Genomic DNA, 279,098 nt, shown 5'->3' with positions numbered 1-279,098 from the left:
GTCTTTGAAATGTACATTTCATGACATGGTATACATGGCCTGCCTTTCATATTCAATGGAATAGGTTTTAATAAATGCATTTTATGCATATTCCAGGTCTGGCAGGATGAAAAGAGGCGGCTCACGCAAACGGTGGTGTCATGTTGAGGAGCAGCAAAAGTAGCAGGCGACAGCCGTGCTGATTCTCCTGGCTACAGTGCTAAGTATGGCATTTACTCAATGCTCGAGACAAACCTGAATAGCATCACTGATATGGAGCTTGTGCAGGCGAGCGCACACTAAAGCACTTATTTCTACACATAGGCATATACTTGGTTTCATTAATTGTTTCTTTGCTATTATGTTATGTTGTGCATTGCTTTACATTTTTTTCTTTCATGTTGCCACCACGTTCATCCATGGGACAATTCCAACATTCATTGTACTTGCAACTAACCAGAAATTTCTGTTCACCCTGCAGAGTCATTCTTTCTTTATGTGTTATGATGATGTCCATTAATAATATAATATAGTTGCAAATAACCGCTACAAGTTCGATATTTAAAGAGCACAGGATGTTATTTGGTTGCCACATGCACTGCTCCTTGACCTCTGTTTCCCAGCACAGCACATCGAGAAGAACGGATGGGCAGTTACCACCTGCAGAGCAGCAAATTTATCTCCTTTCTTCTGACATTCATTATAGCAGTCCGGGTAGAATACCTAACCACCAGACATAACTTTGGTAAGGCGAGTGTTGTCCGCCATTTAACCTTATTCTCCACCAACCCCTCTTCTTCCTCTTCTTTCACATTCCAGAAGTAGTCCGCTTCACCCTCCCCGGCTTCTTTTGTTTACACTTCCTGGTGTAATATTTGAACACGTTTCCGATTGAGGCGCACTCCGTTTGGCTGGTGGCTCCCATGTACCAAATAGTCTTCAATACACCGTGCTGCGATGCCGTTTTAACCATGGGGAAGGGTCCGTAAAATGTAGCGTTGGTACTTCCAATTCCTTTCCTGACTACGACGTGGTCTTCCACTTCTATATCTTGTATGTCGCTGTTCCGACTCTTGTCAAAGCTCCGCTTCATGCACTGTCTGTCTCACTTTTCTTGACTTCACTAAGTGTAAGCTTCTCCAGGATGCCGAGTTCGCAATCCGCAGGGAGAGTAGGCACAATTCCAGAAGTGGCAAAGAGAGGACTGCATCCTAAACCACTCGTATAAGAATGGTTGTGGTGTCTTGTAGCAGCCTCGAGGCAGCACTTCCAGCCACCTCGAAATTTCAGGTACATGTTCATGTATTGCTTGATGTCCCTTATAGCTCGTTCAGCACGGCCGTTTGCTGCAGGATGGTAGGGTGAGCAAAATTTTACTATTATCCCATGATCTCGTGTCCAGCTGGCTACCTTTTTGCTCCAAAAGGTCAGGCCATTGTCACACACTATCGTCTTTGTATTTTGGAAGCATTGAGCTTGAAGAGCAATGACACTGTTGGCGTCTTCTTTTCCTGCCTTGGCCGTAATCACTCTTGTGCATTTGTCGATATTGAGTAAAAATGCTTGAGTTTTCCTTGTGCCTTCTTCAGTCTTTTTAAGTTCCGTGAAGTCTAAGTGAATGACTTTAATTGGGATGCGTGAATGCTTTGGGGTTACCATCACATCTGTCGCCTGTTTGAATTTCACTTTGTTCACTTGACGTAGGTGGCACGTGTGAATGTAATTTCTGATGTCGTCCTTCATACTTGGCCAAGTAAACCTTTTCAGCAGTTTGTTGTAAGTGCGCCAGAAGCCGTCGTGTCCCCCAGACTCTGGACTGTCGTGGTATAGTTGAAGTATCTAGGAGAACCATTGTCAACGGCACGCAATATCTTCCGTCCACAAACTTAATTTCCTCAGTGCCTTCCCACAACTTCACGTGTTTTATTTCTTCTGGGTGTTCGCTAGTCTCGTGGACAAGTAATCTAGACATAGCGTCCGCATCTGTCAGTAGTGGGCCAGGCTGATGTGATACGGCATAGTCGAAGTGTTGTAGGTAATTAACCCATCTCGCGATTCGACCCTTTGGTTGTGCGACGCCTAGGAGATGAGTCAAAGCTTGACGATCGCTAAAAATGGTGAATTTCACGCCTTCTAGATAGGTCCTAAAATATCGTAGAGCTTTTAAAACTGCCAGCGCTTCTTTTTCTGTGGTAGTATAAATTAACTTCAGCAGGCTTCAATGTATAGCTGTAATATCCAACGATGTAGTGCTTTTGATCATCAGATTGTCATGGTGACTTCTGATATGAAACTGCGCCCGTTGCATAGCCCGAACTGTGCATGTCATAACGTGCATAGCTATTCAAGGATAGGCTCTCCTTAAGGGGACTCAGTTTATTCATGTCCCAATTGTTAAAAACCAGTTGTCTCCTTCACACTGAGCTTTTCTGTTCCAGTTCTGTTCTTGGTAACAGATTCTGGAAGTACTGCAAAAGCTCGTCTAGGGTCCTTAGGGCTCTCATCTGAACTTTATTTCGAATGTCCAGAGACCCTGCATCACTAAGGCAAGAACTGCCGTTGAGGCGAGCCTAGGCTCAGGGGCATGCAGCAAATGACGCTTCTCAAGGACATACTCTAGAGGAGATCCTGATGCGTACTGGTAACCTAAAGCAGCATCCCATTGCTTCATAGCACTGATTTCGAAAGCAGCCAGGGAACTCCCTTTCCATTTCTCCCAACACGGTGCTGCCTTGTCAAGAAGCTGCAAATTGTACTATTTCCTGGCGGTGGCATGAAGATAATGTTGCATGCTTTTAATTTTTTCATCATCAGAAATCCACTTATTCTTTTCCGATGAGTACTCATAAAAAGATACCTATTAGTGAGGGCATTGGTGGTTGCCTTCAAAAATGTCTGGCTCCACAAGCTTTTGCACTGGTTTGTCTAGGCTGAGTGACTCAACTAGAGTTCCCATTAGTTGACCGTGTTGCGTCATTTGTCGCTGCTGCTCTTCAATAATTTTCATAACAATGCTCACCTTCTCCGCAGTGGTTTCTTGCGTGAAGCGTCCACATTGCATTGGCTCGAAAATGAGTTGTTCCAGTGCCGGTAGTGACAGATGCACCTTCACCGATTTCATTTGAAGTTGCTCGCGTCCTATGGAGGCTTCTTTCATAACTGTGTCGATGAGGTCTGCTGAACTAACATGACGGGGAAGGTCAGTTGATGGCTCACTTTGCACTTCGTAACTCTTGAGGACAACATGCTGCGACGATGCCTGGTCAATGCAGAATGTAACCCACATGTTTGTCGTTGTCTGCGTCAAAATATGTAGCGGTCCGGGTAGAATAACTAACCACCAGACATAAGTTCGGTAAGGCGGGTGTTGTCTGCTACTTAATCTTATTCTCCGCCGACCCATCTTCTTCCTTTCTTTCATATTCCAGAAGTAGTCCGCTTCATTCGTTACCGCTTTTTTATTCCTTTTCACTACTCTTGGCCAATGTTTAGGTGCCATTTGCATGCTAATAGTTGCGGTGTGACTAGCAGGCTTTTCTCTTCACCATCAACCAACCATCCCTCCTCAGCTGTTTGTTACATCTAGTAGCCGCATTTAGGTGAATCTCATCAGGCATTTGGTTTCCAGTGCAACGAGGTATCCTCAAGCACACACATGGAGCTTGAGTGTCTGAAGAGGGCTCTCACCTACCTTGATGAAAGCGGTGTCATTGTCACTGAAGCGGTGACGGACTGGCATCCACAAGTGCGCAGGTCGGTGTTGCCAAATGGAAATCAGAAATTGCTAGGTAAAAGTGCCCTCAAATGTAGCCAGAAAACAGCCTGGATTAATTAGTATTGTGCTGTGATCAGGGTAGCATTCATAAATGTAAAAAAGGCATAACATTAGGAAGTAGTATAAGACTTTTATTCAGCCAAAAATTACAGGCCGAGCATATCGACCGCCTGGGTGGCCAGTCGACGCTGTTCTTCTTCACCTTCAGCGCCAAGCCAGTCGAGCCAGGTGGTGATGGAAAGCGAAGGGGGAGGATAGGAACTTGATTGCTGAGCAGCCGGACAGTAGAATAGGCAATGGGATAGGTCTGCATAAGTAGAGGGGCAGTTGGGACAGGAGGCGTCGGAGCGATAGCGATAGAGAAAGAGGCGGGAAGGGGTAATCAGTGCATTCATTTGGATGTGCCGCAGAAGGCGAGCCTCTGGCACAGTGAGTGATGGATGAGGGGGAGGGTAGAGGCGCTTGTCGAGACGGAGCTGGAGGTAAACTTCCTTGATAGTGCGGCGCAGGGAGAGTCCCCCAGAATCCTCCGAGGGCCCCGACCAGGGGATCAACGGTGCCCGGTTAAAAACGTCACGGGCGAGCTGATGGGCCAGCTCATTGCCGTCATTCCCCGAATGTCCAGGGACCCAGCGGAGGAAAACGGTGGAAGGTTGCAGTGCGGAGACCACTCGTTCGACCTCTTGTTGGAGTGAATGGGGTAGGGTGCGGTTCTGTATGTGGCGAATGGCAGCTTGGGAGTCTGTGTATATCGTGTACTCTGGGAGCGAGGGCAGGGAGGGAAATGATTGTAGGGCATGTACAATGGCAAGGACCTCGAGGGAGAGTGCATCCGGAGGGTGTAGGTACGGCCCACTCGTGTGAGTTTCAGGTGCTGGGAGGTGGGGATGGTAGTTAGCGTAGCCGCAGGAACCTCGAGGAGCTATGAAAGAGGCATCCGTGTAGGCTACTCCCTGGGTAGTAAAGAGGGGGGAATGATGCTGCGCGGCCGCGTGACGACGGCCGGCATGCAGGACAGGGGACATATTGGACGGGAGGGGGAGAATGCGAAGATTGGGCGCCGGAGTGGATTTTGGAGAGGTAAAGGAGGAAACGGGAATGGGAGAGATACCCGCCTGGGCCAGTAACCACTGACCCTGACGGGTAAGAGAAAGCCGGGCAAGCTGGGAGTCACGGTGGAGAGAGAGAAGAGAACGAAGAGGATGGAAGAGGCCTGTGGCAAAGAGCTTAGCAGTGGAGGTGGTGATAGGGAGGTTGAGAGCTGCCTTGTAGAGGCCTACAAGGGCGGTCTCGAGGGTGTTAAGCTGAGTGTGGGTGAAGGAAACGTAAGGCACAAAGTACAGGAACTTGTTGAGGGCGAGCGCATGGGCAACTCGGCACGCATGAGCCTCGTGGAGGCCCGAGCGCCGAGTGACCACGCGCCGCAGGAGGTGAGTTACCGAGTGACAAGTCCTGACAGCGTGGTGTAGGGCTTGCACATTCTTGGCTGCATGCAACGGGAAGCCAAGAACTTTGCATTGGAGGACAATAGGAATGGGAGAGCCGGAAAGGTGGAGGGAGATTAGGGCGTTGTGGGAGCGCTGGTATGAGGAGTAGTTAAGAAGGAGAAGCTCGGATTTCTCCGGAGCAGGTGACAAGCCAGCCGTGGAGAGAAAGGAGTTGATGAGATCGAGGCCACGTTGCAGGGTGTCCTGTACGTGACCGGGAGAACCAGACGAACACCAGAGGGTGATGTCGTCGGCATAAAAGATGTGGTGGAGGTCAGGAATCTGGGCTAGTTGGGAGGCGAGAGGGGTCATAGCTAGATTAAAAAGGGTAGGAGAGAGAACAGCACCTTGAGGAGTGCCACGGGTGAGCGGGTGGGGATCGGACAGATGTGTGTCCACTCGGAAACGAGCCACTCGGTTAGAGAGAAAGGAGCGGAGATAAGAGTACATGCGGTTTCCGCAATCCAGGGAGGAGAGTTGAGACAGGATATGGTCGTGGCACACACCGTCGAAGGCCTTGCGGACATCAACAGTCACAAGAGCGTGGATCTGGCTGGGATTGGGTGAGAGAAAGGTGTGCTGGAGGATCAGGAACATGTCCTGTGCACAGACACGCCGTCGAAAGCCGATAAGAGAAGGGGGGAAGAACTCTCTCGCTTCAATAAAATCAGAGAGGCGAGTCAAAGCCATTCGCTCAAGGGTCTTGCCAACACACGACGTCAAGGAGATAGGGCGAAGGTTAGAAAGGGAGGGAGGTTTGCCCGGCTTCGGAATAATAGAAATAAGGGAGGATGTCCAAGTGCTCGGCAAGCAGCCGCTGTCCCAGGCATTGTTGAAAGTCTGAAGGAGGAATTCCTTGGAGTGGTCGGGGAGGTTGCGGAGTGTAGTGTATGTGATGGCGTCCTCACCGGGAGCCGAGCGAGAAGCATTAGCAGCCAGGGCAGCTTCGAGCTCCCGGAGAGTGAAAGGGCGGTCGAGGTCTGGGTTAGGATCGCCAGAGTAGGCTGGGTAGGAAGGTGTGAGAGGAGGTGGGAGATACAAAGAAGTGAGCTTGTCAAAGACATCGGAGGGAGTCCCCTGAGTGAGGGCTTTTGCTAGAGTGGGAGCAAGGGCAGGCTTCGTACCTAAGAAAGATTTAAAAAGGGACCACGTGGATCGCGAGTGTAATGCAGAATCGAGGCCGTCACAAAGCGCACTCCAACGAGAATGCTCGAGGGACGCGCCGTGGGCGACTATCTCGGCCCGCAGAGCAGCGATCCGGGAGGAAAGTTGGGTATTGTGGGGTTGGGAGCGCAAAGAACGTTAGAGACGTTTCAGCTGATGCCATAAACGGAGAAAGTGAGGATCCGGGTCTGGGATAGGGTGACGTGAGCGAACGCGACGGCTACTGGTCGAAAGCGCTGCGGAGATGCGCGACGTCCAGTCGTCGTAAGAATCAAAGGAGGCGGAAAGGAGATTAGTGCGAAATGCGTGCCAGTCAGTGTGAGTGGTTGAGTGCGATCGAGGGATGTGGGAAAGTGAGGCGCTAATATGAATGAGGAAATGGTCGCTGAGGAGCGCTTCAGCTGTGACCTGCCAGTGAAAGGAAAGGGAGCCCCGAGAGAAAGAGAGGTCGGGTGTCGTGGAGCGCTGTGAGACAGTGCCCGCTCGAGTAGGGGAGCCAGGGGTATTAAGAAGGGTGAGGTGGCGTTCCTGGGCAAGACAGTGGAGAAGGCGTCCGGGCTTGAGGGTCTGGGGGTAGCCCCAGAGTGTGTGAGGGGCGTTAAAATCGCCCCCAAGGAGGAGATGGGTGGTGGCGGGAACAGAATGAAGGAACTTGCCCAAGGCAGTGAACAAAGAGGATGTGGCAGGGGGATTATAGAAAGACATTAAGGCGAGTGAGATGCGCGAAGAAGGTTGGTAATACACCACACCAACTAAATATTTTTGGAGGCTGGAGGGGATATCAAGTGGCTCGACGAGGACATCGCTGCGTACATAAATGGACGCAAGCGGCGTGCCCGTCGTGGCATGGTAGGCGCGGTAACCTGGGACGGTGCGGGCCGTCCGCGTCTCCTGGAGAAGGAGAAAATGGGGCAGGGAAGGGCGGGTGAGGAGATACTGGTGGAGGGGGGTCTTATTGTGGCGAAGGTTTCGACAGTTCCACTGCACAATCTCGAGGTCCTCTCCACGCGCCATGTTTACGATAGATTAGAGGTAGAAGAGTTTGCGGGGACACGTTCCTTCTTTTTGGCCGGGGGGAATGACTCCTGGAGGGAGCTCAGCATAGAAGCGAATGATTCCAATTGCTTGGATTGGGTTTGGAGGGTGGTGAGGATCTGGACAATCGAAGTTTCGAGCTGAAGCAAGCGAGTGTGGTGTGCGTTGGTGGTGGTTTCTACCAGGTCAGCCAATGGGGCGACCTGGGCGTTAGGGGACGGAGTGATCAACGTGGCAAGGTGCTCATTTAGCTTGGTAAGCTGGGATGTAAGAGAGGAGGTGGTTGTCTTTAGGGTTTGTGTCAATGCGTGGATTTGCTGTTGTAAATCTTGGGAGATGCGCTGTTGTTCGCGCTTGTGACGCTCAAGCATTGTGAGCCGGAGGTCGAAGGAGCGGTTCTCGTCAATCAGGGATGGGGAGGGTATAGTAGTGGAAGAAAGGGATGCTTGCACCGAGGGCCCTTTCACTGTAGCGGCGTAGGAGCCTGGAGGTGATGGAGCCTGAGTTGAAGGAGATGCATGATTAGCGAAAGAGGCGGGAGTAGGGGTGGGCTGCGTGGCCCTGCGCAAAGCTGTGCGACGAAGAAACGCGGCTTTGGCACACTCGCGTTGTTTAGCGAGGAGGAAGGGGCAGGTGGGGTCGAGAGATGGATGTGTGTTCACTTGGCAATGAATGCACCATGGTTGGGCACACGCGTGAGAGGTAGGATCTGCAGGTAGGGGAGCAGCACAGCGGCGGCACTTGGCCGGAACGTTGTGCTGAGGGCATTGGTGAGCACGGTGTCCTAGAGCAAGACAACGGGTGCATGTGGGGGGCTTAGGCTTATGAGGGCGGCATCGGAAAGCGACGCGTTTAAAATATACGAAGTGGGGTATGACGGTGCCAGCGAAGGTTATGAGCACTGATTCTGTGCTGCCCATCATACGAGCAGCGAGAATATCAGTCGTGTATGATTCAAGGTCATGCATGAGCTGAGCAGGAGTAAAGTGACCACCGACGTTATGAATAACGCCGAGGCAGGAAATGGGAGGATTGGGGGCATATGTTTTGACGGTGATTGGCTTACCGTGGAGCTGAAGATGCGTCAGAGAGAGTAGGAGTTGGGCGGTGAGAGGGGAGTGTGTTTTCAGAAATACAACATTAGGAAAAAGATAAATTCTCCGTGGCGAAAAATAATACGTCACGTAGCAGTGACATTGAAGAAAACAGTGCTAAAACTGTGAATGACGAAGCTGATTGTTTATTGGGTGATCCTGTGCCCAGCAAAGAAACTAACTCACTTTACAACAAGAGCGGCGTGCACAATCGTCGGTCGTTGATAAACTGATTGGCGAAACATGTTGACTTTCATACATGAGTCATCGAAGGTTCCAGAGTAATCCCTGGTGCCCGCGTGTCTTCCAGAGAGTAAGTACTACACAATTTGCGTCGCTCATACAATCAAATTACATAAGCGTCGGTGACCACAGACGACGGATAGAAGCATCGATAACGTTCGAGAAACTTCTGATACATGCAGGCGCGTCCTGCGCGTTAGCCCGTGAAAAGTGGTCACTGATGAAAGATAAACAAGTACAGTGGAACCCCGTTGAGAGTTCTGCTTCACGGTAGCTTTTATGGCGTGCGTCTTGCTGCCGCCGGCGCACAGCACACATATTTCCACTAGTGTCACCGGCCTTTAATACATTGTTCAAGAGTTGTTGGAATGCAATTTAATCTAGTACACTTGAATTAAAGCTAAGAGTTTCAGAAATATGTGTCTTGCAGTCGTATCATCCAATTTTAAGTGAAAACGCGATCGTACCAACCGCAAGAAAATACATCGCTCCATGGGGCACTGGCCGGGAAACGAAAAAAAAAATAAAAACGGCTATCATCCCAAAAAACGTGTTACACAGAATCATGTCAACGAGGTTCCACTGTACATGTGTCAATATGACTAACTTATTACATCTACTCTTAATGTATATGAAAACAGTTGACTAGTGTGGGAACCATGAAGCACAAGGAAACCACTGTAAGGCCACCACTGTATACATTTCTCACTAGAAGCGAGAGACCAATGTGCAGCAATATGTCTCTTTGTCTGGGTCACATACTAACTGTAGCAAGTATGTGACGCACCCTCGGGCATAATCTTGGTTCGCCCGCCAGGCCCGGTGGCCTGCTAAAGCTCGGCAGGCAACATTGGTCACCGCACCACAATAAACACCGACGAGCACGCCTGCTCGCCGGTCAGTCATAGTTCAGCACCACCACGCTGCGGAGCGTCCGTCTATCGGAGGGTGCCTCGAGCCCTCCCTTGTTCACAAGCCCGGGTGGATCGTGACACTGGCAACGAGATTGTGGTGCAGGCTGCAATGCAGCTGTTTATGAAATAGCAGTCTGCAACACTGATGCAGGTACTTCAAGTCTGAGAGGCCTTAAGTGGACCACCTGTTTGATGCATGGCACGCCTGCAAAGGTCAGCATTGTCTGTCTTTTCTGCCAGAGACTCCTTTACTGTTAGTTGCTTCTTATCTTCCTTTTTGGTTGTACAGGGCTAAACAAGAAGCTTTTACAGGATGTGCTGCCATTGGCCTTTGGACCAGTCAATCGTCAACCACCTATACTTTTCAGTGCAGTGTGGGGCAACACAAGAACGACGTCCGATTGTTGAACTCGGAAGGCCTTGCAGAGCACTGCTAGTGCGCCGACCACAGAATTGCTTTCGAGGAAGTGAGCGTCTTGGCCGTGGAGCCTAATCCGTTTAAGAGACGCCACGTCAAGTCTTGATACATCCCGCTCACAAAGGTGACAATGAATAGGACACCAGGAACACTCCCCTCCACGTATGTTAGTGGACTGCGCCATGTGCTAACAAAGGGAGAGCGTAGGCCGCCCCATGCTGCTGCTGGCCCACATTTTAGTCACCCCTGAAGAAGGGACCGAGCTGGTCCCGAAACGTTGGGTTTCAAATAAATTATTGGTTGGAGTTAATTTTTTCAACTCTTGTTCCCAACCAGACTGACTTCCGTCGAAGATGTTTTCATTCAAAGTGTGGGGATGGCAATGGCAACCTTGCCGTGGCTGTGTTGGTGTCTGTAATGAACCACGTGCAAGATAAACACCACGGCCACAGCCTGCTTTATGATAGATCCCAGCATGGCGACCTTCAGCCACGGAAGTGGATCTTTTCTGGTGCACCTTTCTTGTACATTTCTAAAGGAAATCTTTCTCTGCTTACCCTACCCAGTGGTTACCATAATAGCAGCAGCACCTCCCTGGGCGGCGCTTAGGGTACAGTGAGCCTAACAAGCATGCATCATCTCACATCAAAAATCCCTATTTTTCACCTGTCATAACAAAATCTTAAAGCGAAAATGGTAGCTGACAATGAGTTATTGCAGTATATTCCACAAATGTAATTGCCACCTCTTTTCTAGAACATTCGCCAGGAAACTGCCTTTGTGGGGCAGTCTGATATGAAACTAAAACCACATCCTAGGCAGCGTAAGCAACAGGAAAACGTTCTTGGATAGCATGACCAGCATGATTAATGTAGCATGACGACCCGCTGCTTTCAGTATAATTACAAAAGCACATTCAAACAATAAGTTACTCATATAGCTAGTGGCAACAAGTTGCGTCGCGTGTTTTTGGTACAGGACAAGCTAGCAAAGGGGTTAGTCTAGGCATGCGCAACTATACCATTTGTAATTGCTGCGTAGTTGTTTAATAAATGCAAGGTATCACATGTGCTTTGGACTACATGTATACAAAGGACATGTGGTTCTTCACAGACAGTAATTAAGTGCTGTCCAGTGCGTTGACAATGGATATTAAATAAAATTTTTCTCTTGTTCGGTGCACCAAATTATTGGCCATTTCTTGGTCATGTCAGGGCTGAATTGACGGAAGTGTAGAAGCAAAGTATCTGCAACTGCAAAAATTTTTAGAGCAGAGACACCATGAAAAAAAAAAGTGTGCCTGCTCTCCCATTCTAATGTGCATTGGACACTTCCCTTTATGACCGTCACATTGTTCATTATATTCCAGGGTGAGAGTCGAATTAACAAGTTAACTTTTTCTTGAATTCTGTGCTACAAGACCTCTTGCAGTTGTTTCTACATGAGTAATGCCAGAAAATGACATATTTTTTACACAACCACAAAATAGCGTCTTCATTTTTTCATTTTTGTGTACATCACTGCAAGTACCCACGCTTATGACAAGCTCTCCAGCCTACTGATGAACAAAAGGCTTCTGAATGACATCTGCCAAATGTCGCCACACATGCAGACATTTAGCGTGAAATCTTTTCATGCGATAATCAATCGCTTCGCCCCAAAAGCTTATGCTAACTCATTCCATGGAATGTTTGCAAGGTGACTTTGTTGTAGAAATTATCGTGAGCAAATGGCATGCAGTGATAGTAAGGTCGAAACTATGTGTTAGCATTTCCCGATATCATTCCGAGTCCTCAGTTCACTGCACTAGGTTAACCACACTGGTGCGCTTAACTGTAAATTTTCTTGTGATAAACTCGGTGCGTTGAATTTTGAAAATGCTGAAAAAGACTGATGGTTATGTGTTTGATGTTCAGGACAAGAAATGCAAAAGAATTTGTGTAATAATTGGCTTTCCAGATCTGCAGTGTTGTGTAAAGCAAACAGAGTCTGTATGAAAAGAATGACTTGATTCACTTTCTCCACAGTGGAGTTAGTTTTTGAAGTTAATGGTCTTCTTGAATGGTCATCATCTTCAATAGAACAATGACCTTCAAAATGTTTGCACCATTTTTACATTGTAGCCTTCCCTAGAACTGAAGTCCCAAGAGGTGTTCCTAGCATCTGAGCTGTCTCAGTAAGTTTTGGAGCTTCGTGCCGAGTTTCACAAACCTACTGCTGCCCTGATTCACTCATTTGACATCAGGCAAAATCACCCAAATAAAGTAATATCAGTTCACACATACATGCAAGAGAAAACAAACAGTGCATGTATAGAGAGCTGCTTTTGCCATCTGGTACACCAAATGTGCTGCTAGATGGTGATACAAGTTCAATTAAGATTTCATTACTTGTGAGACAGCAAATAAAAAAAAGTTTGTGAATTTTCCAGACAGAACACATACATGATTTCAGTTTCTTGTTGCCTTTGTTTATGCATTAAGTAGACTGCTCAGTCTGGGAAGTGTACTTTCCCTTTCAGAGTGTCGTTTCCGTTACGTTACTAGAGGAATGTTGCAGTTTCTGCTTATGGTACTGTGCACATTGATGACTGTGAAAGTATATTCAATTAGTTGCCTTACAGCTTGTATGTTGGGTTCAGCAAGTGCACATAAAAAAATATGGCAGGTACATAGCTGTGGCATACTTCTGTACTGCAGGACTACACTGGTTGCCTTGCATTACAACGAAAATGTCAACAAGGGTCAGGCCGTGACACTGAGTGGGGAACTGCACTGGAAGGTGAAGCACCCAAAAAAGCGGAACGGAGAAGCAAGCGTCTCCTTTGTCAAGCAGGAGCCCACTTATGGTATGAAAGGGGCTGGTGTCCTTGTTATGGAATTCTGGCAAAATTGTCACCAGTGCTACTTTTTAAATAACTTTTCACAAACTTCATGCAACGGCAGCGACATACATTGAAACTGCTTATTTTCTGAGGCACTCTTTCTAAACATTGGGCACATGCCCTGAAATTTAGAACACTAGCTTACTGAAGCTTGTAGAAAAATTCAGCTGAACCAGACATATATGAAGACTGCTTTCAGAATCGGAGAAACAAACTGAAACTGGCGAGATAGACAATGCCGAAATATTTTTCGTATACTGTCTGTAAAGAGCAATTATTGTAATTTGTTTAGAGCAACAGCCTTATGGACATAATTGCATTTCCATAGGCTCACAGGAGCTCAGAAATGCTTTAGAATTGCTTACCACAATTTCGTAGCACTCAGTGCAAAATTTACAGTTGTGCATTTTTTCCACTTGCTTCGTTGCATATTCAGTGATCATGAGTGCCTCTTGGCCATGCAGGTTATGTGAACCGTCTATTCTGCACTCTCGAAGAGTACATCAATGGAAGCACTCCGTATGTCCTTCCAGCGAAGCCACCTCATGTCGCAAGTTCTTCGGGGCCTGTCGACAAGACATCACTTGTGCAATCCCACTTATCTAGGCTTGGGAAGCAGTAATTTCCTGACCATTTCATGATCCCTGACGTGCCCTGCTCGTGTGTAAGGGACAGCACAAATGTCATAGCATTTTCGTCTGTCAAAAGTTGTGCTTCGAAAGTAGCTGAATGTTCAAAAAGCTAATGTTCTTTATAACCCTGTGTAATCAAACGTATCACAAACCAAACCACCAAGCACAGTTAAGAACACTGGGGCTTTAATTGTAATACCCCTGTTACACTGGCGACCTTAACCGCGGTTAACGTAACCGCGGTTACATGGCAGGCGAAACTGCGGTTAGGCCGCTAACCGCGGTTGACCGCCAACCGACCTTGGCTGGCTTGGCAACCTCAGTTTAGTGTAACCGACGTTTCGGAAACGGCAAAATGGCGGACGATACTTCTCCAGAGTGCAGCGCAGGCGCATCCCAGATATCTTCCAAAAGGCGTATCGTTTGGCATGACGCAACAACTGAGGCACTGATACGATTTTGGGAAGATAATCTGGGCGCTCTGCGCTCAAGTAGTCCGAACGCGCGCGTCTACGCAGAGATGACGGCTACGCTCAACGCCAGTATTCCCGCCGGCGAAGAACCATATTCAACGAAGCAAGTGCGCCTGAAGCTGGATAACATGAACAAACGTTATCGGTAAGTGAATATTGGGAAATACGCCGTGCAGGGGAGCATGTACTGGTCAGAGGATGCGGCGTCTGCTTGCTAGACGAGATGCCAGCCGTTAACGCCTCGATAACACAGAAATCCAAACAGCAAAAAACGCGCGCAGCAAAGGCCTCTAGCAAACAGCAACGCGTAAATGCGAGAGAATGCGACCGTGCGTTGTGGCCAGTTGTGCCCTCGCTGCAGGTAGAACACTAGGGCTTTACGGCATCGATACGTGTGCCGAATTATTTTTAAGCTTGGTGTAATTTCAGGCGTAGTCGCATGTTTATAAGGTGCATGGCCTACGCGCCGTATGGTCTCTCCACTGTCCACGCCCAACGAATATGGGGTGGTAAATTGGCTCCTATATCTGAGCAGATATTAAAACCATGGACAAGCACTGCGTACCACAATGGAATGCAAGTTGAGCGTTGTGTGCTCTGATGCGAAATTTTCATATGGTTTTTATCTATCGTGAAACAAAAATTTCGTTGCCATCTTCTAATCGGGAAAAAAATTTAACAGAAGTGCATGCTGTCAGTATCAGTTTACCATGAAAATACATGTTTAATAATTTCAAGCTCCACTAGTTTCAGCTTACCTTCATTTTCACAATTACTGCTACAATGACCTTCCACAATGTGTTGTGCAGGTGGCTATATTTGTTGCACAGGAAATAAGCACTGTTGCAGAATTAAATATCCTAGAGGCGACACTACAGATTAGCATTCTTAATTACATCTCTGTTAGGACGACTTATTTTATTATTTGCTCCTTTCTTGATTTATTATCGCTTAAGGGAAGGAAAACTAGTGAAGTAATTATTCTTAACATGTAGTGGTCTTTCCTTCTTTCTGCAGCAGTGCTACAAAGACTGTCTTTGGTAATTATGGTACATTTGTAGTAGCTGTATTGGAGCGATGCCTGTGTTGCATAAGCTGCACTTTGACAAAATGAATATATTATAATTTCAGAAAGCTCAGGCGCGCCGCAACCACAACCGGCTTGAAAGCCATCACCTGGCCGTTGTACCGGCGTCTGCACGGCTTCCTCGGAGCACTACCGATCAACAAGGACTTGCTCACGGAAGAAAACATTGAGGTAATCTTCAGGTCTTGACAATGCTTGCCAGCATTTATAACCATCTGTTGTCCGGCACTGATTTCTGTACGGCATGGCTCATACTATACATGAGCAATAGGCTGCCTACATCGCTGCAGAAAGTGTTGTGTTTGCTGTATGTACTGTACCTATGTGCACATGATTTCATTTTTATCCCATCATCTGGAAGGGCATGCCGCCAGCAAACCTCTTGAGGATCCATTAAAATCCTTTCTTTCATCCATTTCTCCACGCGAAGGAATAACTAGTGTAGCTGCACAGAAAAAAAGACAATAAAGAGACCTAAGAATGCACAGCACATACTTGTAGCAGTGTTGTGTAATCCTGCATATCCTGAAGAATGCTGATGATGAATGAAAATAGGTTTTTTGCTACAAGTTAATTCCTTCTATGATTTCAGGGAACGAATTAACTTGTAGTGAAAATCCTTCATCATCACTATTCTTTTTACATGCCAGGATTTGCTGAAAATTTTGCAACCTGTAGCGAAAATACAAGCTTTCTACGTACACATTTGTGTGCAGAAGGCTTGTAATTAGCCAACAATTTTCTTTCTGCACACAACTTAATCTGCAGAATATACTTTTAATTCTTAAGGTATGTGTCTTAAAATCCAATGCAGACATTTTCATTTGGTATGTACATCTATTGCAGCTCCATCCAAATCTTCATTCCACCTTGCAGCCATATTTTTATCTTGGTGATCTGAACGCTTTCTTTCTTAGTTATTACCACTATTTTACTGTGTCGAATGTTCATGTGTTATTGGCATACCGAAATTTGCAGGTGCAGCAAGTGAATGAACTGCCAAATTCTGCAGAGGTCATTGCATCATGGGACGATGGCGATATTTCTAGTGAGGAGAGCAGTGTTTGTCAACTAAGCATTACTCTGGAGCCTCCCACTGACAACCAAACTCCAGAGCCTTCTACAGACAGCCCACAGCCTGAGGTAACGAATGACCTGGGTGCCAGAGCAGGCAGCCGTTCTGCCAACAGCAAGGCTAAAGGAAGGAAGAGGCCTGCGTCAACAAACTTGGAAGAACTCGTAAGCTTACACAAGCAAGCAGAACAACGAGCAGCGAAAGCTTCTAAAAAAATTTACAAGCTTCACAAGACGTTCATCAAGTTGCAAGCAGAATCTAATGACATGCAGGCAAGCATGATTAGAATTCTGGAGAAGTATCTTGTACCAAATGATAAATAAAAGGTGATCATGTATATCACAAAACAAATATTTATTTATCTCTGAAACATTACACAACACGGATTCCTAGTGAAGGGAGTGGCGTTCCAGGGCCTCGCACAGCAGCCATGGATTGACGGAGAACAACCTTCCAGAGACCAATCTGCGGCAATGTTAATACAGACTACACGGACAGCTCCAGTTCGAACTTATAACCACAGGACAAAACAGGACGCAATTCATCAGCTTGCCCAACACTGCACAAACAAGCTGAAACACGAGTTACCGATGCTTAAAAAGCTATAAATAGCTATTGGTATAATTACGTTTTGGCAAACTGGAAACTGAATTATTTCTACATTTCTTGACGAGAAATGTAAAGTTCAAGCAAGTATACGAAGAGAGCTAGGTCATTGATCAGCACGCAGCTCAAGGCCTACATACCTGGCAGTTCCAAGTGCCCCCCCCCTCTCCCAGTGTTAAGTACCCATTTCCCAATCTCAAGTTTCAATTCGAAAAAGTGCAAGTATGCATTGGCTAAAGAAACAAGGGAAAATACACGTGTGATTAGTAAACCAAATGAAGGTGTTATGTGGACCCTATAATATTAAGCAGATTTGAAGGTTCAGTTCCCTTTGCGGTCTGTTCAGTTCAAGATTTCATGCAGTATTGCTACAGCACATTGCACGTGGTCGCACCTACAATTCAGAATTATTTGTGTACTGGCTCATCCCATCTCAATTGAATTGAAATCTCACAGTTATTATTCCTGCAAAGTCGCATGTTCATACGTGGAATTGCGCCTTTTACATGTGCTTACACAGAATTTAATGTAAAAAAGAGCGCACTACATATTCACAGCAAAAAGGCGGGGAAGGTTGGTGTGAAAATTTATCCACCAATTAAAATAAAAAAAGGATCAGTGAACATAAACCTGAAACACTTTGTGACAAAACATAAAGGGAAAGCACAAGAAAGATATTAATATGAAGAAAAATAATGATAAAGCTGAACAATGGCTATAACAGTTCAAAATACATTCTAAGCTTCATCCTGAGAAGCACCGAGAACTGCATGCTCAGCTAGCTTGGCGAGCAGCAAAGTGCTTGGCAAGGGCATCTCTAACTGCGACTCCGAGTGGCTCTTCACGGCGACTTTGCACAGTGGTTGCGGCCGACTCGCGTCTTGGCACTGCACAGCTTCGATCCAGGTGATATCACAGTGATCTGTGAGTTCTTCACATATGTTGTGCAGTACACAGCATGCACGAATAATGTGATTGACATTGTCAATATCTACTTCGAGGCCCTTGTGCATGATTCTAAACTGTGCTTTAAGTCGACCAAACGCATTCTCTACAACTCTTCTTGCACTCGACAGACCGTAGTTGAACGCTTGCGATGGGGAACCAACTGGCCCGGCATGAGGAAACGGCTTCATGACGTGGCGCTGCAGAGGAAACGCTTGATCAGCAAGAAGGAGAGGGCACACTAAAACGCCTTTGACATTTCTTGCTTCTAGTCGAAACAGATCACATGCCAAAACTTTAGGCAGTCGCGACCTTTCGAACACTGCCGGGTCGTGGTTTCTTCCAGGTGACCCCACATTGACATATATAAATTTGTACCGGTGGTCCACAACAGCCAAAAGAATCGAACTATACCACCCCTTGTAGTTGTAATTGTCGGCTGCATGCTCTTTACGGGGGCAAACCTCGATATGGCAACCGTCCAGGGCACCCACACATTGCGGGAAGCCGGTGATTGCTGCAAACTGACGCAGGTGCTCCTTTATTTCATGTGGGCATAGAAGTCGCACTAAGCGCGCCTCTAAGCACCGTACAACCACATCGCAGAACTCTCGGAAGATGAGGTTCACCGAAGAGCGGCTCACGCCAAAGAAATTAGCCACAGTCCTATCTTCCGCCAGAGGTGGCGAGCCGGTACAAGGCAATCGCGACACGCTTGTCCAAGGAAATTGCTTTGCGCATGACTGTGTCTTGCCGCTTCATGCTTTCACACACGCTGACGATGTAATTGAAAGTACATCGGTTGATTCGGAAGTTCTCCCGGAATTGGCTATCTGGAAGCTGGGGCAATGTTGCTTCATACCACGAATTTTCACGCGGATACATCCATATTTGCCTTTTGCATGCGCTAAACTGCACAGCGGCGAGAATCAGCTGATGGCACCGCTGCTCAGCACACTCCCTTTCTTGTTCTAAGTGGTTGATAGCTTGAAATATGCGGGCCTGCTTTATCCGCTGGTCGTGCAACTTGCTTTGCAGTGCTGTGAACACAGTCCAGAAAAGTCGATCGGCACTGAGACGGTGCTCCGGCGGGCGAAGAGCCATCGTGAAGAAACCAACAATGGTACACCAGACACCGAACGCAGAACACGGAACGCAATAATGACACAACAAATAAAAAACTTGTAAAGAAGATAACCGGACGCGGGACTTCGCTGCAGACAGAACACGGAACGAAGCGGGAACGTAGATGCGACGTAGGAATGTAGGATAGATAGCGGCTTGGGGCAACGGATATTGTTGGCCATAAAACCAACTCTACGACAGACTGCGACCAGCGTTAGCAGATCATTCTCAAATGACGCTAAATACTAACGTACACGTGCCAAACGAAGACTTTTCCATGTTAGAACACTCAAATATGACATTTTTTTTGCTGAAAAGTAATATCTTTACACCATTGAACTCAAATGTCGCATAAAAATTATTCAAAATGAAGCCTGTACGCAAGAGATCACGTGACGCATCATCAGACCATTAACCGTGATCGGGATAGCCCGTGTAACTCTGGCGGACTGCGGTTTGCGTTAACCACGGTTGAGCGAGTTAACCACGGTTAAGTTTACCCGCGGTTAAGCGGCCCGTGTAACTAGGGTATAAACTCCATCATTTCACTTCCTTTTCACCTAGCTCAGCCGTACCATGCTACACGCTCATGTCTAAACCGGCAACACGCCAGAAGGAAAGTTTGCCACAGATGGGCAGATGAACAGATGAAAATGCCTCAATAAATCAGCCCCTAATGTGGCATAGCAGAAGTCTGCTATCCAAAATAGCCATTGCAACCTTCTTTTAAGACCGAGATCGAGACCCGTCACACTGGGCATTTTAATGTCATTCGAATCGAATGGCATTAGCATCGAATGACATTATTCAGCTGCTACAGTGATATTTAATGCCATTTAGCACCGAATGACTTCCGCAAACAAATCAGTTGGAGAAACTCATTCAGCTTTGCACTCGGAGTGAATGTGTACTCTCAAGCCCAGAAACAAAGCAAAACACGACAGAGTGTGCAAATTGAAAGCAGTACTCATAAAGAAATAATAACTTTTGCGTGTTTTAATGGACTTCTTACTTTAAAGAGACAAAATATGTATGGCAGGCTGTCGCAAAATGTTACTCTCCAGCTCAGCAGCGTCTGGCCTCCGCCCTGTTAGATACGGGACCTTTTCCTGAGCCCCCTTCGAGTTCACCAGACCACATCGAATCGCGCCACAGCTAATTAAGGAGTGCAGAAGCACATCTACCCCATTCCCGAAGCGCGACACGTGTAAACGAGTTGGCGTTCCCCTCCTTGTGCGCCGCAGGTGGAGCTAGTCACTGCTTGACTCTTCCCGAAAGTGTAGCGGGAGCCTAGCACGGTTCCAGGTAACGCAGGTCCCGAGCAAAGCTGCTTTGCAGCACTGAAACGTCACCCCCATCCACCTATTGACGGCGCTTGCAAGCCGGGATGGCAATACCGCAGAGAGAAGTAAGCCCTCGGACAATTGGGGCCCAAAGAGCGATCCTCTGCGCCGGGTGTGACACAATAGCACGGGCGCATACCATTGGCCGAAAATAGCGACACCTGAGCAGGCTCGCCAATCAGCCGAAAATGCCATCACCCGATTGGCCGAACGTGACGTGACTTCGAGACACCGAAGGGCTTAAAAGCCAGAGACCGAGAGCATTCCTTCATTCATCTCTTTCGAGCTTCTTGCCACGGGCCGCAGTGTCCGAGTTGCTGCCGGCCTGTAATGACTTTATGACTGTTAATTTCTTTGTACTCTCACTGTAAATAATGTAAATAAACTTGCAGTTTTCATCTCAAAGTCCTCCTCAACCTCGGCCAACTCCAGCACCCAACGGCAAGGTCCAAATATCTGGGGGACAGCAGGTGGGATCGTCCTTAAACTCCAACAGCCCCTGCTGCCGACACTCTGCTCGTTGGCCATATCGGCCATATTGCAAACACTCGGGCACCTGATTGCACATTTCGTTTAATCAGGCATTGGCATGAGCAGCGGGACGAGCAATGGCAGCAGGACAGGCACACTGGAACCAAGCTGAAACATTTACATTAATTCAAATTTGGGAATACAACCTACATGACCTGCGCGGGGTGAAAAGAAATCAAAACGTGTATGTGTGCATTGCGGAGGAACTCCATAAAGCCTGTATTGAGAAAACACTAAAAGAAACAAAGACGGAGATTGAGAACCTAGGAAACAAATACAGGCAAGTACGATTTTTATTTTTGATGCTGTGCATGTTTGTTAAATAAGAAAAAAATAAGGGAAATGTATCGGGTGAAGTAGTGTTGCTGGTTGTTTTCTAGAGTGGATGCCAGTTTAAGCTTATTGTGTGCTGTCGCGTCGCAGATTGTGTCTAGTACGGACGCCAGTACCATCACTTTGCATTGTCGCAAGAGTTAATAGACGCGGCACACTTTTTTTCTATCACGCAGCGCATACCTTCATCGGACGCATTGTGTATCTTTTAGCATACTGGACCAGCAGGCATACAACAATCCGCTGATGGGGACGCTCCGAAATGTGATACACCAGTCCTTCAGGGCGCATAGAGAAATGCGGGGGGGGCGCATTCTGGATCGTGCCCACTCGGGATTGAAAGTTCCCGTGTGACTGGTATTATTCATGCTGCGACGACTTCCATTTCCAAATGGCAATATAAAGAACATCTGTAAGCGAGTACAGTAGAACCCTGTTATAAGAGGCACAGAAATAATGGCCAATCGGGTATAATGGACACTATTTGCACACATGGTAGGCCACCCTATCTCTCCCATTAATTGGACCTTTTTTGTAAGAGACACCGGATATAGAAGACAATTGGTTGTAAAGGTCAAGTTGTCCGTAAATTTTGGTCAATAACCTCGCTTGTAACAGACATTCTAACCTTACATGCGGTGGCGCGGCCACTGACGGCAGTTACGTCCGTTGTGGAAGCAAAAGACAAACGTGCGCATAGTGGATCAGTCAGCAAAAAAAAACGATTAAGGACCACTGCAATGGGAATGCTTCATAGAGAAGCACTTCAAGCTTACCGCCAAGGGTACGTAGTGCTGAACTATGCACCACAGTGATCCGACCATAAAAGACGAGGACGAGGACATGCAAGCACGCTCCCGGTACACGAGCAACAAATCTGCTGTGACAAGACCGAAGGCCAGCAGCGCTTGGTCCCGTTCCCGCTAGATTAAGCGGGCCCACTTAAAAAACCAGGCCTCAACATCTACCTGGTTTTTCCTCGCCCAGAAGTACGAGTGGTGACCATGCGTGCAGGCAATTGAGCGGGGCAAGCTCTCTGAATTGCTTGGTGACAACGAAACTTTAAGCCACCGGCATGGCAGGGTCAGCTTGAGCGAGCTAGAATCAGCTGAAAGCGAGACAATAGCCAAGTCGAAATATAAACAAGCCAGTTGTCGTTACAGACGACAACGATCTGAGCAACAAATGTCAAAGGCTACGCTTTTAAAAATCGTCTATTTTACCCATCATTTTCACTATTTATACATCCCTGTATATTTTTTTATTTAGTTTCGTTATAATTTCTAGTTTTGCTTTGCCCGGCAAGCCCGCAGGTAACCCGATCAACCCTGTCCACAGTGTATAGCCAAATCGCCATCGCCCTATTGTTCCAATTTTCTTTCTCCATGTGCTGTTGTCTGACTGATCCATGTGCAACTGATCTTCACGTGCTTCATCGATGCAGATAGACATTGCCTGGCTGTCACCACATCAGTATGGAGAACAGCTCCGCTATTTCCCACCTGGCTGCACGTTTTTGCTACAACCTCTGGATCAAGGGGTCATAAGAGCTGTTAAAGCAAAGTACAGATAATGGCTTGTTCAGCGGCTGCTGTTTGATATGCTGCAGAAGCAGGAAACAGCAATCAACTTGAGGACAGCAATTGAAATGCTATTTGGCTCCTGAAACTACGTTAAGAGCAGCACTGTGAGAGGGTGCTTCTGTAAAGCAGGTTTTAATCTGCAGCAGGAAGACACAGACGAGGACATTGCAGATGAAGACTTTGATTATGAAGATGAGGAGCCAGAATCTTGGCCAATCATTCAGAGGAGCTTTAATAAGTTGGGCACATTTCAGGGCTTTGTTGAAGCGGATGAGAATCTTGCTGTTACAGAAGACCTCTGTGATGAGAACATAATCAGGATGGTGCAGGAAGATAAGAAAAGTGAAGACAGTACCACAGATGTGTCTGACAACAAAAGTGATTGTGCAGCACCAATGACTTCTGGGGAGGTAATGACAGTACTTGGCCGAGTTTGTCACCACATACAGCTTTGGACCAGTGACCGTGAAGGATCTCTCAGCCTTGTCACCAAGCTGGAAGAAGCTGTGCTGAAGAACACTGTGAATGTAGCCATGAAGCAAACCAAGCTTGAGAACTATTTCACCAGTAACAAAGTTTAACAACAAATGTCATATAATAAACCTTTTTTCAACAGGTTATAGCCTTGTTTTGTGCTTGTTTTAATTGTATAGTGCCAATATCTAAATAAAGGCTGCTTAGAAAATGAGAACTTGGTACCCTGCTTATAAGAGGCCTCATATAAGAGACCTAAACTGCTCCTCGGTACGTGTCTCTTATAAAGGGGTTCAACTGTATCTCGGTGCACGTCAGGGAACAGCTAATTTCAAGCAACATCTTTTCGCTACGTTGACTTTCAGAGTGCAAATTTACGTGTGCTGTACCTGTATTGTACTGCTACTGTTATCAGGGTTTGTTCTGTGAACCTATGGCACAACATATGAGCTTGATAACCAACAATGCAGTTGAAGCGTGGCTATGCTTTATTTCTGTTGCACAGATATCAATAAGAAAAAGGGCACTGGCTGCGGCCAGATAACATGGCCATTTTATTGGGAGATAAACAAATTCCTACAAGCGTTGCCTATTAAAGATAAGAGCCTGCTGCACGAGAGTGGATGCAACAGCAGCAGCACAGTGTAACGGGTAAGCGCAATGCATATTGTACAATATTTTCTAATAAATTTTTGCAACAGTTATGTCTTAGCCGCTGCACAAGCTGTACAGTATCGGTATATATAGTGATATTGGGCTGCCGAGAAAGTTAAATAAAAGAAAACACTGAGTCCAGTCCAACTAGCCCAACATTCTACGTAACAGCTACACTCCATCTGTGCCGCCTCTACGATGCAGAGAACTAAATCCAGCGCATAAATGTAAAATATAAAGTGGTATATGACTTGCAGTGGTGTATGATTACTGCTTTTAGAACACTGCGCTTTTTGGTGGTTTTGGTTTCATTTCTACAGATCAATAACCACTAGGGGCACGATTGTAATGGTTCGAATTTAAACACTCCCCTGAAGTCATATCCATAGCTCGACGTTGTGCGCTTGGCCTGCGTGGTGTGCAATTGTGTTTTGTTTGAATTGCTCTGCTGTACACGCTCTTCTACAAAGCACATTTGTCTCTGTTTAGTGGTGTGATTTTGCAAACGAAATGCTCGTGTGCGTGCAATATGAAGTTGATGCATTAACTGAGGTTGTTCAACCCAATGCTATCAGGGACTTTCGCCCGACGAGCGTCACCAACTTTGACGGTACGAAATTCTACGATGTGTGGTGGACGAGCGACGACAATATGTCTGGTGGCTATTACAAAGCCAAGTTGTTCCACATGACAGGTAAGCCGCTACACAATCTCTACAGTATCGGTATATATAGTGATATTGGGTTGCCAAAAAAAGTTAAATGAAAACATTGAGTCTAGTCCAACTACCCCAACATTCTACCTAACTGCAACACTCCACCTGTGCCGCCTCTACGATGCAGAGAACTAAATACAGCGCATAAATGTAAAATGTAAAGTGGTATATGACGCAGTGTGTATGATTACTCCTTTTAGAACACTGCACTTATTGGTGTTTTTGTTTCGTTTCTACAGATCAATAACCACTAAGGGCACGATTGTAATAGTTCGGATTTGATCGCTCCCCTGAAGTCATATCCATAGCTCAACGTTGTGCGCTTGGCCTGCGTGGTGTGCAATTGTGTTTTGTTTGAATTGCTCTGCTGTACACGCGCTTCTACAAAGCACATTTGTCTCTGTTTAGTGGTGTGATTTTGCAAACAAAATGTTCGTGTGCGTGTAATAGGAAGTTCACGCAACTGAGGTTGTTCAACCCAATGCTATCAGGGACTTTCGCCCGACGAGCGTCGCCGACTTTGACGGCACGAAATTCTACAATGTGTGGTGGACCGGCGTTGACAATGTCTCCAGTGGCTATTACAAAGCCAAGTTGCTCCACATGACAAGCCGCTACACAAACTCTACAGTATCGGTATATATACAGTCAAACCTCGATATAACGAACACGCATATAACGAATTATTGAATGTATCGAACTCTTCCGAAATATTTTTGTCAAACGCATGTATTTTAACTTTCTATAGCGAACGCGGTTTGGCATAAAACGGATATAACGAACTTCGCGACGCCAAGCCCTACCTCACTTTAATAGCAGGCGGCAGGCTTCGTTGCACTACAAGTGTGTTGTGCGGCGCAGCAAACGTTCAGGACTACCTCGCAGGCGCTGACAGCGCCACAGATGCCACGTCGTCATCGAGAGTTGACAGCATCAGAAAGTGGTTGGAAGAGGAGTGGCCGCAAATCCTTGCAAAATATCAGCCCAAGGACATCTTTAATGCGGACGAAACAGGCCTATTTTGGCAGATGCTACCCAGGCATACCCTTGACGCACGTGGAGAGCCGTGCCATGGCGGGAAGCAAGGAAAGGCCCGGATCACTGTTTTGTTTGCCGCCAACATGGAAGGCACTGTGAAACTGCGACCCTTCATCATCGGGAGATTTAAAACCCTAAGATGCATGAAAGAGTGCCACGTACTCCCCGTAGAGTATGCTTCCAACAAGAAATGTTGGATGACGCGTGAACTTTTCGCAAAGTGGCTGCTTGCTTGGGACTGCAAGCTTGTGCGCGATGGTCGCAAAGTGTGCGTCCTTGTTGACAACTATACCGCGCACAACACAGATGTCGCACTCAATAACATTGAAGTTCGCTTTCTTCTGCCTAACTCTACAGCCAAGCTGCAGCCTTTAGATCAAGGCGTCATCAGGGCCTTCAAGGCAGTTTATAAGGGGAGAGTGATTGACACTCTTCTCGTGAAGCTTCGTATGAAGCAAGACTTGAAGATCGACCTGCTGGGAGCAATCCAGATGCTTAAAGCGGCATGGGACAGTGTGAAAGGTGAAACGATTGCCAACTGCTTTTGGCACGCAGGTTTTGTTCCACCAGAGGCCCATGCATCAAGTGACGATGGTGACGATCCCGACGAAGCAGAAGCAGAGCTCCGCGAGCTCGATGAGGCCTGGAACGATTTTTCACGTTTTGTTGATGACATGCCCGCAACAATGACTGTAGAAGACTTCGTAGGTGGCGACGACATCTCAGCGACCACGGCTGTACTGACGGACGCCAAAATCGCTGCGGAAGTCTCTGAACATCCCGCAGACGAAGCTCAGGCTGACCCTGTAGACGATGAGAACATTCCGACTTCACAAGAAGCACTTGCTGCGTTGGATTTACTGTGCCGCCACTGCAGTGCTTTTGAGGGCAGTGGGTTTGCCCTTGTTGAGTGTTTGCAAACTGTGGAACAGGGCGTGATACGGAATGCGATCAACACCAAGAAGCAGGCCGCGATAACGCAGTTCTTTGTGCGTAAATAAATGAACATGACCCAAGTAAGCATCGTTCGAGTTGCTGTGCCTTCTCTGATTGAATTTTGCTCCTCTTGCATGTATTTTTTACGAAATTTTATATTACGAATTATGGATATAGTGAACTAATTCCCGACTTTTTAACTGTTCGTTATAACGAGGTTTCACTGTAGTGATACTGGTTTGTCAAAAAAGTTAAATAAAAAAAAAACATTGAGTCCAATTGGGGTTTTCAATGGGGCCCCATTGCTCGCAATTGGAGATCACTGCAGATTCAAGTTCTTACAGTTAGACATCATTGGAGTTCAATATGCCAATTAGACCTAATTTGAATTCACTGGCTAAGCAATCCCGTGAAACAAAACCTTAAAAACCTAATGTGAGCAGTCAGATATGGAGAGCTATTTGTGAAGTTCAATATCTGCATTTAAACTACCGATTTCTTTGAACCACTGGCATCACTTGGTGAACCAAATTTTGCTTGCATATATAGCACCTGACATAATGAACCGGTCAATGGTGGATATGTCATTGAAGGGAACTACCATTGCGTGTTCATGCATGACTAAGCATCTCGAATGGAGTTTCAAGTTTATCTGCGGCGTATGAAAGTTAAAACTAATCTAGGGTATTTTTTTCCATAATGGTCCCAACGAGTCCATTGAGAGATCAGTTGAGCGACCCAATAAATACAATTGTGTCAAAAAAAAAAAAAACTAAATGACTGGGCAAATTTTAAATAATAACTATTTATTTTTTGACAAGGAAAAATGGTACAAATCTCAATGCATGAGCTCTGACAGCACGAATGTTGATGCGGTGCTCTGAGAACAACTGTTGTAATTTACAGAAATGCGTTTACATTCTTGGCACGTTTACATTCTTGAGTGAAAAGAAGAAAGAATAAAAAAAAGTGTAATGAAGCAGACGTGCCCCTGTGTATGTGCCGTCTGAAGAGGAAGACGAAGGGCTGTGCCGTGATCTCGAGCGACCCCCGTGCTTCGGACAGCCCTAGCAGTGCCTTGATTTACCTAGCGTTCTACAACGTTGTGAACGAGAATAAACCGCATCGCATTTGGTGGAGGTTGCCGAGATCCTTCGCCTCGTCTTGGAGCTCCGCACTCGAACCCTGCCAACAAGATCGCCTTGCACTATGCCTGATCCCGCCACCTCGTTGCCTGCACCACCGGCTGCCACTGTCATCTGCGCCGGCGTCCCTCGTCAACGCGACCCACCCATTTTCAGTGGGACCGCTGAACACGACGTGGAAGACTGGCTCTCATCGTACAAACGTGTAAGTGCCCATAACAAATGGCATGACCAGTCTAAGCTGACCCACGTGCCGTTCTACCTCGCCGACGTAGCCAAACTTTGGTTCTTCAACTATGAATCAGACTTTACAAGCTGGTCCGTGTTTAAGACTCTGTTTTCTGAAGTGTTTGATCGCCCAGCTGTGTGTAAGCTACGCTCTGAACAACGTCTACGCCAGCGTGCACAGCAGCCTGGGGAGACATTCCCCAGCTACATCAAGGATGTTCTCGATTTGTGCAAGCGGGTAAATCCCAGCATGTCAGAGGATGACAAGATCAAACACATCCTCAAGGGCATCAAGGACAGCGCATTCCAGATGTTGCTGGCCAAAAGCCCAACTAGCGTATCTATCCTCATTAACCTCTGCCAGAGCTTTGACGAGCTGCGCCGCCAACGTTCCATCGCCCGCCAGAACATTCAGCACGCCGATTCCGTCTCGAGCATCGCGGTTTCTACCGAAATAACCAACTCGACCCTCTCGCAGCACATCAAAGATTTTATCCGTGAAGAGGTGGCCAGGCAGCTCTCGCTGCTGCCTCACAGTGACACACCTACGGCAGCTTTGCCTCCAACACTGCAGGAAGCCATCCGAAATCAGATATCTGAAGCGCTTCCTGCAGCTCCTACAACCCCCCCACCCAACCCTATGAGTGTGCCGCTGGCCCATACCAACTTTGCCAATCACCCTACGTCGCTGCCACTCAGTTATGCAGCCTGCACGGCCACCTGCGCAGACAGCTTCCTTTTCATCGCCCATGCATCCGGCTTCATTTCCAGTTGCCCGACCGTCACCACACTTTTTTCGTCCCACCGAGATGTGGCGCACTCAAGACAACCGGCCTATCTGCTTCGCCTGCGGCATTGCTGGCCATGTGGCATGCTTCTGTCGCCACCGCGCCTCAACTGCGCGTACCAGCTTTGACACGCCCAGCTACGCACCACAATACGCCGCCACGCCTCCATTATCACCGCGACGTCTCGACACTGATCCCCGGTTGGAAACTCGGCGTTCCCCTTCCCCTCGTCGGCGTTCAATTTCGTCCCTGCGTCGTCGAGTTCCCACTGAAGAGGAAAACTGACTGCTGCAGTTCCTGAGGCAAGAACTGCACATACATCGATGTTCTCAAGACCTCAATCTTCGCCGCAAAATGTAATTGCTGTTTTTGTAGAGGGAGTACCAGCAGTGGCAGTAGTCGATACCGGAGCAGCCGTTTCTGTCATTCACGAGGGCCTTTGCCGCAAGCTACGAAAAGTGGCTACAGCTCGCTCTGGCCTGGTGCTCGCCACTGCCAGCGCGCAGCGAATTCACCCTTCAGCTGTATGCACGGCCCGTGTCGTCATCAACGACGTTCTGTACATAATCGAGTGTTTCGTGCTACCATCGTGCTCTCATGACCTCATCCTTGGTTGGGATTTCCTGTCACGTCATCATGCTGTCATTGACTGTTCGCGTGCAGAAGTGTCGCTTTTACCACTATGTGAATCACTGCCGACCAGCTCTCGTCACTTTGCCGACAAACTCACTGTTGATGCCGACACAACCATACCTCCTGAGTCGTCGATGGCTGTTCTCTTGTCGTCTGATGCCTCATCTGACGCCACCACAGTGTTCACGCCGTCCGATGTGTTTGCTCAACGCAAGGGCATTGTTCTTTCGTTTGCCGTGCTTACTGTAATATCTGGGTCAACTGTGATGCTGGTCACCAACTACTATTAGTACCCGATCAGACTACTGCGTGGAGAGACAGTAGGATACTTCCAAGCGGTCGACTACATTGACGACCACGATGTTCCTGTCGACTCCCTCCATCACGTTGACGCCATTGCTTCGGTCTCCGGCTCATCACCTTCAGTAGGTTTTGACAAGGCCATCGACCCTGCACTTTCCCCATCTCATCGCTCCCAACTTCTCGCTCTCCTTCACAAGTTTGTCTCTTCTTTCGACTTTCATCAGACGTCACTGGGCCGTGCCACCGGTGTTTCTCACATCATCGACATCCACTCCCCCATCATCGACACCCACTCCCCCCATTCCCACTCCCCCTTGCGATAGCGCCCGTATCGTGTCTCTGCCGAAGTGCGCCGAATCATCACGGAGCAAGTGGACGACATGCTCAAACGTAAAGTCATCCGTCCCTCTCAAAGTCCTCGGTCTTCACCTGTCGTATTGGTGAGGAAAAAAGATTCGACTACAGACGCCTAAACAAGATAACGAGGAAAGACGTTTATCCTCTGCCTCGAATCGATGACGCTCTCGACTGTTTACAAGGCGCAGAATACTTCAGTTCCTTGGATCTGCGCTCCGGGTACTGGCAAGTTCCAATGGCCGAGCCTGATCGTCCAAAAACCGCATTCGTTACACCCGATGGCCTCTACGAGTTTAACGTCATGCCCTTCGGGTTGTGCAACGCGCCTGCTACTTTTGAGCGTATGATCGACACCATCCTTCGTAGCCACAAATGGAAGACCTGTTTATGTTACCTCGACGACATCGTCGTCTTCTCAACCAATTTTCCGACGCACCTCGCTCGCCTGCATGACATTCTGACCTGTCTCGCCTCTGCCGGTCTACAGCTTAACCTCAAAAAGTGCCACTTTGCTGCAAGCAAGCTAACCATGTTGGGTCACGTTATCTCAAAAGACTGCGTCCTCCCGGATCCAGACAAGCTCCGCGCTGTTGCAGAGTTCCCAAGGCCCACGTTTATCAAAACCCTCAGAAGTTTTATTGGCTCATGTTCTTATTTTCGTCGCTTCGTACGCAATTTCGCATCCATCATGGCGCCTTTGACAAGTTTACTTTCCGCCAGTAACGGCATAGCAGCATGGTCACCTGAATGTGATGCAGCATTTCAGCAGTTGCGCCACTTGTTGACCTCACCACCGATTCTTCGCCACTACGACCCTGATGCTCCCACGGAAGTCCATACTGACGCCACCGGAGTTGGCCTTGGTGCGGTCTTAGCGCAACGGAAAGTGGCTATGATGAATACATCGTCACTTATGCGAGCCGTACTCTAAAGAAAGCAGAATTAAATTACTCCGTCACAGAAAAGGAGTGTCTAGCGATCATCTGGGCACTAAGCAAGTTTCACCCATACCTCTACTGCCGTTCTTTCGCCGTTGTTACTGACCACCATGCCCTTTGTTGGCTTTCTTCCTTGAAAGACCCGTCCGGACGCTTGGGACGTTGGGCGCTTCGCTTGCAAGAGTACGACATCCGCGTCATGTACCGCTCCGGTCGCAAGCACTCCGACGCTGATGCGCTCTCGCTCCCCACTGACGCCTGATCTGGCGTCGTTGTCAGCTTCCTCGTCCACCCTGTCACCGTTCACCATCACTGACATGCTCACAGAGCAGCGCAAGGTCCCATCCCTTGCAATGTTACTTGACTACCTTGCTGCTCCGTCTGATGTCCCTTCGACACGAGCACTGCGTCGCCAAGCAACCCACTTTTCAGTGCGGGACAACATTCTATATCGCCGAAACTACATGCCCGACGGACGCAAATGGCTCCTCGCTATACCTCGTCATATGCGCTCTGACGTCTGCGCGTCTTTTCACGCTCACCCCCTAAGCGCTCATGCTGGCGTCCTCAAAACTTACACAAGGTTGCGTCAGCGCTATTATTGGAGAGGCATGTACAAAGTACATTCAGTCTTGCACTACATGCCAACAAGGCAAGACACCTACACAGCGTTTCGCAGGACGGTTGCAGCTGCTACCATGCCCGTCTTGTCCGTTCGACCGCATCGGCATCGACCTCTACGGCCCGTTCTCATGCAGCGGGCGTGGAAATCGGTGGATTATTGTCGGTGTAGATCACCTTACTCGCTACGCTGAGACTGCAGCACTGCCAAAACCGCCCGTGACGTTGGTTTTTTCATCCTTCACAATTTTGTTCTTCGCCACGGTGCTCCCCGAGAATTACTGAGTGATAGGGGTCGTGTAAATATATTGTAAATATCCTTGTTAGCTAATATATATAGCAATGGATTGACCTACTATCCTTCTCAAAACAAGGAATAGAATGTCATCTTGGTAGTGTTCATTTAGTGTTAGGTATGAGCAGGTGGTGCTGTTTGTCTGGTTGATATAAAGATAATCCAAAATACATCAAGAATACCCACAAAAGATACCTCTCTGCCTGGAGCCCAAGCTTCTGACAAAGTGCTCATGCTGACTAGCAGTCTACTATTGACCTTGATGGGGCACTTGTCAGATAACTTTTGAGGCAGAGAATGCATGACCTAGTGAAGCAATACAATTATACGCATTCTTCATTCTGCCACGCATCATCAGCTTGGCTAGAGAAAGGAATAAGTCAGACTTAACTCTTTACCGCACAGTGGGCCAAATTTAACACATACAGTGGGATCTCGTTGATACGATTCTGCATAACATTTTTCGGGATAATACATTTTTTTTTTCCTGGCCAATGTCCCACGAAGCAATTTTTCATACAGTTACTGCAATTGCGTTTTCATTTGAAACTGGATAATACTGTCACATACGAGTTTGTGCCACTGTGGACAAAATGACAGTGGGAGGTGAAGAGGAGGTTGAAGTGACTCGAGGATCGGTAGATGGTGCTACCATGGCTACTGAGCTACAACCTTGTAACTGTATATATTGTAAATACATATATTTTCTGCATAACGTTTTTCGGGATAATACCTTTCTTTCCTGGCCAATGTCCCACGAAGCAATTTTTCATACAGTTACTGCAATTGCGTTTTCACTTGAAACTGGATAATACTGTCACATAGGAGTTTGTACCACTGTGGACAAAATGACAGTGGGAGGTGAAGAGGAGGTTGAAGTGGCTCAAGGATCGGTAGATGGTGCTACTCTGGCTAACGAGCTACAACCTTGTAACTAATACATATATATAGCAAATACATATATTTTCTCCCCGTAACGTTTTGGTGGAGGTGTGGAGTACTCTGGCCAAAAGCCAGCCCTGGATCTTCGCAGCGGGCGTCACATAGGCTCCACTGTTCTGGCTACTGACGCTGCCTCCGCTGCTGACGCTGCATGTGCCGCTCAGACACCAGTGGAAGTAGTGCTAACCCAGCTACGTCACCAGGGAATCTTCATCAGCACTGGCAAGGTCGACGTTGAAGACTGGCTGACATCGTATGAGTGCACAAGTGTGATGCCATACTTTTGCTGGCCAACATGATCTTTTACTTAGGAGGAATCGTGAAGGTATGGTTCGAGACGCATGAAGCCGAGATTAGAAGCTGGGACTCCTGCAAGGAAAAGCTACCCAATCTTTTCGGAAGACTTGTGGGACATCAAATGGAGGCCAAGCAAGAGCTAGCATCTCGTGCCCGGACATAAACTGAATTGTATGTCGCGTATATTCAAGACATTCTGACTCTCTCCCGTAAAGCGGACATGGACATGCTGGAGGCCGATAAGGTTGGATACATCTTGAAGGACATCGCGGGCGATGCATTCAATCTCCTGCTTTGCAGGAACTGCTCAATGGTTGAGTCCATCATTAAGGAATGCCGGAATTTTGAGCAAGCGAAGAGCAAACGCATCGTACAACGCTTCGACCGACTTTAGAATACAGCTGCCACTTCCTCCTGCAACGACCCTCCGGCGTCACATAACGACCCTCCGGCATCACATCCACCTACAATGCCAAGCTTGACACAGGTCATCCATCGCGAATTTGAGTCTATGGCTCCAAGTTCTCACTGTCCCCATAGCATGACAACATGACCATCTCGCTCATTCAAGCTGTTGTCCGCGAAGAAATTGCACATGGACATTCAGTCTGCCATCCACCCACGCCTACCGCTCCTGTCTTTACCTCTGCTGCACCTCGACAGTTGTTCTCGAATCAATATCAGAATCCCTCTGAGTGGCGAACACCAGATGACAGGCCAATTTGCTTTGCTTGCTCCTGGGTCGGTCACCTCTCCCGCCACTGCCATAGTAGCTGTTGGTACTCCTCGCCTCGACCATATGCTGATCGCCGCTTCAACCAGGACCCTCTGCCTCTGTCGTGCCTCTCTGAACAATACTATGCCGGCCTTCTCTCGGGGAAACACCACTAGCCGCTCGTCCTTGCCGCAATGCCATCAGTCCCATTCGCCTACACCTTAATGTCCCTCGTCCCCATCCTACGCGGGCCGCTTCTCAGAAAACTAAGCAATGCAGCCCCCGGAGGTGAGGCTGCATTGACGACTCAGGTTGCAAACTTCTGCTGACCTCTGCTGCTCGACCGAACCTTGTTGAAAGTTTTGTTGATGTACCCGCTCAAGCCCTCATCGATACTGGTGCTCAAGTGTTGGTTACGCGATCAGCCGTCTCTGTAACGTCATGACACCTGCCGAGTCGCCTGCCGTCCGAGTAGCTAATGGCAATACAACAGCTGGGATGGGAATGTGCACTGCCCGTGTTACCATTGCCGGCCGTCCAGTGTGAGTCCTGCTCACCGTACTGGCCGAGTGTCCCCATGAAGTGATTCTTGGAATCGACTTTCTGATTGCCCATTCAGCCCTTATTGACTGTGCAACCGGCACCCTTCGCCTTGAACTGCCCCAATACTTTGCCGACCCGACTGATGACCACAACTCCCGACTTCGTTCTACTCAATTTGTTCAACTGCAACCTGATGCTGCGACTTATGTCCTCATGTCGCCTTCTCCACACTTCGAGATGGTCCTTACATGGTGTCCCCACTTTGCAATGTCCTCTTGGCACGTTAAATGGCACTACAAGATCGATAGTAACTCTTGTCAACAATCGAGAATGGCTTTCTCTTCTGAACTTTGGTTCGTGTCTGCAAGTGCTTCCTGAGGGTGTATCTCGCACTACGCTGTCCCCTTTGGAAGAATGGAGTAGCTGCTCTTACGCCCAAACCACAATTCAACACTGCTGCAGCTTCTCCCCCTCCTACTTCACGCAGCAACAAGATTATGCCAATGATAGCTACTGATCTACGACCTACTTACGCCGACGCCCTTCGCCGCATTCTGATGTCATAGGAAGACATCTGATTTTGGCAATCGCCCGCTAGGTCGCACCCATGTCGTCACCCATCCAATTTACACTGGTGACGCTCCTCCTATATACTGGAGGAGGAGTGTCACTTGTGCGTGATTCGGCTCACCATCGCATGCTTTCAGTCACACATACAGTATATACGGCGCGCAAGGACGATGTTACCGTGCTTGAACTTTATATGGTACATCGCAGCAACCACGACGGCAGAAATGCGCCTGGAGTGTCCATATCGTTGCTTGCGCATGATCCGCTTTCACAAAGTGAAATGTCAGTGAATTTTTTTTATTGCTGACTGAATGAACAGGTGCGTCTTATACACCGGTGCGACTTATATACCATATTTACGCGATTGTAAGTCGACTCGAATGTAAGTTGACCCCCATATCGCGTGACAGGAAAAAAAAAAAAAAAAAAATACAGAGCAAACCCGAGGGTGCATTCGATACAGAAAATTTATTAGTAGCTGACATGGTCACTGGACTACTCGTCCTCACTAGTGATGCCATCGTCATCGTTGCTGTGGTCCCACAGCGCGTCGTGGTCCAGCGAAATTTCACATTTGGCAAACGACCGCACCAGGACATCTTGTGGAACAGCAGCCCACGCCAAATGCACCGAACCACACGCAGCCGTCAGGGAGGCTCTTTTGACAGGTCCGGTTGGCGTAATTTCGCGGTCTTCTGCCGCCAGCCACTCGTACTCACGGCGGAGCAGGGCCTTAAAATTAAGGTGAAGGTCCGGGCTTGTTTCAAGAACATTTCGCACTTCACTGGCAGGGACCGATCATGCATTTCAGTGACATACAACGCAAGCTTAGCCCACAGCTCCGGAAAGCGTCCAGACTTCGGCATGTGGGAAATTTGTCACTTGCCGTCACAGGTGAAAATTTCGCTTCGCTGCAGTCGCCACTCTCGCACCACTCGTTCAGAAACATCGAAATTGTGGCCCGCTGCGCAGTGATTTGTTTCTTCGGCGTAAAGGATGGCAGCCCTCTTGAACGCTGCTGTGAACGAGTGCCGAACGATTAGTGGGCCTGGAGCACTCATGACGACTGGGGAAGCATAGAAGTAGCACGTAGCCGGCAGTCAAGTGGAATGCGTCAAACCAATGCCAATGCCTTTTAACAGAGAAAGAGAAACCTGCGAGCGGTGTCTGCTCTTCCATGAACTAGTGGTACACCCCGCAAGCGCCGCCGTTCCGAGGGTGCCGTCGCAAATGGGAACAGCGGCGTTTCCATCAACTATCGACTCCCCTCCCCATGAGTGTTGCATGCACTGTAAAACTCTCAAAAACGTTGAAAAACCCTTCCGAAAGCAAACAAACACGCGGTATAGCGAAAAGAGCAAACATAATTGTAACTACGTTGTAGCACCCGTTGGTCTCGCTTTTTTGGTGGGGCCATGTTTTCGTTTTGATTGTAAGTCGACCCCCGAACTTCAGACTTTCCAATTTAAAAGAACTGGTCGACTTACAGTCGTGTAAATACGGTACGCTTTTCTTCGAATAGAACTGCTGTTTTCAGGGGCTGCGACTTATACAAAGGTACGAGTTATAAACTGGAAAATACAGTTGACGGAAAAGTTGATGGAAAAGTTCTGCGTGAGAAGGCTGCAAACATCGCACTCACGCTTGGAATCGAAAATTTTCAGGCCTCTGGTGGCTGGATCCACCGGTTTAAGGCATGACATGACCTCTCCTACAAAACTGTTTGTGGCGAAGGGAACAAAGTTGACACCTCCGTTGTTTACGCCTACGTTGTTGAAGATTAGATGGCAATCACGCTGCAGTCTTTCATCGCGGGATATGATGCTCACGATGTTTTTAACATTGACGAGGCAGGGCTGTTTTACAATCTTCAGCCTGAAAAGAGTCTCTGCTTCAAGGGCAAAGCCTGCCAGGTAGGACAAAAAAGTAAGCAGCGTGTGACGGTTTTGTTTTGCTGCAACACTGACGAGTCAGAAAAAATGAAACTGACCGTCATTGGAAAATACGAAAAGTCCCGATGCTTCAAGGCAGCCGGTCGTTTGCCCTGCACATAGAGAGAGAGAACTAAACTTTTATTTTCCGAAACGGTAAACCGAGTCAGAACCCGGTTCACCCTAGGTGGGAGGATTCCTTATTCCAAGAACCCTCTGGCTTGGGCTGCCTCCTTGGCCCGGGTGACAAGACTGCGTTGGTCGTCCAGGTCATCGGAGGAAAGCCTGGCCTCCCACGTTTCAGTTGTATGGATCTGAGGTGAGCTGGGGCGCTCTTTTATTGCTTCTATGGGGCGGCTTTCTTTGGAGTCGTCTTGTGGAGCTTGTAAGGTAGGGTCTGCGGCTTTGTCACGCAGTGGGCAATCCTGGACCATATGTTGCAGGGTGTCTGGAACGTCGCAATGTGCACATAGAGAGCCAATAAAAAGGCGTGGATGATGTCAGCTCTGTTCGTGGAGTTCGTCACATACTTGGACCATAGGATGTCTTGCAAGAACAGAAAGATTGTTTTGCTGCTGGACCAGTGTGCAGTGCATCCAAAGCACATGACGCTACAGAGCATCAAAGTGGTATTCCTGCCCCCGAACGCTACAAGTCATTTGCAGCCACTGGATGCTGGTATTATGAGAAACGTAAAGCAGCACTTCAAAGGTTTGTTGGTGCGCTGCCTCCCAGCGAAGATTGACCATAAGGACGCAAATATGCAGATTAGTCTTTTGGGTGCTATGCATTTCATTGCAGTGGCCTGGGAGCGCGCGCGTCTCCCCTGGAACCATCGCAAATTGTTTCGCAAAGTGTGGGATTTTTAAATACACAGTGGCCACCACCTTGCAAGTGCCAGATTCAATTCTGGCTGATGTCTGGAACCAGCTTGGCGTTGACTGCAGTGCCAACAATTTCGTCACCGCGAATGACGATCTCATCACCTGTGGTCTGTGCACAGTGGAAGAAATCATGGAGGATGTATCGTCGCAGCCTGGAATTTCGACCAGTGACGAAGAAGACGAGTGCGAAAATTGCGATGACCAACCACCGTCGGCAGCCAAAACTATGCACGTTCTTGATATTCTGCGGGGTGCTGTGACATCCGAGACTGTACGTGAGAACGCTACAGTACAGTTTTTCAGCTTTGCAAATTCTCTGCTGGCTGACCTCGTGAAGAAGACTCAGAAGGACATGCGCGACTTCTTTCCATTGTAGGAATCGCACCGCTGGCACGAGTTGTTGGGGTCTCGGTGCTGACGCCCGTTATTGCCAATGGGTCGCAAGCCCCAAGGGTAGCGTTGGCCTGGCGGCCTGGGGCACTGGAAGCATCCGAAGGTCCCGGCAGAGCAAGAGAAGACTGGTAACAGAACAACTTGTTTATTCTAACATAGCAAAAGAGCGGCCGGTCAGGTCGACCGAAGTGGAGAGACGGGAGAGCACGTAACTCAACAGTACAAATCGGAGCCTCTCTCCTGGCGTCCGGGGGCAGCTGCTCTTATACCCTCGGCGTCGCGGTCCAAAAGAGAAGGTCACGGGATGAAGGTCACGGGACGGCGGAGCATGACCCCACGACGGCGCGAACTGTCGAGCCGAGAGACCTGCTGAACCGAGTGTAGTGACGCATCGCCAACCTTCACTTGGGGAGCTCCGCTCCCCTGATGCCGCGCTTTGACAAGCGTGGGCACACACACACACACACACACGAAGACACGTGGCACTGAAACACGCCTGGACACGCTTGGCGGGTAGGCGTTGCGGCGGCGTCGGACGGGCCAAAATGTCCGCCGCTTTGAACAAAGCCCCGGCGTCCGTTGCATCCGCGCCGGCATTACCGCGCGTTGTAGGCGAAACGTAACAGACCGCCCCGCCGGGGGAAGGAGATCCCGAAGGTCAGGGGACTGCATCCGCTGTCCGGAGGGATGTCGCTCGATGATGCTCATAACCGAAGTCGGGCGTCCTTTGGCGTTTCTTGAGCGCAGCGCACAGAGAAGGCCTTATTCTCACGTTCAGGTTCACACAGGACACTGCAAAGTGACTTCGGGAGAGTTGACATTTTTGTTCTCGTTTCCGGCAAGCGTTAGAACTACGCCGAAAGTCAACCACTCAGTCAGCAAGCACGGCACAACCCTCACTAAGCCCTGCCAGGCTCTTTCCCCTTTTATACTGCTGCCTAGTTCCTTACAGTAGTTTAGCAGCACTCAGAACGCGTCCACAAATCGGAAAATTGCACTAGAAAGCACATCATCACTTTAAAACACTATACAAAAGCAATAGGTTAAAAAAATCCTGCCTCAGGAAGAAAAACATCAGTAACAAGCAATTTTGAGGCTGATTCCCACGTTAGGGGCTTCGACTTAAGCCATCGGCGTTACCGTTGAGACTCCCCTTTTTGTAACGCACCTCAAAGGAATATTGTTGCAAAGCGAGGCTCCAGCGCAGGAGGCGGCCATTTTTGGGAGAGATGGTCTGCAGCCATTGGAGAGGGCAGTGATCCGTTTCAATGATAAACCTCGAGCCGGCTAGGTAACATGACAATTTCTGAACGGCCCACACGATACACGCACACTCTTTCTCGGTGGCGCTATACGCCTGCTCACGACTGGTCAGCTTACGACTAGCATACAGGACGGGGTGTTCTACTTCTCCATTTTCCCGTTGGCACAGCACAACGCCCATGCCTCGCTCACTAGCATCACACTGAACAACGAATCCTTTTGTGTAGTCGGGCGATCGTAGCACAGGCTGGCTTGTTAGGGCGCTCTTTAGGGCGCTAAAAGCTCTTTCCTTTGCCTCGTCCCAGACGACTGTTTGCGGCTCTGTCTTTCTTAGAGCATCCGTTAGGGGAGCCGCGATATCAGAGTACCTGGGGATGTACCTCTGATAGTAGCCGGCGACACCTAAGAACGACCGAATATCGGTCTTCGTGCGCGGTTGCGGGAAGTCTCGCACAGCGGCCACCTTTATTTCAGAGGGGCGGCGACGACCCCGACCAATCACGTGTCCGAGGTAGACAACCTCGGCCTGTGCTAACTGGCACTTGGGAGCCTTGACTGTCAAGCCCGCATCGCGCAGGCGGGTTAGCACTGCCCGCAAGTGCGCCATATGCTCAGGCCAGGATGCGGAGAATATCGCTACGTCGTCTAGATACGGTAAAGCGAATTCTTGCTGTCCCCGCAACACTTTATCCATAAGGCTTGAAAAGCAGTATGGCGCGTTCTTCAAACCAAAACTCAAAACTTTAGGACGGAATGTCCCCATTGGTGAAATGAACGCCGCATACCTACTACCCTCTTCTGTAAGTGGAACCTGCCAATAACCCCTGACAAGATCTAGGGTGGAAATAAACTGAGCGCTACTCACTCTCTCAAGGCGCTCCTCGATGTTAGGGATCGGATAAATTTGATCCTTAGTGATGGAATTAAGCCTGCGGTAGTCGACGCAAGGACGAGGTTCCTTGCCCGGTACCTCAACTAAAATCAAAGGGGAGGTATAATCACTCTCACCCGCTTCAATAACACCGAGCTGTAGCATTTTCGTTACCTCAGCCTCCATAATATCGCTCTGGCGGGGTGACACCCGGTACGCCTTGGATCGTACTGGCTCTGGGGAGGTAAGTTCTATGTCATGAGTAAGGACAGAAGTCCTACCAGGCCTCTCAGAGAACAGACCTTGAAACTCTTGTAAGAGCTGGTGTAGTTCTGTTTTCTGCTCAGGCGACAGCGATGCTTTACTTATTAAGTCACTAATGACTTGATCGGTGTCTTTCCTGTTTGTCACTGAGCCTAGTCCCGGAAGCTCGACCGGAAGTTCTTCGGGCACGTTTACCATCATGCACACCACTGCTTCCCGTTGCTTATAGGGTTTGAGCAGATTACAGTGGTAAACTTGCTGTGCTTTCCGCTTTCCTGGCAGACTCACCACGTAGTTAACGTCCGACAGTTTTTGAACAATCCGTGCTGGGCCCTCCCACTGCACGTCGAGTTTGTTCTTTAGCGATGTGCGCAATATCATGACCTCATCGCCCACCTCAAAACGACGGGCCCTGGCTGTCCGATCATAATAAACCTTGGCCCTCTGCTGGGCCTCTGCCATTGCTTCACCTGACAACTCCTGTGCCCTTCTTAAGCGTTCGAGGAGCTTAAGCACGTACTCTACCACGACTGGGTCGTCGCCCCTGCCTTCCCATGATTCTCGAAGCATGCGAAGCGGAGATCGCAGCGAGCGACCGTACACCAGCTCAGCTGGCGAAAACCCCGTAGCCGCATGCGGCGCGGTCCTTAATGCAAACATCACTCCAGGCAGACACAGCTCCCAGTCAGTTTGATGTTCAAAACACAATGCTCTCAACACGCGCTTCATGACGGAGTGGAGCTTCTCAACGGAATTCGACTGGGGGTGGTGCACTGAGCTGTGTAATAGCCTTACCCCGCACCTTTCGAGAAAGGCTGTCGTCAAAGCGCTAGTAAACACTGTACCCTGATCTGACTGGATTTCTGCAGGAAAACCAACTCGCGCAAATATGGACAGTAGTGCATTGACTATCTCAACTGAGCTGAGTTCTTTAAGCGGCACTGCTTCAGGGAACTTTGTCGCTGGGCAGATCACAGTCAAAATGTGTCGGTACCCCGTGGCTGTTACCTGCAGAGGTCCCACTGTATCAATAACGAGCCGTCTAAAAGGCTCCGTAATGATAGGTACCAACTTCAACGGCGCCCTCGATTTGTCCCCTGGCTTGCCCACCCGCTGACAGGTGTCGCATGTCTTCACAAAGTGGTCTGCGTCCCGAAAACACCCTGGCCAATAGTACTCTTGCAAGAGACGGTCCTTAGTTTTCTTAACTCCTAGGTGTCCGGACCACGAACCCCCATGCGACAAGCGCAACAGATCCTGACGATAGCATTGAGGCACGATCAGCTGATCGAACTCCACTCCCCTGCGGTCTAGATACTTCCGGTACAGGACCCCACCTCTTTCCACAAAGCGAGCATTTTTCTTGGCGATACCTTCCTTGATAATGCAGCGTATGTTTTCTAGGCTGCCATCCTTCTTTTGCTCGGCTATCAAAGCCGACCGGCTGACTTTTAGCAACCTGTTAAGTCCGTCTGACGTAGGCGCGATGAGCAAATCTGGAGACAGCTCTTCTAACTTTCCCGTGTCGGGAATTTCCTCTCCAGTATCTGGTGCCTTTAACGCTACAGGCTCAATTTTATCCCGTTCGGGCGTGCTCTGAATACCAGCTTGCTGCGCCTCTGACCCTTTCTCATCATTCAACAACGTCGGCCCCGCAACTACCGCCTTTGCAGCGAGCTCCCGAACCTTCGATCTGGTTAAGGCCTGAACGCTAGCCTCCCCAAACAAAAGCCCCTTCTCGCGCAGGAGGTGATCGGACCTGTTCGAAAATAGGTACGGGTACTGGGGGGGCAGCATAGATGACACTGCGGCCTCCGTCTCAAGTGCTCCGAAGGGTCCTTCAATAAGCACTTTTGCTACCGGCAGACACACGCTATGAGCTTCCACTGCTTGCTTGATCCATGCGCACTCGCCCGTGAACATATCGGGTTCTACGTAAGAGGGGTGAACTACATGCATTGCAGCTGCGGAATCGCGAAGCACTCGGCACTCTTTCCCGTTCACGAGGAGGTCTCGCATGTAAGGCTCGTGAAGCTTCATGTTCTCGTCAGTGCTGCATATAGACAAAAACACGACTTGTGTTTTTGTTTCTGGACACTGAGCCGAAAAGTGACCCGGCTTCTGGCACGTATAACAAACGCGCGCTTGCCTCGTCTCGAACCGCTTTCTGCGTTCGGCTTCGGTTGCCACCGTCTCCTTACGTTCGGTCGGACTGCTTTCACTCGCATCCGCACTACGTGTATCCCCCTTTGCTCTCATGGGTGTGAACTTCGGCCTCTCAAACTTGGAGCCAAATTCACCCTTTTGACCGTCCTTAGCTCCGCGAGCCCGACGCGTCACAAACTCCTCGGCTAACTCAGCGGCTCTAGCCACCGTACTAACGTCTGGCCTATCCAAGACCCAGTACCGCACGTTCTCAGGTAACCGACTATAAAACTGTTCTAGCCCGAAACACTGCAGAACTTTCTCGTGGTCACCAAACGCTTTCTCTTCTTTGAGCCACTCCTGCATGTTTGACATAAGCCTGTACGCAAACTCTGTATATGACTCACTTTTGCCTTTCTCATTTTCCCGAAACTTCCGACGGAACGCCTCCGCTGACAGCCGGTACTTTTTTAGCAGACTCGATTTCACTTTGTCGAAATCCTCTGCCTCCTCTTTCTCCAAGCGAGCGACTACGTCGGCCGCCTCGCCGGGTAGCAAAGTGAGCAAGCGCTGTGGCCACGTTTCCCGAGAGAACCCCTGCTTCTCGCACGTTCGCTCAAAGTTAACCAGGAACAAACCAATGTCCTCTCCAAGCTTAAATGGCCGCATCAGGTCAGTCATTTTGAACAATACTCGTTCTCCTGCACCGTGTGCCTGACTTCCATTACGAGCGCGTTCCATCTCTAACTCGAGACGCTTCATTTCCAAAGCGTGTTGACGGTCGCGCTCTCTTTCTTTCTCTTGTTGTTCTCGTTCTATCTGTTCTTTACGTTCGCGCTCCTGTCTTTTTGCCGTCTCCCTCTCCTCAATGGTCTCAAGGCATTCCGACAGCTCGTCATCCTCAGCTTCTAACTCAAGAATAGCCCTTAGCAGTTCTGGTTTTCTGAGTTTGTCTGAGACATCCAGACCCAACTCTCTCGCAAGCTCTAGCAATTTCGGTTTGCGCAACGACTTCAAATCCATGGCTGCTCTGAATGCTGCTTTCTCTACTGCCTACTATTGTCTTGCCGCAAACTAACCCGGTAGCAACGACAACCACAATTACCAGCTCTGTTTCTAACACTAACAAAAGCCTGGCAAAACTCAGAAGAAGAAAGTCCCGCACTCACCAAACCTTGCAGCCAAGACTTCAGCGCAGTCGTTCCGCTGCAGGCAACCAGTCGTCACACAGGGCTCGTTGCACTGCTCCCGGATGGTCGTTGTGCTGCTCAGCATACAGTCAACCGCATCTCTTCGCTGCTGGCCTCCGTTGTCGCGATCTCACCGCTGGCAACCAGATGTAGGAATCGCACCGCTGGCACGAGTTGTTGGGGTCTTGGTGCTGACGCCCGTTATTGCCAATGGGTCGCAAGCCCCAAGGGTAGCGTTGGCCTGGCGGCCTGGGGCACTGGAAGCATCCGAAGGTCCCGGCAGAGCAAGAGAAGACTGGTAACAGAACAACTTGTTTATTCTAACATAGCAAAAGAGCGGCCGGTCAGGTCGACCGAAGTGGAGAGACGGGAGAGCACGTAACTCAACAGTACAAATCGGAGCCTCTCTCCTGGCGTCCGGGGGCAGCTGCTCTTATACCCTCGGCGTCGCGGTCCAAAAGAGAAGGTCACGGGATGAAGGTCACGGGATGAAGGTCACGGGACGGCGGAGCATGACCCCACGACGGCGCGAACTGTCGAGCCGAGAGACCTGCTGAACCGAGTGTAGTGACGCATCGCCAACCTTCACTTGGGGAGCTCCGCTCCCCTGATGCCGCGCTTTGACAAGCGTGGGCACACACACACACACACACACGAAGACACGTGGCACTGAAACACGCCTGGACACGCTTGGCGGGTAGGCGTTGCGGCGGCGTCGGACGGGCCAAAATGTCCGCCGCTTTGAACAAAGCCCCGGCGTCCGTTGCATCCGCGCCGGCATTACCGCGCGTTGTAGGCGAAACGTAACACCATGTAAATAAATGTTTTTTTGTGTGTGTCTCATAATTTTAGGGTGGATTTTGCTCGTTTTTTGGTGATACGAAATTTCGGGTGAGACGAATATTTTTGCCTCCCCTTGAGATTCGTATCACCGAGATTCTACTGTATATACATATGTATAGATAATCAGAGTAACCAGTGGACCCAGAGGCATATACCCAGTAGCACATATGCAGCAATTCCAATGGCACAGTTTCAATTACACCATCTCAGGGAATGGCCCACAGTAACGGCACGGAGATACATTCACAAAAACTGACTTGCCTTGCCGACAAATGCTTTGCATTAAGATGTTGACAAGCACCTACCATGTTGCAGGTAGACTCGGGGAAAAAAAGAGCAGCGACGAATGTGTCACCTTCAAGCTTGTTAAAAAAAGCTAGAGGCAGCAAAAGAAGCAGGAGGGATCCTTAGTGCCAGCCTATTCTACATCTCCTTAAAGGGCCCCTCACCAGGTATGGCCATTTTGAGCTGACAAGCACAGAGCATACAGTGCATGATAATGATCACGTCTGCAAAGTATTACAGCACTGCCCACCGCAGAATGATCTGAAATTTCACACCGAACACCGTTTTCTGTTCTCCTCGCGGCTGCCATGCTCGAAGCCAGAGGATGACATACCCGCGATCGCGTTGTGACGTCGCTCATAGTGACATGTGACTTCGAGAATGATTCAAGCTAACATCCGTTATTTGTGTAATATATTGCTAGAACAGATGAATTAAAGCTTAGAGAAACAATAAAACACAAAACGAATGTCTGCATGTTTTTGTTTTACTTCGCACCTTAGCCTGAGAGATGTACTTCTGTTCCGTCTGCTTGTCCCTACATCGTGCAGTCACGTGCGCAGACACTGAAACTATGTCATTTTCTACCGTGTTCCAGTGCGGGATCATGCTATGCGATCTGCTTGTGTCTGCCTCGGTATTCATGTAGCACAGACTTATACCACTAGTCAGGTGTCCTCGTGCACAGCGCGCAAAATCATGTGCTTAGTGAAACGAGACAATCAGAACAGCTCGCACGCAATGCCGTCAGTGGAAGTGCACTGCACCGCAATAAAACAAGAAGAAACAATGAAGGGGGGGTCCGTGACGTATGCATCACACGATCCTTGAGGTCTGGTATGGGAGAACGCAGGAAATGAATTTCGCTTGCAGAGGCTAGATGGAGAATGTGGAGAGAGCGTCTGTGTTTGCGGTGAAGCTTCCCTTCTGAAATCATGGCTTCGCGACGCTGAAATATTTTTGTCTCGGCTATTAATGAGCCAAGTTGAAAAATGCTCCCTAGAGAACAAGTAACAATTTCCAGCGTATAACCAAAATTTGCTATGGGGTCTAGTGAGGGGCCCTTTAACAGGCAAGGAAGCTCACATGTCACAGCTTCAGTGTAGCATGGAGCTGTGCTCAGCTGCTGGACGCAAAAATTTCAGAACAAAATAGGGGCACTTGTACAGTGGTGAACGCAAGTGTATTCAGATATCTTCGGAGTGGCCATGCGCAGTTATTATGAGACAACTGTGTGCAAACTCAGAGAAAGGTTGCATGGAGAGGGCACTTTCACTGCTCCCGCAGCTTTGAGCACCTTGCCACAATGTTGCAGCTAAGCCACCCATTCGCTCCTTCCCCTTTCTCTGAACCAGGGAGACGCCCACTCCACTGCTAGAGAGAACCACAGTTCCCCCAATGCGTTTGTCTTCCAGTTGACCTTGCGATTTGTGGCAACTCAACTCGGTTGCAAAGACTGCCACATGCCATTTCCCTGCAGTGCTCGGGGTCTCATCTGAAAAGCCAACCGAAGAGGTCAAGCCAGTTCACACTCTGCTCTCCAAGTCGCTCTTCAAGCTGTGGCTCTTTCATGCCAACCTACATGCAAGGGACACCATCGTTTAGCCAGTGCGACAGTTGACATTCCGCTGTCTTTCAACCTTGAGTTTCGGCATCGCGAGGCTACACAGGCAAGGGCAGTGAATATCGTGGAACAGTGGATGGTGAGGTGCGACACTGTCGCGCCCTCATAACACAGCACAGCCGCCGACAGTTACACCATGGCAGCGGACGCGACAGAGATCATATCACCTTCAGCAAGGGGGGTGTAACCTCGCAGGACGATTCCCTGTACACTATGGCATCCCAGGCATGGCTACCTGGCACGCGGCTGATGAGCCTGCCTTTGCAGAGCTTTCTGTGAACTACGTTAAAGAGGATATGGACATGACAGGCTCGCATAAAGGCAGCCGCCAGAGCGACTGCAAGCTACCTAAGCAGTCGCTGGGCCCTAGTGCTCATCCTGACTGCAAGAGAAAGCTCCCAACTGTCCCACCCGGCCGCACTGCTGTCGAACAGGCTCCGAATCTGACAGCAGCTGCGACCGGCCCCATGGAGCTTATGTCTGCCACCCCTGGTGCAGGGCATTCCTCGATGGCTGCTGTGCCTGCCGTGTCACCTGACGGGCCTGCCAGGGGCCTTTTTGTGGAGACGGTCGGAGGGCTTGCTGCCACAATTTCTGTGTCGTCTTCCAGAATTCCTACTACTGGTGGGGCAACTGAAAAGGCCGGACCACGGCAGCAGCCACTGCATTCAAGTGTGACACGCCTCACGGCCGATTTCCTCAAAAAGGGTCAGCGGCTGTCTACAAACAGAGCAGACAAAACAAAGAAGCGCTCGACTAAAGCTCAGCACCCTTGCTTAGCTGGCACAACTTCTGGCAGATGCAGCGCAGCACATGAGATGGCTCCCTGTTGTCCCCAATAGGCGCCTCACAGCCCCAGCTGAATCCCAAGGCCCTGACTGGTCCAGTGAGAAAAAATGAACCTGCTGCCTGCCCCCAGGACGACACTTAGCACTTAATGCTTGTGGTGTCATGTGAAGCCCATCATCATGCCAGAGCTGCTACCCTGGCCCTGCACATGGACCCTGCCGTGGTGGGAATCGTACTGTTTCGACCCGGAGAGCTCGGTGGCCCTTTCGCCAGAGAATCGCCACTGGCGCTGGCCTCAGCCCTCTCATCCACGCAGGGGGCCTCTGCCGCACGTGTAAATGCGAAATGTGGATGCAACGGACACAACCTCACAGAGTTGCCTCGACACGCTGCTGGTTACAACTGAGCTACGTAGCATCCCTGTTGCAACCCGCTTGCCCGCGAGCGTAACCTAGAGGAAAGGGTTTGTCCATGACGTGGATGGGAACTATAGCGACATCAAGTTCCTCGAGGGTATCGTGTCAAGCATTCCCGTCTTCTTTGCCACCCACTAGGAGAGCACGATTGTCCTTCAGCTTGCCGGCCCTTTCCCTTCTGAAAGTGTCACCATTTTTAAGCTGCCCGGTGCAATCCAAATGGCTTATCCTCCCCACTGCAGTGCCAGCAGCGCGGATGCCTCAGACACATGCAGATGGCTGAACAGCTGTCGGAACTGCAGCCGTGCCCATCTGTCGACAGAGAGCTGCAGCACCAAAGCCTGTTGTGTCAACTGCAGTGGCAACCACCCAGCAAACACTCCTGCTTGCCCCGGACAGCTGGATTAATGCAGTATGGCCGCCATCTTGGTGACATCACCTGCCTCACCGTAGAGACGTGCTGTCCGGGTGACAGTATGTGAGAGCCGCCCTGCAAAGCCCCCCTGCAGCCACTGCTGTCCGCCACCATGCTCCAGTTGCTGCTGGCACCCGGCACCCAGTGCAGCCTGTGCCCCAGCCCACTGCAGCCGCCACCGAGATTCCTGCTACCCTTGCCAAGCAACCGACAGCTGCTGCAATGCGGCCTACAGAGCCCATGGTGACTCCAGCAGCTGACCTGCGGAACTTTATCATCGCCTCACTGTAGCTCCCACTGCGGGCCCTAGGTGAACTTTTCCCAGTGGGCAGCCTGCTCAGAACCCTTTGCCTCCAGGCCGAGAGACTGCAGGGAGACAAGAGCCACCACGGCTATACTGGCGGGCAACTTCCTGTGACTATGAAGGGAATGCTACGGGCACGTGGCTTCTGCCCCTGTGTTACCACGCTAAGTAGTCCGGCAGCATTTCACAGTGCTTTTGGTTGCTTGGAACAAACACTGAATCGACGCAGTTTCATGTGCAACGGTTTCGCGTTTCCACAGACGCAGCAGGGAAAAGCCGCAAAGTAAGTAAACCTTTACACTCAGTGGTGTGTTCTGTCTTAATTAACTGTTGCTAATAAGGTGTTTTTATTTTGTCATCCCCAGCCTAAACTTACATGGATTAAAATGCGGGACTTGTTTCAAAAGTACTCTCACTTTTGCTTGCTTTGCCTACGTAGCTTTGTCTTCACAGCCACAAAAAATTGTCTGTGAGTATAGCAACTGAAGGAACAGACGACATCCACGTATGATCCAGTGCAACACCGATTCGCTGCACAGCAATCATGCAGAACTTGTGCAACATCTCCTGCAGGGCGACTATGACGTGCTCACCCTGCAGGAGGTGTAAACTGCCTGCCCAGGTGTGTGAGCTATACGAGAGCCACAGCACGCACGACTGACTCATGCACTGGGGTTCCCTGCCTCGTGGCTGGACATGCTCAGGGAGCTGCCCGGTGTGCAGTCTTCATGCGAGTGAGGGTTCCTCATGCTGTGGTTCCTGTAGAAAACCCGATTGGCAGCGCAATGGAAGGCTGTGCAGTCACTGTCTGTATTGGTTCCTGTCACCCTACAGTGGCCAGCATTCCATCTACATCTGTCCCGGCCATGCCTGCGATGCCCCTTGCTTCCTACCAATGGCATGCAACCTAGGCAAGAACTTCATTTTGTGGAGTGACATGAATGCCTACCACACAGCCTGGGGAGGACGTCAATGCTGCTCTCAGGGCCGTGCCATAACGAATATCAGCTTATGTGCAGGCCTCCTGATATTGAACTCAGGGGAGGCCGGCTACGTTCGCCGAGGTATGCACAGCAATCGACCTCAGTCTCATGAATTAACGCTGTGCATACACCTGGGTAGTGTGCCCAGATACCTGGGGGTCAGACCACTTCCTGATCCCCCCTCATCCACGACTCTGGTTGGGCCCCCAAGAGTAGGGTGTGCTACATAGTGAACCGGGACCTCCACAGGAGACAATGCATAGCTGTTCCTGCAGACGGTGACTTCTTGCAGCACCTGGGCAGCAGTATCATGGGAGCAACCATCATGACCTCATGACCTAGGTGCAGCTTGGATACCCTGTCCCTGACCTAAGACAGCTCCAACTGTGGATTGCTAGGCGGAGGGCAGAGTGCCAGGCAAAGCAGACCACTAGTCAGGAGGACTGGACAGCATACCGGATGGTGGATGCTGATGCCACGCCAACCAGCGCCGAAAACAGAGCTGGGAGGGAGTTTTCAGCGCCAGCTCCAAGAACAGCTCAATGGCATGGCGACTGCTACGATCACTGCTGCAGAGTCCAAACCACCACCAGCCAATCTTGGCTCTATTTCCATGGGTGCGGTGAAGATGGCCCTGGCAAATCTCCTTGCCGGCCACTTGAGAGACCAGCCACCCTGCCCAGTACCCACCACCTGGCCTGGACCAAGGATTATGTGGCAGTCCTGTGTGATGAACCGTTCAAGCTCGACTAGCTGACCAAGGCTCTCAACCTCTCTAGGCAACGCAGCGGCTCGAGAGCAGACGGGATAACCTTCCAGATACTCCACAATCTGACGGACACTGAGAAGGCCCAGCTCCTGGAATATCAGCTTATGCTTCAATATGCTTCAATGCTGTCTGGAGCGATGGTTAGCTCCCAGAGATCTGGCTTACAGCTGTCGTCATGCCGATTCTGAAGGCACGAAAGCCTGCCTCAGCAATCTCATCATACAAGCCTTTCTCCCTAAACTCTTTTGCCTGCTAAGTCATGGAGACCATGGTCCTGGCTCACTTGGAGTGGATCACCAGAGTGCTGGGCTATTTCTCGGAGTAGCAGATGGGCTTCCATAGCAGCCACTGCACTGCAGATTCCATCTGCGATGTCTCAGCGCTGGAACAAGCAAGAAGCGAAGGCGAGACAGCCTTTCTGGCACTTCTGGGCATGATGTGCCTTTGATGGTCTGCCTCACCCTGTTGTCGAGCATGCGCTTGACACAGTGGGTGTGGCTGGTTGTATGGGACACTTCATGCGAGCCTTCCTGTTCGGCCACTATTTCCATGTGCGAGTTGACGATGCTCAGAGCCTGCAGCAACCAGGCACAGCAGGCATGTCATAGGCGTCTGTACTGAGCCCTTTTCTGTTCAACGTGGCACTGAGCATTGTGGTAAGCATTACAATGAGCATTGTAGTGTTAGGTACGTAAAATATGTTGGCGAGGGGGTAGTAAAGCATTTTTGGCTGTAAGGCCATGTGGTGATGATGACATTTCAAAAACAGAGTGCATTGAACATGTCCAGAACAGACTGGGCACCAGACTGGAAAGGCTAAAAAATGACAGCAAAGGCACAGAGCTCTTTAAAAGTAAAAAGTAGCTCTGGATGTGAATGGCCGAGTGATGTAGTCATCAACAAGCTGCAGCGCGGCTATGGCTTAGCCATTAAAAGAAATGTGAACTGATAAAGTTGGATAACATGCAAAAGACTGTCCGGGCTACTTATTTTCACCAGGCATCAACTGACAGTCATCCATCTTATTGGCTATGTTCAGAAATACATAGAAAATAATCAGTCAGATCTACTGAGAAAGAATTCTAAAAATGCAAAGCAAGAAATTATTTGTACAAATAATTTAACATTACTCATGCATAAAATTGGTAGGTTTCAAGAAAACTAATAAAGAAAAGCTGTATGTGCCCAAGCAGTAAACAAGCTTCAGTTAGAAGAGCTACAGATTCTAAATTCAATGGTATTGGTTGTGACTACAATGCAGTCCACTTATTACAATACCCAGGGTGTCTACCAAGTTGACATTTCCAAATTCCCCGAGTTTTCCAGGTTTTCCCCGAGTGTCCTTGCAAAATTCCATGAGTGATGCAGAACTATGTTTTATGTCAAGACGGGCTGAAACCACATTGCCCAATGCTTGTCACTCTCTAGTAAGCATATGAAAAAAATGTTAAAAAAGAATGACTTAATCCAATTTGAATACTAAGGAGTAGTGTTTATGTTATTCAAAAAGAGAATAGAAGGGAGGGGTTAGTAATATGCACAGCAAATAAAATGTCTGCCAAAAAAATGCAAATCGAGTCGGACATTCTCAGATACGAATAGAAAGGAGATACATACAGAAGCAAATATTTTCAAATGTGAGCTATTTCTATCAACTGATAGCTAGCTCAGTGGTATGAGGCCCGAACTTTGTCACAATTGGGATTCTCTCTCAACAGCTCGTGAGCCAACCTCAACTGTTCTGACATACTCTCACCCACGCAGGACACCTCCCTGTTGTGTTTCACTGCTTTGAAGAGTTTATATTGGTTTGGATGAGGGACACCTGCATCTCAGCATCAGCCAACACTTTGTTTTTTGAGCTCAAGCTCCTTCAAAACGGTGGCAGCACGCTTCCTTTCCCGTTCATTCCTCAATGCATAGGTCCTTTCTGTTCTTGTCTTCCTTCCGCCACTCATTCACCCCACGGACCATTTGAAGCATCTTCTTGGTCAGTTTTACAGTTCACGTCTGATTTTTCAAACTCCCTAGGGGCCTCGAAAACATCCGAAAAATAGGCCAGTTGGAAAAAATAAATGCATGTCATTTACTGCCCGTAAGGACTCAAACCGCCACAGGCACATTTGAAAACGCTCTGAAGGCCTGTCGCTACACATATTAGGCATATCGGTGCTCCTACTGTGACAGGAAATACCGGGTGCATGCGTGTACAATTAAGGAATACATACTGTGTCCCATGGCAATAGCCCCTTTCCGCGCTTTTATGCTTCACTGCAATACTTTTGCATATGCTTCACCAAGTAACATTTCTGTACGGAGGCGGAGCTGACTTTCGGGAACCGGCATTATGCAATGCACTGTGCTTTTCAAGCTTCTAAGCCAATCGCAAAGTCCACAATGGCAGAGTCCGTGCAATTGCTGACAGCAGCAAATTCAATAAAAAGCACGGCACCCAACGGCATGAAGCACCATAGCGAACGTAGAAGCAGTTATAGGCCTAGCATTGCCGCAGTGGTACGGCTGCCAGCGGATCTGTGTGCGAGAGCGCCGGTTCGAGAGGGCGACGTAGTCAAAATGGCAGCGGTGGTGGCTTTGATTAATGCCGTTTCAGACCTACGGTCACGGCAAAACGTCTGGAAAATCGGACGGCAAAGGGTTCTTGCGTCCAAAATTTCAGACGTTCTGATACATTGACTCTACGGGGTACGTGGTGGTGCCGCGAAGCTATCCAAATTATCGGGAATCAGGAAAGTCGGTCGTTGACAGTGCACTGGCAACTCCTCCAGCCGACGACAGCATGTCAAAGATGATTCATTACGATTCCTGTCTGTTACTCGAGCCAGCATTACCGTGACTTTTGACCCTTTCAATAAAATTACAGCTAGTTTTCCCTCATAAAGGCACAAATTCCCCTAGTTTTCCCAGAGTTTTTCCAGACTACTCAAAATCCCCGAGAATTCTCAGTTTTTCTAGACACCACATATAACAATGTATCGGTTATAACGATGAGTCAACTGAAGAGTGCCATTTTATGCATTAGGGCTGCGAGGGTGTCTGAACTATCATGCACCACGACTTCAAAAAAGAGCAATTGTGTTACTCGAAGAAAACTTACTGCATATTGTTTCCAGTGCAGTGGAGTAGTTGCCAATATTCTTTTATTACTGGTGTCTATTAGGTAATCGTAATTAATTATATAACTCGAGAAGTATTGTTGTAATTATCAGTGTGAATGAGGCATTTGTAGGCACAGCCAAGGGACATCTGACTGCAGTATTTTCATAGACGTACTAATCGCATACTAATTTTTCTGGCTGATAAATAAACGCCGTGAAATATAAAAAATACCACGTGAATGCGCTCCCATCCACATCATGAAGCAGTGCCCTTGAACAGGCTCCCTCCGAGTTTGCCAAAACGAAATAAAGGAAATCAAGAATCCGGAAAACAATGTGATTGACAGAGTGCCTTATCTACCGTACCCTGGCCAATACATGTCGTGTTTCGTGTTACACTAAAAATCTGGCTACAAGAGACACTCTGTTATAAGAGACACTCAGTTATAAGAGACATTTGAAAATGGTTTAGTTAGTTTTTCTATGATCACCATGTTAACAACGTCACATACAAGAGACATGGTTACAAGAGACACTCGGTTACTAGGGACAACTTTTTTAGGTCCCTAGAGTAAGTTCTTCACTATTTAGAAGAGACAACTGAGGCACACTCACGCAATGCAGCCAGCATCGTACCAACCGGTATGCACTGCAATTTTCGTTCCCTTTGCTCGATTCTGTTCAATTCCGCAGCCGGGTATCATTCCTCACATGGTTGTGACTACAAATTGCAGCGAACTTTCTGTTCTTATGTTTTATAATCGCTGTCGCACTCCCACACCAACTCTGCGACAGAGTACTACTGAGTTGTAGTTCCATCGCAGCGTACGTGGCACTGGTCACTTTGTATGCTGGCACTAGTCGAACTCCAGAGCCGTCGCCATGTTTCCATGACACAACTGTTCGAATTGTTGGGAGCTGAACAGCACCAAACAAACGTGGGCGAATGCACAACCAGCCTGGTTATCTTGCTGTGAATCATTGCCATGTCATGACTTTGCACCTCGTTCTTCGCTTGCTTTCTGCCGCTATCACTCCATCTGCAGTTTGCATCTCCCCCATGCCCTCTTCTCCGCTCGTGTGCTTACTAGGTTGCGCGGAATTGAATGGCAGAAGGGAAGCCATCATAAAAGTGTGGTCATGCAGGCATAGAGAAGGAAATTCAACAAGAGGGGACACTCGGCGAAAACTGGCAACAGGAAACACGTCATGCCTAGGGTTCGCCCCATCCGTTAGCTGATGCGAGCAGAGAAAAAATGATGTCAAATGTACTTACAGACAACGCTTTGTATTCTTTTAATCTTTCCCACTAAAACTAAAAAGTTCTGCATTTCAAAGATGTTACACTTTGAGACCTACTTATCTTGAGTTACCTAGCAACGAGACAATGACATGCCAGACGCGCCAAAAGTATGCGTCAAGGCCCAACCACACGTAGCATGGGATTTGCTTCTTCAAGTGTGTATGCGGGTGATGAAGAGAAGGGCGGCCAGCCACACGATACACGCACACGTGTGCACTTTTCTGCCGTAGCAAAGGGCTGACAGACCAGGGACAGCAGAAACGTTTGTCTTTGGGTTTGAGAAAAGTTTATCTTTAATTTCATTATGGCTAGCTTTTTTTATTTAATTTATCAGTGTTAAAGCTACCACATTTTTTTGAGGTTGAGAAGTTCACGCCATTTGCATCTACACATTCTTATGGTAAGGAAAGGTACATCAATTATCAACATCACCACTGATCTATCCACATGCACGCTAGTGTCTGCTTGCCCATGACTGCAGTTGACATCTGTGCACGACTACACACAACGTTGCTGTCGAGCTTGCGCTTATCCACTTGCTTGCTTTACCCACTTCCGCGTTCTCTGCCCGCAATGTACCACATGAGAATGAAGCTTTTGCTGCTGCTGCTCTTACAAAGGCAGTGGGAGTGCAGAAAGCATCTACAGCGACAACGGTGGGTCCGGCCAGTCTTTCCACAGCGTAAAGAAGAGGGACTTTACTATACGGCTGTAACTTCTTTCCTTTCGATGATCTACATTGGTAGAAGGAGCCAATGTTTGGACATGGGGACTTACCTTCATGAAGACAGTAATCATTTTCCTTATCAATGTTTTTAAGAGCATGCGTAAAAGACAGAAGTGAAAAGGTTAAAATAGTATAGCGGAGATCACACACATAGCGTGCAAATGACACAATTCACAGAACGGCACCGCATCGTTTGTACAAGGTTTATCCAGGTTGACAGCACCGATCAAAATGATAACTTGTTGCTTGGGATATTTCCAGGTACCAAGCCTGTCTGAGTGGGCGCACATTGCCGATGGATTTGCTGCACAGTGGCAGTTCCCAAACAGTTTGGGAGCAGTTGACGGAGAACACAGTGCCATAACTGCTCCTCGGAATGCCGGCAGCTTGTACTACCCAGCCAAAAAAAACAAAAAAAAACATTGATACCATTTGGAAATATCAATGGGTCCAAGTGGAAACGACAATTTCCAATTGGGCCAAGTGATATCACCAACAGGACCATTTGGACCAGTTAGAACGGCCAACTGGTTCATATGGAAACCCGCACTTCCAATTGGGCCAGATGCAGCCTCCAGCAGGACCATTTGGGTAAATCTGAATTGCCACATGGTCCAAATGGAGTTATCAAAACCATTTGGACAAAACTTAAGTGAGAAAATGTTAAGGACTTTTGTGTACAAAAATTGCAGATTTCTTTCTCTTTTGAGATTTGGACGTGAGATTCGAGATTGAATTCGTGAGATTGGAACACACTATTTGGCATTTGGAGGGCAAGTAAATGTGAAACAAACGTAAAACAAAAGTGGTCGTTCTCTTGATGATGTTAAACAGTAACAAAAAAAAAAAAAACTTGCACCGTTTTATGTGTTTCTTAAGCACACGACTCAAACAACTTTTATGCATAAAACAATTTGTAATTTAGCAATATTGTTTAAATTTTATATTTCACATCTATGAAATAATTCTTCCTTGGAATTAAATTTTGTCTCACCGTCATTTTTCCTTGGCGACCGAACGGGACAGCATAATCGACATCAACATTAGCAACATGCGCGTGTGCAGCAACAAAAACAGTCGTTCATGTGTGCTGTACTGCATTCTGCGCTTTATCCTGATCACCTTGCGTGCTTCGTGCAACCGTCTGACAGCACTACGATCACCCACGTGTACGTGTGGTACGCAATCGACAAACATTTGGCAATTGTGCCAGTGACAGACATCAAGAACTTCAAGCCTGACGACGACTTTTCGGCGGCTTTTTATATGGTGAAGTGGACGGACGCAGCCGGCACGTGTGCCCACTACCGTGCCAGAATTTTGCAGATTGGAGGTAAGTTTTCGCGTTTCCAAAGCTCTTGAAATTATTTTGCATTACTGCACGACACATGAGTGCACGGGTCACACACACTCGTTTGAGTTAAATGATTGCACACATATATGTATACGCTTTTGTGAAATGTAGCAAATATGCATGATGCATTGAACTAATTTTGACAAGGTTTCAAGTGTATTGCATGAGCGTTTTTTTAAAACCAAGGTTTCCCCGAGAGCGTCGTGACAACACTGGTGAAACGTATGAATCACTACGTGGGGGAGAACATTGCTGACATTGACCGAACAGCAAAAAGGTATACTGATTAGAACAATTTTTTTGCATTTGCTGCTTGAACCTTAGCTACATAAACTGCAAATTGTGACTCCCTTAAACCTGGTTGGATTTCTGAATATTAAAGTTGAGGTGCCTTTTTATTCAATTTCAGCTTGCTAGTGTTGCCAGCATTTGAGGGCAACAGGTTTCTCAGGAGTCCATATACACAATGCTCTTTCTTTTTTATCCATTTCTGCAGGTTGTGGTGCAACTAGACCGGAAAGGGGCCGTGAACAGTATCCCGCATTGCATTTTTCTTAGTAATAAAGCTTTAAATCCTACTTTTCACTTGTTGCCTCATTGTCACATGTAGTTATCATCTTAAGGAAGTAGTGGTTCCTTGTTGTGTGATATGATGTAAAGCATGAAAAGCATGGGAAAGAGCATTATTGAGGAGATTCTCTTTTTGTGCTGTTCATATTGTTTTGCATCATATTAGATCACAATATATATGAACCAACTAGCCGAGCAACATGTAACGATGTGGTTCCTTATTGCTGTGCTAGTTTTCCAGATTCACACAGCGCAGGCTGTGCACAGCCAAAACCATTTGACCCGTCGAGCGGCTCCATTTGGACCATTTGGTTCCATGCAAATTAGCCCATTTGTTTCTATGCCAACTGCACCATGTGACCATAGAGCTAACGCATTTTCACAACCGATTTTTCAGACAAATTTAGGCCCCAAAGTTCGATTTTCTGGATTAATCGCTCATTCTGAGCCACGCTACCCAATCTTGGAGGCTGCCACGTTAGATTCTCCGCTGGTTTGGCCAAGCTTGGCTTCCCGTGGCCCACGAGTGTTGCAATGTGGGCTTGTTGGTAATGCATCTTCGCACTACCGTACACCCCTTCCAGTGGCCCACTCTATAGCCTCCAGGATGGATTGGCAGGCACACACTATCAGTAGCGAGCGCATGCCATTTCTCCATCTCGAAGCCCATGCCCGCTTGCCCTTCACCCTTAAAAAAGTTTACAACCTTTGCGGCTTATCTTATCCCAGAACACTAATCGTCATCTGTCTTGCTTGCGTTTCCTTTCTTGAAAACTCAGCACTCACTACTCTCCTGTCGAGAATGCTGTGTCACGCTGATAACGCGCAAGCCGTTTGTAACTTGGAAGGACTGGGCTCGGTGCGTTTAAGAAAGGAAATGCGGGCAAGACGGATGACAAGTATTGTTGTGGAACAGGACAACAACTTGATTTGGGCAAGTTGGTTCATCTTGAGTAAAACTTGAAGCAGCACAAAGAAGATGAAGACAACAATCGAAAAAAGCGCTCATCCTGTTGTGCGAGTTTTCGATTGCTGCCTTCGTCGTCTTCGCACTGCTTCAAGTTTTACTACGACCCAAAGGGTGTAAAGTTTTTTTTTAAGAATGTAGATGACAAAATACACTACGGGACAGCACTTCTTTTTCTTTCTTTCTTTTTTCAGTCAGCACTATCGTCATAATCAATTAATGCAGGATCAGTTTTTCTTTTTTTTTTTGAAGTTTCAGTTGCAGTTATGCACGTGGTGTGTCCACAGAGCACATGCGTCTCGGAAACGTCGCATCTTTGTGTGTGTTTGTGCAGCTTTGCATTTGTGTGATCGGTGCCACCGCCTGCGCCATCATGAGAGCCAAGTGGTGTGAAGTAATGCAGCTCGTTTCTTTCATCTGCATGGCGATCTCCCGCAACAACGCGGTGACGCTTTTGTCAACTGTATACACAGACGTCACTGTTGCACAAATCCAAGCAAATCTGATTTCCAAGTGCAGTATGAGGAAGGGTATTATTAGATCTTTAAAGCCACGCTATGCCTAATGAATTTTATTATTTGGGGTGAAAGTTTTTCAGACTGTTAAATTTTTCTGACTATTTTACGGCCCCCACAAGGTCCGGAAAATCAGTTGTGGACTGTATGCGAGTTTGACTGTATGAAGTAAGAGATAATGACCAAATCATAAAAGTGCTTCCATTGTGAGTCTCGTGCTTTCTGCTATTGATTCACATGTAATTTGTATATTATTGTGTGGCAGTTACAGAGATGCAGGTCAAAAACAGATTTTTGTCAGAAAAAAATAGATTTTCTGTTTTGTATTCCTCCAAACCTCCTTTTTTATCCATTAAAAAATCAAAGCTGACAATCAACTGGAAGTTAGTAAAAAATGCAAAGAGCACTTGTGGTGGCATGTGAAAGTGCAAATTTGCCTGAATTTTGTGCACACAGTATTTCGCTCTGCGGCGTTGCCTGTTCTAATTTTTGTGGGGAGGTAGGTCTAACGTTCTCTCGGAGACCACTTCAGCAGCGCCACATACTTGCTGAAAATACAAAATAAAAATTGTTTCCCCGCCGAAGTCTAGCATTGCGAGCAAGGAAGAAAAACTGCTGGAGTGGAGGGAGCGCCCATCAAATGAAGCTGCCGCGTCGCACCCTTGCAGGGGGGCAAAAGCACGCCAGTCTACCTAGGAAAGCATACCTAGGAAAACACGCCAGTCGCCACAGGTTATATGTTTTGGGTCGTTGTATCTTGCATTGTGCGGTGCTGTACGGATCCCAAATTGTGCTAGCATGATTGGGTGTTTTTAGGAAAGTTGGCTCAGAAGCAGTTTACATGTTAGCGTTATCCTTCTCATTTAAATAAGGTTGCAGATTAGCATTGCCTTGCTCTCGAGTAACGGAAAATTTTATATTTCAGGCTAAAAGGAAACGGCCGCAAAAAATGCATTTCAAGTGTCTCCACAAGGGTAAGAAGCAGCAGCTAAGGCCCATCGCTGCAGCGCAGCAAAGAAAGTCCAAATGGAGGAGGCCACCCACAGGGACTGTGAGGACGCAACATTTAGGGCTGGTGCATTCTAACATTGTGAACTCTTTTAAAACAACCTTGCTGGCATTCTGAGCAAATCTGATTAATAGTGACTGACCCGTATAGCTGCAAACACTTTTTTTAAGCTTTCAAATGTTTTTTGCGGTTGATTTTGTAGCATATTTAGAGTTTGTGCACTTTATGTAGTCCGATCATAATGAAATTCGTATGCTTATGCTTTAACATGTCCTGAATTCAAAGAAAATATTTTCAGAGCTTACTACAAACATGTTCAGTAAGATAATAATCTTTGTTGAGAATGGTAAAACTGAAATTAAGCACTAGAATTTTATTTTAAATTGAAACATAAATGTTACACTATATATATATTTTTTTGCTTTATTGAATTCTATTATTCATTGGGAGCAATACGAGCTATTTTTCAGTGTTTTCTTGTGCTCACTGTTATCGGCTAAGCTTGCACAAAAATGCGGTTTTTAGAAATGCATGGTGTGCAAAGAAATTAACCAAATGCGCTATGAAAAAAAACTCAAAGCACATTTGAAAGGAGGAGCTCAAATTCTGTAAATAGCAAAAATTTCATGAAGCCGTCAGAAATATTTAATGAAAAAGTTTTTCAGAGTAGCAGCTGCCCCAGTCAATTGTCTATTGTAGTAAGAACAAAAGACATTGTTTTCTTACTTAATCCTTGTAACGCCCAGCTCATCATATATGCTATGCCATCTTTAACAATTTCTGGAAGTTTTTTCCCCTACACATAAGCAAAAGCTGCACAGACCGATGGCCATGGACCCCGGTGTTAGAAGTACAGGTAGAACGACGGAGCGCCGCCACCGTGCACTCACTGCGTTGAACTTCGATACCTCCGCTCCATCACACTGCCAGATGGTAGGAGCGGTCGCGTGGCCAACAAATCGGGAGAGCCGGCTCCTATTGCACATTTGTGGACGGGCGGCCGCTGTCTAGTCGAAGCAGTTGTTGCCACGTTGCGCCCTTGTTTTCATTCTTTTTATGCGATGATAAACTGTGCTATTCGTGTGAGCAAGCGGTGAAATGGGGAAGAAGTGTTTTATGCCATGGTGCAAATCTGGCTGCAAGACCTGCACTGAAAAAGTGTCACTTTTTGCTGCACCCCAAGAAGAGGACCGCCTGAAGATATGGCACCCTGCAATTCCGTGCAAGGACCGCATGCTGCAGTCGGCGGACTACGTGTGTGAGAAGCACTTCAAGCCAAGGTACGTGACGAAGACGTGGGAAGCAATCTACAAAGGACATATTCTTGTGAGTGCACCACGAAAGGTGGCTCTGGCAAAAGACGCCGAGCGAACGAAGTTTCCCGGCTGCCCTGCTCACTTGACAAAGACAAAGAAAAAAAGAAAGGCGCGTGTGGACCATTCGCACCCTCCTGCCAAAACGTAGCCATGTCAGACTGGAAAATGCCACCAGCTTTGAAGAACTCCCACCAACGGAGGCCTCGCAGGCGTGTGATGTGGTCAGCGAAATGGATCAAAGAAGCTGCGTGGGATCTGATGCCACAGTATTTGACACAACGCCAGTCACAGTGTCAGCCACAAGTCTGATCAAGGGAGTTTTTGAGAATGTAAATACCATTCATCTCCCAACAACAGTGTGGGCTTGCCACAAGGTTAAACGTTGACGATTTGAGAACAATAATGTTTTGTGAAGTTTTCATGATCAGTGCGTCAGCTACACAGCCAGATGGTTCCACAACTGGCGCTAACTACAACTACTATGCTGCTGCTCCCAGCCGCGTCGTCATGAAAAGAGTGGCGAGTGTTAATGAACTAAACATAAGTGTAGCTCTGCTGGGTAAACGTACACCCCCTGAGTACTTCCAACTCCCTTGCAACGTAAGTAGCTAGAAAGATATTGAAATACAGTGAAATCTCGTTGATACGATTCGGCTAAATACGTTTTTCGGCATAATACGTTTTTTTTTCGTTCCCGGCCGATGCCCTATAGAGGTAAATGCATTTTTGTACGGCTAATACGATCGTATTTCCACGTCGGTTTGGATAATACGATCCCGGAAACGTCTTCTGTATGATGATAACATCAGAGCCAGTCCTTTGAAGCGGGTGGGCAGAGCTACTGAAATTAACATCGAGCGAAACGACAGGCACGGCGGACTAAAGACGCGGCGACGCGCGCTTTGTATGCTCGAGGCTTGGCCTGGCACGGCTCGGCTAGAGTCCGGCCGTGCTTCTGCACAGCGCCTGCAGCAGTGTGGCGGCCTCTGGGAGCAATTTTCGCAAGCTCGCACACCAAACGCACCGAAGGTTTTTAGCGCCATCTATCCTAAGACAAAGTACTCACGGTAAAATCACGTGACTAAGAAGCAGTGATTGGCGCATGCATTGACGATGCTGTAGGCTTTGTTGGCTTTGTGCTTGCCATTTCTCGTTGCCATTTTGGTGTTTCGAGCGTTCAGCTTGCACTTCGCCCTTATCGTTTCTTCTGTTTTGGTGCCGCGTTTCACCCGTGCGCTTCAACATGTCTAGAAAGCGTAAAGCGTTATCGCTGAAAGAAAAACTCGACGTCCTAGCAAAAGTCGATGAAAATCCGCAGAAGAAACGTGTCGACCTGGCACGCGAACTTTGTTTGCCTGTCTCCATGCTGAACACGATCGTCGGCAAGCGAGAAGAAATTCAGAAGAACATTCAAGTCTTCGGCGCCGGCGTGAAGCAAACAAGAGGCGCCCAGCATGGCAAGATGGAAGAGGTTCTTCTGGCATGGTTCAGGGAAGTAAGGGCGGCGGGCGTGAACGTGGACGGGACAGTTGTTCGCGAGAGAGCTGATGAGATAGCACTCTCGTTGGGCATCGAAGATTTTAAAGCTTCGGGCGGGTGGCTCCATCGTTTTAAAACACGGCATGGCCTGTCGTATAAAACCGTTTCCGGCGAAGGGAAGTCTGCCGACCAAGATCAGGTCTCCAACTGGCTTTCGACTCTGCCGGCGGTGATTGCTCAGTACCAGCCAAGGGACGTGTTCAACGCAGATGAAGCTGGGTTGTTCATCAATCTTCAGCCCAAGAAAAGTCTCAGCATAAAAGGTGAGACGTGTCAAGGCGGAAAAAAAAGCAAAGAAAGAGTCACCGTATTGTTGTGCTGCAACGCTGATGGAACCGAGAAGCTCAAGCCTACTGTCATTGGCAAATACTGGAAGCCACGCTGCTTTTCGCGTAACCCACGCCTTCCTGTCATTTATAAAGCGAATAAGAAGGCATGGATGACCAGGCATGGCAGCCCCTAGAGCCCTTTTCACAGAGTTCCTCACATTTCTGGATGCCCGGATGCGTGCCGCGAACCGTAGAATTCTTCTGGTTCTCGACAATTGTGCCGCGCACCCTGTCGATACTTCGTGGCTGCAAAACGTAAAAGTAATTTTCCTGCCGCCCAACTGCACCAGCCACTTGCAGCCCCTAGATGCAGGAATCATTAGAAACATGAAATTTCACTTTAGGAGCTTGTTGATCAGACGCTTTTTGGCCAAGATTGACCGGAAAGATGCCAGCTTGAAGGTGGATCTTCTTGATGCCATCCATTTTCTGGCGATGTCATGGGATCGCGTCAAACCTGACACCATCGCCAACTATTTCAAGAAGTGTGGCTTTTTTTGTGCACCTGGCAATACTGAGGAAAATGGAGATGACGGCGCAGAGATTGACATCCCGGACTGGGGTGACCTCAATGTCGACGCGTCTCCGGAAGAGTTTGTATCGGCGGACGACCAACTGGCGACATGTGAATTGCGCACCGTCCAAGACATCATTGCAGATGTTACCGCTGAAGAGGAGAGCGACGACGATGACAACCAAGACGCCGGAGATTGCAGCAGCGATCGTCGGCCATTAAATACTGACGGTGCTCTCGAAGCTTTTGACGGGCTTCGTGGCTTTGTCGCGTCTGTGGAGCTCAGCGAGGAAACTGCTACTCGTTTTTACGAGTTCCAGAAAAGCTTGCTGCAGGACCTCGAAAAGCAAAAAGTGCAGCGCAAAGTGACGGATTATTTTAAAGTGCTTTAATAAAAGCAAGTTCTGTGCCAAGTATGTATTATTCGCGATCTTTTGGAGTCCGTTTTGGATAATACGATTTTTGGATAATACGTTTTTATTTTCGGTGCCCGTGAGAATCGTATCAACGAGATTCCACTGTACTTGTCAGGTGAGTGAGCGAAATTCGCGTGTGTGCCGGTGGGCCAAGTGCAAAGGCATACCCAAATGTACAGCCAACAAGTGGTTTTACTGATGTCACAGGCCGGTGGCACCATAAACAGTGCACATGGAACAGAAAGTGTATGCACATGTTGCCAGTGCCTTTCAACGACACTTCGCGTGAATCGAAAACGCTTGCAGCGCAAGGCCAACGAAAAAAAGGCCCCTTGGTACTTCCGTATGGCCAATGCTCGAAGCAGCAGTGTTGTTGCATTCAGAAAGGCCCAGTACGCACTGAAGAGATCAGTTGCTCGTCTGACAAAAGAGTAAAGTCGCTGAGCTCCCAAGTGAAAACTGCACTGGAAAAGCTACCAGCTACATCTGATGAAGCACTGTGTGATAAGCTGCTAGAGTTGGACATTCCCGAAGCGTAGGCAACCGCTATTAAAGAGTGCATAGCAGCAGCTAAGTGTACGAATAAGAAGAACAGGCATTATACTGAGGAATGGCTCCTACTCTGCCTTCTACTGCACATCCGCAGCCCGTCAGGATACTCTTTCTTAAGGAACAACAACACCCTACCGCTGCCTTGTGTTTCAACTGTAAGTATCTCTCAATGGTTCATGTGAAGTGTGGATTTGACATTCGGTTGTTCGCCACCTTCAAGAAAAAGTTAGCGACCAAGGACACTTTCCAGAAGCATGGTATTCTGATCTTCGACGAGATCCACATCCGAAAGGAGATGAGAGTGAACGCAACAACTATGTCTTACACAGGCCATGCAGACTTTGGAGGTGAAGTGGAAATGTCACAGCAATTGGCAGACTTGTTTTTACATTCCGTTCCTTTGGAGAAAAGTATTCACAGCGTGTTGCGGTCTTTGCAAGTCATGGTCCTACAAAGGGCACTGTGTTGGCTCAGCTCATCGTAAAAGCCATTCTTCTGCTTGAGGATGCTGGTGCACTTGTACCATATACAGTCGAACCCCGCTACAACGAACGCCGCTTCAACGAAATGTCTGGTTCAACGAATAATTCTCAGTTCCCCGTCAGCTGTCCATAGGAGTCAATGCATAAATATCCTCACCACAACGAACACTTTTTCTTATGCCGTTCCGCTTTAACGAAATCTGACGAAGTAATTCCAGGCTCGAAATTTAATTTGCAGCACAGGAAACGCAATTTCGAACATTTTGCACATAAAGAAGCGTCTGCAAAGTTATCATCGCATGTTGGCACCACAAGAAACTGCCGCTGATGACCGAGCATGGGGGCCGCCATTGCTCGATGGCGACAGCGATGAGACTGGCCTACCTTTGGGATTGGCTTGAAACTTTTTAGCCGCAGACAATCCAAAGCCGACGCTCAGTCGTCTGGCGAGTCCATGCTGCATCTCGGCGCCGTCGGTGCGTAGTTAGTGCTGTTCGTGTTGTGCACGTGTTGCGGTGTTCGATTTGATCAGAGAAGCCATTCTGTTTTAGCGTGCTTTCCGACATGGCGCCGCCATGTCGAAAGTTTTTATCCCTGGAGGATAAAGCTCGGATCCTGGCCGAAGTCGAAAGTGGAGAGAAGAAAGGCGACGTTGCGAAGAAGTTTGGGATTTCTCCCAGTTCGCTGTCCACCATCTTGAAGTCAAAAGAAGCAATAGCGCAAGCTCTTGCTTCAGGCACATCAGCCAAGCGGAAGAAGCTGACGCCGTCGGCGCACGAAGACCTCGACAAGGCCATGTACACGTGGTTTGTCGAGACGAGGGCGAAAAACATACCCATCAGTGGAAACGCCGTGCAGCAGAAGGCCCTGAATTACGCTTGCCCGCTGGGAATTGACGATTTCAAGGCGAGCACAGGCTGGCTCAGCAGATTCAAGGCCCGCCATGACACTGTCGGCAAGACGCTCTCTGGCGAGTCGGCATCGGCAGACACAGGCAGCGCATCCGCCTGGATCTCCACGAACGTTTCGGCGTTGTTGAAAGACTATGCGAAGTGCGACATTTACAACGCTGACGAGACAGGCCTGTTTTACGAGATGCTGCCGTCAAAAACCCTCGAAATGAAAGGTCAGCGTTGCCACGGTGGGAAACACAGTAAGAAGCGCGTGACCGTGCTGCTGTGCGCCAACGTGGACGGATCCGACAAGCGCCCACCACTAGTCATTGGGAAGAGTGCAAGGCCCCGTTGCTTTAAAGGTAATAGGAGCCTTCCCGTAAAATATGTCGCCAACAGCCGCTCCTGGATGACGCGGGCCATTTTCTCCGAGGGGGTCGCGTCATTTGACTGCGACATGAGAAGGCAGGGCCGGCGGGTGTGCTTATTGCTGGACAATTGCTCCGCCCATCATATTCTGGATGTGGAGCTCACAAATGTGGAGCTGAAGTACTTTCCGCCGAACTGCACTTCAATCATACAGCCACTTGACCAAGGTGTCATTAGAAGTCTGAAGTGCGCCTACCGCCAGCGAGTGATGCAGCGTCTCCTACTGAATGTGGAGACCGGTCGCGACACGAAGTTAGACCTGTACATGGCGCTGCAGATGATGGCTGCTGCGTGGGCTGCAACTGGACGGCCTGTTATCGCGAACTGTTTCACGCACACTGGCTTCAAGCTCGGAGATCCAGACACCGACTCCGCTGAGGATGCTGCTGACTGCAACGGAGCATTGCATCCGCCAGCAGACGTAACTGCGTCCTGGGCGGCCCTTCAAGGTGCCGGAAGTGTGCCATCCAGTGTCGAGCTGGACGACTTCATCGACGCTGACATCAATGTGATTGCCCGGGAGGAATTGAGCGATGAGGACATCATAAAAAGTGTCCGCGACGACGGGGGGCAGTCGGATGACGACGAAGTGCCAGACCTGCACCCACCGGCCACATCTCGCGTACTGGATGCGTTCGATGTTATCAGAAACAGCGTAGCTGTGCATGATGACGACGTCGCGATGCAGCTACTCGCCGAATGCGAAAATCGCGTCGTGATGCTCCTAGGAAAAAAAGGAAAGCAGTCGACACTGCTTGACTTCTGGAAATAAAAGTTTGTTTGTGGTTTACCAGTTCAGGTTAGCAATATTTTTGTGAATTTCACAACGAAATTTTCGCTTCTACGAATTTTTTTTCGTGCACCGTCAATTTCATTGTAGCGGGACTCGACTGTAGTGCGAAATATAGGTCGAGGTTTTTTCCAAGAAATATTACTAAAAGGTCACCCCTCGACTTATACACCGGCCCTTGGCACAACCTGAATAGTCGTCTGGCAACGTGGAGGAGCGCAGGCCTTTCGGCATCCGCATCGTTATCGCCTCCTTGGTGACCGACGCGGCCCAACGTTAACGCGGCCTACGCAGTTGGACCAATGCCATCTACCCTTTTTGTGCAGCAATCGTTCCTGGCGTTGCTAATTTCCCGACAACCCGCAAAATGAGTACGAGTACTCGACGTCAGTCCACCTCAGCGTTTAAAAAGAAAGTAATCAAATATGCCGAAATGGATGGGAACATGTCCGCCCAGCAGCAATTTGGCGTCTCAGAAAAAAGCGTCTGGTACTGGCGAACGCAGAAAGTCAAGCTGTCTGCCTGCAATGCGCAGAAGACGTCCTTTCGCAGGTGCCGCACGGTGCACCCGGAGCTCGAAGACAAGGTGGCGAATTTCGTTTGCAAGCATCGTGCCAGATCTTTGCCAGTGACAGCGGAACTCATCCGCATCAAAGCTATCGAGACCGCCCGAGAATTCGGACTGCCCAAGGAGGAATTCAAGGGCTCCATCTACTGGGTTCGTCACTTCACGTGATGGCGACCCAGTGCACTCCTGCGATGTTCGAGCATGCTCGTCTTGGATGCCTTTCGCGGGCACTTGACCACAGGCGTGAAGCAGGCACTCTGCGACGGGAGGACAGAGCTCGCCGTCATTCCAGGAGGCATGACGTCAACACTTCAGCAACTGTACGTCATGCTCAACAAGCCCTTTAAAGACCGTGTCGGTGAACAGTATAATCAGTGGATGGCCGGCGTAATCCCAACGACCCCAACCAGCCGGCTGCACAGGCCGCCTCTCGCCACTGTGGCCACATGGGTGTTGCAGGCTTGGCGCTCGCTGCCCGACGATATAATCGTGCGGGCATCCAAGAAGTGTTGCATTAGCAACTCCTAGGATGGCACCGAGGATGACATGTTGTGGGACGCAGCCAGTGAAAAGCAATTGTCTTCAGACGAGAGTTCAGACAGCTCGAACAAATGAGCAGGTGACAAGTCTGGCGTCACCACTAAATAAAACGAAGTTTTGTGCCATATAATTTTTATGTTGACTTCTTTGCTTCAATGAAAGGGGGCCGACCTATATTCCACCTCAACCTATATTCCGCATTATACGGTAGATACAATCGTTTGTGATGGTGCTGCAACAAACCGGTTAATGTGGAAACAGTTTGGTCTGACCGGAGCCCTTCACGATACACAAAATAGCTTCATCAGTCCTGCATGTGAGGACCGATTTGTTTTTGTTTTCTCGGATGCACCGCACCTTGTCGCACCACACCACACCTGTTCGCAGTTATTGGGAACACAGAATGCGGTTTGCTCCCATTGCCGACATAATGCTTCGTAACCGGTTCGAGAAAATCATGTGCCTTTTGCACTTTATGGACAACAACGAAGCCAGCGACGAAGCAAAGCGTGACAAGGTATGGAAAATCTGCCCGTGGTTAGACGAACTTCAGCGAAACTTTCTTACTGTAGAACCTGAAGAACTGAACAGTGTCGACGAAATAATGATTTCATTTACAGGAAAATGCCCCATCAAGCAGTACATGCCCACGAAACCGCACCCTTGGGGTATAAAACTGTGGGCACGGGCCGGTTCATCTGGCTTTCTCTATCAGTTCGAAGTCAATCAAGGACAAGCAAAAATAAATTACCAATATGGTCTTGGCAGCGACGTTACTCTAAAAATGTGCCAGGCTCTTCCAGAAAACAGGAGGTACAAAGTAGCAGCAGATAACTACTTCTCCTCTCTTGACCTGGCTGCTGAGCTTTCAGAGAAAGGCTTGGGATTTGTCGGGACGCTGAGAAGCAACACACTGAAGGACTGCCGACTCAAATCCGAAAGTGACCTAAAGAAAGAAGGCCGTGGTGCCTTCGACTATGCTGTTGACTCTTCGCGGAACATATCAGTAGTGAGGTGACACGACAATAGAGTTGTCACCATGGTCTCAATCTACGTATCCACTGAACCAGTTGGCACTGTGTGAAGATGGAATAGAAAGGAAAAAAAATACATTCATGTTCCACAGCCAGCTGCTATAAATGTTTACAACTCCTTAATGGTAGGTGTGGATTTATTGAATTTTTTGGTGGAGCTATACAAGTTTGGAATCATATCTCGAAGATGGTACATGTACCTTTTTATCGTACACTCATGATGAGTACAATGAATGCCTGGCAGGTGTCACTGTGACAGCCTCAATCAGAACAACGTGAACCTCCGACACTTCCAGGCCGGTATAGCTCAATGCCTCTTATGCCTCATTGCAGTGGGCAAAAAGCCAGTTGGAAGGCCATCCTCATTTGGAATACCAGCTTCCACAAAAGGAACAGTGTGCGAGCTCACCGGATGACAAAGTGCGCAAGGATGGAGTCAACCACAACAGGCTCAGGTGCAGGTGCTGACCTCCAAGAAAGAATTTTTTTTCTTTCATTTATTGTGGCAAGTGCAATGTTCAGTTATGCCTTAATAAATATCGCAATTGTTTTGCTGCATACCATATATAAGGCATATATGTAGTGACTAGCAGTAATGCCCAGCGTATCATATATGATACACTCTATATTATGTATAAATATTCCAGCAAAAAAAATACATTTGACTGTCTTTTCTAAGACATGTGAAGTGTGAATTTATCTATAAATATTTATTTTTCTTTTGCAACAACTTCTGGGCATTACAGGGTTAAGTAATAGAATAATGAATGTAGAGAAAAAATAACTGCATATTTAGGATTAGGAAAAGAAAGTAAACAAGCATGCCAACTTTTATCAAGTTTGGTTCAAAAATGGGTAAGGATAGCTTCAAGACTCAAGGGGTGGGGGGGGGGGGGGGTCATTGGTCTTTGGGACGAAAAAAATCATTAGAAAAAACTGACTTCCTGAAAATGGCATTTTTTAAATCTAGAGCCATTTTTACACAACTAAGCCGAATTTCTAAACTACAGGAGCAGTATTTTAGCCGTAGCATCTCACTGATACTAGCAAAATTTGATCTGAAATTCATATAATATAGCACTTCTCCTGCGAAACGCAGCTGCCGTTTCATGCAACGTAGCGCAGACATCTTAGCTATCATTTCAAAGAGCGGCCTCTTTTCTTCAATTTCCCACCAATGCAGGCTCTACGCGGCCCCATCGGCGTAGTTTAATTACCATGCCAAAGAAAGGTCCCAGCGCGCCCTCTTATTCGTTGTTGAGCACAGGTGATTTGAGGGCGCCATACGATTGACGCAATTCCTTTCTAGTCATCTGCTCTGCTCTACTCAGTTGGTTGTACCAACATATAGTTACACATGGTAGCGACGCTCCCATAGAAGCCCATACGTCCTGCAATGGCGGCTTGGGGAGGCATGACAACACCATCCACATTTCACAGGGCTAATTTCTCGGTGGAAAAAAAATAATGTTTTCCATTAGAGGCTGTTGGTGTTTGCTAGAGCATTGCAGGAATGCTACTTCACTAAGTGGCGCCGGTCATTTAGCCGACCACATTTGCCGTTGCTCGCACAAGCCAGCATGCAAGGCGTTTTTCGAATGAACACGCGTGTTGCGCAAATTTAGCAATCAGAAAGACCGCGAAATTTTTGAAGCCTTTTGTATCTCTAATGAAAACGATTACTGTGTCAGTGCTCCTTCTGTTGTGCTCGGGAAAAAAGAACTTGATTATCTTAGGGCAAATGTGTGTGTCGAATCAGCTAGGTAGGGTGGGAGATGAGCAAGATTGTGCTGAGTGATGTGAAAAAGAAAGAGAAAAGGGAAAGGAAAAAGGTTTTTTTCACCTTCTTTCACTTTTGCTTCTTTATTCTTTTCTTCTTTTGGTTTCGACGCCTCTGATGATTGTTGCCTGGACCAAGGAAATATTTTTGGGTGGTCCTGCGCACTAACAGCCCCCCCCTCTCCCCCTGTGTACATAAAGCCCTGTTTTCCACGACTAAAATTCAGTTGAAGTCCGGTGTTCGTGTTGTCTTTCTCTTCTCGTCCGTGTTCAATTGTGCGCTGGAACGATGTTTCATAATGCTAATGACAACCAACTAGCCCAGCTGTCCATACTTAACGTTTAGACACCTGCAGGACTTCATGGAGAAACAATACCACGCGAGTCCAGTTGTGACCTATGCACAGGGATGCAGAATGGCGCCCTACGACAGGGAGAGGCGAGCATGATAATATAAAAGTGGCAACTCTCATGTTTTGTGTTGCATCCTGCACGCTGTCTGCATGGACTCTGTGTTCTGTCAGACTCGGGAACAGCAGCTAGTACAGACTTATTTGTCCTTGCAATCCTATTAGCTAGTTTAACATGCCATGTGGCTTTAGGATGCATTATTGGGCATGCTTACAGTGTATTCAGCTAAATGCTACAAATAATAAACATTTCTCATTTAAATTTACAAGGGATATGGTCAACAATGGTGCCTTTTGTGCAACATACATGATGACATAGCCCACTTTATCTGTGCGTACAAGCTATTTATTTTAGAAAGAGCCTGAATTTCCACACTGAATATTAACTGACTGCCATCTCTTCATCTATCACATTCTTGGCCCACTGACTAACACTGCCTGCGTGTCTCGTACCGATGAAGGCACCAGACACTGATCTCACCGAGATATTTTAGTGAATTGATCGTTGGGGTATCCGTCATGCGCTGTGCACATTTCATTTTTCATCATACCAATCTTGAGCAATATGCTAGGCATGCCACCAGGCAAGCCTCTCTCTAAAGAAGTGCTAATTTCTACTAATGAACAATACATTTGCTGCAGGGAACTGCAGGCCCCAGAAGCGGCGGCCAGTCAAACTAGGAGTGCAGGAAACACACAGGTGGAGCTGCACAAACACAAGAAGGACTTGCCCTTACTGGATTTACTTCCAAAACTGGACGAAATTTAAAGCAATAGTGCAACTCGGCATGCAGAGTAGATGGCCCTTCTGGAGTGCTTTGTGAGTGCCTATGAAACCTTGTTTTCATCAAATCATATTTTCTGCCATTTATTCAACCCAGACATAAAACAGAAGGTACAGTAAAACCTCGTTAAGCCGTACCCACTTAAACAGGAGTTCCGTTTTAAAAGTAGTAAAGTGAAATCCCCGACTCCGCGGCCATTGAACATAATGCATTTTGTATCCGCATAAACCGTACCAGCTTGTTGCGTACCTATCGGTTAAAAAGTAGTGTTTTCACTTCTTGTCGCGCGATCACGGCGGTACATCGTCCCCATCGGGCTGCCCGGCAGAACAACAAACCTCAGAGATCCGAACGGCCTCCAAGCACAAACGCAGAAGGCGCTTGGAAGGGTGAAGTATTCATCCATCTATCCATACCAGAAGCCACATCAACATCACTTCGGCGCCGTGCCAGAGAGCGTTCTTTATTTCCTACGAGAGAGCGTTGCGACGTCGTGCAAGCTAGGACTCTCGTCATGCCGAAGCTCGGACAAAAACACCGCGTGCTTAGCACTCAAGAAAAAATGGACATTGTTCGTGCCATCGAACACGGCATGAAGAAGTCGGCGCTGGCATGCGAAAGGGATTTACCTTTAACTACGTTGTGTGGCATCTGCAATGCAAAGGAAAAGTTGTTCGGCAGTGCTGCTGCCCCACGAAAAGATGTCTTATACGAAGTTAGACTTTTGCTGATGTGGAAGAGGCGCTGGTGAACTGGTTAAAAGCAGCGCGGTCGAAAAACCTGCCTGTTAGTGGACCCCTACTTGTGGAGAAGGCCCTGGTTTTCGCTTCGCAGATGAACCACGATGACTTCGTATGCAGCAATGGCTGGCTAGCGAGGTTTAAGGCGAGGCACGGCATGAACACAAGAATCGTTTCAGGAGAATGTGCCGCTGGCGACGTGGATGGGGCAGAACAATGGCAAAATGGTCAGCTGAGGCACATCCTGACAGACTACGTGCCCGACGATATCTTCAACATAAATGAGTCGGCCCTATTCTTCAAGCTTCTGCCAAACAGGACGCTTTCGTTTAAAGGTGAAACATGCACCGGCAGCAAGCATGCCAAGGACAGGATTTTGGTTGCGTTCTGTGTGAACATGTCGGCAACTGAAAAACTTCCACTTCTCGTGGTTGGGAAGTCAGCCACGCCGAGATGTTTTAAAGGCGCCCGACTGCCGTCCAGAGTTGTCTACCGCAGCTACAGTGTACTAGAATAGGGGCAGTGTGCTCACTGCTGCATCCCTGTGCCGCGTCGCCGTGGCGCACTCAGCGTCGACTGTTCTGGCGCCCGCCAGAGGCGCTGCTGCCTGTTTCTCCTGAAAACTTCCCCTCGATTCGTGTGGAGTGTGTTCTGTTGGATCGACGTGCTGTCGACTGCAAGTCCAGCCGGCGTTTTCAGCAGTATCCTCTGTGCTTGCTCTATGCTTGACGCTTCACTCAATGTGCACTGTGAGTTAGTTTCGCAAGCCGCCGTCGAAATTACTACTTTGCACCCGGGTGCAGAACTAGCTACAGCCGCGTGAAAGATGCACTAAAGCGTCTTTTTTCAGTGTTCCACGTGATGAACAGCTAAAGGAATGGGAGAGGAACCTCCACTGTGCAGATAAGACACTGGATGAATCTTGCGCCGTCTGTGAGTTGCACTTCCAACCGCGATTCATAATTAGGGACTTCGTGCACCTTATAGACTGCAGAGGTGCGCATTCCTCGTGAGAAGCCACTGCTATCAGAAAACGCTGTTCCCACAATACTTCCAAATTTACCACAGTAGCTGACGAAGACGACACCGGAGCCCAGGAACAAAAGGAAAAGGTGTGAAAATGACAAAGCACCCGCGAAGAAAACAAACCGATGTGCACTGCCCAATAACCATTCGGAGTTTTCACCGCTGCTTCCGGGATAGACCATGACTCGGCGCAAGAGGAGGGCGTTACGGCAGAGCGTCAACACTGTTTGTCGTTTCTTTTTTATTTAAAGACTCCTTTCAAGTATAGGAGTTCACATCAACTCCCCGACCTTGACGGAGTGCTTTATTGCACGTCGACTCAGCCTGAAATCTCAGGAATAAGCAGAGAACGTGCTGAAAAACGTGGACAGGGCAACGTGCACTCTAACAAAAGTTTACGCCCTTTGAGTCGTATCTTGCCACACAACAATAATCATCATGTCTTATCCGTATTTCCTTTCTCTAACGCCGCGAGCCCGGTACTTCCCAGTAACGAACGGCATTCGTGTTATCAGCATGACATATCATTCCCGACAGGAAAGTAGCAGGCGCGGCGTTTTCAAGAAAGGAAACGCAAGCAATTGAAGGCAGATGACGATTATCGTTGTGTGGCAGATATAGACCCCAAGGGGTGTACCTTTGTCTAAGAGTGTGATACAGGTGGGGCAACGTGAAAATGTTTGCTTTAGTACAACACACTTCCACACTGCACGCGCCTTACCTGAGAAAAATAGAAAACGAAGTGGTGGGTAAATTCGGCGCGGTGGTGCTGGAAACGCAGATGTACGGTCGTTGTGGCCAAACCAGACTCGCAATTTTTTCGATCAGCAAGAGAAAACACTCGAGTGTCCCTTGCTACGGTGACTGCAGCGCCCATATCAAGCTATTGACAGAACAGTATTAATAGCAAGGTTAGTTAATTCGTGCTTCCGGCAACAAATCATTGCCTACCATCTGTAGATCAACCGCAACAATAGTAATTTAGTTCAGTGCACACTGCGAAGGTGCACCAAAAGAAGCTTCGTGTGTTGCATGTCGTGCATTTTACTTCAATTACAGTCAAAACAGCAACGCGCGATAGCCGCTTTACCGTAACGCGTAGGAAAGTTTCAGGTGACGCTGCGAACCGCGCCACCTGTTGGCGTCAACACGAAGTGCGTCAAGCTCTGCCGCGATGTGAGCACACTATAACTCTTCGAGTACACTGTAACCGCAGCAATACGAAAGCGTGGATGACTTCGAAACTTTTTGAAGAGTACATGCGCCTCATTGACCGCCGTTTAGCGGCGAAAAACAGAAAAGTTGTTGTTATCTTGGATAATGTGTCGGCGCATGTCGCGCTTGATAACCTTGCAGCTGTGAAATTGGTGTTTCTGCCTCCTAACACCACAGCGATTGCGCAACCCTTGGACCAAAGTGTCATTCGGGCTGTGAAACAGCTCTACAAAAAGAATCTGCTGTGCAGAATTCTTCTGGCCTTTGAGTGTGGCCAGGTTTTTTCAATTGACCTGCTGGGCCCAATTCACCTGCTCGAATACTCGTGGCACCATGTTGAATCGGCGACTGCGCAGAACTGCTTCAAGTGCGCTGGCTTCACGGTGTGTGCGGGTGACGCAGAGGATGCTAGCGATGCCGTCGACGAGTCTTCTGACGCCGTCGACCAAGCTTGCGAAACACTGCTCGCTGAAGTGCTGGTGCAGCACGGTGTTACACAAGGCATTTCCTTCACCGACTTCAGGGACATCAACAGCGAAGTTCAGACTTCTCCGGATATGTCCGACGAAGCTATAGTTGCCTCTGTTGCCGAAGTGTCACGTAACGACAACGATGAGGACGACACCGACAGCACGGGTGATCCAGGCCCGACAGTGGCAGAAGCTGCACATTATGTCAGCCTCATGTGAGTGTTTGCCGAGAAGAGGGGGCTGGTGGAAACGCTGGCTTGTGGGTTAAGTGAGTTTGAGGCGGCTGTCGTCGCTGCTAGACCACCGCGGCATCAAACAAAGATCACAGACTTCTGTCACCCGAATTGAATAAATAGTGTATGTTTTTTGCCCTTTCATTGCACTCTCTCACGCTATTTCGGTTAAGCAGTATACTCCCGTTTAGTACGTACCTTTTCCGAGCTCCGGCCAACTACAGTTTAACGAGGTTTCACTGTACAAGGCTGGGAAGAGTGCAAAGCATTCAAAACAAAATTATAGTGGGCAGAACAAGCCAGAAAGCAAAGTTCATATTTTTCAGAAAAGTGGAGACTGCAGCAGTAAACTATCAGCGCTGCGTTTTCGCAATATTCGTGCGTCTAAGCTCGCACATCTGCTTAACAGCTGCAGTACTTGTGATGGCGCCATCATTTTCATTTTTGATGTTGTCCTCCCTGGGGGGTCCTCATAGTTACATAACATGTCAATGTTACTGCTACACAGATTATGGAGCACACATGCTCCAAGTACCATAAGACAACACTGGTCAATTGAATCTGCATCTACAAGGTACGGTCTCCTGAAATGCTGTTTCAGAATGCCAAATGCATGCTCAATTGCCACACACTGTTGGCTGTGTACCTTATTGAAGTTCTGCTTGTAACGCTCAAACGTCGCCCTATTGTCCCTATATGGAGGCATCAGCCATGCGAGACACTACGTCTCCCAGCAAGTAGTCGTTAGCGCTCCTAGTCCCTGCTACACCATAGATGGAGCTTTCTTTAAGCATGCTCGCATCGTGTGAACAGCCAGGATAGCCAACGAAAACGTTGCTGAAAGGGCTGCTTGAATCAGATACCTTGCAGAACGACTGAAAGGAATTTTTTCCCGTTATGGTAGGATGCAGGGGACTTTCTGGTGGGGGATTTCAATGTGACAGCCATCAACACACTTTATAGTGTTTCTTGGGCCTTTCCCGTTGCTTTTAGCAAGAAAGCGGGCTTTGATATTTGTCCACTCTTGATCACTAGGCCAAGCAATCACTTCTTTGCTGATACTGAATAAGAAGTCCAGAAACCTTTTAAGGCACAGGCACAGAGACATTGATGACTCTGACACATCGAAGGCATCAGCAATTTCGTACATACTGTTCCGAGTACCTAAATAACTCAAAGCAATTAGGCACGTTTTCTCTGCAGGTATTTGCAGGCAACCTCCCCCAGGCGTTGGAAAAATGAAGACACCTTGAAACGCTCCGCAAGGGTTTGAAATGTGTCTCCGGAGAGCTGAAAAAGGCACTTGAACTCATGTTCAAGATATCTGCCCACAACTTCCTCGTAATATCTTGGAATGTGATTGCGATCGCTGCAGACCAATTCAGCACCGACTTGGCACAAGACTGCATCGAGTACCTCGTCTTCGCTCTCACATTGTAAGAGTTCCATAACAACGTGCAGGTCATCCATTTCGTTGTCCAAGTCAGCAAGTTTGTGGACGCACAGGATAAATAAAACGGCTTCTTTGGACAAGCATGTCGTCGTTGCTGTCACCTCACCAGGCTTACCCACGATGCTTTTGTAGACCAGCAGCAGACGACAGGCCTGCACCTACACATTCGATTGACATTTTAGCGGTGGTGCTGCCGACAGGTTGCATCTTGCTATCTCACACAAGGTGCTGAGAACTTCTGCACTGTGTGCTGGCACCTTTTTGTTTCCGGTGCCTTGCACCTTTTCTGAATCGAACAAACCTAGTGTGTGCTGCACGATGGCCCATTCGGGAAGAAAATTTCACATGAGAAACAAATCTGGTGCAAAAAAGGTTATGTAAACCCGTGAGCAAAAGTATACGGACCATGGGAGTGCACGTCGCATCCTATCTGCCAGCATGCCACGTTGCTTTTTTTAAAGAGCCGTGCTCTTTGTCAACTTACTGTGCCACTTGCTCTCCTCTGGCACATCTGTGCCACTGTTTTACCAAGTGGCTGCACTAGAGCCATGGCTCATGCATCCATTGCGCGTCACATTTCTTTGGTTATCACGCAGCCTACTGCCTTCACTCCTGCCTGTTAATGGCTGACGCAAAATGCCTTGCTTCTTACTGCGGCACTGTGGCCTTATGTTATAGGAAGCGCTGCAATATTTGCTGTTCATTCAAGCACAGTTTTCGAATCGGTGTCCTTTGTCGCACAAAAGGATTGGCACAATGTATCGACACTTTAATCTATGAAAATAGCAGCAGAACATTGGCAGCAAGTATTGGAAGTGCTTCCGAAAACACCCCGCCGTAGGAAGAAGCAAGTATCATGGTCGAGTCATCAAAAGACACGAGAGATGTTGGTAGGCCACACATTTGCCGAAGAAATGCAATGCATGGAGGACCTGCAAGCCAGCAATGCTGCAGCCACCCAGTGAAACATTGACGCACATGGGACAGAGCAGAGGAAGTGGCACGGGCAGCTGCCCATAGAACATTTAGCTGACTAGCAGCGTACGTTGACAAGGAAAGCGACATGACAAGCTGTCAGATATGATGGCACATGCATGCTCACCCGCACTCGAGCACCACTCTAGACAGCCAGTAGCTTCTCGAGAACACATTCTCGACAGAAAGTGGCACGTCAATGCAGTTGGACATGCACTCCCGTGGTCCGTATACTTTTTCTCAGGGGTGTGTACACCGATTGAGAACTGCAAGAAGTGCTTGAAAACCCAGCAAAATGTTGAAGTCGTCACATCCGCTGACACTATAACCGATCTGAATGACGGTAACTCCAATGTAGGCCTCAGCCTAAAAGCTCTTCGCTCTCTTCGCCTGCTCGAAGGTAGTTCACATCCCGACACAAACTTTCTGCAGCCCGCAGAATTGGAAGAGGGCAAAAGAAAACGCAAGAAAAACTGCAGTGCCTCTCATCAACTCCCATGACGAACAGGAAGCAAGATTTACTAGATGACAGCACCAATGCCACGGCGCGCCTCGTTGATGGGACTGCGTTTACCATTGTCAGTTTAGATGTGGCGAGCACTGCTTGCGCTGCCCAAGTGCAAAATATGCAGTGGGGACTTAATATATTCAGAGAGGAGCATGAATACGGACTCGCTGTCAAGTTGCTTCTTGAGTGCGTGAACTGCGGCGTGGTGTCATCGAAGTGAAGCTCACCGCACATCCGCGGTGCACCAAAAGTGAACCCGTTAGTTGTGAATGTACCCGCCACTCGCGCCATGCAGGCAACTGGAAATCAGTAAACAGCTCTCAATGATGTGTTCTCAATGATGAACATAAGCCGTCATGGACTACACACGAAGACATGGCAAAGCTATGTAAAGGGAAGCTGGCACCTGCAGCCAATCATCCAGCCCACAACCTGACAAGTGAGTGTGGCCGATCGGTTCACAAACTTTACGCTGAATTGTGCCTGAGTAACCCTCAACACATTGCGGAGTCGAACGATGGATAATGGATGACCCAAGGACATTTCACGGTCAATCACGGTGCCGACATCGCTGACCGCACCGTGACCGATTTTGTTATTGACTATTGAGCAATTGCTGGACTGCATGCGAGTGGGTCCCCAAGGAAGATAATACTTCCTGCAATGATTGGAAGGCCACTCACGAGTCACAGTGCCAGAAGAACACTGTCACAGACCAGCGCCAACCACATTATATATATTTCTTTAGAGCGCATTGTTTCAGGCCTCCCGTTCAGAAGGTACGGGAGGAGGCCGCGAGAGAGGGCTGAGAGGACCACCCAGGGTCGAAGGGCATCTGGAGACGGTCGGCTTTGTGAGCCGCGCAAGCGCCTGTTCTTCGAAGGCGGCTTCGCTGTCTCCTTCGACGAAGTCGGGGCTTGGCCGTGGTGTCAGATTACCAGAGCGGAGCAGGCAGAGCGCACGGTGAAGAGAGTTGTGTGCTCTTGTCTCCACTGTTCGGTCGCTTTCGCTGGTCGGGATCGCAGGGACGGCCAGGCCATAAATCGACAGAACCATGCTGTCTTTGGTGGCGCCGAGGAGGATGCTCATAAATAACCGCTGGGCACAGCACTGTCTTTAACCAGCGTCTTCCGCCGACTCGTTAGCAGTTCGGTGAGAAGGGACACAGTCGGTTGGAAACAGGCAGCGAAGAAGGTTGTGCAAGTCTTTGTGGCGTGCAGGGCGCAATTCCTGCCGGCGAGGCGTGCGCTTCATCACACCGGGCCCGCCACCTTCGAGCCATCACCGCAACGACTACTAACCGAGCCTTCCCCGTTCTTCACCTGCGCTCCGATATGGTCTGTCCGCCGGCTTGTCCTCTTTTTCCTGTTAACTCTCAATGACTTGTGTGCCTCTAAACTCATCTGTTTAGTTTTGTTGTAACCCTGCCTGATTACTGTGTGTTCTGGTTGCATTTCAAATTGTGTGTGCTTTTTCGCCAATTCTGTTCATTCCTCCATCAAATTCTTTGTTCCCTTATTGTCCTTGATCAGTCCTGTATATGATTAAATGCTTTGTTATTACCCTTCAACGAGTTGCTTCGTGATTGCTGACGCACTGATACACAAGCGCCTTGCTTGGGCTGACCAACCCTGAATAAATAAATGTACAAAATCTCTCGCTTGTAGGCCGGGGGCGAAGTGTAAAGCGGACCCCTGTGCTCGTGTGCTCGCGCCTGGCAGCCGGATTGGCGAGCGAGTGTGTTTTTGTGACAAACACTGACAAGAAATCAGGAGAAATAGAAGTGGAGGCCGCCCTTATTCTTTTCAGGAGGTCCCTCAAACGGCACAGCCTTCACTACACCTCTGTGCTCAGTGATGGGAACAGCTGTATGTACCTTGCCTTGCAAGAGAAAAAGTGTATGGATACATTGAGATCAACGAGGAGGGTTGCACGAATCATGTGCAAAAATGCACGGGCACAGCTTAGCGCAACCTTGTAATGAAGCACGAAGCCTCGGGCCTTCAGAGCCTTGGCGGAAAGGGTCAGCTGACAGCAGACCTTATCACACGGCTGAGCTTGCACTAGGCGAGGGCACTGAAAACAAACAAAGGAGACGTGGGTGGAATGCACAAGGCAGTGATGGCTATGTACCATCACATCGCCTCCAACCACATTGTTGCAAACTTAAACTTTGCCCAACAGGCCCTAACTCACGCTTCTACTCAATGATCTAGTCTCTTGCATCAAAGGAGCACCATGCCTAGCTCTTCACTGTAGACGCAGCTGTGGCAGAGGCAGTGCTGAAGTTCAACGCAAGCAATGTCGGAGCATTGGCAACTATACTCAGAGCTGAGCCTCAACTCCACCAGAGTAAGCAACGAGTGCTTGAATGAGCAAGACCAGCGGCGAATGAAGCCTTCAGCTCGGAAGCACGCACTGTTCCAAAACATGAATCAAGCCTTGAAAAAGCGCCACACAGGGAACAGTTCTCAAGCTATCTGCCAGGGGCATACTAACATGTGACAGCTAGTATTTCACAATATACAGTCAATGACTGAACTTTCGGACGGCCAAATTTTCGGACATGCCTGATATTTCGGACGTCTTCGCAGCACCGCCACGAGCCCCATAGAATAAATGTATAAGGACATCTGAAGTTTCGGACGCTCGAATCCCCCGCCATCCAATTTTCCAGACTTTTTGACGCGACGGAAGGTCCTTTGGCTGCTCGTGCAGCGCCCTTGCGAAGGAAATAGACTTGCAGCCGAAGCATATCACCGCTTTGAACCACCACTAGCTGAATCTAGCCATCACACACCAATTTGGTCTGGCCACGCTGGCTATGTTCATCCCCGCACTTCCGCCTCAAGTGGAGTTTCCGGAACGGCACCATTTCGTTTGTTTGCGCAGGCCACGTTATGGTGGCTAGCGTGGTGTGTGGTTGTGCTGTTGTTTTAAGTGTGCTCTTCGACGCTCGTCAGCGAACTCCACTGCTCGCAACTTGAGGATTGAGGAGGTTCACAACTCCGTCAGGTTGTGGGGGATTCAGAAGATTGCGATGTTGAAAATGAGGAGCCAATGCCTACGCCGCCTACAAGCGCCGAGTTGACGCGAGCACTGTTGACTCTTTCATCGGTGTACAGTGCTGACATGACCCTTGCTCAAATCGAGGCAAATATGATCGCATGCAACCGGAATGCCGCCCAAACAACAATGAACAAGTTCTTCAAGCCACTGCAGCAATAACACCAGCTGCCCGACGATGCACATGTACATAATAAACCGGCAGTCGGCTGCATACAGAGTTTTTGAACGCCTCTTTTTATAGCCACTTCACTGATTCTTTGGCAGGGTTTCGGAAGCCTGGTACTTCGCCCTTTACCTCTAGATCCGAGAAAAAAAGAAAGAAGGTGCGTTTTTTTTTTGCATGCATTCATTTTTTCGGACTGCCTGAATTTTTCAGACGTTTTTACGTTCCCTAGAGGGTCCGAAAAATCGGTCGTTGTCTGTATGTGAATAAATGAACTTTTTTACAATTTTCTCAAAACGAGCTTTTCACTCACTCTGCTTGTCTGTGGCAACAATATTTCACAATCTAGGACAGCTAGAGCTGCATTTTTTTCTATATGAAGCTAAATTTATAAAGCTTGAAGTGCTGCAGGCAGATTCTTGTTTTATATTTTCCTATAATTTTTCCTTTTTTTTTCTTGTGCACTAGTAGCCATGCTGTAAACAATGAACTTTGATGGACTGCTAAACTGCCAATTGTAGGGTTTGAGGACTGCTTGCAGCAATTCACTCCTTAAATGTTCAACTGTCCACTCAAGCATTAATTATTGCTTTCTGTCCAGATTCTTTTTGCTTATTGTCTTCACAAATAATAGTACAGTGGAGCACACTTATAATGATATATCTGTTATAACAATGAGTCAACTTGGGGTGCATTCTTTTAAAAATTATCATTTTTTGTTTTCACTTGATTTGTTAAGTTTAGTATCTCAACTGTTATGAAAATAAAAATCAAATTCGGGACTCAACTGGATATGGGTTAAAACTGCGTTTAAAGAGCACAAGGTAGCTGTTAAAAGCCCAAATGTATGCCATCTTCTAAAGTCTCGCGGCCACTCACCATTGCGGATCGCACGAGGCGCTTGGACAAACTTCATTCACCCAATAACCATGGTTGCCTGGGTTGCTGCCGCGCAAGAAATAATTGAAAAAGAAAGCGTGCATCTGCTGCGTTTTTCGAGCACTGCGACTGGCTCTTATATCACGTGGTACGGATCGGGGATCACCAATGGCCATAGTGCATTCCACGCCCGTGCTGTGTTTGTATTACGCGTTGCACACACGTCCACCACTTTTGCTGCACGTGCTATAGTGCTTTTTCGCGTGCCCCATTGTCACTTTGTTAGTGCCGTGTGTTCTACACAACCGCACCACGTGTGCCACAGGCACTTGGTTTCCCTAGGGTGTTTTTTTTTTTTTTTTTTTTCGGTGTGTGTGTGAGCATGAAATTGTCACACCATCCAAGTGTGCCCCTCGTGCTGGCCATCACAGGTCTTCAAGCGTGACAAGCATAGATGTTCCGCTGTCCCTCTGCCTTCGGCAACGCAAAGCCACCGAAGCTAGGTCTAGGGAAATTGTGGATGTGCGGCTTGCGAAGCGCACCGCCATAGCTGAGGCGGCAGCCAAAGCAGTGCTCATGCCATCCCACAAAACCCCAGCCACCCCCACTGGTGCAGTAAGTCAGCTGGAGCTTCCCGCCCCAGCCCTCTCGCAAAGCTCCCTCCCATCACATCCTCCCTCGGCACAGCCTGCCGCTGCTATCAAGCCAACCTCTGTGATCTGTGGATCTCCCTGTGAGCTCCAACGAGGAAGACGTGGATTTGACAGCCTCAAGGAAACGCGGCTGTGACACTGATGACGAGGAGGAGCTGCCAGAGCAGTCTTTGGGTCCCAGTGCCCTCCCAAAGTGCAAGAAAAAGACCGTGCCTGCGACCAGCGCCGCAGTGCTCGCACCTGCCACCCCTCATACACAACGGCCTCAACAGATGCTGCGACTGTCAGGACAGCTGACACACCAGATGGGAGTCCTGCTATGCATTCCCCTGGAGCAACTGCAACCTCAAAGGTTCCTCCTAGGCTTCCCACTATGAGGTAGTCGAGAAGGCTGGCCCTAGAAAGCATCCACTGCAGGCTGCCATTGAGAAAACAAACGCTGCAAAGGTGGCAAGCCTCAGCACGGTGCAGCTGCCTTCCTGAAGAGTACACCAGCCCTTCCAACAAAGCACCCTGCCCCGAAAAAGACTTACTGGGGTATGAGTATTGCAGACTTCTCAGGTTTGAGTTTGTCTTGTGTATTGAATATTTTATAGGCACAGTTTCCTGGTACCATGCACCGTTTCCGCAAGGGGAAGTGGCGCACAGTACCAAGAAATCTGCAGCCCTCGGCTCGTGCGACAAGTATACTCCCTCGAGCCCAGCGGCTTCACCGCTATGGTGAAGCACAAAAGGCATGAAATATTGTAACGAATGGGTTTTGGAGTGTCCCATAATGAAACTGAAGAGTGCCAAGCTTAATAAGCACCTGAGGAAAAAAAATATTCTGTCACTGCCAAGTAAAATAACCTTTCGCAACTATCTGAAGTCGTACAAAACAGGGCTTGGCTTCTGCCCAAGGATTTTTAATGTGGTCAGTGAAAAGACGGCCACAATAAGTCGGCTTTGGAATTTGGCTCAGCAATGGCGCCTCGTTACAGGGTGTGCGACATTAGGCCTTGGGTGAACCTGCACCGGCCCACACACCCCTGCTCACTAAGGCCTAGGTAAAAGCAATACCCATCTATAAGAGACTAACTCATGAGAAGCTGCTGACCGCTGTGTTCAGGGCAAAACTCAAGATGCAGCGGAGTCGCTAAAGAGCAAAACATGCCTTTTCTGTCCAAAGAGACAAGTTGCATCGAGGTTTGTTGTGGAGATGGCCACTGCGATGGCTGCTTTGTGGTTTAATTGAGGGCACTGCAGCTTTAAATGTGCTTCCACCTCAAGATCTGACTGTGCTTGGCACATCATGAGACACCACGTAAGAAAAAAATGCCTGCCGAGCAAACAGCAGAAGCAAGAGTACATCGGTGTAAGCTGAAAAAGAAGTCTCACGTTGAGGAGTCTGCTTGGAAGAGTCATGAAGGAGAAAGTTATGGTGCAGGCACTTTAGTAGCAGTGGCTGCTAGAAGAACAATTTGCCTCTTTTCTAACTTTAAGCTAACTTTAAAATTTGTTTTTCTAGAAATGCTATTTTTGGAATGTTTCTGTTTGCCTATCTTGATTTTGGTACTTCTGGTACTCACATCTGCATGAAATTTTGCTCACGTTTTCTCTAAGGTGTGAGGAGTGCTGTAATCTCCTTTAGACATCAGTATTATTTGTATATATTAGAAAAATTGCAAGTAACCACTTACTGGGGTCTGAGTATTGCAGACTTCCGAGATTCAAGTTTTTCATGTGTATTAAATATTTTATATGCACTTCCTACTTAGTTTCTGACATTCTACAGTTCAATTGGAAGAATAAGAACCATCAGTGGTCCATAAAAATAGAAGTTCAATGATGGAAAAACACGGTGCACAAGGCCTATGTCATGGCGCAGAACAGAAAGTATGCAACTTGAAAGAAAACCAACTATATAATTGAACTCAGGATAAGAAATTCTATAAACAGATTTTGGTAAGTTACTGCAAGAAAACATGAGATTTGAAGAAAGGGACAAATCGATGCGGTACTGATAACTGATGATTTAATGCAACAAACGGCAAGCTTATATTGCCGCGAATCTTTGCAGTGTTTGTTCATTCTTCAAATCTGTCGCCACGCCGCTTTATCGCTTTGTTTGCGACGCAAGACGCGCCCAGGTTTATCTCGATTGATATCATCCAGACAGAGCTGATTCTAGGTTGTTCCAGAATGTTCTAGTAACTTTGCACGCTTTATCTAGAAAGCTCGCTATCAGCTTTAAATTGAGTGCGGACGACAGCGGCGGGCATTCTGCTCGACGACCGCCGAGCACGCTGGTCACTTCGCCGCCGCCGAGTGATTCAGTCCATTGTGGGTGCAAGTCAGCCCAATAAACAGTTTTCTGTTGAAGAACTTTTGTCCATCTTCATCGTTCCTGCGACTGCCGTCACCACTACGTGACAATACAGATGAGACCCATGAGTGCACCCGAAAAGTCGCGTAAATACCAATAACTTCCCTACATACCTAAGGTTTCCCACAATCTTAAAAAGATTTCTGGTAAATATGGGGTTGATGCTGTCCTTTCAGCACCTTGTAAACTTTCAAAGTTGTGCAGCATGGTGGAAAGAGGAAGCACGGGCTCAGCCTCTTGTGAAATCAAGCATAAAAATTTGCATTTGCCTTGCACGACATGTGTCATATATAAAACTCCGCTAAAGTTTGTGAATGTGACTGCGAATGATAATGTCGCAACCACGGGAAGGCCACATTGCTGACATCATACCGAGCACAAGTGAAGCGGGCACAACGAGGAAAGCAATGACGATCCTTTGGCCACATCCTTCAAGGCGATTCTTGCACTCGCACTACTCCGGTGCTTCTGTGCGAATGTGGAAGATTGCCCCCTCTGTTGCTCCAACTCTAGAAAATGTGAAGTATGTGCTGTCACGGGCAGTGAAATTGTTCAAGCAGAAGAAGATACGGGACTATTTCATGCAAAACTAAGCTAGTTTCATCAATAAAGTGATTTTATAAATTGTATGTACTTTTATGATGACCAACCCTTAGCAGGTTTATATCAAATTATGCCCTACATGGAACTGATAGGCGTCTTTTTTTTTTTTTCAAGTTCGATATAACCGGTTCGACTGTATAACTTCAGCACAGCCGTGGATGTCATGGCAGATGACCAAATTCTTTGTGGCATGGCTTCGTCGCAGCTGAGGCGCAGATTTGTTCAGCTCGGTCATAATTTCACTATCAAAAAAGCCGTTGAAATCGCAAAAGAAGATAGACAACTGGAATTTTTGCAGCAGCTCGTCAGCCTAGAAGTGGACATGGTCCCACATCGGCAAGACCTGCAAGATGGCAGACGAAGCGAGCATCTTACTTGACATGATGTAGAAGATGGAGTCCTTTCTCCCTGGCCAGGTCAGTGTCAAGATGGCAGACGGCGGACCGGCCATCCTCTCTGACCGGGCCAAAGTGAAGATGGCAGACAGCTAGGGGGTGAGCCTCCGCATCAGGGTAACAGGCAACTGTGTGCCTCCTCTCACCCTGCGTTGTCGACCCGGCCCGCAGTTTTTCGGGTGTGGTTCATCACAGCACTGGCTGGGACACTTTCATCTGATATCCCGATCACGTGAAAACACGTCAAGACAAAATGTAATGGAGGTCGAAGCGCATGAAAGTACCATGACAAATATGGTCACTGTTCTCAACATCAGAGGGGGCGTCAATGCCCTGACACTGATTCAGGTGCCCATTCAAGTAAACAATGCGGTGATCAACCTCATGATTGACCCAGGAGTGGTGGCATCCCTCCTCAACATACAGGATTACAAAAATAATTTCTCGAACATCCATCTCATGCAATCACACTTTGTTTCACAAAACTACTCTAAGCAAGTTGTCAACAACTTGGGTTTCTTCACAGCAACAGCCAAGTATGAGGGTTGATCCAGAAATAAGGTTCCCAAAAAGCTCCAGCCACATGGGAAGGTGTGAAGCGAAATCTGGCAACACTGCTGCGCACGGCTGTTCCACCCCATCTCGATTCGCCCTTGGCTGCCCTTCACTGCGGCGCTCATTCTCGGCTGAGCAGCCGTCCAATATGGAGGTTCCCATTGTTGATCTCGCCAAGTGCGAGATTCGTTCCATAATTAGTTTACTGCGCGCCAGAGGGACTCCACCCGTGGATATTCATCAGTCGACAGAGGTGTATGGCAACAAGTATATGTCCATTCAACACGTTCAAAAGTGGTGAAGAGAGTTTAGTGCTGGTTGGAAGGAAGTCCATGATGAACGGAGTGGAAGACCGTCAGTTTCGGAGGCGGTTATCGAGATGGTCCAACGCAAAGTGCTTCAAAACAGGTTGGATCACCGTACGTGAACTTGTTGAAAGCGTGACGTGCAGCGACCGACATATCGCGAGCCCTGCCGCTATGCTCAGATTCCTGGGAGTTCTTACTGTACAGTGGAAAGAGCTTCAACTGAAAAATTGGGGTATCACAAGTGTTGTGCTCCATGGGTACCGCGGCTAATGACATCAGACCACAAGGAGAAATGCCTTGACAGTGCTCGCCAGTTTCTTCAAAAGTGTCAAGAAGATAAGAAAGGATTGCTGGACTCCATTGTTATGGCAGATGAAACATGGGTGTTTCATTTCACTCCCGAAATGAAACAAAAGTACAAACAGTGGCGCCACCCAGACTCACCAGCCACAAAGAAGTTCAGACAAGTTCCTTCTGCTGCCAAAGTCATGGCCAGTGTTTTTTGGGATTGTAAGGGGATACTGCTAATTGATTTCATGGAACGTGGGACAACAATCAACTCGGAGAGTTATTGTGCAACACTAAGAAAACTCAGGCAAGCTATCCAGAACCGCCGGCTAGGACTGGCAGCCGGTGTAATGCTGCTTAACGACAACGCCCAACCTCACGTCTCCTGTCAAACCCAGTAACATTTGACAAACTTTGGGTGGACTGTCATGCCCCACCCGCCGTACAGTCCAGACATCACGCCTAGTGATTATCACTTGTTCCCCAAGCTAAAGGAACATTTGAGTGGCCAACGCTTCCAGAGCGATGATGAAGTCAAAGAAGAGGTGAAACGCTTCCTTAATGCGTTGGCGGCACAGTTCTATGACATTGGGATAAAGAAATTGGAGCACCAGCTACAAAAATGCATAGATAAAGGTGGCGATTATGTAGAAAAATAGAGCAAAGTTTTATCTTTCCAATGATGCAAATTTCTATGAATATAAACAATGTCTATTTCTAAAATTGATGTGCATCAATCATTGGGTGCATCAGTCAGTGATCATGCATTCATGATAGAAAACATGCACAGTCGGCAAGATAAAAGCTGGTAAGCAACATGCATTTGCAGAATATGGGTACGAAAAAATGTGAAATTGAGGCACATATTATTGGAATTGGGTGCAGGTAGAGTGTCCGTCGAAAGTGGACAGGCTGCTCCATGCCTTCCCTGTAAACATCACTTGAGTCTGTGGTGCGGTTCCCATGGCGCTCCTGGGACCCCAGATGTTTGGGTGGCGAGTACCAGAATTCATTACGTTCCTTGCCTCTCGCTCAAGAGATTGTGTTGGACATCAACAAGCTTTGCGATAGTAACAATTAAAGCACACGGAAACACACCACCCACATCGTGACCACAGCTACACACAACCACCTTAATGGACTTTCCCGCGGACAGGAATGTGTTGATTTTTGGGGAGTGAATTTTTGTTTCTGCCACAAAATGTGCTTGCAACTAATGTACATGACATCAAAGAATAGCAGGAGAATTTTCTTCCTCACTCTCTGCCAGGTCGTCTAGATCTGAAGACTGTGTGAGCAGCGCTAATATTGTTTCCTGGCTCAAAAAATGTGGACAAGCCTGTTTTGATGCTGAAACAAAGAAAGCATTCATCCTAATATTGCTACAGAAATTGCCAGTGTTTAGATAAAAAGCAACTCTTACTTCAGAAAGCCCAACCTTGTAGCACCATACAACATACAAGCATAAATGAGATCCGCCCCACACACTGCAAATTTTAAGGAACCAAGGAAAAGCAATTATCGTATATACTCGCATACTGAATGCACCCCCAACTTTCCCGGCTCCACATGAGGGCACAAAAGCTTGTACTTCTCCTGCACGGCATGTGCGTAGGCGATACAAACAGCATCGGAAAAGCCAGCCCATCTAAATGAGTCTTTTGCATAATTTGCAATGTATTTCTCTTTTTATTATCAGTGCCTCTTATAGTGGTATGCTGTTTATGTCTTGTGCATGTAATTCCAGGCACTTGCATGCAATGTGGTGCTTTGTTGCTGGAAACTACCTTTAATTGTCGGAAGTTGCAGGAAGATTGCAAACCTTGGATTACTATGAAAATTTTCGGCATCAACGAAGATTAAGGAAAACAATTTGATGGCTGTGTTTATTAATTGGGCAGGTTACCGTAGACTTGTTCGCTGGAGCTGATGATTCGGTGCAATCATAGCGCTTTCCTGCACTCTGTGGTTGTGTGTGTGCTTGTTTGCTCTCAGGGAGAACGCCACAACTAAGTAAATGCTGGGACCTCAAAAGGCAGTGTGTAAGCAGCCATCACTTATGGAGGGAACCCCAAGGTTCTGACTGACCACCTAGGCTTTGGGCAACCTGACAGCTGGTCATGCTCAGGTTGGCTCTCTCAGCGGCATAGGAATCTGTACCATTTCAAAACGCCGAGGGAAACCTTGGCGTGCTTCCGATAAAGCGACCAGTTCACCAGCGCCTACCTAGATTACAATGGGGCCCGTGCCAACAACTGAAGGGCAACCAAAGAAGCTCCCTTCAGGGTGACAGCAACAGCCGCACTCCCTGAAAATGGTAATGACTGTCAAGACCAGGCTTCTCAAATCGCCACGAGCTGTCCGTGATGATGGGCCCCCTGACTGATGCAAGGTGCGAACGTCGGCGACTGGCATGCGAACATCGTTGACACCCAATTCCCTACTGCCTTGTCACTGCATGATACGTGGGGGTGATAGTGTGACATCAGGGGCATAGTCCAGCAAGTTAGTGCGACATCATGGTTGGAGTGCTCTGTGCACTTCAACCCATCCAATTGGCCATGACTGAGTAATTGAATTCCCCCATCTAATGACCTAGGGAAAACAACGGCTCAAAAAGTGGATATTGGGTGCTGCGCCAGTGTGCTTAAATATGTTGTGTTATTAGACATGGAGTGTGCTCCTATATACAGTAGAACCCCGCTGTTACGTTCCTCACTGCTGCGTTTTCCCGACTGCTACGTCGTTTTCATCCCGTCCCGGCATAGCTTCCATAGGATCCAATGTATAAGGAACCCCGCTGTTACGTAGTAGCTGTGAAAACGTTCCCGCATGATACGTCGCAACTTAGCACCCCGAACCCGCCTAGGCTAAAGTACGCAACGCGCTCCAACCGCCATTTTGGCTTTTGACGAGTTTTGGCCGGGCTTGGCTATGGAACTGGCTCCAAGAAGCCGCATGCCAGTTTGAGAGGCCGCCACTAGGCGGCCATTCGTGCAAGATGCTCTCACTATCATCACTGTGATTACGGTCACCGCATGGTTGTTGGACGGGTCGACTCACGGAGGAAGGAAACTCAGGAGAAGCCCGTTGTGACGTCAACTGCTCCAACACCAAACATCAAACCTTTAACCACTACTTGGGCTGTGCTAACACACTGATGGGCATTGAGATTAAGTGCACTTTCTCTAAACACGTGCGCAAGAGCAAGAATTTTCAGTCACACCAAAAAACTATAGCACGACAGTTCGATCGCATGACTGCATGGGACCAAAGTTGGGGTGAGATTATTATGTGGGGCAAAACAAAAATCCCAACTTTCAAGAGGAAAGATGGGGGTGCATTCATTACGTGAGTATATACGGTAATTTTTCTCGGTTCTTTAAAATTTGTAGTGTGTGTGGCAGATCTCATTTATGCTTGTATGTTGTACGGTGTTACGACGTTGAGCTTCCTGAAATAAGAGTCGCTTTTTATCTACACTTGAATTTCTGTGGCGATATTAGGAGGAATGTCTTCTCCGTTTCAGCATCAAAACAGGCTTGTCTACCTTTTTTGAGCCAGGAAAATATATTAGAGCTGCTCACACAGTCTTCAGATCTAGAAGACCAGCCAGAGAGTGAGGAAGAAAATTTTTCTGCTATACTTTGATGCCATGTACATTAGTCACAAGCATATTATGAGGCGGTGACCATAGGATGGTAAGATCTCGAATTACCCTAGACTTGAGGAGGGAACGGAAGAAACTGGCATATAACAAGCCAATCAATGAGTTAGCAGTAAGAGGGAAAATATTGGAATTCCGGATCAAGCTACAGAACAGATATTCGGCTTTAACTCAGGAAGAGGACCTTAGTGTTGAAGCAATGAACGACAATCTTATGGGCATCATTAAGGAATGTGCAACAGAAGTCGGTGGTAACTTCGTTAGAGAGGATACCAGTAAGCTATCGCAGGAGACGAAAGCTCTGATTAAGAAATGCCAATGTATGAAAGCCTCTAATCCTACAGCTAGAATAAAACTGGCAGAACTTTCCAAGTTAATCAACAAGCGTAAGATAGCTGACATAATGAAGTATAACATGGATAGGATTGAGCATGCTCTCAGGAATGGAGGAAGTCTAAAAGCACTGAAGAAGAAACTAGGAATAGGCAAGAATCAGATGTATGCGTTAAGAGACAAAGCCAGCAATATCATTACTAATATGGATAAGATAGTTAAGTGGCTGAGGAGTTCTATGGAGATTTATACAGTACCAGTGGCACCCACGATGATAATGGAAAAGGGAATAGTCTAAGGGAATTTGACATCCCACAAGTACTGCCGGAAGAAGTAAAGAAAGCCTTGGGAGCTATGCAAAGGGGGAAGGCAGCTGGGGAGGATCAGGTAACAGCAGATTTGTTAAAGGATGGTGGGACGATTGTTCTAGAAAATCTGGCCACCCTGTAACTGCAATGCCTCTTGACCTCAAGCGTACCGGAATCTTTGAAGAACGCCAACGTAATTTTAACCCATAAGAAACGGGAAGCCAAAGACTTGAAAATTTATAGACCGATCAGCTTACTGTCCGTTGCCTACAAAGTATTTACTAAGATAATCGCAAATAGAATCAGGAACACCTTAGACTTCTGTTAACCAAAGGACCAGGCAGGATATCGTAAAGGCTACTCAACAATAGACCATATTCACACTACCAATCAAGTGATAGAGAAATGTGCAGAATATAACCAACCCTTATATATAGCTTTCGTTGATTACGAGAAAGCGTTTGATTCAGTCGAAACCTCAGCAGTCATGCAGGCATTATGGAATCAGCGTGTAGACGAGCCGTATGTAAAAATACTGAAAGATATTCATAGCGGCTCCACAGCCACTGTAGTCCTCCATAAATGAAGCAACAAAATAGCAATAAAGGGCGTCAGGCAGGGAGATACAATCTATCCAATGCTATTCACAGCATGTTTACAGGCGGTATTCAGAGACCTGGATTGGGAAGAATTGGGGATAAGAGTTAATGGAAAATACCTTAGTAACTTGCGATTTGCTGATGATGTTGCCTTGCTTAGTAACTGAGGGGAACAACTGCAATGCATGCTCACTGACCTGGGCAGGCAAAGCAGAAGGGTGGGTCTAAAAATTAATATGCAGAAAACTAAAGTAATGTTTAACAGTCTCGGAAGAGAACAGCAGTTTACGATAGGTAGCGAGGCACTGGAAGTGGTAAGGGAATACATCTACTTAGGGCAGATAGTGACCGCGGATCCGGATCATGAGACTGAAATGATCGGAAGAATAAGAATTGGCTGGGGTGTGTTTGGCTGTTTGGCAGGCATTCTCAGATCATGAGCAGCAGTTTACCATTATCCCTCAAGAGAAAAGTGTATAACAGCTGTGTCTTACCAGTACTCACCTACGGGACAGAAACCTGGAGGCTTACAAAAAGGGTTCTACTTACATTGAGGACGATGCAATGAGCTATGGAAAAAAGAATGATGGGTGTAACGTTAAGGGATAAGAGAGCAGATTGGGTGAGGGAGCAAAGGCGAGTTAATGACATCTTAGTTGAAATCAAGAAAAAGTAATGGGCATGGGCAGGGCATGTAATGAGGAGGGAAGATAACCGATGGTCATTAAGGATTACGGACTGGATTCCAAGAGAAGGGTAGTGTAGCTGGGGGCGGCAGAAAGTTAGGTGGGCAGATGAGATTAAGAAGTTTGTAGGGACAACATGGCCACAATTAGCACAAGACCGGGGTAGTTGGAGAAGTATGGGAGAGGCCTTTGCCCTGCAGTGGACGTAACAAGCCTGATGAAGATATTTTGCGGCGAGAAAAAGATATTGTATCACTCCCCGAAAATCAACAGTTTCCTGCCCGTCAGAAAATCCGTTAAGGTGGTCGCGTGTGGCTCTGGCCACAATGTGGGTGGTGTGTGTCCGTGTGTTTTAATCGTTAGTATCACAAAGCTTGTTGTCCCAATACAACCTATTGAGTGAGAGGCATGAAAATTTCTGTCCACTCGCATCCACCAATGAGCACTGCAGGAAAGCAGAGGCTTGAAGCATTTGGCGAGGATGGTATCGAAATTCTGATAGATTTAAATGCGCATGAGCAGCAAATTACTGTGGGTGCGGTTAGATGGTGCAGCATGTGCCGAAAGCCATGCACTCTGCTGTTCGCATTTCATTCCAGCAGCATAATACACCCTTTGTCAAACGTATGCAGGCTATATTTCCCGTGACCCGCAGGCTAATTACAGCCTTCCTGAGGTATGCAGCAAGTTCCAATTGGTTGCGGAATGAAAAGACTTCTGGTACTCGCCACCCAAACATCAGGGGTACCAGGAGCACCATGGGAGCCGCACCACAGAGTTAAGTGATGTATACAGTGAAGGCACGGAGCAGCCGGTCCACATTTGACAAACACTGTACCTGCATCCAATTCCAATAATATGTGCCTCAATCTCACAATTTTTCGTACCCGTATTCTGCAAATGCATGCTGCTTACAAGCTTTTATCTTGTCATGAATTCATGATCACTGACTGATGCACCCGTCTTACTGATGGGTGGCGGTTCAGAAAATGCGAATACTTGCCCCTTAGGCACTGCCATTTCATGCCACCTAGATAGCTTGAATTGTTTTTCTTTCTTTTTTTTTATCACACTTTGATTCACCTTGCAACTTTTTTATGAAAAGTCCTTGTCTTCACTTAAGCATCAGCGCCTGCTTCTTACCTGAAGTCACCAGCGAACCTAGTCGCTACCATCGGGGACAAGTCTTCCCACCTGTGCACTGTCTTGCACGTCGAAGAGCGATAGTCCTACATACACCCCCTCTTGTGTCAAAGGAACAGAAGAAACCATTACCTATACTCAAGCATTCCTTCGTTTAAATTGACATTTTCAGGTCTCCTTACTGAACACAGCTGTTGCAATAATATACAACTTCTAAAACAGCTTCAGTTTTCTGTCCACATTCACACATGCGACACCGAGTGTGTCATTTGGACTTCACAGCGTGGTTGCCCGCCCTTGTCAGATGAGGCGAGCCAAATAATTATGAACTGGCTGAAGAGGTGCGCGTGAACCTTTTCAGCACTATCCAAGTGTGTCAAAATTGGGTCACCATCTGACAGTGGTGACCCAATTTTCTGCAAGCACTGAGGGCTGCTAGGCGAGGCTGCAGCAATTACAGTTTGGGTTTAGCAGGAAAGGTTCTGCCATTATTTGGCTACAAACGCAAGATCGACACAGGGTGTATTAGATTTTACAATTACAAGTGCGATTTATGCTAGCGATTGCATCGAGTTCGCGCCGGCATACGATCCGCCGTGCTAGAAGGCACATGATAATAAAGCCACCGGTGAAGGCTCGCGCTAAACGGCTCAAATCTCGCGACAAATGCGTAACGCACAGAACAACAAACCAAGCGCTAAACCTACCATTTATGGTCGTCGTCGAGCACGACGTCGACAAAGCAGCGCGGCATTTACACGAGTGACCAGCACCGCAGCGACTTGAGCCAAGTTTCCAGGGTATGGCCTTCCATTGCCTTCAAGCAAAGAAGCAGCCGGATAAACTGGCATCAGTGTTCACTTCCACAGTAAGTTTCTGGAAACTTTATCGTTTCAGTGCTATCACTGGCGGAACACTTCACCAAACTTTCTGGAGTCGACGTTGACGTGACCGGCGCGTGTCACACTCCAGCTAAAAGCAACAAATAATGCTTACCAAAGAACAAAACTCGGCAAGAAAGTATCAGATGAAAGTGTACGGAGTTTATTGCACGTGCTCATGCTCTCTGGCAGCATTGGCGCAAATGCAAACCCACCGCTCTTGTTTTCAAGCTTGCATCTTTCATTATGATGCTTTCTTTGACGCGCAGGGTTGCTGGATTTGCCTTTGCAGTTGCGTCACCACGCCAAAACCCCAAAACACGAAAGCTGTAGGGACGCATTAAAAAATTTGGCTCAAGTAAGTTGACCTTCCTACGCACACTTGTGATCTGCTACTTTTGCTCGTGATTTAGTACTCAGCAGGCTTTGACAGAGCGATTCCGTATTTAACTTAGCGCCGTTGTGAATAGGCGTCCATCTCGGAGGGCGTAATAGCTATAACGGCGGCATGTTTAAACCACCCATGGTTTGAATATTTTGATAGCGGTTTCAAGCAAATGTATTTGACATAGTCGCTTGCCAAAGTAACAAAACCCCACAGAAAATTTAATACCGCGAGTGGTGAATACTTTACAGAATAGTTATTAGGAACTAGAGTGTAATAGAAGACGGTTTAATGGTATTAGCGGCAGGAGCCGATTCTGCTCGGTGGGTCGTTCATACTGATTCGCGCGCTGCTGCTTGCGATGAGACCGCTGAAATTGCGTTCATAATTGCATATGATGTGTATTTATGTATAAAGAGTAAATTCCTTTCTGTGTTTTTGTGCCGCGCGGTGACTTCGCGTGCATTGCAGACGCAGTCCTTTCATACTGCTATGTTGTAGTTGCCTTGGAGAGCAATTATTGTGCGTGTTCTTCAAGCAGCATGTATCTCGTGCGTATTGCAGTTCGGCCTCCTCCTTAAGAGGAACCTTTAGCTCGGGTGCTCCTATCTAAACACGTGCAGAAGGAGAATTCGTTTTTCTCGGCAGCCACAGCACCAAAGTTCACGAGGTTTGTTGCATTTAAAAGAAAAACCTATAGTGACTGTTTGTTTCGAATTTTCAATTTAGGTTGTCAAGTATTTATTAAAATTGGCAAAAATTTCAAATTTTGACAAAGCGATACCATCAAGTTTAAAACTCTAACTCAACAATAAAAAAATGATGTCACAATTCTGTGAATTGCACCTAATAGTGCATCTACAGCGGACAAAATTGATATGTTACACATGAATCTCAAAAAATTTAGTATTATGGAAATACGGCTTTTGCGGAACCCCTGTGCACAACTTAACCAATTCACGTAAGATACAAATTGACATACCAAATTTGCCCGCTTTGACTGTTATAGTAGATGCCGTTTACAGAACGGTGATATAAGTTCTTGATGCGGGCCTATTAGTTTGTAAACATCGTGCTTCTATTTTTTTCGGACTTTCGAATTCTTTAAACTATTTTAAACAAAATTCAGGCCCTAAATCAAAATTCCGCTTCCAACAGACACTAGAATGCAACTTTATCTCTCAAATGCAAGAAATTTCATTAGAAGCGATCCAGGGTTATCAGAAAAGCGTTTCTGCGTTTTACATGTATCTGAATAGATCGCGTCAAAGTTGGGCCCGAGCCAAAGCTTCCTCTTAAACAATTTGTCGAAGGATCAAATACATCAATAATAGCTGAATTTCGATGGCCAAAGATGCTGCAAACGAATTCTTGAACGCTACGCACTCTCAAAACAAGAAAAATAATTAGTTTTTAAAATTAAATAGTATACTCTTATGTGCCAAAAACTATGCCCATAGTAACTGACATCAATGCTTCCATTTTTTGTCTATTCAATAATTAAAGAAAATACCACACGAACTTCAGAACTATATCAGTTCGAAACCAGCAAAGCATTGCATGCCGCTATGCCGCTGATATGAAGAATGTAAAGGCCATGAAATGAACAAGTTGAGGAGAAATATGTTAAACTTTGTCATTCAAGAATCTTGTTTACATTTTTGCACACATGCAACGGCCAGTGAAAAATCTCAACAACGCTGTCATTTTCCCCAATGTATTACGTAGGAGCAGCTTTCACCGGTCCTGTATGGACGTCAGACTCTGGAGTTTTGCAAGACGCGTAGCGCCACCTGCCGGTGCGAAGAGGCAGTAATTGAGTAGTGCGAAGCCCGACTCCCTTGCTAAGTTGCCTATGCAGCTAGCGACTGCGAAACAACGATTTAACTAGATTTTGGTCCATATTACGAGTGTTTTGCGCATTTAACGCCTAGGCAGAGCGCTATGAATTTCTACGCTAGTCGGACGCGCCGCCGAACTGCCGTAAAGCGCTTGCTGGCTCACTCTTCAGACCGATGGCGGAAACGACGGCAACCGGGATAGCTCCGCGCGCTACGAAGAAACGCCGCAATCGACGCTGCTGTTGTGTTGTAAATTGCCATGAACGTGAAGGACTGAATAACAACGTTCAGTTTTACCGATTTCCATCGCGATCGTATGAAGGTGAAAGGCGAGAGCGCTGGATACGGGCCGTTCAACCTGTTCACCAATCGTATTACTTGCATTCCCCACAACATAGTGGCTCGCATGAGAAAGTGCGACAATTTTGTTATTCTGTAATTGTGTTGCGTAGCCCTGATGGAGGAGCGTGGTAACCAAGCGACAACTCAAGAATCTGCAGCCGCCACATCGTTGGTAACAGAAAAAACAACGTTGCGAACCATCCTGCTTATGTGCCATCGATATCGCCTTTTAACAGACGTCCGCCTCCGCTTGACTCAACAAGTGGAACGGAGATATTTGCCAGGTCAGCTTAACCAAACATTTTGGTTCGTTTATGAATTCAAAATCCTGTTCTAGAGCATCGTTGTATCGCGAAATCATTTCTACTTTCGGTATTTTGTATGTCCTGCGCCGATACAACAACCACGTTTCGCATTGTGCTGAGCCTGCTCCACTGCGTTTTTCAAATGTCAGCAATAATGTTGCTGTAGGAGCACTGGATGAGTAATTGCGAAGTAACGCACGTGTGTAAAGAAAAAAATTGACGCGTTTATTTGCATTTATTTGTGCGTACTTGTTGCTCGAAGCGTCTGCGAAAACTTCTAATTAAGGCACTCAGCGATGCTGTAGCTCCTGCGAGAAAGAAAGATGCGGCGCGTAGGCACTGTAGGAAGCTTACTTTCGTTATGATCGCACGCTGTTTGCTGCCTTGGAAAACGTTTTCTGTTTGCAGCCCTGAAAAAGGCTATGAAAGGATTTACTCTGTAAATAATTGCGAGACTAAACATTACGATAAAATACGTCAAAATATAGGAGATACTTAAGTCTTGTGTTCAGGACATATTCAATATGAACAAATTTGAAATGCTTAGATTTTTATGCTAATATGCCTATAGACAAACCTGATGCTCTCTGTACTTGCGAGTTGCAGCACGCCGAAATAGCACCTGAGACTTTATTTTATATTGTACACGTACTTCGCCCTGCTGAGCTTCCTTTCCGAAGCGTAGATGGGCGGAAGAAGCTTTCCAAGTCCTTGATTTTTAGGAAACCGTGCCTCAACACAAACGAAAGAGAAAGGTCCATTGTGGCCTATGCACCTTCGCTTGCGGACAGCTCTCCTTGCACTACCCAGTTCGCGCCAAAGCTGCGATGGGGGCGCTGGTGACGGGTTTTTTCGCAGCGCCGCCTGGGCAGAGTCTGAGGTCTATCGTGAGTAAGTGCACCGAAATTATAGTCGCAACAGAGAGCACGCATAAAAAGCAGGAGTTCTGCAAAATATACGAGGGCGAGTATAATGAAAGTGATATATTGCGAATATATGACAAACGGAGTACTTTATTTAAAAGTAGTACGTCTCCATGAGCAATCAGACATTTGTCCCATTGACTAACGAGTCGCGTGATTCCCATCTCACAAAACTCCTTGGGTTGCTGCTCCAAAAAGTCTGCAGCTTACTCTTTCACGTAATCGTCCGACAAGAATCTGGTTGCCTTGAGCCGTTTTTTTTCAGTTGCCCCAAAATGTGGAAGTCGCAAGGTGACAGATCTGAGCTGTATGGCGGATACTGCAGCGTTTCCCACTTGAACTTCGCCAGTTTTATATTAACCACATCAGCGACGTGGGGACGGGCATTGTCGTGGAACAAGATGACCACATTCATCAATTTTCCACGTCGTTTGTTCTTGCTTGAGACACGTAGCCGATCCCGCGTTTCACAATATCGGGAAGAATGGATAGTCTTTCAATATTTAGCAAATTCTATCAGTAATGGCTGCTGACGATCGAAAAAACAGTCAACAACACCTTTACGGCGGAAATGACGGCCTTTGCTTTCTTGGGGCTGGTGAATTCGAACGTTTCCACTGTAAGCTTTGCCGTCGTGTTTCAGGCTCGTAGTAGTGGCACCATGGTTCGTCCCCGATCAGAATTGCAGACAAGAAGTCGTTACCCTCATCGTGATACCGGATCAGATGAGTCAAGGCAGCGCCGAACTTCTCCGTGATCTGGCGGTGGTTCAAAATCTTGGGCATCCATTGCGCGCGCAAAAGCCGATAACCGAGATGTTCATGAATTATGGCGTGAACGGAACCGTGACTAATGTTCACACGCTCGGCCGGTTCATCGATGCTTATCCTCCGTTCTTGTCTCATCAGCTCATCAACCTTTGCAATTTTGTTGTGGGTGATTGCACGGTGGCTTCGGCCCGGTCTTGGATCGTCTTTGCAATTTTCACGTTCTTCTATGAACCGTTCGCTCCAACTCTTCACAGTGGCGAATGAAATGCAATGTTCAAGGTACACGGCAGCCATACGGCGACTAATTTCTTTTTAGGAAACACCTTCAGCTGTCAGAAATCTCACGGCACCATGCTGCTCAACTTCTAGACCGTTCATTACGTCACGCAACCATGTTCAACCCAGTGTATGAGAGCATAAATTAAAGAACATTTATCCTGACACCTGCTTGCCACATTTGTAAATTAGGGATGCCTGTGTGCTACGCGCATTCCTCGCAGATAATGAACCGAACTATTATTGCGCAGCGTGGATAGACTCACTTTCATTTGACTCGCCCTCGTACATCAGAAATGCGAAGTTACAATGGAATATACAAATGCGAAGATACAGCTTGATAAAGCGCCAGAAATTGTCACTGGAAACAAAGTTCACTGCACGTATACACAAGACCTCACAACAAGATATTTAAATATACGTATAAGTCTCCAAATAAATCTACGTATCTAAGAAAATGTCACTGTATATAATGCATCAAATGAGGCAAATAAACATGTTGCGCAATCACAGCTTCACGAAATCCTAGAACCCGCCCCCATTCCATCCACTCCCCCCGATGTATCGCGCGCGAAACGTCAGCGAATTGCAGAAGATCCGGAGTTGCGAGCTCGCGTTACCGAGCAAAAACGTGCTTGCAACCAGACGCGTCGACAAAACGACCCGGGCTTGCGTGTCATGGAGAATTTTCAACGGCAAGTTCGGAAATCCATGCGAACGCGTTCTTCTTGTTAGCAGGTCGGTATGTAAATGACACCTCGGCTTTTTTCAGACACGTCTTGTCGCAGATCAAACCGTGCATAACCCCGGGTAAACTTAGCCGAACCAAGAATAAAAACAAGGTGGGGCCAACAGCTCCGCTGTTTACCCAGTCTTCGCGCCACTAGTGCGAAGCTGCCCACAATTTTTTTCGTCTGTAGTCGCAGCCTGCGAGTGTTTAGGCGATCATGTTTTAATCCATGCAGTACATAGCGATGAATATAAGGTTTTTTTTCGATTCAGTGCCGAGCACCACAATTGAAAAGGTGCAGGTGGTGCCATTGGTGTTGCGCCCACTCACTGCAAGGTTCAAGGGTGCACTGCACCGCAGCGGCACCTTGCCTTGCACCACGTGCAATCGAGCATGGGGTGCAGGGTGCGCCGCTCTACCTCGGGGGATCAAAGACTTAGGTGCAGTGCACCTGTAATAGGCGCAGAGAAACTTGGTAGAATCGAATAAAGCTATAGCATAGACATGGGCAATAATACAAACATACGCTTAGAATAAACCTACGCAATAATTCCAATTAACAACTGATTTGCATACTAACATAGAAGAGGATCTACAAACTGATTGTGCTTTTCTAGGCTTTTCAAAAGCTTTCGACCTTGTAGCATGTTGCAACTTTCTCTTACGCTAACATGGATTCGCAGTTTCTTTTCTAATCGTCAGCAATTCACCGCAGTTAATAATTTTTCCTCTCCTATTTCACAAGTTACTTCAGGTGTACCACAAGGAAGCGTTCTTGGGCCGTTACTGTTTCTAATGTACATCAATGACTTACCGTATAACATTTCATCACACATGCGCATTTTCGCGGACGACTGCATTCTTTAGCGTTCCTGGTGAAGTACGGCGCTGAAATTCTCGTGGCGGGTATAGGGAAAGTCGGTTGCCAGAAGCGAGAAGTAGGGGCATCCAGCGCCGCCAGAAGCGCGCCACGTGACGAGCAATTCCGAAGGAGTAATAAATTGGCCAGTTGTCCAGTGTACGCCGTGGGTTTTCCATGCGAGGATACTGTGGTACTAACCGGGCAGGAGACGGTAGTGTCCATGGTGTCCGCGCGTTGGTGCATGAAACAGGGCACGGGTCGGCGTTGCGGGCGTCGCGGCGACCTGCGCATAGCTGAGTGGCGCAGCAACAGGAGTGTTGCGAAGATCTTGGATGACGTGCTGCAGCGTGGGCGTCAACAAAGAGGAGGGCTTCTCTCGTGACAGAGGCACCGATGAAAATTGGCGTACCACGTCTTCGCGAACAAACTGTTTAATTTGCGTCATCAGCGAAGAGTCATCGGCGGCAACCCTTAAGCCAGAGAAAGCCTACGAGTGAATTGCGCGAGGCGAGCCACTACTTGCGCAACTCATAATAGCTCTGGCAGAGGTTCACTACTTCAGACATAGTGCTGGGATTCTTTGCCAACAGCATCTGAAAGACATTGTCGTCAACCCCATTTAAAATATGCCTGATCTTGCCGCTTTCCGCCATTGTCGCATTGACACGCTTGCAGAGATCCACGGTATCCTCGTTGTAACTAGTGAACGTATCACTGCTCTGCTGCGCTCGTTCTCGCAAATGTTGCTCGGCGTGGAGCTTGCGGACTCCAGGCCACCCGAACACCTCTTTGAAGTTAGTCTTGAACTCCACCCAAGTCGATAGGTCGGGTTCGTGGTTGCGGTACGACAAGTTAGCAGCGCTTTTCAGATAGAATATGACATTCAGTTTCAGAATGCACCCGAGCAGGCCACGGCGGACATCGAGGCCACTGGACGCGGTGACAGGTCTTTGGCCATGGCGGTAATGGATGGCAAAGTCCTGCTTCTAAGTTCCAGGTTTGAAGGCGTACCCCACACCTTCACCTAATGTGACGAGGTCTATTTGACTCGTCAAGGCTCAGCCGGAAACACAGCGGCCGCAACGGTGTTTGGCAACAGCGCTGGCTAGTGTGCTGAAATTCTTCTGACTCCGAGATATGCTATGGAAACGACAGTTTCCAGTGCCATTATTCCTCCTCACACTTAGCACACTAATAGTTTGGCAACCCTTGTCTAGACTTTTCTTGGCAAAGCATAGTTTAGGGATGTTTTTCTGCCTAAAAGATCAGCCTACGTGACGCCGTCCCATGAATACCAAGCCAAGGTTAGACGCGAACTGTGATAAACGTTATCGCAATAGTAAACAAAAAAGATAAGCACAGCAGCACAACGACTTTACCTCGCGTGCTGCCTGCTGCTTCTGACAAAGTGATGATCGCGGCTTTTGGGTTACCATGTAAGCTAACATCTCGTGTAACTATGGTAGATGCTGGCCAATGTTCTGGAATGGTGACGTGAGAGCGAAGTCAATGGTAAGCCACGAGCCATAATTTTCACGTCAAAATAAGGAAGATGGTTCGACTTGCGTAGCGCTGACCGAAAGTCATCGTAAAATGTCAATTCACGTTTAGTGTAGACGTTTTCTGTGCTTCTTAAGCGCTCAATTCTTCTTCCAGCAAAGAAGTGATAAACCTTATCGTGCCGTAGGGGCTAGCAGTAGTACTTTTGGTGCGATTTCAAAATTGATCTCCGATTACCCCGTCAGTGGCTACAAACTATCTATTGTCAATGTCCGCGTAACTGCGCTAATTAAAGATATTATCGATTTTCACTAACTGGCGAGAAAATAAGACAACCAGTTTCCAGTCGTTGAGTGCTCCATTTTCAGGATTTTCTGGCAGTGTGCGCAAAAAACACCTTGTATAATTGGTAGAGAAAGCACAACAGCAGACGGTCATTTTTTATTGTTTCGTGTTTTTGCGAAAATTGTCATTATTTTCCGGAATGCTCCACTTCAGCCCATGACCAACACACTCGTCCTCGCATCTGAAATGAAATAGCGGATGTTGAGCGCCCAACATACAAAACTTAGGTAATAAATCAAGGGAACATTCCAAAAGCGCACTAACGTTACTCCCACTCACTTGTGGAAGCTTTGTACCATGTGGAGATCATTTCAGCGCTTAATTTTTTGCCTCTGCTAACCTCCTTCCATGATAGACCCTAACCAAGTCTAGAGGCTAAATAACTGTTATCATCATTATAACTAAATATCGCTAAATTATCTCTACAGTTAACACCAATCCTCGACCGCACCTGCCATGTTTAGTTTCGCTTAGGTAGTCAAGTCAGAATTATAATTTTACAAGTTTTCTTATAAGGTAGTGCAACGGAAAAATGAGTTCTCAGCAAATTTCATCTTCGCTCCTTTTTTCTGCACCTTGCCACAGCTTACAGTACATCTTCCCGGTCATCAATAGCACCTCACATACATTTCAGTCCCGAACATCACCTGTCCATCCAGCTAAACCGCAGCACTGTGGAATTTCTAGAGCTGCGTCACCTGTCAAGCACTGCATCATTTTCCTGCTTGTTTGGCACAGCCTCTATCTCAACCAGAGATACACTATTCTCTATATGCGCCAATTATGTGCCGCGAAAGTTTATCGTTTCCACATTAAAGGATCTACAGCTACCTTAATTGCTCAAAGGTAACGTACACAAATACTGGTGCACAATGGCACCTGACAAAGAGACGCAATCTACCGGTGTTGTTTGCTGAAGGCCTGGAAGTGATATATAGGATCTTATGCTGAGAACGTTTAAAGCCTGGCCCTCTTCATCAACACTGGACATGATTTACAACAAATTGTTGAGGATGTGAAAGGAGCGGAGTCCAAGGACAGATTTGAAATTGAATATGCAATAAGCTTATGTAGACCACGCTGACAAAAATACTACACTGTGAGGAAAGGAGCCAGCAAGAGAGCTCCTCTTAAAGTTATGTACCAATTTGTCAAGCACGGCACTCTTCAGAAAAGTTTTCATGATGTGTAGCTAATGTATCGCTAGAGTGCGTTTATCTATGCCGAGTCACAGGCGACCTAAATCACCGGAGTGAAATTTCTAGAATTACAAAAAGCTGGAGCGCATAGCTGCAGACACTCCCAAAGTGGTGATAGACAGCTTGTCGATATCCTCGAAAGTATGAAATCGGTGCGCAGTCCCAATAATAAGTTACGACGCTTAAGCTTCGAAGATATACTGGAAGCTCGCGAACGCGGCAAAGACCACGCAACGAGCGATCGAAAACCAAATAGTAGGCATAACATTAGGAGACCTGACCGTGGCAGTATGGAAAAGATAGCAAACAGCTGTAACATATTCTAGTTCGGACTCAGGACAGAAGTAGACTTTGGTAGGCCATGTGGTGCATAGAACAGGTAACAGGTGGTCTAGTACAAAACAGAATGCGTGCCAAGGTAACAGAAATCTAAACGAGGGTGGCAAAGGATAAAGTGATGTCATGAAAGACATTAGGAACTTAGCTTTTTTGACGGTTTAATGAATCTCAATTTCATCCGGAAATACGAAGTGCAAGTCTCAGACCAGATAATTAGTTTAGGTATAGAAAAAGAATCGTCTGTTTCGCTCAGAGTATATCCCAAGGCATAGCAAATCGGTGGCACGTGCTTGGTATAACACACCAATGAAAAAAGCTGAGTAAAAGGAAAAACCCGTGAACTCATACTGACGCCATCACTCTGACCGAGGCACACATTTCCGCGCACCCCTTTCAGCGCATTTCATGACTAGCACCAGACATTGAAGTGCTCGTCTCAAGAAAGTTGTAGTTAGACAAAAGAAACGTGACCTTAATATTAATTATTTGGAATTGTTACATTCCATTCTGTGGCACAAACTTGGTGCGTGCTTTGGAAGGCGGAGCGCACCAGCACTGCTAACGCGCCAACGTGTGAAGACTAGAGCTGCTGAGGGCTATGGAAGTGGCATCTTTGTTTCACAACTACTACCATTTGTAAGAGCTGCTGTCGGGCATGTCAAAAGACGTAGCTGGTTCTGTCGTCGTCCGATTCATCCACGCTAAGGACGTTGTTGAAGGGAGGAACATGTTCTCATCGAGAACGAGGAGTGCTGGTTTTCTTTACATTACCCACTGAGTAGTGGAGAACGTTACGTCTCAACAGTCTAGCATGACTGAATTAAAGCACACTGAGGAGCCGAAAATGTCCGCTTAAATACCCTCTCGTTGTAACAAGCATGTGACGCCCGCCAGGCTCGGTGGCTTGCCAGGCTCGGTGGGACCGTTGGTCACCGCACCAAATAAACACTGACGAGCACAGCTGCTCGGCGGTCAGTCATCGTTCATCACCACAACGCTGCGGGGCGTCTGTCTAACGAAGGGCGCCTCGAGCCCTCCCTCCTTGACGAACCCGGGCGAATCGTGACATTGGCCACGAGTACCCACGGATCGTACCACGCCGCCGCGAGCGGCAAACACCGCCCCCCGTTGCAGCCGCAGTGCCGCTGTAAGGAAGGTTCGAGCAGTTCGATGGAGATGGGTCCGCCTGGCTAGTTTACGAGAAGCAAGTCCACGTGTTCTTCCGGGAAAATGACGCACCCGAGGCCAAAGCGCGGGACATTGTACTGGCCAGCTGCGGGACCCGCATCTTCAGTGTCCTGCTCGACCTTCTCAAGCCAGCCACGCCGCATGTTGAGACGCTGGGTGAGCTGCTCACCATACTGTGCTCGAATTTCAACCCAGCACCGTCCACACTAGGGGAACGTTTCCGCTTCAACAACCGGAGCCGCAGGGAAGGAGAGACTTGGGTAGTTCGTTGCTACTCTACGAGGGCTAGCGAGTGCCTGCACCTTCGGGGACCAGCTGGGCTCGCTGTTCCGGGACCGTTCGTTCTGCGGAATTAACAACCCCGCCATGCAGACGCGACGCCTGGAGCTTCCCGAGCCTCGCTGGACGACGCCGTGAAGGCAGCGCTGGCAATGGAAGCTGCAGCCAAGGATGCCGACGAGATTACCTGTGCAACTGGCTCACCGTCGGTGGTAGGGGCGGTCAACAAGTTGGCGACAAAGGGCAGTACCTGCGGTCGCTGTGGTGGTGCCCACTCTCCCTCACAGTGCTAGTTCTCTCAAGCGCAATGCTTCGCGCGCGGGAAAACTTGGCATCTGGCACGGGTATGCCGAAGGGGGAAGTCGAACAGTGGACAGCAGCAGCAGCCTGGTGCAAGCCCAGGTTCCACAGAAGCCTGCGGCCAATGTAGCCGTCGCAAGGGTACGCGGCGGTGGCGTGCGGCCGAAGACTCGAGTTATTCCGCGCCCAGGTTCCACGTCGTGGCCGAGGACCCGCCGATTTTCGACATGTGGCCCACAGGCTTTGTACCGTCGTCGGTGCTTCCGTACATGCTGACCGTTGAAGTCTGCGGGCACCCCATTTCCATGGAGCTGGACACAGGGACCAGCGTTGGAACTCGCCTCGGGACCTGGCTTGCACCCTCGACTGCCACTTCAGGAGTCCAGCCCGCAGGAGAACTAGCGGCAAGACCAGTTGCTTTCATCTGAGCAACGCCCACCTCGGAAGCGGCAAGCGTTGAGAGTGGTACGGCGACCATTGGGCCGGTGTCGAGCCCGGCACCACTCACAAGGCCGACCACTGCGGAACCTCCGGACGGAGCGAGGCTGGCTCAGGCAGCACCCGGCGTTGCCACACCCGGATCGTCAGCAGCGGTGCCCAGGCGGTGTACTCGACCACGGAGGCAGCCGGACCGTTACTCTCCTGGATAGCAGGCACTGTCGACTTGGCTGGGATGGCCGCAGAGCCTTAAGCTCAGAACTTGGGCGTTTGTTTTTGTAGTTAATAAACAAATTGGAGGTAAGGGGGTGGACAAACATGTGACGCCCGCCAGGTTCGGTGGGCAACATTGGTCACCGCACCAAGTAAACACTGACGAGCGCAGCTGCTCGGCGGCCAGTCATCGTTCATCACCACCACGCTGCGGGACGTCTGTCTAACGGAGGGTGCCTCGAGCCCTGCCTCCTTCACGAACCCGGGCGGATCGTGACACTGCCCTCCCTAGATCTATAGGCCAGGGAAATCTGCCGTCCCAAGAACGCCCTTTTCCAGAAGTTTCGTGCTCCCATCGTCGGTGACGGCGACAGTGAACCAACAATCAACACTCGATCCGCCAAACGTGTAAAGTGAGCCTGGCAACGCTTAACACCCGAACTCTTTCGAGTGAAGCTAGCTTAGCAGCACTCTTTGAGAAGCTATCAAGCATTTTGTGGGATATAATTGGCCTTAGTGAGGTTAGAACTGGTGAGGCTTATACAATGCTGACTAACAACCACGTCCACCACTATAGAGGACTCCCAGATAAGAAGCAATACGGAGTAGGATTCCTAATTCTTAAGGCATAGCGGGCAACATTGACGAATTCTGCAGCATTAATGAGAGGGTAGTAGTAGGCGTAATTAAGCTAAATAGGAGGTATAGAATAAATGGAGTACAAGCCTATGCTCCAACCTTTAGTCACAATGATGAAGATATAGAACAGTTTTATGAAGATGTTGAATTAATGATGAGAAAAGTGCAAACTCAGTATACTGCAGTCATGGGCGACTTCAATCCAAAAGTGGGGAAAAAGCAGGCTGGTGAAGAAGCAATTTGCAACTACAGTATCGATTCTACGAACACAAGAGGCGAGATGTTGGTAGAATTCGCGAAAAGGCATAAGCTCCGAGTATTGAATGCCTTGGTCAGGAAGCGTAGCAACAGAAAGTGGACCTGGAAAAACACTAATGGTGAAACAAAAAATGAAACTGATTTCACGCTTTCTGCCGATCCCAGCATAGTGCACGATGTTGAAGTGCTTGGTAGGGTAACGTGTAGTTATCATAGGTTAGTGAGGGCTAGGATTCACCTCAATTTGAAGAGACGAAGAGCAAAATTGATCAAGAAGAAACAGGCCAACCCAGATGCAGTAAGGGCAAAAGCAGACAAATTCAGGCTGGTACTTGCAAACAAATATGCAGTATAATACAGAGAGATGAAAGTGACATAGACGTGATGAACGAAACCCTAAATAAGCTAGCTCTAGAAGCACCAATTGAAGTGGGAGGTAAGGCACCAAGGCAAACAGTAGGTAAGCTCTCCCAAGTAACAAAGGAGCTGATAAAGAAACGACAAAAAATAAAAGTGTCAAACTCAAGAGATCAGATAGAATTCACAGAACTGTCAAAACTTATCAACAAGGAGAAAATAAGGGATATCCGAAATTGTAACGTAAGAAAGACTGGGGAAGCAGTAAAAAATGGACACAGCATGAAATCATTGAGAAGAAAACTTGACCTAGGACAAGTGAAGACATATGCACTGAAAATAGGCAGGGTAATATCAGCAATTACGAAGATATAGAAAAAGCAGCAGAAGAATTCAATACTGACCTGTACAGTACCCAGAGCAGCCACGATACCTCCATTCGAAGTAGTAATGAACAGGTTACAGAGGCTCCTTCTATAACTAGCGATGAAGTTAGAAGGGCCTTGCCAGAAATGAGACGGGGAAAAGCAACAGGAGAAGATGGAATAATAGTTGATTTACTCAAAGATGAAGCAGACATCATGCATGAAAAGCTGGTGGCCCTCTATTCAAGCTGGCTCATAACTTCAAGGGTCTGAGAGAAGTGCAAGAATGCCAACATTATAATAATCGACAAAAAGGGAGACGTTAAAGAATTGAACAATTATAGGCCCATTGGCTTACTTCCAGTATTGTAAAAATATTCAGCAAGTTAACTTCCAATAGAATAAGCGCAGCCCTGGAATTCAGTCTACCATGAGAACAGGCTGGCTTCAGGAAGGGATACTCTACAATAGATCACATCCATGTCATCAATCAGGTAATCGAGAAATCCGCAGAGTACAATCACCCTCGCTATATAGCTTTCATAGATTAAGAAAATGCATTTGATTCAGTAAAGATACCTGCAGTGATAGAGGCTATACGTAATCAAGGAATACAGGAGGCTTACGTAAACATCTTGGAAAATATTTACGGAGATTCCACAGCTACCTTAATTATCCACAAATATAAAGGTACCTATAAAAAGTGGTCAGGCAAGGAGACATAATCTCTCCAATGCTATTCACTGCACGCTTGGAAGTATTCAAGCTATTAAACTGGGAAGGCTTAGGAGTCAGGATTAACGGCGAATATCACGGCAGCCTTCGGTTTGCAGACGACATTGTCCTATTCAGCAACACTGCGGAGGAATTGCAGCAAATGATTGAGGTTCTTAACTGAGAAAGTGTAAGAGTGGGGCTGGAGATTAATATACAGAAAACAAAGATAATGATCAATAGCCTGGCAAGGGAACACGAGTTCAGGATCGCCAGTCAGCCATTAGAGTCTGTGAAGCAGTACGTTTACCTAGGTGAATTAATCACAGGGAACCCTGATCATGAGAAGGAAATCCGCAGAAGAATAAAGACGGGTTGGAGCGCCTACGGCAGACATCGCCAGATCCTGACTGGCAGCTTACCATCGTAATTGAAAAGAAATGTGTACAATCAATGCATTCTAATGGTGCTAACATAGGAGGCAGAAATTTGTAGACTGACAAAGAATCTCGAGAACAATTTAAGGACCGCGCAAGGAGTGATGGAACGAAGGATATTAGGCGTAACGTTAAGATACAGGAAGACAACGGTGTGGATCAGAGGGCAAACGGGGATAGCCGATATGTTAATTAACATTAAGAGAAGAAATGGAGCTGGGCAGGTCATGTAATGCGTATGTTAGATGGTGACCGGTGGACCATTGTAGTTACGGAATGGTTGCCAAGAGAAGGGAGGAGCAGTCGAGGACGGCAGAAGGTTAGGTGGGGTGATGAAATTAGAAAATTCGCAGGCGCTAGTCGGAATCGATTGGCGCAGGACAGGGGTAATTGGAAATCGCAGGAAGAGGCGTTTGTCCTACAGTGGAAAATAAAATAAGCTGATGATGGTGATGATGGCTAGTGTCGCAGTTCGCTTGCGAAACCACCGCTGATTGTCTCCACAAGACAGTGCATAGTGAGAAGAGCAGTAGCAGTAGCCTTATCCTTGGGGCGCACATTCAATAGCAAGTCATTTCATGGGAACCTGCCGAGATGCTGCTCAAACATACTTCCCAAGGCAGCGCCTCTGCGCTATAGACCAACACAATGCAAAAGACTGTACTACAATTTCAACTTCGTCGACAGATGTCACCAAAACTTTAACACTCGCGGGTGGTAGCACGTCAAGAATAGCTCTTACACGTAAATGCTATGGGCTGGCCGATTAAGTATTTCGACGAGTAAATCCGTTCTGCGAAAATTCCAAAGCAGGAAAAAGATCCATGAAAGGGGAAAACGTCAGACACCTCAGAGTGATACGAAGCTAGATAGGGAACTCGTACGATATGAGTTTGCAGCTTTCTGCGCCGTTATGACGGCAATTTCTGTGCTATTATTGTGGCAACCTGTCACTTACGGAAGTATTCAGTACAACCACTAGACAAGCCTGAATATAAGGGAGGCGTATCTGCAGAAAAGTGAAAAAAATTCCAACAAATATACGAATTTCTGTTTATCTTAAGAAAAAGGTTACCAATGTTCCTTACTTTTAAACGATGTCACATCGTCAACGTGCCTTGAAAGTTCCACACTTCATTGAAGAGGTTGCTGTGTCCCGAAGGCAACTTGAGAAACAGGTCATCGGTAACGAGCCTCCATACAACATTGGGCTGCGAACAGAAATAGAAAGGGTTTAAATAATAGCACGTGCTTTATCAGTAAATCTAAAACTCCTATATCAGCATGCCGTTACGCAGTTGTATATTCTTTCTACTACTACGGTGCTGATGTAGGATGGTAGAACTGAAACGGCAGGTTTTCGGCTAGAGGTTCTCACCCACTGTACATCACGTAACGGGCAAACAATCGTCCTTTACAAATGTAGCCAAGTAAAGCACAAAATAGGTAAGCATAGAGCAAGCTACTACTGCTCATTCGCGTCGAAATGCCGTCACCCTTAAAGAAATTACACAGGTATACCACGTAAAGCTTTCCGAGCTGCATAACATGCTGTAAACTTTTGCTTAATAAACAAATTAATAAGCACGTTGTCACGCTCGCACTGACGAATACGAACACATTTTACTCGATGACCGAGGATACTCGCTATCAGAAGAACGCTGGCGTGATGAAGTGTGGCGGCAGCGGTGAGTGATTTTTCCTTCGTGCTGTCTCTCGTTTTCAACTCGAGCTAGGCTCGCGAGAACACCGCGCACGCGAAAGCCATAACCTATCTCTGGCCGCCTATCTTTCGAACCTACCGCAGATTGCCTCCAAGATCTCCGGCCTGCACGGTGCCGCGCTTAGCCGCTGCAGCCGGAGTAGCAGAGGAGATGCGCACTCAACACACATCTCCCCGCTCCCCCCTTTGCGCGCTTTCCCCCCTTTGCGTGCTTTTAAAGACGGCGCGAACCCTCCCCGCCGTCCTCCCTTGTTCACGTGAGAAGACGCCGCCGTATCAGGCCACCATCCATCTCGGTGTACCCTCGGAAGCTTTCCGTCGCACCTACAGCATACGGCCCGCAGTAGCGATCTTATCGCACTTGGACTTCGTGCGGAACATCAAGGCGGCGACACTGACGGCGACGGCGGAAGTTCGCCTGGAGTGTCCATATAATTGCTTTCGCGAGAAAAAAACATATACATAGCGATTGGGTGTGCTTTTTGAATACTAGAACATCGAGGTGAGGGGGGAACAAGCAAGATTAGGCAGGTAATGAATTATGCCATAGTATATAAAATGAGGGTGTTTACAGGGAGTATTACTAATAGTGTTGAATACGTAGACAGCTAGTTAAAGAGAAAGTGCCAGCATACAGAGATCAGTGACAGACCAGAGCGAGGAAGTCAAAGCTTTAAGGCAATTAGATTTTTCCCATAGCTAGCAAATATATGCAATGAGCTAGATAGTAATAAAGCACTCGCTAAGCTTATTTCACTTTCTGATCCCTAATGGGAAGAATAACTTGTTAGATCAGATCAATTGGTGGAAAAGGGATAGTCATTGAGTGTTCGTGTGTTTATGTGCGTGTTCCCGCGTTTCAGTTTGGATGTTACATTCCATTCAATTCCCATTATTTCATAAAAAATAAAAAAATAAATAAAAAACGATAAAAAAACGACAAAGAAGACTTTCTGGAAGGGTCAGCCGGCTGTATTAGCAGGTACCAATGCCAATATTGTTGTGTAGAAGCTGGTACTCTAGCTTAGCCCGGGCTAGTCTAGCTCGGTTTTGTAGTTTCAGGATCCCGGCATTCTTTAATGGTTCGGTGAGTGAGACTTTTAGTACAAAGAGTGCCCAAGGGCGTTGATGCCAGATTGCCGCATTTTAAAGATATGTCAGAGCAGGATCTTTAGACACATTGAACGTGTTTTGTTTAAACTGCACAGTTTACCCTACAATTACTTAAAAATTGCTTGTCTTTCCTGCATACAGGCACATTTCAGAGCGGTCGACGAAAGTGTCGAATATTGGATGAGACGAAACAGTTACAGCCAGGGATTTAGGTGAAATGGTGCTGGCCGTAGGTGCAAGCAAAGCCAGTGCCACAGCCACAGCTTATGCTTCTCTTTGTTACAGCAAAGCAACATGCCGTTTCCAAGTGAAGTGCACTCACGCTGACTGGGCACAAGGAGACAGGGTAAAAAATAAAATTAAATTCAGGAGGTTTACGTGCAAAAATTACGATATTATTGGGAGGCACGCCGTAGTGGGGACACCATATTATTTTGACCACATTGGCTTCCTTAGCACACACCTAAATCTAAGTACACGAGCATTTTTATACATCGACATCTACATGTCGCAGCTAGGAATCGTACACGCGACCTCGAGCCAGCAATTGTGGTTCTTCGCACAAATCATTTGATCTAACCAAGATGGCTGACCTCGGGCTAGAATCGTATTAAGGTATAAATATGCAGACCGGTGAGATCATATCTGTTACCTTACTTTCGAGTCATCATTCAGGCTTTCAAAGCGCCCGCCTCAGCTTAGACAATGCTTCTAACAGGAATGTGGCCATCTTGGTTAGGGCAATTTAGATGTTTCAGAATGCCTGCTTACGCAATTTCGAATGTCATCGATTGGGAAGTGCAAAAATATTCACAACAAATATCGCTTTTATCATAGAGATAATGAGGGAGCCGAAAAAGAGGACCGGAGGTGCTCGATTGTTTTTTTTTTTTCAGATACAACCGTATGACACTAAGGCGCGATGACATGCCTCACATGCAACAAGGCACTTACCGCTGAAAGGACGTTACACATCCGCCACCACGGCCATGAACAGCGTGGTATAACACTACCAGAGCTATATCTAGCACAAATACAGAAACACCCACGAAAGTGTAACGGCAGGGCGACCGCCGCTGTGGCTCAATTAAAATTAAAATTAAATAATGGGGTCTTACGCGCCAAGAGTACGATGTAATTATGAGGCACGCCGTAGTGGGGGACTCCGGAATAATTTTGACCAGCTGGGGCTCTTTAACCTACACCTAAATCTAAGTACACGCTCTGGCTCAATGACGAAGCACCAATGCGTAATGGGAGATGCTGGTTCGGCTCCCATCCGCGCCGAGCCGTCTTTTCGTCCATTTTCGTTTCCTTTTTCTTATTATTTCTAAACACAAAATAAAAGAAATAAAACCGTTATATCCCGCTACCATTTGCATGGCTTCATGGTGTGTGATTCTTGTGCTTTTATACTATAATACACAGCCATTCTTGGACAAGAAGGCTTCAACTGTCACTTTGAGACTAAACCGTATACCTGGAACTTTTCTCCCAGCGTTTCCTTTCCGCCGTAATGCACTTTCCAGAGCTCGACTTCTCTCCAGCAATTATCCGTGTTCATCGGATCGTCCATGTAGCCACGACGAGCGATCGAGCAGTCCATCACCTGGTTGGGATCAGACGTGTCGGGTTGCTCCTGGAGGCACTCCGAGAAAAACTGCAACGGAGTAATGTGACACTCAATGAACATCGAGTACGTCGCTTATCGGAGCGCCGGATGGCCCATTATAATAATAAATAATGTGGAGCATATTGGGTGCTCACACCGCTGCATGAGGAAGCCCCGCACATAAAAATAAATTGGCGAATAGTACTTTACACTCATACCCTCAACTACCGAGCAAGCGCAGACTCAAAATTATGAGATAATCACTGACAACTTGGGTAAGAGCCCTTGCTAGGTTTGAAAGCAAGAAACGCAGAAGGGGCACAAAGGCGGGTGGGTGCTTGCTTGGTCCAATCACGGAATATCATAATGGCAGCCATTTGGTGCACTCGGCAAATGGCCGTCGCCTGCCGAGCACAGCGTATCGTATCCGACTCATAAAAACAGAAAAAGACTTTTATTGTGAAACGTAATAAAAGAAACAATGCAACCTAGTCTTCGTCACTGAAGCCACCAAGAGACCCTTCTGAGTCGGAACAAAACTTGTCTATACATTCGTCAGGAAGGGCACTGCTATCACGGGAAACCGGTGGCGATACAACACCCGCTAGTCGTTGGTCGAGCTCGCCGTCCTCGCTGCCGTCGAGTGCGGTGATGATGCCGCAGCCCACGAAAGATTGGCCAATCACATTTTCGGGTACCGTGACCCAAGCATTTGACAAGAAGTTGAGGACATCCAGCCGCAACGGCTTGCACAGATTAACTTTAATCGTGCTTTCGCCATGCCTCGTGAATTCTTCCCACTAACATTTGAGCGAACTCTAGAATGACTTGTTCCAGTATACATCAGCTGGTTGAACGCAAGTGCACCCAGGAGGGGTGTGCGCAACATCTGAGTCGAGCGCCTTTACTGCATCAGTTAAAGCTTTTGTTTTATGAACTGGTGTTTGATCGATGATAAGCAGATGTGAAACATCGTTGCAGTTAGAACCCCAAACCTTTCGCAACCAATCCAGACACCTCTCCCCATTCATCCATTTTTTTGAATATACGAGACACAAGTTGTCTGCGTCTCACACGTTGTCTGCTGAAAAAAAGTGATTGAAGCGCTAGTCATAGCAAATATTTAGAAGTAAAGAAAGAAATATAAAACGACTTAAATGGAACTCGCAGCTGCAATTAGGCGCTCGCTGGAATACTCCCTGTTGTTTCTTTCTGTATCACATATGTCTTGCGTTTGTGGCCAGATGCACGGGCTGCTAATGTTACAGTAAACCCACGGAGAAAACATCCGGTATCCGCAATTCGAATGCTGCTTTCACTAACGACATCGTTCGTCCTCTTGGCAGGGTTGTCCATCCTTACCGTAGTCTGGTCCATATTACACACATTGTAATATGTGTAGTTATTAGGAGTGCGTAAAGCCACACTTGCACTACGGAAGCCGTTCTGTACAGAATCATCAAAGTCCGATGGCACCTTCCGGCTCTCAATTGTTCACAAGCACACAGACACACTAAACCGTTTCTTTCACCGGTTTATGTAATGCGAAAACGCTTTGAAGTTCCCCAGGTTCAATACGTCGGCAATTTTTACTGCTTGTTCTTCTAAAAGCCGGTTATTGGTTGCGCGACCGGCTCTCGGTTTGTCCTTCAAGTAATTCAATAAGGCACCATGGACCTTTTCACCGAAGACAGGTGCTCCATCAGTAAGCTTGCGTTTCAGCGGCGATTTTTCGTGGTTTTGTTGCAGGAAGAGTTCGCACTTTGAGTCCCACCAGCGCACTCTCTTACGGTCATTATGAAATTCACGCCGGGTCCGACTTACGTTCTTTCAATGGCCCCGATGCCATTGACAGACCTCCACTTTTTAAGCAACGGTATACACGAATGCATTGTCCAGACAATCGAACTGAGCAAACGTAAGTGCCACAGCCCAATTAACGCGGAACTGACCGATCAGAGGAGCCATGCTGGGCTCGCGCAAAAGTCTGTGCTGCCCGCGATTCCCTAGACCCTCCTTTGCAACTCATCTTCACTTTTGCCCCTTTCTCTTTGTACCCTATTTCTAAGTGACCCATTTAACGCCGCAGTCCTTCGCCTGCGCCGTTTTGACTCATATCTAGCGTCGGTCGCTACAAGCTCACGGAGGCAAGGAGTGGGCGCTCGCTGTAGGCTTCGCATATATATATTTCTGATTAGTCTAAAATAGGGGGTGAGCGCTCGATGGTGTCCTGCTTGTTCTTAAATTGGTTCAGAAATACGGAGTGGGTGTTTATTGTGATATGCGGTAATTTGCGCTATACAAGGCAGCCATGAGCTCTTCTGCATGCTTATCAAACACATGGCAGACAATCATTCTTGCGTTAGATATTCTTGGAAATTGACAGCAACGTTCCTTAAGAGGAAGCTTTGGTTTCGGTGCTCCTATCTAAACAGATGTAAAAGGAGAATTCGTTTTTCTCGGCATAACACTACACCAAATTTGACTAGGTTTGTTGCTTTTAAGAAAAAAGCTTAGAATCTAGTGACAGTTTGTTTCAAATTTTTGATTTAGGTTGTCAATCTTTTAATTAAAATGATCGAAAATTGCAAATTTTCAGAAAACGAAACTATCAAGTTTACAGCACTGTAACTCAGCAATAAAAAATGATATCACAATTCTGTGAATTGCATCTAATAGCAAATCTAAAACGGACAAAATTGATATGTTACACATAAACCTAAAAGAAATTATTAATATGAAAATACAGCTTTTGCAGAACTCTTGTGCACAATGTAACGAATTCACGTAAGATAAAAATTGGCATATCGAATTTGTACGCTTTGAATGATATAATGGATTACGTCTACAGAACTGCGATATCTGTTCTTGATGTACAGCTTTCAATTTGTAAACTTCGTGCTTCTATTTCTTTCGAACTTTCCAATTTTTGAAAATTCTTTTAACACAATTTAGGCCCTAGATCAAAATTGTGCCTCCAAAAGTCATTAGAATTTAACTTTCTCTATGAAATGTAACAAATTTCATTAAAACCGATTCAGGGGTTATCTCGGAAAAGCGTTTCTGTGTTTTACATGTATTTGAATAGGCCACGTCGGAGTTGGGCCTGAGCTAAAGCTTCCTCTTAAGTCCGCCTTCGACGTTTTATGCAGTAACCACGTGGAACGTGTTTTCAACGTTACTTCGGCATATCGGCCACCCATTGCCGCTGCGTTCATTTCACGCAGCGCAAGAGCCATTAAATTATCGTGGCGCATTTGCACTCATAGGGCATTCTATTTGATCGGCGACCACACTAAACACATTTCGACAGAGATACAGGAGCGATCATTAGGCGGCGCAATAAATGTACAGTGACGTGTCACTTCGTGAACGCTGGTTATGCGCAAGCATATGGGTGCTATTCCCTTTAGTCTCCTGGGCACGACGAGCCCGCGCCTTTTTCCGGACTTGTTCAGCTCAAGCCAGGCGCTCGGCGAAGACATCGGGATCAGTCGACTCGTGCTCAGCCTGCCGCCGCTTGCATCGCTGCTCTGTCCATCTCGCTTGGCGCTCGACCTCTCGATCACAAGACGAACAGGGTACGTCCACAGCGCACACAGAACACGGCCGTAGCAACTGCCAGGGAAGGTAAACCCAGCGCGCCTCCACCTACCCTCCTCCTCCGTCGCACTTCGTCTCATTTCTCATTCCCCGCTTCGCTCAACGCCACCTAGACTTTCCTCTAGTAAGTGCTGCTTTGCCGCGCGCTCAGCGCGCTCCTTTGTACTTTCCCCGGCGCGTGACTCTCTTCACCTCCAGGCGCCTTCCTCCTCAGGCGCTCGCTTCCCTCGCGGCAACACATAATCTCGTCGAGTTCACAGATGGAGCATGCACGTTAGCGCTAAAAAAAAAAAAAAAAACTCCCTGACGCAGCAGCCACAACTTCGGCATTGGAAATGCAGTTTGCATTCAGCGTCGATCAGCCCCTTTTAAGTATTTCATAAAGAAAATATACAAATGAAGAAGCCACGCCTCACTTCTGTGACAGGCTAAATATGTTACCTAAAAGGTATTCTCATTACTTTAAAATTGCTGTGGAACTGTTCCAACAATTCCCTGAGTTTTTTTTTTTTTACCATTAAAGTTTTTAAGTAGTGTTACATCTATAGAGAAACGATAGTGACTGAAGGGCGCAACACTAAGCTACGCAGAAATGCACACACAACTTTAATGAATTTGTAAACTCCTTAAAAATGTTTTATGGTTCGTACTATTTAGAGTCCGCAGCATCTACAGCAAATCGAGCTTAGAAACTCAAGAGCATAACAATTTCTAAGCCTTTCCTTGAATACTTCGTAGCTGAACTGCGACGGCAGCACTACGCTGTTTGCTAAAGCCGATTTCTTTTACTTAGATAGGTGGCTGCCATATCTGCAAGGCAATAGACTAATGTATTACGTCTGCGCACCCTACCGTGCAAGTGACGATGCAAGGTTTTCATCCAAAGCGAACTTACTCAGCACAAGCATATATATTTCACTATCGAAATTGTGCAAGAAGTGCCAACGCCTACATTATTAGGCGCAGCGCAACACTAACAGTCGAACCTGGTTATAGCAAAATGTAACCCCACACGAAATGCCTTGGTTATTTAAGATATTAATTATCAGGGTGTCTACCAAGTTGACATTTCCAAATTCCCTGAATGAGTCAGAACTTCGTTTTATGTCAAGACAGGCTGACACCATGTTGCTCGATGCGGTCACTTTGGATAGTAAGGAGTAATATCTATTTTATTTAAAAAGAAAACAGAGGGAACAGCGAAATAAATGGTAAAGCCCATTCCAAATTGAGTCGAACATTTTCAAATACGAATGAAAAAGAGATGCATACATAAGTAAATATTTTTGAATACGAGCTATGTATATCATCTAATAGCAAGCTAATCGCTATGAGGCCTGAACTTTGTCACAACTAAGATTCTCTCTCAGCAGATGGAAAGTCAATCTCAACTGTCCTGACATACTCTCAGCCCGTACACAACATCCCAGTGTTGGGTTTCACTGCCTTAAAGAGCTTATTTTGGTTTGATTGAGGGGCACTTCCATCTCGGCGTCAGCCAACACTGTTTTTTGAGCTAGAGCTCCTTCAAAGAGGCGGCGGCACGCTTCCTTTCCCGTTAATTTCTCAGTGCATCGGTCCTTTGTGTTCTCATCTTCCTTGTGCCACGTGTTCACACCATGGATCATTTGAAGCATCCTCTTGGTCAGTTGTACTGTCAACGTCCGATTTTTCGGACTCCCTGGGGGAGTCCTGGGGCAAGAACATCCGAAAAATCGGGCAGTCCGAAAAAAAAAATGAATGCATGTCTAACTGTCATTAAGGGCTAAAATTGCCACAGACACGTCCGAAAAATCTCTTAAGGCCCGCAGTACACTTATTAGGCATATCCGTGCTCGTACTGTGACAGGAGGCAGGGGTGCACGCGTGTATAATTAAGGAATGCATACTGTGTCCCGTGACAATTGCCGCTTCCCTCGCTTGTTATCCTTCGTCGCGTAGCAATGCTGTACTAAGGCAAAGCTAACTTTCGGATACTGGCATTGCGCAACGCATCGTGCTCTGCGAGCTTCGAAACCAATCGCGAGGATTACAAAGGCGGAGTCGGTGCCACTGCTGACAGCGGCGAATTCTTTCATTGAAAGACACGGCACCGCATGGCAAGAAGCTTAATAGCGAACGTAGAAGCAGCTAGGCCTAACGTTGCCGCAGTGGTGGCTACGGCTGCCAGCGAATCTGCGTGCGAGAGTGCCGGTTCGAGGCGGCGAGATAATCAAAATGGCGGCGCTTTAATTAATGCCATTTCAGATCGGCAGTCAAGGCAATATACATTGACTACATGGAGTACGTGGTGGTGCCGCAAAGCCATGCGAATTATCGGGCATGTTCGAAAAATCGGGAGCCTGGAAAATCGGTCGTTAACTACTATGGCAATACCCCGTGCCGATGACATGGCGTCAATGACGATTCGTTGCAATTCCTCTGTTACTGGAGCCAGCATTAGCACGACTTTCGTTCCCTTTCAATAAAGTTGCAGCTAATTTTTCCTGATAAAAGCACAAATTCACTGAGTTTTCCCTGATATTTCCAGACTATTCGAATGCCCTGAGAATTCCCGGTTTTCCCGGTTGGTAGACACCCTAATTATAAGCACGCACGCCGCTATCGGCGGATAAACAATCTCGATCAGATATGTGCAAAATTAAAGCAAGCGTAATACCTTCGACGGGCAGTCAAAGCGTCCCAGGAGACTTCAATAGCCGGTCGTATGCTTGCTGTGCCAATGCGTGGCACGGAAACTAAAAGAAAAATACATACACATACTCGGCACATAGCTAATACACACTCGTGCCTTCAGTGTATCACAAGTGATACGAACGTCGGCTTGCCGGCGACGGTCTATACAAGACAAGTGCCGGGCCAAAATGTCCACGCTCGTCCGGAATGCGACATATTCCAGGTTGCTCTTGGACCTGCTGAGTACAGTCGCCGGCCACTTTTTAAGGCGAAAGCTTTAAATGCCTCATCAGCCGGTGGCCTTGAAAACACTGCGTGCGGTACAGAGAGCCACGTGAGCTCGCTTCGCGCAGAGATGCGATAGTGCCACTTAAAGCCCCTCCATACACGTTTCCAGCGGCGGTGGCGCGTGGATGCAGGGGCTTTAGTGCCACTGGTCGCGCGTTCGTCGTCGTCTTTCTCATCTGGCTCCGAGACCACTCATCATGCCAAAAAAAAAAAAAAAAAAGGACAAGTCATTTTAGATAGAGTTAATTCAGCCACTCGAACCCACGACCTTTGGCGGGAGTCGAACCCAATAACTTTTGAGTTAATTACGGCGAAGTTACTTAAAGCCCAGTTAATCGAAGTAGCATCAATTAAGGCAGTCGAACACAGGACCTTTGGTGGGAGAAAACAAGGAATAAGCAACGCATTCCAATGAGAACGTCAAGTAATTTAATGGCTCTTGAGCGTGCAGGCTTTCGCCTTCACCTTCTTTGGTGTATGCTAAAATGAGTGTCAATTTTTCGGACACATATTTCGCTAATATGGCCGCCTTTGCGTGCAACATTCAGTTTTGGTTTATATCGCACCATAGACAGCCGATTAAGTCTACACATACGAACGGAGAGCTTATAGCAATGGTTTGTCTCCAGCATACACACTGTCTTTCGGCAAATTTTGATCAGAGCCGATGAAAAATGCCTGAACTACCAAGCCTATCCTAGGCCGTATCTGTTGCGGAATCGACGTGGTGTCAACTTGTTTACGCACGCCATCTTTGCGACATCACGCGTGCGGATGATGTGCGAAAAATAGAGGGTACGACGTATACCATCGAAAATTTATGTTGCCGGGGTACTTTAGTTCGCTGGGCGGCTGTCACGGAGAAATTCGAATAATAGCGCAGGTCTGAAGAATCAGGTGTGTGATAATTCGGGCGGTGCCTGTATTTGATATTATTTTCTGCCAGAAATATATTTTAGGCAAAGTGTAAGCAAAATTTGATTCGCTATAGTCGACACTGAGTGGGACACGGTACTTTCGATTTCGTTATACCAAGACAGTACTCCATCGAAATAAAGCATGACCAACAAATTTTATAGTTACTTCGTCATATCCTCTAATTCGTTATGTTCGTGTCGATATATTGAAGTTCGACTCTATACGGAATATATCTGAGTCGCCGTACCAGCATATCCGTGTGTTTACTTCTAGTAAAATCGACTGTTAATTTCCTTCAGTAAGTCACTTCTTGCCTCGCAACCATATAAAAATCGCGTTTAGCGCACGCAGGAAAAGGTAACCTTGTAGAGTATTGACAAAGCCTGTCTTTCCGAACACTAAATTTTTCGCTTTACGTGCACTATTGTGATTGAGCAACCCGTAGCGTCACATGTGACGCTACGGGTCGTGGCACAGTTTTTGTACGGTGACTGCTGACTACTGTTAGATACCTCTGAATGCTAATTTTTTCATTATCGCGCTCGTGTTCTGTCTGAGCACTGTTGTTCCTGCATAAGCGCGCACACAGAATGCACGACTACATAAGTATTGAACATAATAGTGCACCAGGCACTTCTTCGCTGTAAGCGTCATTGACCAGTTACATGGTCTTATGCTTGCAGCATCAAGTTGCTCGAAAAGTGTAGAGCAATTCTCATACGGCCACTTACTGTTTTGACGTGTTCCGCAGTGGACATTGGCGTGCCCTCGGGAATCTTGAAGCACACCCGCATGACTCCGTCATACTTTTGTTCTCCAGGAACGAAGTCCTGAACAAAAATAAACATTCAGTGACATATCTGAAGATTCCCAGATATGAAAGTCAGAATATGGCCAACGAAACCGCTGTTCACGCTGTGATGAAAGTCATGATGGTGTTATTTGAAAGCTGACGAATGAAATTGTTCCTAGTTCAATACTTTTATCTTAGGGGACGGGGGCCTGTAGCCGTCGAAGCGGACTGAAACAGTTAGTTGTCTTTTAACGATCTGCAGCAAGTAGCATGCCGAATTCGCGAGAACAACCTATCAGGTGCTAGGTGAACGGTAAACTGAACGGGATAATTAAGCTAGAAAGCCTTGTTATGGGGCGAATGACACTCGTGTACCGTAATATGCTGAGGCGACTTTTATCAACGAAGTAGATTCTTCCTTTAGTCAAGTGAAGAGCGTGGCGGGAACTTAAAACGGAATTGCTCTATAGCGACGCTACAAACCGTAAAAAACGATAAACAGAGAGCATTCTGGAATTTTACGCGCCAAAACCACGATCTGATATGAGGCACGCCTTAGTGGGAGACTCCGGATTAATTTTGACCACCTGCGGTTCATTAAGGTGCACCAAATGCACGGTACCCGGACTTTTTTCGCATTTCGCCTCCACCGGAATGCGGCTGCCGCGGCCGGGATTTGATTCCACGACCTCGTGCTTAACAGCGCAATGCCAGAGGGACTAAGCAATCACGGTGGGTAGTACGAAACATTGAATCTCTTAAAATAAAAAGTCAAATATTAAATACGTAAAGAGCATGCAGTTAGCACAGTTAGACATCAGGGGCCGAATTCACGAAGGGTTTCGTTCGTAAGTGCTGTTTTTCATTGGTTGATCGCCTTCGCTAATAATATGTCCTACATTGCTATTGGCTGTCACGAATGCTCTCAGCGTAAGAACGTTTTGAGAATACGGGCCCAGATCTTTGCATTTCCTTCAGCTGCTGCTGTAGATAGACAAGGCATATGCTCATGACTGTGTGCGTATGTTGTTCTTGCATGCTGTGTCTCTGAGCGGTGTTTTTATTCGAGCATGAGTCACCGACTAGCCGAAGCTTCCTCCTTAGCATGCCGTAGTCTGAAATTCCAAAGAATATTCGTCTGAAGTGTCAGCATGCGAAATTACTACGTGGCCAAGAGTGAATTTTGATTCAGGAGCATAGAAATTCCGGGCCCCATGTTTTGAGGCACGAAGGTTTGCCTTCGCATTAATCGCAGTTTCGTTTGACTCGAGCGCTTTAACATTTAAACGTATCATAAGACGCCATATTTAGCGCCTCTACAGTTGCTAAAGAAAACGGAAACTGGTCAGTGGCTCAGAATTATTAGTATTTTGAGATACCACGAATACTAAGTAGAGCCGCGCTGTCTAAACAGACTCGCTACTCAAAATAACCACTCACGTTTCGCGAGACGAAAATTTTCGTACGCGATGCATCAAGCATCAAGCATAAACGTATCGCCTCAAATCTTCTAGAACGATGGCTCTTACGCGCGACACTCGTTATCTGTAACGTAACAAGATACTAAGCCTACGCGGATTTCTTCAGAAAACGACAAATTAGAAAAAAAGAACATTATATGTGTTTGACATCCGTAAACTGCCCTGTCAGTAAAGTTGGACGCAGTATAGGAAGGATCCTGAATAGTTTTCACCATCTGCGATTCATAAAAATGCACCTAAATTTAGGCACATGAGCGTTTCTCCTCATGCGCCTGCGGCGATCTGTATAATTCAACCCGCAATCTTTGTGTGTAGCCCAAATGAAAATTCAAAGGAAGTTCATTTCATGGAGACGTCACTGTATAGAAAGTGTAACGTTTCGAGAAATTTACTGTCGAAAAGCGCCCCTAGCGTATAGCCGTGTTGTGGCTGGTAGTTGGCCCAGCTTTACAGTGCTGGTTCCGAAGTCAATGACATACGACGTCAGTAATGAAGCCCCTGATAAGAAAAAAATGGGCGCGTATTAGACTAATACCGAAAATGATTGCAGGCGCTACTTCATCATCTGCCTGCGTTCTTTTATCACGGCGAACAAAAAAAAATATGCTTTGAAATATGAGACAACAGAGTGATGAACATGATGTATGTGGCTTAATGCATCCAGACTCCATGTACAATTATTACTTACCCCCGGCAGCACAAACTGATCAGTTCTGAAAATCCTCATGAGGGCTATTTCCATCCCTCTCCCTTGAGATAAGGCAGACCGTGACTTCTGGTACCTGTAATATGAACGGGGTGGGATATAATTTCTGGGCAAATTTTCCTTGTAGCATAACAATTCGCAACCATTCACTGAAGTATTGCATTTCACATAAGAGTGTTTACATGAGTGCGCGCTTAGTTTCTTTTTTTAGCATCGTTAAGTATAAAAGTGATCTTCTCTACCGCAAACCAAAACACTGACAGGCGACGGCCAACATTTTTACTTACTAAGCACTCGTCCTTGCCGTAACTAGAGAGAAAAAAGGCAGCACTCATGCTGTGTCCTTTAGATAGATTAAAGCACTGTTTAAATTGGAAGATTAAATTCTGGGATGTTACGCGCTGAAACGACGATATGGTTCATGAGACACGCCGTAGTGTTGTGCTCCGGATTAATTTTGGCCATCTGGGATTCTTTAACTTGCATTCAATAGAGTTTTTGCATTTAGCCCTCATCGAAATGCGGTCGCCAAGGCATGGGATTTGATGCCGCACGCTTGGGCTTAGCAGCGCAACGTCATAGCCACTACGCCACCACGGCGGGTCACAACACTATCTTGCAGCTGCCGTACGACAAACCTATTGTGATCATACAACACCTGTGCGTCAGTGCTGTAAGCCAGAAATGGGGCAGACGGTACAGTCGGAAGCTCCAATAAAATTTTGTTAGGAAAAGATGAATTCCATAAGCTACACTCTGTGCAAGCTAAGAAATCGCAGCAAGTTAACAAGTCAACTGCTCCGATCCATTAGAATAAAGAGATGGTGGTATAAGGGGGAGGGGCGTAGACGAGATTTACACTAACCAAGCATTAGGAACGCATATATTTTCACTCAACTGTACTGAAAAGGGGTAATAAAGATTTAATAATAATTTCATACACTAAAAAACCGCTCCCTCGCAAACTAATCATCTGTCGCGTTGTCATTTTAAGAAATTAGCCCTCTGCATCACTGTATTTCTATCTGCACTATTCACTCACCCTACTGATGCAAACCAGCTGCCTCGCGGTACGTCCACACCCTGGCAAGCTTCTTAAGCCCTGTCAAAACCCCGCTAAGCTTTAATTCAGCCCATTCTTATCAAGTGAAGAGCCGTATGTTATTTACTCTCAGATTTCTCAAGTCTGCTTTGAAATGATGCCACTCGCCATCGTCTCCAGCATACACAGTTTCGGCCACAAAGTGTAAAGGCTACACGATGCAAGCTAGTCGAGCTGAGTCATTCGTCACTTCGATTTGCGTCAATATATTGAGGCTGCTTAAGCAAGGCGCAACAAGAAAAAAATGGTTATACCGGCAAATTTAAGGACACAAGCACGACACGCCGACTGCAGCTGACAAAGGCTACGTTTGCAGCAAGCTGTTCTACCGCTTGGCGTTGGAAACCAGTGGAGCAAAAGTTTCAGTCCAGTCCGCCGCAGTGATACTCAGCTTACGGCGACGTGATACGGAACGTGCGTTTTTGCATTCGATTCTTCGCGGCAACCGGCACTTCACCCTGCCTCCACTTGACAGCGGTCGAATACAAGAACGCCTACGTAGCACCCCTTGCATGCACATTAAGGGGAAGCTAAGGAGAAAAACAAATTAGGCTGTATTAATTATATACTCTCCTACAGAACTGAGTAGGCCACTGTTATCGTGAGGAGACGCAGAAAAGGTGCGGGAAGTAAAGGCGGGTGGCGACGCCACCTTGAAGTTAGCTGACCGTGACTTCACGGATTTTGGCGGCCTCTGCTAGTCAAGTATTTATCGGTAAAGATGGACAGAGTTGCATGCTACAGATTTAGGTAAGTTTCAGGACCTTATACTGTGCCGCAGTGGGCCAAATAAGACAAAAATAGTTTGAAATTCGTGACGTCACACGGGTGTATTGGCCAGGGGTTTCGACAAGAAATTCAGATAACGCAATTTTCACGTCCATTTTACCTTCCTAGTATCAGCCTAGTCCTGTGAAATCAACCACAACAGATATTTAAAAAAGCGTTTTGCAGGCCTAAAGTCATTGAATAATTCCTTTTGTGGTCCTTTTAAAGAACTGCATTGCTGAAAGATATTCCGAAGTCCCGGCTTGGGCGACTTGGAAGTCTGCTTGGGCATTGTTGGATTGGAAACTCATGACTTGAAGCTCCTTAGTTCGCTTTCACGACTAACGACTCAGAACTGGAAAACGCACTAAAGAACAAAACCATAACGCTTGACGTGCTATGTGCATTTCCAATTTTGTGTCATCACAATGCATCATCCCGTTCGAGATAATCCTCTGGAGCACTGCCCAATTAAGCAGGCGCTGCCATTCTAAACCGTTTTCGCCGAAGCGCTGTGTGACGACAAATTCCAGAAAACTAAGACAGCAATTGCGTGCATTCTCATTCTAACCGGTAGCAATTACTAATAATCGCAAGAGCAATCTCGTAACGTATTGCAGCGTGACTTCAGCTTACGGATAGCTCACGTGCAATGCAAATGAAACAGACCTATTTCTAGATTAAAAGTCGCCTTGTTAAGTCCCCAAATGTTTCAGGTACCTTTGCAAACTTCCCTCCAATCCCGTGCAGCCCTTAGCGAGATTCGAGAGATCATGGCGCTTCGGCCGACATCGACAAAGTGAACAGTTTATGATGGCGATATAATCTACTATTTGCGAGCAATTGATTATGTAAAAATGACAAACTTGAACAGCACCTGCTGATAATGAAGAGAACATAATGGTTGGGTCCCCATCGCGGAAGCGCGCCTTTTCCTTTTAGGCCAGTCCTTCCAGCAGGATTCCTGCGGTAAAGACAAGCCAGAAAATGTTGCATATTTAAATACGATCATCTACTTGCGCACAAGCTGCAACATTATGCAAATAAGTAGCTTGCACCACTGTCGTACCGTAACTAGATACCCCAGCTGGATGTTCAACCTTTCTTTGACGTAGTTTTAACATATTTATTCATGTTTTTGTTGCAAAATAAAGTTTTCCACACATATCTGTCTTTCCACTCACTTCGGCTAACTCTTGGGTAAATTATGAGCAAGTGTGAATAAAAGCACGTAACACATGTTTAGGTAAGTGTACAAGTGCGTTACGACCAATGTTTGCGCATCTGGTAATGTATAATTTATTACCGTAAAGCGCTGTGTGCATTTTATTATATGTACTATATGAAGAACAAGTATATTACATCGTATCAATTTCAAGACAGATGGTGGGTTATGCTCAACTATGAATAATTTAAGCTGCCTTATACATGGAGCAAGAGCCTGTGTCACGCTCCACAACCTTTAGCTTTTGCCCGTTTTTCTGTACGAGATGCCAGTAAACTTTAAATTTCAGACTAGGAGCCAAGTGAGCACAGGCGGACGCGGTTTTGCCTGAGATATGTGCCGCTGCAGACACAGTGGCGATTGACGATTGACTGTAAAGTTGAGCTGCTACTGATGCACCGTGCAAACTGCAGACAATGAAATTTCTTCTAGGCCAACCGTCATTTGTTGTTTTCCTCCTTCGAAGCCTGCTTTGCAATATTACCCGAGATTAGCTTTTATTTTGCAAGCAGCGAAATAAAACGTAATTTTTAGATTTCTTGCAGTAAGATTACACAGCGACATTTATTTCTTTGTGATAGCTGTTGCAAAAATATATATAAATGAGATATGATACACTGGTTACGCAAAAGAAGGAAAAAAAAACAATTGGAAGAACTATATTTGGCGTTGCCTGAGCTAGAATTAGGCAATATTTATAAAATAGTGTCCGTAATTTACATCTGCAACGTCGATCTGTTCGCGGCTCCAAAGAAGCTAATCACTAAGCATCACTAAGAAGCTCCAAAGCTTCTTAGTGATTTTGTTGATGTTGCCGCTTAAGCCACTCAATGAGTAATCTTAAATCAGTGACCTCTGATTTTTATTTTTACAAGTACCTGCAAGTTCCTCACAAGGGAATTATTGCAGGGGGGACATCTGTAGCGACAACCAAAACATATGTCAAATTGAGCTGATTCAAAAAGCAGACAGAAAGGTGCAAACGCAATTTCTAAGCTTATAAAAAAGAACAATTGAAATAATTTGTATGTGCGTTCAGAGGACCGAGGTCATGATTGAGCTTGGCAATGTGAGACATCGGGTTAGTTGGTATTCCACGACCAAAGTTTAATTAGCGCGCAGAAGTGACGGACGCATCCCAGATACAACAAGCAGAAGCACTAACTGGCAACTAATGTTTCCTGAGCGGGAAGTACTATTTATACATGTAGAAGTCCTACGTTGCACCCACATCCCATTTGTTTCACTCTCGGTGCATCTATTACACATGTTCCAGTATGGCTTATATTTGCGTAGGTAACAAGTTATCGGTAGTAAAACAGTTGGAGGCTGGTGCTCGTGCTTATCCTGTCCATTATGCGCCCATGGTTTCCACGGGCTAAAAAAGTTCGGTCGCGTCCGGTTACATGCGGTATCATCCCGATTTGTAGTGCCACGCTGCATCTCGGCGCCACGTTTAATTTCGGCGCCATTCTTCAGCAAGGCATCAATCAACACTATGAAAGCTTCGAAGGAGGAAAACAAGTAATAGCTGGTCTGAAATAGTTTTCATTTTCTTCAGTTTAAACGGCCCAACAGTAGCAGTTCGACTTTTAGAGGATTACCCTTGCTTTTTCCCACTGTCACGAAGTCCGGAAATGGAGGGTTCAGCGGACGATGGAGGCTCATTTGGAAGAAAAGTAGCTACTAATATTTGCACGTTTAAAGCGGCCCTGAGACAGCCCGAGAAATGTCGGTGGCAACAATGCGGTGATTTCGAGTTAGTCATCAACTGACCCGACGTCGACCTGTGACACCGTGATCTTTGGTTGCAGATGAAATGTGCGATATACGTTGGCTTTGCTATTGCGAGGATTGCCAAAAAATATATTACGATATACGACGATATTAGGTTTTATCGACATTTTAATTATCACCTAATTATCGCAATAGTCGCGCGGGAAGTGTAACTATGGAAACGATGTCAGAGTTACAGCAGTTATTCCCGTATTTCCGTCCAATTTGCCCATACATTGACCCTCGGCCGAAGCCTTGGGCAGTGCCTACGCATCAGTCTCGCCAGAGCATCAATTTGTTATTACATCATAGTAATGAAGCCTCTGAGAAGAGCTAAAGTATTACTTAAGGCTAAATTCACTTTGGGCACACCACAAACAATCAAACAAACAAATAACCGCTATGAATATGCGGAGCGCCTGGTGCGCCAACTTCCTATACGTAAAGCTCACACCCTGCTATTCTACTGGATGTCAGTTTTACGTAACTGGAGAGTGAAGTCTGGGAACCAGATCTGCAAAAGTTTGAATCGAAGGCAGCTATAGTGTTGTTTGTATTTCTAATTACTTTCCACCAGTAAGTTCGCTTTGTGTGCGACAATTATCATATCGGTTGCTCTTGCTTTTTTTCTTTTCAGATGTTCAGGATTTATCAAAAGCAATGATTGTGGCCTAAAAAAGTGTAGCACGAACATGCTTTCTTTCTGTGGTAAATTTGACCTCTACTTGAGAGTAATTTTTTAATGCGTAAGCATTCTTAGGCGGCTCACCCAGGAAATCTGTCCGACTGTCCACCTGTCCATCCATAACGCCCAGCGCGATGCGCCCCATAAGAACAGAATAAATTCGAAAAGAAAAAAAGTTGGCGGTGGTCAGTGTAGGATCTAGCCGAGTATCTAGGCTAAACACCCGCGCTTACAGAAGGTGAATATATCTAACCAATGTCCAAGGAGAACAGTTTCTATGAATACTTTCTTTAACTATTTGGCATTTGTGGAATAAAAGCCAGCTCAAGAACCACATGCAATGATGGCTTAGAGCCTTGTAGACATCAGGAGAATTCTGGTTTTGCCAAAATTTACATCCTCGAAGCGTTTTGGTGGCCGCGGGATGCGCTTTCCGCTGGGCCGTTCATTCACCAGTGCTGCAAAGTATAAATTTACATCGTACTTTGCACGCATATCACCAAGTAAGCGACAGGGTGCGGATAGCCTGGGCTCTTTATGAAAGTGTTGATGCTGTAATTTGAACGTCAGTATCTCTACCTGTGCTGTCGGTGCGAGCGCATTCATAATGTAATATTTATCTGTAACCGGCGACACAAATATGTGCTGCAACCCCAAACAGCGGACAGGCGAATTTGGGCGCAAGCGGAAACATATACCTGCCGCTCAGCCCGACAATGCAGCCGTAGCCCTCAACCGCAGACTGTAAACGCATACACTAGAAATCCCCGCAAACCGCCTATAAGGAGAGTAACCTCGGCCAGAGTGTTGCTCTAGAACAATAAACAAAGATAAGAAATGGCCGCGTATCTGCATGCTTCGCTGCAAACGACATGTAAGCGCGTAGGTGTGGTGTTGCTACGTCTGTACATGACATGCAAAACAACATGTTCACTTCTCGACATTGGTATAGTAAAGTTGCACAATTTTTGGCATGGTTACATTCTGTAAGAGATCCGGCGCTCAACTCTAGGCGGTCGGGCACTTTGTTCTAGGTGGAAAACAACTCTGGACAACAACAAATATATACGCGCTGACGTCTTCTGTGAATATCGGCTTAAACAGGAGGCATTCTTGTTAGCATGACATCTTGCACTGTTACATAGTTTCAGCGTGTGTGCAGTGATTTCATGATTTGAATACTTTAAATCGAGTTTAGAAGTAAATTTGGGCGGTGAAATGTGTAGTGTACTCTCATAATGTAAACAATAATTTACCCTTTCAGAAATCATGTTAACGAACTGGTTATCCATCAACCACATCTTGGAAAAATCTAGAGAAATCTAGGGAATTTTTGTATACAAGTTAGGGGAAAACTAACTTCGGAGGTTGGCAGCACTGACCTTCACCGACCGAAATGAAACCGATTTCTGAGGGCTCATGCGCTTCGCGACGCGCAGCACAGACAGATAAGCAGTCAATGAGTTGGTGAGGATGGTAACGAGTAATGAGGGTCCGGTCACGGTAGATAATGGTTCGACACGGATGGATAAGATGCTATAAAGAGCGATAAGGGCTCATAATGGTAGGAACTATTCTGGTAAGGTTGATAAGGACCGATAACATTTGATAAAGGTCGAATCATGTCCGATAAGGTTGATAAGGATCAGATCAATTGCAACAATGTTGATAACCGACAAGGGTCGGATTGCGCTTGGTGTGTCGTCTGCTCTTACGTCCGTGTCGTTTTTTGTTGCGCAATATCATTTGAATGATGGATTACCAACTTGCCCGGAATGCTGCTCTCATTAGGATCGAGTCCGCTAAGGTTGATAAAAACTGATAAGAGTGGATAATCGTCGGATCGGGTCCGATAAGGTTGATACCGACTGATAAGGGTTTATACTGGTCGGATCAAGTTTGACAAGATTGATAAAGACAGATAAGGGTTGACGAGAGTCGGATCAAGTATACTAAGGCTAATAAGAATCGATAAGTGTTGATGAGAGGTTATATGGCAGTCATCAAGTTTGATAAGGTGATAAGGATGATAAGTAGTGATACGGTGATGAGACACAATGCTTATGCATACTTGGACAACGTCAGTGGAATTTCTGCATAATTTGTTTTCCTGTTTAGGCTGCCTGTTGCCGACCCATAGGTCTATTCCAGCAAGCTGCTGCATTGCGTTCGAAAGCAAGTTCTTACATTTACAGCAGGGATCACTTCTGTGGTTAGCATGCAAATGAACCAACAAGTGCGTGGTTCTGGGTCAAAAAACGAAAAAGAAAGCACACTGCAGGACGACATGTTGGGCTAATTGGTGTTAACTTCTCGATATAATATAGCGCAAGGGCACAACCAGAAGGACAAGACATGGCGTGCATTTGTGACGTGTATTTGTGGAAGACACATGACAGGTGACGTGTATCTGCGTTGCTCCTTAGTGGTGGGGTATTTGCGCTAAATTGTTCTATTGAACACTTCATCACATATGTGCAATATTTATGTAGCTACAGTGCTTAAGCACCCTCCTACATCAACCTGTGTGCAGCATTTTATGTTAGTGCAGAAAAAAATTCGTGGTGACGCTCACCTCGGAACTCCTTCGTTCTCGAGAATGTAGATGATGTTCGTGCCGTCAGCGTCTTCGATCCACGACCGTCGGTCTATGCTGACACCACCAGCCGACGTAGACAAGCAGTTCCACTTCAGCGACGGCAGGCTTTGAGCGTTTTCGTTTGTCGTGATCCTGAATTGTACAAAGCGACGTACTTGAAGCGGCAGATAACATGCCTGCACTGTGAAGCCGAAAAGCTTCTTGCGAAGTTAAAGATACTTGGTACATTATCATTACAAGCAGCGAAGGGATTGTAGTGCCAAGGTTACCGGGCACGCCTTCTTTCTCTGCCCTCGTATTGCATTGGTAAAGCGACAGGGTTCAATTTATGGTGGAGCGTTGCACATAGTAAACAAAGAAAAGAAAGCCATCACGGCTCACAAAGTCATTGTACCCGCGACGGCGGGTGTAAACGTTGGGTGAGCCAAGGTGGCTGTTTTTTTTTTTTTTTCACATGCGCTGTCTTCCCGTGTGCCTCGTGTTGAAGGTCACGTAATCTGAAGCCTCCGACACGCATTCAAGCGAGAGACAGTCCGAAGCAATCGCCCACCGAGGACGGCGTTCATTACGCCAGCGTTGTGACAGGGAGTGTTCGCGGTAATCTAGTGGCATCTGTTGACGTTTTCATGTGCGAGCGTGACACCGTGCTTGTTAATTTTTTAGCCAATGCTTAGTGCAATTTATGTGGGCGATGAAACTATGGACATTATTTCATGTAGTTGTCTAATACATTGCTATCGTTATCAATGCTTCGCTTTTCTGGCAGTAGGGCTACTTTATTTTTTTAACGAGAAGAATTTAAAGTTATCCCTAGACGTCGCTAACCACATTAAGTAAATCTGTTCGCTGTATAAGAAATACATCTCCTAATGTCAGTACTCGAAGTCTACTCGCTTAGCAGCCATTAAATTAAAAATTAAATTATGGGGTTTAACGTGCCAAAACCACTTTCTGATTATGAGGCACGCCGTAGGGGAGGAATCCGAAAATTTCGACCGCCTGGGGATCTTTAACGTGCACCTAAATCTAAGTACACGGGTGTTTTCGCATTTCGCCCCCATCGAAATGCGGCCGCCGTGGCCGGGATTCGATCCCGCGACCTCGTGCTCAGCAGCCCAACACCACTTAGCAGCCATGATGAAGGAAGTTATGAAGTGAGTCGCTTAATTTTGTTCGTGTGTGGGTGGGAATGCTAATATAGTTTCCAAAGCGCGGCTAACGGAAACTAAGGTGTAGGGTGAGTGCCATATATAACTGTATCACAAAAAAGACAGAGCACAATTGAAAGAAAGAGAGGCGCACGATCGTTACATCTACAAATGAGTTTTTCATTTGGAAACCGCGAAGTTAAATATAACAAGGTGCTGACGTGGACGCGCACTCCAACATAACTCTGTCGCACTGCCTTGCGCCAAAAAACACCACATATCATCGCAAAGTGAAAGGGCTGCGTGCTTCACGAAAGCGCCTGTGCTTTCTGCGCTACAGTATATAAGTACCTATACAGAATGTACCTATATCAACTCGCCCAAATTTCCTATTTTGCTGAACTACGGTATGTACATTGTAGCAAGGGCTTAAGATGCATTGTACTTTGGCCATGTAATCCAAGAATACACCGACGAGAGTGCAACAAGTTGGAGTGAACAGGGAATAAGGTGATTTGGTTGCCTCTTGGGCAATAATATCAAGAAAAGGAGCCGAGGAGCAATGGCTAAGTTGTAAAGCAAAAAGATGAAACAAGAATATTGCGAGCCTATAAGTATGGACGCAGCTGCGGAAGAGCGATTGCACGGACGTTTCACGCTGGCCGATACGCAATTCTTAAGTTACTCTCTGAAGTTACATAACACCAGGTGACCTGCCCCTACGCTTGTTCATGTAAACAGCCTCATCTTCAATCGAAAGATTTCTTTGCACTCAGATTTCATCTTTATCGCGACATCTCTTTTTTGTCTAATCATATCCATGCTCTTGGTCGAGCGCGGCCATCTTGAAAATACGATTACTTCACACAGCAGCGTACAGGCGACAGATGGCTAAATTACTCAGTTGTCGTTTTACTGTCGTGAACTCGAAATGCCGATTGCCACCAAGCTGTGTAACAAGCTTCATGGCGCGCGTCGGGCCGGGCACTTACATAAGAATGTCCTCGTCCACATAGACCTGCAGCGGCGTTGGGAACTGAGTCCTGGGCCTGGTGTAGGCGACCGGGTCGTAGTCCAGCCACATCACCTCCCAGGGAACAAATTTGTCCGGCACCGGGAAGCGCTGTATCTTTGTGCCCGGGTACGGAGATTGGCGCGAAATGTAGTGCAGCGTCGTCTGCTGCTGTATGGATGTACCCATGGACATCGGGTCTGGGACATGGTTTGGGCAGAGATTGAAGGTCGTGGTAATGGTTGCAAGGTATCACTGCTAGAGGTGATGCATCTTGAAGAAGCACAGAGCAAAACTAGCAGACAGCGAAACTAAAAGGATGAGAAAAGACGCAATGTTCTGGAGAAAAGCTCTGCAAAAAAGATGCCTTGGGAAAAATCGGCATTCTATTTGTGTCTTAATGGCGCGTGTTTTATTGCGAAGACTACGAAACAGGAAGAATTTTCGTTACCTTCTAGCTGACATCAAATTTACGAAGCAGGTACTGTATTTCCTTAAATTAATCACTACCTAATTTCTAAACGAAGAAAAAATATCAGAACGTGCACGTGCACACAACTGATTAGCTCTTTCCATACTACGTCACGACGATGAGCAAAACGAAAGCAAGGTAAAAGCGGGAGCCAACGTTTCGACAAGAGGACTTGTCTTTTTCAACGTCCACTTGTCGAAACGCTGGCTCTCGCTTTTACCTTATTCTCCTTCTGCTCATCGTCTTGAATTTTCCATCTCCCGCCCTCCCCATATTTTTCCTGGAATACGACGTCACGTCGTTCGTACTGGGGCGCGATCGCAGAGCGTTGTTCGAAAGGCGCGATCTGTTTGAGTTTAGTTTTGCCTTACGCGACTGACCTATGCCGACCTAACGTCGTCAGCCGCGTCGGTCGGCGCTGCCTAGGCCAGTCGCGTGAGACAAAACTGAACACAAACTGAACGCGCGTTTCGAACAACGATCTCTGTTCGCGCCTCTGAACTCACCTACAGCTGACCATATGGTTGCCCGAGAATGGGAAACGCAAGATAACGACAAGGTGCTACATTTGTTCTGCCGTATTCGTGTAATGGCCATAGTAGCAGAAAACCCGAACATACGTGCACGTTCAGAGATATCATGGAACGGTAACACTGCTACTTACAGAATGCTTAAAAATATGTTTATGTTAATTCGTTCTCTTTGTCCTACAGTTATAGAGGAAAACGTATCAAATGACAAAATGTTACCTGTGGGGACAATGCATCGTCTTTTAAGAGAGTGCGAGAATCGCAATTTGAGCAATACAACTAAATGAACTCGACGCAAAGCATGTACACGTCCACAGATGGAAGCCTATGTACAAAACAAAGCCGCCGAATGCCGCGCGTTCTTAGAAGGCCGCACATATAAAACCCTTTTCTTTAGCAGTGAGACTGGTTCGTTACCAGGAAACGACACTAGGGTCTAAGTATACGGCCCCACAAAAACCTATGCTCTTTAATGAAGCGTCCGTGATTGACAAGCGTGAAAGGGCAAAATACATGTAAGCACAACAGGTATGAAGAGGAGGCTGAAGCAGAAAATAGAGGCACGATGTGAGATACTCAGCTCCACTTCAATACTGACGAATAATTTCTGACGGCGTCAGCTATTATGGGATACTCTCCACTCGCTCCTGCCTTTGTCATTTATGGTTGCTTTCGTAAGAATGCTGGATAAAGTGCTAAACCCAGAACCTTGCCTTTCCACATTCATTATCACGCTTTTTTTATATCTACAGTTCCAAGAGCAAGAAGTCCCCTTGCATGACGGTGAGGGTACAGCACGAACGTTAAACGATGACGTAGACAGGACGCGGAAAGGCGCTGAACTTCCCATTGCGGGTTTATTACCAATGTGCCTAATTTACCAAAGTGTGAAACAGTTATCTAAAAAAAACCATTAACTACTAACGATGAAAGCAAGAATAGAGAGACACAAGTGTGTGTCGAAAACATCAGACAAAACAAAAAGAAAAAAAAGAGGTGAACGACTCTGCAAAAGCAAGAGCAAAACATCGAAATTACAAATTCGCATCACAATCGCCATCCGAACCTGTAGCTTCCCAAGAACTTGCTCTTTTTCTGACAGGGCAAATAATGGCTTACTGATGCATGCGCTATTTGCCCGCGCTATTCGTTATACGCCCTTTCAATATTGAATCATCAATTAGCCTAAACAGGCACCCATATACATGCTTCATCTACATTATTATTACTATTATTATTATTATTATTATATAAGCTTTTTCTGTTGCACACAATCATAGAGATCAAGACAACTAGTTGGCAGCTGCCACCAGGAGGGACACAACGCCTGCCAGCTCCAGAAGAGAAAGGATAGAGGAATAGAGCCCAGTGAAAGAAGAGGGAAAATATTAAGAGGGAGAGAATACCAGCGAGTTTCCGCTCATCTCGCCCCTTCCTCTCGAAAGTGAAGCTAAATATCACCGCGCTGCCCGATGTGATTACTGCAGTCCTATAAACTGCGTTTAAAGTGAGTTGTATTATCTCCCAGTTTTCTACCGCCAAGCGGCGCTACCATATTTTTTTGCGTTTGACAGTATTGTAATCTTTCTGTTGTCCTGTAGACTATACAATCGTCTCCGAATGGTACAAATGCAGTCACCCAATAGAAACAGGTGCCTGACCTCCCTTATTTGAACAAGCCTGCTTGAGGGTCTCCAGGTAGATAAGCGAAAGAGACATCTTGCGCTGGACCTCCTCCACTTGACCACGAAGTTGATCCAGCACGGTACGTTGATAGTCCACGTCCTCCAGCATCAGCGTCAAGCTGTGAAAAGGCAAATACCAACTATGCAGTCCTGCCGCGCGGGAAGCGCCCAGCGCAACCGTTTTCAGCAAGGGCACTCTCAACAGTGTGCTGAGTCACTTTTCTGTACGCAATTTACCAGACGACCGATATTCATATTGTAACCATAAGTAGCACGAACTTCACCATCATCCTATTTCTTGTGCACTCCAGTACAAAGGCCTCTTAGGCGTTGTCTCCGATAACAACGCCTAATAATCTACTGTCGTCGACTACGTTTTTCTCCCCTTTGCAACAATTCTCTTATTCTAACACGACGTGGCCAACGCAAGACAACCGTAATGCGTCTCTGCGAGTCCTCCAATTGGATTACACAGAAGAAAAAAAGTCCTCGAAGGGGCCACCATGCGTTGATACTTCAGCAGGCGGCAACATTGTAAGGGTCCCTCAGCATATTTTATGGAGTAACGCATATATACGTACACATTACACATTTACATACGTGCCTGTTTATTCCGTTTCACGACAGTTTTCAATGAATGTCCATACGTTCTTATCTTCATTCCGTCTGATTTTCGTCTGATACCATTTCAATGCGGTCCTGCTGATATTGCCGTTCTTCACTACAGCCACTGTTTCGGAAGAGGGCACTGATTTTCTTCCCTTTCTCCTCTTATCGCTTGGCAGCATAGCGAATAGTTCGGCCTGCGCACGGCGTTGTTTAAGTTCAGCCAGATCTACGGGAGAGTCAGCTTTCGAGCTACGAGCCAAAGCAGAGGACTGAGAAGAAATTCAATGCAGGGCACCCCTGTTACATCCCGTGAAGTGCGTATATAGCTCATTCGCACCACCGTTTTCTGACGCATAGCGTGGCGCGTTGGAACGCGTCGCGAACCACTCTCTTTCTCTTTTTGTGGTCAGCTGTAAGATGCGCACGCTCAATTTTGTATAATTATTGCTGACAGCTGCATGTAACGCTGTTGCTATGCGACGTGCCTGACGAGGAGATTAACCGGTAATTTTATTCAGCAGTAAAAAAAAAAAAACACGTTTAACCTGAAAACACGACGTGACTGACTTTGTAGAACGCACCATTGTCCCACAGTACGATGACAGAAGTATAGCGGATTTCGAGGACGAACTTATTTTTTCATCTTCAGCTATAGAAAATGCTCGCGTTGTTGCTACGCGACGCGCCTTGCCCACCAAGCATTTCAAGCGCTGGCTTTCACAATCTGTTTCAGGCATGCATCCGTGGTCTAATGGTCAGTGCATCGAGCTTCTGTGCTGCGGGGCCGGGGCTCGAAACTGGGCATCGGTCATTTTTGTTTCTAGTGGCAACTAGTGACATACGGTATCACTAGTTGGCCATCAACGGCCAGAAATTGACAAATCGCAAAGTGGAGAGGAAAGCCAGAATGAGGCTATCGCTTTAAAAAATATTCCCACGCGTCATTATCTCAGTGGTAAATCATATGTCCTGATTGGCTTCAAGACCTGCAAAAGGATGGGGTTGAAAATATATTCGCAGCAGGGAGTCCAAACTGGCCTCCCAGATGCATCAGAGGACAGTGTAATATGAGGTGCCGTCCGGCCATGTCTGTAGGCCGTGTTCTTCTTGCATGTTCACTTTGGGTTGGGCAGCATGACGACGTTTCCCCTTTTGACGCGGTACGTTTTCAACTAATTATCGCTGTTGTCAAAGCTGTAGGTAGGCGCAAGATGCGACTACAGAATCCGGAATTTATTGAACGCTGTCGCAAATTCTACCGTAAAAGAAGTGTCTCTGATAAGATTGGGCGCACCTTGCGAATAGTGTTGTAGTAGATTCTCTAATGATCAAAAAAGAGAACTCCAACAAAGAAAAAAAGAACTATTCAGTCAAAAATTAAAAGATGTTTGGGCTCCAACACAGGAGCCTTGTTCACGATCTTATGTTCACAATAATTATGTCATTGTGAACAACGCTCCCGTATGGTAGCTAAAATACCTTTTCATTTATCACTAAATATTTTTTTTTGCCTTTGTCGGCATTCTTTTGTTTCATCATGCTTTTCCCGACCAGATATGATTTTGTCAAAGCGTGAATTTCAATGCACATTCTCTAACGCACGCAAACACCAGCTATTACCCTGTAATCTACGACGAGTAATGCATAAATAGAAACTGAATGTGACCCGCGAGTTCAGATTCGAAGGCCGATGGCTGCGCTCTCCGCTATCACTGTCGTTTCAGTGTTCCTTGTTGTCTCTGCACACAAGTTGGAGTAATAATAAAGTTAAATTGTTTACTACCCGCGTCGGCAGCGTTTTAGCTTGACCCAGTACTGCAACGTGGCAACGCCACCGCGAACATTTTGCGAACGTCCACTCCTTTGGCGTTATGGCACAAGAGGGAGTTGCTCAATATTAGAACAGTTCCATCGCACCCGAGCCTTATTACAGATAACTATGCTACCTATAGTCATCCTTGATGTACCACAGTTTCCTCACTGAACGGTTTAGTTTTACTACGGCTAGAAGAAAGAATATCACTGTGCTCTACGATATTGCACGATTTCACATTTAATACACAAAATTGGCAAGTCCCTACCCTGCACACTGTGCGCATTTTGATCGAATGTCTCAGAAATATGCGGAATTGTGATTCAGCCAACAAAATTTCGCTCGCGTTAGTCAGCAGTACGTACTGTCAGCATACGTGTGGCGAAACGATGGGTGTGTTTGTGGGCCTGTCTCTGTACGTCTCTGTATGACTGCCTGTCTGTCTGTGAATCACACGATTGCCTACTCTACCCATGAAAATAGAATTTGTCTGTGGCGTTTTCCTGGCCCTCCACTAATCGGAACAAAGGTGCCAGTCGCATTCGCAATTGCTGTTGTGAAACCAACTTCGGGTTAGGAAAGTTTCAGAATTTCGGCCCACAGAAATCGTGTCACAGTTCCACTCGGCTATACTGACACGTTCTACATCATCTCCGCCTCCCAGTCTAGCATTTGACCAGGTAGGATATCGTTGAATTCAGCTTAGCCGTAGTCGCCTTTCTTATCATTTTTTATCATTTTTACAATACGCTAATGACCTTCTATCCATGGCCGTCTTACGGCAGATAACCTTCCTATTGCAGCTTAAACAGCACGTACTTGTCGGACATCTTCTGGGAGGTGTTCTCGTTGGCCGAATCCAGGTTGTTGCTGTACTCCAACGCCTTTTGTCTCCAGTAATGGTAGTCCCTCTCCGAGAGCTTCTGTCCTTTGCTCACATCTTTCGGCAAGGGGTGCAGAGGGTGATGCTGGGTGAAAAGGTGAAAAATGGGCTTTGTCAGTACCGACAAAGCCATATCTGGAGAACTACTGCTCATTGTACCCAACTCAAATAAGCCAGAAACGTTAGTACAATTATCACTTGCTGGATCGAACCTTTGCCAAGACAACATAGTGATCTTTTGGCCTCGTTGAAGATAATGCAGTGCTCTGGCAGCCGGCAAAAAAAAAAAGAGCGGCCTTCTAAATGATCATCTTCGGCAGCAGCAGCCAGTGATGAGCTAGACGACAGGCGGCCTTACTAAACTTGACTACAGTCCAACGTTGGCAATAGTTTACTCTCTTGAGCACTGTATAATTTGTTGGAGCCTCAAAGATGGCAATAAGTACTTCTCAACGAGAAGGCAAATGACTGAAGCGTGCTATCTTGTTCTCTCGCCAGCTACAAATTGAAAATAGCATATCGCAGATTTCTAGCTTCGAATCGGTGTCACTTATTGAAAGCGGACATTTTGCATGCATTTTGGTCGATGTATAATTGAAAGATGAGTGGCAACGCCACCCTGAAAGTCTCACATCAGCAATCAGTGACAATAGAGGTTGAGAATATTGGGTTCAGGCTATTTGTGTAAACTACACTGCGTCAAAAACAGATAGACATCATTTGTACTGACTTCTCACCAAACCGTCGAAAATGAGAAAAAGATCAATGTGAATTCTTGACGTTTGACCTCGATGGAGCCGAGCTCGAGCATAAATAAAATTGACACACAAGCCAGGTTTTCAATACGCCGAACGCCATTTGTTTGGTGCCAAACAGAAGCATCCATTTACACTTTTTCACAGAAAAATAAACAAACATTTCCGGCAAACCTCCGGAAATTTCCGGCAAACTAAATTTTCTCGCTTCCTTACAGTTAACCATTTCATTAAGAGTTATATGTAGCTTTACTGCTGTGACTTTTCTAGCGGTTTGTCGATACGTTTACAGTTGCATGAATATTTAATTTTTCTATTTCACTTTTACGTATACTTGGGCGAATTTCTGTAATTTGGGGTGATGTGTACACATGCAGCTTTCTGACGTATACGTTTTGTTCACAGCGCTGCGAAGGTTTAATACAATATCCTACAACTTGCACGCAAGAAAGATGGCAGCGCTGACTGTCATATGCCGCAATGCATTTGGCGCGTCTAACCATTGTTCCGGTGATATGCCACGCCAAAGTTTATTCACTCAGTACTTTATTTCGCAGCTCGCGTTCTCTCTTAACACGTTTATAGGGTGTTTTTCACCTTTCTTTCTCCTCTAATTGATAGTGCTAAGTCGGCGGGCAGCCGTATGGACAGGGCAGCAAGAACAAACGACGAAAAACCATCCGCCGTGGTTGCTTTAGCGGCTATGGTGTTGGGCTGCTGAGCACGACGTCGCGGGATCGAATCCCAGCCACGGCGGCCGTATTTCGATGGGGGCGAAAACACCCGTGTACTTAGATTTAGGTGCACGTTAAAGAACCTCGGGTGGTCGAAATTTCCTGAGTCCTCCACTATCGCGCGTCTCATAATCAGAAAGTAGTTTGGCACGTAAAACCCCATAATTTAATTTCTTTTAACGACGAATGTCCCAAAAAGAACGGTGCTGAGGGACCAGTTGCATGGAGCTGATATTGAGCAGCGGCGATCGCATTGAACGCATGTCATTTTGAATTGTGTCTGTTATCTGCAGCTGAAAAACTAGGTTCGTCGAGCAGCGTAGCTGTTGAGAAGGGTAATACTAAATTTCAACGCCAGCTGTGTGTTGCTCCACGAAGCTAGAACGGAGAGAACATGAGCTGGACGGCCTTAGCATAAGAATCGGCTATTCTTGTTTTCCTAACTTCATGGTCGCAAGTGAAGCCCACGCCCCATGCCATCCTTATAATTTAAAGCTCCGGAATCTACCTCCTCGAGTACATCAACACAAACGCGTGAGAGCAAATAATGCAGAAAGCTTTTTTAACAAATGATGGGTAAGTTTAGCGTGATTCAGATGATTAGTTTACTGTCCTGCTAACTATTGCAGGTCAACGTACATGCTTCTTTCTCCTGAAGGCGCGCCTGCACATCTTCAGAAATGGGGAGAAGATGCACCAGACGTACGCAACAGCATTGAGCGGAGGAGGTAAGCAGCGCCGCATAGCGAAGTCCATCACCAGCTCGTAGCGCTGAAACTTCCAGATGACGTCCGCCTCCGGTGTCACCTCTGCCGCCGTGTTACTGTTGGGAAGGAATGACCGGGCCGTAATTTTATAAGGAAACATTCATCAGAGCGGAATAGATTTATAATCAAACGAAGGAGTCATGATGTTCCTACAAAATAAATCTCGCGGTTGTTTGCTTACTGCTTCACAGTACGCAAACAACGTTGGTGCGTTAAAACGTGAAGCTGCTCCTTCTAAATTTCTGCTAATAAAATTTCAGTCCCTTCTTAGATAAACCACCTGTCACATTAAAATTATTACGCCATAGTATACGGAATGTCGTGCCAATCACATTGGGCGAATATATCGCAGCGCTACTCGGCGCGAAGAAGCCACAAATTCAAAACACCATCCAGTGCTCATTTTCTGATACCTTCTTCGCGCGCAGTGAGGCCAACCACGTCATGAGCGTGACGTTACCAAGGGTAAAAGCTGTTGATCGGTTCATCCACGAAGGATCAGAAAGCCAACGTGACTTTCAGTTTTGACTCCTGACGTACTGCGCACGCCTCAGTCAAGTGTGCAGTGAGGAAGAACGAGCGGCGCAGGCGCAGCCACTCAGACAACGTGCGTAGCTTCGCTCTGACGACACATGTTCTAAAACTCCGCCGGCAGTATCATCATTGCAGAATGGGATGCGTCTGCCGCTGTATGTAAAAAAAAGAAAGAATTTCCAGCTCAGAGCGGTTCAGGGGCCGTTTCACGAAAGCCAGTCAAACCTTAATTTCGGCAACATATTCTTGTGGCTTCCAGATTTCGCTGAGGCTTTGATATACTCTCTTACAGTCGTAGTTCCCGCACCACCTCACATGTCCTTACTGCAGGGCGTCATTTGGTAAAATGTGCTGTGCAGAGTCTCCGTCTGCCCTGCAAATTGCCGCTTCAACGTGCGAAACTGCCGACTGCAGTGTATGGTCGACAGTGGAACACGAGCGAGTACATTGTCAGCCCATCACCGGAGGAACAACGATGTCGAACAAAGTGCTTACACATATGACGTGCAAATTCAAATACTTAATTTGCATCTCTCTGGCGCACTTCATCTCGGCCAAACATAAACGATCTACAGTGAACCAGATTCAAATAACGACGATATTATAGCCACTGCCAACATCAACGCCTAACGTCCATGTGGAATATTTTTTGCCCCAGTAGGCTTTTAAAGTGTTGTGGCGCTCTCGAAATTATTTCGCAACTTCGGTGCCTTGGGCGACTCTTTGTGCCTATAAGTACTACTGAGATAAGTACTCTCTAGCAGAAGCTCGAATCAGCCGGACGATTGAAATACTTTATGAGCGCACAATGAAATGAAGTAAAACAATGCGAGAACGACACGAGCCGGCGTTTCTTTTCATTCGGTTAATAAAAAATTGGGCGGAATCTCCCTGAACAGGAACTGACCAGGTTATGCACAGCATTATACGGCGGTCAGCGTGGTGTAGAATCCTTTATACGAGGTAATGACGAGGTAATGACGTTTGTGGGGCTTATGCTTACGTAATACGCGTTATTTATTTATACATGAAGAGTACGAGCAGAGAGATCCACACATTTACATTGCCGAACATATACATTCCGCACTATGCCGACAGCTCTATGATTCTACGCATATCTTCGGTGGTTCCCGTTCAGGAAGGTTCCGCAAATTTTTTCTTTGCCTCGGCTTAACGTATCTTCTCGTTTTGGGTCCCTTTTGGTCACCTTCTATCCTCACTGGTCAGGTGCTTACCATTTCATGTTAATTTCGTATCGGACATTTCAGGAAATGCTCACGAAAGACGCAAAAGAAGACCACTTGCCTCCTGACTGGGCCGGCTTGTATACTGTTTGCTATCCGAAATTTCCAAACAACTGCAACGCCTTGTTTCCTTTCCAGGTTCAACTGCGTCGCAACAGCGGCTCAATTCATACTTGAAATTGTACACTTGGACTACTCCATCGTTAGAAGCCGACTACAGAGAAAGTTCACGTCATACTTTTATGTAATTGCGCGTTAAAAAATCTGCATTTCAAACTAACAAAGCTAACCAACTGATTAACTAACCAAACAAATAAGTATTTGCTTAACTAATAAGGCAAACCGAGTTATTAGTGAATTACTAAACTAATTACAAACTACTAAATGTATTACTATTTATGACTACACTCATTACCAGCTAATTACTAAACAAAGCAAACCAACTTGTCACCTAAACAAACAAATAGGTAATTATTACACAAATTATCAAGCCAATAACTAAATAACCTAACCTACTAATAATCTAACAACTATATTAACTAAATAAACTCAATAAGTAGCGTAACAAAGTACAGTACCAAAACCAACTAAACCAATAAACTAATTAGATAACAGTAAGTAATACACCAAGTAAATATATAAAGTAACTAACAAAACTAACTTATCAAACTAACAAACTAATTGATTCAGTAATTTAACAAGTAACAAAATTATTCGCTAATAACCTACCTAACTATGACCAAACAAATATAATTAGCGTAAGTTATTAACCTAACTAATCACCTAATAACAGACTGAACTAGCTAACCAAATATAACTGACGTTTCCAGCTAACTAGACAAAGTGCAAATAGAGACATCCGAACTAAGCAGTTTGTGCAAGGAAATCTACTAAGGCGGAGGAGGCGACGTCAATAATATAACGGTGCCTCGTATAATTTAAACACATACGCATCGCATATTAAATTATTCTGCCAAACGTTCCCGTTGGGTGTTCACAAACTGCGCACACAATGAGCGTTAACTGCGCATTCTCGCCCTTTATTCAGAAAGCGGTTTTCTGGCTTCACATGGAATTTTTCGACCGACTCGCAATATAATCCTACGCATTAAAGGTCCTGGAAATGCAACCCAAGCTCGACATATTCTTTCAGCCTAGGTCATGGAGATTGCTTTTATTGGTGATGACAGGAGGCACGAGAACGCACACGGAAATCAGAAAGAATCCGTTTTAGTGTCATTTTTGCGCATTTATCGTAGATCTCTAATTACGCACAATAGGTATAGTTGAGAGTTGTAAAGTGTAATTTTTTTTCAGAACTACTTAAGCACTTTTAGGGGAAAAATGAAAATATTGGTAGTAACTGGAGGCTAGACTCCTACTTAAATATATATGAAATGTTCTTTTTGGTCGGCTGCGAAAGTTTACGAATGTTCCAGGCTGATTTCCTGTGCTTACTGCCACTTCATCGACCAAGAATTAAATGTAAACACGAGCAAACGATGTAAAAATCTGTAACGTCACGCGAAGTGAAGCGGTCTTAGTGCGGTCTTAGTGACTATTCCTGCAGTCTTAGTGACGAGCAAACGTCCCTTCGCGATACGACTCACCGAACGTGTGCTACAGAAACTTAGCCTACCACTCTTTTACTCTAACTTCATATTCTGTTTAGCGTCTGCAACAAAATTCTAAGATCCGCGCTTGCATTGCTTAGAAAGCCTAGCTAAGGATATGGAAATCGCTGGTAAGATTGAAAATTGTCCATGTGACGTCCAAAGCCTGCATACTCGCTGGCAACTTTTTGTGCCATATACATGTGTTACTGCGCCAAGTAGTTCGGCAGAGTTCGACAGCGCTTTCGGTTTCTTGGAAAACGTACTGGAAACAGCGTACCTTTCACGTGCGACTGTTTCGCATTGGCACAAATGGGGTAGACAAAAGCAGGGAAATAAGTGAAGATTAACACTCAGTTTTGTACCTAGACCTATTATTCGGCTGTGAATATGGCGTTTCACTCTTTTGCAGTTCAAACTTAAGTTAATGTCAACCGGGGACTTCTTTTAGACGCGCTCTTACTCGTGCGCACTTTGCCTGCGTAGCTCCCCCCTCCGCCATCGCTACAGAAAGTTGTCTACAAGTAGTTTCGACAATTCGGATGTCATGACCACAACTAGGATCGTTGGCGTAAAGCAGGAAGTGTGGCTCCCTTACAAGAAGAGCGCCACCAGGACTGTGAGAAGTATCAGCTTGAGGTGCACGAAGTACACCACCGCGAACACGTAGGGCCAGAGACCTGTATTCGGGCAGCTCTCGTCCGAGTCTGCAATTGATAAATTGTAGTGGCCGGCGGTATGTCTCATAACTCTGTTCAATCATTTCGCAATAATAGGAATAATGAAAATTGAATGGTGAAGCGAAAAGTGATGTTGATGATAAGTAGTTGAGATTCGTGCACAGTAAAATATATTTTCATCGCGCACATGTATCCGCAAACCCACAAACTACGAAAGTTCGCAGAACTCCCGCAGACACGACGGGAGGCGAGAAGAGGGGATAGTACGCATTTATTTAATGCCTGCCCTGAGCACGAACTTTTCCTGGGATGCATACTGACTTCATTCATTACAACCATATACCTTTTACGCCCAGCACAGAAGCAGTAACAAACTTGGAAGAATGAAGACTGGCAAGAAACACGTAGTTTTTAGATCCCAATTACTTTTTCCCATATTTTCTGTGGCTGTCTTGCACGTACTTCAGGAACTTGTCTGAATAACCTAGTTTGAAGCAACTACCACTCTGGAGTACAGTCTTGCGCTGCCATAAGATGGTTGCGCAGTACAATTAAAATTTACCTTTTGTTTGCATCTTTCGTAATCTTGCGACCTCTTTCAGTGCCTCTCAATCTTTTTGGCGAACAGAATTTATTTTTTGTAAAGAATTTAACGCCATGTTTGTAATATTAACAGCATGATCATAAATTAAAGACTTGCACCACGTCCGGCATCGCCCTTACACTTGTAACATCGTCTCTGGCTGATGTCAGTGGTCATTATGACGCTGCACGCCATTTCACACAACTTATTTCCGCTAATCTATAATAAAGCTCTGCGTATGTGTCGCCGGATGCATACAAGCCCTACGTTCATTTAGAAAAACGACGACACTCAGTTGAGTCTTCTGCACTGCCGACCGGCTATATCAGAAACGACTATATCAATTGCAAAGTGGTAGTGAAAAAGAAGGAATTGACGTAATACATCTGCGGAAACCCGCAAGGTGAAGAGGAGTAATTAATAAAGACAAAATGAGAATCCACTCTTGCCTTTGCTTCGAGTTGTTGATTGGTTCGCCTTCGCCCAGCCATCTGCTAGCCGCCTGGTCAGCTCAGACGGTAGAGTGGCTTCCCGGAAAGGCGGTGGTCTTGGGTTCGAGTAGCGGACCAGGACGACTTTTTCTTAAACTACGAGGCTTTTCTTTCGACAAACCCGTTTGGGTTTCCTTTTTAGCAATTGCTACGATTGGGTGGATGTCTCATTTTCCCTTTGTTAACGAGAAGTAAGTTAAATAATAAAAAAGATTCTTCACATTAGTTCCTACCAGCAGAAATTGTAGAGTAATAAAAATAAGATATTTCATAACCAAAATTTTATCACGTGGCCGCAGGAAACATTAAAGTTTGGAAGCATTATTAACTCGACATTACATGCTTTAACTGCTACATCGCATCCGACCAGGTCTGAAGGCGTGTTCAATTAGCAGTATTCTTGAAACCACTGCATGTTTCGAGATACCTGTTTCCAAACGTAGGGCGAAATAAATTTACGAATCCTTTAGCACGGCATTCCTGAATGACTACACAAGATAACTGCTTGTACTAGGATTCCTATCAGGTGGACAGATGGTCTGAGCCCCGACCACGTTTGATAATTTAGCTGCAATATATTCGAAAAGCTTATTAAGGGAGACGAAGTTTAATTAAAAAGATAATTATTAAATATTGCGGAAGTTGTGCCTGTGACTTCTGAGAATTGACGCCACCAAAAGCTTCCGTTTTCTTCTGGATCCCAAATTACAAACATTTCAAGCGGACGTCCCTGAAACACGGTTGTGTTGATGGCTTTGTGAGTATATTTTTTTGTATGTGCTTAGTTATGCGATCTTGTTACCGTCTTCTGTAAATGGTAGTGCGCTTTACATCACGTTTACATCACGGCAGATTAGTCGCCATTTAAATTTACCTACGTACATCACGGCCCATTCCATTGTTACCGTGTTGAAAAACTTGACAAAACAAGTTGCTCAAGTAATAAAAGAAACTTATGGAAGAGAGGGCGAGCAGCCAACAGAATCCCAGCTCGGTCGTTCACCCACAATCATATGAAGTGCGCTTGCAAGTTCAAGTAATATGCCATAGTCTTACTTACATCTGCTGACGAAACATCCCTTGGTGTGATCTGGCGGAGGCGTTTGGAAGCATTTGCTGTCTCCTGCAATGCGTGAATAACCATGTTGTGCCGCAGTGCCAGCATCGCTATGTAAATAATTCAACAGTGTTTCGACGTGAATACTGGCCTTATGGAGCATAGAGCAACATGTTAGTAAGTTAAATTAAGGTAACTAACCAAGAGTGTATGAAATGAACAGATAAATGTTGCGGTCCTTCTAACTAACTCTATAGCTTAAATAGGCCAATTATTTTCAGCCGCTTCCCCATATTTTCTGCTTAAATATTAGAAAAATTACTCTTTAAACGTTTCTAAGCATAAGCAACACTACTTCACTGTGTCTGAAAAAAAAATATCACCGACCATTACGATACTCCCTAATGAGAAATTTGAGCGCAGCTCTATACGTGTTTTCACTTCACGATATCTTGGCTGGCGCGGAAAATCAGTCGCGTGCGGCACGTTCCAAACGGAGCGAACTGTGGCGCGACTGCCTCACTAATGTGGAGATCGCGAGACGCAGCGCGTAGGTGACACGTGGGCTTGATTCGGAGCAGCCGCCGCAGAAAGACGTCCCAGAAGACGCGCGCTACTGTGGCACCATCTCGTAGCCACCATCGTCGCACTACGCTTTTCTTCTCACGCTTTCGCCATACCCTCCTCCTCCGCTTTCCTCCTCGCGTCTTCCATTCCCCGCTGCAGTCCGCATTTGCTCTTTCATCTTTCGCTGTGTTCACTCGCTCGGTTACGCCGACACTAGCCGCAGGAACGGACGCCTAAGCACTGCACTCTAAAAATGGAAGAAGGAACAAGCATCGCTGACACGTAGTGTAACGCTCAGATAGTTCGCAATGGGCTTCAAGAGTAGCAAATTCTTTCGTTGCCCGTTCCACGCATTTAGATTTCGGCTATTAATACGAGATGGGCACTGTCTCCATCTAAAGAAATGCATAGATACTGCGTTCTTGCTTGCTGCTCTACCACGGTTCAAAGACCGGCTCTCTAACCAGGTGGTGTGTCCTCTTGAAGGGGCAGTGCAAGACGACGAAGAGAGAAGGCAGGAACACACAGGACAGCGCTGTCCTGTGTGTTCCTGCCTTCTGTCTTCGTCGTCTTTCACTGCCCTATCAAGATGTTCTACCAGTATCAACTCGCCCAAATGTCGATCCTTCTACAGTAGTGTGTCCAAGTGTTAGCGGTAACAACATATCAACAGAACAAAATGTGGCCCACAGAAAATGAAACCATGTAATGCATAGGTTAAAGTAATTGTGCTACTCAAAATTGGGATTAAAGACAGGTCAGGAATAAATTTGCGATAAGCTTCATATTATATTGAAAGGAAAATAAAGGAAAAAGAGAAAGGGGAAGAAAAAAGAAGACACTTGCCGCCGGTGGGAGTCGAACCCAACTCCCTCAAGACGCGTGCGATTTTTTAACCGGTTGAGTTATGGCAGTACATGTGCAAAACTCTAGCAAAGTTTAGTGCATGTGCACCAATGCCCTTAGAAGAAAGAGGACGGATGGACCGCCGCTGCCGTAGCTCAATTAGCAAACCATCATACGCATTAACCGAGGTTTTGGGACGTTCCGCTGCCGTAGGCAAGTTGCCTTTTCTACCATTTCACAGTTCCTTTATTAGGAATACGAATCATGCGAGATATTGAACCCTCATTCATATTTACTCATTTCAGTGCAAGAAGAGAGATATACAGAAGAAAGGCGAAAAGCCCTTGCCCTTCGCCTTTTTTCTGTATATCTCTCTTCTTGAAGGTAGCCAGAAGGGAAAACCGGGTTTGCGACCCCACATTGGGGAACGGCCGGGGGAATGCATATGTATGTGTGTATATATATATATATATATATATATATATATATGAGAGAGAGAAAGCACGGACACACAGTAAGACTACAGCCGGTCCATATCACAGCACATGATAATGTGCAGCACAACGGACACCAATTCAGGCTACGGCCACGTGTCTGGTCTGTTTTTAAAAACTGCAGCAGTGCCTTCGTTGCCCTCAGCTGCGTTGGCTTAGGAGTTCGGAATTCTAAAATAGTTTGCTCTTATAACGATCGTTGATCAAAGCGCGCTATCGTGATTGCGAGTGCTCTTCTCTGTAAAGTGTGAGCGAGCACAGTCACACAGAACGTGTTGAAGCCTCCTCGTGGCCACACTTTTCAATTAAAACGACAAATTTAAGTAAAAAAACAAAACAAGTATCACGACAGTGGCGACAATGGTCAGCCAGTTTGCCACCCCCCGCCAATCCTTCTACTCCTGCGCGGTGCTCCTGCAGTCTGACGTTTAGGCACCGTCCCGTCTGCCCTATGTAGCTATTGCCACAAGAGAGAGGTATCTGGTACACTACCCCTACTCTGCATGGGACGCCTCGCATGCACGCCTAGGTTCCGCGACACTAAAGTCTTGAAGATGTTTGCGTCACAACTGAGCCGTGAAATCTATGAAGCTTACTGTATAAAAATGCAATCTGGCAGCTGCATAAGCAGCTCTTCAGGGTCATTGAGCGATGAAGAGTTCAAATATTTACAAGCAAATTTGCTGCACTCACGCCCGCATGCCAACGTCGAGTGATGGCTGTCTGATGATTGGCAAGTGTGATTACGATACCTGTATAAATGTGAGATCTCCCGGAGTAAATCTTAGTTGAAGTTCCGCGCCTGTCTTGTGTGTTCCTTCTTTGTCCCTTGTTTTTGTGCGGTTACATGATGCATTCCAATAACGATCACCAACTAGCCCGCTTATCCCTGGTAAATATGCTACATTCTAGTTCAATGGGCCCTGTTCTCCCTGCCTTTCTATGTGTGAATTCGAGTGCTACCCTTGCTAGTTTAGCGGCCATCATCGGTTGTCGTGCGCGTGTGTGTGCCTTCGCCCTGAACCATCGGCTCGTCCTTCCGGAAATTGTTCTCCTCTTCTACCCATGCACTCCCTCAAAAAGGCATTCTACCAGGATGATGAAGATACTCAGGTCTGAACTATGGAGGCAAGTGCGACATATTCAAGGATGCCTGCGGGTGCTCGCAGCGTCTCAAGTGGAGGTAATCCAGAACATTGAAGCCTTGTACAGAGGGTACTCTCGCGAATGTAACCATTTTACCGAACTGCTGTGGTCCCTGTGCCTTCCAGCGCTCCTCGATTGGGCAAAGTTTCGAAAAAAGGTAGATGTGTCTCCAGGAAAGGTTTCCTATATTGGACACTGCGATGTGCCAAAAAGTGTTGATTCGGTCTTATCTAAAGGACCTAAGTTCTGTATTCAACCCCAAGTGTCCCCGGTCGAGCTCCTATCTATTGTCAAGAACATTGCAAGACGCGCGCCTGAGGATGAAAAAGGCCTATGTATTTCAGAAGGGGTAAACTCGCTAGCAGTGAAGCGGTCCAAGCAGGGCCAGCAGCGAGATGTTAAGCGAACTGTCGAGTACCTCAAGCAGAATGATCTGGCTTTAATGATTTCAGATAAAGAAGGTAGTTTTACGGTTTTACCAAATTCCTTATTTCGTCAGAAAGCGAGGGAAGCTGTCGCAAAAAATTTTTGCATTAGGACGTGCACTGCCGCTAAGCTAAAAAAGCTAGCGTTGGGTCTCTGTGATAGGTGTAACCTGAAAAATCTTGGTTTGGGTATCAAGGGTGCGAAGGGTGGAGCGCTTAGTATTTTCTTCTCCGCGAAAACGCATAAACAAGGCATTCCTTTCCGAGCCATCGTATCGGAACGTGACACGTGGCAGGGGACGGTCTCTAAGTTTCAGCAGAAACACTTGCGCATGCTGAGATTTGAGGACCCGTTCATAATAAGGAATTCTGAGGAGCTTATCGCATTTCTACGTGATCATGAAGGCTCGAGGGAACCGCTGTTTTCGTTTTCCAATGATGTCATTGACCTATTTTATTCCATTCCACAAGATATATAGCTATGCGCCATTAGAGATTCCATTGATGACTACGGCCCTGTGGCCTTTCAGAACGCATGTGGTGTAAGTGTGGACGACTTTTTAGAAATTCTTCATTTTTATCTGGCATCGACCATCGTTAATTTTGAAGGAAAACTACGTCCAAAAGCGCGGAGTGTGCATTGGTTCATGTATTGCCCCTTTATTAAGTGACATATTTTTATCATATTGTGACAAGCGAATGGCTGAACGCATTGACACAGCCTACTCGGCTAAGATTTTTAGATATGTTGACGATTATGCCATTTTTTTGAAAGGGGTTGGGGAGGGAGGCGGTTTAACTGCAGTAGAGCGTGTTCTTGAAATTTTCCGAGAAAGCGCGTTTGGGTTGAATTTCCCCTTTGAGTTGCCTACACATGGATGCCTGCAGTTCCTGGACATTTTCATTATTATTGCTGGAACCCATGCGTGCTGGAGGTATCAGCCTCCATCAAAAAAAGGTATTTTAAACTACCTGTCAGCTCATTCGAAGCTTGTAAAAAGGGGAATTGCAAAAAACTGCCTGCGTGCTGCTCTTGATAAGTCCTGCCAGCATGAAATGCAACATAGCGTATTCTTACAGTTGCAAAGACTGCACAGCGCAGGATTCCAGCATGATATGGTCCCCTCGGTGCTAGAAACCCTTGCCAAGGAAGCGCGGGGCCCATCAGAGCTCCGCTCAAGCGTAGAGCCGCAACGTCGTAGACCTGTTGCCATACCGTACTACCACCAAATCTCCCACCGCCTCAAAAAGGTGGCTGAAAAATGTTTAGTACCGGTGGTTTTCACGGCGCCCAAAAAACTGGCGGGCATGTGCAACATGGTGCAGGGTAAGAACAAAAGAAATGAATGTGATATCAAGCACGTCGACAGGTTCGTCCCATGCAGAGTAGGGGTAGTGTACCAGATACCTCTCTCTTGTGGCAATAGCTATATAGGGCAGACGGGACGGTGCCTAAACGTCAGACTGCAGGAGCACCGCGCAGGAGTAGAAGGATTGGCGGGGGCTGGCAAACTGGCTGACCATTGTCGCCACTGTCGTAATTGCACGCCTAGGTTCCGCGACACTAAAGTCTTGAAGATGTTTGCGTCACAAATGAGCCGTGAAATCTATGAAGCTTACTGTATAAAAATGCAATCTGGCAGCTGCGTAAGCAGCTCTTCAGTGTCATTGAGCGATAAAGAGTTCAAATATTTACAAGCAAATTTGCGGCACTCACGCCCGCATGCCAACGTCGAGTGATGGCTGTCTGATGATTGGCAAGTGTGATTACGATACCTGTATAAATGTGAGATCTCCCGGAGTAAATCTTAGTTGAAGTTCCGCGCCTGTCTTGTGTGTTCCTTCTCTGTCCCTTGTTTTTGTGCGGTTACATGATGCATTCCAATAACGACCACCAACTAGCCCGCTTATCCCTGTTAAAAATTTCTTGCTGGTCAGCGACATTTTCTGACGAGAGTCCACCAAAACGACCGGGAGGCGTAACACGAAGAGCCACTAATGACCGCGATAATGACTAATGCTGTTTAAGAGTGGAGTTTCTACAAGGTACCATATTGCGCCTCGCTTCCTTCATAGTTGAAAAGCGATTTCGTCATTGCATGCATACCTAAATTGTGCCTACGTGGCGCCCCTGTATGATGCATGATTGTGCTTGTTTTCTCGGCCTCGGATGCTCTTAAGCTTGACTAAGGTATGTATTTGGGCCTGTTGGTATGCCAAAGGTATGTACAGAATGGGCCATAAAGGACACCGACACAAGAAAGAACGATGGTTGTACATGCTTATGCTCTTAAGCTACTTGTAACCTTTTGTCTGGACTTCATTTCCTAACTGACTGCATGGCACGAATAGAGTCCTTATTGCATAGGATGAATAGCATGGGATAAATAAAGTCCTAATTCATTCATTCATTCATAACCTGTAGTCAGTAAATACCACTCGTTTTTTCTACTGCCTTTCTTTCCTTCCACCGTTGAGTCATGACCCGGTGACAATTTCTCGCGCCACCGTTACACTGATCGTGAATCACCATTAGTGGCAGGCCGTGCACGTTGGAACCATATTCCGGCTTTAAGGTTAAGCACGCTCACTAAAGGCGGGAGACGCTTAGGGCGCGCTCACCTTCGAGGTCAGTGATGGGTGTGAGCCAGAGGGAAAACCAGGCCTTGTGGAATATTCTGCGGAAAAGTTCCACCGTGATGGGGTAGTCGGGGTACAGAACGGCGTGCACCACGATGCCTCCGCATATGATCACTAGTAGTGCCATGCGCATGAAATTTGCGAAGTCCCGACAGACCTGCAGTGAAGGAGGAGCATGCAAAATACGTCACGTGGCACATGCTTTGATTGGATGCGACTAAACAGCCGTAAATGTGATTGTGCTCCGTACTTGTGGCATCATCCGAAGCAACGCACTAAATATTTCTCTAGTACACTGTTTTACGCACATTTTTTACCCTTAAACATTCAATTCTTGGGTTTTACGTGCCAATTGCACGATATGAGTATGACGCGCGCAATATTCAAGGATTGCGGTATAATTTTGACTGCCTGGCGTTCTTCGATGAGCACTTAAATCTTTGTACGCAAGCACTTTTTTGCATCTTGCCCCCCCCCCCCCCCTCCCCTGCCCCGCTGAAATGTAGACGCAGCGGCAGGGATCAATCCCACGGACCTCGAATTCAGCAGCGCAACGCCATAGCCACTATCCTACCACAGCTGGTATAACCGAGTTAGGTCGCACCAACTGAGGAAGAGTCGGGCGCAGGGCCTTCGAAACGAACAAGGAACGCTGTGGCCGCGCCTCTCTCGCATACTGCGGCTATCCGCCAACCACGTGCGATACTTGCCCACACTTATTAGCGATTACTTTCATCCAGACTGTGGACGTTACTGAAGAAAAAAATAATCGATCAAAATTACAAACACTTTCACAAATGTAGTTGATTACATCTTCGAATTACTGTCTTGCCAAAGCAACTGAGCAATTACTAATCGATTACATTAAGGTTGTATTCCTCCTTTTATTAACAGTGCACATATGCAGTATATAAATCCAGTTGGCCTGGCTCTTTCTACGCCTCCGATCCAACCCTTCACGCAGTGTTATCTTCACTAATTACTGCTTTTTCAAAATTTTCGTGCGCAATTTTGCTTCGTTTTCATGTGAAGATATCTGGCAGCGACAATGAAAACTTGCTAGACGTGTGCTCTATGAGAAGAACTGTGTTGTAACGGACGAAGGTCTTGCTCGCAAAGTTTCGTATGATTACTCAATGCTGCGCTGCTCGGGTCTGGTTCCTCCAAGAAACGCAGCACTGCATTGTTGCTGGGGTTTTGGAGAGGACCCTCCAGGTAAGGTGAGCGAAAAACTGAAAAATCGTCCATAGGTGATTCCTTAGTATCAACGTAACAAATCGTCGCTATGGAACTACAGAAGCGATAGAAGCGCCGTTTCAATTTGTCGGCAAACATCTGGTGAACCTGCACCCCGTCCCCTCATTAGTAATGTAGACTTAAATGGCTTCTCTCGTTAGTCATGCAGACTTAAATGACTAATTGCGCTGGGAGCCAGCAAATGGTTACTTGAAAAGGTGGCCAAATCTGTAATGTAGCTTACTATAAATCTTATTACTTAGACCTAATATTACTGCTGGTGTTTTACAAACGGAAAACAATAGATGTATATAAGAAATCGCGTTTATATCAAACAGACACATATGAATTTAACAGTGAGAAACGTCTGTCTAGATCAGATAAATCATAGACTGCACAAACGAGGAATTAATAAGCAGCTCTTAGCGACTCCGATGGCCGTTTAAAAGCGCGTCCAGGAGACAGAGACAGAGAAAAACGTATAGTAACAGAAAGCGCACAGGTCGAATTTGAAAGAAGTGTGCAGATTTGCAAGCCCACCATGTTCAGGTGATCGAGGCGTAGCTGCAGTATGCTGAATGTGGGAAAGAGGTAGCCTATGTACATGTTTTCATCCCTTTGATTTGTGGGCTTTATTGGCACAAGGACCAGATTTGGCCAAAGAACGCCAATGCGATGACAATAGCTTGTCAATGGCACATTAATAGTGAATTACGATCTGCGGATAAAACACGAGATGTGGCATGGCTGTAAAAGAACCTAAGAAGGTGTCGCTGCAAATAGAGTGAAACGTAAGTATTAATAATAAAGCTAGTGATGTGGGCTATGGCACGATAGGATGAACATAGAACATGTGCTCCGATCGGGTGATAGACTAAGATGGGCCAATAGCAGCAGTGCTGCTGCCTTCACCAAAGCCTTTGAAACGTAAGAGCATGGAGGCCTGCGCTATACTAAGCGCTACCAACGCCGCAGCGACCTCTCAAGAGAGACCGCGCTACGAATTTCTTGGGACCACAATATGCAGCGCGGAGACACCATTGAAAAAAATTAAAACTGGTTTTGTGTCAAATAATTGTTCTTTAACTAGGAACGTTGCTGGATGAAGTGGGATATGTTTTCTGCAAGCTAGTGCAAAGCGCTATTTTTCATTTCGTCATCTGCTTCCGGACGGTTAGCTTCTCGCCACATCTACGACAGACGGGAGGCTCAGCGCCAGTCGAAAGCTAAGAATGGGGTCCATATGTGTGCCTTATTCTCAGTCGACACAAGAGGACGTCACATGATCGTGATTTTTTTATTGAGGCCCAATTTGCCAAGTGTGACCTAATTACGTGGATTTTATTTGAAGTTTCCCCCTCCCACAAGTGTTGCCAGTAGCTCCTCAGTTTTTTACGCAAGAAAGGCTTCAGGTCTGAGGTTGTAGCTGGAATGGATGGATTGCTAGCTTTTGTTGTTACGGGAGTAGCCATCTCATCAGCAAGGACGTTGCCCTTGACGCCTCTCTGATCAGGCGTCCAGCATATTACGACATGTTGCTTAGATGCCCAACTTGTGCATAGCAGCGAATCAAGATCACAAATTACAGGATTTTTATGTTTTCGTAGTCACTTTAAAGCTTTATTTATTTACTTCTTTCTTTCTTTATTTATTCATTTATTGTACGTTCACGGCATGAAGGCCTTACAGAAGGGAGTGGAACGAAATACAGAGCATGTGCAGAATTACTGGTTATAAAAAAAATATGAGAAAGTGCGGATTAACAAAAGCATTCTTCAATAGTAGTTCTAAAAGCAGATGTATCGGCTATGTTAACAATTGAAGCGTGCAGATGATTCCATTCATTGGTGGTTTTAGGAATAAATGAATAAAAAAATAGGTTCGTGGGACAGTGTGGAACGCTCAATATATGGTGATGGTCAGTACGTGATGAAATGTACGCAGGTTTGGACAAAAGTTCACTTTTTAATTCCGCATTTTAGTAATAATTTTGTGCAGCGGTGATAAGCTGCTGACGTTCTGCGAAGCTGCTAAGCTTTCATGACGTTCAGGCAGTCTGTGAATAGAACAACCTTTTCTAGCTTCGTTTTCCTATATGTTTCACAGCCACTATCCCTGCACAGGCATCTGCTATGAAGATGCTGGTTTCCCGATGCAGGACGCCGGATTCTGAAATTAATGGACCTATCGCTGCGTAAGAGACTGACGATTTCCTCCAGGTGGGTCAGTCCGGAGGTGTCGTTTGCGTGAAACCGAGGCCAAAGGGGGGTATGTTGCCTCCGACGAGGGCCGTTAAAAGTCCAAACACAGAGCAGCAGCTCAACCCCCAGGTTCCCCTTTTGCCCGGACTCGGCTAAGCCGCGCCCGGTTAAACACGTGATGGTCCAGCCACCGTGTGCTCGAGTCCGTGGTGTCGCGACACACCAAACGCCTGCTGACGCAGACGCCCCTGCAGGGTTTCATAGCTTTGGTGGCTGCAGTTCCCACCCAATATTATTACTCAAAGCTGCGCCTCCTGTTATGGCGCGCCTTGGTAAAAAGGTTCCTGGTGACTTGTAATTAGTTACTGAAAAAAGTGTCAATTACAGTGAGCGTTACCGAATAGACAAAGTAATCGTTAAATTAGAACATTACGAAAGCACTTAACTCATTTCAAATAAAGAATTACGTATAATTCGTTACATAGAAGTCTGCTTTCATACGTACTTGCAGCGCTCACCAGCTCCAGCTTCTGCCGGTCACGTAGTAAGAAATAAAATAGCCCGAATTTCTTTTTCTTGCCACCACTTGAAAGAACCGGCGAAAAGAAGTCGCGTACACAAGTGCGATAACTGAATGAGGCTATCTGCCTTTCCTTCCTAGCTTACAATATACATACATAATGGTTAGCTTACATGTTTCTTTAGAAAGGAATAAGCCATTTGAAAGTCGGTGTGGGCTTGTCTTTTGCCTTCCGAGTGTAATGTGCGCGCTGTTCGGTATAATTGGACCGTATAAGATAAAACTATTCCAATATGTTTTTATTCAAATCCCCTGACGTCAAATTTGAGTAACCGCCGACGCAAGCATCGGGCGGTCACCCGCAGGGTTGTCTGAACAAACCAATCAAATGCTGCCCTTGTTCATAGGAGGTCAGTTTTGTTTGCTTGAAAAACGAATAACATTGTCTGCAATGAGCGGCTTATCTAATCGGCTCACAAGAGGCGAGGAGTATGCTCAAGTGGAGAGGGATTCGATGTGGCCGAGCCACTGCCCTGAATATCGATAACCAGATGAAGAGGGTGGTGCCGGCGTCTGCGATTGGTCCGATTTCTCTTGCTTAGCTTGCGGTGGCTCGTCGACAATAGCGGCATGCAACGGAAGCTTAAGAATGACGCTAAAACGGATCCTCAGCAAAGAAGAGTTGGAAGAACGAGGTCGTAAACGTGCCGAAAGTTCTGGAAAACGTTACACGGCCACGCAAAAGGTTTTGTTACACGCAAATAAACCCATTCTCTCCGGCAGGGGCAAGTAGCTAGTGCCGGAGCGATCGGCGGCAGCCATCTTTTATTCCTTTCGGAACGGGGCAGCCTGCGGCTATTCAGTATAAGATTCAGTTTTGTTCGGTATATTAATGCATCTTTAACGCGTACGCGTCACTTTAACGCGGTAAGTTCTTGCGGTTTTGTGACGTCGTGTGAGAGGCAGGTGAAGTGGGCTCAGCCCAAAAACTTTTGTCCAATAGCCGAGGGCTAATGGCGAAAAGGTGTCGAATCAGAAATAACTATTTTATTTGTTAGGTTAAAGTATGCATAATCAGTGTGTACACGTCATATCATATGGGGAGCTATCGCGGTTTTCGTGACGTCGCGTGACAGACAGGTGAAGTGGGGGTGGTCCAAAAAGTTTTTGACCAATCGCCATTGGCTGATTGCAGAATTGGAATAGAAAAGTTTGGAATAGTTTTACGTTATAGCGCCCATTGCGTATTGCAATAAAATCGTACCATGAGTTTCACAATGTAAAGCAGCGGGCCAAGCTGCGGCGATATGGGCAGGTAGATGAGCGTCTGTCGGTAGTAGAAGTAGAGCAGTCCGACGCAGATGAGCACTTTGCCGTTGTAGGGGTCTTCGAACAGCCCGATCCTGAGTAGCCGCGAGCACAGGTACGTGACGCCGAAAAACGTGATGAGGAAGACCTCGATGCACTTCGACAGCAAGGGGACGTTTGCGTTCGTCTGAAAGGAGAGAAGAAAAGAATTATGCAGATCCAAAGCACAGTTTGAAATCAATGCAAAACGAATTTTTCGTTAAGCGGTTAATTCAACGCTGCGAAGCTGTTCATCTTCTGCGACGCGTTTTGCAGAGTAGCGGCTACGCGCCTGCCTGGCGCGACCCACGTGATCCACGCGACCGCGAATTACCCTGTCTGCGGGATCGGCCTGCTTTTCATCACGCCATTTCGGTGAATTGGGCACTTTTCCCATTGCACTATCTACAGGGCCGGCCAGCCTTACTCAGCAAGCAGCGGACAGAGAACAAAGTCCGGAGAAACCGGGAAAAGAAAGCTTCGCTGTAGTAAAGGAACTATGCGTTTTAAGGCGTGTATTTGTAGCACCAAAGATATTTAGGTGGCGTTTGTCCAAAAACTGTGAAATTCCATAGAGAATAAAGCGAGCAACCAGCACATCACCTATAAGAGACTTCGTTATATGAGAAGGGTACTAATTTTGTTCAGTTGGCAGCGTTCCAACTTTTCCAGAATTCCAGATTTTGCAGCAACTTCTCCAGCATTGCAACATTCTTATGCGCAAAAGCCTTCCACCTTCCTTATATGATTGCTTCCGGTGTGAGAGCTACTCGGCAAAACGACGACGGCGACAGCAGCAGCAGCAGCAGTAGCCGCCACCACGGTCAAGCGTCGCTTTTAATATGATTCACGGAGCTGGTCACGGATCGTTACAGCGAAGCTGTTAAGGGGAGTGGTTCTCTTGCGGCGTCAATCAAGGCAGGCGGTGGGGACACAGCCGACGGCGACACGCGGTGGCGGGGTCGGTATCAGATGCCAAAGAACAGACAATAACAAAACCCGCATCACTGAGAAGAAGGTATGGCCAAGGCGTCGGTTAGAACGCCCAGCCGGACGACGGCGTCCGTAATGAGCTAAAGTACTCAGAGCATATATATCGCAGCTCAGCAGGAACGCTAGTGTGCTTGTTATGTGCGCGAGCACTACGGTCATGTCCGTACTAAAATGCCGAGACATTTTTTTTTTGCTCTTTTTTACGTAGCGACAAGCTTTCAGGCGCCGCCGACGAATCTCATTGGGCGGCGCTCATTTGCGGCAGCCATGTTCTTCCTAATCCGTAGCGGTAGGCAAAACGCTTCCCTTGCTCCACCACCGAGGCGAATGAGCGTAGCGTTGAGGTGCGTCCGCTTCGCTTCGTTGTTCTTGCAGCCAAAAGAACTCCACGTCTCAGGCTACCCTTTACTGCCTGAGCGAAAACTTTGGATTGAGGCAACGAAAATCAAGAGAATGGCGCGACATTATATATGAACAATAGCAGACGCGCGTATATGTCACCGATTACTCATCGCAACTTACATGGATAGCCATGTAAGTTGCGATGAGCGCTTGCGCTCTTGCTGCAGCATGCCGATGCCTGTGCAGGTCGAAAGCTTTACAAATGTGCCTACGAGCCCTGATTTTGCAGGCGCTATATCGGAGTGTGTGCCGCTACAAACGATCCTCCGCTCGCTGGGCGGTGTCTTATGGCACTACTGCTGGAACCCGAAATTTTGGCGCTGGTTGCCCATGCATACAGCTTCGCTGTTTTTGATGCAAGAGTTGGTACAATTGATAAATATATGCGAGTATCATTTTGCCATAAACTTTTGTAGATACTTGCAAGTAATTACTTACGAGGTGCAAGCGATAAGTTCGATCAATCGTCTCCACGGCGATGAGAAAAATCCACGCCACGCTGATTGTGTCCAGCGTCTGGTCTCCGCAGGAAGGCCACAGAACAGCGATGCTCATTGTCCCGAGAAAGAGGATGTAGAATATCTGCAAATAGGGTGATTCCGGTCAAGCATTTAGATAGCAGATATGATACTCGAAGACTACAATATTAATCAGTGAAGAATGTCTACTAAAGCGCAGTATTTCGCAGAACGAAAACGAATGAGATGTCTTTCAGATTAAAGTGAAGAATCAATCATGAAGCGTTCATCGCTTCCAGTTCGCCGTCAAACACCATTCTTTAAAGGGGTTCTGAACCCCATTTTATTGAAGTCCAGAAATGCATTTGACGTTAAAGTGGACTATTTCAGCAATACCTTGCCGCAAGAAGTACTTCAATGCGTTCAGGTGACGCGGAGTTATTCGCAATCAAAGATCACCTGTGATCCCCTTCGCGGTGCTCCCAGTCCTCCTCAATGCCTTGCACTGCGGGCGCGGTCGAGCGATAGCAGACCATGGTCGTACTTCCGGAAGTACGTATTTCCTATCGAAATTTGAAACGCCGGTTCGCGCTTACTTCAGCCTGTTTAATAAACTGCGTCAATAAATATGCTGAGTAGTAGTAGGAAGAAGGGCACTGATCCAAACACCCTTCTTGATAGATCTCGGCTGTATTGACGAAAAGCAGCCGCGTATGCGAATCTGCTGTATCCACAATTATGGCAGCCCGAAAACAGTGAGAAGGCTTCTATTGAAAATAGAGTGAGAAAAAAACGACGCCACATTCCACTTGCGAACTCCACGCGCCGCGCACGACTACAAAATTTCTATGGCAACTTCACAGCAGCGTATGCTATTCGCGAACTGAGTTTTTTTCAGCGAGCCCGAGGGGTGGTTCACGATGCATTTAGAGGCCAACTGCAACAAAACTTTCAACCTCGTTACAGGCCTAGTTTAATATGGACTAAATATCATAGCTTAGCCCCTGTGAGAAATATAGCGTTTAATATAAGAATATATGAGTCAAGAAAATATCTCGAAAGGAGACATTCATTTTAAATGCCCAGAACAAAAAAAAAATATTAAAAAGAACGCCGCCACAACCGCTTCCCGAAAATGTATGATCGAGAGTTTTGAGAACCAGCGTGGCTCCTCGGCATGACCTCTGAGATTAGGTGGCTTCTGCGGCGCACCGAAGCGTCTTGGAGGCGATGTACTGAAATTTAGGCCATATCTGGTAACAATGAGGTACGCGCTTCGTCTGTTTAGGTATTATTCAAAAGGCTGCAAATCAGATAATTACAAAATTACCAGGCATGTACATTTGCCAAGATTTCTTCAATAGTATGTGCTGCTCATTTATAAGTAATTTACAGAAAATGAAATATCGTTGCTATTGGCATTTAATGAATAGTTGTTGACCTGAGGCTTCTCGTCACGGTTTCGCCTTCTGCCTAAAGAACATAGATTTCGGACTACCTGGTACACCCAAAACTTGGTGATGGGGGCATTCCACATGACGTAGATCATCCTGTAGATTGGGGGATTCTGGTGTATGAATATTCCTTCCTGGGCCATGGTGCCGCCGGTGTCGTATCTGTCGTACTTGCTGCACAGCGAATGAGGGAAAAAAATAATATTTTTTATTTTTTTAATATTTTTTATTTATTTTATTTTTAATTATTATTTTTTTATTTCACTGACGTATATTTTTCGGCCAGAGACTTTACATGCATACATGTTACTTGGTCACCATAGCCGAAAAACACGTTTCGTCAGCAACCGAGAAGGCTACCGTGGCAAGGGCGGGTGAGTTTCTTCCCCCCAAAGCGCAATTGCTCTCTCGCGCTGTTACCCTGTTAGCGGAAGTGGGAGTATAGCCACGTACTTTGGCACTCTTGCGGCTCGAGAATGTCACGAGGACGCCGACGATTGCCAAGCGATCATTGTTCGCTGTGCTATGGTGCAGCTGAAGCACGAGTGTTATGCGTGCTCCTATGACAGACAATACTCATGTCACATGGCCACAAAAAATGGCATTGCCTCGTTAGCGGCTTAATGCTTACTACCATTCAGGCAGTGCCACATACCTAATGACATTAAAGCGTAAACGAGTACTGGGGCGCTATAGCGTAAAACTAGTCCAAACTTTTCTATTCCAATTCTGCTATCAGCCCTCCGCGATTGGTCAAAAACTTTTTTGGACCACCTCCACTTCACCTGTCTGTCATGCGACGTCACGAACACCGCGATACCTCCCCATCTGATATGGCATGTACAGATTGATTATGCATGGTTTGACCGAAAAAAGAAAAATACTTATTTCTGATTCGACGCCTTTTCGCCATTAGCCCCTGGCTATTGGTCAGAAGTTTTCGGGCTGCACCCACATTTCCTGCCTGTCACGCGACGTCACAAAACCGCGATAACTCACCCTGTCAAAGTGACGTGTACGCATTAAAGTTGCATTAATATGTCGAATAAAACTGAATTTTCTTCTGAATACCCGCATGTTGCCCCGTTCCGAAAGGAATAAAAGATGACTGCTGCCGATCGCTCAGGCGCTGGCTACTCGCACCTGCCGGAGAGCATGGGTTTATTTACGTATAATAAATCTTCTTACGTAGCCGTGTAACGTTTCGAGCACTTACGGCACGTTTACGACCTCGCTCTGCCAAATCTTCTTTGCTGAGGATCCGTTTTAGCGGCATTTTTAACCTTCCGTTGCATGCCGCCGCGATTTTCGACCAGCCACGCAAGTTAAGTAAGGGAAAGCGGACCAATCACAGACGCCGGGACCCTCCTCTTCATCCGGTTGTCGATTTTCAGTGCACTGGCTCTGCCCCATCGAATCCCTCTCCACCTAAGCGTGCTCCTCGCCTCTTGTCAGCCAATTCTATATGACAAGCCGCTCTGTGTAGGCAATGTTATTCGTTCTTCAAGCAAACAAAAGTGACCTATGAACGAGGAGAGCGTTTGATTGGTCTGTTCAGACGACCCTACGGGTGACCGCCCGGTGCTTGCGTCGGCGGTTACACATATTTTACGTCAGGAGATTGGAATAAAAACATATTGGAATAGTTTCCTGACGTCAAATTTGTTTGACGTCAATATGTTTCCTGATTTCCTGACGTCAAATTTGCGTAACCGCCGACGCAGGCATCGGGCGGTCGCCCGCCAGGGCTGTCTGAACAGACCAAACAAGCGTTCTCCTCATTCATAGGAGGTCACTTTTGTTTGCTTGAAAAACGAATAACACTGCCTACACTGAGCGGCGTGTCTTATCTAATTGGCTGAGAAGAAGCGAGGAGCACGCTCAAGTGGAGAGGGATTCGATGGGGCCGAGCCACTGCACTGAAAATCGGCAACCGGATGAAGAGGGCGGTGCCGGAGTCTGTATTGGTCCGCTTTCCCTTACTTAGTTTGCGGTGGGTGGTCGAAAATCGCGGCGGCATGCAACGGAAGCTTAAGAATAACGCTAAAACGGATCCTCAGCAAAGAAGAGTTGGCAGAACGAGGTCGTAAACGTGCCGAAAGTGCTCGAAAACGTTGCGCGGCCACGCAAAAAGTTTTATTGTACGCAAATAAACCCACGCTCTCTGGGCAGGCGCTATTAGCCATTGCCTGAGCGTTCGGCGGCAGTCATCTTTTATTCCTTTCGGAACGGGGCAGCCTAGGGCTATTCGGAAGAAAATTCAGTTTTGTTCGGCATATTAATACATCTTTAACGCGTACACGTCACCTGACGCGGTGAGTTTTTGCGGTTTTGTGACGTCGCGTGACAGGCAGGAGAAGTGGGTGCAGCCCGAAAACTTTTGACGAATAGCCGAGGGCTAATGGCGAAAAGGCGTCGAATCAGAAATAACTATTTTTTCTTTTGTTCGGTCAAATCATGCATAATCAGTGTGTGCACGTCACATTAGACCGGGAGCTATCTCGGGTTTCGTGACGTCACGTGACAGACAGGTGAAGTGGGGGTGAGTGAGTGAGTGAAGAAACTTTGTTATGGATGCCTGCAGAACGGTTAGCCTTCCCCTGTTAGGGAGGCGTCACCGTGACGCGGCCATGACGTCTTCGCGGCGTGTGGCGCCTCTACTTCGACCGCGCCTGCCCCTCTTTTGGGATGGCAGCCTCCCTCCGCTTTCGCTCGGTCGTTGCCTTTCGAGGGCGGCCGAGATCTGCTGGATGTCCTGGGCTTGGACATCCTGATCATAGCAGCTTGTTGCGGCCTCGAGCCGCGGCGGAATCGTTGCTATCGTTGCAGCTTCGTGCGGATTTTTAGCACAGTCCCAAAGGATGTGAGCTGCAGTGGCTCTTTCCTTTCGGCACACACAACACAGGTCACTTATATAAACACTTGGACACACGTGCCTCATCAGCACCGGGGTGAATAACGACCCCGTTTGAAGTTGTCGATATAGAACCCCTTCCTTACGGGTCAAGCCCGGATGAGGTGGCGGCATGGTCCTTCGCAGTAGTCTGTTTTTGGCCAATCGTGGAGGGCCGATTGCAGAATTAGAAAAGTTTGGAATAGTTTTAGGTTATAGCGCCCCTGATATGATATTGTAAAGTCCTATTTATTGAGTTAAATCAAGGTCCCATATAACCAAACCTCAGAAAAAAAATATCCGAGGACACCTAAGCACTTCTTATGAGTTGTGAGTGGGAAAGCATTAATCTCCAATGGAACACCCCTGAGTGGCCCATCGAGGTTTGTGCTGTGAGTAGTGTTTTCGAGTTTTGCTGCTGAGTATGTTATCGAATTCACCCGCTTTTCACCGACGAAGCATGCTCGTGACGTGGCGTCGCACCAAATGGGAATTAAGGTTCCGTTTCGCTCCTATAGACGCCGAGTTTTTCGCTCAATGGGCGATTTGATGCTTTCGCATAAAAAAAAAAATATTGGAAAGCCTGAGAGCGTGCCAAATAATTTAATGTAATAGTTTTTCTGCATCCAGTCTGAGTTTGGTTTCCCAGGATCTCACTGTGCCTTGACATCATGCGGCAGTTGGTAGTTACGTTGCGACGTTTTAACCACACCGTGGTTTTGACATTCGCTGCAGCTCGCCCGGTCGCCTCCTATGCTAGCTGCTACTCGTTTGCGAGGGTCAATGTAGCAGCAATATACAGACAACCGAGTGAATGCAGACGCGCCAAAATTTCCTTATCCTATGTAACCATCATAGAAAAAAAAAATACTGGCGGTAGAAAAGCTATCATATTGAATTATTCAGGACGTTTTGACGCTTGCGAGTATTTTTCGAAACTTTAGAGGTCCCCGACATTGACCATTTGCAAAAAATTAGGTTCAAAATATCATGTCGGTGCGCCATTCACGTCACCTGATAATTAATGTGTTCTCAACTCACTTGACCGTCGCGTGTGTACTCTCGCTCCCACTGCAAGCAGTTACCGGCTGCACTTTAGAGATAAATTTCCGATGCAAACTAAAGTAATCCTGCATAAAATATGTATGCTATGAAATATGTTCAACGATGTTTTCACAGTTCTTTCTTGATTCTTGCTCGCTGGATATTTTTTTTCCATGAAATAGGATCGTCAAAGAGACTACCCGTCGCGGTGGCTTAGCAGCTATGATGTTGTGCTTCTAGGCACGAGGTCGCGTGATCGAATCCCGGCCACGGCGACCGCATTTGAATGGGGACGAAATGCAAAAACGTCCGTGTCCCGTGCATTTGGGGCACGCTAAAGATCCCCAGGTGGTCAAAATTAATCCGGACTTTCTCACTACAGCGTGCCTCATAACGAAATCGTGGTTTTGGCACGTAAAACTCGAGAATTCAAAACAAACATACTCCACTGTATTTTCTGCAGCTAATCTCATCACGGGATTTAACTTCGTTAAGAATGCCCTTGTATCAGCCAATTAAGATGTAATGACATTAGGAACTTAAAGTACCAGACGCTGGGACACTTCATGACACTAACTTCGCGCGTGTGACACCACGTAAATGTCATCAGCACGCTGTCACTGAATATACTTAGAGGTCCCACTTTTTCCACGTTTCCACGCAATTTTTCCCTACTAATATTTGTTTTCCTTTTTCTTCAATAGGAACACCCATGCAGCACAAATATCTCTAACTCGTTGTGGTTGGATAAAGGGTCACAAGATGTCGCTACCAGCGTTGCTACTACCTACTGGATCCTGTAAACGGTAATACTCTTACGGACAAAGTAAAGCTTTCCAATACATCTCTCCAACGTAAATTCATTGCTCACGAGGTATCTCACACCTGTCGCCGCAGTGAGCGCTCAGGGAGCTTAGTACAAGAACGAAAACAAGGATGAAAGGCGCGCAGTCACTGACTGTGGTATAGGTTACAGCAACGAACGCAGGTTCTTTAGCACGTCGCCTAATAATATACTGCATGCAATATACTGCGCCGCTTGACCAACGCTCTCGTCCGCGCACGGTAACTGCTAATCGAACTAATCCAAAATATTTTTTTTTCCCAGCGCTACAGCTATCGAACCGGTTATTGCTCAATACTTTAGAAGAGCTTGTAAGAGAGCGAAAATTGACCCCAATAAGCGCTTATTAGTGGTCCACATGAACAATCAACATCGCGAACAATTAAAAAAGTTACTAGTATTTGTTGCTGCATTTCCAAGTTCGCCTGCATTTCTAATCGTGGCTGAGTCCACTTAATTTCTCCATCACGCACCCTTGAACTAAAAGGAGCACGCAACATTATTAAAGGTAGAAAAGGGAATTAAAACGGCCGGTTTTTCAGAACAGCTAAATTATAGAGGGTAATCGCCTTTATGGGCTTTAAACTCGTTTCTGTGAAGTTGTCCACAAAGCCGGCTGCATCTGAGATTATTATAAATAGGTTACAAACATGTAAAATGAACACTTGGAGGTAAGTTCACACTGTTATAACTCGAAATACTTTGTTTTGAAGCACACCTTTGTGTCCTACGACCTGAGACAACTTTTATCATAGTACGATGCATATAGCGCTGGAAAAGATAAAGAGAAAGGAGAAGGACACAACGCGTCCTTCGTCCTTGTCATTTTAAGCTGTTATATACAGCCGTTACTACGCTATTCCAACAAGGCAAAACGTCTACCCTTGACCGTCAAACCGCAAGGTCTTTCGAGAAGCCGTCGATTCCAGTAAGCTATACCATGCAAGTGAATACAATTTGTAATGGACATTATTTGCCGAGACGAAATGTTTTTATGACCGCATGATTCATTACGCAAGCGCGCTAAAGCAACCTTCTAGGAGTTTGGCATTTCAATCCGCAATATACATGAAGAAAATTTTGCACTTACACATTTTCTGTGACGTTCTTGGAGCTGTAGTCTTTATCACCTTCTTCATCTGCAATCACAAAGAGAAAATAGTCGTGAACTGCCAGCTGTACACGGAGGATGACAATCGCTCCAAACTTGTACGCTTACCTTCGCCGTAATCCATCTGGTGGGGGTCACTCTTGAAGCGTACCCAGATGTACATGGGCAAGATGGTGAATGCGCAGAGAATCACCTAAAATGAATATCGCTTGCTATAGCCTCCAAACTATTCCGTGCATTTGATTGAACTTTGCCTCCCCTCATGCTGCTCACTTGACACTCCTGAATAGTTCTTAATTAAACTAGGAATGTTTCTGCAGCCAAAGGTTCGACAGCGTGACTTGACTTGATCAGTGCAGCAAATGCTTTCTGTAGCAGTCGCACATCATTTGGAGAATTAGGCATATATGATGCTTACGTAGGCTAAGAAATAACGTTGTCAGACATGGCGGCAACTATGACTCTCCCCTTCAGTCGAATCGTACCGGTGGTTGTGTTTCCACTACCGTTTACCGCCAATAAATTATCATACAAGCTTTCGCTTTCGCAGAACTCGCCTGAAACGCTAGTTACGGGCGCCTAAAGCATCAAATTTGCCAGATCGTTCGTATATCCGAGTGTCTTTAGGCCTTGAATAGAAGCGCCGGTATGGAAACACCTCAGGGATAGTCCTAACTGGAACAGCTGTGACACGAGACACCAGATGGCGCACTGCCCTCTCACGTTTTCTTTGTGGTTCTCTTCTTCTACAGGAAGGTAAACGTCTTGAATGGACACTCACCATAGCGTCCCACAAAGTATCTGGGTTTAAGATACGCTAGGCCAGGAAAGTTATTCTAAAACTGCTTAATATAAGGAGTGGCTGCCTTGCCTTCAGCCACAGCGGGACGCTGAAGAATCCCCACGTTATGTCGCGGACGCTGATCCTGCCGAGGAACTGGTTGGTCAGCCATTTCTGGCAGCACGGGTGCGAGAGGAACTTGCGGTTCTTGGCCTCAGCGGCGATGTCGACGGCCGTCTTGTACTTCCAGTCCAAGCTCTGCACGCTCAGGATGTCGTAGGCGCGGCAAGTCGAGTCCAGGTAGCACAGGTTAAGCACGCCGGTAGCCATACCCGCGAAATACCTTCGAGGACATGTCACAAGAATATTGCGGGTAGTTCGAAAGCACCTTGCACGTTTGACTGCACTTTTGAACGCTATATAGTCGTGAATTTACCGCTCATCAGTGGAAACACTCATTCGTCGCTAATTCTAGGCGTTCAAACAGGCTTTGTAAGCTGGCTATGGTTGCCACGCTTGAGGACACGTAATAAAGAGAAACAAAATATTCTCGTGTAGTGTTGGTAAGCGTAAAATAGACAGAGGGAAATGACAGTAAGCATCGCGTTTTCATTATCTGATTTGTTAACTTGAAATTAAACACCATCCCGTTCCTTCAATGGACCCATACAAACAAGTGCTTGGATTGTGAGGTCAACCGACGAGCGCTTTCAGGTTCCAAGTATTTTAGGCTCTTCTCCGGACAATAACCTCGATAGTTATACCCTGGGAGCTTCAGCAAGCAACATATACTATTGCTCGAGATATTGTATTGCTTAGTACAACTGCTGACAACTAGGGCAATAGGACTGCGTGATTTGTGCATGCTGCGAGTAAACCAAGAACAAGAGAAATCGCCACTGCTTATGCAGTCATAAGAAAGAATTTGACAGGATGATACTTTGTGTAGATATCAGAGGACAACAAGCATGAAGTGCAGCTGCTGCGAGTGCCAGTTAAGCTATACATGAAGCTAGCAAACCTCTGGGCGACTTGAAGATAAAAAGGTGTATGGCCTAATCCAATGTGTATGGCTGTTCCGACTATAGCCAGTGTTTGTAATTCTTTTTAGCTTATACATGTGTCGATTGACGTACATGGAAGTCTTGCTGGAACTTCTTTCTGGCAACTTTAGTGGACTGCCACTCATCATGCCATTTGCTCATCAAGAGCTGCTTGCGCGCGATAGTGCTGGTGCGGCTCACCGGCCCAGTAAATCAGTGTTCTGTGCCATTCCACTGCAGGGTGTATTTCACATTAGAAGACAACAGGGTAGTCGGCACACGCAGATGTCCACACCATGGTGCGGAAACCTGGAGCCTCTGCATCAACGTAAACCTCACCTACGCACGGAATCGTTCTGTGAGGCCTACGATTTGACCAAGATTTTCTGGCTAATTGCCGACAGATGGAACAGTTATTCCAACAGCGTAAACGCCACCATTCACAATAGGACGGCATCATAACTGAAGCGTAAGGAGTGTTGCGAAGGCTAGACCTCCTGACCATCCGAGGCGAATGTCCTTCAAGATCTAATCGAAGCGCTCGACAAATGTATTACGAAACTCGACGAAGGCATATTCGGCGAGGTGCCAGGTGACTTGCTCGAGAAACTTCAGGCAACGCGAAGTTCCGCAACATTAATGTGACAGCGTTGTCGAAGCTACGCTTTGATCTTCAGAACGGTCGCACATTTCAAGCTTCAAACACGACGAGGGCAGACACGAATAAGCGTGAAGGTCAAGCTGCGTCCACTGGAGCGCATGAAGTTTGAGAGAAACAACGAGAAATGGCAGCGTTCCGGGAAGCGGTTTTCAACAGCCGTTCACAACGAAGAGCTCAGAACGTCGGTCAAATTTAACTACTTGAACGCCCTCATGCCTGCAGCCGCTGCTTCAGCTACTTCAGGACTCAGTGCTACCAAGGAGTGTAAGAAGGACGGAGTTGGCATCCAGAACTTATTCCGCGATGAAAACATTATTGTGCAATACCATCTACGAGGCCTACTAGATCGGAAACACGTTTCATCGCCGTTGAACATTCGCCAACTTCAAGACCTTTCCGACGAAGTTCAAGTGCATGTACGAGGCCTCAAGGCGCTGGACATGTGAACGGAACACTACTGTACCATGCTTCGTGAAATTCTCCTAATAGTCCTGCCAATTACAAGATTAAGCTCTAAGGTTGTACAAGCCTCACAAGCCAATGCAGCGACCGCTTCGACGACAGAACCCGACGTTATGTGTCACTATAACCGAGAAAGAATTGCAAGAACTACTCGAGTTGTTCGATCATTAGCTCCAGTGCCGATAAGCTGTGACTATAGTGAGAACGCTTCACGTCGCAGAAGGACCGATGCGAGTCCCTAGATATTGGCAGCAGCGTATCGTGCACACTACCGCTGTTGTACAAAAGACCGTGAAGAGCGTTCAGCGATGCCTTATTGTTCTGCCAATACACCGATCATAGTGCCGAGTGCTGGTACTGTAAATACGTAAGTACGGCAAGTAAGAGATACTTGCGAAACGAAGGCTGGCCAATAATTTGGTGCCTCCTGCCACATGGTGCCTCCTGTGTCATATGGCGAGAGATTTTAGATGGCTACAAAGATGAAGGAACTGTTGCAGAAGACGCGCCTCAGACTTTGTGATGAATGAAAACGCCCCTTCTGCATCAGTCACCCTAACATCGCAGACAGGGCCCATAGTTTTCCTACGTACTTTAAGAGGCAAGGCGAAGCATTGCCGAACCGATCCGTGATTTGCTTCGGTGGGGCAGCTACGAAGCTTTATAACTTCACAGACGTCGCAAACATTTTGCTTTGATTCTCTACAATAAAAGACGTTTGCAATAAGAGTACTTGGCGGTGGTGCCCCTGCGTATCTTTACAGAGAAGATAAACCAGGCGATTCGAATTGAAGCTTCGTAAGTAGATGTAATATGCAGTGACTGTCCTGACGTCGCATTAGGAAATCATCAAGAAGGTGAAACACCAATGTTTTTTAGTTACACACAGTGTGTTCAGTATCGATCCTCACAGCGAGCTGACTAATATGGGATTTTGTTAGCGGCAAAGTGACGACATTGAACGAAAAGGTCAAGGCCACACACACGCACTTAGGCTGGACCGTGCTAGGACTGCTAGCTATGCGAGTTAATATAATTTTCTGCACCAGCGTTGTATTGAGAGCTGACGTGTTTCCGTCTCGTGTTTCCGTTTCTACGAGTGTCTTCGATATGCTCGAGAGTATTGACAGCATTCATATGGACAGCAGGTTTTCGAAACAGCTTTTGCAGAGGACGACTGAGATCAGCAGCAACCCCGTTCAAAGCCCCATATTCGCTGCTTTCAGGAACCCCATAGAAGGTCAGCTGCGACCTTCTGATTAACGTGAACGAGTCGACCGCGGAGGAGGCCAATGTGATCCCGCCGAATGCGGAAACCAAGAAGTGCGTAAGTAAATATTAAACCACTATCATTAAGAAACATTCGAACAACCTGGGTGCGTCATGAACCGACAAACCAATGTCTGCACTGACGTTATAAGGAACAAAATCATCACGCACCAGTCCCAAGTGGTGCGTTGATCTTCGGATTACATCGGTATTATTGAGATGAATATGCCTACAAGCTCGACGACGAACAGCGCTCTTTTGAGACGTGCGATGGACCCTCTCATGCCATTGGTAAGGACATAGACAAGCCACCCAGGTCGGACCGTGAACAACATGCTGCACCACGAGAAAGCAAAGACAAAGCTTCGCAAGGACCTCGCGCAGACATCACCAGGAAGCAAAGTTTAGACAGTACTTGACCCGACCTCTGATGAAGAAAGAATCACAAAATAAAATCTGCAACGAATACAATAAATCCGTGAACGAGAACGTCAAGCAAAAGAAGCGCAGGATGAGTAACGTGGAGTACATCGAAGGAGTACATCGAAGCCACCGTATGATAGCAGAGGTATGTAAAGAAGTATAGGCAGTCCTAGGGTTAGAGACAAGATGTTTAGACACTAAAGATGCTGTTTTAGGAGCCCATAACTGGCAGAAAAGCTGTCATTGGAGGTATATGTAAGCGCAAAAAATTGTCCTCTAGGCATGTATAGGATCAATTCAGAAGAGCTTTCTCTGTGGATCTGAGAATAAATTATTATTTTCTGAGCAACATAGCCTACTAAACACTGTTTCTGTGATTTTTTTTTACTTTCTCGATAAAATGGAATGAGGGACTTCGTGTAGGTTACAATACTGATCCGAAATCTAGAGACACTAAACTAGGACAATATTGTGAACGCAAGGTTAAACAAGCATCTTCTCAAGATTTTCGGGTATCACGTTGTCTTTTTTCACTGAGAATTAGATTGTGCGCAGAAAAGGAACCCGGTCAACGTCCTCCGAAGTTAGCGGCACACACTCGTACTTTCGAACGTTCGACAGTCCCTGCACAGTGTTCGCCGGTCAGAACCTTTGACGGTTCTTTCGGTAGCAAAATTCCGCGATTTTTGTCCAACATAGATCGAAGTTTCGAACTAACTCTTAGCAACAGCTGCATTGCGAATGGTGGCAAAGATATCCTGAACGTCGAAAATGAGCCTTACATTTCAGGTCAGATTTGCGCCTGAGTATTCAAATTTCTCGGCGATGTCAACTGATAACCTCAAGTGAGCGCACAAGTACGCTAAGTCGCTTTTAAGCCTATCGGCGCGCAGAGCAATTTGAGCAGAATAATTAATAACCTTCGTTAGATTGGCAGAGTGCTTGTTTATTAATCGGGTGCATTCAGCAATGTTTCCCAGCGGGTGATAGCACCATAAACAAGAACAGGCTACTGCAAAACACGGGAAAAGGAATGTTTAGGCTTTGAAAATTCAATATAGGAATTAAAAAAGATACGGGCATTTATAGGCGGGTTAAAATATCATTAAAATGTTTCTGGACCAATAGATTGTGTTATATATCAAATCGAGACAATAAGGACATCAGAAAATGTTTGGCATCATCCCTAATGTTCCGGTTTCTACCTATGATAGGTTGACTAAAAAACTAAGCGGGAATAAATTAGACAAAGACAAATGGAAGAGACGAGGACAAGCGCATGTGTTAGTCTGTTCCGTGTGTTTTTCTCTAGGCTATTCGTGCTTACTTTTCGGGTCAAAATGTCAGACCAACTTGCCCAACATTTAGTTCTGATCTACTTACAGCCACACAAGAATAACGTTTTAAGGATGCCTTGCTCTGTTAACATTGAATAAAAATTTGTTGCATTTAAAAGAAAAAGAAGAGTTCCACCGACTGTACGATGCAAAATCTTGATTTGTGGCTTCAATTTATTTACCAAAATTGCTAAAAATTAGGAAATTTTCACAAATTGAAGCACATGTTTACAAACTAATAACTCTGCTCCGAAAATAGGCACTGCAGTCCTACAAGCTATATCTGCCAGAACATCTCAGTGGGACAAATGTGATGTATACCTGCACCGGAAGATGTTTCCACTTAAGGGAAAAGGAAGACTTTACAAACTCCAGGAAGAAAATTTTTGATTCATGGCCTGAATCTCTTTACACAGACTGCCATAACTTGAACTTTTTAAAACATTCAAGCAACAAGTGATATGTTTAACAGCGGTGTATATTAAGTTTTGTCAGCTTGGGACGCTTATATAGAAGAGGTTTGCAGATTTGTGAGATTGTCTTTTATTGCAAGTTATAAAGGTGTCAACTTTATACTCGAGTTCCTTTGAAGCGCTCTAATTTTCGATAATTTTTCCTTAAAAATATAGGCCTTATGTTAGGAATCTACTGTCTAAGTCAGAGTCTTTTTTTTTTTCTGTATGAAAACGCCTCATTAAATTCAGTGAAGTGGAAACCGAGACAAACAATTTTGCGTTCCCATGCATTTAGATACGAGCTGCCAAGGTAGATCTACCTCAAGCACAGCGGGTAGCCATCGCGAAAGGACAACTTGCCTGCTGGTGTCGAGGAGCTCGTGCTTGATAGTGCCCTCGTTGACGTACATGGTGAGCTTCTCGTACGTCATGGAGATAAGCAGGGCCAGGTGGATGGGCTGGTCACAGTTCTTCCACAGCACCTCGGCCGTCTTCCGCCGGTTCGTGAAAACTGCCCACAGGCAGAGAATGACCAGGGCCTTGCGCTCGGCTGAGGCCGCGTCCTGTACAGCAGTAATAGCACGTGCAATCACAAGAGCCGCTATAATGTAGCCATTCCTTTCGCACAATTCCATTATCACTCCCGACCGGGCGATTATGGCGATAACACAGGTGGAGCGCTTCTCGGACCACTGGCGAAGCGTGAAAAGGAAAATAATTCGAATAGAATCATTTTTACATCATCGTTTCCAACGTTTCCTTCTTGATGGCGTGGGGTTTAATAAAAATGGACGAAGGCTTTATGAGCAATATTCGCTTTACCAAATTCACATGCAATAGCAGTAAATGAGGTTCGGTACAGTAATCCAGAACCGAAAAAGCAAAGTTTTGTGTCTTTGTGGAGTCATTACGTCAAATTGCGCAAGGGTCGCCATCCGCGTCATATTTCGTGACATTTCAGAATTGTTAAAAAAATTCTTGCTCGGCGGCGACGGTCAGCAGTGAAACGAAAGAGAGTCCTAGTATTTTTCCGGCCTATGTGCGAACACATCAGTGAAGAGAAACTGTTTTAAATAAGTATTTATTTTTGTGAACGTCTAAAGTATTGCCTAGCATCGAATAATCAACACGGTCACTCCTTAATTTTGCAAATGAACCCCTACATATGTGTGGGCGGAACTTTTATTTGAGTGGTACACAGTACAAGAAAAATAACGACGACTTGGAATTCTATTGTACGCTAGTACTAGTATGAAACGTTTTGAAAGAATAATGAAACAATAAAATTACACGCCGAATCTCCTGTGGGAGTTATGCTGTTTCGTCGAATCTCCTGTTCCGCCATCGTATGCTGCTTTGTTTCGCATAACTACGAGAAACGCAGCGATAGAATCGTGAAATGGAGAGGCGCGGGTGCAATACCGAAAGGTTAGCTGAGACCATCATGAAACGGTAAAGAAGAAGTGAGTAGCAGCAATGTTCGCTCATGTTATATGATGATGCATCTGGATGATACGGCTGCTTTGTGGAAGACGAGAACTGGCCGATGCGTGTTGTAGTGTGTGACGTAATTGAACAGTGTCACGTTCGGCAGACCTCGCGCGTAGACGTGGTCGATGAAGCTGCCTTCTCCCGACGCGAACCATTAGCCACCGTGACCAACCATACTCCCGCGCCGGCTGCGTTTGGCACGGCCGCGCGGGCCTTATCTTGAAAGCGATCTGCGATGGGAAGAGAGTGCGCCGAGTGCTGATAGCTTCGTGCGCGCTGTGTTCTCGACGCTTGTTTCGCACTGAAGCGAGAGGCAGCGCGAAGCTTAATTTTATCGCTGCTGCTGGCACTATCTTCAAAGCGATCGCCTTACGTGTCGGAAGGACGTGTTTCTCGTTGGGAAGGCATAGAAATGCTTACGCATTTAAAAGGATGACGGCTGCGCTCTGGACTGCATGATCATTAGTATGGAAGCTTTCGAAACAATAACGCTCGCTAGTTAGAGGTAGACGTCACATTTTGTGCGCTGAGTGTGGCTTTTTAGTTGGTGTCCAGGCAGTCTCCACGCGACATCTTGCATTTTTAACGAGGTCAAAAACCGCTGAAACGCGTATCGACAGGAATTCTGAGCTACCATGACCATGTACATAAAAGACAAAATCGACTTGGCCTTGTCAGACGGCCGCCTTTCTTGTTGAAACGCGAAGTGTTTCGCCCATCAAGAGCAAAATTCTAGGAACAATGCAAGCACCAACGGTAAACTTCGGAAAAATAGAAATAAACTACCAACTACCAGACTTGTAGTCAGTTGTATCCAGCCTACACATGTCTGGTCTACACTCCGCTTGACCCCACACTAATTGTTTTTTGCAATTTCAGGTTTAACTTATGTCAAGTGGGCTCTTTGAGATATCTGCGAGCACAATTAAAAATTAGTTTTCCTACGAAATCTAAATACGAATTTCATTCGTTACTGATGTCTTAGAACGGGCGGTCATGTGCTTCGGTCGAAGTGCGCCAGTTTTGCACGTGTCATAGCAGGCACCCTGGCGGCTCAGATCTGAAATAACTAGAACGGTTAATTCACTGTACCCTCAAAAGTGTGGGTTGCGCTGGCATCTGTAGAGTGTTGCTAAAGGAGCGCAATAAATTGATGATAATAATGATGTGCAGTGTTTATTCGCGCAAGAGCCAGATATGTAAGAAAGAGCGCTTTACACGAAGTAATGAGCTACAATGAATTGTCGACGACACGGGAATATGAATTGCGAATGGTAGAGCAGCATGGGTGCAAAAAAACCTAAAAATAGATCGCTGCAAGTGCGTAAAGTAAATAAGTGCTAAAATAATGACAATGATTAGTCAGGTTTGCTGTAACCAGAAAATGCGTAATAAATATTACCATAGAGTAAAATACGTCTGCGCGAGTAGCCCTGCCGCCTCATGACGTTCTTTTGAATGAAAGGCCGGGAGGCACTTGCATTGCAAAACATTACTATCGCAGCAGTATCGTCTGTGAAGAGGGTATATCGCGAATCTCTTGGGCTTATAACATGCAACACTACATCATCACGATGAGCAAAACGGCTCCTGCATTCACCTTGTTCACGTTTTGCTCATCGTCTTGAATTTCCATCTCCCGCATTCCCCGTCTCTTCTCTGGATTACTACATCATCAAAGTAATTTAGAGCTGTTTACTACGCCCCAAAAATTCACCGACAGTTACAACACTCCCTAAGGCGAAAACTGAACGCAGCTCTTTACGTGTTTTCATTTCGCGATATATTGGCTGGCGCGGACAGTCTCTCTCGTGCGGCACGTTGCGAATGGAGCAAGTGCGGCGCGACTGCCTCGCTAATCGGGACATCACGAGAGGAAGCGCGTGTGTGACGCGTGTGCGCGATTCACAACAATCGCTGCAGACAGGCCTCCGCACATACAGCACTTGACTACAGGTTGCAGATGTTCTCATTGCGTATGTGCGAAGCGCATGGAAGCGTGAAACAGCATCACATAAAATGGCTCTTGTGCTGGAAGACGAGGATAAAGAAAGGAAGCACAAGGCACAGGAAGTGTTTTATGTGTCCTGTGACCCATTTTCACTTCGCAATGCATAGCCAACTCGGCTAAATCACCACTATGACATCACATGAAAAATCAGGACCCGCCGCCTCAACTTCTACAAAAAAGAAAAATAAATAAGAAAGACGCGTTCAGTGGTCCAATGCGGATGCCTACTATGATGTCGTTAAGCACTGAACTGAAGCTCGGGGAACAAGTGTCGCGACGCACCAGACGCCTGCTGACGCAGACTTCCCTACGGGGGCCGCAGTAAATTATCCTCCAGTTATTGGGCATTGTCTGCATGCCCTTCGGTCACTATGACCGCAGGGCATGCTATAAATGTGAAACCACGAAGAGCCCTTCGGTGCTCTTCGTGGTTTCACTTTTATAACTTTGCATTTCATTGTTCATTTCTACTTAGTACACGTTCTCTTGTTGAAAGATCGAAATCAGCTCTCCGCGCTGAGCGCCTTCTACTTATGGCCTCCTGTACTGTTTTATATTCACAACGGCCAATGAAGGTGGGTATGTAATGCGCTAACTGTTATGCTAAATGTAATACAAATGTGGCACTAAATGTTAAACGCACGTGCCAGAAAGTTAAAACGCTGAGTTATTCCCAAAGCCTTATCGACTCCTTTCGTGCTCCCGAGCTGGTCCCTTTATTCCCGACTTCTTAATTTATTGGGCTATTCAAAAGCCGAAGTCTGTTATGCTGGAGCAATCGCACGACACCTTCGTCTAACACGTGAAAGGAAAATGCAACTAGGAGCTCACAGTAACACCGCTGTATATCAGATCGGCTCACCTGTGCGAACACTACAGCTCAAGGACCCTCGACGCACCACATCTGGGCCTTACCTGGATGTACATTCCAAGTGCGGTGTTCATCGATAGCTCATCGGGGTCAATGAAGTCGCGCATCCCAGTCGTCGTCTCTATCAACCAGTTCAGGTCTCCCTCGATGAAGTTCTTGCCAATTTTAGACAGCTGCAACGACCGATATATGCTTTCGTCATATAACCAGCGTATTGTTTCATGCCGAACGCTTAAAAAGTAAGCTTAGAAAATTTACTCGAAATACGTCACTACAGACAAATTATCGCCCAAGGCCGGCAACATTTGCAATAATTATAAATTTCGTAACAGCAATTTTCGGCGCATGTTTATGATGAAAACTTCAATAAAGTCGTTATTAAGGTCTAGTTACAGGTTTCTATATTTCCCAAAAGCCAGGTTAACCCCAAGTACTAGTTAGCTACTCGTAACAAATACTACTCGTATGTATTTGTTATTCATGGATATTTTGCATTCTTTTCGGTAGTCTTGCTTTCCTGTCCTGTCGTTGAATTCTGTGTGTACGCTTATCCATTCCTCATGTAAAACCACGCAACAGGTGTTTTTGAGGTAAATAAACAAACAAACTAGCGCAAAATTCTCGTTCATTTACCCTGTTCACGCATGCAGCACCGCCAAGCGCGGCAATCTGTGTGGCGTAAAATCGTGGTGCAAAATGAAGCTGCCGCCTCACTTCCACCTTTCCACGAGCTGATTCCCATTTACGCTGTGCGCAACTCCCCATTTACATGTATAGTCGCTTCAAATGCAAGAGGGAGACAGGCCGCTCTATACCGCGGTATGGCACAGGTTCATCTTACGCCTTTCTACTACGTCACAAGATGGTTGCACTTCGATCCGCGCCACGCGGTGCTGCGGTTATAAGCAGGTAAATTAAACAAATAACTTGACGCCAGTTATGTCAGTATACGTGGCAATTTTGAAAGTAGAACAGGGGAACTTACATTCTATGACGGCTCCCTTCAACTTTCCATTGTAAACATATGCCAGAAAATTCCAATTAGAAGGTAATTGATGCAATTAGTTTAGTTCGTGAATATAACTGCTTTTGGTAAATGATGTCCTCTTGAACTGATAATTCACTTGATACATAATTCGAGTACGTTTTGTAGGCTTCCTTAAAAAGCGTTCATCATAAAAAATAGACCTTGTCTAATCGGTACATATCTGCAATTCTACATAAGACAACGTGATAATACAATAAAATACTGACCACACCCGTTGACATTTCGCTAGAACTCCCACACACGCAGAAATAGCCGATTATCCTTTGTATGTAAGCATAAAGTTTGTTCCATAGGTTTTTAAAGTCATGTATAAGTACTTTGTTTTTACAGCGAAGCTGTCTATGGCTACCCTCCGAAAAAATCGTGGCGGCGAACAAAAACGCCTTGCGGCAAAGCCAACTTTCTCGACCTGCGTCTAAACGACGCTCCATCGCAGCTGCGTCGACATCACCTGCGTCTTTAGAGCGGCGTCATAAAACCACTTCGGCGGTAGTTCTGTGCACGCACGACGCAGTGCGTGTCGTAGTGTGTGAGGTAGTGGGCGCCTGATATTTCTTTGTATTTCGCCTAAATGAGATATACATAATTATATGTATGGGCACATGCCAACAAAACTCTATACCAACATAATTTATACCACCATAGCAGCTTTGATGGCGAACATACGATACGAACGCCAGCTGCTGAATGAATGAATTTTCACTTTGCCGGAGAATGATACGGCTTGTCAACGAGATCATTCTTCGCAAACAACTGGCGCTCTCAAATAATTATTTGACGTCTTTCGTAACACCAATAAAAGTACCGACCGCGCAAATAGCGCATGGTACAACACGTCATAGTAATAAAGATACCGTCGTAGATGTAGCATTCTGCGTTTGGGGGGTGCCAGGATAGCGTAGCATTAACAGATCTAGCTTTCGTGCGGCGGCACGAAATGTACTACACTGCAGTATCCCGCATCTACGCCGCTGCGCAGAATGGACAGGATAGCAGTTCGTGTAGGGTCGAAGAATTTGGGTTTTACACTTTATGCTGCGGGTGCATGATGGTCACGCGCATGCGCTGTTCCTTGGGGCATGAGTGCGCACAATATGAATTTCTTGCATGAACAGTTCGTAAATGAATCAATGGACGCCAGTGTTTTAACACTAAACTCTTACGGACAGCTTTATTGACTCACTGTCCATGAAACTGCACGGAACTGAATAAAAACATTGCATGTATTGTCAACACAGTGTTGACGTACCAATATATACGCAACCAGCGCGCATCCGCAGGCCATCCTGTGCACGTCATGCTATGAATCCGCTCTCTTACTGCCCGTAGGTTTTGCGCACATGTTGTGCAGGCTAAAATGAGTGACCGTACCATGCTGTGTCCAAGGGCTCCTTCCCAGCAAACAGAACGAAAGAACTCTTCGTGCTGAATTTTCGAGAAGAGCTGACGAAGCCTTTTGGGTGACAAGTATTTGTTCACTTGGAAGCCTCGGTTCAGGAAGATATGCAGAAATTCTTCTCGCTTTGGTCGCAGCAGAGCGTACTCGAACTCTTCCCGGTCGATCTAGAAAAGTGCAGGTTAGCGTAATGACACCTTTTTCCCCATATTATCAGTAGCAATTAAAAATGGCGCCTTTGAAAGGTTATTTACAGCACCACTTTCGCACTTACCCGCTCCGCAAGTTCTCTATCAATACTTGTTGCCACAACGTCGACCATGCGTCGCACAACTTTCAAATTTGCGCAGCGAATGGTTCCCACGCACGCAAGCCAACCAACAGCACTGGTAGGTATGTCTACTGTTTTATGCGCAGATTGGCTCAGGAATTCCTTAAGGCATTGCTTGATCGGCACTTGGCGGTGTATCACATATTGCGATCCTGTCTCCAGGGCAGCTAATCTGACTGCAAAGATGGAGTGCTCCATGGCTTTCTTGTTCACGCTATTTCAAACGTTCCCCATTGTTAACTGTAATCTGCCAATAAGTCATAGTATCGCAAGTTTCACAGCTTCGTATAAGACCCACTTAGAAAAAACACCAAATAAACATCCCGCATAGGGTACTGCGCAAAGCAATTAAAATACATGGTCATTAACCACTTGAAAGTAAAAATACCCGACTTTCACAGAAGCCAGTACACGTACGTGCATTGTAAGCTGGTAAACGTAACAGGAACTCCTGAAAGCCAGTAGTAATAATTGATGTCACAGATAATAAATGAGTACAATGCAACTTGTCAAAGAAAACTCGGCACTTAGGGAGCTAGCGCATGTTGGCGAACTAATTACGTTCTAAAATAATCGTGCTTGTGTGCCTTGTATTCACAAGTGATGGTTAGGTAGGAGATGACTTATGTTGTATCGGCCGCTGTGTCATAGTTCGCACTGCACATTGCGCAAGTGTGAAGTATACTTTGTGCCTCGCTCTGTGCCCTTTCCATTCACTCGACCATGGATTACTATATGAGCACCCTCCAGTTGATAATAAATGTTGGTTCTTGCCCGCCTTGTTCCAAGGCGTACACGTACGTTCCGTTCCTGCCATGGCTATGCTACAGTGGCGACAAGTCAAAACGACACCCACGAAGTCAAGGCAGACCCAGACACTCCGACCCTGAAGACAAACTTGCCACTCACTCCCATGGCCTTCCATATGATCCCGAGTTTTGACGAAAGCTCAGATAAGCGGAAGCCATACCCGATAAAAGTGGAGGCGTATTTTGAAGCGAGTGGCATCGTTGAGTCAAATAAGAAGAGAGCACTTCTTGTGGCTGCACTGAGCACGCCGACAATTCAAATGCTTGCCGGACGGGTAGCTCTCCGCGCGTCGAACCCATTGAGTTTAGACGAAGTTACCGAGGCCTTCAATAAATACTATGACCCTAAACGAAACGACATTGCGGATATCTATTCATGCATTCCTCGTCGAGATCCGCCGCATCGCAGACAACTGCAACTTCGACAGTTGCCTTGACAGGATGATCCGAGATAGGATTGTCTGCGATGTGCGCTGAACTGCAGTGCGGAAATAACTCCTAGCAAAGAAGGAGCTAACGCTAGAAGAAGCCGGAGCAAAAGCATTATCTTTTGAAGCCACGGAAAACGATGCGCAAGGAATTTCGTCAGAAGTAACACTGGTGACACCACTATTGAAAATGCAAGCACGGCGCCGACGAACACCGAGAGAGAGCGCCGAAAACGCAGCGTGCCGGAAATGCGGAAGATGTGCAAGCTTTAAACTTGCACATGACGCTTTAAACATGACGCTAACAACTGCAGCCAGGTCAAGACACGCTGTTGTCGCTGTGGTAAACGTGGACATCCTACAAAAAAGTGTCCTAGCTGCCGCAACAAGGTATTCAGTGCTGCTGCACGCCTGCGCCTCACGGCAAAACATTACAGTGGAAGAAACCACGTCGGAAGATCACTATGAAAATGCTCATATCTGAACTTTGCTGTCGGCGCGAACGAAGTACCTTGAGCTGCCAATATGCCGTACGGTCAATTGCGGCGATGTCGAACTGGCAGTGGAAGTCAACACTGGATCACCAGTATGCGTCATAGCGCGACAGATTTTCGATAAGCTTTGCAACCAGTGGCCAAATATGAAGCCTTCACATCTGAAACTTTCGTGCTACGCTGGAAGGCTGCCTGTGTTAGGCGAGGTTTGGCTAGTTGTTACGCACCGAGGCGTTTCACTTGAATGTGCACTCATAATGCCTGACTGCAATGGACCAAGTCTGTGCGGGCGATATCTGTTAACCCTGCTGGAAAGAGGGTTGGAGTTCCGGTACTGCAATCAGTAAAGGGAAGTACTGGTGACGGTAGCAGCCATCAGGCATGTGAACGCCTAGCGCAGTAACTACGAGGAGGTCTTCTCCGAGAAATTGGGCATGATGAAGGGACCCCATTTTTTCTTATTGTTGCTCAGTTCTGCTTGTCGGTAGTGACAAACCTTTTTCGCCAGTTTCATGTGGCAAGACTACTGCGCCAGCTTGGTGCTCGAGGACGGTGCTGTTAGCAAATTTTGCAAGGCGAGACCACTCTCATGTGCTTTCGTTACAAAATGGGAAAAGATTTGGATCGGCTAGTGTCACAAGACATAATATCATCCATAAGCTATGCGGACTGGGCGACTCCCCTACTGCCAAATGCTTAAAATAAGATGGCACAGTCCGGATTTGCGGGGATTTTAAGGCAACCTTGAACCATGCTTGTGCAATTGAGAAGTATCCCCTTCAGGTACTGAAAGACATGCTCGATTCATTAGGCGTTGGTTAAGTTTTCAGTACGCTAGGCCTAAAAGATGCTTACAAGGTGCCACTACACGAAGCTTCACGCAAGTTGTGCGTGATTGACACGCACACGGGCCTCTTCCGTTACCACAGGCTGCCGTTCAGCATTTCCTTTCCTCCTGCCATGTTGAAAAATGAAGAAGTATACCACTATAGCTGGCCTGCCTGGTGTTTAAGAGTACTCAGATGCTGTGATTGTGTCTGAAAAGGCGGCAGACAACGAAGCTCAGCTGAAACAGTGTTGCAGCGATTTCGAGAGCCCGGGGTAAAACTGAGATACGACAAATGCAATTGAAGTCTGAAGTTTTCTTTCTACCTCATTTTTTCCCCTTCCATTTCCTCTCTTCTGGATTATATAACTGCCCTGCAGTTGACAATAAATGTTTTTGCCTGTGTCGTTCTATGGCGTGCACATACAGGTACGTTCCCTGGCCTGTGGGACGCGGCTGTGCTACAACTTCGTAGTCATAATTGGCAAGAACATCTAAGCTTATACGGTAAAAAAAAGTTCGCCCCTATCTTGATTGTCGCGTTCCACTTGGTCCATTCACGACAGCTAAAACTCGAATACCCCAGCAAAGAGCGACCAAATATTGGAGCATCGTTCACCTACGAATATTCTCGGAAGCAAGTGGCACCTAGGTTCTAAGCAAACATTGCCAAAAATCGTAGGTCCGCCTGTTTCGTGACCGAACACAACGCGTTGTAGCGACTTCAGTCACCAGCCCTATGTTCGTTACAGTTCATCAGGAGAGTCATTATAATCTTTGATGTTGCATGATCGTCATGTCTTCAGTGAACGCTAATAAAAGGCACACTGAAAAAAAAGAAATGCTAATTGTTATCCTTTCACATATTTCCTTTTCCTTTTCCGTAAAGGGGTCTGCGAACATGGAAAACTTCAGCACGAATTGAACAATGTTTGCTATTTAATTCGTAACTGCTCCCACAATTCGTTATTGGAAATCCTGGAACATTTGTTCGTGTTCAAGCATGCGGGCTAACAACGTGCACTGGAACGAAGAGCTATGCGAGTGGTGACTGCTCCAAATCGTTTTGCTTGCAGTAGAGCGGCGATTTGTTCAGTGGCGCACGTAATACCTCGGCGAAAGCATGAAGCAGCTAACGTTGGCACAATAACTCAGTGCGTATACCTGCTTTCACGCAGCCTACCAATTTCTTGTCTAGATTTAGGCGGAGCAATACTGTAGTCAGTATCATCACGTTTGCGTCCTTTTGAACCAATTCAATGAGCATGCTGTAACCTTCCTAGCTAACGTGTGACGTGCTTACACGTGCATCTGATGACGTGCTATGCTTTCGTATCATTATAGTCATTATATCAGTCCACCACATATGATCAAATTTTCACTTTTCTCATTTACAACTTGCTCCGTTGAGCGAATGTTCAGTTATCGAACAAGACGAATACACCTGTTTATTGAAATCCAGGTCATCGATTTAGTATTTCTTCATTAGACCAAACGATAAAATATTCTTTTCAATAATAGAAAGTCGTTATTTCTGCCGATCACGATTCGATCCCATCCGGGAATATTTTTATCCGCACATCCCCCCTGTAAATATAAAAATGACCTGTATTGAACATTGTTTTGTTCCATGTGTCTCTCCTCTGTCCCAAAGATTAGTGTACAAATTTACATTCTTTGTCAACATACATCAGAAACATAATCGGACATTGATTGTACCACATCAATAGCTTGGTCGATTATTTACGTGCAAAGGCGGCTTCTCTGATGTTTTGTTGATAAACTTCCACCTAAACCAACCTAGAACGCCGTGACGACGCAACTTTCTTCAAATAGACTAGACTGGTTGAAAATCGCGAACTAGAACACGATGCCCCTTAGGCAATCACCTGGTACTGCTGAGCGAAGTCCTTTGAGAAAACCTTAGTCATGGCGACATGCGGGCAATTCCAGTCCAATGTCAACAGCAGGTCTTTCTTCATTTGATGAGCATGATGATGCCGTACTTGGGCTGCACAGAGACACGCAACATTATTTTACAGTCCCCTTAAACGCATGGTTCCTGAAACACTCACACTTGAACACGGCTTTGAGCAGGATGTCGTCGAGATGCTTCAGGTTATTATGGTGATGGTGAATATTAATCACAGTAAAGTACATTTGTTCCTGAGTCTGCAAGAAAAGGAGGAGCCTGTAATACAGTAAGTCCTATGGAAAGTAAGTTTCTGAATACCGTATTTAGTCAGATCTATGCCGACCCCCATTTTAGGCGGACACCCGGAAATCAATGTCAGGAAAACAAGGTTTTCCTCGAATAAGAACAGAATGAAAAAAAATACGCATTCCACTTCAAAAAAGAAAAGACATGCAACATCGAGATTTTGCGCGCTTTCAGAGCACCTACATCTTAAGATCGGCCAGTTTTTTCATCCCATGTTGCTGCAACCCAGTTTATACTTCAGTAAGCAAGCAGACATGTTGAAGACATGCGGAATTATATAGGCATGCAGGTATCTGAACTTGTTCCGAGCCATGCTTCGAACTTGTGCGTGCTCCTTTGCATTCGCCTGCATTGTCTCCGTCGTTACGTACATTCCCGTTTCTCCTTGCCCGATATCACAGCTGACCTGTATATGGCTAGCCGATTCGTCCGTCCGTCCGGCGCCTGTGTGCTGAAAACTCCTCCGGCGCAACTCTATGCGCATGCGCGATAAAAAAAAAGAGAAATGGAGGCGAGCAATTGTTTGCGACACTAGTGACATCGTTGCTCTCCGTCGCAGCCGAGCGCGCGTGCAGTAGTTTCTCTCCGGCTCCACCGAACTGGGTAGACCACGCGTCATACGTAGTCCTGAAGAGCAGGCAGCTTTCCATCAGCAACGCCACAAGCGGAACCGTGAACTATCTCGTCTACGCGGTGCCGGTGTTGCAGCCCGGGCACAAGAACAAGCTCGTGTAGCCGAGCGCAAGCAGCAACTGCGTACTGAGGATGCGGCAGCCTACCAAGCCATCGTTTAATGAACCGTCGGCATTAATCCAGTGATAAACACTAAGGCCGCACGTTTCAGCATCGCTGGTGAACCATCTGTACGGAGCGCTTGGGCGGTGACCTTTTTAAAAAAGAAAAGTATAGGGCCATATTCGAGTAAATATGGTAACTGTGGTTTAACATCCCAGCGCCTTGCGTTGTCTCCTCGAATACAAATGTCTTGATCACCAGAAGGTACATAGCATGCACGATCGCCTATAGCACTCAAACGTCACTGCCAGGGCATTTGCCGAAACGGAAGCAGGCGCTGAAATCTCGTCCTAATCCGCAGAATGCCACCAACTAGAGGTCAGCAGAAGAAATAAAGCTCGAGAAGCAATTTTTTTTAAAAGTTTAGATCACTTATATAAGAGGATCGGCTTCCTGCACTATGCTTGGCAACTTGTTTACATGGCTCATCCAAACTCAACTGCTGTGCGCGTAGTGACGTGGATTTTGAACATGAAGAAAATTGCCAGACCAGCGGTTGCTACTGAACTTTATATCTAGATAAAATATATCTCAGAGTTACAGGCCCTCCACAGAACCGTAGAGAAGTCGCCAAAGCTATTTATTCAGTTCTGGTGTCAAAATATCTGACCAGTAACGATCCTGCTTGTTGCAGGATCATGATAAATATTAAAGAAAGTTGCAGGGGCTCGAAAAATCTGCAGTACAGGTGATCTTTCGCGCGCCAGTGCTGTTTCCACGATGACTTCTCATGAATGTTTGGTTTCAGTGTTTACATTGCACGGCTAGCTAACGTTCCGCATTAATTACAACGTCCACCAACTTTCTTAGGACGTCCGGGTTTTCACAGCGCCAGCAGCATGCATGGTCACCTAAGCTTAGCGCCGGCGCAACAACACTTAGGTGGGCGATTCTGACAACCACTTTACTATTTGTTGGTGTTGGTGGCCACGTAGTCGGTAAAAAAAAAAACCACACAAGCGGACGAAGAAGAAAGCCAGTGTTTACGTCCCTTCGACGACAATTTTATGCGCGCTTTTTTTTTTTTTTTGACGACTAATCACCTTGAACGCGAAAATCGCCAAACGTAGCAATAGACAGCCTTGCTTTCCGCGAGCCTTTCATACGTGGCATTAGAGAGGAGCCCGAGAGAAGCCTATTGGTATACCTGGCATGCTAGGCGTAGGCACTCAATGATTCTATCCTTGAAGACGTTCCTTGAGAGCGCGTTGTCTCGGAACTTGGGGAACATCTGGCAAATCCGCGAGCTTATTTCGGGTTTTAACACAGTCTCGATGAACTCCGGATCCCAAAGGGTAGCACCACTGTAGAGAAAATAAAGCCGAAGCGTCAGTAGACATGAGTAAAGTAATATTCGGGAACCGAGATTCAGCGCTGCATTCTTAATTTCGTTTCATTCAGGCTCCGGCTACGGGAAGAGAATTTTGCGAATATTTTACACTTGACCTAAATCGAACGGCGTTTCGCATAAGATCCCAATATATACAGAATGGCCTTCCATATGCTTGAATTTTTTTACTTTTTAAATGCGCATAAGGAAGAATATGTGAAACTGTGTTACAGTGAAATAACGGCTGTTATTGGTAAGAGCATTTCACGCGCCTGTAACATTAATTCAGAACGTCGTTTCACACACCTTTGCCTGGAACGGTGTTTAAGAACGTTGGAAGTTTGTCCCGCATACACAAAGATGTTTCTTGGTAGAGATGTAAAACAATGTTTCGAATACCGTATTAACTTAAACATGAGTATATGTCGGCACCTCTATATTTCGAACTAGCCGAAATATAAAAAGTTGTAAGTCGAATATAGGTCGACCTTATATCTGTTTAAAAAAGGTAAAGCTTTGATCATGACATACTTTATTTACCGTAAGCTCGGCTACTGAACCTCACTCTTCGATGCTACGAGCTGTATCGTCTTCTGAACTACAGACAAGTCTTTCTTGTCGGATGCCTCGCAGGCGCCCTCTGCACCCCAATTCCTTCTCAGTGCCGTCAATTGCGTTGTATATGCAGAATTTCTTAAAGCTTGTATGAATAATCTCCAATCTGGCTTTACGACGGACGCGGCGAAGGAACTTCACTAGCTCGGTATTGTTGCTAGCTTTGTTTACGAATACAGGTCGATGTTATTTATTCACGAATATAGGGGGATAGCTGTTTTTGGATAACGTTTCAATAAAAAAAAAACGGCAACCTATATTGAAAGTCATAACTTCAGAAATGCAAAATTAAATTCAAGCCAAAACGTCGCTCTTTTACTCTACCGACCATTATTCAGCCACAATTCGACGCTAAAAATTTGTATGGCCGTAAATATTCTCATACAGTCTCCCATCCATACTATATTCGACTATGCTGCGACTATCATGAGAAAAAAATGTTTAGAATACGGAAATTAAGCATGGTCACGGAGTGCTGTTTAAGAAACAACTAGGTGCAGCCACACCCATAATAAAAAAAGACGTCCTGATTTATTTACTGTGCCAGAATTTACGCAGTGAAATGAACTATACGAAAATTTAAACTAAACACTTTGAGGCTACTACGCAGTAGATCAGATACACACAGAGGAATAAAAGAATCTGCAAAGTCCGTTGTGCACGAACCCTTGCCAACTCATAGACAAATCCATGTAGCATACTCATGGTTATCATGCTACATGAGCGACTACAGCGCCCGATTTTTCTGCAGTAATCTTACAGCATAGTCGACTGTTTCCTGCCGCACTCTGACTCGGTTTGCCGCTATACAGCCGAGGCCTCTTGAGATGGGAGCCAGACAAAGTATGCCAAAGCAAGACGTTCAGCAGCTATCGAATGAGCAACGTGAGCCGAATTTTGTCGCATTTAGTTTAGCTCAAATGTGCGAGAGGCTCTCAGCGGTGAGCTGGAGCAGGCGCCTTGAATAAAGAACGACAGAAAGCTGAGCTAATTGGTAAGGATTAATAATGCAAAATAGGGGTAAGGCGTGCAGACACGGACAAAAGAGAAGTGGACAAAACCAGATGCAGGCCTTGAATAAACCTGGTGACTGTGTTCATCTGAGCGCAGTGGTTCTGAGCATTCAATTTCCAGCAATCGAATAAGTGCGCCTCCGGAGTGCTCGAAGCCTACCAGCCAAGTGTACGATTACTGTAAGGCGCCACGTGCTTACCATAGCCTCTGAGATCGCGTGCGTTGTTTCATTAAACATGCGCTCTGCTGCCAATCTCGGAGGCTATTCTCTTTCCGTACGGAGACCGGTCTTTGAGTTCTCACCGCCTGTCGATCTCGTTGTAGGCGAGCGCTAGCAGGTCGGCTACACCCCCGCTGCCGTGTATGACCAGCACGGGCAGCTGCTTCTTGAGGTGCTCGAGGACCATCTTGTTGCAGCCGGTTCCACCCTGGCACACGAGCGCTATCAGGGGGATCTCGGCCGAGTACAGCGTCGACGGGTGAGGAGGGGGAGGACCCCCAGTGCTCATGCTCTGGGGCATCACGACTGTACCGGAAGGATGCACGCTGCTTCAGCACAAGACGAGGGACGGTGGAACCACAATAGACAAGGCTGGTTACTCATTTCGCGCAACGAAATGACGAGAGATGGTGAATTCAAGGGACACATTTTTCCACCGTCTGTCTTTCCATTGCGCCAGTGAAATACACGTGGTGAATAACAGCCATTAGCCCATCCATCCATCTTACTGCGAAGTCAAATTACGGCGTCCGTTTCCTATCTCTCTCGAACTCCAAGCGGCGTCGGTTTGGCAAACCGACGCCGGAATTTGAGAGAACTTGAGAGACGAGGAGATGCAGGCTTCTACTGGAGTACGGACTCTCAAAGGAAGTAGCAACTAAAGATGGCAACCAGTTCGTTTTTCTTTTCTTTGCCCAGTTGCTATAGGGTCCAATTCTCTTCAGCCGGCAATAGTTTCCCTTCTTTCTCCTTGTTCTAGTCCACATTAATCCTCTAACACTAACTTGTTACCTGTGTTAAGAACATTTATAGCAAGATAAACTGTCATGGAGGCGCTCGTGCGAGCTCTATATGGTACACATCGAATGGAAGGGAAAAATAGAACTAAGAACAAAATGACTGCAGAATTTCCAATGTTGCGTTCTTTTCAGGACCATTCCAGACATGATGGTTATTTGCGCTGACCAGCACCAAGTTTTGTTTCTATGAAGTAGCTTTGCTAGCTGTATTTGTTAAAAAAAAATATTTTTCTATTCTCACCCCTTTTGTACCATATCTTATTTTATTCGCTACGAAACAGTTGATCTAGATGCTATCCTGAAGCAATCCCCTAACGTATCCTAACAAAACGTGTAGCATTCGAAAGTAAAATACGCAGTTCCTTGACTTTTGAAAGCGTTTAGGTTCAAACGAGTTGCTGCCCACAGTGACTCGGTGGCTATTGAATTTTGCTGAGTTCAGTGCATTTTGACGAGAACGGAGTGCAAGATCGCTCTCGTATCGAGCGCTGGGCGCCCGCTGAAGTGCTATAGGCGATAAAATTTATTCCAAACGCACGGTTTCTCTCATAGCCACTTGGTTTCTCGCATAGCGTTGGCAAGTCAAGCACCACTGATCACTGAATATACTTTTATTTTTATACATCTCGAATCGATACTGACCACCATCTTCTTCTGGCGTCATCGACAACTGCTGCTCGAGCTTGAGCATGAAGTAGTTCAAACCGGTCTTGTTCACCGTGTCGTCCTTTACTATGATGAAGTGCGTGTGGTCCGGATTCAGGTCGAATCTATTCTCCTCGGGCCGGCTTCCCGAATTTTCGATGTATATAGATCCCTCCTGCGAAAAGACAAAAAGAACGCAGCTAAGTATTGTTGTTGATGATGATACATGAGGTTTTACGGTGCAAGGGCCAATGATAGCCAAAGAGCGCGAAACAATGGTATGATGTAATGGATGATGCAATAATATTCAAATGGAAGCGTGGCTGACAATGACAATGTACGAGTATTTTTACGCGCGATATTACACTCTCGTTTCTTGATGGCTCGTGGTGGCACAGCTGCAATTGTGGTCTATCGCTAAGCCTAAATTCTATAACTATACTCCATCATCGAAGCTGCTGCGTTTTGATGGTGCCTGAAAGGAAGATGTCAGATTTAAGATCACCCTCGAATACGGCGTCATGTTTTCTGTTTGGCCTGGTCGCCTCTTAGTAATGCTGTTTGCATCAATTTTCTGTCAATCCTTGTGAATCGTTAGGTATGTATAGCCAAGTAATTCCATACGTTTCTCGCACAATTTCTACGAAGATGATCTTAAAGATATGAAGCAGCAACAACATTTTTATGGGGATGTCACAGGATACTAAGCCTCAGTAAATATTCGGTCTCCGTGTGGAAACGTTATGTGTACGGACTGGAAACATCTTTGCTGAAGAAAAAAAAAAAATAGAGCCCGACTGTACCGAAGGCAGAAATTCCTGATCTATGGAAACGCTACATGGGAGTTGCTACAGAAATTCCTTCGGAACTGATATGCCGAAACAGCTGGAAAACATTTGGGGCAGCTGCTGTTGATAAAACAGGAATTTCAAAACAGCGCGGATATTCCTACCATTGCTTGTGCCTAGTTTCTGCAGTCGGCATAGCACATACTCGGAATGAAAAAAAGTAAGGCAGAAACCACCCTTGATTATCTGTCATGTGAAGCATTTCTTAGAACAATAGACAAGCCTACGTGTTCAAGGAGTGGCGACGATGTAGCAGGGGAGGCAATGGTCGTGTGAGGAGAATAATGTGACGACGAGTACTTGATGACCATGGGATGATGAAGCTATAGTGACGACGGTGATATTACGAGGATGGTTTGACGATGGCTGCATGAAGACAATGGGAAGGCGAACCTGGGTTCAGGACGGTGGTACCAAGGGATGATGAAGCTGGAGTGACGACGGCGGTATTACGACGATGGTGTGGCGAAGACTTCATGATGATCATGGGATGATGAAGCTGGAGTGACGACGGTGGTGTGACGACTGCATGATGACCATGCGATGATGAAGCTGGAATGACGACGGTGGCATAAGGCGACTGTGACGCGACGACAACGTGACGACAACGTGATGCCTATACTGAAACTATGCCGATGGGTTGACGATGTTGAAATGATTACAGTGGTATGATGACGGTGGTATTTATATGGTATGATAAGATGATGTCTGTGGTAATTCTATGACGGCTGTATGACGACAGCTCGAAGACGGCATGATAAAGATATGACCACGTTGTGAGAGCAACATAGTATAAACAGGGGAAAGAAGACGATCACATAAAAAATAATGATAACAATGACATGACGGCAATGAAATGACGATGGAATGACGGCGACAGCATGACAACGACGGTATGTTGGTGTTGGAGCTCCCCACTGTGCTCTTGTACATCACCTGCCGCGGCGGGCCGCCTTAATTCGCACCATATTCAGCGTTGGCTTGCACTATATTCAGCGTTGGCTTGCACTATGTCCGACGGCCTTACAATCTGTAATATCTCCGGATCGGTCCAAATTTTGCGGCAAGAAAGCAAGCTTGTGGGAGGCGGCACGAAGACTGTTCTTGCAGAAGCCCAAGCCCGTCCTTGCACGTGACGGCGTTCAGACTTTGGCTACGACTAGGCAAAGAAGTGCTTTGCATTTAATACGTAATGCATTAGATCAGAATAAGCCCTCTTCTTTTTCAGGTACCACTTGATAAGGCGCATATATATGTTCGCGATCTGAGCTTGCATAGCAGCGCTTGCCGATTTCGGTTTATTAACGCATGGGCTGCATGATCTTGATGTGTACCTCGGCGCTGTTTTGACAATGCACTGTCTCGACTACCGGATGACGATCAGGTAAACGCTGCGTCTCGACCATCAAGACAACGCATCGTGTTGACCGTCAATTGAGCACGCGTATTGTATCGTCCATCCTACAAAGCAAAGACTATTATGCCCTTTACGTTGTTTTACATAAAATTTTATATTTAGGCCTTCCCGTACACGTACCTATGTTCTTGTGCCCTTGCTTGTCGTTTATCTTTTTAATAGCTCTAAAGGTTGAATGCGTTCACATTTTAGCCACATGATTTACATGCCAGGCCAATGCTAAAGCGAGCTGGCTGACCTCTATGGCACAAGTTTGTATTAGCATTGTTTCAGCCAGAACCAGGGGCCTGATTAAAAAAACTTTGTTCTTAAAAAGCGTTCTTCACTGGTCGGCCGTGTCCATTTAATTATTTCCTGTCACTGTAGAAGTGTACTTAATACGAACTGAGTAAGAATTACTGCACGAATACGGGCCCACCTTCGAAAGGGATCATGCAGTATGATTACCTCTATTCTGACTGAAATGACGACGTCTGTGTGGTATGAACGTGCGGAAGCGACCTCTGCGGCAACATGCTGAGAATCGGAATTTCACGCCCCTGCTGCGGGATGCTGAACGCATACCGCGTCGAATTGAAGAATATCTACACTTAACATAAAACACATCGAATAGATATAAAGACTACCAAGCTAGAGAAAAATAGACACGCAGAGACGTCAACGCTGCAGATTGTTCGTGAGCGGTAGAGCACAAACCACACACGCAGTGTGTTTGCACAAGCAGTGAGAACTGTTCTGATGCTTTATATGCTTACAAATCCGCACTGTGTAACGTGGTCTCGCCAACTTTCACCAAGCGTAAATGCATCCTTATTAATTATTTCGTTTTCACCGAATAATGGTTTTCTATGAGTAAACGACTCCTCACGGAACAGACAGCTGATTGATTGATGTTTGATGTTCAGTGGCGCAAGGGACAGGCATGGCCAAAGAGCGCCATGCTAGTGTTACATAGTTCGTCCTGGTCTGATGGTTTCTGCGAATTTAATGTGACGTGCCTGTAAAGGTGCCTAAAAGAGTTGGAGTAAATTGCATAATATCTGCGCGTAATAAAATTATGGCAATGATTATTGACGTGTAAAATGAACACTAAAATGAATTGGGAAAGAATGATACAACATACAAAATATGTGAGATGCTGAAATTGTCCAGAGCACTTCTGCCTAACCAGAACCCTTGAAAGCCAAGGACCTAGAGGCATGTGATATACAAAGAAAACTATCGTGAGGTATCCTCTGGAAAGAGGATGCACTACGGAATTAATGGGCTTGTAACGTGTAGCACATCTTTCAAAAAAGCGAGGACTGCTTTGGCCTTAAACAGCGGTTCTACACCAAGAAACATGCCCGGATGCAGAGGGACGTGATGGCTGTATGCAAAAGGAAAATGTTTCCTCCTGTGTCTTTCGGCTTCCCGGCACTCCAGGAAGATGTGGAGGACGGAAAACCTGTCGCCGTATCTATCACAGGTTGGAGGCTCGTTACCAGTAAGGAGAAAGTTATGAGTGCCGAATGTGTGCCCTATTAGTCTAGTGAACAGGATGTCTGTTCGTGTTTTCGTTGTTGGGTGCCAGAAACCGAACTTAGGCTTAATTAGATGAAGCTTATTACTGGTTTCTGCGTCCCACAAGCGTTGCCAGTGGCTTCGCAGGTTGTTTCTGAGGAAAGGCTTCATGTCTGTGGCAGGGACTGCAGCAGAACGAATACCCTGCGATGCCATTGATTTGGCCATCTCGTCAGCAAACACATTTCCCTCGATTCCTTTATGGCCAGGAACCCAGCATATTACTGCATGCATATGTGATAAGTAAATGCTACATAAGCGTGAGTAGAGTTCATTGAAGACAGGATTTGTATGCTTTTGAAAAGAAATGAGTGCATTTAGAAGACTTAACGAGTCTGTGAATATGATTGCTTTGTCAAGTTTCAGTGTCATTATATGTTTTACTGCAGACAGTACTACACAGGCTTCTGCAGTGAAGATACTTGTTAGGGGGTTCAACACGTTTGATTCAGAAAGAGAGGGACCAACAGCAGTGTAGGATACACCAGCATGGAATCTGGACGCGTCTGTGTAAAATTCGGAGCAGGAGTAATTCGATTGAAGCTCACGGAAATGCATAGCAATTTCAAGCTCAGGAGCGTGCTTCTAGACCTCTACAAAGGATATGTCACATCCTATCAACTGCCACTGCCAGGGCGGTGATAGATTAGCAGGAGCCATTAGGCGATATTCGAGTATCGGGACATCCACTCCTTCACTAAGTTCTCTTACAACGCAGTGACAAAGGAAGTCTCATAGAGGGTCTATTACGGAAAAGTGTTTCACACGTCACGTCGTTTACTGTCGTGAAACACGGATGTTCCTTATTAGCAGTGGCGTAGCAACAGGGGGGGCCGGGGAGGCCGTGGGCCCCGGGTGCAAGGGGCCAGAGAGGGGGGGGGGTGTCATATACGTCTGAAGACACCCCTCTTTCCGCCGGCTACACCCGGGGAGGGGGGTGACAGAAGACCTAGGGCCCCGGGTGCCAGACGACCTAGCTACGCCACTGCTTATTAGAGCGCACTTTAAGAAAATAGGTGAAGCTGATGTATGTTTTCTGAAAATGGAGTGACCACTCATCTGACTCGACGTATAGGCTTTCGACAGGGCTTATTCTAAAGGCGCCCGTGGCCAGGCGGATACCCAGGTGGTGGACGGGTTCTAACATTTTTAGCGCGCTCGGGGCGGCAGAGTGATAAACCACGGCACCATTGGCCAGTCGTGATCGAACTAGGCTCCTGTAAAGATTCAACAAACACTTTCTGTCGCTACCCCATGTTGTGTGGGATAGGATTTTGAGTAAGTTCATTGTTTTAAGACATTTTGCTTTAAGATATTTTGTGCGGGATGAATGTAAGCCTGGAGTCAAGTATAACACCTAGGAATTTGTGTTCCTTGTTTACGGGTATGCATTGCTCATATATTTCAACAGTGGTATCTGCAGCAAGGCCTTTCTTCCAGGTGAAAAGAACGCTGGGGTTCACTTTGAACCCGTTTTCGTCTGCCCACTTGGAGACTTTGTTCAATCACTCTTGTACATGCCTCTCACAGACTGTTTGGTTGCAGGATTTGAAACCTACTTATATGTCGTCTACGCAGACTGAAAAAAAAATTGATGGGGGTAATGTTTTATGAAGCGTGGTCATTTTAACTACAAAGAACGTGCAGCTGAGCACGCCTCCCTGGGGTACCCCAGTTTCCTGTATGAATACACGCGACAGCGCATTACCTATTTTCACCAGGAATGTGCTGTTGTGCAGGTAGCTTTCTATAATGTTTAACATAGTGCCGCGGATGCCAAGCGTCGATAGGTCACGCAGGATACCATAGCGCCAAGTCGTATCGTACGCCTTTTCCACGTCGAGAAACACGGATAAGAAGGACTGTTTATGCACGAAGGCTTCGTGAACGTTTACTTCCATGGTTGGTTGTAGATCATCCTCAAGAAATGTATTTAATTCAAGGAAGTGTAAAAGTCGACCGTCTATCATTTTTTCAAAAAGTTTGCATATACAACTTGTGAGGGCAATTGGGCGGTAACTTGTTACTAATGTGGGGTCTTTGCCCTGTTTAAGAATCGGAACGACGAGCGCTGTCCACGCGGTCAGGAGGTATCCCGCAGCCCAGATAGCGTTAAAAAGTGCTAGCAGACTAATTTGACTATCACTGGGGAGGTGTTTAATCATGTCGTACCTGATCCTGTCCGGCCCAGGGGCGGAGCTCTGATATGCAGTCAGGGAGGCTCTCAACTCAGCGATGTTAAAAGCTGCGTTGAAGGGTTCGTTCTGTGTCTGCATTTGCGGTCGATAGCCTTGCGTTCTGCTACTCGTTTGTGTTTTAGAAGCGCCTTGGAGTAATGGTTAGAACTGAAAACATGCTGGAAGTGTTCGCCAAGGGCGTGAGCTTAGTCTTCCAAGCGGTTTGCTTCACCGTTTACTAGGGGCAACGGATGCATTTCTTGCCCCTTAAGCCTTTTCAGCCCATCCCATACTTTAGATGCTTCAGTATACGAATTTATACCAGTGAGAAACCTCTGCCAGCTTGCCCTTTTTGCCAGTCGTCGCGTCCTTGTTCCCTGTGATTTAACCTGTTTAAATTCTATTAGATTTTCCCCTGTATATATATATATATATATATATATATATATATATATATATATATATATATATATATATATATATATATATATATATATATATATATATATGTACTTTCACGTAGTTTGTTCCAAGCTTTATTTTGTCTCTTCCGCACCTCTCTACAATCGTCATTCCACCAGGGGACCCGTCTTTTGGATGAAGTGCCTCTTGTTTGAGGAATGACCTTTCAGCGGCGTCAATGATAAAAGCGGTGAAGTATGAAACAGCATGATCTATAGGAACATTATCTATAAAATCCCGTGATATGTGGGTGGATTCCCTAAAACGTTCCCAGTCAGCTGAGGCCAGTTTCTAGCGAGGGAAGCGTGGATGCAAGTCATGTTTGTTTGCGAAGTTCAGCGTTACTGGGAAGTGCTCACTTCCGAATGGGTTTTTAATTACATACCATTCTAAATCAGGAAGGATGGAAGCGGAGCCGATCGCAAGGTCTATTGATGAGTACGAGTTGTGATGTGGATTATAATACGTTCTTTCTTATTAAAGAGGCACGCACCGGAGGTTAAAAGGAAATTTTCAATGTGTCGACCTCTCGCGTCGCACCGCGAGTCTCCCCACATTGTGTTATGAGCGTTAAAATCTCCCACGAATATATAAGGCTCGGGAAGCTGGTAAATGAGGTTATAAAGGTGTTTTTTCGAGACGCTGGTTCGGCGGTATATAAATGGAACACACAGTTACCATTTTATTTAGAAGAATGGTCTGAACTGACACTGTCTCAAGGGGCATGTTAAGGGCGACGTGTCGGCAAGCGACCGCCTTGTCGGCTATTACTGCTACACCGCCGGAGGCATTAGACTCCTCACGGTCTTTGCGGGAGATGGTGTAGTTTCGAAGAAAATTTGTATCGGTATGTTTGAGATGTGTCTCTTGAACACACAGCAGCTTGGGATTGTGTTTGTGTATTAGTTCTCTAATGTCGTCGAGGTTATGTAGAAGTCCTCGTACATTCCACTGTAGTATTTGTGTTTCCATATCGATAAGTGTGTTTGGTGCTGTGCGTTTAAGAAACAGATTAGTTCACGGGCGCTTTGAAGGTGCTGTGACGGGATATGCTGCCCGCTTCTTAGGCGCTGGTGGCGCCGTCTTGCTCGTCGTTGTGTCCATCGCCTCTTGCGAGGCGCTGGACACGCGCTCTTCCGAGCGCTTAGCTAGGAGTATTAACCTCGGCACGTTGGACAAGGCCTTTGAGGCCACCTGCCCGGATGTAGATTACCCCCTCTGCTGGGTTGGCGTAGCAGCGCTAGCTGCAGCCGCCGGGGGGGGGGGGGGGCGGATGGCGTCACTGCCGCCTCACTGGGTGTGAGTCGGACAGCCGCCGGAGACAGTTGTGGCGCTGCCCCTTGACGCGCCACTTCGGCCAATGTGTTCTAGGGCAGGTAGGATACTCGCCTGCGTGCCTCCTTGAAACTTATATTTTCCTTTACTTTTATCTTCACAATTTCTTTTTCTTTTATCCAGGATGGGCACGACCGCGAGTATGCGGCGTGCTCCCCTTCACAGTTTACACAATGGAGAGTGTTCTCGCAAGCTTCAGAAGTATGTTCATGGGCACTCCACTTCGCCAAGGTTTGACGGCCTCGGCAGCTCTGCGAACTGTGGCCGAAACGTCTGAGCGGATTGGGCACATATGGCCTAACACGGAGCTTGATGTACCCTGCCTCGATTGACACGGGCAGGACACTTGATCCGAAGGTGATTACCAAGTGCTTGGTTTGGATTTCTTTGCTATCTCGCCTCATCTTAATTCTTTTGACATTGATTACATTCTGTTCACTGAAGCCCTCCAAGAGTTCAGCCTCATTGAGTTCGAGCAAGTCATCGTCCGACACAACGCCCCGGGTGGTGTTAATAGTACGGTGCGGGGTTACTGTTAGTTGGGTCTCCCCAAATGACACTAGTTTAGGCAGTTTCTCGTATTGCTTCTTATCGCGGAGCTCCAGGAAGAGATCACCGCTTGCCATCCTGGTCGCCTTATAACCGGCTCCAAAAACATCAGTCAAATTCTTTGATACAAGGAACGGTGAAATAGTGCGCACTGGTTTGCCGGGTTTTTCCGAGTGAACTACATGGAAACGTGGGAAGTTGTGGACTTGGCGTCCGAAAAACTGAAAAACTTCATCGGTGCGCCTTCTTTTCTGAGGACGATCAGGGAGTGGAGGAAAGGAGCTATCCATAAAGATATGTGTGATTTCGGCAGTAACGCCACCCACCCACCGTGAAGTCCTACAAGGGGACGCTGCAGGACCTGTAAAACACGGCCTCGAAACGCCAGCTGTACATTACCACTATAACCAAATATGAAATAACCTAGGTTGGCTATTCACACAAGGTTAACCCTTGCTGCCTGGAAAAATTGGAAGGGGAAGCCAGAAGAAGACAGGAAATGTGGAAACTAAGAGAAAGACGAAGGTTGTAGGGAGAGAGAGACAGGAAAAGGTAACTACCGATTTCCCCCGGGTGGGTCAGTCCGGGGGTGCCGTCTACGTGAAGCAGAGGCCAAAGAGGTGTGTTGCCTCCGCCGGGGGGCCTTAAAGGTCCGAACACCCGGCATCGGCTCAACCTCCAAGATCCCCCTTTCCCCGGACACTGCTAAGCCGCGCACGGTTAGACGCGGGAGGGTCCAACCCCCTGTGCTCGGGTACGTGGTGTCGCAACATACCAAACTCCTGCTGACGCAGACGCCCCTGCGGGGACAGACAGCTGATAGTGCCTCGTTTATGCGCATGATGTTTTTCTGTGCAATGCTATTTCATGTAGTGGCACTTGTGAATGATGAACCCGAACGAATTCATTCATTTCGAAGCCTTCTTTTTAAGGCACTACAAAAATAGTCCACATGTATTACTTATACAGCAAAACAATCAGTGTAATATAAGAACAGCGCGAGAGACAGGCAGAAACGAAGAGACACACAGCGCTGTTTCCAACAACTTTATAGACGAAGTGAAGACGATGTATGTACACTGTAGTGTGGAGGCATGCGTAGAAACAGGGGCACCTATCAAAACTGTGAAATCGATCACCATGAAAACAAATCACTTCCCATGTGTCGATAATTCGCGAGGCACATGTGCAAGGCCTAAAACTTATTGAAGTAAGTAATATCTCTTTGTGCTAGCGCAATTGACGGGGAACTTACACATTCATAAGCCTTCAAACTTTGTAATGTGATCCGCTTCACAAATCAATCAGACACAAACAATAAAAATCCCATCGCATCAATCAAATCCCAAACAATCAGGCTTGCAATTGAATAATTTGATCAGCGGAGACATAGCTTCCGCGATATTTTACGGATTAAGGTTACGATAGCCACAGTATAGGCGCCTCGCACTAAAGCTGTTCACAGATGACAGCATGCAGCGCCAAAAAATACAGAAAAACAGACAGATGATTTCAGCGGCTTCTCAGGCTCTGAACTCATTTACAGCGACAGTAGCATTCTGCTCCAGTGAAGACCAGCATCTTATTATTCTTTCTTTGTTTTGGTTGCCTCCTTCCACGTCAAATATTTCCGTTCACTCACAAAGAGGAACTGGAAAAGAATCCAGTGGTATTAGGGCTGTTTGTTAAAGGGTAAGGCTGTGGTCGCATAAAATGCGAATGGATGAATGACGGAACGGACAGAATAGACAAAGCAAAACTCGCTGCGTGCGCTTAGTGTCGTCGCAGTAAAAAAAAAAGCAAAGAAAAAAGCAACTACACGAGCGGGATAAGCAAAATGGGAAGGTCGCGATGCACATTCGCCGTGACACGTCTGATCGTTTAACACGAATATAAAAATCTTGAAAGTATCGAAGCGCAGATGCTCCGCATGACTCGGGCCTGTTTGCGGCCGAGGTCAAAAGCGCAAACATCGCTGAACTTGAGCTTGACAAAGCTGGACGTGTCACACTCGAACGAGAGATCTCAAGAATGTAGCGCCGTCAGTCCGAATGTAAAGTTTTCTTCGCATCCCTGCCGGAGTCGGCCACGCGGGGGCTAATGAGTGAGAGAGTCCCAACGCCATCGATAGCCGGTACAAAGTGCGTGTACGTTTTCCCGAACCTTCTTTTTTTTTAAATAAAAATTATGGGGTTTTACATGCAAAACCACTTTCTGATTGTGAGGCACGCCGTAGTGGAAGACTCCGGAAAATTTGACCACATGGGGTTCTTTAAAGTGCACCTAAATCGAAGTACACGGGTGTTCTCGCATTTCGCCTCGATCGATATGCGGCCGCCGTGGCCAGGATTCGATCCCACGACCTAGTGCTCAGCAGCCCAACACCATAGCCTCTGAGCAACCACGGCGGGTTATTTTCCCGCACCTTCTCGACGCGCTTGTAAACAAACGTGGCGTACACGATTATGCCAGTGCACCATATTATCACATGTACGTCATTTTTTGCTTTTTGACGGCGCCATTTTTTACCGTATTCTCACTGTTGTGGATTTGTGGATCGGCGCAATACGCGCCCCTCATAGTGTCACGTTTCTCGTTTACGCGGTTTCTTGGGGTGCTCGCACCAAAGGTGGCTGCCGCGACGGCGTCACAGCAAGCAATCTACGCGAGAGCATAAGTGGTGACGCGAGACGCCGACTCGCGTCGCTCCTAGCGGTGAAGACGTCACAAGCGCACCTTGCTGGCCTCGAACTTGTCGGCGCAGGTGAGGAGGTCCTCGCGCACGATGCCCAGCAGGCAAAGTGGCGGCAACTTCTCGAAGTCGGTGTGCGGGTGCCGGTGGCAGCGCATGATGAGCCGCTGCACCAGCTCCTCGTTCACCCACGAGCCGATGTCCTTGGCGATGCCCGTGTTGATGCCGTTCGTCAGGATCCACATGGCGGTCGTGTTTGCCGCCTGCCACAAAAGCGCGACAGTGCCGACTGCGAATTAAAGCTGGCCAGGTGACTTCCTTTACTGTCTACGCGCTGCGTTTCTTCTCAGGCATTTAAGAAGATGCAATATAGTTGACTGCGTCGTTATTCAGCGGTGATAATCAATGCACCAGGGCTCGCATTCGCAAGACACTCTTACGGTGGAATTTTTCCTAACAGCGAATTCCAGCTAATCGTTACGCTGGACGCATCATTAGAGAAGGCGGCCAGGGCCAAGAGCACTTAAGAACGAAAACCTTCGTGAATGGTCCCAGTTTTCTGTCAGAGAATTGTAAATAAAGTTGTGAAATAATGCCATAGTAGCCGAAGGCGATTAATCTTTTTTCAGTGGCTACTCCCAATGATATTGAGACATGAAGTTGTATTCCGTTAAGGAATTCAAGTACTACGCGTCATGCTTTTGACTATTTTCTACCTACGAGGTGACATCTGCAAACGCCACAGTACACAAATACCATGAGAGAACGAGGAAATTGATGTGAGAATGACCCATTCACTTCAACTGCTTTGGTGGCAGCCGTGATCACCTCAATTTATTCATGGAAACTTGAGTTCTAGAGCTACGCTAGGGCGCTCCGCTTACAATAAGAACTGTGAAAAACGCACTTGGGGGCCCGATAAAGCAACCATACTAAAACCACACATCTATATCCAATAATCCTATCTACACATATGGGGATCCCACAAAAATTTGCATGGGCATTTGTTAAAAGAACGAACCGATTGGTCTTGTACTCCCCTGCTGTCTCGTAACTATCACACTACATTTCCTCATACGTTGTACATTCCTGCATCTGTTTTTACGATTATCTATTTTTTTACGCGAAAGTATTTTATGGCAGGCTCCACCGGAACTCTATCCTATGTGCGTACGTCACGCAATCGTCATGCAAAATTCGCGAGGTGGCGATATATTGCTGCTTTTGTGCCACCGTCACGGTTAGGAAAGCAGGCGTAAAAAGGGTAGGAAAGTTTCCGTTATGAAAGAAATTGACCTCTTGGCGACGTACATTTGTTGTAAAAGGGGATGAAAATGTGGCTGGCAGGTTGGACAAATATAAAGATTACAGCAAAGACGGTAGTGCTGTGATACTGTGCCGCTTTAGGCCTGCCTTGGTTAGAAACGTTCGCTTTAATTAACGAATTGTGCTCTTCAGGAGGTTCCAGTGAAGACATTTAAGAAATAACTTGCTTTATCAATAATTCTGTAGACCATATGGCGGGTAACCTGGACACCTATTAAAATAACTGTAGTAAAGTAGTACCAGTAGCCGTGCAGAGTAAAGTAATAGTAGAAAAGACTGCAGTGCTTCAAAGTGTCTTGCGGTCTAACTCAGTCAGCGTCTACGGGAGAGGGCGTTTCTGGCGCGCTTCTTGATGCCCAATAGACAATGAGGGGAAGCTGCCGTCGATGACTTTAGGCGAGATGCAACGCACGGAATACGTGAGGAGCTGCCATGGCTCGCATAATGACGCATCGTGTCATATAAGGTTAAAACAGGCCAATGTTATGGGGCACATTCTGCTTCTTTTTAAGACGAGCGTTACTAAGCACAATTAACTAGCTCCTACATTTCATTCACACCGCTATTTACCAGCGCGCAACTTGTACGGCCCCCTTTTGGGATATCGATTTCCCGCCGTACTTTGTGCGATTTAGCTTGCAATCGACATCACAGGATGACGTGGCTCACGTATGGTCCCATATAGGAGATCGTAAAAAAATTGATTATGTTCCCATATATTATACACAATTAGCGGCACATCCCGTTGCTAAGCCACCACAAGCTGCTTTAAGCCCTCAATAAGCTCCGCCAATGAGCTTGTTCATAGGTTTTGCAGACGGCACGCCTTAAGTAACGGTGCCTCAGTGGTGCAAACATGCGCTAGAGGCGTTGCTCTATTGAAACGCAAAAACAGCGCGACGATAACGGCTATTTCAACAGAGCTAGCATCATCAGACAGCGTTTTGACAAAACGCGAGTTGGCCATAAATGAATGTATGGATAAATGTATGTTATGAGCGTCCCCTTTGGAACGGGGCGGTGGGTTGCGCCACGAAGCTCTTGCTATTATACAGCCTAATGTCCTGCCTAGGTTAGAAAAGGAGAAAAAGAAAGAAAACACCATTAACTCCCACAACCAAATTTGCCCATGCATGTATAGATAGATGGATGTTATGAGCGTCCCCTTTGGAACGGGGCGGCGGGTTGCGCCACCAAGCTCTTGCTATTATACTGCCTAATGTGCTACCTAGGTTTAAAAAGGAAAAAAAAAAGAATGAGAACACTATGACTACCCAACAACCAAATTTGCCCATGGATGGATGGATGGATGGATGGATCCTATGAGCGTCCCCTTAGGAACGGGGCGGTGAGTTGCGCCACCAAGCTCTTGCTATTATACTGCCTAATGTTCTACCTAGGCTAAAAAATAAAAAAAAAGATAGAAAACACTATGAACTCCTACAACCAAATTTGAATGAATATTTGATGTTTATTGGCGCAAGGGCTAGGTGTGGCCAAGGAGCGCCATGCTAGTGTTAATGAGTTCGCAGTGGACTGATGGGTTCTGTGATCTTAATGTGCCGTGGCTGTAAAGGGGCCTAAAAGAGTTCATATAAATTCCATAAAATCTACGCGTAATAAAAATTATGGGAATGGCTATTGACGTGTACTATGAACATTGGAATGCACTGAGAAAGAATGATGAAATATATAAAATACGCGAGATGCTAAAATTGTCTAGAGCACTACTGCCTCACTAGAGCCCTTGAAACCCAAGGGCCCAGAGTAATGGGCTATACAAAGAAAACTATCCTAGCGATATCCTCTGGAAAGAGGATACGCTACGAAATGAATGGGCTTGTAACATGTAGAATATCTTTCAAGAAAGCGAGGACTGCTTTGGTCTTAAAAAGCGGTTTTACACCAAGAAACATGCACGGATGCAGAGGGACGCGATGGCTGTATGCAAAAGGAAAATGTTTCCTCCTGTCTCTGTCGGCTTCCCGGCACTCCAGGAAGACGTGGAGGACGGAAAGCCTGTCGCCGCATCTACCACAGGTTGGAGGGTCGTTACCGGTAAGAAGAAAGTTATGAGTGCCGAATGTGTGTCTTATTCTTAGTCTAGTGAATACGACGTCTGTTCGTGTTTTCAAAGTTGGGTGCCAGAAACCTAACTTGGGCTTAATTAGGTGAAGCTTATTACTCGTTTCTGCGTCCCACAAGCGTTGCCAGTGGCTTTGCTGTTCGTTTCTTAGGAAAGGCTTCATGTCTGTGGCAGGGACTGCAGCAGAACGAATACCCTGCGATGCTATTGATTTGGCCATCTCGTCAGCAAACACATTTCCCTCAATTCCTTTATGGCCAGAAACCCAGCATATTACTACATGTCTATGTGATAAGTAAATGCTACATATTATAAGTGTGAGTAGAGTTCATTGAAGACAGGATTTGTATGCTTTTGTAAAGAAATGAGTGCATTTACAAGACTTAAGGAGTCTGTGAATATGATTGCTCTGTCAAGTTTCAGTGTGATTATATGTTTTACTGCAGACAGTACTGCATAGGCTTTTGCAGTGAAGATACTTGTTAGGCGAGTTCAGTACGTCAGATTCAGAAAGAGAGACAAGCAGCAGCGTAGGATACACCAGCATGGGATTTTGACGCGTCTGCGTAGAATTAGGAGCAGGAGTACTTCGATTGAAGCTCACGGAAATGCATAGTAATTTCAAGCTCAGGAGCGTGCTTTGTCACCTTTACAAAGGATACGTCACATTCTATCACCTGCCACTCCCAGGGCGGTAATAGCTTAGCTGCAGGCATTAGGCTATGTTCGAGAATGGGGACATCCATTTCTTCACTAAGTTCTCTTATACACAGTGATCCTATAAGATTCAGTTAACATAAAGATTCAGTAAAGACTCCTACAACGATTCAGTAAACACCACGTGTCGCTACCCCATGTTGTGTGGGATAGGATTTTAAGTAGATTCATTGTTTTAAGACATTTTGCATTAAGATATTTTATGTGCGGGATGAAGCTAAGCTTGGAGTCAAGCATGACACCTTGGAATTTGTGTTCCTTGTTGACAGGTATTTGTTGCCCATATATTTCGAGTGGGATCTGCAGCAAGCCCTTTCTTCCTGGTGAAAAGAACGCAAGAACTTTTGTTGGGGTTCACTTTGAACCCGTTTTCGTCTGCCCACTTGGAAACTTTGTTCAAGCACTGTTGTACTTGTCTGTCACAGACCTTTAGGTTGCAGGATTTGAAACCTACTTGTATGTCGTCTACGTAGACGGAATAAAAAAACAGATGGTGGTAATACTTTACGAAGCGTGTTCATTTTAACGACAAAAAGCGTGCAACTCAGTACGCCTCCCTGGAGTACCCCAGATTCCTGTAGGAATGCACGCGACAGAGCATTACCTATTTTCACCGGGAATCTACGGTTGTGCAGGTAGCTTTCTAGAATGTTTAACATAGTGCCGCGGATTCCCAGCGTCGATAGGTCGCGCAGGATTCCGTAGCGCCAAGTTGTATCGTACGCTTTTTCCATGTCGAGAAACACGGATAAGAAGGAGTGTTTATGCACAAAGGCGTCACGAATGTTTGCTTCGATGCGCACTAGATGGTCGGCTGTAGATCGTCCTACTCTAAAACCACACTGATATGGATCAAGAAATTTATTTAGTTCAAGGAAGTGTTAAATTCGATGGTTTATCATCTTTTCAAAAAGTTTGCATATACAACTTGTGAGGGCAATTGGGCAGTAACTTGTTAATTAATGTGGGGTATGTGCCTTGTTTCAGAATCGGAATCACACGGGCTTTTTTCCATGCGGTGAGAAGGTACCCCGCAGCCCATATTGCGTTGAAAATCTCTAGCAGAGTAATTTGAGTATCACTAGGGAGATGTTTAATAATGTCGTACATAATCCTATCCAGTCCAGGTGCAGAGCTATGACATGCAATCAGGGAGGCTCTCAACTCGGTGATGTTAAAAGGCGCGTTAAAGGGTTCGTTCTGTCTGCATTTGCGGTCGATAGCGCTGCGTTCTGCTAATTTTTTGTGTTTTAGGAAAGCCTTGGTATAATGATCAGAACTGGAAACGCGTGGAAGTGTTCGCCAAGGGCGTCAGCTTGGTCTTCCAAGCGGTTCGCTTCACCGTTCACTAGGGTTCACTAGGGATGGATTTCTTGTCCATGTAGCCTTTTCAGCCCATCCCATACTTTAGTTTCTTTTGTATATGAATTGATACTTGAGAGAAACCTCAGCCAGCTTGTCCTCTTTGCCTCTCGTCGCGTCCTTCTTCCCTGTGATTTAACCTATTTAAATTCTATTAGATTTTCCGCTGTAGGACTTTCACGTAGTTTGCTCCAAGCTTTATTTTGTCTCTTCCGAGCCTCTCTGCAATCATCATTCCACCAGGGGACCCGTCATTTGGATGACCTTCCTCTTCTTTGAGGAATGAACTTTTCAGCGGCGTCAATGTTAAAAGCAGTGAAGTATCTATAGTAAAATTACCTATAAAATCCTGTCATATATGGGTGGATCCCCTAAAACGTTCCCAGTCAGCAGGGAAGTGTGGATGCAAGTCATGTTTGTTTACGGAGTTCAGCGTTACTGGGAAGTGATCACTTCCGACTGGGTTTTTAATCACATGCCATTCTAAATCAGGAAAGATGGAAGCGGATCCGATCGCCAGGTCTATTGATGAGTACGAGTTATGATGTGGATTATAATACGTTGGTTCTTTCTTGTTAAAGAGACACGCACCGGAGGTTAAAAGGAAATTTTCAATGAGTCGACCTCTCGTGTCGCAGCGCGAGTCTCCTCACATTGTGTTATGAGCGTTAAAATCTCCCACGTGTATATAAGGCTCTGGGAAGCTGGTCAATGAGGTTATAAAAGTCTGTTTTTTCGAGACGCTGGTTCGGCGGTATATAAGTGGAACACACAGTTACTATTTTATTAAAAAGAATGGCCTAAACTGACACTGCCTCAAGGGGCATGTTAAGGGCGACGAGACGGCAGGCTACCGCCTTGTTGGCTACTATTGCTACACCGCCGGCGGCATGTGCCTCGTGACAGTCTTTTCGGAAGATGGTGTAGTTCCGAAGAAAATTTGTGTAGGTAGGTTTGAGATGTGTCTCTTGAACACACAGCAACTTGGAATTGCGTTTGTGTATTAGTTCTCTAATGTCGTCAAGGTTATGAAGAAGACCTCTAACGTTCATTGTAGTATTTGTGTCTCCATTATGGTAAATGTGTTAGGTGCTGTGTGTTTAAGTGATAGGGATTAGCTCACGGGCCCTTTCGAGGCCCCGTGACGGGAATTTTTCTTTTTTGGTGCGGTCAAAAGATGCTCGCCGCTCTTTAGGCGCTGGTGGCACCATCTGGCTCGTCGTTGTGTCCATCGCCTCTTGCGAGGCGCTGAACACGCGCTCTTCCGAGCGCTTTGTTTGACGTGAAGGCCTCGGCACGTTGGACGAGACCTTTGAGGCCACCTGCCCGGAGGCAGATGGCCCCGTCTGCTGGGTTGGCGTAGCAGCGCTAGCTGCAGCCGCCGGGGAGGGCGGATTCCGTCACTGCCGCCTTTCTGGGTGTGGGTCGGACAGCCGCCGGAGACCGTTGTGGCGCTGCCCCCTGACGCGCCACTTCGGCAAAGGTGATCTTAGGCAGGTATGACACCCGCCTACTTGCCTCCTTGAACGACATATTTTCTTTCGCTTTGATCGTGACAATTTCTTTTTTCCAAGAGGGGAACGACCGCGAGTACGTGGCGTGCTCTCTATCACAGTTTATAGAATGCAAAGAGTTCTCGCAAGTTTTAGACGTGTGTTCATGGGCACTGCATTTTGCACATGTTTGGCAGCCTCGGCAGCTCCCGAGCTGTGGCCAAAATCTTGGCATTTGAAACATCTGAGAGGATTTGGCACATATGATCTAACACGGAGCTTGATGTACCCGGCCTCTACAGACTCGGGCAGAATACTCGAGCCGCATGTGAGTATTAGGTCTGAGTATTAGGTGAATGTGAGTATTAGGTGTGAGTATTAGGTCAATATTATTATTAGGTACCATCCCGCCTCAGCTTAATTCTCTTGACATTAACAACATTCTGCTCACTGAAGCACTCCAGGAGCTCCGCCTCTGTCAGCTGGAGCAAATCGTCATCCAAGACAACGCCGCGGGTGGTGTTCAGAGTACGGTGTGGAGTTACTGTCACGGGAACATCTCCAAATGACACTAGACTGGGCAATTTTTCATATTGTTTCTGATCATGCAGTTCTAAGAGGAGATCACCACTTGCCATCCTTGATGCCTTGTAGCCTGGAATAAGGACATACGTTAAAGACTTTGAAACTAGATATGGGGAGATTGTGCGCACTTGTTTATCTGATTTTTCCGAGTGAATGACGTGAAATCGTGGGAAGTTGGGTCTTTGACGTCGAAAGAACCGAAAAACATCTTCGGTGCGCCCCCTTTCTGAGGGCGATCAGGGAGGGGAGCGAAAGAGCTTGCATTAGAAGAATATACTTTTCGGCAATACCGGCAGCCACCCACCGTGGACCCCTACAAGGGGACGCTACAGGGACTGCAAAAACAGGTTCTGTAAACGCCAGCTGTACGTTATCACTATAAATAAATATGAGATAACCTAGGTTGGCTACTCACACAAGGTTAACCCTTGCTGCCTGGAAAAATTGGAAGTAAGCGGAAGCTAGGAAAAAACAGGAAAGATGAAAAGTGAGAGAAAGACGAAGGCTGGAGGGAGAGAGAGGTAGGAAAAGGCAACCACCGATTTCCCCCTGGTGGGTCAGTCCGGGGGTGCTGTCTATGTGAAGCAGAGAACAAAGCGGTGTGTTGCCTCCGCCGGGGGGCCTTAAATGTCCAAACACCCTGCATCGGCTCATCCTCCAGGAACCCCCTTTCCCCAGACACGGCTAAGCTGCGCACGGCTACACGCAGGAAGGGCGAACCCTCGTGTGCTCGGCTACGTGGTGTCGCAACACACCAAACGCCTTCTGACGCAGACGCCACTGCGAGGACAACCATATTTGCTCATGTATGGATGGATGGATGTTATGAGCGTGCCCTTTGGTACGGGGCGGCAAGTTGCGCCACCAAGCTCTTGCTATTATACTGCGTAATGTCCTACCTAGGTTAAACAAGAAAAAAAAACGCTATGAACTCCCACAACCAAATTTGCTGATCCACTAATGCGAACTGTGCGTCTGTACGTCTGCGTTTTTTGTCGTTTCCCTACTTCCACCAATCCTCCAATCGCCTCTTACTAATCCCTATTGCGGACATGTTTACTTTTGCACTGCTGTTGCTGAACCCAAGGTCTTCAAGGAGGCAAGTGGTGCCTAAATCGGACGCTGGGCAGACGTCTTCACATTCTAGTAAAACATGGTCCATAGTTTCCCTAGCTTTACCGCAGCAAGCATATGCTTCTCATGTATAACAGCCCAAGCGCCACCTGCACGCGGGGACACGCACGTACCTTGATGAGTCCCTCCTTGAGGTTCTCTAGCTGCCTCGGGGCGCTCCACTCCTGCCAAGTGGCCAGGCTCGATATGACCACGAGCACGATGCGGGGAAGCGTGAACTTCCACTCGCGGGTGAAGATGGTCAGCACCTCCTCGATGCTGATGTCGTGGGTCACCCGGATGTAAGGGCGGCCCTGCGGGGAGAAAGACGAATGCGGGTCCATCGATACGCTCGATGCGAATTCCCCCAAGCTTGTTCGAAAGCTTGATAGTTTACTTACCATACAATAATTTTTACATAAGAAAGAATCGTACAAAGCAGACAGACAATGAAGCCAGGGAAGCACGCATAATGCGGCAGGTGAGGGTTCGGTTTCCATCTGCGCCAAGCGGTGTGCTCGTTCACTTTCGTCTTCCTCTTCCGTATTATTTTGTACATTTCAATAAAAAAATGAGAGTTAACATCAATTGTGCTTTCTCTCACTCAATTATTTGCTTCATAGTGCCTAACAAACGGTCGAGCCCCTCGGTTCCTTTTTTTTTTCTTTTCACACAAGAAGAAAGTCGTCACTCGGACACAAGAATATTGTACTGTAAAGTAAGCAGCAGTGTGGCTTTGGCTATGAGAGAGACAACGACGACGAGAGAGAAGAACCTTCTTTCAGCGCTCGATCGGCTGTACTACCTCTCGCTGCTCCATCGCTCTAGTCTCGAACGCTTACTGCCCAAAGTGCTTCGCGACATTTGGTGATATTTTGGCCATATCTGTCTGACAGGATGCATTCTGGTACGGCTGAGAAAAAAATGCATTTGCGCCATTATTCAGAGGCTGCCGAATAATAAATATAAAGAGAAACAGCAATAAACAACCAAGTGCAACTGACGTACGTAGATAGACTCAAAAGAGAACAGCCAAGAATCGTAATGAAAGCTACCTCGTGCCTGAAACAAGCTGCGCATCATTATATATTTAAAAATATATATGGACGTGAACTTTAGTTCAATTCATTCAATTAAAATAACTGCGGCAAGTTCATTTGACATGAATGGTCCCCAAAATCACACAGAGCTGAACAGGAAATAAGAACGTCCTAGCCGCTTTTTCACAGGTTACTGTAGATTCACTCGGCAGAATATTCATCGTCTCGTCTCTATTCTTCTTAACAATACATAAATAGAAAAAAGGGCAGCACTGCGCACCCGACACATTTCAACGTAGTAAAAAAGACAACGCCCCGACAATTAGCTTGAAGACAAACACGCACGTAATTGTACCAAACGCACAACATCCCACACCTGCTATCGCTTGCACAAGATAATAATAAAAAGGAATATATAGCCATTAGCGTAATAATAATTACGCACGTAAAAAAGCCCAACATTTTCCAAATTCCATATTTTACACGGTCGAAAAATGAAGACAAGCTCACGGCAAATAATTTTCATTCTTATTTTGCTTACTTTACTATACTAAGGGACCTGGGGGGAGCAGCAGCGGAGGGGGCAATAATGCACGTACATCCTGAGAGAATCTGGAGCGGTGTGGCAAATAGCTGCAAAGTCAGATGATGATATGCAGTGTTTATTGGCGCAAGGGCCAGGTGTGGCCAAAGAGCGCCAAGGCAGTGGTGATGAACACTGAATTGACTAATGGCTGATGTGACGTGGCTGTAGAGACGCCTAAAACTGAGAGCTATAAATCGCTTAAATACATAAGGAATAAAAAATATGAGAATGACTGAAGTAGGGTGTGATGTAAGTATGGGATGTACAAATATGGTGTTATTGCGTTACATGAATATAAATCGACAGGTGATTGTTGATGAGTAGCACAAGAGCCTCAGCGGATACCTTGAGCGCAAGGGACCGGAGGCATGTGCTATTCCAAAGGTTGACATCGCAACCGTGGCCTCTCGCAAGAGGCCGTGTTACGAATTTCTCGTACAGAAAACGTGGAGCGTGTCAATGTCGCTTAAAAAGGCCAAGGTAGATTGCATGTCAAATAGTGGTTCTCTGCCTAGAAACAGTGCCAGGTGAAGTGGTATACACTGTATATATGCTAAGGGGAAGTGTCTTTTCCGCTCGACTAGTGTTTCGCGGCATTCTAGGAAGACATGCTGAACACTGAGTGTCTCCCCACATCTACTACATATTGGACGTTCACCGCCACTCAACAGAAAGTTATGTGTACCGTAAGTGTGCCCTATTCTGAGACGACAGAATAGGACATCACTTTGTCTGGACTTGGTCAGTGATGGCCAGTATCCTAAATGTGGCTTAACTGTGTGGAGTTTATTATGGGTTTCAGAGTCCCATTTATGCTGCCAGTAGGTTCTGAGTTTTTCCGTAAGTATGGCTTTAGGTCTGAGACCGGAACGGCTCCGGACATGTTGCAAGCTTTCGTGTCTAAGGAGGTAGCAATTCGGTCTGCCAGGACGTTACCTTCAATACCTCTGTGTCCAGGCACCCAGCATACCGTTACGTGTTGGCCAGAGGCATAAATAGTGCAGAGGAGAGAGTAAATATCTGCAATTACTGGATTTCTGTGGTTGAAGCATGACATCAATGTTTTCACAACGCTTAATGAGTCTGTGTATATGACCGCCTTACGTAGTTTTAACTGTTTGATGTGTTTTGCAGCCGGCCATACTGCATACGCCTCTGCTGTAAATATGCTTGTTTGAGGGTGCAGAAGATCGGACTCAGAAAAGGATGGGCCGACGGCTGCATACGACACGCCAGCATGTGATTTAGATGCATCTGTGTAATATTCTGGACACGAGTATTTACACTGTAATTCTAGAAAATGCATATGAATGTGGGCCTCTGGAGCGTGCTTTGTTACCTCCACAAATGACGTGTCGCAGTCAATTATGCGCCACAACCACGGCGGAAACGGCTTGGCAGAAGCCATTAGACGATTTTCATTAATAGGGACATCCATTTCCTCGCTCAGCTTTCTCACACGGATCGAGAATGGCTCTCTGGCTGTAGGTTTGTTGTGAAAGAGCGTTGCAGATGTCATATTGTTTATGGTGGGATAACAAGGATGATTTTTGTTAGCATGTACTTTCAGAAAATAATTAAGAGTAAAATATGACCGCTGCAGATCGAGCGACCATTCATTAGATTCTACATAGAGGCTCTGAATCGGACTCGTCCTAAAGGCACCGGTGGCGAGGCGGATACCAAGATGATGCACAGGGTCCAGCATTTTGAGAGCACTGGGTGTAGCAGAGTGATACACTACGGCACCGTAGTCTAACCGCGATCGTACAAGGCTCCTGTAAAGGTTCATGAGGCATTTCCTGTCGCTTCCCCATGTTGTGTGTGACAGTATTTTTAGGATGTTCATTGTTTTAAGGCATTTAGCTTTCAGATACTTGATATGAGGGATGAAGGTTAGTTTTGAGTCAAGTATCACGCCTAAAAATTTATGTTCAGTCTTGAGTGTTATGTGTTGTCCATGCAGCGTAATATCTGGATCTTGTATCAAGCCTCTCTTTCTAGAAAAAAGTACACAGGAGCTTTTGAGGGGGTTTAGCTTGAAGCCATTTTCATTTGCCCATTTTGAGACATTGTTCAGTCCGATTTGAACTTGGCGCTCGCAAACTGCAAGGTTACAAGACTTAAATCCTAATTGCACATCATCCACATATATTGAATAAAACATTGAAGACGGAATGACTTTGTGAAGGGAATTCATTTTCACAATGAAGAGTGTGCAACTAAGCACGCCCCCTTGTGGCACGCCAGTCTCTTGAGTGAAGAGCCTGGACAAGGCATTGCCCACTCTAACACGGAATGTGCGGTTAGTCAGGTAGTTTTCTATCATGTTTAACATATTGCCCCGTACGCCCATTGCAGATAGGTCTCGCAGGATTCCAAATCGCCATGCTGTGTCATAGGCTTTCTCCAAGTCCAGAAATACAGAGAGAAAAAATTGTTTGTGTATATAAGCCTCTCTAATATTTCCCTCAATGCGAACAAGGTGGTCTATTGTTGACCTACCCTCCCTGAAACCACATTGAAGGGGATCAAGTAGACGGTTGCTTTCCAGGAAATAGATTAGACGACGATTTACCATTTTTTCATATAATTTACACATGCAGCTTGTTAGTGCTATTGGCCTATAACTACTGGCTAATGCGGGGTCTTTGCCTTGCTTATGAATTGGGATGACAATCGCTTCTTTCCATGAGGATGGAATATGCACAGATACCCACATGGTGTTGTAGAGAGACAGAAGTGCCTTCAATGTTTCTGGATGCATATTCTGGATCATTGCATACATTATGCGGTCACCACCTGGTGCTGAGTTGCTGCAGGAACTGAGAGCAGCCTTCAGTTCAGCGAGACTAAACGGACGGTTGTACGGTTCATCTGCTGCGCATTTTCGTTCAAGGCGCTCTCGCTCTATACGTTCCTTGAACTTTAGGAAAGTTGGCGCATAGTGTGATGCACTAGAAATATTTTCAAAATGCTTGCCCAGGAAATTTGCCTGATCTTTCAGTGTGTCGCCTTGAGCGCTTACCAAAGGAAGCGGTTGTGTTTCCCTGCCCTTTAATCTGTTCACTCTGTTCCATACCTTACCCTCATCCTTGTACGAATTGATACTACATATGTACCTTTCCCAGCTTTCTCGCTTAGCACGTCGACGTGTTCTCCTGCCCTGTGATTTTGCCTTCTTGAAATTAATGAGGTTCTCCGCAGTTGGAGAGTCACGAAGCAGGCCCCAAGCTTTATTTTGTTTTTTCCGTGCCTCTTTGCATTCGTCATTCCACCAAGGCAGATGACGCTTATTAGTAAGTACGTTAGTTTGTTTGATGCATTTTTCAGCGGCGTCAATAATAAAACGTGTGAAGTATGCCACAGCATCATCTATGTCTAAAGAGAGCAAATCATCGCGCTGTAAATACGTCATCTTTTCAAAGAGTTCCCAATTCGACGAGTCGATTTTCCATCGGGGAATCTGTGGAGCGGGATCAGCTCGTTTTGTTAAAGTTAAAAGAATAGGGAAGTGGTCACTTCCGTAAGGGTTTTTTAGAACCTTCCAATCAAGGTACGTCATTATAGATGGAGAGGCTATGGTTAGGTCTATTGATGAATATGACTTATGTGTGGTGCTATAAAAAGTGGGTTCTTTTTTATTCAGCAGAACCGCACCGGTACATAAAAGAAAGTCTTCTACAGTACGCCCTCTTGCATCGCAACGCGAGTCGCCCCAAAGCGTATTATGGGCGTTCAAATCACCAGTTAAAATGAATGGTTCGGGGAGTTGATTGACAAGCGTTTCAAGTTCCCTTAGTTGCACACGATGTTCGGGTGGTACGTAAAGTGAACAGACCGTAACCAGCCTATCGAATAGGATTGCCCTAACTGCTACTGCCTCAAAATTAGTTTGAAGGTGGAGGTGTTGGCAAGCAACTGACCTCTGGGCTATAATAGCCACGCCACCAGACGCGGCATGGCCATCATCGCGATCTTTGCGGAATAATGTGTATTGTGTTAAGAAATTTGTATTTGATGTTTTCAAGTGTGTTTCCTGAACGCAGAACAGCCTAGGATTAAACTCATGTATTATTTCCTTGATGTCATCTAAGTTGTTTAGAATGCCACGGGCATTCCAATCAATAATTTGTACAGCCATTTTATTGGGATGAGAAGTGTTCTGGGTTCAGGTGTGTAGTGGTGTATTTTAAGTAATAGGACCGTCGTCTGGCCCTCTTATGGGTTTTTTGGTTGTTTTGGCGAGCTCGAGAGAGCCACGCCGGTGTTTCGGCACCAAACGTGCCGGTGTTGTGTCCATTGCCTCCTGGGAGGCACTGGATGCCCGCGCTTGCGGGCTCCTTGTTTGTTTGTCAGACCTCGCCTGGCGAGGCGTGGTCTTCAGGCCCGGCGTACCCGGGGTAGCCGGCCTGTCTGTCTTGGTGGGTGGAGCAGATTTGACTACTGCCACCTCGGGGGCGGGGGATGCCACAGCCAACAACTCGCTGTGTGCGGGTTGGGCAGGTGGCGAAGGTCGGTGCGGCGCTGCACCCTGACGCGTCGCATCGGCATACGTTGAGGTATGGAACGGTGAGCACCTTTTACGTGCTTCCTTGAAAGAGATGTTCTCGTGTACTTTAAGAGTGATAATTTCCTTTTCCTTTTTCCAGTTGGGACATGATCGGGAGTATGCTGGATGTTCACCATCACAGTTTACACAGTGAGGTGTCGCTTCACACTTGTCTGAGGCGTGACCTTGAACTCCACATTTCGCACATGTGAGTTTACCACGGCAGTTCTGCGATCCGTGGCCAAATCTTTGACATTGGAAGCATCTTCTTGGATTAGGGATGTATGGTCTGACAGCTATCTTTGCGTATCCGGTTTCTATTGTTTGTGGCAGATCGCAAGTGGCAAAAGTGAGGATCAGGTGCTTTGTTGGAATTTCTTTATTTTCTCTTCGGATAATGATTCGTTTGACGTTAGTTACATTTTGCTCTTTCCAGCCCTCTAACAGCTCTGTTTCGGACAAGTCGATGAGATCTGCATCAGATACTACACCGCGTGCTGTGTTCATAGACCGATGAGGGGAGACGGTTACAGGAATATCTCCAAATGCCACAAGTTTGTTTAGTTTGTTGTACTGTTATTTATCATGGATTTCAAGGAGCAGGTCCCCGCTCGACATTTTGGTGACCTTATAGCCTGGACCAAGTGCATCAGTCAAGCCTTTTGCAACAAGGAATGGGGATACAGTTCTAGCTGGTTTTTCCGTTTTTTCGCTGTGAACAACTTGGAATCGGGGGAAAATTTCTTTTGGTTTGAAGAGGCTAAGAATTTCATCGGTGCGTCCCCTCTTTTGAGGGTGACGATCAAGTAGACGTGGAAAAGCAGGTGTTCCCATAATATTTCGGTCATTTTCGGCGGCAATGGCGGCCACCCACCACGGAGCCCAACAGGGGGACGCTGTAGCACTTAACGTGTAAGGCTGCAGACGCCAGCCGTGCATTGCTGCTATAACCTAATATAACATACCCAAGGGAGGGCACATACACAAGGTTAACCCTAGCCGCCTAGAAAATTAGGAGGTGACGGAAGAGAATAGATGATAGGACAGTAAAAGAAAGAAGATAGGAAAGAAAAAGATTTTAGAGGGGGACAGGAAAAGGCAACTACCGATTTCCCCCGGGTGGGTCAGTCCGGGGGTGCCGTCTATGTGAAGCAGAGGCCAAAGGGGTGTGTCGCCTCCGCCGGGGGGCCTTAAAGGTCCAGCACCCAGCATCAGCTCAACCCCCAGGATCCCCCTTTCCCCAGACACGGCTAAGCCGCGCACGGCTACACGCGGGAGGGTCCAACCCTCGTGTGCTCGGGTCCATGGTGTCGCAACACACCAAACGCCTGCTCACGCAGACGCCCCTGCGGGGAGCTGCAAAGTCAGAAACCGGGATGGTCTATAAAAATAATTCCTAGGGTTTCACGTGCCGAAACCACGATCTGATTATGGAGCGTGTCTGATCTCAGTCTTAATTGTGACCACCTGGGGTTGTCTATCGTGTCCCTAATTAATTGTCAAGTACACGAGAATTCTTGTATTTTGCCCACAACGAAATGCGGCCGGGATAGGACACGCGCTCTTGAGAAGTTGCTGATGCTTATGACGTCACCCAACAGCGCAACATCAAAGCCACACCGCTACCTCGGAGGGTGAGGTGGTCCATAGGGAGTGTTCTTTGGTTACAGAAGCAAATTGGAAAGAGGATCAACAAGAACAGGCAGTTAGTTCGGCGGAAAACAAGCACGAAACCAAGTACAAAGAAATAACGTGACTACGTATTGAAATGCGGCTGCCCTGCAAGGTTAACCGCATGAGTGAAATATTATCGCGAATAAAATTTAACACAGTCTTATTTAGTATTAGCATAGCAGTCCCGCGTTAGTCACTCATTCGTGGAGTACAAATACATTATGCAAATTCCGCACTCTGAATGGAATGCGTAAAACGTTATGAATACCATAAAGGAAGAATAACTACACGATGGCTGAAAGCAGAAAATCAGATCAAAGCAATATATCGATGAGAACTCGAAATATAAAAATGGATAGAATGTTTGCAATATTGCTGCTAACGCAATGCGTCCGTTTCTAGAAACGACTTTCTAGAAACGATTTAAAGAAAGACGGCTCTCCTACAATAATGGAGTTAAGAAAGCTAGGCCACTCTGTTATTCGTAGAGCAAGTTACCAATTCTGACATCGTTCTTTGTCAAGAAATAGGTCACCCGCGTAAGCATCATTATTATGACGCTATATGTGGCCGTGCTGAAATGAAAAAATTTAGTGACGAAACGGCACATTCTGGAGTAAAGTGAGCGAAGAATAACTTCTGCTTGCTGAGGTATGCTTGAATGATACGCCTTATGAAGTCACTATAGTGTCAACTATTTCGTTAATGAATGTAAGGAAATAAAAAAGTATTACTTAAATCTGTTCACGGCCTTTTTTTTCCCATTCGCAAACTTCAGATGTTTGAAGATGGAAACATCCCGAATTGTCAAATAATTTTTCAAGCAGTCAGAATTGTGCAGAACGCAGCTATTACACAGGTCAGGTTTCTGCGGTAGTGCAGCCGAAATCGGAGTCAAACCGCAGCATGTGGATATGGTGAAACAATTGTAGCGTAAACTAAAACAAGCACAAAGGACTCAAGGCCGAACACTATAGGGTCGCTGCTGGTGTCCAGTCTTATGTCCTTTGTGTTCATTTTATTTACGCAAAACGGCTTCACAAAGTATCAACCAACTAGCCCAATAACACGTTATTTCACGTGTATCTGGCTTTACGCATAGTTACGATGTTTACACAGTGCTGTGGAAGACGTACAACTTTTTAAAAATGCAAGAAGAAGAGACGTTTGAAAATTATCGACCTCGGTGGCTAAAGCACTGTACGCAAAATTTTTTTCTCTAGTGGTACCACACGAAGAAATACATCCTCAGCACAACAATGTGACACCCATAATTTTGCTTGCAATAGGCCTAGTGCACACGCTCCCTTTTGCCCGGTACAGCACGCAGACTTCTATAGGCATAACCGAAGAAAAGAAACGGATTAAAATTACTTCATTAAATATGTAACTGGTTGCAGTGGCCAATTAGTGACAAAGTTATTGAGAAACTGGTAAAAAGCAATCGATTACTCCTTCGCTACTTCCCTGGCAACCTTTAACGCGATAGCGTTAAGGGCCCTGTATCGCAGAAAATCTGGCACTGGCGTTCCACATCCAGTGTCAATCGTCGTTTCGGAAAAAGTTATTCTGAACCACGCAAACCCAACCACGCATACCCAGCCACGCAGGCCCTCCATGTGGAGCAAGGAAATTACTGAACTAATTGAATTTGTCAAGGTAAGATACCTAGAAAAACTGTAAAGTACTACTTACACACAACCTACAGACACGATAGCATAGGATGGTAATTTGAATGTACGAGACAACCTAATTCTGTTACGCGAAAACAAAAGAAATCTGGCAGAGTGACGTCGGCGTTACGGTCGCATTCAGCAGTTGCCACTCTTACAAGAGACCCACGGTGGTCCCTCTCTGAAGTTTCGTGCATAGACCAAGCATAGCGTTGGCCGCCAGCACTTCCAGGTAAACATTACGGTTACCCAACCTGCAGTTTCCGGGAAGTGTTAGAAGCAGTCAGGAACCTTTGAATGCTGTCGAGTTGCACTCTTAAAGGCGAAGCTTAAGAGACCTCCAAATTATTAGTAAGATTGCTCAAATACGCAGAAAATAAGACAATCTGGATTGGCTCTTTCAATGTGGCCTCTGCATTAGCACGTTATCTTCGATAGCAAATACTTTTCGACGTTTTCGTCAGTCATCTTTGTTTTTCTTGTAAAGATATCGGCAGCTACACTGAAAACTCCCAAGACGCGCACGCTGGAGTGAAGGGTGGTGTCGTAAAGTATGAAACACTGTGCACAAGATTGTGTTTGCTAAATGCTGCGAGTTTCGGTCCTCTATGAAGCAGGGCGCTTCATTGCTGCTAGAGCTCGGGGAAGGTGCTCCCGATAGAACCAACAAAAAGCTAGAAGAACCGTCTGTAGGCGACTTTTTGCAACGAACGTCTGAAGTGGCCATCACGATCGAGCCATAGGAGCCGCGGTTCACATCGTTAGCCAACATCGGCCGAAGCGACAAGAAGGCGCGACAAGAACTGAGCGTCCTAGTTTGACAATCTGAACATGCGCCTCCGCGAGACGCAATCGGGATCGTTCTATTTCCTTCCTAATTCAATTGCTCAAAGCTTAGGTGCTTGTTGCAGCTTGGAGCGCTGATAAACCACCTGGTCACGTGTAATTAGTTGCTGCGAAAACTAACTAAATTACAGTGAGCTTTACAGCGCAGAGAAAGTAATAGATCATTTATAACACTACCAAACATGTAATTCATTACAAGGAACTGGACCGTTTAGAATAGCGTTTGCTACCAAACGTAAACGCATTACGTATGTAAAGAAATAGCGCTGTCCTCACTACACATGCCCTGAACGTTATTGGGTTGCTGTGGTTTACGTGTGCTATGGTAACCTACGTTATATGGCATGTTTAACGTTCGTAATGTTTACGCACGCTAAGAAATAGGGATGCCGAACATGGAGGCACCCGCAGCTCCCGTTTCAGCGTGAATTCTCGTGATGGCTACGCCCTCACTCTTACTGGTCGCCAGTAACTGTTGAAACGAGCTTTCCCTTCCTCTAAACACACCTGAAACATTAGTTCTGAGCGCATTGTGCGTCAAATTCCTGAAATCGTTCGGCGATGCCGGCGTCCGTAGGCCTAATGAGACGTGTCCACATAGCAGCAGCAGCATGATTGCTAAGGAGTTGACTTGGCTTGGATAAGTTTGGCACGAGGCACCAGAGATCCCCTGCTTTTTAACGTCGTCCTTATACGTTTGCGTTCCCGTACGGGAAACTAAATGCCTTGTAGGGATGCGCAGCGTAAAGTCCCGCAAAGGTGCTTGCGTTTAACGTACGTAAGAGGTTAAAATATTTCCTTAAACTGTCTATTAATGACATGCAATTCATCATGTACGTGCCACAGAACTTGCAGGGTTTAAATCCAGATTCACATCCTTAGCTCATTATGCTGTCTCTTAAGACTTATTCATGGCTGTCTGTAGCAATGCTACAGATGTTAAATACTTCGTAGGCAATAATTTTAATACCACTCCGCCAGGTCTTTGTACGCAAAGCACCATTTTCACGTGCAAAACACGCTTGGCGCTTGCTTTTTTTTGTGTAGGCCTTTTTTTATATGAAAAGCATTCCACGTACCCAAATACGATCCTGGTATGGTGCTTGCTGGCGTAAGAGAAGTTCACGGAAAAAAAAAAGGCAAGCTATGCACAGGCTGTTGTGCTCGTGTCGCTGCTCTTACCTCTGGCTCGAACATGAAGTTCTTCCAGAAGTGGATGGTCCCTTTGCCGCAAAGGTACCGGGACGCAGGTTCGTCGACCGTGGCTGACTGCAGCTGCAAGCAGGAAAACACCCATGAGAATTGCCCACGAATGGAAATGAAACTTACTGCACAAACTAATGAAGCATTTCGGCTACCGCAAACAACACCCAGCGCCATAAAGGAATACTGACAAAGCTTTTAAAAAATGTTTAGAACTACCGCACTTCGAAACACTAGAATAGTGGCAAAACGACTGTGCCAAGAACTTGGGTTTGCCCGAGACAAGTTCTTGATAGTACTGCTTTAGCTAAAGTATCGCAAAAATTACGTGCCTCAGACCTCTTCTGTCCAATGGAGCACAAATTGATTACCTTATAACACGTCAAGCTGAGAACAATGCACCGTACATCATTTGTCAAGTACGTTAATGGTTATCCGACAGTCGCCGCCTGTACATGGCAATTTTTGAAATAGCCATCCCATACGCGCTTACGGATGCACCCAACGTATTGCTGATTATTAAGAGCAAAGTCTTGCTTGACGTATGAAGAAATCATTTTCATGTGAGTAATATTGTTTGGGAACGTCACCCAGTCTGCGGCATGTTTGTCTGTCCGCGTCGAACCTCTTTCTCGCCAACTTCGGCCACCGGGCAATGAATGGTATAATTTCTAAATTATCAGGTTGCTTTGGTGTGGGAACTATGTTCGAAACAAACCACCGGACCAGTTTTGTGCACGGATTATGTGCAACTCGGTATGTGCCACTGTTCAATGAGGAAAAAAAAAAATAACCGACGAGTACGATACTTCCTAAGGCGAAATTTAAGCGCAGCTGTATACGTCTTCATTTCGCGATATATTGGCTCGTGCGGACAATCTGGCTCCTGCGGCACGTTTCGAAGGGAGCGAAGTGTAGCGCGCCTGCCTCCCTAATCGGGATATCGCGAGAGGCAGCGCGTGGATGATGCGTGTGGGCGCGATTCACAGCAGCCGCCGCAAACAGACTTCCGCTAACGAAGCGATTTGTTTTCATATGCAGGGTGTCCCAACTATCACGCGCCAAGATTTAAAATATATGCAGATGCCACGTAGCTGGACAGAACCAAGGAAATGTTGTTCGCCGTCGCGTGGGGATGGAATATTTTTTTGCATACCGCCTAATTACATATAAGTTTTGATTAATGAATGAACTCAACTGTAATTAGACAATAAGTGTCAGTGAGGAAATTGTAGAGCAACTTAAAAAATGCTTGCTCTTCCGTAATCAGTAGCTGTAAGCGTGAAATGGCAACCGGCAAAGCAGATTTGTTGGAGATGATACTTGCCACAATCTTAAAACGGGTGTAGCGCATGCTCGCAACGGCACACCCCCCCACACCACACTGCACCACGCCATACTGTGCACTGGTCCATATGGACGCTCCCAGCTAGAAGAAACCCGGCTGAGGGAGGCTCTTTAAGCAGCGAAAGAAGCCAGAGACCGAGCGCACTGACCAGCTAGCAGAAAAGCTCCTGGAGAATGCACGACCAAACGTCTCAGCAAATCTCTATTCTTGCTCCATGATCTCGACGCAAGAGGTCACGTGTTGGGCCGCCACTGAGAAAAGGGCTTGCTTCGCAGAGCTATAGCAGAGCCTTTGTTGGCCAAGGCTGGCTACGCGACGTAGTGATCTCTCCTAGCTTTTTCCTTCCTACATGAAGGCACAGTCAAGGTTTTTAAACCTTTGGGAAAAGCAGCGCATCAGGCGCTTCCGGCGTCACGCCACGCCGGAGGCAGCAAATTCAATTTCCCAGAATGGAAGTGTACGTTGCCCTGTATCCGCTGTATCCACCTCTTGAACGGCGCCTATTGGTAATTACAAATAAAACTTCAGCGTACTGCAACTTACAGCTTCAATTATATTGTGAACAAACATTACGAAGAACCCGAAAGCAATATTTTTTTGTAACTTGTTTGGGCAGTAACTGGTGCATGTAATGCGGTCCTGTACAGAGGGTGACGGGGGATCTCGTTTTATTCTCGCAACTTGCCCAGATGTTCTTGTTTCAGTGCACGGATAACGGCTCTGGCCTTTGGCTCAAGGTCACTTGAAAGTCGCCGAAAACGGGATCTAAAAGCATTTTATGCTTAAAAACTCCCGGTAGAGCTTTTTGTTGCTCAACACATTCTACATAAAAGTGTTTCTCCAAACTAGAGTGGTTGCTTGTGCTAGTTGGTACCCGCCGTGGCTGCTCAGTGGTTATGGTGTTGGACTGCTGAGCACGAGGTCGCGGGATCGAATCACGGCCACGGCGGCCGCATTTCGATGGGGGGCGAAATGCGAAAACACCCGTGTACTTAGATTTAGGTGCACGTTAAAGAACCCCAGGTGGTCGAAATTTCCGGAGTCCTCCACTACGGCGTGCCTCATAATCAGAACTTATTTTGTTATAGCGCCAGCTAGACAAGGACAACAGAAGGCACATCTGACACACACTGTGTGTCTCAGATGTGCCTTCTGTTGTCCTTGTCTAGCTTGCGCTATAACAAAATAAGATATGCCGTACCAACAAGCCCCTATTGCTATCCTCATCATAATCAGAAAGTGGTTTTGGCACGTAAAACCCCATAATTTTTTCTTTTGGGGGGGGGGGGGGGTGCTAGTTGGTAATTCATTATAAAAAATGACGTACAGCGCGCAGGACAAGGACTGCGAGAGACGACGTACACTGCGCTGACTTCCAACAATATTTTATTGCGCAGCCACATCGTGTGTATATATACAAGAGGGGGCAAGCGCACTAAATGAAAGGCAGTCACAAGGGGTGTTCTAACAGCAAGTCATATTATAAGAACATGGTCACTTGAAAAAAGTCAACATTACGATTTGTATTTGTTGAGGTACAAGACAGATACTAGACAGATACAAGTCTTGTATCTATGATGTATCCATGAGTCTTGTATACATGACGTGTTTCGGCCGTAGCTATATGTGTCCCTAAATTCCTTCAATGCTAATCGCATTAACGTCGACAGTCAACCTGAGATAATTTCTGCCGGATTGCTTTCTAAGCATCCACGCATCGATTTTCGTACCGTTTGTTGCATTCAAAAGGAAACGTTATAATCTACACCTGGAGTCACCACGTTATTTACTGCTTCCAATTTCTACCAAAATTCTTGAAAATCCGAACTTTAAGAAAACTAATTAACAATGTGTACAACTTTATTTCAGCGATAAGAAACGATATCGTAATTATGCAAACTGCACCTACTGGCGCACCTAAACCGGAAAGAATTTCAATCAATCAATCAATCAATCAATCAATCAATCAATCAATCAATCAATCAATTTTATTTACCAGAAACTAAAGGAACCGGAGGGACACCTGGGCAAAAAGCTGTCGCAGCAGCTTGAATTTACATGTTATATCTAAAATCTACTCCTATCCTTCAGTAGACATTTTACGAAATCTGCGTAACTGTTTTAACAAATAAACTGATTTCGCAATCAAATTCAGTGGCCACTTTAGCAAAGTAGCAGCAGCAACTGAACAGCGATAGCCGTTTTTTGATGCATAGTTACTGTTATTTAAATTTATGTGCTTTTCATTTATTTTATTTTTTACACTTCCGGGGATTAGTGGTCATTTTTGTAAAACATTAAAAAAGCTAAACGAAGATTTTGCTTCGCACAGTTGGCCTGATTTTTATTTCCTTCTGAAGTTCGAGAATTTAGACCAAATCGTTTTAGCGCTTCTGTATTGAGCACTCTGTACGTTTTATATACATGTACTTCAATAGGGGAAACCGCAGTTGGCCCCATGATGAACCTTGCTCTTTTAAGCGCTTCCTACATTCAATAGCTTGGTTCACTGAAACCGCGGCCGTATTCTCAGGCAATCACTTTTTGATAAAAATTTTTGTCAGTTTTGCGAGATTGCGCGTGACTAAAACGCTGCTGGCGTAGGCGTCTACGAACGTTAAACTCGCTGTCTTAGCGCAGCTGGGACAGTGCCACGAACGCTATCGCCCGCAGACGCGGAACGCTTCCGGCGCTATTCGCGCCACATCTCGCGAAACTGAAAGCAACCGCGAATTCATCCCGCACCACAGAGCAGTGAGAAGGCGTTCTTCGTGACGGCACCTCCGAGGGCCGCGGGGCACTGACCTGAGGGGCACGGCCGCGCCGTCGACGAAGACGCCATAGGAGCCCTGGCCGAGAGGCCCCTTCCCAATTTCCCCTTACCTGTCAATAAACACGGTGTCATCCCCACCAGAAATTGATAGCCCGAGAATACCGCCCCTGAGCGATGAGCGTGCCCGGTCGTGATATTGCCTTCAGTCAGTCTGTTCTGTTCGCACGCAAAGAGCCGTGAGTCGGCACGCTCACCGTGTGCTCGGCGACGGAGCTCCTGGGGTTGTGCGCCGTGGACGAGGAGTCGGACTTGGCCGCCATGATTCTTCCTCGGGACCAGCAGAGCGAGCCGCGTTCGAACGAGCAGCAGCTGATGATGATGATGATGATGGCCTCATGTTATGGCTCATACCCACGCTGGGGGATTGGCCAAGAATTGCGTGCTGAAACGTTCACCTAATCTTTTGAAGTGCTACTTATTCGATGAGAAAAAATATAACGAAAGAGAGATAAAAAAAAAAAAAAAAAAAAAAAACCTACAAGAACAACCAAAATACAAGACAAAAGTTAAAAAGTTATTCGTTTTGTTGACTGAATGTAACTGCAAACGGCATCAAATACGTCCCTGTGGCTGACCCCTATAACTGACGCACCGAAAGATAGTATGATTTCTGGTGATAATATTAACCCTAATTTTGCGAACGGAAGTTCTAGGTGTCTTTTTCTTAACAATTTGTATCGTCGACATACCAAAAAATAATGATCTAGTGATTCTGTTTCTTGGCAGTATGGGCACAGAGGCGATAGCGTCAGACCAGTCCTGTGTAAATATAGGTTTAATGGAGGGACACGGCAGCGTAATCTCGTGATCGCTACTTCTGATTGTCTTGATGGACACCACTGGATCTTCCACGGAAATCTGAGGTGCTGATATTCTGTCCATGTCGTTATTGATTCACTGACATCTCTATGAATAGAATATTTTCTATATCTGATTGCTGTTATGTGAGCCACCAAAGGAAGAACAGGCATTATAGGTCCACTCAGGGATGCTCGCGCTAATGCGTCTGCCATTTCATTTGAATGTAAGCCACAATGTCCAGGTACCCATAATAGTTTTAGAGAAGTCAACTGTGGAGGAACTAATGTTAGAAACGTCTTTATTGGTGGCGAATTGGGTGAAGCCGTAAGCGAAGTACAGACCGAAAGGGAATCTGTTATAATAACTGCACTTATTGAGTTCGACGGGAGTTTCCGAAGCGCTAAAAGAATTGCTAAAAGCTCGGCTTCAAAAACAGGTGTGAAATCTGGCAGTCTCAAGGAGAATGACCAGCCAAGCGGAAGCGAGAAGATGCCTACGCCCGCCTTTTCGTTGCTCACTGAAGCGTCTGTAGCTATTATGTTATTTGTTTGCACGTGCGCTAGGTAATCTTGCAACAGGTTATTTAAAAAAGTGGCAGATTGATATTTAGAGTTGGGGGGGAATATGTCATCAAAATCTATCTTAATATTCTGATGTGATTCGGTTGACGGAATTACCTCTCGAATGTTCACATTCAGGCTATCTAATTCTTTTTGAACAAATATGATCTGTGGAGTGTGAAATCGAGGCCAATGAGCAAGGAAGAAGGAATTTGGATCATCAATGAATGCGTATTCAGATCGTCTAAGCTGCAAGCTGTAAAATTTCAGAAATGCTTGAACTGTTAAGATGCGAAATCTGCAGGGCAATGTTGGAAGGCGCGCTTCTTGGTAGATAACATTAATAGCCACAAACCTGGGGAGTCCCAGACATAGGCGTAGAGCCTCACGCTCCAAAAGAACCAGAGGCTTTATTTTATAAGCAGGGCCGCCTGAGAACAAGACACACCCAAATTCCAATATGGGACGCATATACATTTTATAAATCATCAACAGTGAATCCCTACGCAGTCCATATTTTCGGTTGCTCATTCTGCGCAGAATACCTAAAGCACGTTGTGCCTTGCCCGCTACACTCTCTATGTGGGGACTCCAGTTGAGTTTTCCATTATATGTGATTCCCAAATATTTTAGAGACTCAACCTGTGGAATGGGTTCGTGTTTATAAGTAATAGAAATTGAAACCGGATCCATGACCGAGAACACTAAAATGGCACTTTTGCTTACATTTAATGACATACAAATTGTCTGAAGCCATACTTCTAGCATGCTCATGTAGCTTTGTAATTTTTGGTATAATGTGTTAATGTCAGTGTTGGCAGCAAAGAATGCAATGTCATCTGCATACACGTAAACGTGCACGTCCTGACAAGTGGGGATAGAGCTCATTAATATATTAAACAATATTGGGGATAGGACAGATCCTTGGGGAACTCCGCGAGTTTGTCTGAATTTAGGCGAAGAACATCCGTCCTTAAAGCAATAAAATTCTCTTGATCGCAAAAATTCTGCCACCCATGCGGTTATATAATAGGGAAAATTACGACGCTGCAGAATATCTAGCAGAATTGAATGTTCGACGCTGTCATAAGCTTTAGCTATATCTAATGTCATCAAAGCAGAATATTCTCTCCTTTTCCGGGCAAGTTGGATGCGGCTCTCTAAATCAGCATGGGCACACCATATTGAGCAATTAGCTCTAAAGCCTATTTGATTTGGACTTAATATTAAATTATCCGTCATCCAGATAGTAATGCGGCAGTGTAATACCCTCTCTATGAGTTTGACCATATTAGAAGTAAGAGATATAGGTCTGATGTTTTCTATGTTATAACCTTGTCCTTGTTTTTTAGGTATCGGGATTACTTTAGCTACTTTCCAATCGTAAGGTATCCAGGCTTTCTGTAAGGAATAGTTTATAACATTTAGAAGGTCTCCAGGAGATAGATCAAATAAAATTTTTATCATGTGAACGGTAATTCCATCAGGACCAGGGGCTGAGAATGGTAAGGTTCGAATCACTTGAGATAATTCTGGCAATGAAACTTCAGTATACACTAAGGATGGGGCTAATTTTTGCAAATTAAACGACATCGATGACGTGAATCTACTCTCCAAGCCTTTAGCAAGGAGTTCGAGAGATTTTCTCATTTCATCGGGAGACAGATTGACACAATCAATATTAGCTGGCGATGGCAGAATTTTCCGAGATCTCATATACCTAAACAGCGATTTTTTGTTTTTAGATTTAGAAAGGAAATCATAGTGTTTCCTATCATAATCCTCTTTAGCTTTAGCAACTGTACGTTTAAAGACAGCAGCATAAAACTTATAATCAGACCAATTTTTGGGGCACTGGTTGTAGAGGAGCTGCTTCCAAGCTGCCTGTCGGCGTCGGTGGTCTCGCGTGCAGTCTGCATTCCACCAAGGGTTATAAGATGTTTGCTTTGCAGATGTAACACTGAATTCAGCCTTTTTGTATGTTCTTTTAATTACCGCACAAAGTTTCATAGCCTTGGTGTCTTCCTGCTCTTCGGAATGAGAAGCCAAATGTACCTTAAGATCGGATTTAAATTTATTATAATCTACAAATACGCGTACCTGGGAGCACGATGGCATAATCGGGCAAGCAATTTCAACCATTATTGGAAAGTGGTCACTGTTGGTTGCACAGTCCAAGGCTGTCCAGGATAAGTTAGTGAAGGACGAACTTACAAAACTTAAATCCAATGCGGAGCGGGACTGTTTACAAATATATGTAGGAATTCTAGAGTTCAGGCAAGTCAGATTATTATCTATTATCCAATCCCACAAGCGTTTGCCACATTGGTCAGTTCGAAAACCCCAGCACGTGTGATGGGAGTTGAAATCTCCAACCAGAATTTTGTCCTTACACCATGAAGTCACTGCTGAATTCAAACATCGAGTGTTCTGTACACCCGCCGGAAAGTATACGTTTACTAAAGAGAAAGGTAGACACCCTGGTATAGTTATATCTAATGCGAAAATTTCGCTTTCGGGGGACATATGTTTATATGAAATCTTTGCTTTAAGGCTAATTCTGTTATTGATGAAGAAAGCTAAACCTCCGCCCTTCGATGGACGGTCCAGTCGGAAAGAGCGATAGTTAGCCAATTGAAAACTTTGATGAGCTGAAAGCCATGTTTCTTGCAAAGCAATAATATCCGGGGAAAATTTCGATGATAGATACAATAAATCTGTTGCTGCGGAGTAAATTGATCGGCAATTCCAATGAAGAATTTTGAGGAGACCTATGGTTGCGTAAGTATGGACTCAGTAACTGCCTTACCTAAAATGTTTTCCTTTAATAAATCTTCCTTTGTAAGGCTGTCTTTCTGATACTTTTTTGTCTTTGCCTGAGTTAGAGTCGTAGCTTTTTTAGACAAAGGGGACCTACATCGTTTTAAAGATCGAGGATCCATGTCCATTTCCTCTGCGCCCTCTGTGTTATCGTTGGAGCCTGTGCATTGGGTCTCGTTAACAGCGACAGGTGGCATTACACTTTGGGCATCTTGCGACGTGAAATTGGCGGTTACTTCCTCGTTTGAAGTACGTTGACACTCAGTAGTTCGAGAAGTTATACCAACTGCTGTTCTTGTTCCAAATATGTGCGCCATCTGGCTAGTTAGAATTTGTGTCAGGGTCTCACAAAGGTTTCCAGCTAGGCGTTCCATAGATTTTTCCATTGCCCTTTCAATGGCATTAGCAATAGAATGTGAAAGAGACGTATCCGTTGCTGTCACCTGGCGGGCTGTGACGCCGGCGTAACCCTGTGTCCTAGAATGAATTTCCGCTACGGCTTCTCTACGTGAGCAACGTCTTCGTTCAACAATTTCCAGAATTTCAATTTCCCGTGCCTTGGCTGAGCAATTAGAATAATCAGCAGAGTGCGCGTCATTGCAGAGGCAGCACCTTTCTACCTTGCTCTTACACTCGCTAGCATTGTGCTCTTGTCCACAAATTCGGCACCTGGAAGCAGATCTACATCCTTTTACCGTGTGTCCGTAGCGCCAGCATTTCACACATTGGAGGGGACGAGGGGACAGAGGTTCCACTCTGTAGATTAGAGGCCATGCCTTTATCTCTGAGGGTCGATTTGTCCCTGCAAATGTGGCTATGATCGACTCCGTAGGGATCCTGTTTTTCTCGACCACACGTCCACACCGATAAACTGAAATTACACCCGCGGGTGAAAGCATCTCTAATACCTCTGTCGGTGTCATGTTCACGTCGACGCCGCGGACAAGCCCTTTCACACATGCCAAGTGGGGAGGAATAAATGCGCTCACCGGATTGGCGGCAAACAGCGAACAGTTTAACAGGTCTTGTACACAGGACTGGTCTGCCGAAAAGCAGAGGACTCCACCTCTTCCAAACTGGCGGACCTCAGTGATGTTCTGGAAATGGGCCGTCACCGATCGCAATTCCGCCTGAATCGCTTTCGGATTCTTCATCCGTATGACTCCGTCGGTAGCAGCCTTATCTCTTCTTCTTCTTCTGATGGGGCTGCGCCACGCGCGCCCACATCTCCACGGGATACCTCTTCGTTCTCCTCTCGTTTTTTACGCCGGCGCCTTGTTTGCTGTTTGTGGTATGCCCAAAATGAATGTAGCCTTTAGTATTATTTGGGCTTGTCTAACGGGCTTTGGCATTATCAGAGTCTCTAATACTCGTTTTCTCTTCCCGAAACTTCTATGGGAGAGCTTGATATGCCTCCGAAGCTAGCCGCGACATGGCGCAGCGTCGTTTGGGGCGCTCTTAGCCATCGGTGCCCATTTCAGCAACCTGCACGCGTATTTCAGCGAGCTGCGCAGCGTTTCCAGCTCTACTACTGCATAAGGACGCAAGAGAAGCGGTGCATTCGTGCGAATACCTCTGACCGCACCATCACTTAAATGAAAACTCTTGGAGACAAGATAAATGTGGAGATTCCTGCCTAATTGTTAATTACCGTAAAATGTACATGGCCTCTCAACTGTTTCAGCGGCATCCTCTGGAGAGAGGATGCGCTACGAATTTATTGATGATGATGATGTGTGTGGTTTAGTGGCGCAAGGGCCAGATATGGCCAAAGAGCGCCAAGACAGTGTTAGTGATTTCGTGGTGGAATGATGGGTCCTGTGAAGAAGATGTGACGTGGCTGTAAAGTGGCCTAAAAATAGTGCGTAAAATCTACGTGCTATAAAATTATGGCGATGACTAATGACGAATACAATGAACATTAAAATCCATCGTAAAAGAATGGCCTTAGAATAGAAAATATATGAGATGGTAAAAATACCTGGAGCACTGTTGCCTCGCCGGAGCCCTTGAAACACAAGGGCCTAGAGGCACGTGCTATACGAAAGAACTATAACAGCGGCATCCTCTGAAGAGAGGAGACGCTACGAACATGTGGGGCTAACAACATGCAAAACAACGTCTTTCAGATAACTTAGGACTGCATTGGTGTCAAATAGCGGTTCTGGGCCGAGTAACATTAATGGATGAAGGGGAATGTGCTGTCGGTATGCTAATGAAAAATGTCTCTTTCTCTCAGATTCGGCTTCCCGACACTCCAGGAGGACGTGGAGTACGGTCAGCCTCTCCCCGCATTTACCGCAGGTTGGAGGCTCACTTCCGGTGAGTAGAAAATTATGGGTGCCAAACGTGTGTCCTATTCTGAGACGACAGAATAGGACATCTGTTCGGCGCGATTTTGTAGTAGAGGGCCAGAATCCTAACTGTGGTTTTATCAGGTGGAGCTTATTATCCGTTTCCGCGTCCCACATGCGTTGCCAGTGGTCTCGCAATCTCCTTCGCAAGAAAGGCCTCAGATCTGTGACAACCACCGCAGCGGTAGGGTTAACAGCTTGCGATGCGATTGACGTGGCCATCTCGTTCGCCAGAACGTTACCCTCGATGCTCCTATGGCCAGGCAGCCAGCATATAATGATATGCTTGTTAGATATGTACGCTTTACACAAGACGGAGTACAGTTGATTAAGTACTGGATTTTTGTGTCTATAGAGTGACATCAAGGCCTTCACGACGCTTAGAAAGTCTGTATATATCGCTGATTTTTGAAGTTTTGATTTTCTTATGTGATTTACAGAAAACAATACTGCGTAGGCCTCGGCCGTGAAGATACTTGTTTCCGGATGTAGTACACCAGATTCTGAGAAGGATGGGCCGAAGGCAGCATAAGACACCCCGGCATTTCACTTCGAAGCGTCTGTGTAGAACTCTGCGCAGGAGTGCTTGTGCTGGAGTTCTAGAAAATGCATTCGGATTTCTACCTCTGGTGCGTGTTTTGTTACTTCTAAAAAGGGTATGTCACATTCTATCAGCTGCCACTCCCAAGGTGGTAACAGCTTGGTTGGATGCATTAGGCGAAGCTCGAGGAGTGCGACACGCATTTCATTACTAAGCTCCCTCACACGAAGCGAGAAAGGCTGTCTTACAGAGGGACGGTTATGGAAAAGTGTAGTACATGTCATATCGTTAACAGTGTTAAAACATCGATGTTGATGATTGGAATGTATTTTTAGGAAATATGTAAGGCTGATGTAAGTTCTCTGTAGATGGAGGGACCATTCATTTCATTCCGCGTATAAGCTTTCAATCGGGCTTGTTCTGAAAGCGCCAGTGGCTAACCGGATACCTAGATGGTGAACAGGATCTAGCATCTTTAGCGCGCTCGGGGCGGCAGTGGTATATACTACAGCACCATAATCCAATCGAGACCGAATTAGGCTCTTGTATAGGTTCATTAAACACTTCCTGTCACTACCCCATGTAGTCTGGGATAGAAGTTTCATTAAGTTTATTGGTTTTAGACATTTTTCTTTCAGATATTTAATGTGTGGAATGAAAGTGAGTCTGTAGTGAAGTATAATACCCAGGAATTTGTGCTCTTTGTTGACAGTTATTTGGTGTCCACACTGTTCTAAGGAAGGATCCGGAAACATGCCTCTCTTTCTTGTAAAAAGAACACAAGAGCTTTTGTGGGGGTTGATTTTAAATCCGTTTTTGTCTGCCCACTTGGAAATCTTGTTCAAGCCCTGCTGCACCTGTCTCTCGCATACTGAGAAGTTACAGGATTTGAAGCCGATTTGAATGCCGTCAACGTAGACAGAATAAAGAATGGCAGGTGGTAGCGAAGCACGAAGCGTGTTCATCTTGACGATGAAGAGCGTACAGCTCAGCACGCCTCCCTGTGGTACACCTGTTTCTTGTGTGAAAGGTCGCGACAATACGTTGCCGATTTTCACTCGGAAGATTCGATTCAACAAATAGCTTTCAATTATTTTCAGCATATTGCCACAGATGCCCATATCCGACAAGTCTCGCAAGATGCCGTAGCGCCATGTTGTGTCATATGCCTTCTCCATGTCAAGGAATATTGACATGAAAAACTGCTTATGTACAAATGCGTCCCGAATATATCCTTCAATGCGTACAAGGTGATCTGTTGTCGACCGGCCTTCTCTGAAGCCACACTGATAGGGATCAAGTATATTGTTGAGTTCAAGGAAATGTATGAGTCTGCGATTAATCATTTTTTCAAAAACCTTACACAGGCAGCTTGTAAGAGCTATCGGACGATAGCCTGCCGCCATGGATATGGGTCTTTCCCCTGCTTCAAAACAGGGACCACAATTGCTTCTTTCCATGCAGTTGGAAAGTATCCTGCTGCCCAAATAGTGTTAAAAATTGTGAGTAGTGTAACTTGGGTGTCATTGTGTAGGTTTTTGATCATTTCATACATGATTCTGTCAGAACCCGGTGCGGAGCTCTTGCATGATCTCAAGGCAGCTCTGAACTCGGCAATACTAAAAGGACAGTTGTATGGTTCATTCTTTCGACATTTTCTTATGAGTGGCTTACATTCTTCTATTTGTTTGTATTTGAGAAAGGATTCTGAATAATTTGTTGGGCTTGACAAGCTCTCAAAGTGCTGCCCAAGTGAGTCTGCCTGATCTTTCAGTGTATCGCCCTGTGTATTTACCAGAGGGAGTGAGTACGTTTGTCGACCTCTAATTCTATTTACCCTGTTCCAGACTTTGGCCTCATCTGTAAACGAGTTAATACTCGATAAGAAGTTCTGCCAAATTTCTCTTCTGGCTTGCCTGCGGGTTCTCCTGCCTTGAGATTTTACTTTCTTAAAGTTCATAAGATTCTCTGCAGTGGGGGAAGCGCGTAGCAGCCCCCACGCTTTGTTCTGTTTCTTACGAGCGATCCTATATTCGTCGTTCCACCACGGGCCACGCTGTCTGCATGCCAAGCCACTTCCTTCAGATATGCATTTTGATGCGGCATCTATTATGAACGCTGTAAAATACTCCACAGCCGCATCAATTTCTAAAGAAGACATATCAGCCCATGAGATGCTAGATAGAGTTCAAAATTTCTCCCAGTCGGCTGTATCTATCTTCCACCTAGGAGCTTGTGGGGGAAATTCATTTTCTTTAGATGTTCTTAGCAATACGGGGAAGTGATCGCTCCAGTAAGGATTGCTCGTAACTTCCCATTTGAGTTTGGGCAGTATAGACGCGGAAACTATACTAAGATCTATTGACGAAAAGGATCTGTTTGCAAGAGAGTAATATGTGGGTTCTTTCTTATTGAGAAGGCACGCTCCAGAAGAAAAAAGGAACTGATTAAGGAGACGACCTCGCGCATCGATGCGAGAGTCTCCCCACAAGCTGCTGTGTGCATTGATATCGCCAAGAACAACATAAGGTTCTGGCAATTCATCTATGAAAGACTGAAATTCGGGTTTGTTTAATTTGTAATGTGGGGGTATATAAATCGAACAAATAGTGATGAGTTTGTCTTGCAGGACAACTCGAACCGCCACTGCTTCGAGGGCCGTTCGTAGCTGTAAGCGTTGACACGCTATGCTTTTTTGAATTACAATGGCAACACCGCCCGATGATGCAACAGCATCATCGCGGTCTTTGCGAAAAGTAACGTGCTGTCGAAGAAAGTTTGTGTGTTTTGGTTTTAAGTGTGTTTCCTGTAAACACAGGTCTTTTGGATTGTGTTTGTGGATGAGTTCTTGCAAATCATCAAGGTTTCTAAGGAGACCTCTGATGTTCCATTGAATAAATTGTGTATCCATATTTAAAGTAAATTAGTGCTGTGTGTACAGAAACGGAAGTTATGCCTTAGACTACAGAGCCCTTTCGAGGCCCTGTAATCGGGGTTTTGGCCTTTCTGGAGCGTTCGAGGGAGCCTCGCCGCTTCTTAGGCGCTTGGTGCGCCTTGAGGATGAATGAATGTGTGTGGTTTAGTGGCGCAAGGGCCAGATATGGCCAAAGAGCGCCAAGACAGTGTTAGTGATTTCGCGGTGTTATGATCGGTTCTGTGACGAAGATGTGACTTGGCTGTAAAGTGGCCTAAGGTAGTCGCTGTAAAGTGCGTAAAATCTACGTGCTATAAGATTATGGCGATGACTAATGACGAATACTATGAACATTAAAATCCATCGTAGAGGAATGATGCAAAATATAAAATATATAAGACGGTAAAATTACTTGGAGCACTGCTGCCTCGCCAGAGCCCTTGAAACACAAGGGCCTAGAGGTATGTGCTATACCAAAGAGCTATCACAGCGGCGTCCTCTGAAGAGAGGACCCGCTACGAACATGTGGGGCTAAAAACATGCAGGACAACATCTTTCAGGAAACTTAGGACTGCGTTGGTGTCAAATAAAGGTTCTGGGCCGAGTAGCATTACGGGATGTAAGGGGATGTGCTGCCGGTAAGCTAGGGAAAAATGTTGCCTTCTTTCAGATTCGGCTGCCCGACACTCCAGGAGGACGTGGAGGACGGTCAGCCTCTCCCCGCATCTACCGCAGGTTGGAGGATCATTTTCAGTGAGTAAAAAGTTATGTGTGCCAAATGTGTGTCCTATTCTGAGGCGGCAGAATAGGACATCTGTTCGCCGTGATTGTGTTACGGAGGGCCAAGAACCTAACTGTGGCTTAATCACGTGCAGTTTGTTATTTACTTCTGCGTCCCACATACGTTGCCAGTGGTTTCGCAGTCTTCTTCTTAAAAAAGGCTTCAGGTCTGTGACAGGGACCGAAGCAGTAGGACTAACTGCATGCAATGAAATTGATGTGGCCATCTGGTCCGCTAGAACGTTTCCCTCGATGCCCCTATGTCCAGGCACCCAGCATATAATCACATGTTAGTTAGATATATATGCTTTCACAGTACGGAGTAGAGTTCATTAATTACAGGATTTTTGTGGCTACAGAAAGACATCAAGGCCTTCACAACACTAAGGGAGTCCGTATATATAACTGATTTGTGGAGTTTTGATTTATTTATATGCTTTACGACCGACAGCAGTGCGTAAGCCTCAGCCGTAAAGATACTAGTTTCCGGATGCAGTACGTCGGATCCCGAGAAGGATGGACCGACGGCTGCATAGGACACCCCGTCGTGTGACTTCGATGCGTCTGTGTAGAACTCCGTGCAGGAGTGTTTGTGCTGGAGTTCCCGGGAATGCATTTAGATTTCAATGTCTGAAGCGTGCTTTGTAACTTGAGTGAAAGATGTGTCGCATTGTATCAGCTGCCACTCCCAAAGGAGGTGGCAGCTTGGCTGGATGCATTAGGCGGAGCTCGAGGAGCGGAACATGCATTTCTTCACTAAGCTCCCTCACACGCAGCGAGAAAGGCCATCTTACGGAGGGACGATTGCGAAAGAGTGTAGCATATGTCATGTCATTAACGGTATTAAAACACAGATGTTGAGGATTAGAGTGGAGTTTCAGAAAATATGTTTGGCTGATGTATGTTCTCTGGAGATGAAGTGACCACTCATTCGATTCTGCATATAAGCTTTGTATGGGACTCGTTCTGAAAGCGCCAGTGGCCATCTGATTCCTAGATGGTGGGCTGCGTCTAGCATCTTTAGTGCGCTCGGGGCGGCAGAGTGATAAATCACGGCACCATAGTCTAGTCGTGATCGAATGAGGCTTTTATAGAGATTCATTAAACACTTCCTGTCACTACCCCATGTAGTCTGGGATATAAGTTTCATTATGTTCATCGTTTTTAGACATCTTTCTTTCAGATGTTTAATGTGGGGGACGAAAGTGAGTCTGTAGTCAAGTATAACACCTAGAAATGTGTGCTCTTTGTTTACAGGTATTCGTTGTCCACCCAGTTCTAAGCAAGGATCTCGGATCATTCCTCTCTTTCTTGTAAAAAGAACGCAAGAGCTTTTGTTAGGATTGATCTTAAATCCATTCTTTTCTGCCCACATTGAGACTTTGTTCAGGCCATGCTGTACCTGTCTCTCGCACACTGCGAGGTTACAGGATTTGAAAGCTATCTGAATGTCGTCCACGTAGACAGAGTAAATGATGGCCGGTGGTAATGAAGCGCGAAGCGTGTTCATCTTCACGATGAAGAGCGTGCAGCTGACCACGCCTCCTTGGGGAACACCCGTTTCTTGCGTAAATGGACGTGAAAGTTCATTGCCGACTTTTACCCGGAAGGTACGATAGGACAGATAAAAAATTATGGGGTTTTACGTGCCAAAACCACTTTCTGATTATGAGGCACGCCGTAGTGGGGGACTCCGGAAATTTCGACCACCTGGGGTTCTTTAACGTGCACCTAAATCTAAGTACACGGGTGTTTTCGCATTTCGCCCCCATCGAAATGCGGCCGCCGTGGCCGGGATTCGATCCCGCGACCTCGTGCTCAGCAGCCTAACACCATAGCCACTGAGCAACCACGGCGGGTCGATAGGACAGATAGCTTTCTATTAGGTTTAGCATATTCCCATGGATGCCCATTTCTGACAAGTCTCTTAAGATTCCGTAACGCCACGTTCTATCGTAAGCCTTCTCCACATCGAGGAATATGGATAAGAAAAACTGTTTGTGCACAAATGCGTCCCGGATATTTGCTTCTACACGTACAAGATGGTCAGTTGTGGAGCGCCCTTTTCAGAAGCCGCACTGATAAGGATCAAGCATTTTGCTCTTTTCAAGGAAATGAGTGAATCGCGGATTTATCATTTTTTCGAACACCTTACAAATGCAACTTGTGAGGGCTATCGGGCGGTAACTTGCCACCGAGGAAGGGTCTTTGCCTTGTTTCAAAACAGGGACTACAATGGCTTCCTTCCACGCGGTCGGAAGGTACCCTGCAGCCCAGATGGTGTTGAAAAGTGTGAGTAGTGCAACTTGCGTATCATTGTGTAAGTTTTTAAGCATTTCATACATGACTCGATCAGATCCCGGTGCGGAGCTCCCGCATGCGCTCAAGGCAGCTCTCAGTTCGGCAATACTAAAAGGACGGTTGTAAGGCTCATTCTGTCGACATTTTCTGACGAGGGGCTTGCATTCTTCTATTTGTTTATATTTCAGGAAGGATTGCGAATAATTTGTTGAACTTGACACGTTCTCAAAATACTCCCCAAGTGAGTCTGCCTGGTCTTGCAGTGTATCGCCCTGTGTGTTTACCAGAGGGGGTGAATATGTTTGCCGCCCTCTAATCCTATGAACCGTGTTCCAGGCTTTGGCCTCACATGTATAGGAGTTGATACCGGATAAAAACTTCTGCCAACTCTCTCTTCTGGCCTGTCGGCGGGTTCGCCTGCAGTGGGATTTTACTTTTTTAAAATTGATAAGGTTATCCGCAGTGGGGGAGGCGCGTAGCAACCCCCACGCTTTGTTTTGTTTCTTACGAGCGATCCTACAATCGTCGTTCCACCACGGGACACGCCGTTTGCATGCCAATCCATTTACTTGTGACATACATTTAGTTGCGACATTTATTATGAAGGCTGTAAAATATTCCACAGCCGCATCAATTTCTAACGAGGACATGTCATCCCATGAAAAACTACTGAGAGTTCGGAATTTCTCCCAGTCAGCTGTATCAATCTTCCACTTAGGAGCCTGTGGTAGATATTCGTTTTCTTTAGGTGTTCTTATTAGTATGGGGAAGTGCTCGCTCCCGTAAGGATTGCTCGCAACTTCCCATTCGAGTTCGGCCAGTATAGACTGGGAAACTATACTGAGATCTATTGAAGAAAAGGTTTTGTTGGCAACACAGCAATATGTGGATTCTTTCTAGTTCAGAATGCACGCACCAGAAGAGAAAAGGAATTGTTCGACAAGTCGTCCTCGCGCATCTATACGAGGGTCGCCCCACAGGTAGTTGTGTGCATTGAAATCGCCAAGAACAATATAAGCTTCTGGCAATGCATCTATGAAGGACTGAAATTCATGTTTAGCTAATTTGTAATGTGGGGGTATGTAGAGCGAGCACACAGTGATAAGTTTGTTTAGGAGAACAGCACGAACCGCCACTGCTTCAAGGGGTGTTTGTAGCTGTAAACGCTGACAGGAAATACTTTTATGAATAAAAATGGCAACACCGCCTGATGATACGACAGCATCATCTCGATCTTTGCGGAACTTCACATACGGTCGGAGAAAGTTTGTGTGTTGTGGTTTTTAGTGTGTTTCCTGTAGACACAGCACTTTTGGATTGTGTTTTTGGATAAGCTCTTGCACGTCATCGAGGTTCCTAAGAAGACCTCTAACGTTCCATAGAATAATTTGTGTATCCATATTGAAAGTAAGTAAGGGCTGTGTGTATGGAAACGGAGGTGATGCCTTAGGTTACAGAGCTCTTTCGAGGCCCTGTAACGGGGGTTCTGCCCTTTCTGGAGCGTTCAAGGGAGCCTCGCCGCTCCTTAGGCGTTTGGTGCGCCTTGAGGACAAATGTAGTGTCCATTGCCTCATGTGAGGCGCCGGACACGTGCTCTTGCGAGCGAGAAGTTACAAGGGAGAGTCCTGCCTTGGAGGGCAAGACCCCTGCGCCCACCAGCCCGGAGGTCGATGGGGCACCCTGCGGGATTTGGCTGCGCCGGCTGTTGCCAGCGCTGGAAGGGGCCGGGGAGGTTGGGGCAGCCTCGGCTGCGCCCACTTTCGGGGTCGATGGTCCCCCTTGCTGTGTTGACGGAGCAGCGCTATCTGCAACCGCCGCGGGGGCAGATGGCGTAACTGCTGACTCACTGCCTGTGGCTCGGACAGCCGCCGGAGGCCGTTGTGACGCTGCCCCCTTACGCGCCACATCGGCAAAGCTGCTCTTAGACAGGTGTGACACCCGCCTACGTGCCTCCTTGAAAGATATGATTTCTTTGATTTTGATTGTCACAATCTATTTTTCTCTTTTCCAGGATGGGCAGGCGCGCGAGTATGCGGCATGCTCGCCATCACAGTTAACACAATGTGGAGTATTCTGGCACGTTTCGGAGGAATGTTCATTGTCACTGCACTTGGCACAAGTCAGCCGGCCTCGACAGTTCTGTGAACTGTGGCCGAAACGTTGGCACTTAAAGCATCTGAGAGGATTGGGAACGTATGGCCGAACACGAAATTTGATATAACCGGCCTCGATGGACTCGGGAAGGACACTTGAGCCGAAAGTGAGTATCAGGTGTTTCGTCTTGATCTCTTTTCCATCTCTCATCTTAATTCATTTAACATTGATAACATTCTGGTCACTGAAGCCCTCCAAGAGTTCAGCCTCAGTGAGCTTCATTAAGTCATCGTTAGAGACAACACCACGGGTAGTGTTCATCGTGCGGTGCGGGGTTATAATTATTTGGGTTTCCCCAAATGACACTAGTGTTGACAATTTTTCATATTGTTTTTGATCGCGGAGCTCCAAGAGGAGATCACCGCTTGACATCCTCGACGCCTTAATCCAGGACCAAGGGCTTCAGTCAGTGACTTCGAAACAAGGAAGGGTGAGATAGTTCTTACTGCTTTATCTGGTTTTGCAGAATGGATGACATGGAAACGCGGGAAGGATTCTTTTTGGCGGCCAAAAATTTGGAAGACTTCATCGGTGCGCCCTCTTTTCTGAGGGCGATCAGGTAGTGGAGGAAAGGAAGTAGCCATGTGTAGACGTGTAGTTTTCGGCAGCAACGCCAGCCACCCACCATGGAGTCCAACAAGGGGATGCTGCAGGGCCTGAAAAACAGGGCCTGCAAACGCCAGCTGTACGTTGCCACTATAACCAAATATGAAATAACCAAGGTTGGCTATCGACACAAGGTTAACCCTTGCTGCCTGGAAAAATTGGAAGTAAAAGGAAACCAGAAGACAGGAAAGGTGGAAAGTGAGAGAAAGACGAAGGCTGGAGGGAGAGAGAGACAGGAAAAGGGAACTACCGATTTCCCCCGGGTGGGTCAGTCCGGAGGTGCCGTCTATGTGAAGCAGAGGCCAAACGGGTGTGTTGCCTCCGCCGGGGGGCCTTAAAGGTCCAAATACCCAGCATCAGCTCAACCCCCACGATGCCCCTTTCCCCAGACACGGCTAAGCCGCGCACGGCTACACGCGGGAGGGTCCAACCCTCGTGTGCTCGGGTCCGTGGTGTCGCAACGCACCAAACGCCTTCTGACGCAGACGCCCCTGTGGGGGCAGTTTGCAGAGGTGCTTTTAAAATTTTGTCATAACTATATCTTTACCTAGTCAAGAGTTCGACGAAAGTTCGTCTGGTCAGGTAACATGATGATGAAGAAATTGCGGCCACTGACCAAGTCAAGGTGAAAAAACACACAGAGACGTTTCGGGACCCGTACGGGTTCCTTGGTCACACTAAAAGCGGGCAAGAGCCGACTACGTAGACGACTGTTTTTGCATTGTGCGAAAGCCGGACGCTTCACGCCTCCTACGTCTTCTCAACTCAGCAGACGCAGCGCTACAATTTACCACAGAATACGAGTGTGACAACAGCCTCCCCTTCCTTGACGTCCTCGTGCGGCGAAGTGGAACGAGGCTCTCATTTGCCGTGCACAGGAAGGCGACTCATACCGGCCAGTACTTAAACTTCAATTCATGTCACCCGGCTTGCCACAAGCAATCCGTTGTCTCATCTCTCGTGACGCGGGCCACACGCATCTGCTCAAGTGACCACGAAATGCAGAACGAACTGAAAAGAATTCGTCACGAATTATCCAGGAACGGGTACCCCAAGAAGTTTATTGGCAAAATGGAAGCCCGCGTCCTCCATCCAAAGCCGTCTCAAGGCAAGTCGCTCATGAAACGCGCTGGCGTCCCATATGTTCCTGGCGTCAGCGAAGCTCTTAGCCGCGTATTCTCAACATACGATCTCAGAATAGCCCACATGCCATCCAACAAGCTGAGAAATCAGCTTGTTAACGTAAAGGATAGGCTTGAAAGCAAGAATTATCCCGGTGTCATATACAAGGTACCATGCGCAGACTGCAGCTGCAGCTACATCGGTGAAACCGGCAAATTCACGAGAAGACTAAAAGAGCACCAAAGGGACGTGTCCAACAAGAAAAAAGTCTCGAACGCCCTTGCCGAACACGCCGATAATCGCAGTCACCGCATCGATTGGGAAAACGCTGCTATAATAGCTAAGGAAAAGAATTCGATGACGCGACTCTTGTTAGAATCTTTATTTATTCAAACTACTGACAACACTATCAACAGGACTGATGGCAATCTTCCCGCTAACTACACCCGTTCCCTACGTCACATTCTGCCATAAAAACGACTCGAGGCTCTTGCCCGCTTTTAGTGTGACCAAGGAACCCGTACGGGTCCCGAAACGTCTCTGTGTGTTTTTTCACCTTGACTTGGTCAGTGGCCGCAATTTCTTCATCACTATATCTTTACCTGTGCTGTTTTTGTCATCTATTTCAATAATATCATTGGAGGTGTTATCAAAATTTAGCAATTCATTTGCCCTGGCACATTAGGCTGCCAGATTTGACCTTTCACTAGGTGGATAATTATTCAACATGTACCATTACTTGAACACATATTATTGTGTGCAGTGGCTTCTCAAGTAAGAGTCAACGTAAATGTTGAGAATTACCCGAGGCTATAGATGCACTTATGAATTTGCTATCTATACAAATCACTTTGCACTTTCTTGGGCAACAAGCATGTTAACACTTCCAAGACAGTGGGCAATGTTATTATTTGATCACATCATGAGATAATTCCCATTTTTATGATGTATCATCTAAGGTGATGCGTCATTGGTGTGAGGTATTGCCCTAAGTCAATTAGGGTCACATGATAATATATCAGCAAAAATGATTGATCGAGCCTAGAAGTGTTGCTGTATGACACTACTTTATCATCAGTCCTCCTTCTCAGTTTAAAAAAACTGTTTATGCTTAAGTTTAATGTTTAGGTTAGGAAAAAAGGCAGCAGCTAGACAGTGCGACATGCCAAGCGTGCTTTTGGTTTAACAATATAAAATCCTCTTTAACTTTTTAATACTTTAGTACATCATTTATGTGCAGAGTGAATTACTGTTTTAAACGGATTATATTTTGCAGGAAGCTTCTCAGACTTGTGTGACAAGTTGATAACTGCCTTTTTAGCCACAAAACACCACATATTAATTTGAAGGCTGACTTTGTCTGACTCTGCTCTGCAATTTAATAACTATATGTCAGGAAATATACTAGTAATCTTAATCATCATCACATACATACCTTAAGATACCCGTAAATTTAAGAGAAAGGAGTGCTTAAACTTATTTTTAATGTGAGCCAAACTTCTTACTTAGCACATACTGCTAATTGAAGCTCCAATTTGAATAATCCTGTTTCCTCCCACGCCTTTTTTCTCTCTTCTGTGCAGGTATTGCTTGCCTATGTCTACAAGAACCTTCACGCGTGGCCTGTGACAGCAAGCTGTTGTGGGCAGCCAGTGCTCTCTTACGAAGGCTGGCCTCCCGGCAGGGGCATCTGCGTCAGCAGGCGTTTGGTGTGTTGCGACACCACGGACCCGAGCATACAAGGGTTGGACTCTCCCGCGTCTAACCGTGCGCGGCTTAGCCGTGTCCAAGGAAAAAGGGATCCTGGGGGTTGAGCCAATGCCGGGTGTTTGGAGCTTTACGGCTCCTCGGCGGCGGCAACACACCCCTTTGACCTCGGCTTCACCTGGCCCTTGCGCCATAAAACACCACACATCTTCATTCTTAAAGCAAAATCAAAAATTACTTCGGTGCATCCTCGTTTGCAAGGGTGATCTTGAAGGGGGGGGGGGGGAATGCATTTGCCAAGACATTCTCGCAATATTCAGCGGCGATGGTGGCCACCCACCACCGAGCCCAACAGGGGAACGCTACGAGGTTAGGAAAGTACCTGTAGACGTCCGCTATACAACGCCGCTATAACCTAATATATGAACCCAAGGTTGGGTAGATACACACGGTTAACCCTTGCTGCCTGGAGAACGAGAAGTAAAATGAAGTGAGTAGAAGACACGAAAGATAGGAAGTGAAAGAGAAAGACGAATATTGGAGAGGGGGACCGGAAGAGGCAACTACCGATGTCTCCCGGGTGGGTCAGTCCGGGCGTGCCGTTTAAGTGAAGCAGATGCCAAAGAGATGCGTAGCCTACACAGAGGGGCTGTAAAGGTCCAAACACCCGGCATTGGCCATACCCCCAGCATCCTCTTTTCCTCGCACACGGCTCAGGCACGCCTAGCTACACGCGGGAGGGTCCAACCCTCGTGTGCTCGGGTACGTGGTGTCGCAACACACCAAACACCTGCCGACGCAGACTCCCCTGCGGGGCCTGAAATCACTAGATCTTGCCTTTTCCGATAGGTGCAACTAACCTCATCAAATTTAGTTATGTGGTTCTCGAGAGAAACGGTTTCTCAGTTAACATGCATTTATATAGGAGCGCCAGAGGTGCTTCCTCTGTGGGGAAAACGCTCCTATCGTCCCCTCGTGGACCCCGCAGGGGCGTCTGCGTCAGCAGGCGTTTGGTGTGTTGCGACACCACGGACCCGAGCACACGAGGGTTGGACCCTCCCGCGTGTAGCCGTGCGCGGCTTAGCCGTGTCCGGGGAAAGGGGGATCCTGGGGGTTGAGCCGATGCCGGGTGTTCGGACCTTTAAGGCCCCCCGGCGGAGGCAACACGCCTCTTTGGCCTCTGCTTCACGTAGACGGCACCCCCGGGCTGACCCACCCGGGGGAAATCGGCAGTCGCCTTTTCCTGTCTCTCTCTACCCTCATCTTCGTCTTTCTCTTCTACTTTTTCTTTCCTGTCCTCTCATCTTTTCCATTCAACTCAAATTTTTCCTGGCGGCAAGGGTTAACCTGGTGTGGCTGTCCTACCTTGGGTATACCATATTGGGTTATAGTAACGGCATACTGCTGGCGCTGTGCAGACTTGTTTACATGTTCTGCCACGTCCCCTTGTTGGGCTCCGTGGTGGGTGGCAGACGCCGTTGCCGAACAAATCACTTTTTCTATGGGATCCTCGAACCCGTTTTCACCCGATCGTTGATGCTGATGATGTGTGGTGTTTTGTGGCGCAAGGGCCAGGTTTGGCCAAAGAGCGCCATGACAGGTGGTAGTGTTAACGATGTATTATGGAAGATGTGACTTGGCTGTAAAGTGGCCTAAAAATAGTCGCTGTAAATGCGTAAAATCTATGTACTATAAAATTATGGCGATGACTAATGACGAATACTATGAACATTAAAATCCATCGTAAAAGAATGATGCATTGTTTAAATTATGCGAGATGTTAAATTGCTTACAGCACTACTGCCTCACCAGAGCCCTTGAACCACAAGGGCCTAGAGGCATGTGCTATTCAAAATAATTATCGCAGCGGCATCCTCTGGAGAGAGGAAGCGCTACGAACGTGTGGGGCTAATAACATGCAACACAACATCTTTTAAAAAACCTAGGACGGCGTTGCTGTCAAAGAGTGGTTCTGGACCAAGTAACATAACAGGATGAAGGGGGATGTGGTGCCGGTATGCTAAGAGAAAATGTTTTTTTTCTTTCGGATTCGGCTTCCCGACACTCCAGTAGGACGTGGAGGACGGTCAGCCTCTGCCCGCATCTGCCACAGGTTGGAGGCTCGTTTCCCGTGAGTAAGAAGTTATGTGTGCCAAAAGTGTGCCCTATTCTTAGACGGCAGAATAGGACATCTGTACGGCGGGATTTTGTTACAGGAGGCCAAAAACCTAATTGTGGCTTTATTACATGCAGTTTATTATTTATTTCTTCGTCCCACATGCGTTGCCAATGCTTTCGTAGTTTCCTTCTTAAGAAAGGCTTCAGGTCTGTGACAGGGACCGAAGCAGTAGGATTAACTGCATGCAATGAAATTGATGTGGCCATCTGGTCGGCCAGAACGTTTCCCTCGATGCCCCTATGTCCAGGCACCCAGCATATGATCACATGTTGGTTAGATATATATGCTTTACACAGTAGGGAGTAGAGTTCATTAATTACCGGATTTTTGTGGCTACAGAAAGACATCAATGCCTTCACAACACTAAGGGAGTCCGTATATATAACTGATTTCTGGAGTTTTGATTTATTTATATGCTTTGCGACCGTCAGCATTGCGTAAGCCTCAGCCGTAAAGATACTAGTTTCCGGATGCAGTACGTCGGATTCCGAGAAGGATGGACCGACGGCTGCATAGGACACCCCGTCGTGTGACTTTGATGCGTCTGTGTAGAACTCCGTGCAGGAGTATTTGTGCTGGAGTTCCCGAAAATGCATCTGGATTTCAATCTCTGGAGCATGCTTTGTGACTTCCACGAAAGATATATCACATTGTATGAGCTGCCACTCCCAAGGAGGTAGCAGCTTGGCTGGATGCATTAGGCGAAGCTCGAGGAGTGGAACGTGCATTTCTTCACTAAGCTCCCTCACACGCAGCGAGAAAGGCTGTCTTACGGAGGGACGATTGCGAAAGAGTGTAGCATATGTCATGTCATTAACGGTATTAAAACAGGGATGTTGAGGATTTGAGTGGACTTTCAGAAAATATGTTTGGCTGATGTATGTTCTCTGCAGATGAAGTGACCACTCATTTGATTCTACATATAAACTTTGTATGGGACTCGTTCTGAAAGCGCCAGTGGCCAGTCGAATTCCTAGATGGTGAACCGGGTATAGCATCTTTAGCGTGCTTGGGGCGGCAGAGTTATATACCACGGCACCATAATCTAATCGTGACCGGATGAGGCTCTTATACAGATTCATTAAGCACTTCCTGTCACTACCCCACGTAGTCTGGGATAGAAGTTTCATTAGGTTCATTGTTTTCAGACACTTTTCTTTCAGATGTTTAATGTGTGGGACGAAAGTGAGTCTATTGTCAAGTATGACACCTAGAAATTTGTGCTCTTTGTTTACAGGTATCTGTTGTCCACACAGTTCTAAGGAAGGGTCCGGAACCAGGCCTCTCTTTCTTGTAAACAAAACACAAGAACTCTTGTGAGGATTGATTTTAAATCCATTTTTCTCTGCACACCCTGACACCTTGTTCAAACCATGCTGTACCTGTCTCTCGGAGACTGCGAGGTTACAGGACTTGAAACCTATTTGAATGTCGTCCACATAGACGGAATACAGAATGGCCGGTGGTAAGGAAGCACGAAGTGTTGTCATCTTAACAATAAAGAGTGTGCAACTGAGCACGCCACCCTGGGGTACACCAGTTTCTTGTGTAAATGGACGTGAGAGCACATTGCCGACTTTTACCCGGAAGGTGCGATTGGACAAGTAGCTTTTTATTACGTTTAACATATTACCATGAATGCCCATTTCCGATAAGTCTCGCAAGATCCCGTATCTCCACGTTGTGTCGTACGCCTTTTCTATATCAAGAAATATCGATAAGAAGAACTGTTTATGTATAAAGGCGTCCCGGATATTTCCTTCAATACGTACAAGATGGTCGGTTGTGGAGCGCCCTTCTCGGAAGCCACACTGATAGGGATCAAGCTTTTTGTTCTGTTCAAGGAAATGGATGAGTCGCCGATTTATCATTTTTTCGAATACCTTGCACATGCAGCTTGTGAGGGCTATCGGGCGGTAACTTGCCACTGAAGAAGGGTCTTTCCCTTGTTTCAAAACAGGGACCACAATGGCTTCTTTCCATGCCGTTGGAAGGTACCCTGCGTCCCAGATGGTGTTGAAAAGTGTAAGTAGTGTTACTTGCGTGTCATTGTGTAAGTTTTTGAGCATTTCGTACATGATTCTGTCAGAGCCTGGTGCAGAGCTTTGCATGCGCTCAAGGCAGCTCTCAACTCTGCAATACTAAAGGGGCGGTTGAACGGTTCATTCTGCCGACAGTTTCTTGTGAGTGGCTTGCATTCTTCTATGTGTTTATATTTCAGAAAAGATTGCGAATAGTTGGTGGAACTTGACACGCTCTGAAAGTGCTCCCCAAGTGAGTCTGCTTGTTCAAGCAGGGTATCGCCTTGGGTGTTTACCAGGGGAAGTGAATAAGTTTGTCGTCCTTTTATCCTGTTAACCCTGTTCCAGACTTTCGCCTCCTCTGTGTAAGAGTTGATACCCGATAGGAACTTTTGCCAACTCTCTCTTCTGGCCTGTCGGCGGGTTCTCCTGCCTTGAGACTTTACTTTCTTAAAGTTAACAAGATTCTCTGCAGTAGGCGAAGCGCGTAGCAACCCCCACGCTTTGTTCTGTTTCTTACGGGCGATCCTACATTCGTCGTTGCACCATGGAACACGTCGTCTACATGCCAAGCCACTTACTTCAGATATGCATTTATATGCGGCATCTATAATGAAGGCTGTAAAATACTCCACAGCCGCATCAATTTCCAAAGAAGACATATCAGCCCATGAGATGCTAGATAGAGTTCGAAATTTCTCCCAGTCGGCTGTGTCTATCTTCCACCTAGGAGCTTGTGGAGGAAATTCATTTTCTTTGGATGTTCTTAGCAGTACAGGGAAGTGATCGCTCCCGTAAGGATTTCTCGTAACTTCCCATTCGAGTTCGGGCAGTATAGACGCGGAAACTATACTAAGATCTATTGACGAAAAGGATCGGTTTGCTAGAGAGTAATATGTGGGTTCCTTCTTATTCAAAAGGCACGCACCACAAGAAAAAAGGAACTGTTCAACAAGACGACCTCGCGCATCTATACGAGAGTCGCCCCACAGGGAGCTGTGCGCATTGAAGTCGCCAAGAACAACATAGGGTTCTGGCAGTTCATCTATAAAGGACTGAAATTCATGTTTAGTTAATTTGTAATGTGGGGGTATATAAAGCGAGCAAATAGTGATGAGTTTGTTTAGCAGGACAACTCGAACCGCCACTGCTTCGAGGGCCGTTCGTAGCTGCAAACGTTGACACGCTATGCTTTTTTGAATTACAATGGCAACACCACCCGATGCTGCGGTAGCATCATCGCGGTCTTTGCGAAAAGTAACGTGTTGTCGAAGAAAATTTGTATGTTTTGGTTTTAAGTGTGTTTCCTGTAAACACAGCACTTTTGGATTGTGTTGGTGGATAAGTTCTTGTAGATCGTCGAGATTCCTAAGAAGACCTCTGACATTCAATTGAATGATTTGTGTATCCATATTAAAGAAAAATTTGGTGCTGTGTTTACGGAAACGGAGGTGACGCCTTAGGTTACAGAGCTCTTTCGAGGCCCTGTAACGGGGCTTCTATCCTTTCTGGAGCGTTCGAGGGAGCCTCGCCGCTCCTTAGGCGCTTGGTGCGCCTTGAGAATAGGTGTAGTGTCCATTGCCTCTTGTAAGGCGCTGGACACGTGCTCTTGCGAGCGAGATGTTTCCCGAGAGAGTCCCGCCTTGGAGGGCAGGACCCCTGCGCCCACCAGCCCGGAGGTCGATGGGGCTCCCTCAGGGATTTGGCTGCGCCGGCTGTTGCCAGCGCTGGAAGGGGCCGGGGAGGTTGGGGCAGTCTCGGCTGCGCCCACCTTCGGGGTTGGTAGTCCCTTCTGCTCGGTTGGTGGAGCAGCGCAAGCTGCGACCACCGTGGGGGCAGATAGCGTGACTGCCGACTCACTATTTGTGGGTCGGACAGTTGCCGGAGGCCATTGTGGCGCTGCCCCCTGACGCGCCACTTCGGCAAAGCTTTTCTTTGGCAGGTATGCTAACCGCCTTCGTGCCTCTTTGAACGATATGTTCTCTTTTACTTTTATGGTTACAATTTCTTTTTCCTTCTTCCAGGAGGGGCACGACCGCGAGTACGCGGCGTGATCCCCGTCACAGTTTACACAGTGAAAAGAGTTATTACAAGCTTCAGTGGCGTGTTCGAGGGCACTACATTTCGCACATGTTTGGCGGCCCCGGCAGCTCTGCGAACTGTGGCCGAAACGCTGGCATTTGAAACATCTTAGGGGATTCGGCACATATGGTCTGACACGGAGCTTGATGTACCCCGCCTCTACAGACTCGTGCAGAATACTTGAACCAAATGTGAGTATTAGGTGCTTTGTTTGAATTTCTTTTCCATCTCTTCTCATCTTAATTCTTCTCACATTGACGACATTCTGATCACTGAAGCCCTCCAGGAGCTCAGCCTCTGTCAGTTGGAGCAAATCGTCATCCGAGACAACGCCGCGGGTGGTGTTGAGAGTGCGGTGTGGAGTTACTGTTAGTGGAACATCTCCAAATGATACTATACTGGGCAACTTTTCGTACTGTTTCTGATCATGGAGCTCTAACAAGAGATCACCACTTGCCAGCCTTGATACCTTGTAGCCTGGGCCAAGGATATCAGTTAGGGACCTGGAAACTAGAAAAGGGGAAATGTTTCGTATTTGTTTGTCGGATTTTTCTGAGTGGATGACATGGTAACGTGGGAAGTTTGGTCTTTGACGTCCAAGGAACTGGAAAACTTCATCGGTGCGCCCTCTTTTGTGAGGGCGATCAGGAAGCGGAGGGAAAGAGGTTGCCATAAAGGGATTGAATTTTCGGCAATAACGCCAGCCACCCACCGTGGAGTCCTACAAGGGGACGCTACAGGGACTGTAAAAACAGGTCTTGCAAACGCCAGCTGTACGTTATCACTATAACCAAATATGAGATAACCTAGGTTGGTTATTCACACAAGGTTAACCCTTGCTGCCTGGAAAATTGGAAGTAAACGGAAGCTAGGAGGAGACAGGAAAGATGAAAAAGTAAGAGAAAGACGAAGATTAGAGGAAGAGAGAGACAGGAAGAGGCAACTACCGATTTCCCCCGGGTGGGTCAGTCCGGGGGTGCCGTCTACGTGAAGCCGAGGCCGAAGGGGTGTGTTGCCGCCGCCGAGGGGCCGTAAAGGTCCAAACACCCGGCATTGTCTCAACCCCCAGGATCCCCTTTTCCCCGGACACGGCTAAGCCGCGCACGGCTACACGCGGGAGGGTCCAACCCTCGTGTGCTCGGGTCCATGGTGTCGCAACACACCAAACGCCTGCTGACGCAGACGCCCCTGCGGGGTCACCCGATCGTGCCTCGAAAAGGGTACGCACCGATGCAACCTCTCTATTCATTCCAAAAAGCAAAGTAACTTTCCCGAAATTCCACGTACTTCACTGCGAACAATTATCTACAAAAGCAAGAACAATTTCACCATTTCTTGTGGCCAAGTGCCTAAAAGAGACCATTGGAGCTGGCTATAAGGTAACAAAGATGGCAAGTGGGGATTTGCTCCTCGAGCTAAAAGACAAGGAACAGTACAACAAACTCGCACACCTCGAGCCTTTGGTAACATCCCTGTTTCTGTGAGCGCACATCGAACCATGAATACAGTAAAAGGCGTAGTATCAGATGAAGACCTAATGACATTGAATGAAGAAGAACTCCTGCATGGATGGAAGGACCAAGGCGTAATCCATGTGCAGCGCATCAAAATCAGACGATATGACAATGAAATTCCAACAAAGCATTTAATACTCACTTTCAGCTCAACTACTCTACCCGAAACACTTGAAACTGGCTATGTAAAACTTCATGTTCGACCCTACATTCCGAACCCGCGACGTTGCTTCAAATGTCAGAGATTTGGTCACGCATCCCAGAGCTGCCGAGGACAACTTATGTGTGCAAAGTGCGCCACAACCGGTCACTCTGCTGACGACTGCAATAACGAGGTACATTGTGCGAACTGCGACGGCAGTCACCCTGCATACTCCAGAGCTTGTCCAGCCTGGAAGAAAGAAAAGGAAATAATTACTGTAAAATTTAAGGAGAACATAACATTCCGTGAAGCACGACAAAGGGTTTCCTCGTTATTTGCACTAAAAACAACTTCCGCTGAAGTGGTGCAACGGGGGGCGGCACCACAACAGCCTCTGGCGGCAGCCCGGAGCACGCCTAGCGTGCCGAGGCTAACGCCACTCGCCCCTACGGTGGGAGCAGCCAGTGCTGCCCTGCCAGCTCTCAAACTGTCCACACCAGTGGCCTCTTCAAGCTCCGGCAGAAGGCAGGGCACCGCAGAGGCCACAGGGGTCTTGTCGACCTCTGCCCCGGTAGGGACGAAGACTTCATCGCTTGAGATGAAGTCTACGCGACGCACACATCGCTCTCTGGAGCGGGTGTCCAGTGCCTCGCAAGAGGCTATGGACACCGGTCCAAGCCAAACGGCGCAAGTAGCGTCGCAGGAGCGGCGAGGTTCTCTTGACCGCTCCAAAAAAGACAAAACACAAATTACAGGGCCTAACATAGGCTCTGTAAAGTAATGTCACTTTTGAGACACACAGCACAATTTCTTTTTAAACATGGATGACGTCATACAGTGGAATGTTAGAGGACTATTAAGAAACCTAGATGATGTCCAAGAAATGCTCTGTAAGTTTAAACCTAAAGTGCTGTGTGTTCAAGAAACCCACCTAACTTCCAAACACACTAACTTCCTCCGGCAATACATGACTTTCAGGAAAGACCGCGAGGATGCTCTCGCATCATCTGGCGGTGTAGCCATCATTGCTGATAGAAGTGTAGCGTGTCAGCATCTGAAGCTCCAAACGGCCCTTGAGGCCGTGGCCGTTCGAGCCGTACTTTTAGATAAACTAATTACCATCTGCTCTTTGTACATACCACCACATTATCAGCTTCACAGACGCGACTTAGTATCATTAATAGATGAGCTCCCAGAGCCCTATATGATTCTCGGTGATTTTAATGCACACAGTAGTTTGTGGGGTGATTCACGCTGTGATGCGCGAGGTCGCGTCATTGAACAGGTGCTTTTTTCCTCTGGAACATGTCTCTTAAACACGAAGGAGCCCACATATTTTAACCTGGCCAACAAGTCATACTCTGCCATAGATCTTAGCATTTTATCGCCGACGCTTTTACCGTATTTTAAATGGAATGTGCTTAACAACCCGTATGGGAGTGACCACTTCCCAATAATCCTAACTACGCCGAAACAAGATCAACTTCCCCTGCAGGTCCCTCGGTGGAAGGTTGACTCAGCCGATTGGGAACAGTACCGAACTCTTACACACATGACCTGGTCTGAGATGTCCGGTATAACCATAGATGATGCTGTTGCATATTTTACAGCTTTTATACTTGATGCCGCATGTAAATGTATTACTCAAGCGAGCGGCATTGGTTCCAAACGGCGTGTTCCCTGGTGGAACGATGCATGTAGGCAAGCACGCAGGAACCAGAACAAAGCGTGGGCGATGCTTCGCGTTTCTCCAACAGCAGAAAACCTGGAAAACATTAAACACGTCAAATCCCAGGCGAGGAGAACGCGCCGACAAGCAAGACGAGAGAGTTGGGCGAAGTATATATCAAGCATCAACTCGTACACAGATGAGAGGAAACCCCGCAGGCGCGTCTGCGTCAGCAGGCGTTTGGTGTGTTGCGACACCACGGACCCGAGCACACGAGGGTTGGACCCTCCCGCGTGTAGCCGTGCGCGGCTTAGCCGTGTCCGGGGCAAAGGGGATCCTGGGGGTTGAGCCAATGCCGGGTGTTTGGACCTTTACGGCCCCTCGGCGGCGGCAACACACCCCTTTGGCCTCGGCTTCACGTAGACGGCACCCCCGGACTGACCCACCCGGGGGAAATCGGTAGTTGCCTCTTCCTGTCTCTCTCTTCCTCTAATCTTCGTCTTTCTCTTACTTTTTCATCTTTCCTGTCTCCTCCTAGCTTCCGTTTACTTCCAATTTTCCAGGCAGCAAGGGTTAACCTTGTGTGGATATCCTACCTTGGGTACACCATATTGGGTTATAGTGATGGCGTACGGCTGGCGTCGTGCAGGCTTGTACACAAGCTCTGCCGCGTCCCCTCGTTGGGCTCCGTGGTGGGCGGTCGGCGCTGTTGCCGAATCTTATATATTCTCATGGAAACTCCCTTCCCCAAACTTCCTGATCGCCCTCCGAAACGAGGGCGCACCGAAGATGTTTTTCAGTTTTTCGGACACCAAATCCAGAATTTTCCCCGGTTCCACGTCATTCACTCTGAAAAGCCAAACAAAGCAGTGCGAAACATATCACCATTCCTTGTCTCAAAGTCCTTGACGGATGTTTTTGGACCAGGTTACAAGGTGTCCAGGATGGCAAGCGGTGACCTCCTCTTGGAGCTCCGCGACCAGAAGCAATATGAGCAACTACAGAAACTAGTGTCATTCGGGGAGACCCACATAACAGTAACGCCACACCGTACAATGAACACCACCCGCGGTGTTGTTTCCGATGATGATCTGCTTGAGCTGACTGAGGCGGAGCTCCTGGAGGGCTTCAGTGAGCAAAATGTTATCAATGTTAGAAGAATAAAGATAAGGCGAGATGGCAAAGAGATTCAAACGAAGCACTTAATAATCACCTTTGGTTCAAGTGTCCTGCCCGAGTCAATCGAGGCCGGGTACATCAAGCTCCGCGTTAGGCCGTACGTGCCCAACCCACTCCGCTGTTTCAAGTGCCAGCGCTTCGGCCACAGTTCGCAGAGTTGCCGAGGCCGCCAAACTTGTGCTAAATGTAGTGCCCAAGAACACACCACTGAAACGTGTGAGAACGCTCCCCACTGTGTAAACTGTGATGGGGAGCACGCCGCGTACTCGCGGTCGTGCCCCTCCTGGAAGAAGGAAAAAGAAATAGTAACGATCAAAGTGAAAGAGAATATATCGTTCAAAGAGGCACGAAGGCGGGTAGCATACCTGCCAAAGAAAACCTTTGCCGAAGTGGCGCGTCAGGGGGCAGCGTCACAACGGCCTCCGGCGGCTGTCCGACCCACAAACAGTGAGTCGGCAGTTACGCCATCTGCCCCCGCGGCGGTTGCAGCTAGCGCTGCTCCGCCAACCCAGCAGACGGGGCCATCGAACCCGAAGGTGGGCGCAGCCGAGGCTGCCCCAACCTCCGAGGCCCCCTCCAGCGCTGGCAACGGCCGGCGCAGCCAAATCCCTCAGGGAGCCCCATCGACCTCCGGGCTGGGGGGCGCAGGGGTTTTGCCTTCCGGGGCAGGACTCTCGCAGAAAACATCTCGCTCGCAAGAGCGCGTGTCCGGCGTCTCACAGGAGGCAATGGACACTACGCCTGTCCTCAAGGCGCACCAAACGCCTAAGGAGCGCCGAGGTTTGCTCGAACGCTTCAGAAAGAGCAAAACCCCTATTACAGGGCCTCGAAAGGGTTCTGTAATCTAAGACATCCCTTCCCTTTCCGTAAACACAGCACTAATTTAATTTAAAATATGGATACACAAATCATTCAATGGAATGCCAGAGGTCTACTTAGGAATCTTGATGATGTTCAAGAAATCATCCATAAACACAATCCAAAAGTGCTGTGTTTACAGGAAACACACTTGAAATCAAAATACACAAACTTTCTTCAACAGTATGTCACATTTCGCAAAGATCGCGATGATGCTGTCGCATCATCGGGTGGTGTTGCAATTATAATTCAAAAAAGCATAGCCTGTCAACGTGTACAGCTACGAACGGCCCTTGAGGCAGTGGCGGTTCGGGCTATTCTGCTGAAGAAACTTATCACTATTTCCTCGCTTTATATTCCCCCACATTATAAACTAAGCAAACATGAATTTCAGTCCTTTATAGATGAATTGCCAGAACCCTATGTTGTTCTTGGCGATTTCAATGCGCATAACTACCTGTGGGGCGACCCTCATATAGATGCGGGAGGACGTCTTGTCGAACAATTCCTTTTTTCTTCTGGTGCGTGTCTGTTGAATAAGAAGCAACACACATATTACTCTCTAGCAAACAGAACCTATTCTTCCATAGATCTTAGCATAGTCTCCCCGTCTGTACTGCCTGAACTTGAATGGGAAGTTGCCGACAACCCTTACGGCAGCGACCACTTCCCTATACTGCTAAGATCACCTAAAGAAAATGAATATCCACCACACGTTCCTAAGTGGAATATTGACACAGCAGACTGGGAGAGGTTCCGAAACTTAACTAGTATATCATGGGACGACATGTCTTCTTTAGAAATCGATGCTGCTGTGGAGTACTTCACAGCCTTTATAATAGATGCCGCATCTAAATGCATACGTGAATTAAGCGGCTCGGCATGCAAACGGCATGTCCCGTGGTGGAACAATGAATGCAGAATCGCACGTAGGAATCAGAACAAAGCGTGGGAGATGCTACGCGCTTCGCCCACTGCAGAAAATCTTGTCAACTTTAAAAAAGTAAAATCCCAAGGTAGGAGAACCCGCCGACAGGCCAGAATAGAAAGCTGGCAAAAGTATCTATCGAGTATTAACTCGTTTAGAGATGAGGCCAAAGCCTGGAACAGAGGTAATAGGATTAGAGGTAGGCAAACATACTCAGTCCCCCTGGTAAACACACAGGGCGATACACTGCAAGACCAGGCCAACTCACTTGGGGAGCACTTTGAGAGTGCATCAAGCTCAAATCATTATTCGCAATCCTTCCTAAAATATAAACAAATAGAAGAATGCAAGCCACTCATCAATAAATGCCGACAGAATGAACCGTACAATTGCCCTTTTAGTGCTGCCGAGTTGAAAGCTGCCTTGAGCGCATGCAAGAGTTCCGCACCAGGATCTGATAGAATCATGTATGAAATGCTCAAAAACTTACACAATGACACGCAACTTACACTACTCACACTTTTCAACACCATCTGGGATGCAGGGTACCTTCCAACCGCGTGGAAGGAAGCCATTGTAGTCCCTGTTTTGAAACAAGGCAAAGACCCTTCCTCAGTGGCAAGTTACCGCCCGATAGCCCTCACAAGTTGCATTTGTAAGGTGTTCGAAAAAATGATAAATCGGCGACTCATTCATTTCCTTGAACAGAGCAAAATGCTTGATCCTTATCAGTGCGGCTTCCGAGAAGGGCGCTCCACAACCGATCATCTCGTGCGTGTTGAAGGGAATATCCGGGACGCATTTATACATAAACAGTTCTTCCTATCGATATTTCTCGATATGGAAAAGGCGTATGACACAACGTGGCGTTACGGAATCTTAAGAGACCTGTCAGAAATGGGCATCCACGGTAATATGTTTAATATAATAAAAAGCTATCTGTCAAATCGTACCTTCCGGGTAAAAGTCGGCAATGCACTCTCACGTCCTTTTACGCAAGAAACGGGTGTACCCCAAGGAGGCGTGCTCAGCTGCACGCTATTTATCGTGAAGATGAACACGCTTCGTGCTTCACTACCACCCGCCATCTTTTACTCTGTCTACGTGGACGACATTCAAATAGCTTTCAAATCTTATAACCTCGCAGTCTGCGAGAGACAGGTACAGCATGGCCTGAACAAAGTGTCAATGTGGGCAGACAAGAATGGGTTTAAGATCAATCCTAACAAAAGCTCTTGTGTTCTTTTTACAAGAAAGAGAGGACTTATCCCAGATCCTTGCATAGAACTGCGTGGACAACAGATACCTGTAAACAAAGAACACAAATTTCTAGGTGTCATACTTGACTACAGACTCACCTTCGTCCCCCACATTAAACATCTCAAAGAAAAGTGTCTAAAAACAATGAACATAATCAAACTTCTATCCCAGACTACGTGGGGTAGTGACAGGAAGTGCTTATTGAATCTCTATAAAAGCCTCATTCGATCACGACTAGACTATGGCGCCGTGATTTACCACTCTGCCGCCCCGAGCGCACTAAGGATGCTAGACCCAGTCCACCATCTAGGAATCCGATTGGCCACTGGCGCTTTCAGAACGAGTCCCATACAAAGTTTATATGTAGAATCAAATGAGTGGTCACTTCATCTGCAGAGAACATACATCAGCCATACATATTTTCTGAAAGTCCACTCAAACCCCCAACATCCCTGTTTTAGTACCATTAATGACATGACATGTGCTACACTCTTTCGCAATCGTCCGTCCGTAAGACAGCCTTTCTCGCTGCGTGTGAGGGAGCTTAGCGAAGAAATGCACGTTCCACTCCTCGAGCCTCGCCTAATGCATCCAGCCAAGCTGCTACCTCCTTGGGAGTGGCAGCTCATACAATGTGATATATCGTTCGTGGAAGTCACAAAGCATGCCCCAGAGATTGAAATCAAGATGCATTTCCGGGAACTCCAGCACAAATACTCCTGCACGGAGTTCTACACAGACGCATCAAAGTCACACGACGGGGTATCCTATGCAGCCGTCGGTCCATACTTCTCGGAATCCGACGTACTGCACCCGGAAACTAGTATCTTTACGGCTGAGGCCTACGCACTGCTGTCGGCCGTAAAGCATATAAATAAATCACAACTCCAGAAATCAATTATATATACGGACTCCCTCAGTGTTGTGAAGGCCTTGATGTCTTTCTGTAATCACAAAAATCCAGTATATAATGAGCTCTACTCCGCACTGTGCAAAGCATACATATCTAACCAACATGTGATCATATGCTGGGTGCCTGGACACAGGGGCATCGAGGGAAACGTTCTAGCCGACCAGATGGCCACATCAATCTCATTGCATGCAGTTAATCCTACTGCTTCGGTCCCTGTCACAGACCTGAAGCCTTTCTTAAGAAGGAAACTACGAAGCCACTGGCAACGCATGTGGGACGAAGAAATAAATAATAAACTGCATGTAATAAAGCCACAATTAGGTTTCTGGCCTCTTGTAACAAAATGCCGCCGGACAGATGTGCTATTCTGCCGCCTAAGAATAGGACACACTTTTGGCACACATAACTTTTTACTCACGGGAAACGAGCCTCCAATCTGTGGTAGATGCGGGGAGAGGCTGACCGTCCTCCACGTCCTACTGGAGTGTCGGGAAGCCGAACCCGAAAGAAAAAAACATTTTCTCTTAGCATACAGGCACCACATCCCCCTTCATCCTGTTATGTTACTTGGTCCAGAACCACTCTTTGACACCAACGCCGTCTTAGGTTTTTTGAAAGATGTTGTGTTGCATGTTATTAGCCCCACACGTTCGTAGCGCTTCCTCTCTTCTGAGGATGTCGCTGCGATAATTGTTTTGAATAAGCACATGCCTCTAGGCCCTTGTGGTTCAAGGGCTCTGGCGAGGCTGTAGGGCTGTAAGCAATTTAACGTCTCGCATATTTTAAACAATGCATCATTCTTTTACGATCGATTTTAATTTTCACAGTCTTCGTCATTAATCATCGCCATAATTTTATAGCACGTAGATTTTACGCACTTTACAGCGACTATTTTTAGGCCACTTTACAGCCAAGTCACATCTTCCATAATACATCGTTAACACTACCATTTGTCATGGCGCTCTTTGGCCATACCTGGCCCTTGCGCCATAAAACACTACACATCATCATCATCAGATGAGAGGAAAGTATGGAATAGAGTGAAAAAAGTCAATCGGCAGCAAACATATTTCCTGCCTTTAGTAAATAGCCACGGAGAAAGCCTGGAAGATCAAGCCAACTTTCTTGGTACACACTTTGAACACATATCCAGCTCGTCACACTACTCCGAAACATTCCTAAATCACAAAACACGAATAGAGAAGCAAAAATTAGAAAGAAAATGTGCAAAAAGTGCGGCGTACAACGAACCATTCTGCATAGCAGAACTGCAGGCAGCTTTGAACTGTTGTAATACATCCGCCCCAGGTTCAGACCGCGTAATATATGAGATGTTAAAACAACTACCATCCGAAACACAGAAAACCCTCCTTTCCCTTTACAATGTTATATGGTTTTCCGGCGAGATCCCCTCTGCTTGGAAGGAGGCTATAATAATTCCCATTCTGAAGCACGGAAAGGATCCTTCCTCTGTAACAAGTTACAGACCTATAGCACTAACACGTTGTCTCTGCAAAGTATTCGAAAAAATGATTAACTGTCGCCTACTACACTTCCTCGAGTCAAACAAATTGCTCGACCCATACCAGTGCGGGTTTCGGGAGGGTCGATCCACCAATGACCATCTCATACGTATCGAGGCACGTATCCGTGAAGCTTTTGTTCATAAGCAGTTTTTCGTGTCAATATTCCTAGATATGGAGAAAGCATATGATACTACGTGGCGGTTCGGGATATTGAGAGACCTCTCACAGTTAGGTATACACGGTAATATGTTAAATGTTATCGAAAGTTATTTGTCTAATCGCACATTCCGTGTTCGAGTGGGCAACGTTCTGTCACGAAAATTTGTACAGGAAACTGGAGTGCCGCAGGGCGGGGTGCTCAGCTGCACGCTCTTTATAGTAAAAATGAATTATCTTCGTCTACACATACCACGTAACATCTTCTATTCAACATATGTTGACGATGTGCAGATAGGATTTCGATCAAGTTCTCTCGCAATCTGTGAACGACAGGTCCAGCTTGCTCTTAACAATGTCTCCAAATGGGCGGATGAGAACGGGTTCAGACTGAACCCACAAAAGAGCACATGTGTCGTTTTCTCTAGAAAAAGAGGCCTGCACCCTGATCCTGAAATTGTGTTGCATGGTGAGCATATGCCTGTAAATAGGGAACATAAATTTTTAGGCATAATCTTAGACGCGAAATTAACCTTTATACAGAACATAAAGTATCTTAAAAACAAATGTATGAAAACAATGAATATCTTAAAGGTGCTGTCCCGCACAACATGGGGCAGTGATAGAAAATGTCTTATGAACTTATATAAAAGCCTCATACGCACACGGCTAGACTATGGAGCCATAGTTTACCAGTCGGCTACTCCAACTGCTCTTGAGATGCTAGATCCTGTCCATCACCTAGGAATTCGCCTGTCCACAGGTGCCTTCAGAACGAGCCCAGTGGAAAGCCTGTACGTTGAATCGGATGAATGGTCACTTCAACTGCAGAGAACATATTCGTATTTTATGTATTTTCTGAGAGTGAACGCAAACAGTGAGCACCCCGCGTATTCCACTATAAATGATTTGTTCAGTTCTCAACTTTTCCGCAACCGGCCCACAGTGGCAAAGCCTTTCTCACTACGTGTTAGAGACATAGCTGAAGAAACAAGGGTTCCACTGCTTGAATACCACCTTATGCCCCCGGTTATACGGCCCCCGCCCTGGCAGTGGCAACCTATACACTGTGATACATCTTTCGTAGATGTTACAAAGCGCGCGCCTGTCGCGCATATCCGAATGCACTTCCTCGAATTACAGCACAAATACTCATCTCCTGAATTTTTTACAGACGCATCGAATTGTTATTCTGGCGTGTCTTACGCAGCGGTCGGTCCATCCTTTTCGGATTCCGGTGTATTGAATCCTAGCACAAGCATTTTCACAGCAGAGGCCTACGCGATATTGGCCGCCGTTAAACACATTAGAGAATTTAATATCCAAAAGGCAGTTATATACACAGATTCTTTGAGCGTCGTAAACGCTTTGAAAAGTGTCAAGAAATATCAAAACCCTGTCATTGTATCTCTTTACTCAGCATTACTAACCACCTATGCGTCCAAGCAGCATATCGTCCTATGCTGGGTGCCGGGGCACCGAGAGATAGAGGGAAACGTGTTGGCTGACCAGCTAGCCACATCCGCTCACACGAGCGCTTCCCACAATTCCACGACTGTCCCTGTAATGGACCTCAAGCCCTCAATAAGAAAAAAGCTAAGAGCTTTCTGGCAGCGCTTGTGGGACAAGGAAACAGAAAATAACCTACATGTTATCAAGCCGTATCTTGGCAACTGGCCCCCGGTATCAAAGAACCGCCATACAGAAGTAACACTTTGCAGACTGAGGATAGGACACACATACAGCACACACGCATACCTCTTGTCCGGCGGCGATCCACCCACGTGTGATAAATGTGGTGAGCCACTAACCGTGCTTCACATCCTGATGCAATGCAGGGAATTAGACACAAATAGGAAAAAGCATTTTCCACTGCCACATCGGCAGCGAATTCCACTCCATCCTCAAATGTTCATAGGTATAGAACCTCTCTTTAAATATCAATCGTTGTTCGAATTTTTAAAAGATCTACGTAATTTTCATGTTATATCACCAGGAAATCCGTAGCACAGCCTCTTAACTGAGGTTTCTGCTGCGGTAACTGCATTAACAGAAAGCACCTGCCTCCCAGCCTTTGGGCTCAAAGGCCTCCCGGAGGCATAGGAGCTATTTCCATATTCTTGCATTTTAGGGTCATGATCACTTATCAAGCGTACTATATCCATAGACAACTACATATATCACTATCATAATTTTATACTATATATAATTTTACGCTTCTATGATACGCATTGATTTTAGGCCACTTTACAGCCATGTTACATCCCTCCATCGAAACTCACAAATCAGCGCTTAACAAAGCATTATCAGTCATGGCGCTCTTTGGCCATCCCTGGCCCTTGCGCCACTAAACAATACACATTCATTCATTCCCCTCGTGGAACTGGCTTCACTTCCGGCAAATTGTTCCCGCTTGCTCGGTGGGCGGTGGCATCTTGGCCTCTGCCTCTTGGCGGTTTAGCGGCAGCCATCTTATTTGCGTGTTGTGTGTCTGTGGGCCGCTCCTTCATCAGCAGCAATGTGACGAAAATGTACGTTGATTGATTTGTAGCGTTTATTGGCGCAAGGGCCAGATGTGGCCAAAGAGCGCCAAGCCGATGATTCGTGCTTCTCAATGATATATGAGTTAATTGTGCGGAGTATATGAAACACGGCTGTATAGAGGCCTAAAAATATTCGCTAAGAAGTGCAAAATGTACATGTGGTGCAGTGTGGCTGTAAAAGGGCCTGAAGTTTATTCGCTCTAAAGTGGTAAGTACAAGTATATACATTAAAAATTAGTGATCAATCGTGTCTGCGATGACAATAGATGTTTCACGAGATGAGGGATGATCAGTAAAACATGTAATGTCTTTAGCACTAGTGCCTCAGCAAGGCCTTGAAAGGAAGGGCTGGGAGACACGTGCTCCAGAAAATGGTTTCGTTGCAGCTACGACCTCCAGGTGGAGGCCGTGCTAAAAGTAGCCTGGCCAAATCACATGTAAGGTGTCCGTTTCAGTTAGGAAGTTTAAAACTGATTGAAAAGTAAAAAGGGGTTCATTGCTCAGAAAAAAATGCTGGGTGTAACGGTATGTGTTTGAGATAAGCAGAGGGAAAGTACTTTTTTCTTTCTGCCTCTATTTCAGTGCATTGGATAAGAACATGGATAACTGTAAGCCTCTTGCCACATTTGGTACATGTCGGAGGTTCGCTTCCCGTCAAAAGGTAGGAGTGAGTGGCGTAAGTATGTTCTATTCTTAATCTACAAAGAAGCACTTATGTGTTGCTGTTCTTTCAGATATCCAGTTCCCTAATTTTGGTTTGATAACGTGTAGCTTATTCTCTACTGCATTATCCCATTGGTCCTGCCAGTGCTTCTTCAGTTTGAGGCCTAAGAAGGGCTTAAGTTCTGTGGCTGGTATGGGTTTATTCACATCCATTTCATTAAAGGCGACTGACGTTGCATTTTCGTCAGCAGCTACGTTACCTTTTATGCCCCTATGGCCAGGTACCCAACATAGGACGATGTTTTGGTTGTACATTAAGGCTAAGCACAGTTGTGTGTATAGTTGATTAAAAACAGGGTTCTTATGTTTTCGAAAACTCATTAAGGCCCTTACTATGCTTAATGAATCTGTGAAGATGATCGCCTTATTCAGATTTGTATGTCTGATGTGCTTTACAGCTGCCAGTATTGCGTACGCTTCAGCCGTAAAAATACTTGTGTTAGGATTTAGAGTACCGGAGGTGGAAAAAAATGGCCTAAGAGCTGGATACGCGACACCAGCAGATGACTTGGAAGCACCTGTATAAAACTCGGCACAGCAGTACTTCACTTGCAGTTCGAAGAAGTGTGACCCTATGTGTGCCTCTGGTGCATGTTTTGTTATTTCGACAAAAGAGATGTCGCACTGCATGGTCTGCCATTCCCAAGGAGGTGGAATGAATGAATGAATATTTGATGTTTAATGGCGCAAGGGCCAGATGTGGCCAAAGAGCGCCATGCTAATGATTAATGAGTTCGCAGTGCCTGATGGGTTCTATGGTCTTAATGCGCCGTGGCTGTAAAGGGGCCTAAAAGAGTTGATGCAAATTCCATAAAATGTACGTCTAATAAAATTATCGCAATGACTATCGGCGTGTACTATGAATATTAAAATGTATTGAGAAAGAATGATGCAATATATAAAATGTGTGATTGTCTAGATGTATAATATTGTCTAGAGCACTACTGCCTCACCGGGGCCCTTCAAACGCAAGGGCCTAGAGGCATGTGCTATACAGAGAATCTATGCTAGCGATATCCTCTGGAAAGAGGATGCACTAAGAAATGAATGGGCTTGTAATATGTAGTACAACATCTTTCAAGAAAGCGAGGACTGCTTTGGTCTTAAAAAGCGGTTCTACACCAAGAAACATGGCCGGATGCAGAGGGACGTGATCATAATCATCATCATTAGCCTGGTTATGCCCACTGCAGGGCAAAGGCCTCTCCCATACTTCTCCAACTACCCCGGTCATGTACTAATTGTGGCCGTGATGGCTGAGGGACGTGATGGCTGTATGCAAAAGGAAAATGTTTCCGCCTGTCTCTTTCGGCTTCCCGGCACTCCAGGAAGACGTGGAGGACAGAAAGCCTGTCGCCGCATTTACCACAGGTTGGAGGCTCGTTACCAGTCAGGAGACAGTTATGAGTGCCGAACGTGTGTCCTATTCTTAATCTAGTGAACAGGACGTCTGTTCTTCGTGCTTTCGTTGTTGGGTGCCAGAAACCTAACTTAGGCTTAATTACGTGAAGCTTATTACTCGTCTCTGCATCCCACAAGCGTTGCCAGTGGCTTCGCAGTTTGTTTCTGAGGAAAGGCTTCATGTCTGTGGCAGGGACTGCAGCAGAACGAGTACCCTGCGATGCCATTGATTCGGCCATCTCGTCAGCAACCACATTTCCCTGGATGCCTCTATGGCCAGGAACCCAGCATATTACTACATGTCTGTCTGATGAGTAGATTTTACATAAGTGTGTGTAGAGTTCATTGAAGACGGGATTTGTATGGTTTTGTAAAGAAATTAGTGCTTTTACAAGACTTAACGAGTCTGTGAATATTATTGCTCTGTCAAATTTCAGTGTCTTTATATGTTTTACTGCAGACAGTACTGCATAGGCTTCTGCAGTGAAGATACTTGTTAGGGGGTTCAACACGTCAGATGCAGAGAGAGAGTGACCAACAGCAGCGTAGGATACGCCAGCATGGGATTTGGACGCGTCTGTGTAAAATTCGTAGCAGGAGTACTTCGATTGTAGCTCTCGGAAATGCATAGAAATTTCAAGTTCAGGCGCGTGCGTTGAGACCTCTACAAAGGATGTGTCACATTCTATCACCTGCAACTCCCAGGGCGGTAATAGATTAGCAGGAGCCATTAGGCGATGTTCGAGTATTGGGACATCCACTTCTTCACTAAGTTCTCTTACACGCAGTGACAAAGGAAGTCTCATGGAGGGTCTGTTACGGAAAAGTGTTTCGCACGTTAAGTCGTTTACTGTCGTGAAACACGGATGTTCCTTGTTAGAGCGCACTTTAGGAAAGTAGGTGAAGCTGATGTATGTTCTCTGAAAATGTAGTGACCACTCGTCTGACTCTGCGTATAGACTTTCGACGGGGCTTGTTCTAAATGCACCAGTGGCGAGGCGGATACACAGATGATGAACGGGGTCTAACATCTTTAGCGCGCTCGGTGCGGCGGAGTGATAAACCACGGCATCATAGTCCAGTCGTGATCGAACTAGGCTCCTATAAAGATTCAATAAACACTTTCTGTCGCTACCCCATGTTGTGTGGGACAGGATTTTAAGTAAATTCATTCAACAAAGAGCACAAATTTCTGGGTATTATACTTGATTACAGACTCACTTTCATTCCACACATTAAATATCTGAAAGAAAAATGTCTAAAAACAATGAACTTAATGAAACTTCTATCCCAGACTACATGGGGTAGTGACAGGAAGTGTTTAATGAACCTATACAAGAGCCTAATTCGGTCTCGATTGGATTATGGTGCCGTAGTATACAACTCTGCCACCCCGAGCGCGCTAAGGATGCTGGATCCTGTCCACCATTTGGGCATCCGCTTAGCTACTGGCGCATTCAGAACAAGCCCGATTCAAAGCTTATATGCCGAATCGAATGAGTGGCCGCTCCACTTAGAGATCATACGTCAGCTTTACTTATTTCCTTAATGTGCACTCCATTCCTGAACACCCACTGTTTCAATACCATTACCGATATGACGTATGCTACACTCTTCCACAACCGTTCGTCTATAAGACAGCCTTTCTCGCTGCGTGTGAAGGAGCTTAGCGATGAAATGGATCTCGCACTCCTCAAGCTTCCTTTAATGCACCTAACCACGCCCTTACCTCTTTGGGAGTGGCAGGTGATAGAATGTGACCTATCTTTTCTAAAAGTCACAAAACACGCTCCAGAGGTCGAAATAAGAATGCATTTCCTAGAAATTCAGTACAAGCACTCGTGCACAGACTTCTACACAGACGCTTCTAAGTCACATGCCGGAGTGTCCTATGCAGCCGTCGGTCTATCCTTCTACGAATCTGATATACTACATCCAGAAACAAGTATCTTTACGGCAGAGGCCTACGCTGTATGGTCGGCTGTGAAGCATATAACGAAATCAAAACTCCAAAAAGCTGTTATATATACAGACTCCTTAAGTGTGGTGAAGGCCTTAATGTCACCCTACAAACATAAAAATCCTGTACTTACTGAGGTCTATTCCGACCTGTGCAAAGCTTATCTATCTAACCAGCAAATCATCATATGCTGGGTACCCGGCCATAGGGGAATCGAAGGTAACGTTTTGGCAGACCAGATGGCTACGTCAGTTAGACTCCCTGCTGATAATAATACTGCTTTGGTGCCTCTCACAGATCTGAAACCTTACATACGAAAGAAACTGCGAAACCACTGGCAACGCATGTGGGACGCAGAAATAAATAATAAACTGCACGTTATAAAGCCACAGTTAGGTTTTTGGCCCTCCCCAACAAGATCTCGGCGAACAGATGTCCTGTTCTGTCGCCTCAGAATAGGACACACGTTTGGCACCCATAATTATCTGCTTACTGGAAGTGAACCTCCAATCTGTGGTAGATGCGGTGAGAGGCTGACCGTCCTCCATGTCATCTTGCAGTGTCGGAAAGCTGAACCTGAAAGAAAGAAACATTTTCCGCTAGCATACCGTTATTACATCCCTCTGCACCCGGCTATGTTTCTTGGTCATGAACCGCTTTTTAACACCAAGGCAGTCCTCGACTTCTTAAAAGATCTAGTTCTACACGTTATAAGCCCATTAAATTCGGAGAGCATCCTCGCTCCAGAGGATGCCGCTGCGATAATTGTTTTGAATAGCACATGCCTGATGATGTGTGGTGTTTTGTGGCGCAAGGGCCAGGTTTGGCCAAAGAGCGCCATGACAAGTGGTAATGTTGATGTATTATGGATGGCGTGCACAATGAATTCCTTATGGTAGATGTCACATGGCTGTAAAAGGGCCTAAAATCTGTAGCTGTAAGTGGAGTAGAATATATAGTTGCTAAAATAATGACGGTGACTAGGCAGCGATGTGGGTTATGGCAATGGGCTGTCATAAAAACACTGTGCAATAAAACAACACTGACACCAGAGTTTTAAGAGAGCCCTTGAATGCAAGGCTGTTTAGTCACGTGCTAAAAATTGCCTGGCCAAATGATTTTCAGGATGTCGGTTTCTTCTAAAAAATCTAAGACTGTTTGCAGTTTGAAAAATGGTTCGTCACTAAGAAAAAATGCAGGATGGAGAGGTATATTTTCGCGATATGCAGAAGGGAAATACTTTTTCCTCTCCGTTTCTATTGCAGGGCACTGGATAAGAGCATGGATGACTGTGAGGCCATCGCCGCACCTACTACAAGTAGGAGGATCCCCGCCAGTCAATAGGTAGGAGTGAGTACTGTAAGTGTGTCCTATTCTTAATCGGCAAAGAAGTACTTCTTTGTACCCTGCTGTTTTCTCACTTATCCAACTCCGCAATCTTGGTTTTATAATATGTAACTTATTCAATGTTTGTGTATCCCACTCTGATTGCCAATGTTTCCTCAATTTACGGCGTAAAAAGGGCTTTAGGTCTGTGGCAGGAATGGGGATATTTCCATCTGTGTCGCTAAAACTCACTGACGTAGCGTTTTCGTCAGCAGCTACGTTGCCTTTTATACCTTTATGGCCAGGTACCCAGCATATAATAATCGCTTGGTTGCAGATATATGCGGAGCACAACAAACTATACAGCGCATTCAAAACGGGATTCTTATGTTTTCGTAAGCTAATCAGGGCTCTCACGACACTTAGTGAGTCTGTAAAGACAACAGCCTTAGCGACATTTCTGCGCCTTATGTGTTTAACAGCCGAAAGTATACCGTATGCTTCTGCCGTAAAGATACTGGTGTGTGGGTTTAGTGGCCCTGATGTTGAAAATGAGGGTCCGAGAGCTGCGTAAGCAACACCAGCAGGAGACTTCGAAGCATCTGTGTAATATTCGTCACAGGAATACTTCTCTTTAAGTTCAAGAAAATGTGATTGTATGTGAGCCTCAGGTGCTTGTTTTGATATTTCTAAGAAGGAGATGTCACATTGGATAGTTTGCCACTCCCAAGGCGGTGGAAGCCGAGAGGGGGCCATTAAGACATTCTCTAAAAGAGAGACTCCTGTTTTTTCTGAGAGTGCTTCCAACCGGAGGGACAGAGGAGGCCGGACACCTGGGCGGTTACGGAATAGCCTGGCCGTGGAGGAGTCGTGAATAATTGAATGACATGGATGATCCACAGCTGATTTTACCTTCAAGGCATACGAAAGACACAAATATGTCCTTTGGTAGTACAGCGACCATTCATTAGATTCGACGTAAAGGCTTTGCACAGGACTAGTTCTAAAGGCGCCTGTTGCAAGGCGGATGCCTAAGTGGTGGACAGGATCTAGCATTCTTAGAGTACTAGGTCCAGCAGAATTATAGACTATGGCCCCATAGTCAAGGCGTGTTAATATTAGGCTTTTGTACAACTTTATTAGGCATCTCCTGTCGCTTCCCCAAGCTGTGCGTGACAACAGCTTCAGAAGATTCATAGTCTTGAGGCACTTTGCCTTAAGATACTTCAGGTGTGGCACAAAGGTTAGCTTACTGTCTAGAAGGATCCCTAAGAATTTGTGTTCACAGCTCACAGATAACCGTTCTTCATTGAGATTGATTACTGGTTCCGCCTGTATACCTCTTTTATTAGAGAACAGGACGCACGTACTTTTTCTCGGATTTAGCCTAAAACCATTTTCGTCCGCCCACTTAGACAATTTATTTATGCAAAGCTGTACATGTCGCTCACAGATACTTAGATTACATGATTTAAAACCTATCTGGATGTCATCTACATATACAGAATAAAACATACTACGTGGTATGGCAGTCTGGATCGAGTTCATTTTGACTATAATAAGAGTGCAGCTGAGCACACCTCCTTGTGGAACACCAGCCTCCTGCGTAAATGGACGGGACAGAACGTTACCAATTCTTACACGGAACGTGCGATTGGAGAGGTAACTCTGAATGGTGTATAGCAAGTTGCCTCGAACTCCCATTTCAGACAGATCGCGGAGGATTCCAAAGCGCCAGGTTGTGTCGTATGCCTTCTCCATATCTAAAAATACAGACAGGAAAAACTGCTTGTGGACAAAGGCATCGCGGATATTTGTCTCGATGCGGACAAGGTGATCTGTTGTGGATCTACCATCTCTAAAACCGCACTGTAAGGGATCGAGTATCTTGCTGCTTTCAAGAAAATGGATGAGGCGACGGTTAATCATTTTCTCAAATAATTTGCATATACAACTTGTCAGAGCTATGGGCCTATAATTGTTGGGTGAGGAAGGGTCCTTGCCCTCTTTGAGAATAGGGATTACGATTGCTTCTTTCCAAACAGAAGGAATGTAGCCTGCAGAGAACATGGAATTAAAGAGTGACAGTAGTGTTTTTTGTGTTTCGGGGTGTAAGTGTCTGATCATCTCATACATTATCCTGTCACTTCCTGGAGCGGACTTGTTGCAACAGTTCAGTGAGGCCTGGAACTCAGCCATTCCAAATGGACGGTTGTATGCTTCGTTGGATGTGCTTTTCCGATCCAAATTCATCTGCTCTGCTAGTCGTTGGTATTTTAGGAATGTATCTGTGTAATGTGATGTACTGGAAATGTGCTCGAAATGTGCTCCTAGACAATCTGCCTGATCCTCCAGGGTGTCTCCTTGTGTATTTAATAAAGGTAAGGGATGAGTTTCGCGACCTTTTATTTTGTTAACCCTGCTCCAGGCTTTTCGTTCGTCTGTATATGAATTGATGCTGCTTATGTAGTTTTTCCAACTTTCGCGTTTAGCGCGGCGGCGCGTTCTTCTCCCTTGCGACTTGATCGCCTTGAAATTAATGAGGTTCTCTGCGGTTGGTGAGTTACGGAGGAGATTCCAAGCCTTGTTTTGCTTTTTCCTGGCTTCTCTACACTCCTCATTCCACCATGGAATACGTCGTCTTGAGGGCGACCCTTTTGTTTGGGGGATACATACTGATGCAGCATCAATAATGAACGCTGTTATGTATGCTACTGAGTCGTCTAGGCTAAGTTCACAGATATCATTCCAGGGCAGCTGCGTTAGTTCGCGAAACTTCGTCCAGTCGGCTGAATCAACTTTCCATCGAGGAACATGTGCAGGATACTCACTTTGTTTTTTAAGGTTTAGGACGATGGGGAAGTGATCACTGCCATAAGGGTTATTAATGACATCCCACTGGAGATATGGCACAATTGTACTAGACGCTATGCTTAGGTCTATCGAAGAAAATGTTTTATGTAGAGCTGTAAAACGTTGGCTTTTTCTTATTAAGCAAGCAGGAACTCGAAGTGAATAGGATGTTTTCTATAAGCCGTCCTCTCGCATCACAGCGTGAGTCACCCCACAGTGTGCTATGCGCATTTAGATCACCTACGACTATGTAAGGGTGACGCAGCTCATCAATAAAGCTTTGAAATGTTGTGCTAGAGAGTTGATAATTTGGGGGGATGTATACGGACGTGATAGTAACTAGTTTATTGAATAGTACTGCTTGGATAGCAACTGCCTCAAGTGGAGTTCGGAGTTGCAGTTGCCGACAAGCAACGCCTCTGTCTACTATTATTGCTACGCCGCCGGACGATGCAACAGCATCATCTCGGTCCTTCCTGAAAATAGCATATTGCCTAAGAAAGTTTGTTTGCGTAGATTTAAGGTGTGTCTCCTGAACACACAGCACCTTTGGATTGTATTTGTGTAAGAGTTCTTTGATATCATCGAGGTTGTGGATCAGACCTCTCACGTTCCAGTGTAATATTTGTGTATCCATATTGTTTGTGTTTATGTGCTGTGTGTCAAGAGATATGAATTAGGTTGGCTCAAGGGTCCTTTCCAGGCCCCTTGATGCGGGGTATTTCTTTTTTCTTGGCGCGCTCCAGGGAGCAACGCCGTCCCTTCGGCGTCTGAGACGCCGGAGAAGTTTTTGTTACATCCATCGCCTCGTCAGAGGCGCTGGATGACGCCCGCTCAGCGGGCACGCGCGGGGGTTTTTCGGGCCTGTCTGCACGAGCAGTGGCCCTGGGACCAGCAGGCTCGGAGGTCTGCTGGCCGTTCGTGGTAGGGGGCGGAAGAGCCGTGGCTGCTCCCGCCAGGGGGGCTGATGGCGTAACCGCCGTCACACTCCGTGTGACTTGCGCGGCCGCCTGAAAATGTAGCGCTGCCCTCCGGCGCGCCACATCGGTGTAGGAAGGACTGGACTGATTTTGGAGTGAAAAACGTTTACGTGCCTCTGGAAAAGATAGGTTTAGTTTGACTTTCAGTTCAATTATTTGTTTCTCCTTTTTCCACGAGGGGCACGATCGCGAGTAGGCGGGGTGATCTCCTTCACAGTTGGCACAGTGGTTTGGTGAAGTACAGATGTCAGAAGCGTGTTCAGAAGAACTACACTTAGCACAAGTAGCACGTCCTCTGCAGGTTTGCGACCCATGCCCAAAACGCTGACACTTAAAGCATCGACGCGGATTTGGGATGTACGGTCTAACACGAAGCTTGCAGTAGCCGGTTTCTATTGATTCAGGGAGAATGCTGGTTCCAAATGTTATGATTATATGCCTAGTTGGTATTTCTTTGTCATCTCGTCTTATTTTAATCCTTTGCACTTTGACAACGTTCTGTTCTTGCCATCCTTCTAGTAGTTCGCTTTCACTCAGTTCGAGAAGGTCATCTTCTGAGACGACCCCGCGCACTGTGTTCATGGATCTGTGTGGGCCCACTGAGACTGGAATTTCTCCAAATGCAACAAGTTTCGAGAGTTTGTCATATTGCGCTTTGTCGCGAAGTTCGAGAAGAAGATCACCACTTCCCATCTTAGTTACTTTATAGCCTGGGCCAATTGCTTCAGTGAGAGATTTCGCTACGACAAATGGTGAGATCATTCTGACTGTTTTCTTATCGTGCTGACTATGTACAACGTGGTACTTTGGAAAGGATTGTTTTGGCTGCATGAAGAAAGTGAATGTTTCATCGGTGCGCCCCCTCTTCAGGGAGCGATCAGGTAGCGGAGGAAAGTTATTTGCCATATAGAGCAGGAAAGTTCGGCGGCGATGGTGGCCACCCACCACCGAGCCCAACAAGGGGACGCTACAAGGTTGGAAGAATACCTGCAGACGCCAGCCATACATCGCCGCTATAACCTAATATATATATACCCAAGGCAGGATATATAACACACGGTTAACCCTTGCCGCCAGGAAATACGGAAGTAATAAGAAGTGAAGAGAAGACAGGAAAGATGGAAAAGTGGGAGAGAAAGACGAAGATTGGAGTAGAGGACAGGAAAAGGCGACTGCCGATTTCCTCCAGGTGGGTCAGCCTGGAGGTGCCGTCTATGTGAAGCCGAGGCCGAAGAGGTGTGTTGCCTCCGCCGGGGGGCCTTAAAGGTCCAAACACCCAGCATCGGCTCAACCCCCAGGATCCCCTTTTCCCCAGACACGGCTAAGCCGCGCACGGCTACACGCGGGAGGGTCCAACCCTCGTGTGCTCGGGTACGTGGTGTCGCAACACACCAAACGCCTGCTGACGCAGACGCCCCTGCGGGGTGAATAGCACATGCCTCCAGGCCCTTGTGTTTCAAGGGCTCTAAGGAGCAGTAGTGCTCTAGCATATCTTATATAACCTGATATATCTTTAGACATCATATCATTCTTTTTAAATGTGTCTTATTGTTCATAGTACACTTCATAAGTCATCGCCATAATCTTATTATACAGATTTTACGCACTTTATCGCTACCATTTTTAAGGCCCCTCTACAGCCACGTCACACCAACTTCATAGTACTCATGATTTCACTGCAAACTAATTAACACGGACATGGCGCTCTTTGGCCATATCTGGCCCTTGCGCCACTAAACCACACACATCATCATTATTTAATTCAAGGAAGTGTAAAAGTCGACGGTTTATCATTTTTTCAAAAAGTTTGCATATACAACTTGTGAGGGCAATCGGGCGGTAACTTGTTACTAATGTGGGGTCTTTGCCCTGTTTAAGAATCGGAACGACCAGGGCTTCTTTCCATGCGGTAGGGAGGTATACCGC

General features: G+C 46.6%; 1 protein-coding gene, 1 long non-coding RNA gene and 3 pseudogenes across 2 annotated transcripts; 3 read left to right on the top strand and 2 right to left on the bottom strand.

Annotated features, from left to right (window-relative positions):
• The first annotated feature begins 65,509 nt into the window (after window positions 1-65,509).
• On the top strand, window positions 65,510-67,090 carry LOC126534713 (tigger transposable element-derived protein 6-like). Its single transcript, XM_050181962.2, has one exon. It carries the CDS (start codon window positions 65,561-65,563, stop codon window positions 67,088-67,090), a length of 1,530 nt encoding a protein of 509 aa, XP_050037919.1. The 5' UTR covers window positions 65,510-65,560.
• Window positions 67,091-68,443: 1,353 nt separating this feature from the next.
• On the top strand, window positions 68,444-69,744 carry LOC140219313 (piggyBac transposable element-derived protein 3-like; annotated as a pseudogene).
• A 15,601-nt stretch (window positions 69,745-85,345) lies between these two features.
• Window positions 85,346-96,062, bottom strand: LOC129385418 (uncharacterized). Its single transcript, XR_008612952.2, has 3 exons — window positions 95,855-96,062; window positions 95,566-95,675; window positions 85,346-87,118 (listed from the first exon to the last, which is right to left on the bottom strand). It is a non-coding gene; the product is annotated as an uncharacterized lncRNA (long non-coding RNA).
• Window positions 96,063-104,083: 8,021 nt separating this feature from the next.
• On the bottom strand, window positions 104,084-230,603 carry LOC126534623 (transient receptor potential cation channel subfamily M member-like 2; annotated as a pseudogene).
• LOC140219465 (uncharacterized) lies at window positions 153,426-156,481 on the top strand (annotated as a pseudogene).
• Window positions 230,604-279,098: the final 48,495 nt, after the last annotated feature.

The sequence above is a fragment of the Dermacentor andersoni genome, chromosome 7 (assembly GCF_023375885.2).
Source record: "Dermacentor andersoni chromosome 7, qqDerAnde1_hic_scaffold, whole genome shotgun sequence".
NCBI lineage: Eukaryota > Metazoa > Arthropoda > Arachnida > Ixodida > Ixodidae > Dermacentor > Dermacentor andersoni.
Note: the sequence above shows the minus strand (reverse complement) of the source record. Positions and strands in the feature narration are given on the sequence as shown.

Bases quoted from the DNA above. Each gene is read 5' to 3' on its own strand.
- LOC126534713 (XM_050181962.2), top strand. From the start codon at position 65,561: ATGGCGCCGCCATGTCGAAAGTTTTTATCCCTGGAGGATAAAGCTCGG.